Genomic DNA, 243,793 nt, shown 5'->3' with positions numbered 1-243,793 from the left:
CGCTATGAACATCTAGCAAAGATTTGTCTTCTTTCATATTGATCAAATAACAGCAGCATTTGTGAGCGTACACGCACCCTTTGGGTAAGTGTTGGTGTGCATGTGCAGGCATGTTATGTGTAGCATGAGAAACACAGCAGGGGTTTGACTCTTTCTGGTCTGCAGAGAAAGGGAGGGGGTAATGGGAGTGGGGGGTGGTCAAGCTGTCACAACAACTTTCATTACAAAAATAACAACACATTTTGCATGGTCTTTGTCCTTGGGGGGCGGGGCATTGAGGTGTCCAAATAAAGCCATCTTCTCAATTAGTAGTTTATGTCAGTTTATCAGAGACTGAGCCCTGTTCCAATAATATATTCATAATTTTTTCACCCTATCACATTTTCTGCATATCATCACACTGGTATCACAAAAGATGTATTTCAAATCCAAACTATCACTTTTCTCCTTGAAAGTACTGTAGGTTTCCAGCTCAATTACGACTAAAAGAACTACATTTCCCATAATGCTTAGGCTGCAGTTTCAGGAAGCAGCAAATTGCATGTGGTGGATGCTAATATCAGGTTGTGAGGCCTTGCACAGCAATTGTGTTTGTGATCTTTAAATTTCAATCAGTTGTAGAATTCTTGGGGCCGCAGCAGATGTTGAAATCTGATGTAAAAAAAGTATCTCACAACTCATCATCTGCACCAACGAATGATACTGGGAACTTCATGTGGAGGTAGGACTGCAAGCTATGTGATGACATGGATAGTTCAAGCTAAAGGGCTATTTTGCCTCGAGGCAAAAGTGACACTGACAGAGAGACTGACAAAGTGTGTGACAAAGTAATTATGAGGCTTTTGAATTCACCTGTTGTGACCAGTAGGTGGATGAAGATGAAGACTTTTCTGGTAGGCTACTGTTTATCTAGCCTTATTACATGTACTGTCTGATGCGGTTTGGAAAAAAGCATTTATTTAATAAAAAATGAAAAAATATTTTCATAAAAACACCTTTGAACGAAACAAACGCCACATAATCTTTTTATTGACATGCTGCTTGATTGTCCAGCCCTGCGGCAACAACTCATAATAGATGATACTCCTAACATTAGAACTTTTTGGCCACACACTGTATATAAACAGTACATGATAGACACTTTTAATAGATCCTCCAATGTAATACACAGCAAACCTTCAATCAAACTAGCCTGCCTGCTGTAGTTTAATACATCAAAAGAGATAGTGAAATTAATGCCAAGTATTCTTTCCATGCAGCTTCTGGTGGGTGGGGATGCTAATGGCACAGGTGAGTATGGCTGTGGTATGTGTTTATGTCTGAGTCCAAATGCAAGGCAGATACAAACTGCTCAACCAACCGTTCAAATGCACTCAGACATGTGAGCAGTGCTCTTGTACACTCCCATCATCTGTTTCTGCTGTTGTAGTGTTTTACATACCATTCACATGCGTCATGCTTATATATTGTTTGTGATGTGAGTTGAGCATGGTCACGGTTAGTGAACCTGATAGAAGAACAAGCTGGGCAGGAACTAAATCAATCTTTATTGTTATGTAAAACGTACTACTCTTGGAGGGAAGCAGGGCAGAAATGGCAAAGGTGGGAAGTTGATGAAGACAGTCATGATAATGACAAGGCTGACCTGAAGCTGATGAACTAAACTGGCTCACACCAGTTGCACAAAGAATGCATGCATTAGGGCAGACAACCAAACTGCTGTCTAAAATGCTTATGTGCTAATGTGTGTTATGTCTTATGTACTCAAGGCAGGGAGAGGTGAGATTTACAGTCTTTACTCGCAATATTGCAGTTTGATCATTGCTCTATCATGTTTTTTTGGGTTGACTACAATGTATTATTAGTCAAAAATATTGAAAGACAAAGATATATCTATTATTCTGGCCACTAGTAATGTTCCATTATTGAGAGATTACTGGCACACTACATGGAGTCTGCCATGGCATGTGTGACATGACAGAGTGAAAAGAAGTTCTCCTCCCATTCTGTGTGGAAGTGGTAAGTGTTTGGTTTCTTTGTTCTTCTTCTCCACTCCGTTTTAAACCCTTTCTTAAGTTTAGAATACAGTAAAAAAATGGAAGCTGAACTTAATAATAATAAAGTGTAAATAAAGTTAATAAAAATAATAAAGCAACTACATATCAGGAGGGGAGCATAATGTCAGTTGACATATGACATTTATAAAGTGATGTTTATAAAGTTGGTGACATGTGATCGACCCACACTACACCAAAGTAATGGCCTTGATACAGAACCTTGGAAGATGTTAAAGTCCAAATCCTTACTGCACATGCTCACAAATACAATGCTGACACAAAGCGTGACTTGTCTACATAAGCTCCCCAGACGTTGTTTGGTTTCACTTGTGTGCATGACAGTAAACAGTGTTTCTTACCCAACTTATGATAGAAAAAGTTTATGCTCGTGTTCCACTATGTACGTATTTACCTAACAGCAAGCGATATTGAGACACAAAAACATACACGTTGTATACAGGCACTAGGAAAGTCACAAAATTCCTCTACTGTTAACAGATTACCTCTTTGCACTGTCAATGGAAGGTTTTCCCCTCTGGTTCTGGGACCTGTTTTAAGTTTTTAAGTAATCTAATCGTTCAGCAAATACCACAGGCTGTTTCTGAAGGTTGCACATAATAGAAAGTCTTAATATATGTGAATAAGAGCAAACAGACTCAACAAGAGGGTCGATGGAAGTTTGGGATCAAAGCTTTGGGCACAAAAGCAGAGATTTAGCATGTTAGACTGATCGTCACTCTGTCGCAGTCAAGCATTGTCTCTGTGTTGCGCTCTTGAAGTTCTTTGAATTCCTGCTCAGTGTAAAACGCTTATTGTTATCCATAGGTTTTACTGCCACAAACCGCGTTTTCCGACTCTGCCTTTCAGACTACCTTCTATTGAGAGGAAGATTAAGAAAGAAGGGGGGAAAAAAGACCCGGGAACATCAAATAGACTGACACTGTGGCTTCATGTTTTGCTTTCGCTCGCATAATGTCAACAAACTTGACTGAGTGTAGTGAGTCTAAGCAACTTGCAAACACATATTTTTGTGTGACTGTTGGACTATGTGTACTGGGTGTGTTTCAGGTGTATTTGCTCAGTATGTTCAGCTTCTATGTGCTCTCAGCTCACCTCTGTTTTAGTCATACAACAACTTGATGCGTTTGGAAAAAGCCCTGCAGTGATTCATTCCAATATTGAGCTGTCTGATGTTTTTTGTTTTTTTTTAAACATATATTTTAAATGGCTGCACGGCGGACGAGTGGCTAGCACGCAGGCCTCACAGCTTAGAAACCCCAGTTCAATTCCGCCCTCAGCCATCTCTGTGTGGATTTTGCATGTTCTCCCTGTGCATGTGTGGGTTTTCTCCAGGTACTCCGGCTTACTCCCACATTCCAAAAACATGCTAGGTTAATTGGTGACTCCAAATTGTCCATAGGTATGAATGTGAGTGTGAATGGTTGTTTGTCTATATGTGCCCTGTGATTGGCTGGCGACCAGTCCAGGGTGTACCCCGCCTCTTGGCCAAAGTCAGCTGGGATAGGCTCCAGCATCCCCGCAACCCTCGTGAGGATAAGCAGTAGAAAATGAATGAATATAAATACATATATACATATATACATATACATATATATATATATATATATATATATATATATATATATATATATATATATATATATATATATATATATATATATATATATATATATATATATATATCTCCAATGCATAATTGTCCCACAACTGTTCCAAAATGTTTGCTTTCATGATGGCATTATTTGGGTACTGGTGCTAAGCAGGGTAATACAGCAAAGGTCTTCCTACACATTTTGATACATTATATGACGTATTACATTTTTTTTTTAAATCTGCAGATTTATTATGATACAAGTGTTTCTTTACATAAATATTTTTTTTCCCATGCACATTCTACTTAATTAAGGGGATTAGCACAATAGTTATAGGATTAGCCACACTGGATGGGGATTGGCGGTACTGCAAATTTTGGTATCAATCTGCTACCAAATCAATACTAATAATACGAATAAAATAATGATAAGTTGCCTAACACTTTCCACAAAATATGGATGTGTCTGCTCCAATACACATTTCCAAACAATATGTTGTGTCAGTGCGAAGACTTGTGTTGTCCTCGCTCGTGCAGAGTGAGAACTCACCATGAAATTCCCAATATGTCCTTTGTGTGTGTGGGTGTGTATGTTTGTAAGTATATGCATGATTACACATTACAAAAGGTGAGCCAAGGGCTGATTATGCTGTCAGCCACTGCTGACTCATACACATCTTCACCACGGTAATTAAAGGCGATGGGGCATACCTGTATTTTCACACACATAAATACACCAGTAAATACGTGCATTGTGGAGTTACATTTGCTTAAAGCATACGGAGGTATAAAACAGTGATGCAAAACTATTCTTACATGCCATCACATTCACCTGTACGCTGTATCCTTACCTAATGTAGCTCCATTTTCTGTCAAAAGCATAGTTTTATAAAACTATGTTTTTTTTCTGTGTATATTGGTCTATTGTCCACATGTAAACTGAATTTTAGACCACTAAATCAGTGATAACGTTTTCATGATCTGTAGCTCAGTCAACACCAGTGATGGTCAGGTTCAAGGCCAGTGCGGCACTCACTCCTTTGGAGATTTTTATTTTTTTTTATCCACATCAGTAGTGTGATTCATCAAATGTGACGTGATAAGCAAGGTAGTTCCGGTTAGTTGGTGGGGCCACTTAAGCAAAGAGTTTGGCATCTCAAAACAATATGCGTTCAAATGAGTAATACATTTGCATCACAAAAATGCCTCCTCAAAAACATTAGACCTTACAATCGCTCGGCGATACTTCGCCGATACTTTATGTAATTATTGTGCATGTTCTACAGTGTTTACATTTGCGGATGAAGACCGAGTCTTGTCTACATCTGCTGTGGAACACATTCACAACATATGTTGTTGCTGCACCCCAGAAAGAAAGTATTTGGGATCTATCAGACTGGAAAAAGTTAGAATGCCATTACTAAAGCTGTGGGACGACAGTGATTATTATTATTATTCCAATTATTCCATTATTTATGACTCCACCATAAGAAAAACACAAAAATGGCCTACTTGGCCAAGTTTCAGGACGTCATAAGGCTCATCTAAATTTTGCCAGAAAATGTTTGGATGATCCTGTCGACCTTTGGGAAAATACGAAAATGACGAGACAAAAGCTGAACTTTTTGGAAGGTGTGTGTCCCAGTCACGCCACATTTCAGAAAAAGAACATCATACCTACAGTAAAATATGGTGGTGGTAGTGTGATGGTCTGGGGCTCTTTTGCTGCTTCAGGACTTGGAAGAGTTGCTGTGATAAATGGAACCATGAGTTCTGCTGTATAGGAGAATGTCGGGCCATCTGTTTGTGACCTCAAGCTGAAAAGATCTTGGTTACTGCAGAAGGACAAACATCCAAAACACACCAGCAAGTCCACCTCTGAATGGCTAAAGATGGCTAAAAATGGAGCATTTGGGAGTGGCTTAGTCAAAGTCCTGACCTGAATCCTATTGAGATGCTGTGGCCTGACCTTAAAAAGACGGTTCATGCTGGGAAACCCTCCAATGTGGCTGAATTACAACAATTCTGAAAAGATGAGTGGGCCAAACTTCCTCCACAGTGCTGTCGAGACTCATTGCAAGTTATTGTAGATGCTTGATTGCAGTTGTTGCTCCTAAGGGTGTCCCGGCTAGTTATTAGGTTTAGGGGGCAATCACTTTTTCCACACAGAACATGTAGGTTTGGATTTTTTTCTCCCGTAATAGTAACAATTGACATTTAAAAACTGTATTTTATGTTCAGTCATGTTGACGTTGACTAATATTTACATTTGTTTGATCTGAAACATTTAATTTTCCTTAAAAAGGTTGAGCACTAAAGTCAAAGTCCGACAATTCACATTATTACACAGGGAAAACTTAAGATGGGCCAATGTACCAAAATATTCTCAACCAAATATACAATGCCCATATTTTGCAAGTGCAATCAACTTTTTCCCTCTTTTGATTGGAAAAAATTGTGTTTCATGATTGCTGGGATTATTTTTTCCTTGAATCCAGACGCAAATACAGGAAACAGTCCAAGTGAAATGTAAGCAGCAGTTTCACATTCCTCTGTTTTATTTTCAATGTAAACCAAATCAACCACTCCCCTTGCTAGCACCAAACCAACCACACTTGATGGTTTCTTTGCGTGCCCTTAAGCCACCATTTGGCACTTTGCTTTGTACTGTATGGAACATTACTGTAGGTCTGAGGAAGAAATGTCGATATTTGACACATGACTGGTTTTCTGTTTGAAAGTAGGAGGCACAGTATAGGAAACTGTACAATAACGTTCAGTAGTGTGACAACTTCCTCAAGAAGTCAATTAGTTTATAGCCTTTGTAAGGATGGTTCTTGTAAAGCACATCATAATAAAGTAAGTCATTTTATATAATGTACAGAAACATTCCTATAAGTTCCCTGGCATCCCTGCAAGAGTATTATTTTACTGTACTGGCTCGTAATGCCACACAACGTCTGATAATTATAATGTAGTGTTTTAACCTCAACCCCATACACAGGCAGTGGATTACCAATATTCATTATTAATTAACTATTTACATAATTTCCATTAGTCCAGATAACTGAATCAATACAGAACGGGAATTCACGGTATTGTAAAAATGATTAAATAAACAATCATGCTGCAGTTATATTTGGTCCTGGCAAACATATCCTTCATCACACAGGAATAAAACAATCACATGATAATATTATCATCTCATTGACCAATCCAGGACATGTTTTGGAGACTTGTATCTGGGTTACATATGATTTTGTGTAACTATGACGACAACTGAGTGTGAGTCCAGAGAAAAACATGGCTGCTAGAAAAAGTACAGCTCGGCAGCCATATACAGTGCCTCACAAAAGTGTTTGCAAATATTTTGGGATAAGACTGAGGAAATGACACTTTGATACAATGTAAAGTAATCAGTTTTCCAAAATATTGGAAAATCGAGACAGACAATTGTGGACAATGACTATGTCAGATAAGATGCAATGTGTGCCTGTTTAAAAAAAAAAAAAAAGGCAGCAGATCATTATGACACAGCCCCCACAATGTAAAGTGACCCTTTTGAAAAAGATAAACTGACCGCTGTGATGATGCACTTCATTCCCATGGGAGTGCAGTAGAGTGCTTTATGTAATTCAAAGTGTTTGTGATACGGTCAAATGAATGACATCCCCATCATTTTTTTATGTAACTGGTGTAATTCATATTACTGTAAGAGCAGTCTGACACGTAACAGACACCTCAGCAGTCATTTAGAAGCCAGATTGTGTAACAGTTGTGTTCAGGAGCAGTCTTTGTGAGTAATGTCTCCTGAGACTGTCTGTCTGTATGTTGTGTAACTGCCACATGTCCCAAGGCCTCTACCTGTGGAATCATTACTTCTATTAGTACCCCTTCTCATGCAAACCCATCAGGCCGTCGTAGAAAAGTGCAACTTTATTCACATATGTATAGGAACATGTAATTTATATGTGAACATTTTTCTAGTGGTGCCTTTTTTAAGACTCCACCCTGAAAACCAACCAATATTTTCTGTATAAATATGTCTCAAAAGTTGCACGAATGATCAAGTCTGTGTGTGTCGTGCCTTTTCTTTGGCTTTTTTGTGGGCCTTTCAAACAAAGTGCCAGCCAATGTGTAAAGGGCAGACGAATATAATATATACTAGGGATACTCTGCCATTGATTAGTATTGGTCGGTTTCCATAAAAATGTTTTTCAAAGCCAATCAGAGAAACCAATCGCTGCGTTGTGGCAACATGACAATTCATGTCATAACAACACACACATGACGTGAATGTACATGTGTGTTGTAGGGATGCCAAGAACACAGATTGCCACGAGAATCCACACTAGTCTGTAAAACCTCAATGGTTTCAGTTTGACGGCTTGACACAGGCTACCCTAATCCATGCCAGTGTGTTCGCTCACTCTAATGATAATTATCCACTGAGCTTCTCGTCTTCGGACTCCAAATGTGAATTTTTACCTCATAGACATTTTGGTTTTAAATCAAACAAGCAAGACCGTACGGCGGTCGAGTGGTTAGCACGTAGACCTCACAGCTAGGAGACCAGGGTTCAATTCCACCCTCGGCCATCTCTGTGTTGAATTTGTATGTTCTCCCCGTGCATGCGTGGGTTTTCTCCGGGCACTCCGGTTTCCTCCCACATTCCAAAAACATGCTAAGTTAATTGTCCATAGGCATGAATGTGAGTGTGAATGGTTGTTTGTCTATATGTGCCCTGTGATTGGCTGGCGACCACTCCAAGGTGTACCCTGCCTCTTGCCCGAAGACAGCTGGGATAAGCACCCCCCGTGACCCTGGTGAGGATAAGCGGTAGAAAATGAATGAATGAATGATACAGGCATCATGTAACATTTACCGTAGCAACACAAATGCAACCACTCATCTTTGACAAGGTTAAATACATTCAGTGATACATGATACATTTTTCAATTGTGTGCTTTCACTCACTCAACACAAGTGATTTAAATCAATATACAGTACATTGGGTTTTGTTTAAACTACATTGGATATTTGAAAAAAAAAAACAACTATGTTGAATATTTGGAATCAACTTTAAAAGCATGTATTAAGAAGATTGTGACATTTGTTCCCAAGAAAGGAATAGTCTTGTCATTGGTTTAGAACTGGTTTTGGTGTGTGGTAACAGACATGGAACAAGTGACTGTACACTACAATGTTTATTTAACGTCTATTGCAACAAAACAATCAACTTATTCCAGCATTTAGTGGGAGAAATACGTACCATTCTACAAGGGTGAACAAGACATACAACCACATGTAATGTAATGTCTGTGTATTTTTCTTCAGGTTCAGTAACGAGAGAATTGCAGCCCTATGTATGAATGTAAACCAGTCTGTCCTTTCAATATACAGAGTCTATTGTGGGTGGAATAAATTAAAACAGACCGTTTTGGAAATCCAAAGAAATACAGCTGGAATAGGTGCAGATTCGGGAAGATCTAGAAAAGTTTCTGTGTGGGTTTAGTCCGCAGCTCAATACAAAGTCCGCAGCTCAATACAAAGGACCATAATAGGTCCCCTTTAAGTATTAAATTCCAGAAAATTAACTTAAAACATGTGAATTCAACTTAAATTCACATGGTGTTTTTTTTTAACACAACTCCTCATTGCTCATAATAACATAATGTCAGATTTAAATGTTCTGATATTCAAGAAACCAGTGTTAGGTGAATAGATTTTCAGACATATGTGTCATCTCTTTACATTTTCAGTTCATTTGTTAATTCACACAAAGATGTAAGAGCCTGCCCAATCAGTTATTTTTCTTTCAATAAAATACACTAAATTGGACATAGTTCAGACATGGTGATTAATTATGATTAATTACTTTGAAACCTGGCTGCATGGTGTACAAGTGGTGCAGCTAGGAGTTTGGGTTCGATTCCCCTCCGTGTGCAGTTTGCATGTGTGTGGGTTTTCTCCGGGTACTCCGGTTTCCTTCCATTCCAAAAACATGCTAGGTTAATTTGAGACTCCAAATTGTCCACAGGTATGAATGTGAGTGTGAATGGTTGTTTGTCTATATGTGCCCTGGGATTGGCTGGCGACCAGTCCAGGGTGTACCCCGCCTCTCGCCCGTAGACAGCTGGGATAGGCTCCAGCATATCTGTGACCCTTGTGAGGCTAAGCGGTATAGAAAAATGAATGAATGAATGAATTACATTGAAACCCATCATATCGCCCAGCCCTAAGAAAACATGACAACGTGGTTAAAGAAAACACTCTTCCCTGTATGTTAAGTTGCTGCAAAACACCCAATATTTTTCATTAACGGGCATATCGAGTCTACACTTAAAATAAATATTTTATGTATATTATGTAGTCCTCATTTTTTTTTAATTTATGACTGTTGTTTTGCTATCAGCCTTTCCCTGACATTGACACTCTTCACATTGAACCTGCTGACATACTAAGCTACATAAGGCCAAGCATGTCGTGTTCTCTCATACTATCATTCTGTCTACGTCATTCCGAAGTTTTCCCACTCCAAAAGCCCACAGACACACCCTGAATCTCAACAATGTAAAACTCCCTGACACAAGAGCAATTCTGATGGCTCACCTGTAGAAAGAGAGAACCGTGAACTTCAGGATCTCAATCAATCACACAACAAGGGAGGGAAATCAGGGCACCAAAACATGCGTACGTCGTCGTTTAACCCACAACTATTTGCGTGACTGGTTAAACAAAGGCTGGAGGGAACACCCAAAGCTTATACGGAGCGTATCTTTAAAGCCATTTACTGTAAGCACGGGAAGGCTGGCCTTACCTGTTGTTGCTAGAAAAATGTGCAAGTGTTTATGTTGAATATCACCTAATACAGTCATGAAAGTGTTTGCATAGATTTGCATAGAACAGCTTTATTTTACTCTCATGCCACAACACATGTAATAGAGACACACAAGCTACAGTAGATGGACTTGGGTATACAAGCTTCATGTCACTCGAACATTTCTTCAATTGTTAGAGAGAACAATGCCATGCATAACAATCACAGGGATGTCTACCACCCGGATTATGTTCTCTATGTTGATGCATGCAAAGTAGAGTCCCTGAAAAACAGGCAGTAGATTAAACACTCTTACAGCGACCCTTGCAAGTAATCCTTGCACGAATGGCACCCAGAATGTTCGTCTCCCAAGACACAGGTTGGGATTAAAGCAGGGAGTTATCGACATGTGCAGCACATTCAAAAAAGCACAATTAACATAGAAAGTGATGCAAGCTGCACTTCTTTGTAAGAGTGTGGACCTGAGTGAGTGCTTCTCCATAAACAAAAGTAAGCAGCGACGGAGAGGGTGATGGGGAACTCTTAAACTCCAACCCATACACACCACGGCTACGTATGTTAAAAGGACAAAGGCTGGAAACTTGCTCTTTGTTGTCACAGCCATCATCCACCCTCCTACCTGGAAAGCATTCTTTTGTAGTTAACAATATGAACTTTGCTTTTTTTTTGTCCAAGTGCTTTGATGTGCCTCAACAAAAAAATCATACCACTATTGTGCTTTTAGTCAGTACAACGTTGCTGTTCTATGATCCAAACACCACATCTTGAAGATTCTTTTTTAAGCTCATTACATTTGAATGAAACAAAATAGTTAAAAGTCAAAAGTTAAAATATAATTTCTGTGTTTTTGTATTATGCACTCGAATTTCAAGTATTCAACTATGTGTATGTGACTAGTGACTAATTTGACAAACTGTATGATAGCAGTTCTCATTTACATCCTTTATGTTAAGATTTGAGGTACAAATACTAGCACTTTAGTTTTTTTTGATCAGGTTAAATTTCCATGGCTTCAGTACTTGTACTCATCAAGTTCATGTGGCAGTTACATGTAAGAAAATTGTTGATATGTAAGAAAAAAGTTTTCTTGCATATCTTGCAGTTGATTTATCAGTTTCCGTAAATAAATGTTTTTTTTTTTTGTAAATCTAGTCTATGAATCTTAGAATAATAGTATGGGCTAAATCAGGCAAAAAAAATTTTTTTGTATGTGTGTTATATCGCACTCATCACAACACAATATCAGTGAATGCCTGGTTTCCTGTTCTTATTTGTTATACTTCCTGTGTTGTTCTGTTCTGTTGTCGGTCACCTTTACTTTTCTTGATTTCACACACCTGTGGCTCATTTAGCTTTTGGTTATTGAGTTCAGTCATGGGCGTCGGTCCTGTTTTTGGAGCATTTGGCCTGTTTGGATCCCTTCTTTCTGTGATGCATTTCATATTAAAATCATATTTTTACCTGCACTTGGATCCTGAGGTTGTTGCAACAACAACACCATGGCTTACCATAATAGTTTATGCTATTTTATGGTCATTTGTCATTATATAAAAGGCATCACATCTGAATACAACAGTTATCATTTTAAAGAGAAACTACTAACAGTTGAAGCAAATTTTATTTGACCTTTTGGTGAACTATTCTAAATTATCTGATGAGATAATATCATCATCATCAGGGCTACACACACAATGTGTTTACGTTCATTGAATGACACACAAATAGTGTTTAGAGGACAAGACATCATTAGTATAACGACAACAAAAAGCTAAATTGTTTGTGTTTTAAAAACAAAATTTCACTTCACGTTTGTAGTTTAAAGACCAGACGCTAGGTAGATAACTCTGGCTAGCCAGTGACAGTTAGGCAAAGTATTTAAACAAAGATGCAAGAAAAGCAGAGCGGCATTAGGTTTGATAAGGGAGTGATCAAGCACGCTGGCATCAATTGGCGTAGCCTGTGGCTAGCTGTCAAACTGAAACCATAGAGGTTTTACAGTTTTGATTCTCACTGCAATACAGGACAAAGTCTTGTCTTATAATGCAATACTCCCAGCACTCTAAGAAACAAGATACCTTTTATGGAAAAGGTCATATATTATATTAAAATATTTATTCATCTTTATTAGTCTCCTCAAGGGACTTGAACTTTTAGGTGTGAGTTGTCAACAAACCTGTCAGTCAAGTCTGAGTAATTGTCAAGTAAACAATCCAATTTGTTGGTGTAATCTGATGCAAACATGGTGTGCAAACAACAGTTACTGCTATGGAGACAGGTCAACATTACTATATACAGTAAACTGTATGAGTTCCCTACTGTAGAGCAGTGAAAATTAGATATTGAAATAGTTATTGAAGCGTTTCCAGTGTTATAAGTGAAATAAGAAGACGTCACACAGATTGGATCGGAATGGCCGATACCTGCCTGTATTAACAATTTAACATAACATTGTAATGCACAGAAAAAGATAAATAAACATCAGGTCAATTGGGGTCAGCTCGGCGGAAAACTCCCGGTACCAATGGCTGCTCATCGAAGACCTTCTTGACACACACAGAGATGTGCAAGCGTTACATATGAATGATGCAAAAATACTGGAAGAGGCAGACACACAATAGATGCATTTTTCTCACTCACACAAGCTTAACTTTCTAAACATTTCTATTTTCAAATAAAATTAAACCATTTAACCATTAAGAACAAGCAAAACTTCAATGATCAATGTTCATTATGCAAGACGGTATTCTAGCCAATGGTGTCAGCATCCGATCTATAGTCGAGATCTGTGATCAAGAGGTGCCAAAATAGTCCAAAACTCCTACCAAGTTCTGCTTAACCACGTGCACAATTCTGTTTACCATTAAACTAGTAGTAATAATATGTATAACGAAGGTCGTCAACCTGATTACAATGAAGTCAGAAGTTGCTTTTAACACATCTAACAGAACGTAAAAAGGCCACACACATTCAAAGAACAGATTGCTTGGATGAACATTCATATTGGGAATGTATTGTAAAAGAAAACACCATAGGAAAGGGAGTTGGGGAAGAACTGATAAAGAGAAAAAACTTTGATAAAGTCTGTTCAGATTTATACTAAAAAAGAGGGGGTGTAGCCATAACAGAAATGGGCAAAAAAAGAGTCAGATGAAAGTAAGAGATTACGTGTAATTGAGTTAACAGATTGTGCAGCATGGGTCTTTATTTATCAGGTAGAAAAGTGAGCTCCTCCATCTGTTCGCGCCTCCTCAGCTTTGTGAGGAGAGCAGGATGTCTTTCATCCAGTTCGTCGGAGGGATCAAAGCTAAAATGCTACTCAGCTGAAACTGACCTCAATTTGCACTGCTGTTCACTCCATAGGTTTCCTTCCCCTCCCTCCGTCTCCCCCCCCTACACCAATGTCGGCCATTGAACACCACCTTCCTGTATTCCACACTACCTAATCAGCAGAGGAAATAGCTTATCATCTCAAAACCATTAATTGTGCTATATTTAAACAGCACGTTAATACCATGGAATAAACGTATGCCACAATATCACATTAATCATTCAGAATAATACAGATGGGTATTATTCGCACACAAAGGAAAATGATGGGGGCAATACCACACACCAAGTGGAACACCTTGAATTCATTTTGTTCATAATGTCAAAGGTCTGTGATGTTACTTATGTCATGCATTGTAACTTTCCATTACTTTATATAATTAAAGTTGAGTTTTAAGTACCTATAAGTATGTTTTGTTGGGAGTTTTTTTTATGTTGTTTTACTTTTCTTCAGGAGCAAATAGGGTCTACAAATATATGTAAATTGGATTCTATACTACTATGTATTTTAATATGACATACCAATGTATTTCAGTTATTTGTGAATGTCATTGGTTTTAGTCATTTTTACTGTATAATATGTGACGTAAGAAAATATCCAAGATTTTTATAACTGAAATATAATCTCAGGCAGTTTTTGATTTAAATGACAATGTTTCAGTTTTAGACCATTTAAGTCAAGAAAGTTTTGTTTCTCTTGCTTTCCAAAATGTGAGAAATATGAGTAAAGTTTGTCATGGCTGTCAGTTCACAAAATAATAATCTTGGGCGCCCCCTTCTGGGTTGTATGAACTCTGAAAGCAATTCTGTTAGAAAAGCTAAATGTGTTAAGATCCAGTACATGTCTTACAAGAAGAAAAATATAATTAACAGTTTTTGTTCGTGCCCTGTCATTTTTCCATCCCAGGTGTCCCTAATACCTACATTTTGTTCAATATATTTAAAATCTGTCAAATGAGTATTGCCACAGTGGAGTCCAAAGTTCTGAGGCCATTTGCAGTTAATTTTTGGCCTACGGCAAAAAAGCAAAACAAAACATTAATTGCTGTCTGCATCACAACATTCATAATAGAGGATGATTATGAAGAAATCGTTGTTCGTTATGTTAAAAAAAACGGTAGGCCTTAGGATATTCAAAAATCCATCCATCCATCCGTTTTCAATGCTGCATGTCCTCATAGGGCAGGGGTCGGGAACCTTTTTGGCTAGGAGAGCCATGAAGGCTCTCTGTATCTGTGAGAGCCATATACATTTTTTTAAACATTGAATGCAATCAAATGTGTGCATTTTTATGTAAGACCAACAGTTTTAGATATAATGGGCTCTAATTACGTAGACCAGGCACACTACCCCACGCCAATGGGGTGTGGCCAGCACACTTTCGTGAGCAGCGCAGTGTCTAATAATAAATCAAATACTTGTTGCCATTAATACAACTTCTGCTGCTGCATGGTTTTGCACCATACTCCGTACATGTATTTCATTCTTTTGGCCATCTTCGTCAGAAGGCTTGGTTCTGCAGCTTTAGCTAGGTGACTATTTGACTAAAGGAGGAAAGTTTATATTTACATGTTGACATCTCAATGACCGAGGTAGACTACCGCATTACCCAGTAATAATCGAGTTTTGGTGTTTGACCTGGAAAATATCATCAGGAAAGATAGATATGGTTGGCCGTATTGCAGTAGAAAATAAATGGACGGATTAAAATGCATAAGAAAGTTGTTGATTTTGAATATTATTTTTAACAGTCATTTCCGTGATGTTGACTTTAAAATGTTAGCAAAAATACATTTTTATTGTGGTAAGAAACGCTTGAGAGCCAGATACAGTCAACAAAAGAGCCCTACCTGGCTCCCGAGCCATAGATTCCCTACCTCTGTCATAGGGCGTGGGTTTTCTCCGGGTAATCATCCACGTTAATGCAGGTTCATTGGTGACTCTAAATTGACTCTAAATGAATGTGAGTGTGAATGGTTGTTTGTCTATATGTGCCCAGTGATTGGCTGGCGACTAGTCCAGGGTGTACCCTGCCTCTCGTCCGAAGGCAGCTGGGATAGGCTCCAGCACGCCTGTGACCTCGGTGAGGATAAGCAGTAGAAAATGAATGAATGAATGACTCGGAGAAACATGACGATTAGCCTACTATGTACTGTAACATTGTAACATCTGATGTTCTGAATTGTGGTGTTTGTGAATGCACCTTGATGTGAATGTTATTGGTGGGCAAAGAGAAAGTTTTGTTGTGCGTGAGGAAGAGACGTGATCTACATACTGTATTGTTTCAACTCAATCTGAAAGCTTTAGTTTGCGCGCCATCGTTCAACACTTGTATATTTCTCCATAGGGAAAGCATTAAAAAACATTTTAACCAACATAATTGGTGACTGTAGCAGATTTATATGCGTCATCAGTGCACACACACACAGATGCTTCTTTGATGTTGCAAACATGATAGGACATAATAATCCCCCAATAATCCAAGCGCAAAAAATAGTATTTAGTATGGTCAGATTTTTCAAAAATGTCACATTGGCTTTGACAAATAGATAAGTAAGCAAGCGACCTCCATCCCTTTATCCCGATTCCCCATGTGCAGTGCATATTTGTGGAAATCATTCTGGTTCAGCTATATTTTGCCACCCTTGTGGATACTTCACAGGCTTTTCCCACAGTGAAGAGGGTCTGTGCCTCTTGATACACAGTAGCCCGTTGTCTGGCCAGGAAGGGAGGAAAGGAATGGTGTTATGAGAGGCCATAGAACTTGCTATCTTAACCAGGGTGGTAAAAGCCTGAACATACTGTATTTCGAAAAACACCCATTTCTATCCTTTCACTTCCATTCCTTTTTCAGAGAAGAGTTCTCTGTCCTGTCACAATAGTATCGACAAGCATGTCACCAAAATTAAACAACTTATACTTATTACGAAAATTACTTAATTAAGCTGATCTGTAAGTTACAAACTCCTGCCACAATTCAGTTACAGAAAATGAACTTTGGTTTTTATGTTTTTAAAAGAAGTGTTCTTTAAAAAAAAAAAAAAAGTCTTCTCTCACGTATATTTTTTTCTGTCCTGTTTTTAATCACTATTTCATTAATGAGACTTGTGATATAATGAGGAACCTGACTTCAAGGTAGAGAGTTCTGAGCAGGCAAACACATGCACATTGTGAAATAATGACAAGTGACAAACACATTTTATTAAGCGGTTTATTAATAACTTGACACATTATAACAGCCAGTCAGTGTGTTTATTTTCCATGGTGACGATAGTTTACTGAGCAGAGGTTCCCAAAGTGTGGGGTGAACTACTGTTGGGTGGCGCAAGGCTGCCAAAGCCATGAATTTATTTTTCAGCAGCTGTGCTGGAGGCTAACACAAATGCCAAGTAGGATATGAAAGCAGGTTACGAACAGAGCCGGCATAAATGAACAGTTTAATATGTATGTTTTCATTTGCTTGGAAAGATTGCGGGGTGAATGTAAGGGATGACGCACAGTGGAGGTATGTGCAAAAATGTTACTGGGAATTGCACTTTTTGCTGCACTCATTATAATGCCAGAAATGGAGAAGAAAATGGTGTATCTCCGGAAGCAAAGTCATAGAGAGTCATGTGTGCCAGTGTTAGAAAGGTGGGGCTCGCTTTTGTTCCAAGTTGATAGCACCTGATAATTTTTTCTCATACAGCATTCTGATTGGATAAGAGTTTTTCATTATTTATTCCCAAACAGTAGGTCCTATCGATGTTGAACCAAGTTCTATCCTTCCAAAAGCTACTACCAGCTTTCCAGTAGTACCAACCACGACTCTCTACGACTTTTTCTAAATTCATCCCACTTTCTGATGTCCCAGAATGTCATGGGTGTTATCGTTGGAAAGCTTGTGGTCACTTCTGAAGGGGTAAATCTTTCAGGTTTCAAGTTGATAGCAGCTATTGTTCTCAAAATATATTTTTTTCTAATGTCACATTCTGATTGAAGTGTTTTCCGAATGCTGCATGATTGGAAATGGAGAGTCAAGACTAGGTGAAGCAGACCCACCAGAGATGAACATCTAATTTCTGCTGAAAACCTTCCACCAAGGCTCCATAGAAAGTGTACTGACTTAGTCCATCCTGGCTGGTTTGGGAACCCAAACCTAAGCAGACAGGACTGTTCTCCAGAAGGTAGTTAACATGGCTCAGAAAATCACCTATTGAAAATCATCGGTCAGTATAGAACTAGACCTGTCCTATCTAGTCTGACTGGTGTGTGTCTCACCTAGTCTTTGAGCATGAACTGATGAAGCCTCACGCAGTGTTCACATGAGTCAGCAGGTGCAATGTTGGGGTCTCTCCACTGATGTAAAATCGCAAATGTAAAATACAAGATAACAGCTGAGCTTGACTAATATTGTATAATATATAATTAAATATTAAAAATCACAGATATATAGTTATTATACTAGCTAAAGGACAAAAAGCTGAGACCTGCCCAGGTTATTGTAATGTCAACATTCAGCATATGATCTCACCGTAATGATCTTTGACACTGAGGGATTCTACTTGTTTGATGTCCTGCAGTAGAAATGCCCTGTGCAGGAAGGAAGCGCTCACCCACTGGTCGCCTGTTCCATCTTCAGGAGCTCCAAGGGAGGGAGGGAGTGTTTCAGTGCAATATTTACAGTGACCTTTTCCTCTTACTGGCTAGGGGCCCATGGGAAAAAAATTGGAGAAGACAAACAATGAACAATAGGGTTCAGGGATGAGCAATGATGCCAGCGTAGCATGTTCCATTACAGTATGTAGATGACAGATCACCGGGGGTCATTGAAAGCATCAAGACACCATCGAGCACCTTGGACACCTGTTCCTAAAAGTTGGACGAACTATTTAAACACTAAATGTAATAATTTGTTTTGCAATAAAATGTGAATAATTTGGTGTAACTAAAAAAAAAACTAAAAACTACTACTGAAAAAAATGTAACTGATATACCACAAACCAAGTGGCCCACAAAACACATTTCTGATGTTTTTTTCTAAAATTCTTTTTTCTAAAACTGATGAAAGGTCCTAACTGGTCTGATAGCACCTTTTTTCAGGAAGTTTTAAAATTGCATTGGTTTTTAAAATACCCACTGCGTTCCCACCAAAGTCCATTAATTCATTCACCATCCATCCATCCATCCATCCATTTTTCTCCAATTATGGGAGTCCATGTTCCATGCAGGCCAGCTGTGAGACATAATCCCTCCAGCGTGTCTATAGGTCCAGACCGTGGCCTTCTCCTGGCTGGGCATGCCCAGAAAACTAGAGAAGCATCCGTAGTCATCTGGACTAGATGCCCCTGCCACCTACACCTTTTAATGTGAAGGAGCAGCGTGTGTACTCCTAAGCCCCTCCTGGATGACTGAGCTCCTCACCCTATCTCTTAGGGTGAGTATGGACAGTGGACAAAACTCATTTCTCGTTCATCATCTCGTTTTTCGATCATGATCCAAAGTTCATGGTGAGGGTGAGAATATAGATCACCCGGTAAATTGACGGTCTGGTACAACAACCAAATTGCTGCAGATGCCACAACGTCTCCTTCAAAACCTACAAGTTTTTTTTACAGAATAGGGACTTGTGGGTAAACTTCTCTGTTAACTTCTTCACTGACCCACCCTGCTGCTACAAGCTAAATTAAAAAAGGGAATCCGGTAATGTGTCATTAATTGTGCAATGGTTCCTCTAACTGCATTTGTATAAAACCATTGAATCACCTAATGAAAACAAGCAGTATAGAAAATGGATGGATGGGTGCACCACTGAGACTTTGATGCAAATATCCAAGCTTCATCACTGTAAGCGGTTGTTTATGTAAACAAATTGTATCTGATGAGCATCAACATGTGTGCAAACTCCAAAGTCACAGTTGCATCCTTCAATTATCAGAATAGCCAGTCTAATTGAACAGTGGGCTTCCCAAGGGTGTGGGCCTTGCCTTATCAAAATTTTGTGCCCTGCACAATTTGTTGAGATAAATGTAATTGTATCAGTGTTGTTGTGTGCCTGGGTGGTCTCTGATGCATTTCTAATGATGCTGCGCCTTTCCCAGAACATGTGGAAATACCTCAATGATCCACCGTGAAAAGAGAACTGAGGAAAGAGGCAAAGCAACTTAAGTTTGATCATCAAACAGTCTGCTTTTTACAGCAGAGATGACATGATGATTGGTATATAGCCACATTTATTTTAAACTTCATTCAAACATTGATTGAACAGGATTTTGATGATGACAGATGACAGTGTAAAATGAAAATTAGCCATTTTTGTCAATTCTCTGACAATTTGACAAAAAAAAACATAATTTGCACATTAGGCTGTGGAATTTTACTTCAAGAGGACTACAAGAATAATAATATTGACAAATATGACGTGTGAAGCAAAAAAAACTAAACAAAAACAATTATTTTGAAAGGCTCATACAAGAGCGGATATCCGGCAATGAACCCAGAAAACCGGAAGCGATCTCAACATCTCGGCTGGGTTGCAGAGTAAGTTACTTTTTATTGTACTATATTACCGTATCCCTTCAAATACGATTGAATAATGTCGTGTGTCAGATTATATATTTAGTAGCATTTGTGGTTGGATAAGAAGCAAAAACACAAATAGCAGAATACAATTCAACCACTAGCCAATTAGCTTTAGCTGTCAGAGCTCTGTCAACATCTCAAATGTTGCTTCATTCTAAAACCATCTACCACATATACTGTATTTGTTATTATTATATCTTCTTGTTGATACTGGTCCGGGTACTGGGTTACATATATTCATGTCCTTTTCATGGACACAGATTTTCACACAGATGTTCATTGGCGAGGACAACGGCGGTTCACAAAGATTATTTACTAGCAGTGATTATTTATTGGCACTAAGATCGGTTTTGCTTAGGATTTTCCCCCACACTTGTCAATATGGCTAATCTATTGTACCTATTTTAATATGGAACAGACCTAAGGGAAGCTGACGTCCATTCTCTTGCAATTCTGCTCCGTAAATAGGTATTTTTATGTGGTATATCATATGAGTTGTTTACCATATTTAAATATGAAGAAAAATAACATGTGACTACACTGTACATGTTTAGTAGGAATAATGCTTTTACTGCTGGGATGCTCAGGTGCATAATGTTATCAAAGTCACGTGATCACACATCGAACCTTGCTATATTACGCTTAGCTACCACTACATTGTGAATAAAACTATATACACATAAAGAAGTAAATGGGTTACTTTTTCTTATGCCAACTGTTGATGACTATTGTTCACTGTTTGAGTAATGTCACTTCATCAAAGCCTTTACACTACAAAATAAGTCATGAAAAACGATGTATGTTTTGTGTTGATATCGGAGTAATAGCAGTATCATAACAGAAGGGAAAAAGCTAAATATATTTGTGGCGTTGACTGGAAAGTATTGGGGATTGTTTGCCATTTCATGGAAATAGGAGATATGTTTTTTGTTTTTTCAATAAAACTCGGTTGTTTATGTTAATGTTTTCTTTCTAGGTGATTTTTAATGATCAACACCACCTTCAATTTTAGGGAAGGAGCTCATCAATTATATCAACTGATTGCTTTGGCCCTCCATTGACATGTGGTGTAGAGCAAGGGGTTTTCAAGGTCTGAACAGTGTGCATTGCAGCCATTTACTGGTCTTTGTCGCTATCTAGTGGGCTTAAGGCATAACTACAGTTTTCAATGGCGTTTTCTGTTATTCTGCACACCAATGCCGCCCCATCTCGCACCTCCCCTGGCGTTCTCTGACACCCCTCTGAAAATCCCTGGTTTATACAGTTGAAATTCTTTCATACTCAAATATTTTTAGAGCTGTTCCCCTGTTGACTCAGTCACTGTGCCTCAGTTTTTCTTTTTTTTTTTCTTTTTTTTTTTACATTAATTAGTGTTGTGGAAGCGCTGAGAAAAATGTGATTAGGAAAATAGTTAAAATAGAATCGTCATTGCCCTTAATGTTTTACTCTTAAGATCCCTTTTGTCTTGGATTTTCTGTACAGTGTCCATGTTGTTTCAAGTAGTATTCCATTGACAGTTAATCTTTGAAATGCCTAGGGTTGCACTTTCTATAACCTTGGTTTGTTTGCTAAGTAGTTATAGATGGGCCATGACATGACGTGAAACATTTTCTTTGCTTTCTGTGTGACTTGGTCTGTGTGTGTGTGTGCATGTTTGTCTGATCGTGCGCACCCCGGTGTTATGGAGAGGGGTCTGGGCAGTGTTCCCGTGTTCATGCACAGCCCCCAGAGTAAAGTAAACAGCGCTTTTCTCATCCCAGCCGTCGGCAGGCTCTCCTTAGGCCTGTGCCGGAGACCACACACCCAGACCACACGCACACACACACACTCCCACACACACAAAGTTATGTATACACACTGCCCAGAGACCCTCTTTAGATTCATCCACGCACTGCCTAACATACTGCCTAATACGCAGACCACACAACATTAGTTATGGCCCTTTGCACGCAATCTAGCTGATCTGTCATTATGGCCATTGTGTGTTTGCGTAATGATTGTGCCCCCACCTTTTCTCAGAAATGCTGCGCAGAAACACACGACAACAAATACAATAGTGCAGTGTTATATTCCTTATAACACTGTCGGTTTGCCTTAGTTTTCAACTGCACACACAGGCTACTAATTTGAAACGGAGAGGCTTTTCTTTTGCTGTGTTTTGGTCTGCAATACAATGCAATGCAACTGATGTCACACGGAAATGTGTAAATAATTATCTAAAGAAAGGCACATAACGTAAAGAAGTCAATAAGGAAATTAATTCAATACAAGGCTTGTTACTGAGCACATCTGCACATATGACCACATGAGATTATGCACAAAGCTAAAATGGACAGCAGCACTGAGCTACCATTATTAAACCTCTTTATGGATCACCAACAATACATAATTGACTGTTTTGTTAATTGTTTTTCAACCTTAAAATAAGATTAAATGCATCTTGAATATTGTGAAATTATTTTAAATTCATTTAAAATATGTTTGTTTATGTTTCTTACATGTGCCCCTCTGCTGTCATTTTTCAGCTTTTAATCATCCCCAGTATAACTGCCGCAGACCACCATGTCTCGTGCCCGTCCACCCCCACTCGTCACCGGCATCTCACCCAAGGAGGGTGCAGCCTGGACTAAAGTCACTATTCGTGGTGAAAACCTGGGCACTGGTTCAGCTGATCTCATTGGTAATATACTGTATATACCGTTCTGGTCAGAAGTTTACATACACTCGTCATGGGAATGAATGTCATGCCAATTTATTTCTCGAATTTCTCAAAATTCTATTAGTAATTTTATGATTGTGATTAGTAATAGTAAGTATTCGTATAATTGGTAATTAGTAATACTATTTACTGTTTTATATCAATTATATTATTGTGATTAAAGAAAAAAAAAGGTAACACACTGAAGCAGGGAAATATTGTCTCATAATCTGGCATTAAACAACATATGAGAATGAGAATTAATAGGTAAATAAAGTGAAATGAACAAGTAAATGAATTGTGGAGGTCTTTTTCATGGCAGATGTTGGTGTTATACACTTTTTTGGAAGTCCGTTTTTAAGTATAACATATATAAAATGCAAACACAATAAATGTAGTCTAAAATGTATTCTAAAAAAGTGTGTATACTTATTTTTAATGTGTATCAAAACTTCAACCCTTTCACCTTTCTTCTCGCTTTTGTTTCTTTTAGGTCTGTCAATCTGTGGCCATAATTGCCTGCTTACAGCAGAGTGGATGTCAGCCAGCAAAATAGTGTGTCGCGTAGGCCCAGCAAAGGACGACAGGGGAGAAATCATTGTCACAACCAAGTCTGGGGGTCTAGGGACCTCCACTGTTTCATTCAAACTGCTCAAACCAGAAAGGATTGGTAAGTAACTCAGCGTGGCTTCCTCTCTGAGTAAAATAATCTATTTAAACTGCTGCTAATGATTGTGTGTATATATACTGTGTATGCGTATATGTGTGAATTTATATTTGTGGAAAATTTCAATAGGCCAGCCAATGCAGTATTATCAGTTTAAAACTGTTGTAACTCACTAAAAAGCAGTGTAAAACTTTCTCAATACATTAGAGCAGCACTTGCTCCCATCTCAATATTTTAGTAAATGGGGATTAAAAGCAATTGTGGATCTCCACAAACTGAATGCAATGTCCGATATTGCACCCTCCTCAGTGGGTATCAGTTACGTTGTTTTTACTCAATGCCTCTCATAGTAAACATCCAAACAAACCATGGCAACTCCTGGTGGAGCTAAAAAGCCAATATGATAAAACAAAAAACGGAATTGCTCCTGGGGAAGGTCCTCATTGGAAAAAAAACAAATAAAAAAAAATCCAAATTGTGTTGATACATAACATAAATAAAATAAATATACAAAACTGAAGCAGTATTTAATATGGTTCTACTGAAAAAATAAAAACAGATTTCTTCGTCATATTTACTGTGATATGAATTGTGATGTAGATCCTCTTATTCTTAAACTCCTAAACAGAGCCTGATGTTGACTTTAGATACATACTTTAATAACCTGGGTATTGCATTCTTTTCTTCTCATCATTCGCTGTCTTTTTTGAGCTCATTGGCTTGCTTTGTCCTCTAGGTATCTTAGACCAGTCAGCTGTGTGGGTTGATGAACTGAACTACTACGACAGGACTGACCGCAACAAAGGCATCTCACCTCTCTCCCTCCGACCCAACAATCCATTGGGTATCGAGATAGACAAGTATGAAGCACGAGCTAACAAATGCACACATGCATGATAAGTCTTATCGCCATAAGAACACTCCTTGTTCTATCATAGTTTGCATCCTAAAAGAGAGAGGTCTCCACATATAAAGCTTATAAAATATGTTTCCAATGTGGCAATAGCTGTTAATGAACTTAAGAGATCAGCATTGACTTTTTTTTAGAAAAATGTAAAGCAGAAACACCCTTAGTTGATATAGTAGTACATCATCTTTAAGCCAGCTGCATCCCCGCTTCCCTCTATAAGCCAAGCCAAGGTAGAAAACCTTTAGTGATCACACATCCAAATATTGTTTTCTACACTTAATGTTTTGTACATGCCTGATTGTGACTGCACAGTGTGAGTGGTTAGTTGGTTAGAAATTATTTCTGTAGGCTTCGAGTCATTAGTGAAGATCAAGCTTTCCTAATTAAGCCCTGATTCGTTTATGAGCAACCAGGCATCACAATCTTAGCTGTAGCTTCCAACGCCAAACTTTTATTTCCCCACTCTTTTACTATTCTGCTGTAAATGGGTTTGTCTTTGTTTCCATAGAGGAAATTTCCCACTGAAAGACATTGAGATGACATTTCCAGGGATGAGTGGAGACTTCACCAGTGAGAACTTCTCTGCCACGTGGTATCTTATCGAAAATCATGCAGGCACTGGGTATGTCTTTTGCTGTACTAAAATTTTATTCCAGAACCACCAAGAGTAAAACTTTATGACCTACATTTGGGCTCTGGGATTTTTCAATGTTCCTGAGTATAGCGAATTAATTAACACTATCTAGCAATTTAAAAAAATCATCATCAGTTCAGAAATGTGGAAAGACTTTAGGGGTGCATGATAATTATTGCGACCATGTCCCGAAAAGAGCTGTGTGAATGCACAGTAATAGTGAAATAAAAGTCAGTCAATATCCCAATATGTTCCAGGAAAAAAACAATTATGAGTTATTTTGGACTCTCCTGCTTTCCTCTGTCCTGCCTGTCCTTTCCGTAACCCAGACCCCGGAATCCTGTATGACCAGGCACTTTATTTGGACTTTGCTGCCTGAATGTTTCTTCCTGCAAAGGAAGCTTCACTCTAGACACTCAACACACAGTCACATATACTCTCTGTATAGGACACGATTGTATGTGATTGTCTCTGTGAGTCAACAATGATGTTTATATCTGACTACATGAAGTAAAATTATTTAGTTCTCTGTAAAGTTTGGCAGCCCTTATAGTAATCTAATATTTATGTAATGCTATTGTCATTTATCGATGTACATTGAAACCGCAGTTTCCCTATGTTCTCATACGCTATTTCGGTTACATACCTATAATTACATATCACAAAGCTTAGTTCACACTCTCCTATGGCAACCTACAAGGCTTGTTCAGTTGCTAGACTCAAATGGGAATGTTACACAAACTAGTCCATGTGCTACATTATTCCTCAGACTTGAGAACCCAAACAAAGAATCCCAAACTTTGGTGACTGAGTATTGCAGTGTTATTAATATACTGTGTAGGTACATCTGTGTTCGTAACATGTCTTTATTACAAATAACTTTATCCCGCACCAATTACAGTTCCATTGAGGCCAACACCAGGAACACTGGGGAAAAATGGAAGGCAAAAAAACATGCAATTTCAACAACTTATTTTAAAATAAATAATTATTCATACTTGTGTTCCTAAAAGTTTAACGTCTGCTCTATGGTCAGATAACTGCGGTTTAAAGACATACATACTGGCATTAGCTCATTTAGCTAAAATGTAAAATTAACTCTTTCTTAAAGGATGTTACCCATGTTACAAAGGTAAAATCATAATAAGTAATTAATTGCAAAGTTACAGCATATTGTAGGATTACACCCAATTGGACACGGTATATTTTTCATGCTTGACTTGTTTATTGTTAACAACAATAAACAAGTTTGAGGAGACTGCAATCAGAATCTAATAAATTATTAGTTGAATTCTGATTACAAACAAGTGAATGAATGACTAAATGACTCATTTATGTAAAGGTTACTATTATTAAATAAGTGCAGTATAACCATTTACCGCTTAAGCGTCAACGACATGGACATGTGACAATTAAAGTATTTTTTTTATCCCTAGTTTTGAGCAGTTGAAGATTGCTGCCAGCAATCTGAAAAAGCAGGCCACCAAGAAGAATGAGGGGAGTCTGGCCTATGTGAAGGGAGGACTCAGTACGTTCTTTGAGGCCCAGGACGCTCTGGCAGGTGAGAACGATTAAGACATTTTGATGCAAAGTTGGATCGCTCTCAATGGGCAGCCATTTATAGAGTTCATACTTTCAACCCATTGACTCTTTTCTGCATTAAAATACTTAACTTGTGGTCTCCCCACAACCACTTTCAGTTCAAGAGTCGTTTGTTCAAAGAGACTCACACAACTGCTAATGCTGTTCACAGTACAACTCTGATACTATTAATTTAATATTAATGTGCCTGAACAACATTGGCCTTGAGATGCCACTTGGCTTTCAAGCGAGCGCCAACTGCCTGCCACTCTGGTACCTGAAGGCAATTGTTAAGCTTGTCATTCATGTGTTTTGATTGTTTACTGTCTTCTCCCGTTGTAGCCACTCAGTTACTTCCTTAGACTATTTATATGTACACTTTCTGCCCCATTGTCATTATTATTATTACTTTCCGCATACTTGTCCCCTGTTTGGGAGAAATGCAATGTTTTCATTGTTAGTGGCTGGATCCAAATAAACATAGCAGCGCACCACAATGCAAGCCACAGTATTAGCATTGATAATGCTGATAACAGACCCAATTTGACCAATGGGAACAATGCGCAGTCATTCTTACATTGAGACAGAGTGTGCCTACTGTGTGCCCACTGCCTAAAAGGGAAATATACACAGATGCGATTATTGATTCTCTTGGGGCCTTAGGCAAAAATTCATGACTGCTCTACAGTAATACTACACTCCACTATGCTGTCCTACACTATTTTAACATCAGAACGGGTTTGGTTTTGTCTACTGTCAAAAGCAAGAAAACTGTTAAATCCTTTGTCTAAATGTTTTGTTTGAAGATAGTTGTGAAATTTTCAGGAATGAAGAGTGTGAACTTTATAATTCATTTTAGGGATGAGCTGTACAGTTGTTATAAACAAGTATCTGTTACAAATGATGCATTTTTGACAAGTACGAACATCTCGTCATTATCTAAAATCGGGTATTCACTCTTGGAACGCAGTGTATTTCACAAGACAGTTGTATACGGCTTGTGTCACTGATGGTGTTTGTTTGCTTGTAATTTGGCTGGCCGCACAGTGGTTGAGTGGTTGGCATGTAGGCCACACAGTCAGGAGATCGGGAAGACCTAGTTCGAATCTGTGGAGTTTGCATGTTCTCCCCTTGCGTATCTGGGTTTTCTCCAGGTACTCCGGTTTCCTCCCACAAAAACATGCTAGGTTAATTGGTGACTCCAAATTGTCCATAGGTATGAATGTGAGTGTGAATGGTTGTTGGCTATATGTGCCCTGTGATTGGCTGGCGACCAGTCCAGGGTGTACCCTGCCTCTCACCCAAAGACAGCTGGGATAGGCTCCAGCACGACCCTGTGACCCTAGTGAGGATAAGCGGCATTGAAGATGGATGGATGGAATAATAAAGTCTTACGGATCACTTACACACATGCACAGTACACATACAGCTCGTCAGGAGTCTCTGTGACCTGATTAAGGACATAAGCAAGAATCTGGGATGGCTCTAATGTTTCATTGGTCCTAAGAAGTACCCTTAACTGCCCTGCAAAGTGCTTGGTGGAAAGACATTAAGTTTGCCCTACACAGTGCATGCGTCAATATAACCATATAATTGATAAACATACAATTATCAATTCACTGGGTAAGTCCTGAAGATCCCTGGGCTATCACAATTGATGACTTGATGACCCCTGATGTACACACACAATTGGAGCAAATTTCATTGACATGCACTTTATTGGCTTTAATTTGCCAAGCACTGTACAAACTTACTGAGTGTATGTGGTCATTTTTTTTTTTTGAACCCCTTCTGTTCTCCGGACGCCTCTAAGTTATGTGGTTGCAACTCAGCACTTTAAGAATCACCTTACTTTTAAAATTGAGTTGTTGTTGTTGAATATTTACTTAAAAATATATACTCTATATACTCTGTTTACTAAACTGTGCATGACAGAGACAGAGCAGCTGGCTTAATGACTGACAGCCTGTCCAGCTTTTTTGTTTGTGAAATATTGAAATTTGAGGTTTTTCATTGTTGTGTCAAAAGGAAGTCTCCCAGCGATGCAGGAAGCCGAATGGCTACCGTGTTCCAAAAATGCTAGATTCCCAAGCCAATTCCCCAAGCTCCCACCCCGACAGTAGTCAAAACATCTCCAGCTTTAGAAACCATGGACGCTGTATTTTTATTCATATTCATTTTTGTTCTCAATAGTTCCAGGAAGTTGCTGAGGGACTGTTGCTCCTCCTCAATTCCTGGCCGACTATCCGGAGCTTGGTCTGATGTTTAGGTTAGTTGTGACATCATCAGCCCTTTAGTGTGACACACAGTGGACACACAGCTGGCAACAGGGCAAAGGTGAAGTGTGAGGCAGACCTGCTTTCTTTGTGTGGGTTTTGTTGTTTTCCTGTGTCTTCAGTGAGCAGGAGAGAAAAGTTGGTCTCTTCTTGCAGCTGTATGTGCGTACAATTGTTTGGAAAGTTTTAGAATGTGTCTGGTGAAATGTTTGTCAGTTCATCCAGAAAAGCCTTTGTCAGACACAAATATTGAATGAGAAGCATTGGTTGGCACTCAGGTTCATCCGAAATCAGGGTTGGCAACCCGCAGCCTCGGACCCTCATGTGGCTTTGTTGTGGCTCCCTTCACAATACCCGAATATATGTTTGTTTAACACCTGAGTGGGGAAAATGCACATTTTTGAAAAGAGTTAAATATCCTATATTCTGAAAGAATGTGAATGCATGTGATTGGATGAGTGCAAGGAAGGGAGGGGGAGCTGGTGTTTGCCTGCCTGTGTTCATGGAGACGTAACAAAGATGTCTTTCCTTCCCAGTAAGCTAACCATTATATACAATATATAAAAGTAAAGTAAAGCAAAATGTGATATAGATGTGATTTATTTTTTTCTATAAATTGTGTCTTCTGCAATGTGCAGTGGGCCAATAAATAGGGTATGATCCATGTGTCGCAAATGGCTACTGTGCCGCACTTTGGACACCACTGGTGTCAGCAGACCTTTTTCATTTGTGTTATAAGACACAAATGTGCAACATCATCACATGTTTTTAAACCTTATATCACAACAGAAGGATTGGTTTCATTTTGTGCCACATACACACGCTATGGAAAAAAACTTCCCGATGGTTCCTGGGCTGCATGTAAGTTTAATTGCAAAGTAATTTTAAAGATAATGTGCATGGACGAGAACGATTGGCCAAGCAAACTGGAAATGACAAGAGCATCTATCGCCATATGGCACGTCTCGCACACAACATGTAACCTTTTTCTGTAATGGATCTGAAACATGACAGTGATGCTGTGTACAGTAACAACAATGTTGTAACAATAATGTTCTATATTATGGTGTTTGTGAATATACCTCACTGTGAATGTTACTGAGAGTACATGTCTCCTCCTCAATCACAACACCACGTGTGCTCAGTTCGCACAAACGCAGCGTACTGTGTGAGAACTGAGCACTACTAAATAAAACTTAAAAGGGCGTCAGCCTTAGGATGCGTGCAGAGTGCAAGAAAGAAGTACATATTGGCAGGCCTGCAAATCTAATGTGGCGTTAGAATAATGCTAAAGAGAGACCCTGGAGACCCTTTTCGGTCTCCAGTCTCATGTGTGGGTACAGACCCTGACAACGACAAGCGGATAAGACGAAAGCAGTGCGGTGTCATTTTTCAGTAGAAACAGTGCTCCAAGCTGGAATTGTTAATGCTGCACTGCAGGAAATAAGAAAGAATAATAAAATACTAATAATGAATGTTCAAACTCATACCGTTGCACTTGTCCGCGTTGTTGGAGCTTCTGAAAAAGAAACATTCCAGGGGCTTCCAATGTCCCGGGGGCCTTTTTCGGCCCACAGATTGTCTTTTATTGGCTCTTTGCATGTTTTAAAAATACAATTAATTAATTAATGATGAGAGTTAATTCATTTGCTTTCCCACTTAAAAGCATTTTTAATGCACAAAATGTATCAAAGTTTTCTTTTGTCAGAACATAAGTTGGTGGCATTTGTTTGCTGGTCGGCATGAGTAGCAGGAGTCTTATTAGTAGCTGTGAGGGGTGCAGAAAAGGGGCAGCGATAATGATTGGAAAATGGCATATTTGAACAGTATATTTTTGGAATACTTTAGTCGTTGCCTTGCGTCTTCTGTCTGTCAGACTGGACCTTAATATTTATTTACAGAGCTCTCCCCCTGTGCTGTCTCCAATCTCTGCTAACAGTCAGTATTTGTAATGGAACAACTGGGAGGCAAGGGAAGACAGAGAATGGAGAGCAGAGAAATCAGTGGATGATATTTTTTTCCTGATGTTTCTCTATCTTAACCACATTCTTCGGATGTCTCCTTGCTGCATATTTGAATGGTTTCATGAGTATGTAGAAGGTCTCAAAACCTTTCCCAGCTCACCTCCCCTTTGTCAATAAACCCACAGTGAAGCTCTCAGCACCCAACGGCCCACTTCGGCACTCCATTTATTTATTCACTGGGTTGGCCACACCACTCACTCGTCCTTTCTCGTTGTTTGATCCTCACATTCCCCATTTTCAAATTCCCTCTCCAGCATAAATGCTCTCTATGCTAAATGATTCATATAAACCATCTGAGAATTCATACTTTCCTTACTTTCCTCTGTAAAAGTCTTTTTGGCATCACTGTCTTTTGCTAATTCCTAAACATAATTTCTCAGGTAGTCTATTCACATTGTCTGCAGGTCAAAGGGCATCCAATGTCTAAAGACAGCAAAACTGTCCTGCTAAGGGATTTTGTAAATTGATCTGGTACAGCGAGCAGATCAGGTCATGTCTTTAGCATGCTACTGTAAGTTATACAAGGAGTGGTCTAGATCTTGCAAATTAAGCATTTGCTTTTTCTTGGCCATGTTTATTGTTTAATCTTTGACTCCTGAAATATATATTGTGCTTTTTTTTACCTTATATTTTACTTATGTCTTCAAGCAATTCACCAGAGACAGGAGTCGGATGGTACTGAAAGAGTGCAGGGATCAATGACCCAACGCCTGGAAGTCATCCTCAACAGTAAGTTTGTATGTACAGTTAATTCACAATTGTTATTTCCTGAATGGTTGTATGTACACACAGTATGTGCCCAGCGACCAGTTCTGGGTGTACTCCACCTCTCACCAAAGTCGGCTGGGATAGGCTCCAGAACACCCAATTTGCATAAGAAATTATATTAGAGTACACCAGCATATGTACAGTATTATTTTTATATAAAAAGTCACTGTACATAAGTTTCTGTTGGGAAACATTTTTGTTGTGGATCACTACCATCGAGCTGCGGTGCGGTGATGTGGCTTTTGTTTTTGTGCTCTCATTTAGCTTTTTCAGACACAATACCTTTTGAGCTTCTGAACATGGACATATTTTTCATAGCTTTTCTACATACCAGATTGATTAATGTATAATCAGCAAGCCCATTAATGGATCCACAGTACACAGCCCCAAACAAATGTCACGCCTTGTCAGTGTGTCAAAACACAAGTTGACATATTTATAGATTTTCTTTTGATTTTGGCAACTTTGCTGGTTTGACGTTTTTTTTCCAGTCCATCCACAAATGCAGTAACAATATTTATTTTCAAAAGGATCCTAATTTTTACATTCTGTGTTTTTCACTCTTACTCTATCTGTGCCTTCATTGTAGGAGCGAGTGATACAGCAGATACGCTATTCCAGGAGGTCTTGGGGCGGAAAGACAAAGCTGACTCCACACGCAATGCACTCAATGTCCTGCAGCGTTTCAAGTTTCTTTTCAACCTGCCGCTAAACATTGAACGCAATATTCAGAAGGTAGTTATCCTGCAATGTCTTCACTTTACAAACCAACAGAAGCATATCATAGATTATGTATACTATAGAGGAGTCACCTGATGCGTCTTTCCAAGTAATATTTTACATCATTTTATTAAGGTTGCCTTTGCCTATGCACAGTTAGATACAAATCAGTGATAAAATGGAAGACTGTAAATGTATTTAACTCAAGGCACAGACACATGAATACCTTATTGAAATATTCATTGCCAAGCATGAAACTATTTGCTCTGAAGAAACTATAATTCAGCCATCCATTTAGTAATTCTAGGCTGTTTTTATTTTGCTAATAGTGTCTCTCAGCGCATCCCATTACTATAGGTAGTTTTTTCCCACTAGATAGAGCAAATATAATACACAGTTGGGCTAAATATTAACTGCTGTGACTCCTAGGGAGATTATGATGTGGTGATAAATGACTACGAGAAGGCCAAATCTCTGTTTGGCAATACCGAAGTACCCGTTTTTAAAAAAGGTAAACTCATTATTACCCATTTCTGTAGTCAAACAAAAGGGAAAAAAAATTCTAATATTATTTTATTTATCTTTCTCCTTTGTGAAGTCTATGCTGAGGTCGAGTCTAGGATCAGGGCTCTTAGGAGTCTTCTACTGGAGAAACTGCTGCAGACTCCATCAACACTACATGATCAGAAGCGATACATCAGGTATTCTGTTTTTGATATGACCCTAGTGCCTATAGCCATTAATCTGTCTGCGTTGGTCTTCATGTTTTTCTGAACACTATTGCAGTTTACAAAAGCCTTAGATCTCTGTTCCTGAAGTTGAAAATATTAAAATTCAAATAAACATTAGTTGTTCAATGCAATTGGATTTAATAATAATGCATTTTCTTGTTTTTGTCTCCCTGTGAAGATACTTATCTGACCTGCATGCTCCAGGTGACCCTGCATGGCAGTGTATCTATGCTCAGTATAAATGGATCCTGCAGCTGATGCAAGACTGTAGAGATGAATTCATCAGTGGGCAGAAAGGTAATGAGCACACACGCATTGCATGGCTTTCACTGCACAAAAGCCATTTAGCATTTTCAATCATTGGATTTAGGACTTCCGTACACATATGATTTGGTTCGTTGTCATGCTGGAAAACCCACAACCCATCTTTAGTGTTGTGGTTTAGGCCAGTGGGTACCTTTTAGCAGAGAAACCGCCTCAAAACAGAATGTTTCCACCTCCATGTTTGACAGTGGGGATACCCATACCCTGCGATTGTTCACTTCTGCTTATAATGTGCAATTTGCAGGGAAATTAGATCATAGGAAAATCAGTTGGTCACCGAATAATTACAGGGAATTTGGCCAAAGGACATGTGGTTGTGATTAGGCTCAATCAGTGTGAAGTAATGTCTTTTTAGTGTGCCTGTTTCAATAACTAGATAGGTGTGTTTGACACATGTATGCTACAGAACTTGACATTCGTGGAAATGATCTCCTGTCTTACACAAAATAATCTCGAAAAAACATTTTTTTTTTTGCCTTTTAAATTGACAGCATTTAATAATGCAAGAATATCAGCCTTTCCTAAGCTGTGATATGGAAGTAACTACATTACTAATTAACATTCATGCCTACACTGTCTCATAGAGACACATAGCCAACACCTGAAGCAACAACAGCCGCTCTCCCCTCTAATGAGTGGAAGACGTCTCAGAAAGCAAAACTGTCAATCTCTTGAGTTCATCTTGATTTTTAGAAAGCTTCCCTTCATACTGAGTAATTCTATTTAAGATTTAAGGAAATACATTTTTTTGCATACCTGCTTCATAGCTCATTGGTCTGTTGGGTTTTCAGTTATTTCCTGCATATAACAGTCGGTGAGAGACTCACTAGTAATAGTTTCAGAATTGTCGAAAGTATCACGTCATGTGTAATTACATTCATGGTCTGGAGGTGTTGTAGAACTTTAAAGTTGTCTCATAAGCCAAGGTAGTTGCTGAGACATTTAGTATAGTTCAGTGTAACACAGCTCCATGTTGCCATCTGGTGGAGCTGTGCTCTTGTACATCAGATATTAAACTGAAAAGACCCCAGACACCCAAGCTCTCACAAAGTTTAAAGATCGGGTACCCTGAAAAACAGAACATTTTCTTAGCTTTGGACCAACGCAGGGCTGGATCTGAACAAAAATAAAGAGAGAATGAGAAGAACGAGGGAGAATTGCTTGTTTTGAAAGCATTCTGAGATTATTGAGGAATGTTAAATTATGAATGATTTTGATTATTTGATATTTGAAGTGTGTGTTTCTTTATCGCCTGGAATTGATTTGTTTTTCGACCGCCATCCCCTCTCCTCTTTGTTATGTGTCAGTCTGTGTCGGAGCGCTTGATCTGGAGGGAGATACCCGTCCATCAGTCCTCAGTAGACTCAGCCACACATCATCTTTGAAGAGAGGGGGTAGCCTGCAGATGACGAGACCTACCAGTGAGTACCACACTCACCTCTCAGTTCACACATGCGTACATTATATGGATTTTTTTTTCTTGTACAGGGTCAGGCAACATGATCTGACACATTTGTAGGTTAAATAAAAGGCAAATAAAGTAAAGAAACAAAAAAGTGTTTTTTTTTCTCGAAAAGTACATATAATGCCATTCTGTTTCATTATGTTTTAAAAATTAAATCAGTTCTGACGGTGCGAGGTCGGCCGGTTGATTTTCTTTTCAATGCAGATCCAGTAACTCTGAAGTTGGTAACCCATAACAAGATGGTGTTTCGAGCTGGTACGGGATCATGTCTATCAAGGTTGAAGTGCAAACGGAACGCTCGTTGTGTTGCAGTTACAGATTTTTTTCTTTTGATAAACGTTTCCACAATGAATGATGCTCACCAGTCCAATTCATTGCAGCAACTGAAAAAGAAACGAAAAACAATGGCAAAAAAAACAAAGAATCAAAGCAAAATGGCATTATATGTACTTTTTGTTTCTTTACTTTATTTGCCTTTTATTTAAGCTACAAATGTGTCAGATCATTTTTCCTGACCCTGGACATGGGTTTCTGTGTTTGCTTTAACTTTCTGAGTTTCAATGCTAATAATGTGTTTTCAAGGTTTGAAAAGTGGAGGAAATGAAAGAATATTTTATGCCAAGGTGCAATGGACCTTTTATAGTTCCCCAATGTTTTTAATAAGAGATGTCATGCATGATTTTAGTTTTTTGTTTGAAAAAAAATATAAAAATGCAATATGTATCTTTGTCCCTTGTAGACTTTGAAACCCCTCAGCAGGTGAAGTTTGTAGAAAAGCTGTCAGATGTGGTGATTGGTCAACTCCCTAATTTCTGGAAGCTTTGGATTTCTTATGTCAATGGAAGTCTTTTTAGTGAGGTACGTAACTGCAAAATCATTACAGTGGGAAGTGTAAAATTCAGATATTAGATAACTGGGTTATGTTTGTTTCCAAATTACTTTTGCAGACTGGGGAGAAATCTGGACAGGTGGAAAAATCAAAGAAGAATGCAAGACAACGGCAAAATGACTTTAAAGTATGCAGCAGTAAACCCTCACAGAAATACCTCTTACAGAGAATGTACCTTACTTTGGAGTATTAAAAATTGGTTTTCCTGACAATGACTATATTTCCTTTGTAGAAAATGATTGAGGAAATGACCAATCGGTTGGTCAAGCTTGTACGTGGGGCCCTTCTTCCCACAACACTGCCACAAGGGGAGCAAAGTCTCTATGGAGGCTGGGAGAACAAGACAGAAGTGGCTGGGACCTGGCTTACTGAAATCATACACATTGTCAGGTCATTTGAATTGAATTAAAAACTTTTGTGCAGGTCTGATTGTGCTGAAGGGTTTTTAATGGCATGTCTTGTTCTGTATCATCTAGGGGTTGTCACGAGGCTTTGTCTGCCCTGGAGATCCCAAATGATCTGTTGCAAGTGATCCAGGAGTTGCTGCTGGAACTCAGAGTTCACTGCCTCATGGTGACACTGCTGCACACCACTGACGGTAAATGAGGGATGGGGTGTCACCCACTGGTGGAATTGGGTATTGATTACATAGATTGGTGTGAAAAAGTGTTTGCCTCCTTCATGATTTAGTATATTTTTCAGCACGTTTGTCACACTTAAATGTTTTAGATCATCAAACAAATCAAAATATTAGTCAATGACAACACAACTGCACAAAATGCAGTTTTTAAATGAAACGTTTTAATATTAAGGGAGAAAATAAATCCAAACTCAACTTAATTCCCCCGTGCAAAAACATAACTGAGATGAATTGAGATCAGTCTAGAAAAGGTGATGGAAGCTCTTTCTAAAGCTTTGTGACTCCAGTGAACAACAGTGAGTGCCATTATCCACAAATGGCGAAAACATAGAACAGTGGTGAACCTTCCCAGGAGTGGCCAGCCAACTAAAATTACCCCAAGAGTGCAATGACAGTTCCAAGCGGTCACAAAAGACCCCACAATAACATCCAAAGACCAGCAGGCCTCACTTGCCTCATTTTCACAAATGCTTGATTGCAGTACTTGAGTTTCCCTGACTTTGTGGATTCCGGTATTTTCATTCTTATTTCGTTGCATGCATGGAATCGTGTCGTGCCTTGCCCATCTATTCTAATAGTTCCAGAGGACAGGAAGTGTGTCGTGCTTGGGTCTGGAGCAGTGGCCTACCACTAGCCAAGCGTTGTGTGCTTTTGGTGTTTTAGTCAACACGTTGTTTTGGTGCTGTGTGAGTGCCCACTTAATGAAGTAATAGAGAGAGTGTTATTAGACCTAACCTTATTGTGCTCAGTTTCACTTGTGGTTAGGCATGGTTATTTTGAGAAGAGTGCCTTGCTTTCACTTGATGTACTCACTCTTTGTTCTTAGTGATCTCGACTGAGAGATTATTTGTATTGCGTAATTGAGTTTACAAATATATTTCTAGATATATAAATACAATTAGGTCAATTGATGTTTGTTTCCATTGGAAAAACATCCCATTTCAAATATAAAATGCAGCGGGCTTTCAAAAGCAGTTCTGCTGTTCTTGACGTGGAAATTGATCTACAGTGATTCTCCCTCTAACAACTATGCATCCATCCATCACTCAAAGCATCCTTAACATTGTGACAAACGGTGAATAAAAGCGGACTGTTTAATACTTTGTATTATCTTTCTGTTTAGCCGTTTTCCTCAACATGTTTATGATTGTGTTATTAAAAGAAATCATTGGTTGAAGTTAATTTGTGTGTTTTTCAGATGTCAAGAGGCTTGCTGAGAAGGAGGACTGGGTTGTGGAGGGAATTACCAGGCTGGTAAGGAACTAGTGTATGTCATTGTTGACGTTTATTAATGATATTTATACCTCTTCAATATACAGTGGAACCTCTGTTTTTTTTGTTTTTCTACTAAATTATATGTCATGGTTTTCGTACACTTTCTCTCTTATTGTATGGCCAAACAGTTCCCAAACGCAGCATCCACGTGTTGATGGCGCAGTCTCTGTGCAGAATAGATAGTGGGATGGGACACTATAGACAGATTCAAGCCAGGGAATCATTTAATCGCCTTTATTGTGTGTGAGTGGGTGCCATATTGTTTGTGGAATGGACACAGAACAATGAACAACTCTGTATCTATCCTCTGTCTTCCTTGTATTAAGCATTACATTGTGCACTGATGAGACACTGAAGTGCAACGTGTATCTCTGAGGATTATCAAAATTTTGTAGTAGGATTATAATGTAAATTTGCTTAGTTCACACAGGTTGCAGGGGGAATGATTTAACACACATTGTAGTGGGCGCTTACATTCGAACATGTTGCAAGCATTGTATCTATCAAGCGTTTACATCACCCCCTTCCTGCTCAGGAACAATCAATTTTTATCCACAAATTCAAAATTGATTTGAACATCAAGTGTGTGTAAAGGTTTTCACTACATGGTATAGCGGAGGATTTGAATAACAATGCCTGGAATTGGACTTGGAGGAGAGGTGAAACATCTTTAAGAAAATCAAGCAGGTTCAGTTGCTGTGATTCAACTTCTCAGATAAGCAATCAAGCAAGCAATTTGTTGTATAATCCCGTTATCTGTTATCCATTTGTGACAAACAAATTTCTGAAGGATGTTTTTGTCATGTTTGCTTGGTCCTTTATTTCTATTTTTTCAGCCATCACAATTTGAACAGTGTATGGTCCAGATGCTGCAATCACTGAGAGAGCCGCTGGAGATCAAACCAGGAGAGATCAACGTAAGATAGTAATCATGACGACAGAAATATGTCTATGTATATTTCATAATGTTGCTTAATTTTTTACCCTTCCTTAACAAAACTAAAATGAACTATAGCAGGTCATATTTTACTTTTGTACTTTTGTTTTTCTGCAGATACTACAGCTGGACCAAGTGCAGGACCAAGCCACAGAGCTCTGTGTTAGCATCATGAAAGCAAGTACATTTTGTTCTTCAAACTATTGTGTCAGTGGTCCGAATGGTTGTTTGTCTATATGTGCCCTGTGATTGGCTGGCAACCAGTCCAGGGTGTACCCTGCCTCTCGCCCGAAGACAGCTGGGATAGGCTCAGCACGCCCGCGTCCCTCGTGAGGATAAGCGGTAGAAAATGAATGAATGAATGAAGCTGCTGTGTTGCTGTGTCCTTTTTACCAGCAAATGAAAACATACTGTGTGAACCATTAGATGTTTTTTTTTCAAGATAAATATAAAGTCTAACAAACCTTACATTCATCATCAGTTTGCACTGCCTTTTATCTGACTGTCAAGAAGAAAACACACAATGTTTAGTGTTGTAATAATACATAATATATGTAATAATAGTGTCCTGTGATTGAATGGTTGGTCCTGGGTTGACCCCACCCCACCAAAGTCAGCTCCAGCTAACTGTGGCCCAAATGACGGCAAGCGGTAAAGAAAATTAATACAGTTTGCCAGAAAAGTAACTTGTATAAGTTACACACATTCTACACATTTCTCAATTACATATATGTAATGTTGTGAAAATGCCAATGCCAATATTCAGCCAAATCTAAACTTTTGAAATATGTAAACATCTTTTAAAGATTGCCAATGCCAAATCAAAGTAATTCACCGGTTATTAAAAACATGGAATATTATTATAATAATAGTGTAATATGTATACAAATAATGCATTTGGCCAGCATATGACACAAAACAATCCAGGCAACAGAATGTATGAACAGAAGTATTTTGTCTTCGGAGTTCAGCTTTTTGGTGGAAAAAAGAGAATGTTGCTTTTGAGGATATTCAGAATATGGTGATTATCATGTCTGAGCATCATGTATTCAATTCAGGTTTTCATCAACTGCCTGGAGCAGCAGAGCACAAAAAGAGATGGAAACATGACTCCATCTCAGTAAGTATTGGGAAATCTTACAGTGTGTATCAGCAGTAGAATTCACTCATTATGTGTTAAATCTGTTTCTGCTGTAGCCTATCAATGGATCTTTCCTCTATGGATCTGTTTACCAACATGCAAGAGTGCTTCAGTCCAACTTCTGTAAGTTCAGTCTTTGCTTTTATTTTTTTGAAAGTCTACATGTCAACACACAATTGTCTTGTGGTTAAGGATGCCAGCAACTGTCTTGAACCAATCTTAAATCATTTAAACTACAAAATGTTATCAACCTATTTACTGGTTGTGGACTAGACGCAAACACGTCCTCCTTTCTTGTAAGTTATTTAAGATGTTTTATTAAAAGCGTGTGCGCTGGGAAAGGAAAGAAGGAGGAGGAGGAGACACGGTTTGTAGTGTGCTTCTGGTAAAGGGAAATGGGGCGAGTGCAGATGGGGTTTCCCCGGCCCAAATAGTCTTGGTTAGCAGATGTAAAGCAGCCAGTCTCCTTTTTATTCATTTTTTTCATTTAAAAATCACATATAATAAAGTTAACATTGTATAGCATTAATCATTATTCAATAGATTCTAATGATAATGGACTGAAGGTATAATGTATATAGTAATGATATTACATGATTGTCATGCTTAAATGTTTCAGCTCATTATTATTAAGGGAGAAAAAAAACGAACCGACACGGCCCTGTGTGGGGGAAAAAAAAGTTATTCCTCCCGTAAACCTAATAACTGGTTGTTCCACCCTTACCAACAACAACTGCGATCAAGCATTTCCGATAACTTGCAGTGAGTCTCTTTGGCCCACTCATCTTTGCAGAATTGTTGTAATTCAGCCACATTGGGAGGCTTTTAAGCATGACCCGCCTTTTTAAGGTCATGCAGCAGCATCTCAATTGGATTCAAGACAGGACTTGATTTTCTTCAATTATTCAGAGGTGGACTTATTGGTATGTTTTGAATCATTGTCCTGCTGCAGCACCAAAGTTTGTTTCAGTTTTATTGTAATGGTTTTATTTCATTTGAACATGCATCAGATTACAATTGAGTGCATCTCATAATCAGTTCACAGTTCTACATGTCCAAAAGGAGTAGGAAGAAGCAAAGCTTATTAAATCCTACCCCTCAATCTGGTACTTTTACAATCAGTAACTGTTACATTTGTTCACTTCCTGCTTTCCATAATACAGTTTAAGGTTTTTTGTTTTTTTAATAATGTACCGAAGTACGAGGTGATATCACCATACAATGGCATTATGTGTACCATAGTAATTGTCAATATAGTGATATACGTATATAGCACATCATGACTGGTTCAAGACTCTTCATCCTTGTATTTAGCAAACATCAACTGCTTGTATTGTTTCTTGAATTGGCTCATCGTTGTGCATTGTTTGAGGTCCTTACTCAAACCATTCCATAGTTTGATTCCACATACTGAAATGCTATGGCTTTTTAACGTAGTCCTAGCATATAAGTGTTTCAAATTTAGTTCTTCCCTGAGATCATATTTCTCCTCTCTTGTCGAGGAGTATTGGATGACATTTTTAGGTAATTGGTTGTTTTTAGCCTAATGCATTTTAGCTGTTTGAAGATTAACTATATCAGCAAGATTAAGTATTAACTTAGAAATAAAGAGTTAGTATGTTCTCTGTAGGCGGCATTATGAATTATCCTTACTGACCTTTTTTGCAGTACATTTAGTGAGTGAAGATTGCTTTTATAGTTATTACTTTAGGTCACCAACAGAATACCAAACGTTCTCCTTCAGGATTATCAGTGTAATAGTGTTGACATGTTTAGCGATACAGACACAATGATCAAATAAAAACAGTATTGTATCAGTGTGTTTTTGTCAATTCAGGAGCAACGTTTGCTGATCCTACTGAGTAACTGTCATTACCTGGAGAGACACACTTTCCTCAATCTGGCTGATCACTTTGAGAAACATGGATTTACAGGCACTGAGAAGATCACACAGGTTAGTGTAATGTTCCAGGCTCTTTTATTGTACTCAAAATGTACTTTCTGACTACTGTGATCTTCATCATCTTCTGAATAAATGACTCATCTGCACTCGTGTCAATAGTAAGACTAATCAGATCAATCTGTATGCCTTATCATCACACATACAGTGAGGACATTAAATTCCACACAGTGACTAATGTCTGAATCACAAAGCAGACATTAAGTCAGTTGTTGTCAAAATGTAGTTTGGGAAGTGTCCACGTTGGAACATGGGGTATTTTAAATAAATGCTTTTTGCCAAACAGTGCCGAAAAGTGCATGTAGTATGGCTAGCTAAACAAAACCATACCAGAAAAGTCATTCATCGCCGTCCTCCGGGGAACTAAATCCACTATATTCGTTTTGAAAAGCATCACAATTAAACATCCTCATAATCCCTTTGTCACACACTTTTGTCAATCTTAATGTCGTTCCCTTGTTCATTGTCTAGCCATTTAGCTTGAGCTATCCTCTTCACTCAGTCTCAAACAGAAGCTGCTGCAATTCTACACTTGATCAAACTTACCTAAGATGTGTCAACAATTGCTGCGTAACGTGATATACTACTACTTCCTGAAGATGCACTCTAGCATCATGGGAAATGTAATATTTAGCCATAAATTAGCAGCATCACTGTACAAACTTTCCAAAGCATTAGAAAAAAAGTAGTGGCCGAAACACCTGAACAATGACAGCTTTAACTCGTCTTTAAGTTTTGGGTCTAAGGCTCTCTGTACCTCACTGAGTCTTGGTTCTGCTTGTGATCCACTTTCCAGGTAAGCATGCTGGCGGTTCGGGAACTGGATGAAAAACTCTTTGACGCATACATTGAGAGGCGAGCTGACCCTATTGCAGGTGCCCTAGAGCCGGGCATCTACGCTGGATACTTTGACTGGAGAGACTGTCCAACTCCCACAGGTACTTACTTACACAGTCGAGACCCACATACACTTAAAAAGAATTGCTGTGGAAGGATGTGTTTGCAATGGGGAGGACTTCCCCTAAAATTCAAGTAAGTGACCCTGTTTGTGCAGACCTGTAGGAGGAGAACTGGTCACTGGTCTGCTTTATTGTCACGATTTGCCGTGTGTGATGTGTCATGTGTAAAGTACAGCTCTTAAAGACTTACTGTAACTCTGCTGAGATCATTATTTTGGTCTTGTTAAAGCCACAGAGTATGTGTGGTTTAGCATATAGTTCTTCACACGGGTCGTGACAAAATGTGAGACGTGGGTAATCTCACAACAGTTTTGAATGACAGCATTGACGATGATGATGATGAAGTTGGACCTTTTTCCAAACAAATGTGTGCAAGCTGGATGTGAAAGAGGAACATTTTGGTCAGATGTAGGATATGATACTTTCATGTTGCGCTCACAGTTTGTGTTTCATGTTGTTTGTATTTTAGTGCAACGTTATAGGGAATCCATGTTTAATATAATACCGTAGTAACAAGTAATGCCCATGTTTATGTTAGACAAAAGCATGTAGATATTTCATGAAGATATACGTTTCTTGTTCTGTAGGTGTGAGGAGTTACTTAAAGGAAGCCCTGATGAGCATCATCACAGTTCATGCTGAGGTACAATGGACATCAACACTTTTACTTTCTTATTTGTTTTAACATCTCCAACTCTCCATCGGCCAGGTGTTTACAGTCTCCAAGGATTTGGTTCCTTGTGTGCTGTCCAAAATTGTTGCAACAGTTGCAGATGAGATGTGTCGTCTCATACAGTGCGTGTCATCCTTCAGCAGAAATGGCGCTCTGCAGGTATTTGCATGACAGACTCACTTTATCCACTCATAGTCAGACCCCTGACTCATAAGTCAACCCTCACACTATTGGGGGATTTTACCTATTTTGATAATGGCCTGTTTTACTCCAATCTGCCAACCACTAAAAGCAGTGGGATTGTGCTGGTCGGGTTGTCCATTATGTAACATTTGCACCTGCAACCTTCATTTCCAGGCTCGACTTGAACTTTGTGCTCTGAGAGATGCCATAGCTGCATACCTAAACGCTGAAAGCAAGTAAGTGCAGCACCCACCACCCCCAACATGCTGCCACACTGGAACCTAGCTCGTGATTTATGGCGGTGTATGTCACACACATAAATCTTACTCACACACACCTTACTTCAATCCATATTTGTGCAACTTGGTGGGTTGAATGAAAGGAAGTGAAAGCAACCTGGTTCTGCTGTCTGCACTCGCTCTGCTGTCTCTGTCAATATGTGTGTCTTACTCTTAATGTGATTTTTTTTCAATCCAAAGAAGTCACATTTCCAACATTTCAGTCATGTGCAATATTGTTATAGCTTGTCTTGTATTAACACTGATTCGGATTTGTATTTTTTTCATATTTATGACTCAATTACATAACTGGAAAGTAATTCTGATTGAAGTGAAGGGCCAGATTAATTTTGGTTCCCCAGTTCTAAAGCCCAAGCCTTCAGTGTTATTGGTCACATTTGTTAACACTGACACTGGTGTAGTGGTATACATTGCTACTGCTTGTCATGCAGACAGCGTAGGTTCAAATCCCAGTAAGGTCCCCTCCCTTGCCATCCATCTCCAAATGTTCTCAGTTGGATTTAGAACATGCAAGATGATCTTAAAGAGTGACGATATTCTTCTGGAAGAAGTCATTACCAGTCATTACCACACAGATGAGGGCCTTCAGTCATGAGGGATCTTCACATGCCCAGTTGCCGTTTTATGCACAACCTGAAGCTCCATTGAAGGAAAAGCACTCCAGATCATAGTGGTGCCCCCTTGACTGTGTCATTTGGAGAGAAAAAAACTTCAGGTGGGATCTCCTTGTCATGCCAGTAACATCAGGACTCTCAAGGTTCCATTTTTTTCACATTAGAGAATAAAACTTTCTTCCACCTTTCAATGTCCCATGTCTGGTGCTCTCTTGCACATTCCAAACAGGAATTCAGGATCTTTGAAGAAGTTTCAATTGACTATCTGTCCAACCTCCAACCAAGGCCTCCGTTATACAGCTAATCATTTTTTCTGATGAACAGCCTATTTCCACTTTGATGATTGTTACAATAAATTGCTTAGTCTTTTTTTAATATAAGTAATGCAATTCTTCATCTAACAACTAATTTTTCATTGCAGCACCAGCTTTAAACAAGCGATGGATGTCCTGCCTCAGTTACACAGTGGATCCGATAAAAAGTGAGGGTGCTTTTGCACGTGTTGATGCTACAGTGGTCTATACTGACTGCCCCTCTGACTGTCCTCTGCTTCATGTCATCTGCCAGGTTACTGGAAGAGCTGTTGAATAAGTTTAAGAGCAGCATGCAGCTGCAGCTCACCTGCTTCCAACCATCCTGTGTCCAGCCTGTGAAAAGATAAAACCTACTTTTTTCTTGTCTTCCTGCAAATCAACATTGTCACTTTGATTTTCAATTGTCCATAAAAATGTAACAAAGCAAATGCTCTAACCCAGTACCATGCAAACCACATTTATTTTTTTTTTAAACAGTGATTGACGCATGTAATTGTATTCATAAAATAATGTTTTCCTCTATATTCTACTCCTGGCAAGCTTTCCAATGGGATACAGTTGTATCCCTCAGTTTCCCTTGCGGTTTGAATATTTCTAATTCATCTTATTTCGTGTGGAAGTGGTAAGTTTTTGGCTTCTGATATTGTCTTTCTTTGTCTCATTTCATCAATAATTACCAAGGTTATGCATTTTTACACCATTGACCCACCAGGCCCAATACAGAGTATTTACAGTCCCTGCTGTGTCTTTTGCAGTGACTACAACAATTCTTCTACTACATTTTACTTCTCAGCAAACCATACAACTGCTAGTTGGAGTCTATGTACTAAACACCAAAGTATATTTCTTACCACTATTGTAGTTCCTGCAGGTAAAACAATATAGTTCCACCACGGCTATCTGGAAACAATTATGAAGCCAGCTATTATAGCCAGGTACAATAAATATCCAGATATTACAGCTATTTACGGTAAATATCCAGTTGTTACTCTTGAATGGAACACAATGGTACATTTTTGCAGACAGTTGGTGTGCGTGTTTGCCTCCCTTCAAACCAGCGGGTGCAGCCATTCATCTGTGCTTACCACTTCCTCCGTACCGTCTGACATGTCATCTTTTCACGCCCAGCACAACTACCCACAGAGTGAACAAAGGGTGTGTGTGGGGTGGGGTCCATCAGTTCTGTTACATCAAGCAGTAAACAGAAAAGACTGCACACGTCTGTTCTGGCTATAGTGTGGATGCAAAGGAAGCAGACTGTTAGTGCAAGAGTAACCTGTATTTAAAAAACTTTAAATGGAGTATGTTTAAATATAAGAATTCAATCAAAAAGTAGTTAAAAAAAATCTTTACCATTTATTCCTGTAGCTTATTAGGAGGAGGAAGTAGCAGGAGAAACATTGATCCTCGTCTTTCAGCCAAAGCACTACAAACCATTCCATATCATAAGACCACTAAACTGCTTACTTATTACTGTTGCTTTCAGACAGGCACATCCTTTAAGATGCTCAAGGATACTGTAGTCACCCGGCAGTGTTAAAGAGTTTGGTGCAGAGAGGTTGGGTTTCTGATATTGTTTTGGGGTGGCCTGTTTGTTCAAACACATCCTTGATATTCTTACAAGATCCGGGTAGACGACAATACGATCTTTGTCCTTAATGATGGTCTTCACATCAATATTTTTTTTTTTATTTTGTTTTACTTTTACTTAAAAATGTATACCAGATTGTCAATTTATTACTGCAGCCTGACTTGCTGACCATTACATTTCAGTGGCAAATATATACAAATATGTAGTACTAAATGAGGTGAACTTCCAAACTAGCAATACATGCATGCACAAAGCCTCTACATACATACATACTCTATATATTGTACATTCATACAAAGGACAGTTGGCCATAATAAGCAAATAATTGCAAAATGGTTTCATACATTCAGACACATTTGAATAGGATATTTTTTTAATATTACTTTCAGTTTGCATACAAATATGCATCAATTTTCTATGCCGCTTAATCCCGACTAGTCTCGCTGGGGTATGCTAGACTCTATCCCACCTGACTTTGGGTAGGAGGCGGGGTACACCCTGGACTGGTCGCCAGCCAAACACAGGGCACATATAGACAAACAACCATTCACACTCACATTCATACCTATGGACAATTTGGAGTCACCAATTAGCCTAGCATGGTTTTGGAATGTGGGAGGAAACCGAAGTATCGTATAAAACCCACGTGCACGCGGGGAAAACATACAAACTCCACACAGAGCTGTCTAACATAGATTTGAACCCAGATTTTCCAGATCTCATGACTGTGTGGCTTACATGCCAAACACTAATCCACCGTGTGACAAAGTTAGATTGGTTTAGTGGATATTATCTATCAATCCACCAGCCGACTTCAAGCGAGAGCTATGGTAGACTCTGGACACTTGCCAGTCATTTGGGGGGCACACATCGTGTCTGTATATAAACAACCATTCACACATTTACACCTACAGTATGAACAAATGACACCCTCCAATCAACCTAATAAGGATTTTGGGGATGTTTGAGAAAGCCAGAGTACCCAGAGAAAACCACACACTATGGATTATTTCTAGTCTTATTTGGAGTTGTACTGATTGTGTCTTCTGTGGCAGCTATCATAAATAGTTTGCGATATGATCATCATCATTATCATACTTTTCCTTGTTTCCTTCCAATAACTGGTAGCCTCACAAAAAATACACACAGTCAAAATAAAGCCAATGAAAACGTTAACTACACTTAAGAGGTTAATCCTTTATGTATATCCTCAGATTTTGTGAGAAATCTCACATGACTTCATGCATGATGATCAATTTTGTTATTGCATGGCTCTTGAGGTATATTATGGTCAGTTTCTAATTGTAAACAAGACAAGGTTTCACTGCATTTCTTAAAAAAAAAAAAAACAGTACAATCTGTATCGTGGTGAGAGTTCAAGTCACCCATCTTGAATTGTGTCCTGAGAATATTGTCATAAAATACAAATCCTTGCCTGGTCTTCTGTGAAGGTGCTCAGGTCACTCTTGCAGGCTGTGATGCTGTGTGATGGCCCTGTGGAGGTCCTCAGAGAAGCTGAAGTGTTCTGTGAGTCCTGTCTGCTCATAGCTGTGGTAGAAATGTCCAGTGGTTTGCTGGGAGTAGAAGAAGAGCTGCCTGGCAAACAGGGGCTCCACCTGTGAGAGGAGCATCACTGTTGGTCTTTCTGAGTGTGGATTGTTGGAAATGTAAGATGAAAGAAAATAACCAATCCCTATCCTCTATTGAAAAACTACAGAAGGAACTTGTAATCATTAGACAAAGAGGGATTATTGTATATTTTCTTCATTTCTGTGCAACCACGACCGACATATTTTATTTTGTCTGTAGAATGTAGAATTATAATGAAGTGTCTGTGAGTCACCTCAACAGTGAGGGCTGCTCTCTGTCTGTGGGGGTCAAAACACTCCTCTCCGAAACTCAGCAGAACCTGGAAACGACTTGGTGGTCGACCATGTAGCCCGTACGTCTGGATTTCTGATAGTTAGTTAGAAAAGAGAAACAATAATTACCTCTTGTAAAAGCCAAGTAGTGTTGGTAACGTTGGTTTGTGGTGTGACCTTTGGGGTGACTCAGAAGGAAAGTCCTGGTGACAACTCAGTTAGACTGAAGTCTACAAGGCTGTCAGAGCATGTGGGTGGGGACCCTTAAGACGGTGTGTAGAAATCACATGATGCATCATACAACACAGCTTGCAAAGTTGTCTGCCACAGCTGTTGATACTAGCTTTGGGGGACTTTGCCTCAGGTTTTGATCACATGATGTCTTGGTATCTAAAATGACTTTTAAATGGCATTTTCACAGAAACTAAATTAAAGTCGAATACTAAAAAGCGCCCTGCTGACTCACCAGAAGTATTTAGCGAGTTTCGGGTTACAGTTGGAACATGTTTTTAATTGAATTAATTTAATCGTCACATGGCTGGATACATTATTTTGCTACTATACACACTTTGTGCATTAAAGATCCGAAAACCAATCTGGACTTTACTAGCCGATCTGGACTTTACCCCTGGCATTATAGCCAGCCATGTTATTTTTATTGCAAAATATGTATGTAAAAGTATGTATCAATTGGCCATACCTGTGAGGTAATCCTGTGTGTGAAGGAGTTTACAGGTGACCTCTCTCTCAAGCTTTTTAGGCTTGTCTCCATAGGGCGTCGACCCCGCCTGCCAGTACACTCTGCTCTCACACAGCCGCCGAGCGTACAGTCCATCTGGGGCCATCCAACACAGCACACCTCTCTCCAAGGAGGACAAAGGACTTGGGGCACGCTCATCCGCTCTCCTCTGCGCTAAGAGGGTTTCCACTGGCAGGGGCACCACATCATGGCCTCCTGCCGACACATAGTGCTTATCCTCTGGGGAGCCTGGAGTTATGTGACACCCTTCTGGGCTGGAGGTAGTCACTTCCTTCACCAGAGTGTCCCGGAAATACACACTGATATGGAGGCGTGCATCTGGATGGAGAACATGACAATAAAGGTAGGTGTTAGTAAATGTTTTCTCTCTTCTGTCATTCATCTGTTCTGCTTTTATTTAGACATTTATTTGGTTAGAGGTAGTTAGAGTCTGACCTTCTGGAACAGAATAACGGGACCTATTGTGCTCTTTTTCAGTGCTTTGTATAGAGTTGTGGACTCATAGAGCAGCTGCACACGATAACCCAAACAGAAAGCTTTCTAGATCTTCCAGATTCTGAACCTCTGGTGTTTCCATGGACTTCCTGCTTCTGACCCAGATAGTCTGTTTAATTTACTCCACCCCCGATCCTCACTCTCCCAAATTCTCCCAAAGACTTCCAGATAGGTCCGCGTTTACTGAGTGAAGGCAATCTGCAGCACATATAAACAATTCTGGACTGCATTGACGTCAGTAGAACTCTGTAAAACCGAGCATGCAGAGCCATCCAAAACGTCTTCCAGGGCTCAATTGCAAATGTGCAAACCTCATTATCTGACGCTTTGGCATCGTTTAACACAAGAACACAACATTGTAACAGATAATTATAATACTGGCTATGGTTTACCTGGGAGTGCTTCTGCTGATCTGATGCTGGCATCCAGGCTAAATGGCGAAGGCTGGCCGTCAGCTGGACCATAGGAATAAATTGAGGCTCGAAATTGGTATCCTGCACATACATAGGGTGTCAGACCTGTGCTCAGAAGATGTAATGTGTGTCCAGTGTCATTGTGCTTGAGCACCGTACCATTATCCATGGGAGGGACCTGCCATTGCAGGCTTCTGGGGGGACAAGGGCACTGTGTAAAAGGCAGTTCTGACAAGGAGGTCTGCTCCTGACTGAAGTCTCTCCAGCTGCATTCTGGAGGAGGAATGTACTGTGGCATCTTTAGAGAAAGACACAAAAAAACAGTTCATCATCTCTAAAATGATTAATGCACATGATAGCCACTTACCACCCTAAATGTTTCCCATATTGGCTACGTGGGGGAAAGGGAGAGACTAAATTGAAATAATGGCAGATGAGGAGAAACTCTTGGTTGTGGAAAGTTGTGAACAAAAAAGAAGAGGGTATATATTATTCATTCATTCATTCATTTTCTACCACTTATCCTCACAAGGGTCGTGGGGGTGCTGGAGCCTATCCCAGCTGTCTTCGGGCGAGAGGGTATATATTATATTATATTTCTGATGAGTGCACAACAACAGTAATGACACTACACTGTCAAAATTTGCATACTCAGGAACTAAGTACACAATGTACACAGATATACTGTATAATGAAGTGGACTGACTGAAGTATTTGATGTGAGACACAGTCCATGGCTTTATAGACCTTGTTTTTTTGGGACTATTATGCAATTTTTTTTACCCTTTTTATTGAGCTATTGAGTATTGCACAGCGTTCGAGTGGTTAGCGCGCAGACCTCATAGCTAGGAGATCCGAGTTCAATCCCACTCTGTGTGGAGTTTGCATGTTCTCTCCGTGCATCCGTGGGTTTTCTCCGTGGACTCCGGTTTCCTCCCACATTCGAAAAACATGCTAGGTTAATTGGCGACTCCAAATTGTCCATAGGTATGAATGTGAGTGTGAATGGTTGTTTGTCTATATGTGGCCTGTGATTGGCTGGCAACCAGTCCAGGGTGTACCCCGCCTCTCGCCTGAAGACAGCTGGGATAGGCTCCAGCACCCCCCGCAACCCTTGTGAGGGCTCACTTACATATGAGAAAACCTCATTATCTGAAACTTTGGCATCGTTTAACACGAGAATACTACATTCTAACAACATTTATAGGTCACAGAAGTGGAAAAAGCATAGTAGGTCCCCTTTAATACTGCATGGAGTCAGCCATGGCATGTCCGACATAATAGAGTAAAAATGTTCTCCTCCCATGCCGTATGTGTGGTAAGTTTTACTTTGTTCTTTCCCACTCCATTTGAAACACTTATGTTTAGTAAATTGGAGACGCTAACTACCTAGCACAGTAGCAGTGGACATCCCTCATGTCCCTGTACCAGTCCCGCAGCTTGTGCAATGTGGTTTATATACTGCAGGTATATACAATATACAATACTAGGAGTGTAAAGGTGACTATAGGGGTGTTATTTCATGACTAAATGGCTCTAATAATGTTAAAAACAGTATTTAGAAAGTCTATGTTCTAAGTACAAACATATTCTATAATTCAATATTAAATCCTACTTAGTGGAAATTCACTTACCGCGGTCGGGACTGGAGCCGATTGACCGTGATAAACGAGGGACGACTACATATGTTTTTTTGAATCTTATTGTAAACCCTTTAGCTATATGCGTATTGAATCATCTACCATAAATAGATTTACAACCATAACTGGGACCTTGTTGTTGCTTAAATGGAAGTCATGCATAAATTACCAGCATGGGCTTTCTTATCCACTGTTTCTTTGTGGAGAGAATCACCTGAGTCTGCAGGGCAGGGTAAGCATGGTGCACTGGATAGCTCTTGGGACTCAAAGGACTGTCCTCTTCTCTGGCTCCTGAAAGTTAGTCAGAGTAACACATTATGTTTGTTTTAAATGACAGTCAGTACAGTTAGATCTGGCAGTTAACTGGTGGTTTTTGGCTAAATTTTTATGAGATGTCATTGACATTTTACTAAACATCATTTTAACTTAGGGGTGTCCAAATGTCTTCAATGAGGTGCGTATACAAAAAAGGGTAGCAGGGAACCACTTTGATACATTTTGTGCATTAAAGATGCTAAAACTAATGTAGGTCAACAAATGCTACACTCTCTTCACGAAACATTGTCATCTTAGCTTTGTTATGGTGATAAAACAAATTTATTGTAAAATCTAACCATATTAATCAGTATGCCAAAGACCAAAAAAAATTAGCGTTGGGCCACAAATTGGACACCTCTGACTTACATTCTAAAGAATACTGATGAATGTTGTTACAACATAACCCCAGTTTGGATAATATGACATGTAACTAACTTTTCTTGGCACCCTCTGGAATGATGTGGTATACTTTGTAAGGGTCTGAGATGTCCAGCTGGCTGCGCTCCACAAGCTCCTCAAAGTCATTGCTCTTGTTGAGCGCACAGCGGAGACGTGTCTTCCAGGTCGGCGGGTCCGGCTTATCGATTCCCTCACGATACTTCCCTTTAAACAAGGCCCAGGCCTACAGGGACACCACCTTTAGAACCTTTACACCAAACATGATTCAACCAGCAATGTTCTAAGATTTTCTTCATTTTAAACTTGAAGATTTCCAATAATTTGAAAATGGTTATGAAGTTACAAATTCACTACTGTGCTTACAATGTCCACATTTTGAATCTCCAAAGATTTTGTAGCATGTTTTAATATGTGTATAGTGTAGTATATATATAATTATAGTCAATCATAACTCATTGGCTGGGAGAAATCACATTTTTGTACTCTATCTGAAGCAGGGGCCAGGGGCCACTTGCAATAGTTTTTTATTGGCCAGCAAAATACAATTACACGAGACAACAGTAAAAAGTGGTAATAACTATGTGTGTTGTAACTATAACAAAAAGCTGTTTGGGGGAATATATCCACAACATCTTATTCCACATGGGTTGTTTTTAACCTGTTCATGGTTATACATGAAGTTGTGAAAGGGACTATATGAATATGTTCCTCACACTCGGCGGATGTTTGATTTCACGTTTCGTCCTACCTTGAAAAGCGCGGCGTCCTCATCACGGTTGTAGTCCTGTTTGCCGGCGTGTTTCCATGGTATCCTGAAGATGGTTTTCTCATCATTCTCCCACACCAACCCGGCATATTTCCCACAATCCACCTGTTCAATCAGCCACTGTCGCAACTTTCCGTTCCCGCTGCTCCCGGAAGCTCCGTAGTCAACGTCAGGGTTCATATCTGTCCAAATAGACGGCACTTTCACCGCCAACGTTGCAGCTATAGCCAATAAAATGTCTATCCAAGTTAATGATTAGTTACAGTACCTCTTCTAAGTAGCTAGAATTTGCACGTTTTACACAATAAGGTGCCTTACCTGTCCAACTCTGTAAAAGTTGACAACAGTCGGTGTGAACAGGCTGTCATCATCACACTGCTTAAATCTTTTGGCACGCGCAGCAGGGGGCGTGGTCAAATCGGAAGTAGGCGTGGTCAGGGGATGCTGAGGACGCACCTGCTTATGCTGTTGTCTCGAAGCCGACAACGCTAGTCTTGCTGCACCTTAGTGAGCCGGGAAAACCCTACCAGCGTCTGCCTCCCCCACACCTACAATTCTTTGAAATAACACCTTAACATTTGTAACACCAATGTGAACACAAAGACAGAAAGTCAAAGGTGAAGTTTATTCCAATTTAAAGATAACTTATAGATAATAATAGATATAGAAAATGGCAGGTAAACCCGTGCTAAGATCATTTTAACATACAGTTTAACATAGCATACAGTTCAATAGTTCTTATTATATTTTGTGAATTAATACGAAACAACATACTAAAATATCACAGTGACACGATAACAAATAAATAATATGGGACACCCTATGTTACAACAGAGTAAAATAAATTAAATTAAAATGCTTTAAAATGTTTTTTAATGCATGAAAAGCATTAAAATATGTTTCAGTTTATTGATTTTCCACTTCTGTTTTATAAAAACCAAATCAATGATGAAACAATTCCAAGTAAATACAAAAATGTGTATTTATATTTTGCACAAATGTATAAAATCCATCATCAATTTCCATCAATGAAAAATGCTCATATTTTGTGAAGGCAACTTGGGGAGGGGGGGGGTGCTTCAAAATTCACATTGACTCTCCACACCTTATATATTAAAAAGAAAATTATACACACACACACACATATAAATACAAAACTTTTTTTTCTTCCCGTGGTTTTATGCTTGACTGCCCTTGCGTGTTGTTTTGACAGTTAGGACCAAGAAGATGTCTTGTCATGGGACTGACGGTGTGGAAAAGAATTCCCCACATTTTATTGCAATGCCTTTACGATATGACAAAATATAAATTAAGTTTCGGCTCTACAAAATATGCCGACCTAAGCACAGACTAGTTACTTGGCGGGGGATCTATTGGTGTGATCCACACACCAATAGCAATGATCTCAAGTGTAGTATAGTCTGATCGTTGTCAGGGTTTGTTTTTTAACATGCTTAACAAGTTGTATTAAAAAAAACATCACTTGACCAACCCTGCACAATTTAATTCAAAGTCCACAACTCAATAAAAAGCGACAAAAATGAGCATAATAGGTCCCCTTTAAGGTTATCAGGAGTGCTATTGTTTAGGGAAGGGTCAAAAGATTGCCAGTAGTCTTTAGTTGATGGACTCGTATAACTCCCATGAATTGACATGCAAGCTTGGACAACATCTTATTCAATACTTTGTTGTGGTCCAATTACTCTGTTCCCAAGACGGCATACACCGATGTGTAGTGGTAATAATGAGAGTCCAAAAGAGTGGCAGTGGAGGACTTTGTGACTTTCACGAGCCACTCGTGGCCAGAGTTTTTGTAATGATGGTTGGGAAGGCACTGCCGTTGCCTTCAGATCTGTGCATTAAGAGTTTTCCAACTTCCTCTTCATCATGGAGTGACTGTTTCCCATAATGTGTCTTCCACCAGTTCTGATACTAGACGGGCAGAGTAAAAAGAAGTGAGAATGAAATAAAGAAGAAAATGGGAGCAAATGTCTTAACAGATCAACAGCCAATGAATTGAAGACAGACCATCAGCATTAACTAACGACATGCTGTTAAGTCCCAGAGTGACATATACAAAACCTTATGGAATTGTTGTCATGGCATGTGACTATCCCAGCATATGGCTTCCCCAATGATCAGTTAGTGTCAATCCCTGTTTTCCTGGCAAAGTTCTTCTTACTTGTTTCAGTTCTGTGTTCTCAAACTCCTCCAGCTGACGTAAGAAGCCCAGGTTGGGTCCTGCACATGGCCGTGCTGCCCTCACTGCTGCTAGGGACTCTACCCAACCCCGACCGGTCACGGTCATGATGTAGGCCACCACCAGTGTCACACTACGAGACACCCCTGCCACACTGAAACAAAAGAGCGGTCATATAATGTAAGCCGACAAAGATTAATCATTTTTGCTCAAAAATTCTAACGGTCTTTGCTTTGCTTACCAGTGGACAAGGCAGCCCTCTCCTTTCGCCCTGGATTTATGAATGAACACGATGCTGTCTTTGAAGTACTGGATCCTAGCAAAATCATGACATTGACCGACTTTAAATACATTAAATAAATGAGTAGCAATTGCATTATAATATTTCTCAAGAAAACAAGTCATTTTATTCTATGTTTTATACAGTCATAGAAAGAATATTAGATTATATTATAGAATAGAATATAGAATATTTAGTTTATTTGTTCACTTTAATGCCCGGTACAACAAAAGGTACATTTGTTCTTACATCAATAGCTATGGCATTGTACTACAAACAAGAGTGCTTTTAGGCATTCCATATTGTCATGTTCATGTTTCAGGTAACATACTTGTAGTGGTACTAACCATTACATTTAAAAGGAATTGAAGAAACAAGGCTTGGCTAATCAAGTTTTCCATGACTGTATAAGGACTGATTCATTTTCAGTAATTCTCCAATAAATAAAACTATCAAATAAAAATGTACATAATTATTATATCATATTATAGTGTATATAGTGTAGTGTAGTAGCGTATCGTGTAATTCCGTAATCACTGTTATGTGTTATTTTGAAACATGAAATATAGCAAATTGATCTCTTAATGGGCTTCAGAGGCCCATTATGCCTGAAAATGACATTTTTCTCATATACATGGGCTACATCAGTGGTTCTCAACTCATTGTTCAGGACCTAAAAGTGGGTTGCGGGGCCGTTATCAGTGGATTGCGGGCCTTGCCAAAAAATGAACAAATAATTTAATGACCTAATGACTGTGAATGCATCTCACATTCTTGTCGATGCAATTTGCTTGCTCCACCACTGTCAAGTTTGTGTGGGAGAGGAAGGACATTGAGTGGAGACTTTACATGCGGGCTGTCCGACACACTGTTGCATATATCTGATAGAGAAGAGCATGCCACGAACATGACAGTGTCTCAGTACTGCAGCTCTTAAAATATAAGATATATGAGAAGTTTGAGTTGAAAAATTCCTGCAATTTAGGTCACCACTTGTCATTGAGGGGTGGTGGTGTGCTCTGCAGCCGAACCAGTTGAGAACCACGGGTCTACATGGACTTAGCGTATATTGTACTTACAGATTTTGCTTCTTGTGATCAGCTGCAGATATACAAAGATATGTTATGCCCTGCAGAGGAAAAAAGCAGTTTAGATATAGTAAATACTGTATTTTCAGATCAACAAAATAAAATGGGACAACAGTGACCTGCCAGATAATCTGCCTAGAGTCACTAACATTCCCGTTAAGGCAGAGGAAAGGACAGCTCCTGAAACCTTGCCACTTTGACCCTGCTACTCAACACGGGTGTAGTAGGTAATGATCATGATATGTGCTTGAATGTGTATTTTTTGCACCTGGCAGCGAGCGTGTACACACGTGTGGCCCAGAAACTAGCTTGTCCCTCAATGGCTTAATGAGGTCGCTCAGAAAGCCCCCGAAGCCCTCTGGGACACACTAAGTTCACACAGATTTGATGTATTACTTTTACACACATTTGTACACTACTTGTCTCTTTTGGTCAAGCATTGCAAACCACTGTAAATAATTACTTTTGTATCAATTTTATCATCGCTGTGACTACAGATAAGTAATGCTATTAATAGATTATAAACCAAAAACAGTCAGTTTGACACTCCATCTGCATTTGAATCTCCATACTGCCCAGTAAACTGACATCTTAAATAGGCACAACACTATTTTCCCAGAAGTCAGTCAGTTACTTATGCAAATTAACCACCTCATATGCTCATTTAGGGTGACACTGCTAAAGCAAATGTGAGTCATTATTGTACCACAGAGATCTAAAGAAGAGGGAAACCAACAATATTATTTCAATACTTCCAATGGCTCATATAAAATCATGACCATACTACAAAGTACGTCTGGATAGCTGTTAGCATTTCCATTTTGTAGGGATTTCTGACTAATTTTTTAAATATTTTATTTATTTGTTGTATAGTACCCTTATTTTGTTTACACAATTAGACGTGATGTGAAGACCGGAAGTGTGTTATATGCTGGGTGCAAGAATAAACGTGCCTCTCGTCTTTTTTCCACTCAGAACTTGCACAACGTCAGCAGGCATTGAAAAAAGTTTTTTTTGCATTCAAGTAAAACAACACGGTATAAAAACTCATTCAGATTGAGTCACACACACAGCATCCTCTGCTAAATTAAGCTAACACAGTTAGCTTCCATTCGAGAGGATTTTTCAAGTTTTTTTTTTGCCAATTTGCTTCAGTGTTTTAGGTCACCGTTCTATTTTGATTGGCAGTTCATTTGATTTCACGGTTCAAACAGTGCCTATCTTGCTAAACTCACATTTTATGTGTCACATTGAGATATAGCACATGAGCTACTGTCTACTGAAGAGAGAGGATTGAGGCAACACAGACAGTGTGGGAGAAGTGGTCTCGGACAGTGGCTATGCACTGGCTGCATTTGTTACTATGAGTGGGGCGCACTGGCAACTAAGTCGAGAGACAATTTACCTCTAAGACAGGTGCAGCTGTATCGTGGATGGACAGGATGTGGGTGATATTGTGCTGCGTCAGCAGATCCTTGTCACGGGCATCTGTAGATTCAAGGGAGACCACAAAATATGTATTCCTCTCTTCTAAATTACCATAATTGACCCCTAGTAGGGTCATACCTAATTATAGTTATTTTTGCCCAACAACGAACACCCTCCCAACATGTCTCCTGAGAAAACACGGCCTTACGGTCAACAGGTTTTGCTCATTTTGAATCGAAAGAAAAACCGGAAAACCAATGTTTCTAAAACGTCTCCCAGCTTGTCCTAAAGCAAGAAACGTACATCTTTTAATCAAATTTTACTCTTTAAAAGGAAGCCAAGCCTTGGACAGATGTGTCTTGTTCTCAGGTTTTGCAGTATTCTCATTATACCACCTAAAACCCTGAACCCTCTTCCATTCAAGGAGGGAGGAGTTTTTCAACATTTGCTCAATTTACTGACTTGTGGTTTGAATTATCTTTGGTTTTCTTAAAATCAATTAAGTTAACTTTTGTCTTTGTTACGTGTGTATTCGTTATGTGTGTATTGATAGTGCGTAATTACCATAGCAACACAGACACAACTCAGTACCCCCCGGTTTGAACAGGTTAATAGATACATAGAGAAAAGATAGATGACGTACCTTTGATATTTCCAAGATACAGATCTGGAAGAACCTGGAAGATAGAAAAATAAATTGAATGGTGCAAACAGGAGCTGTCAGAAAAACAAAACAGGGAACTGTAACTGACCTTATTGATGCCATTACCCATGTCTGCCTAAGGGATTGGAAAAACAATTCAAGTTAACAATCAAAATCTTTTCAAACTTGCAAATACAGCATCACTTTAGCCAAGTCCCGTCGACCGTCTGGTGACCAATGTCACGTCTTGTCACGTTCACGGCCCCAATGACGACTTCTTAACATGACCCGTGGGATCATAAATCTTTCGACGTGTCTGCAGCTCACGCCCCTCTGATGATTTGGGATGAGGTAATGTGACCTAAACGGCAAAACTGCTACTTGGATGTTTATATTTAGACCTTTAGGGGATCAAGTGACTGATGACAAGCACATTCCAAAGATGGCCACGGACCAGAAATTAGAGGCGAATATAACTAGGAGGTACAAACTAGGTTAAATTAATTGACACAGATGCCCTTTAACGGCTTTGTCTTCATCATCGGAGTTATTCAGTACTGCCGCCAGTGGTTAGCATGTAGGCCACGCAGTCAGGAGATCGGGAGTTTGATTCTCCGCTTGGGCATCTCTGTGTTAATAGGACTATCAAAGTTCCCTTTAACACCATTATTATTTTTGATGCGCGATTAACTTGCACACATCCTGTTTGACCCTTGGCCCGCACCGGGTCTTGAGAAAATGCAGTGGTTTTGCAGTTAATGTTGCGCCCCAAGAGGGCTTTTGAATTGTAAGTTTAGCTTCATAGCACTGGCAGATGGCTCTCGCAACAAGACCAAAATTATTTGCATTATTTGCGTCACTGTGGGTTCAGTTATCACTAGAGTACGTCAGGTCTCAAATGCCACTTGCTGTGCTCGGCTGTAGAAACTGCAAAATCTAGAGAATGTGCTGGTGCACTGCAGGTATTTTTATTATCATTTATACAGTGGTACCTTGTCTCAACGAACCAGTGTTTTTTTTAGATAAGAGCCATCTCTCGGCTCCAAACTAAAATTTGTGTTACAAGCTGCTAGTTACCTGCAGGCATAGCCGAAGACAGCTATTTGCAGGGTGTGTGTGGTTGAAGTTGCCAGACTACGAAAAGTGTGATAAAATGTGTGTGAAAGAGGATTTGTGTCTGCGTTTGGAAATTAAGTATAAGCTGGAGCCTGTCTGCAATACAGTATATGGGCACAGTAATAGTTCTGTAAGTCTGTTCTTCAGCGCTTTTGTAAGTTGTCAATATTTTTTCCAACATCCTTTTTTAATTTCATTTAGTCGGTGTACAATAGTAGTACAATCATAGGATGTCTGGTAAGGTCAAAGTTCATGTCAGAAGTTCATGTCAGCTCCCTGTCAGCACGATGGTGGGAGACTTTCAATTGGCCTGGAAGTCAAAGCAAGAGCCAGCTTTGAGAGAACTTGGGTCAAAGGTCCTTGTCACTATTCTCTACTATGATTTTGTCACTCATCTCCACATTCTTACTTTGAGCAGCTACCATGTTAAAGTTATACAGCTTGTATAGCATCTCAGTATAATTAATCACCTAACGTTGTTTCACATTGCAAGTGTGCTTTTTTTGTTTGTTTCTTTTGGCTTTTTCCTGATTACGGAGTCGCCACGGTGAATCTTTTTTAATCTTGCTGAAGAATTTTCACTTCTGCATTGATTATGTATTGGCAGAATATAGATGGACAGATTTGCATTTCATTAGAATTGCTCATAGATTTTATGTTTTCTTAGATTGTTTCAATTCTTCATAGATATAAGCAAATGAAATGCATGCATATTTCCAGTAAATGCTCCTACATCTTCCACCCGGTGTGTGGTTCAGTGTGTCAGGCAAGAGAAAACAAAGGTAGACTCAGAGAATATATGAAAACATCCCCATAATAGCCTAACTTCATTACCTCTGCCAACCCTGGGTCCAATATCTACATTATACTTACAGTACAATGAGGATATTTTGAAGCCTATTTTAGGACACAAATAAAGGGATACTTGGTGAATGTAACTATACTAGGTCAGTGTTGGATGGACAGTAAACAAATGTTTTCGCTATTATGATTATGAGTAAAACGCATGTTTCAAAATTCCCAAAATAGCTTTAAAATTCAGCCTGTCGTTTTTTACCTGCACATTGTGTGCGTGCCAAGTTGCCAACTTGTTTTGTGTACTTTCACTTTAAATGTTAACGTCGAAGGTCCACAGTGCAATCCTGCTGTTTGGCTGGAGACTTCCTTTAATACTTCAACTAGCATTTAGCAGAGCAGAGGACAGCACGAATGGCGTTGCTCTTACGTGGAAGCCGTCTATTTAATATTCGGAAAACGGCGACAGCGATGCAGTCCTCCTGGTAACGTGTTGATTTTCCATTACAAACTATGTCTGTTGAAATATTGTGTTTACGTCGTGGAATCGGTTGCTAATCGAGGAGAAACTTGTCGCTGCACGTTCTCGAGAGATGTGCAGGTCATGAACGAGTCGTTCAAAATTCGCGAGTCCTTTGTTGAATTGGAACTAACGGGTGCTTGTCTCGTTTAAGTCGTTTACCTACTCACACTTGTTACCGCTAGCTAAATTGGAAAAGGAGTATGAAATTCTATCATTTATACCGGTATAAGTAATTTTCTTATCATTGGAAGAATTTATACCAAAATATAAAAATGATCACCGAACCCTAATGTAAACATAGCATGTAGTTAGCCTACAATTTGATTTGTCTCTTTTCAACTTCACAAAGGGTTTCAAATGGAGTGAGGAACAAAAACTAATTTCAAATGGAGTGGAGACAAAGTAAAACACACCACTTCCACACGTAATGGGAGGAGATATTTTTCCACTGTCATGTCGGACATACCATGGCTTACTGCATGCAGTGTTAAGGTAATGCTATATAATTGCATTACACAGAACTTGTCCTTCAATATTTTTGACTCGCTTTAGATTCAACTACAGCGATAGGGACGAGGGAGCGATATTCAAACCCCAATCTTGCGAGGGACGACCATACAGAGTATATTGCCCAACACTGGATTGCCTTTAGCATCTTTTACAAAGTAACATCTATTTTTTGCAGCTCCTCACTGACATCTGGCAGGCAGAATGTTAACGGAGTGGATCTTTACTACGAGAAGACAGGCACAGGGAAACATGCAGTGCTGTTGCTTCCCGGTGCTTTGGGTACAGACAACATACATCATACATCTACAGTACATACTAAGGGAGAGTCAATACTCCTAGATTTTGGAATAATGTGAATAGGGTCTGTCTCATATTCATAATATATATTTTTTTGTTTACACCAGGAAGCACTAAGACAGATTTTCAACCCCAGTTAAAGTCTTTGAACAAGGAGCTGTTTACTATCGTGGGCTGGGATCCTCGTGGTTATGGACGATCACGACCTCCAAACAGAGACTTCCCACCTGACTTCTTCGAAAGGGATGCAAAGGATGCAGTGGATTTGATGAAGGTGAGAGACAGAGCATGTAAACAAATCTAATTAAAGTACTGGAGGTAAACTGATAATATGTTTTGCTTCAGTATAGTTCACTAATGCACTGTGTTTCTATTTTAGACATTGGGGTTTGAAAAGTTCTCTCTGCTGGGGTGGAGTGATGGCGGAATCACGGCCTTAATTGCTGCTGCTATGAACCCCACATTAATCAACAAGATGGTCATATGGGGAGCCAATGCTTTTGTATCTAAACAAGACCTTGGCATGTACAATGGTGAGTTCACTGTACATTTTACTCTTCAACTCGTTTTGATTCATCTATCAACCAGCATGTTTTGTCACATTGTCTTGCATGCGCCTTCATTTGATCGCCAAGCAATCCGTGATGTGTCCAAATGGAGCACAAGGATGAGGCAGCCGATGGAGGAGATGTATGGAGCAGAAGCCTTTGCTAAAACATGGGTGGCCTGGGTGGATAGGTTTGCCCAGTTTGCTGAAAGACCACAAGGTAAGGATTTGTGAATGAGTGAGTGCAAGCAAGATCATCAGGGTTATCCTGGAAGGACCACGGTCACCCTACTCAGCATATTCTTTTATCTTAACACTCGCCAAGCCGTTGTCACTTTTCCATTTAGCAGTGTGATTGATTGAGGCAAAAGGTGCAACTTCAAGCTCACAAAAGCATTTGCTCCTCCCAGATATCGTCCCGGCCACACTCAGACAAATGGTAGTTGACCTTATCTCGTAGATTTGGTATTTCTGGGTACAATTCAGATAATTTATACAGTAGATTCCATCCATCCATCCATCCATCCGTCTTCTATGCCGCTTATCCTCACTAATGTCGTGGGTATGCTGGAGCCTATTACATTATATTCCTTCACTAATATTTATATTTCTAAAGCTAGAAATATAAATGTCTTAAGAAAATTGTTGTGTGTATCTGTACTGTAATTCAACTTTTTTATACCATAAATGCCACATGTTTTTAAATTCCTCTCTTTAGGGAACATCTGCATTGAACTTCTGCCCCTGATCAGCTGTCCGACTCTCATCATTCATGGAGAAAAAGATCCCATGGTCCCCAGCTTCCACCCGTACTTCCTTCTCAAACATATCCAGGGATCACGGTGAGACGATACAAAATACAGTGGGGGGGATGATTATTTCATCCCCTGAGGACTTTTCCAAGTTTACCCCTGTACAAATATATCAACAGCCCAGAATTGTTATGGTACGTTTATTGTAAGAGACAGTTACATTTCACAAGCTTGGTCCTCATGCTAGTCATTTAATGAATGTGATCACTCCTCCTCACACAATAGAGAGCAGATGAAAAATGATAAACATAAATAGATAAATTAATAGATGATCTGGTGCAAAGACAACAATTTTATGAAAGCTGACGTATATTATACAGTACATATAGTACATTCAGTAATAGCTGACGTTAACTCAACTTTGGTAAGTTACTATCATTAGCTAACAACACAACTGTGTGTGCCCATGTTACATTGGGCAGGGTTAATATGTGCTTTTTTGACTGGAAGGCTTTGGGTTAGGCGAGTTGTGGTCATTTTCTGTCATGCCCCCACTGGGGGACAGAGATGTTTTCACACCTATATATCTGCTATTCATCTGTACTGTACAGACTGAACTCAATACTGAAACCAGCCAAATGCACCAAAATGGAGAGCAGTGAAGCATGCAAGCGTGTTCAGGAGTCAAATTGGCCTGCCCCACTATTTGTGAAGTACTGGGTTAGGGTAAAGGTGTGTCTTTTAGCCATCTGTGGGGTCAGAATGCTTATTTGTCGGTAGGGGATTAAATACTTTCACAAATTCATTTATCACCTTAATTTTCTTTCTGCATTGTTTTACATTCTATCTCTCTGTGCTAACAATAAACCCACCATATTATTCTGCACTGTTCATATATTTGTAAGGGGGCGAACTTATTAGTCAAACTTATGTATTTAGTGAATTTGGATGTGAGATGTTTTTTTAGGTAAATTATAGTCACTGATTCAAAAAAAATTCTGTAAATGTTTTTCTTCATCAGCTTTCATTAGTGATCTCATTTATTCATACAAGCACAAGTGGTCAACAAGTTGTTATTATTGCCTGTTTGATTAGTAAAACAATTTCAAACTAGTAATGTGGCAACAAAACAGGAGCTGCTTGAGGAAAAAACCTAAAAACTTGATCACAGTCAATGTACCAAGAATCTGGTCCAAAATCAGGCACCAATTTTTCTTTTTTTCCCATGTGTAATATAAGAATTATGCCAAATGTGCTAATTGTTATGTCCTAAATTTAGATTACATCTGATGCCAGAGGGAAAACACAATCTTCATCTGAGATTTGCTGAAGAATTCAACAAACTGGTGGAAGACTTTCTGGAAGGACAGAATATTTACACTCCAAAAAAACATTCACTGTGATGATGCAGAGGTCATTACATCAAGCTATTAATTCCCGATTTTCATTTTTGTTAACCATGATATGTGATTAGATATTTACTTAGATGTTTAGATGTTTACTTTAGTTTAAATTGACTACTGAGCAATGAGGACAGCAGCAATCAAGCTATATTTTTTACTGGGAAGAGTCTTTTTGTTTGTCTTTTTTTGTTTTTTGTCTTTTTATCAAAGGGAGCAATTAAATTTCTGGAAGACAAAATTCTGGCAGCATAAAACCAAAACGCAGCCTCGCCGTGTAAAATGTAAATTGGCACAAGACCATGAGGTGACTTGTACACAAGCAGATCTGTTTTAAAGTTGACAGGAAGCCAGTGCAGAGACAGAGTGCAGAGTATTGGACTACGATGGTCATATTTCCTAGTTCTAGTCAGGACTCGAGCAGCAGCATTTTGGATGTACTGTAGCTGTTTTACAGCTCGTTTAGTGAGGCCGTTACAGTAGTCTACAGTAGTGTAGTCTGCTGAAGTGTACTTACACTTTAATGTGTTCACACTCACACAAAATGGCCAAAATATTGAGTGTGGAGTGATTTAACGCTCATCACCCTCATTAGTCACTATCTTGGCTACGTGGTGGTAGGGGAGCAGAGTTGCCAACTTATCGAGTTTTGCAAGTATTCAAAAGCCCCATGGTGACTTTTTAAAATAAAGCGACCATTACCAAATCTAGCGACTGTTTGAGGTGTATTTGGAGACTGATTTGAAAGTACATATTGTCCCTCAGACTGGAATATATGGAATATAATCACTACATTCCTATGTAACACCATCTTGGTCCTTTATTGTAGAGTTTCATCAAGGTTGAAAGCATGTCATGCAATTTTCTGCCAACACGTTAGCAACCTCAACTCTTACTGACCCATTATCTTGTTAACTTCCTTCATCCTTAGCAAACAATGGTAATTAAAGAGAAACGGGGAGTTGTTGGGCCTGGAAGTAAACAATGTGTTATAACAGTCACTTTGAATTCAAATGTTGATTCGAAATTTGAGAAGTCGGCAAATGTGAGATGTACCGTACATCCACTTGATGATTCATATCCACACAGGAAATGAACCAATTATGCAAATTAGGCCATTACTTAATTGAGTGGCTTCTCATGACTTCTAGGGCAGTCAATAGCGACTTTCCTTACTCAGGATTTTGAAACACTGAAGGGAATGAGAGGGAGTAACGTAAAATAATGGCAGTTGAGGAATAGCTCATTGTGAGGGAAAGTAATTCTATATCTGCAGTAAGTCTGCAACGCCATTAATCATAGATACTTTATTGATCTCCAAGATCAATGATTGATGGAATTAAGAAAGCACTACACAGTCAACATTTGCACCCTCAAGTACACATTGTGAGATGTCTGAAGGGATATTGGACTAAAGGTTTTTGGAGCCACTGCATTAGTATCTAGTGAGACATTTGAAGTTAACTTCCGCATTTTAAAAAATGTGTAACCACTATACATGTACTTATATGGTACCCAATACGCTGTAATGCATCACCACTCCATGAAAAAAGTCTTGTTACTCAGCTGTCACAGTGGCTGGTTCAGATCAGGACTTTGGATCCATACAGGAGCAGCGCTTACATAGACCATGTCCATCGACAGAGGCTCAATTTGCGTGACAATGAGAATGACCACAAATGGTCAAGACATGTGTCTATCGATTGCCTCCATATTTAGCAGTCCAGTCTACTCGTCCATGTACTGGTGGGATGGTAGTGTTTCTGGAGAATGTATTCATTCCTGAGAAGCTTGTACTTGTACATGGGACTTGAGGAGATCTGAAGTCATCATGGTCTTTCTGGATCTCTGGAGATCAGGAAAGGTTGATTATTGTAACAGCTTGGATTATTTAAAACTAAAAAATGTACACTATTTATCCATGTGCGTATGGTGGGAAAGCTTCAAGTGATCCAATTCTTCTCGCCCCCTCTAAGTCTATGACTATGCATTTTTGTTACAGATATGCACTCTGGGTGGAGCCACCCTAAAACATAGGCAGTCCTTTTCAAATCTGGCCTGATGTCAGATCCCCTTCCTGACACAAACCTCTCATTTTCCCGGGCTTGGAACCGGCACTGGACAGTTCCAATGTTGAACCTGCTCAGCAACATGTACCACTACACTAACTAGTGAAATTCCTAATATATGCCTATATCTCATTTATCATTATCATTTTTACAGTATGACGAGGGACAATAAAAACTAAAACCGTGGGCTGAAAATGCCCCCTTAAAGCACTTTGGACACCCCTGGTTTCCGCCATTTCTTTTTAGGAAAGTGCAATGATGCAGACAAGTGCAACGGTAACGGTTTTCTCTTTAGCAGTACCACTAGGCATGATGAGTCGCTGTATTTGTTTACTGAGCAAATGCTTAACACGAGGTACACTTCCTGTGCCTCACTGAGTGTGTACCGTGTGGAAAATTGGTATGTCTCTATACTGAAACCAAGGCTACGTACTGAAAAATCTGATTACAAATACATGTAACATTACATCCCGAGTATATCCCTTGTATATTGTATTTACCTTTATTAGAGAAGATCCCGCTCTTGGACAGTTTGATTTTTGAGTCAATCTTAAGATCAGCGGAAGAAGACAGATCAACTAAACAAGTTGATGGAAAGTCTGTTGGAGCAGTTGAAGGTATGAACAGGACACTTTTTAGACATTTAATGCCAGGAGACATTATGTTGACTTATAATAAGTAATAATAAGTATTGACGTGTGTTGATGTGGCATACCAGCACAGGGGCCTCCGATCTGTGTCATCTGTTTAGTATCTCTTGTTTCTGACTTCTCACAAGGTGAAATATTTGTCTTGGACATGAAGGAATCTGGAAAGAACATAAGGTATTTAGCCACAAATAATTTTAAAATGTTATATGTGCACACTTAAAGACTTGCTTCCTTTTACCTTGTCCTCAAGAGCATAATAGTTATCCATAATTGTTTTTTTTGAGAGTGAACAGTTCTCAGACTGACCTTTAATAAGAGGCAGCTCCACTTCCTGTTCGTGAGCTAAACCCAAGAGCTGCCACAGGCTTCTGCTGACTGCTTGGTTGCCCGTTGAGGAGCCGCTTTTTGGGTCAATGCCTGAAAAAAGCATCAAGAGAGAATGCACTATTTTGCTCTGTTGTTTTGCTAATAGAAAACTTTACAATGTCCATCCATCCATTTTCTATATCGCTTGTCATCATTCGAGTGCTGAGTTGTTGTTGAGATGATTTCTCACCTGGTAGATATCTGGACTGCCGCAGATAGTGTTGCTTAGGTGACAGTGGTATGGAGTCACCTCTGTCCAATCCATTGCTGCTTGTTGGTTTTAATGGCGTGGGTGTCCTGGACGCTGGAAAACTAATCAGCAGTCCATTTTTCTTTTAAGTCTTCAAGAGATACTAAAATATAACAGTGAATCAAATAGTACATACCAACTGCTGGGCACATCAAAGTTTCCGTCCCTCAGAGAATTCATTGTTGGTTTTTTGGAAATGGAAACTCCAACGTCTGCATCATCAGAAGTGTCCCAACTGTCGACGGACTTGATAGACATTTGGCCCCATCGTCTTCGTCCAGCCCTCACTCTGGTAACACTGTTCTCTGTCCCGGTGGCTGCTTCTTTTGTTGTCTTTCATTTTTTAGGAAAGGGGGGAATTAGTTCTTTAAAATCATGTTGCCATTCAACTGTACTCACAACGCCGGACGTAGGCCCCTGGTGCCTACTGGCCTATCCATTCGCTTCTCCCATTAACATTTATCATGCTGTGTTACTGCAATTTCCCTGACTTTGTGGATTCTATCCAGTCATATCTCAAGTCGTTCTAATGATGTATTTTGTATAAGGTGGCAGCTGTTGTTAATTACTTAGAAATTATTTTTTAAATGATGTCATAGAGTCACAAATATAGCCCAGGCTGTGGGTTTGACTTTTAGATTTGATTGAGTCTATGTATGTTATTTTTAATGGTGTTCTTTCGTGCATGCATGCATGTGTGTTCCAATAATGTCAGATGCCATGCTTTAGATGTGCTTGAGGCTTTAGCACGGTACGATTGGCCGAGTGTGAGTACGCATTTAGTGATACATACCGCCATCAGTTGCTTATTTTTAACCAAACTGAGTGGTTCATGCTGTTCCTCCGACAGCATGCTGGGACATGTTTGTTGTTGTGTGTCCACCTGCTGGGACAGTTGGATAGGCTGAAGGGGCTGATGGGGCTGATGGAGAGACTGGCTACAGGTTTGTGACTCCGTTTGGGTCTTTCTCGGCTCCGACTTGCTTGTCTTACACAAAGACAAAGCGTTTGCCTCCACAGTGTCTTTGACCATCGTTGCCTGGACTTTGTGCTGCTTTGAATACTTGAGTGGGTCACAGAGTGCCTGACCCACATAGAAGTATGGATACTGCAGAGCCTGAAAAATACAAACCATGTTGAGCACAGGATTTTGTTCACAAAATGTAATAACATCCTCAGCCTATTTCAGTTCAGTGGTTGTTGAATAAATTTCTTATTCCCAGTTTTTTTGTCTCTCTTCCATTTCTTATTTTTGCATTTTGAAGCTCTACTAAGAACCTCGTAAGATCCAACAGTGCAGAATGTAAATGATTAAAAAATTTCAACTAGTTTTGTTTGCAGCTTCCTGTTTTAAAAGTAATGAATCAATACATTCTATGTACCTGAGCAGCACTTGGCCTTTTCTTTGGATCCCATTGCAGCATGTCTTTCATCAGTGTGATCGCTTCATTGCTAGCATTGGGAATCAGAGAGCTGAGGCAGGTTGGGATACATTTTGGGAAGCGAAAGTTCATCGAGCTGGCTATAATGTAGCCCTCGGGCCATTCAGCCTAATGTGATGAAAGACACGATCAAAACACAACAATCAATATCATTGATCATCTTGCAAATCAAAGTTAAACTCTTGAACCCTGGGCTATTTTGCTCACAGAAAAAAAAAAGTTTGCATGGATGGTCAAAGTAAAGGGGATAATTTGATGCTTATTTTAGATTTAGAAATGTAGAGATCTATGCCACTGAGTAAGGCTATGCTGCTTGCGCAGTGAGTTTTAAATGTTAAATAAGATGTTAAATAAGCTCCTTGTGTGTTGACTCACCTTCTTCAAAGTTCCTAACACCTGGCAGATTTTAAAGATCTCATCCACTTCACTGTTGCCGGGAAACAATGGCCGAAATGTGTACAACTCCGCCATGATGCACCCCACTGCCCAGATGTCAATGGGTGAGCTGTATGAGGTGAACTTGAGTAGAATTTCTGGAGCTCTGTACCTGTTATAACAATAGTTGATACAACTGTTTTTCACACAATTATCAACATTTCACACTTATATGTTTGTTATTAATGCATCACATATACTAACCAGGTATTCTCAAACAAGCCAAGCACTATCTAATTTAAGACTCACCATCTGGTGGACACATAATCAGTGTATGGTGGCTGGGAGCGAATTTCTCTGGCAAGCCCAAAATCTGCAATTTTAACCAGCTCCGGGCCCATGCAGAGCAGGTTCTCTGGTTTCATATCACGGTGGAAATACCCTGGATAACACAAATAAAGGAGAAATTAAAGAAACAATTGGCCTTTTGGTTGTAACCTAATCAAGTCCCCTGCCCCAAGGAACCCATGAAATGTTTATTATCTTTATTTCTTTTCGCCATCTTCTTCATCAAAAGGGTTTGCTCTGTAGAAATAGCTGTCTGACTATTTGATGAAAAGAGTTGAGTTTACTGCTTGACCTTTCCATGACCCGGTTAGGTTACCGAGTTTTGGCATCTAAAATCATATTAAAAAGCAAAAAAAGGAGTTGCTTACCATGTTTATGCATAAATGCCAAACCAGACAGCACTTGGAACATGATGTTCCTGATCTCATTTTCGGAAAACATTGCATAGTTCCTGGCAGCATCAAAGTCACAAAAAATAAAATAAGAGATGCATTAAAGTACTGAAGTGAAACTGACACAATGCCATATAAGCACAAGAAACTAAAAAATATATAAACAGAACTGATTATTGCATTGATTTTTGGTTTTCGTGTTTATTCTTCATTTTGTTTATGTGAAACTTTCTGGTTTGTTTGCATGCAAGACTTTTTCCTACTGTCAACAACAAGCACATTCTCACCAACTATGGGTCTTAAGTGGAACATTTAAAAAAAAATGTCAGATTCACATGCAAATTGCAGAGAGTTCGCAGACATGCATAGCAATAACCCATTAATATTTTGGTGCAAATGGCAATAAATATATGGATATACTATAGCCTAAGATACTGTACTATGGTGTCCCTTCTTCACAGAAGTTATTGATTACAAGAATCAAAAGATCAAAATTAATAGTGACTTGATATAAACACATGCAACATTTTTCATAGTTCATCATATAATTTAAAAAAATACTGCATATCCTGTTTTGACATGTGAGTGACTCTTGGTGAAATGTAACTGTACCTTACCTCTCATTCATGAGCTGGTAGAGGTTTTCTTTCATATATTCAAAGACAAAGAAGAGATTATCATTTTCCCTTATGACCTCTTTCAGTTTGATCACATTGGGATGGTTCAGTTTCTTCAGAGACTGTACGGGGAAGACAATGAAACAAATTATGTCATCATCTCAACACCTCTGTACAATACAACAGGACAATAGGTCTCTTTAGCCAATGTAGGTGTACCCACGACAGTGCCCAATGAACATATATTGGTCCTGCCGTCAAAATAATAATATGAATTGTCACCTTTAACTCCCTCAGATTCATGCACTCTTCCCAAGAATAAAACTTTCTCTTCATCCTGCAGAATGACATAATTATAATGATTGTTATTGTTTAATTGTGCATGCATCTAGAACAAGTATATGTTAAATGTATCAATGTTACCAATACTTTATTTGGAGGGCTTTTTGTACTGTTTTTATTTATTTATAAAAGCATCAGTAGGATGGTCGGATCGATCCAAATACCAGTAATCTTGATACCAGCGTGATAAAATTGATATTCATCCAATCACTTCTTTATTTTCTCACACACCTGTGTTTTCTTTCCCAGTTGTATAGTTATATTTATTAAACTGTATAATATTGACTAAACTAAAGGTCTGTTCACTCATACCAAAATTTGCAGCATTTTATTTAGACGACAGTACAGCCATTACATAACACATATTTATATTCATGGTCCATTATTTTGGCGTCTTTCTATTGCTTACTATTATAAAAGGTGGTGGTGAACACAACTGTCGAGGAGCGATAGTAATACAAGTCTGGGGCGGAATGCAGCATAGTGTACAGTAGTACATTCATTTTTATTCCCCTATTATACATTCTGGGATTTCATTCACTATGCACTATGTAATAACTATACAGTAATAACACTAACTTAATCTGTAACCTAGAGGTCCATGAGTTCATCAAATGATCTCCAGAGACCCCAGTCTGACCCTATATTGCATTAGCTGTAGACAGGCGGTGCGTTTGAACTTGCCTTTTTATGGCAACCAGCTCCCCGGTCTCATTGCTCCTGCCCAGGAGTACACTTCCATAGGTACCGTCCCCCAGTTGTTTGAGCATGGCGTAGCGGTTCATTTTCCAAAGACCGTCACTCCTTGGCAGTCCAGTTCACAGTCACTGTAAGTTTCACAGTGGCATTCCTGTTGAATTCTGCACTACTTACACGTACTTCCTGTATTAATTCTCAAATAAACTAAGGGCCTTTTTGATTTACCTTTCTCTCTGCAGATTTAGGCTCGGTGTGTGGCTGCAGGTTCCAGGTTTGGTTTGTTTTGCACTACCTGTCTGTCTCATCTAACCAAAGATAAGCCTTTCACAGCAGACAGAAAATCCCCAGTGAGTGGAAGTGGATTAAGTTGACGTGTGGTTCAGAAGGTGTGGGTCAGGAAACAAACTCAAGGAAGGAATGGCAGTCTTACCAAGACTGGAGCAGGTTGTATTTCATTACTAATGTTGTTACCTGACTGCACCCAGTTTAACAACATGTACTCAATATCCATTTTCTATAGCTGTACAGCTGACTTTGAACAAAAGGTGGACTACACCCGGAATTGGGCACATATAACCCATAAGAAGCCATCCATTTTTATTGATTGTATTATTATCATTGTGACTACCCTGTCAAATATATGACGGCAGTGTTTACAAAGCTATTGTGAGACCAAACATACGGTACATTATTTGTTCAGTATCAGTTTCATAAAGTGTTGGTACACATAACGACCAGCGGGTGGCGGTATTTCACCTGAGAACTGCCACTGCAACGAGATCCAAAAGACAAAGCACGATGAGAACCGGATACGTCGATTGCTTTGGCCTGCTTCTCCGCTCCTAACCCGGAAGTTGTTTTTCCAATCTCCAAATTGCGTTGCCAGCCTTCGCAAATAAACGTTTGCAGAAAATGAATGAAGTAGGCAACGGTGAGATGTTGGGTGCCATTTCAGTTCACAATTTTTCGGAGAGAATTTTGGAGCAGACCGTACATTTTCACGTCATGAAGCTCAGTGGCGGATTTTTTCTTTGGGTTGGCTCGAGTCCACTTCTGTCCAACTTGGCGGTTTCAATGAGCAGCAGATACGTGAGTATACACGCTGATTTGTGTACGCGGACAATGACGTGAAATCACTTCGGTTTATTAAAAACGGCTTAAGAAACGAACGTCACACAAGCAATATGTTTTTCTTTGAAGTGGAGTTAATTGGGAAATGTGAAAATCGTGTTGGGACGATTGGTCTAATCTGGGCTTCGTTTTTTTCACCATCGGTATACGACAAAGTAGAAGGACTACATTTACCATGAACGCCCCGCGTAACATATATGTAATATAACATTGTTTTTACATTCATTTTAAAAATGGCATCAGAAATGTGTTCAAAGTGCCACTTGTTCTGTGCCCCGTGTTAATTTACTTTACGGGTTAAATAAGCTATATCACATATCACCTAAAACGATTTTTTATTTCCAACTATTTAAATTAACGTGTAACTGAAAGTCATTGTAACTGAATGGGCCTAATCTCAAAATTGTGTCCCATGGAAAAGGCATTTTACCTATAAGTGGTGTACATTAGTAACTGACAACTCGACTTTATGGCAATACATAAATAAATCCAAAACATTATTATCTGGTTTATTCATTACCTCTCCACTCTGTCTGTTTTTCTACAGGATTCGATGCCATTATCGACATTAGTGATGGGGGATCCTTCGGATACTATGCCAAATTCCTTGGCACAGAGATTAGGTATTTGTTGTTTTATATCACTGCATAGAAAAGTTACACAATGGAACACTGCATGCTACATGATGAAGTGGATTTTCTGTGAAAGTAGCCCAACCAACACAAGCTTTGTCCTTAAGATGCATTTTAACAAAACAAAATTCCCAGAGCAGAACTACACGGTTCTGCAAAGGTGGTTATCAGCTAACAACTGTGCGTACATATAAAAGGGTGCATTTGATATCATAGTATTCTACTGTTTCTACTCAAGATTGGCGGGTGAAGCCTCGTGAAGTCATGAAGCTTTGTGGCTTTCCTTCAAATTGTGCCAAAACAGATTCAAAGCTTTGGTGCTTCAGCGAAAAAAGCAACATTTTGTGGAAGAATGAAGTCAAAGCAATCTATGTCACTAAAAGGAGAGAAACACAGGTCTCCATTACAAATGCACAAACAAACTCGCCAATGCTGTCATTACAAGCCATCATTGATCAATAGCTTGGTGGTTATTTATATACACAAATTAGCACCAAAATAACTAATCAAAGCAATGACAGACATCAATCTATTTCGAACTGTCTATGTGCTGTGACGTATGAAGCTTCAAACGTAATCGATCAAGTGATACAAGCTCTGAAACACTTATTTCAAAGCAGTGTGATTCAGGAAGTCCAGACACAAGCTTCAAGGCTTTGGGCTCATTTTACCATCTCTAACTTCCGCTTGAAAATGAAGCCATCCCGGCTGGTGTATTCTACAAAATAACGAATCATTATGGAATGTTATGACGAGTTCCCAAAAGATTATGACTGTTAAAAACAACATCGTTGCAGCCAATAGACAGAGGGCGAACACCTGGCAGAATAATGCAGAACATGTAACCCTCGTGAGGAAAAGCGGTAAAAAATGAATGAATGAATGAATGTAAGTTAACACTGATTTATTATACTAACTATACCCGACTAGTCTTGTTATTTATCAACACTCAAAATTGCACAACTTTGACATTTTAACACTTACCTATAAAAAAATAAATAAATACATTGGAGCAAGTGTCTTTTTTTAATCTTTGAAAAGTGTCCTCTTGTATCTCATTGCTGTGTTGACCTTTTTAGTTTTTTTCTTTTGCAATTGCCCATAGGTATGAATGTGAGTGTGAATGGTTGTTTGTCTATAAGCGCCCTGTGATTGGCTGGCGACCAGTCCAGGGTGTACCCCGCCTCTTGCCCGAAGACAGCTGGGATAGGCTTCAGCATGATCAGTTCCAGTGTCAAACTGTCACCATCACAAAGTCATTACTAACTGTACTAGCTATGTAACATGTCAGTATCCTTAGCTGCCATTATGCATCATCACACTTTTTCCCATTTTAAGTGATAATGTTGACTGAGAGCATTGGTTTCCATATATTAATGTCTTCAGTATATACACAACAGCTACAAATCTCTTAAACAGCCTGGAGAACACACACACAGATGCACCCGCAGAAGTGAAGCTCATCTACAATTTAAATACTCCAAGCCTAAAATGTACCAATGTTGTCTGTTTTTGCCTTATCGTGCAGCAAAGAAGACCAAAAAGCAAGTGTTTGTGAGTTACAGTCTCCCTGCGGCAGACTCCAGCCTCTCTCTGCTTGTGGAAAACCGAATCAAAAAGGAGCTTGAGCTTCACCCAGATAAATTCTGATCCTTTAGTGAACTTTTCTTGTTGCAATGACATCCACCACACACGGTCATAGTCATGTCCATTTTTTTTTATTGACACAATAAATTAAGTGATTTTACTATCAAAATGTGTAGGCCTATGGCTTTTGTACAAATGCATCATTAAAAAAGAACACTTAGAAAACGGTATAAGTGGCTGAGATTTTTTTTTTCCATTGAAAACTTACAAACTAGCAAGTCGTACAGGTGGGTTAAAATATAAGAGTATATGCTGAAGGAAGATGGTGGACCCTAAAACTGTCACTAGTAGGACAAAATGTTTGCTGTTACTATGTAATGCTTAAATATCTAACTGTACGGCAAATGTTTCTCACATTATCATTACAAGGTACATTGATACACCTGTTTGCAGTCCTAAGGAATATTTGTATGAATGAACACTAATAACAGTGAGCCAAAATTTAGGCAGACTGGTCTATTCTAATCACAAAAATTGTGCTTTCTGGCTAGAGTTATCAAAGGAGCTGGATTACATCATTACCACAGTACAAAGAACACAGATGTGGAGTGGGATATTTGCTAGAGAGAGATCATTCAGACAGTGTGAAAAAAAAATTAAATACTGCTTTTCCAAAACGCCATTCAAAATGTTGAGATGCATCATAAGACATAGAGAAGATAATTTCAATGTCCGCTCAACTCTCAGGTTTAGGTTAGCATTACCAGCAGTCTCTAACAGCTACACATAACGTGTGCATCAAGGTCTCCGGTTGTTCATCATTGCACACAACCATCATATACCCTCACCAACAGCTGTAATGCTTACTTTAAAAAAATCAGTGTCTACATTGTCACCCCCCCAAGGAGGATAAAGTGCCACTGTGGACCACAAATAACAAGAAAAAAACTTTGTGCCCATTCATGCAAAACAGTGGTAGTGGTTAAGCCAATCCCTGTGTCTCCAGTTTGTTGGCTGAGGAACACAAACACTTAATAATAGTGTCCCCTGACTTTTAGTGCAAAATAAAGAACCAGAGAAGGTAAATTCTGTAGAAATTGTATGCTGAAGCTGAGTCCAAAGGCTGTGTGGAAAAGGTGGGAATTTTTGGCATGTGAGAAATTGTTGGCCTGGGATGATTTCAGAAATGTGGGGAAAAATGTGATTTTTTTTGGCCCAGAACAACCTTGGAATTACAGGAATGAGGAACCCTGAATAGGCTGACGGTTTTGATGTTGGAATACTGTCGTGTGAATCATTTGGAGATTTGTGGAAACCATTTGAAATTCAATATCCAAGAGAATTTGTGTTACAGGAAATGTGGGACGAATGGAAAATTGGGAATTTTTGGTGTGCTCTTCAGCATTCACAATTAGAATATGCACTGAACACAAAACATATTGATAACTGTTCCATTTGCCTTCACCCACTCTTTTTACCAGGAAAGGACTCAAAAAAAAGAGTCAGGTTAAATATTTTGGCAGCTCTTGAGTCATTTTTGTCATACAAAATCCTTCACCTCTATTTCAACCTCACTATTATTTCATAAGAGATTATCAGGCATTTTGGAAATCTTTTTCTTTTTCAAAATAGAGGATGTGTCTCAAATTGAATACTTCCGTCAATACATATAAATATAGGTACACAATATTAGTTCCTGATGGAGCGAATTGTTGACAGTGTAGTCCCAAATTGATTCCTGTCATTGCACACTTACCGGAAATGACGATTACAATATTTGTGTTCACTACTTTGCCCTGCAACGGGTTGTTCCTGAGCTGCCATTATTTCAAGTTTGTCCCCTTCTTTGGCTTCATAGCCAAGATGGTGACTATTTAGGGCGATAGTAAGAGTCCATTACCGCGCAATTACCCCTTTTGGGTTCACTAAGTGGAAGTACGGAAGTGCGCAAATTGAGACACAGCCACAGGTTTTATCAGGCTTTCAGTATTCTCAATGGTTGCACAACTAATTGTGGTTAAGTTCAAACCCCATTGGCTATGGCGTGGTTGCCAATCACTTCTCCACCAGTGGCCAGGGAGTATGAGGCAGGTACCGCTGCCAGAGCGGTGGCTGCTGCAACGGTAGCACTCCCAGTGGCGGACAAGTGTAGCGGTGTGTCGTGTACGCGGGAGTAGTCCTTGTCACTCTTGGCGAGGAGAAGGTGCTGCTCACCCGGGTGAAGCAATGTTTGACGGGTGAACGTCTCTCCGTCGGCCAACGTTTCTGGCAAAGGTTGACCTCGCGGCTCAGGGAGCAGCAGTAGGCAGATGATACACAGTAGCGTGCAGCAAGCGAAGATCACGTGATGCAGGAAGTAGCCCTTCTGGTTGTGGAGCTCCATGATGGGCGCGGTGAGCATGCCGAAACCCGCACTTGCTAGGACCAGGCCGAGACCTCCACCCCTGATCCAAGAGAAAGATTAATGAAATCACAAAATGGAGCCAGGATCCCAAATTTGACATGCAACACAAATGGCTGTACAAACCATTTAATTACATAGAATTGATGATGCGTTCAAATACAAGAGCTACCTTTGTAATACTCTTGTCGTAACAGGCATTGTCTGAGACAGCTATTAAAATGTATGTATGTGACATTCTCAAAATCTCCCGATTTTTTTCTCAATGCGGCCCTAATACTCCATCTAATACGCAGCTTACATTTAAAGTAAATATGTTACTTAATACAGTAACATCACAGCGCGGTGGAATGCGTCTTCTGAATGTATTTGTATTTTAGTTCATTTTGACATTTTTATGTTCTAAAATGACATTAAATGGAAAACAATATGTACATTTTGTTGAAATAGGCACAGTTTTAAAATGAATAATAAGCTATTAAACCACATTTAAGATTATTATTATTTAAGATTTGTATTTGAGGACCGCTGGTATCGACTTACCTGATGACCGTTGGTGTGATTTCAGCACAAAAGAAAATGCTGAGAGTGCTGACCGCATGAGAAGAGAACATGCCGATGATGGAGAAGGCCACAGAAAATTTTCTGTTGAGAGTGTCCCTCAGAACTATAGAGGATGAAAACAAGTAAGAAACAATCAACACATAGACTGAAGACAATCAACACATCTATTACATGATTCATTCCACATCAGTCTGACTCACTTCTAACGGGTCTAATAATATCCAGTTGGAAACAAAATTACCTGTGTCATGCCGAAGACTGTATTTTCCAATTACTGGTTGTCATTAGTGGGTTGGCGTGTGGAAGAGAAAAGAAACTCATAAGACACTTATACTGAATACAGTACATACCATACATGTGCTTACAATACAGTATCATGAATACTCACAATTGAGCAAACCTAGCTGCAGGAGTGATGCAAGGGCTGTGATGATCATGAACGTTAGAAGCCCTCCACGTCGACCCATGAGTCCAACCATGGGACACAGTGCCAGGCACGTTGCCACAGCGATGCCAGCCATGGTGTAGTAGTCTGTGTGGCACAAAGCAGTGGGTTGGGCCTCGGGGTCCATCATACTTCGAGCAAAGCAGTGGTGGATCCCATAGCCCGTCAGCCTGCAAAAAGTGAACAACATAGACACAATAAGCAAGAGGGGAGATTTCAATGTTTTCCATTCCTTCATTTCTCACTGAGGACCAAGGTTGTGTGTATTCAACGCCTTTCAGATGATTATTGTAGTTTGTCACCGGGATTACCGAGAAACAGTGCCACTGCAACTCCATGTTTGCAGATAGATGATGTCGGGCTCATATTCAGCATTTCTCTGACCATATCCGCTTTTCTCAAGCTGTGTCTGAGCGAGGTATTCATTGGCAGACTTCAGAGGTGCTTGTACCTTTCCCTGTACCTTCTTGAGCAGGGGCGGCCTTTAAGGCACTACAGGATCTCAGTCCATCACAGCAAAGCACAAGTGATTTTCCTAATGACAGTTTTCAACTCCCTTGAGCTCATTAACCAGCTCCTCCCTTGTAAAAAACCTTTCTCGGAATCATCTTGATCCCAAGAGGAATCTTGTTGCTGATGGTCTTGTAGTCCATTCCAGCCTTGTGGAGGTCTACAGTCTTGTCCCTAATGTTCTTTAACCTTTGGAATGGAAGAGACTGTTTTGTGACCTTTTTTTTCGCCATACAAGTTTGTGTTCTTCATGGGCACATACGGACTGTGGAGGTCAGAATACTTAATACTTGCAAATACTTGTTCCCTCAATCAGATACAAATTCATGCTTTAGTTATGGTTTTTTCTGGATTTTCTGTCAGTCACAAGATACCTACCATAATAATTGTGGACAACACTGCATTGCCATAATCCAGACAGCAAGTAAAATAAAGTAAAAATGCACACTTACGAGTTCACACAAAGCACCACAATGTTTTTCCACAAGTTCCTGGTGCTCATCATCTTCACAATACAGGCTCTCTGGGGTTTCTTGTGCAGTTCTTGCTCCAGCTCTGGTAGGAAACATGACACCCACACCTTGAGACATCTTTTCCATTCAGAGTGAAATGAGGCTGTGACCACTGAGATACTCTTCTTTAATGTACCTCTGAGAGACTATTGTCATGTGATGCTTTAAAATAGCAACACGAGTTCCCCGTGTCATCATCTTAATCATGACTCACTCAAGAGTTGACAGTTGGTCATGCAGTAGAGAAAACGATGTCTCACAAATGAGTACGCCTCCTCATATTTCAGCAACCATTTATATCTCTTCAAGGGACAATACTATAGACATGACATTTTCTACATATATAATTTAAGAATAGTCAGTGTACATCTTGGGAACCAGTATAGATTTACCACCCTAACACATAGCCATTACTTTCTTAATAGTTCAACAAAGTTCCCTATTATAATTCTTCTTCTTTTTCTTTGGGCTTTTCCCTTCAGGGGTTGCCACAGCAACTCAATCTCCTCCATCCAACCCTGTCTTCTGCATCTGTCTCTCACACCAACTACCCTCATGTCCTCCTTCACTACATCCATAAACCTCCTCTTTGGTCTTCCTCTATTCCTCCTACCTGGCAGCATCCTTCTACCAATATATTCACTATATCTCCTCTGGACATGTCCCAACCATCTCAATCTGGCCTCTCTGACTTTATCTCCAAGGCCTCTAGCATGTATTTCCTGATCCTATCCATCCTGGTCACTCCCAATGAGAACCTCAGCATCCTCATCTCTGCTACCTCCAGTTCTGCGTCCTGTCTTTTCCTCAGTGGCACTGTCTGTAGGCCAAACAACACAGCTTTTCTCACCACGGATTTGTATACGACGACATATGCAAATAATTTGCAAATTACTGATGACTTAATCTAGCAACTTCTAGGACAGCCAAGAGCTACTTTTCTTCCTGTGGTGTTGGCACCAATGGGTGGAGCAGAATTTGATGAGTTTGAAGAGTTTGAACATAAACGTCAACTTGCAGTTTCTATTATAACAAAATGTATTTGTATAGACCAGGGGTGCTCATTAAGTCGATCGCGAGCTACCGGTCGATCGCGGAGGTGGTACTGGTCGATCGCTGGTCGATCGCGGCGTGACATTAAAAAAATATCATCCCAGCATCAATGCCGTCACTTGATTGATATACAGGGCAGCCATTCAGATGACAACTGAATGTTGCCCTTCGGGCGACCAATCAAATCAAACGACGTCTCTAAGTGCAGCAGAACTTACGATGTCAGCCTATCATCCATCCCCGTTACTTGATTGACATACAGGACAACCAGTCAGATGACAACTGAATTTTAACCTTTAGGTCACCGCTCATGCGTAAACAACGATGCAAAGTGCTAAGCTAGTCGGCGAATTGCGAGATTTTAAGCCCTCGCTAAAGTTTATGGTCACTAAAATGAGTGAAGGAGCTGGACCAAGTAAAAAGGCAAAAAACATATCACTTCCATACGGATATGGAATATTATACGGATATTATGATACGGATATTATCCATGACTGATAAACATTTGGAAGTGTGCGTGAGGCTGGCTATCAGCAGCTACTGTCCGGACTATGCATCCCTGGCTGGTTCAATTCAGTGCAAGTCATCAAAGTAAACTCAGGTAATTACAAAAAAAATTAATAGTTAATTATGTGTGTTTTGCAATATTGGCTCATTTGGTTATGTAAGGTACATCAACATACATTGTACGTACAAATAATCCTCAATACATTTGAAAATAAATAGATGTTTTGCATTTTTGTAGTGGGTAGATCATTTTGACTCGGTCATTTTAAAAGTAGCTCGCATGCTGAAAAAGTGTGAGCACCCCTGGTATAGACAGAAGGTGGAATACAGCTAAGAAAATGTCTGAATGAAATTGTCTCATTCATATAAATTGGGAAAAAGGAAGCAGAGAGTGTTCAATATGAGATGAATTAGAAGGCAATTAAAGGACCTCAGCATCCTCATCTCTGCTACCTCCAGTTCTGCTTCCTGTTTTTTCCTCAGTGCCACTGTCTCTAGACCAACCAACATGGCTGCTCTCACCAGTTTTGTAAACCTTTCCTTTCATTTTAGCTGAAACTCTTCTATCACACATCACGCCTTTCCTCCACCCGTTCCATCCTGCCTGCACACACTTCTTCACCTCCTTTTCACAATCTCCATTGTTGTGAACTGTTGACCCCGAGTACTTAAAATTCTCCACCATCTGTATCTCTTCTCCCTGTAACCTCACTCTTCCACTTGGGTCCCTCTCAGTCTTGCTGCGGCTAATCTTCATTCCTCTCCTTTCCAGGGCAGACGTCCACTCTTCTAGCATCTCCTCCACCTGCTCCCTACTCTAACTACTTTGTTCCGTATTATAATTACACATAAAAGGCCCACAAAAGAGGTACTGTATTCATGCTTCCCTTATTGAACTTCAGCACTCCTGTCATTTTCAGAGGACAGTAAATCTATACCACGATACAAGCTGTACGCTAGATATTGTAGAAACACCCTGAAATATTTTTCACCTGCAAGAACTCCGCTGGATTCACTTGTCATGTCAACTTTGTTTTTTCTTGCGATGCACAGCATCATAGCTTTTGAGCGTCTGTAGTGCTGGGTGGTCAACAGCCAGCGTAAAGACTCAGGAAAAATCCTGGAAAAGACACACAATACATAGAGGTCAACGTTCTTCATCGATTGGAAAAATTAGGGAAAGAATAAACAATTTATTAAATAATTTCTTTCTCAAAATGTGCCCATTATTGTCTGCATGGTGCTAAAGAGAGAGTACATGCCAACTATGAAGTACGATGTAAACTCAATATCTCACAAAGACCTCACAGGCAAGCATAACGCCATCTATTCAGCAATTATGGGATTTACAGAAGCGAGTGGTGTTGTAACTTTATTAAAAAAGCAGTGTTCTGGGTTGGTGACAATCGAGAGATGAGCTTAATTTGCAAAACTGAAAAGACGGAAACGACAGTGATACAAACACAAGCCATCAAGTAATGGCACAAGAATTCCAAAACAGAGCATTGTGTTTGTGACTATGCGTAAATAATCCAAAGAAGAGATGGTTTAATACAGGTTAGGGGAATTAATAACCACATTGAGCACGAGCACAGGAACAAGGTACAACTGCATACCAGCATGAAATAAATATGCATGTCAAAGTTGATAAGGTCTGTGGCTTGACTTTGTTGTGCATTGTTGTTTATGCAAAAGGTCTTATTGGGCACCTATTAAATGTTCTGGAAATCACCAATATGGTTTTGCTTGGTTTTCCCCCACTGGTTTCTTTTTGTTTTTCCTCTGCAAATCCCTTTGGTACTGGTTTGGGGTGGAGCAACAAGACACACCTGCAGTGTGTCCCAAGAAGTGTCAAGTACAGCTGCTGCAGCAGGAAGATACTGGATTGTTCCTCTTCCTCGTATTCCATATTTCTTGTTACAAGCCAGCTGTGAGCGTTCGTCTTGTTGTTTCTTCTATTACTGTTCAATGTTTCAAGTTCATACTCAACTGAATTCTCCCATTGATTCCCTGTCTTCCTGCCACTTTAGTTGCTCTGTTCACGTTGCACACGTTTGCCAAGTACTTGTAGCAATTGGTACAGTCTTTTGTGGTGCCTCATCTTTGGTTATTTCCTGGCTCCCTTGTTTTTGGTTGCTCCCCATTGTGAGCACATGTTTCTATTTTTATCTGTGGACTATTGCGCTGCATGACATTTATTCAGGCTGTATTTTTTTTTTACAATCCCACCTCTGTTTCTCCATCTCCTGGTCCAATCCTACACAAAACATTTTCAGTCAACTTTAATTATACAGATATATACTATTGAAAGGCTATAATGTCTGTATTTAGATCCCAGTATTAAACACTCGATATGTGTACAAAAATGATAACAGAATGTGTTGCTGAAGCAAGAAAAGAGAATAGTGTATAATAGAAATAATATCGTGTGCTCAAATGTGCTGCTCAGTAGTAAGTAATGTGTGTGAGGTACAAGCTGGTTCAGTGAACTCACCAAACGTAGGGCAGCATCAACACAAAGGGGCTTATTATTACAATCTGCAGGACCTGCCAGTCATCACGGTGTGGCCAATTGCGACACAAAGCTGCCACCCCAGGCATCAGTAACTGCCCCCCCACCATCAGGAAACTGGCCACCATGGTCATAGAGAAACGCCAGCCTGGCAGACAAAGCTCAACCCCTGAAATAAAGAGACAATGAAAAGAGAAACTCTGGTGAGACTTAAAATAGACATTCTTAGCAAATGTGACAGTCACAGTCATGTGGAAAAAATGAGGACACCCGTGGTTGAACCCTGTGGATTGCACTCAAAAGGCGACACGTTACTGGATATGTAATTCTGAAAGTAAAATGAATGCATGATTAATAGGACATATTATTAAACATTACAGTAATTAGTTTTGTTATGTTAACACAAAGCTGATGTGAATGCTTTCTTTAGCACTTGATGGCATCATACAGTTTGTATAACTATGTGCCTGTAAAATATATTACAGCATTTTACGCTGATATTTGGGCCATACATTTTTTTTCTCTTAGATCCGGGTCCCTACACGCTACACATAGTATTTTCAGACAGACATTCATGTCATACTTATATTAGTTATTGCTGACTAAGCAATATTACAATGCAATGTAATTTAGCCGTGTTCTTTTAAGGAAATATATACACATTTTTACGTTTTTGACGTAATGAGAAAGACCAACAAATATGAATTGTTTGCTAGAATGTATGCACATTTGAGTGGACTTTGTTATGCTGCTTGTGTACTGTTAGGATCAGTTACGTATCAGATTGAGCATGACGCACACCAGAGAAATCAAATGTACTTTACACCAGTCTCATATAACAACAATCCTGAACTCCCTATGGAGGTTTCTACTGCTGCCAAATCAACTGGGATATCACACAGACACCCACGCAAACATCCCCCCCACCACACACACACGCACACACTGGCATAGACCTTTTGTTCTTGCTGAGTTGGAGAATGGTCTTCCTTGTGCTGATTATCTCACCGCCCCTAACGATGACACTATTTAGTTTGTTGGCTTCCTTTGTCACAAGTGAACAGAGTGTGAGGTGCACACTGCACATTATGCAACACCTTTTGGAGGGGCAAGAGGGAGTGTACACTGTCGCTATAAACCAGCTTTAACTCATCGCTGCTTAAGTGCCTGTAAACCCCCATCCCCCACCTCTACCAACGCTTCGTACCCCTTTGGTCATCTTCCACCTCTTCTCTGCCCCTATTCTTTTACCAGGGGCTTTTTAACTGGCTTTTAAACTTAAGCAGAACCGACAAAGACGGAGAGTAAAGACATTGAAAAGGTGACACGTGGTCCAAACCACCTTTGATGACAAATAGCTGACTACCACACAAGACTATGTCTCAATTCATCCACTTCTGTACTTACACTTAGCCTTTGGAATGCTGAGTAGTACAGTAAAGTGTGCTGTCAGTACTTGGATGCTGCGCTCAAAACAGCCAAATGATGAGTGCGCACCCTCAATAATCCCTATCTTGGCTGTATTGCAGAAGGGGAGAAACTAACCTAAATACGAAATGGGTAAATATTACAAACATCATTTCAGCAAAGCGAGTATGAGTATGAGAACAGAGAGCATGATGAGTTCAGAGGCTGAACCACTCTCAGTAGCCCCTTTCACATATCCTACAAAACTGATGCCTGAGAGCTGTAACAGTGGATTCTTCATTGCCTTTCGCTCGGAGCTCTTTTCCACAACAGCAAAACGTAATACTGGTGCCAGGCTGGTTTAGGGGCCAAGTCAAGCCGGTTCACAGACAACCCTGGCTGCGATCTGACGCTACACCACTTTCGTTTTCCATGCTGTCGTGTGGCCATGTTATTACGTCACAGGGGTTACGCCTCCAATCGGGAAAACAACAAAACCAAATCCATTGTTATTTTACAAATAGGTACTGTATGTCAATATGATCATCAGCGTGTGTATGTTTGAAGCAACTCTACACACTTTGTTGATTACTTTGCAACATTTTGGAAAATTCTATACTTAGTTCAAACTTGAGAATTATGTAAAATCACTTTCTAGGTCTGCAATAATGAATGGGTGGGTAAATGAAAAACGAGGACTAACTCCAAATTCTTCAAATTCACCACAAATCAGCAGTAAGTTGGCTGAAACCTGAAGAAAATTGGGAACAGTGATCTGCTTTTGGAATGGATGAAGCAAGCTAACATTCAAGGCCCCGAAAATTAATTTGAGATTCATGCCTATGATATGTGTATGTATACTGTACTTCTGACTCCAACTGTACTGCATGTCATTACTCTACGGCAGTTATGCTTAAAAGCAGCTCAGAAAGATTTGCATTTTTTTGCACAGCAGCTGTTGTCACAGCATGTACAGTGGATTTCACAGCTGACCTACTTTCATGACAACAAAGCACACTAAAACCTACAGAAAACTCCTTAATGACTCGTACCTAATAAACCCATTTGCTGCTGGTATACGTCCCAAAACAAAGACAGTATGTTAACCACAACAAACAAAGCCAGTACTAATTACCTTTGCCGACCACACGCTCAGTACAGAGGTTATTATTTTGCTGGCGTTTATCTGTTTGTTTGTTTGTGTTCAAAATAACTTGAAAAGTTCTGAATGAATTTAGATGAAATTTTCAGGAATTGTCGGAAATGGGATATGGAAGAATGATTGCATTTTTTGGGTTGATCCGGATTACTGGATCCAGGAATTTAAAAAAAAGATTCTTTAACGTTGTGAGATAGGAACATAGTCGCAATTTGTGCATACAACTCCACGAAAAATGGTCTGAGCACATGGAAAAAAATACAGAACGCTTAGTTGGGGGCTGCCCTGTCTGAGTGCTTCTTCTTTACGTGGTATAACAACAGAATTCAGCAAACAGCAGTGCACAGTACGTTTGTAGGCCTACACTGAAATAATGTAAACACTGGACTAGGTAAGCCTTTTTGTATATAGCCAAATAGCCAACTTTACATTAAAATATCCATCAGAGCTCAGTATCTTTAAGTCAGTGTTTTTCACGCAACACCGTTTACACCTGTGCTATGTCATCCGCTTGCCGACTGGTGATGTTTAAGAATATTCTATTGGTCCTGTCCTTGTTCAGCTTCCCACTCCTTACAATTTCATGTGCAGCACAGTGTTGCCAACTTTGCGATTTTCTCAGTGTATCTGGCAACTTTCCAAACTTATTTTAGTGACAAGTTACCAATGATGTAATTGGGAGACTTTTCTGGTGTTTGCGGACTTAACAGTGAAAGCATGTATTGTTCTGCCTTTGCTGCCGAGAGGTCCTCCCCGCCTAACAACAGTCAGTGCGCAGTCAGCTCCCGCAGGACACTGTCTGCCTCTCCTGAAGTCACCACCTCGACAATTAGCGTGTCACAGGCTCCAAGCACATAGCTACAGCATGTTTCTCATTATAAAATATATTGCTATGCACTCGTTAATTACATAGTTTTATTTTACTTTACTGTGCAATAACTTGCTTCAGATTCAACTCAAAACTCCCTCTCCTTTGTTCTATCCACTGCACACATTGGTCTACTCCACTTGCCTTGCTCATCCAATGAACGCAGTCAAGATGCATTCAAGGGCTTGCGGTGATTGGATATTTGACATTATTTTCAAAAATGCACATTTCCCCCTGTTTTAGTGTGGAAAAAAAATCCCCACACTCAGCGAAAGTAGCTGCAACAAGGGGTCTGAAGAGCCATGTGTTGCTGACCCCTGGTTAGTGTATTTTTATAGATGTACTTAGTGTGGACTATTTACATTCACTGGATCATTGCCAAATCTTAAGGTTGTTTCTAGGGCAAATCTGCCATCTTGTCCTCTTGGTTGAAACACTTGGATTCAGCAGCCTTCTGCCTTGACCACGCCTACTCTATTGTAACTGGGCATGGATCCAGGGTCAGCTCAAGTCCCCCACCATGCTCCACCAATCAGAGCTGCACAGAGACACCATCACCCTCACTACCATCAAACTAGTTATGTGCTAATGCTTACCAGCAAACAGTAATGAAGAATTTGATATAATTGGCATTTGGCATCGTTTAACACAAGAATACAACATTCTAACTACATTTATAGGTCAGAAAAGTGGAAAAGGCAGAACAGAACCCATTTTAAAAACAGATCAACCTCATGATATTGCACTTCTACATCATTTAGAACAAGAGTACAACATTTTAAATGTATACTTTACATAAGTCTGAAAAGAAGGAAATGCAGTATAGGACCCCTTTAAATAAGCAATAACCATTTGAAAACTCACTTGGATTTGATTGATAATTTACATAACACAAATTTACAAAAATGTCAGCTATGTCTTAGCAGATAATTTAGACATTTCGTTAGTGTTGAAAAACAGCCAAGCATTATTAACTCCTGCTGAGAATCAAACCCCTCCCAAGCACCCATCCCTAAAGCTTGACCTCACTCCACACATATTTGACTAATCTCTTACTGACCTGAGGGAGGGTGGTGAGAAACTGGGACAGACATTAGCACCCACCAACATATCCAGGAACTTATTAAGCCAGATAAATTCAAAGTTCCATAATATGTATTCATATCAGGTTAATGACATTTCATTCAGCTGGAGATCCCAAAACACTATGAATAAATATCCAATATGTCTAAAATGTGATAATGCCAACACATCCAGTTCTCTGTCCCTAATTTAGATTACTGTTCGAGTATGTACTTGCATTCCATTTGTGGTACATACCCCAAAACAACAAACGTGTGGTCCTCTGTGGCTGCAGTGCACTCAGCTGCTCATAGCACTTGTTGGTAAAAGTTCAGCTGTTCTTCCAGTTGTTGTCACCAACTTGGAGTTCGGCTGATTATTTCCTTCCGCAAATAGACTCATCAATCTACTTCACGTGGCGTCTCTTTTTTTTGCTCCATTTTCCGAATGAAGTTTGGTGGATGAACAGAAATGCTGCAAATGTGTTCCACCAATCAGCATCCTTCAGCACACAGCCCACCCATCAGAGGTTCCACGGAATATAAAAAAAAATACCTAGTAGTGGGATGGTGGTCTTATCTGGGAAAGTTTTGGTTGTAATGTTGGAAAGGTATACTCGTGGAAGCACACCAAGTCAAAATCCCAGGTTAATGAGAAAAGTTGTGCGGAGAAGGGACTAAGCTAACTAACCTTTACTAGCAAAACATTTTCACACCATCAACAATTATGGCTGCAAAAATATACTTTCTACGTTTTCAAGTTTTTGTGTTTGTATTGTTTTTCTTAAATATTTTACTGATGAAAATTTTGAAATGTCATATCCACAGTTGTAAAATAAATATTAAGATTATAAAACATTCCAAAACGGTGTGTCAATACAAACGTGTTTTGCATGTTATATAAGATGTACATTTATGGGAGACACATTAATACGTCACAATGATTGTTGTGAACATTTACCAAAGCAAAATATTGCAGGGATTTTAAGTGTTGTTTTTTTCAGTCATACCACATCGCTGATCACAAATAATGAAACGGAAGCAGAGAGAAGAAATGGGCAATGCTTATGAGAAATCAGAGAAGCAGACAGTTATGAGACATGTACTTACTGAGCACGTAGAGAGAGAGAGCGAGGCCCGCCAAGCAGAAACCCTCAAAAAAGCGTAAGGTGCTGAACATGGTGACGTTCACAGAGAAGGCAACACTCAAACCAAACACCAGCATGAAGAGCACAGAGAGGATCAACACTGGGTGTCGACCAAACCTTGGAAGCAGAGAGAAGAAGAAAGACAAAGTGTTTCAAATTGAGAACACAAGTCAGTCTGCTGAACAAGACCATTGTGGCTATTGTTTGGCTCCCTTGCCGGTTTAAGGGGGGTCAGTAGGTCAGTCCATCAGGTCAGAGCGAAGCCTTGGTACCATGCACATTTCTTTACATAGTTTCCATGGTTACTGATCCGAAACACAATGCAAAGGCTTTTTTTTCCCACGAGGGAGCCAAGTTGGCTCTCCACAATGTAACATACTGTATATAATATAGTGAACTGACTTCACGTTGCAACCTAAATACAGATTAATCAAACAGCACAAGTTATTTTTGACCCATGCACCTTTTAGTCAATAAGTTGATTGCTCTGTTTTTCAGGTTTAAATACACAATTAATTACACAATAAATGAAAATTAACTTTAAATTTTGCTGGCCTGCATGCATGTCTGGTTTCCTCCTCGCCCACCTCCAAACAGGCAGTAAGGGTCACTTTATAAGGGTTCACTTTATAAAACAACAGCTTGAAATCTTGTCAGTCATACAGTCACTTCGTCTCTGCGGGGGGAGGCGGGGCCGCTAGCATACACACAAGAAAAGAGTGGAGCCTCATGAGAAGCAATGCAAGGTAAAGGTCAGGAAAAAAAAATAAGATGGTTGCAAATCCAAATGCCACAGCCCCCGTGTGGGAATACAAACAAGGAGAAAGATGAGCTCATCAGCACGGAAGCCAGTATGTCGAATTTGTTAAAAAGTGTTCACAAAAACAAACATACCCACCTAAACATATACATAATCAACTATGGACAAAATCTAATGATTCAATAAAAAAAAATCTTGGTCAAAGACAGCCCTATTTTTTAACATATTCATGTTTATGTGGACGTACAATACATGGCCTAATATACCATATCGAATCTGCGTTTAACTGTGAGACATTGTTTGTTCTGTGTTGTTGTTTGTTGCTGCATACCTTAACTGTTAAAAATATTTGTGTAAAACAATAAATAAGAGCGACAGTAAAAATCTGTGACCATAAACAACAAAAAAACCTCCCATTTTCATCAGTCAGTCGTGTTATGGTAAAAACTACACAAGGTTAATCTAAAGCTTGTTTCACTTCATGGACTAATCATGGACTAATCAGTTATATATCAATAAATGGTCCGAATGAATATGAAGCAAACACCTGCAGCTGACTAAACTGCCAGTTTTTTTTTCACAATGAATTTACAGAAAGCCAATGGAAGCAAACAAAAAGTACAAATGGAGGCCTACCAGTCAGCCATGACACCCATCACTAGGTAGCCAAATATGGAGCCCACCAGTAAAGAAAACTTGGCAATGTGGACCTTCCAGGCAGAGTCACACACCAGGTTCCACTGGAAAAAAACAGAGTACATATATCAGGTTTGGTGAAAACAATCCAAATTTAGTTTCACTCTCACTGCCCAAAAAATATTTTGGAAATATTTAATTTGGACATGCATCCCAGGCGCATACATCTGTCAGAGACGAACACAGTTCCGCAATGTGGACACATAAAAAAAAAAAAATCAATAGTTTCTTCCAAACCCATGGGTCAGTTAACACACAATGCAGCTCTCAGCATCTGAAAGTCAGTCAAGGACATGTGTGGAACAAATAGCTGGGGCTGAAATTAGTGATGGCGTTTAGCTTAGAGATTTACAAATTATACCCCCACATGGAAGTCACTTTGTGGTGAAGCAGCGACAGAGGAACGAGATGATTATTAACTATGAAACGGCCAGTGGTGGTGACAAAATGTTGTCATTATTTTAGACCATGCATTCACATACCACAGGGGTGTCCAAACTTTTTACAATGAGGGCCAGTATAATTGTTGCCACTTCATGGTTCGAATTGTGCAGGTTCATTCTATCACGGTTTTGCAAAAATATATTAATTCATAAATCATGCTGCTTTGTGGTTGAATACAGTGTATTATTAGTCAAAAAAAATTAAGCATTTTCAACCATAAAAATGGCTAAATTAACAAAACTATAAACTTAATACATTCTGAAGATGCATTCAAAGACATGTTTTAACATGCTAAGATGTTAGACAGTTGTTATGTCAGCAATAGTTGACAAAATGTATTAATGGTTTGATCCGTTTTAATATGTCATAATATGTCATGTCCATAGGTATGAATGAGTGTGAATGGTTGTTTGTGTATATGTGCCCTGTGATTGGCTGGCGACCAGTCCAGGGTGTACCCGGCCTGTTGCCTGAAGACAGCTGGGATAGGCTCCAGCATGCCCGCAACCCTCGTGAGGATAAGCGGTACAGAAAATAGATGGATGTTTTTCTTGTTGCATTGTTGCTCGTTTCGAAACGGGGTTTTAGCTTTCTTGTACTTTAAGAAGGTATTTTTTTTTTAATAAGCTGGCAATATTTTTTTACCCAATGCGTTTACAGGTAATTACAGTAACAGTAATTCCAACACTGAGGATCAGCTTTGGTTGATATATATTGAGTTTACTATAAGTTTTTATAACGTTTAATGACAGCTGTGATAAAAGATGCCTTTATTTGTATAACAAGGGGAAATTCCAATAGGCTCCAGTAAGCGTTACAGAAAATGCATGGATGGGAATTTAGAACCTACTACACGAGCCACAGTCCATATGTTTATAACTCTCTAACAATGCTGGTGTTCTAGTTTAAACAAAACCTTGGAAACTGGTATTGTGCATCATTTAATATATGGAGGGCATCCTATTTTTGTTATTTATGTGCAACACATTAGACTAATGAAATGTGTGGCATATTGTTCAGCACTAATATATTAACACAAGCACCTCCACACACACACACACACACACACACACACCCTCTCAGATTGAGGTCAGTGGGTGAGTTGGTATCAGATGCTGCTGTAGTCATCGTTCACACGATCAGTTTTATATTATATAATTGATATGTTTTCGATGTAGTGCTCTCTCGTTACCTTGGTAACCACATTCTGACTAAGTCCCGTGAGCAGCTCCAGCCTCCTCTCCTTGCAGGCGCACAGCATACCGCTACCGTCACCGTATCCCTCTCTGGTACCGTTGACTTTGAGATCGGTGCCGGTCACCGGAGGGAATTCCACGGTCCAATTGCTCTCGTTCGACAAAGGTTGCAAACACGTGCCATTGGGCTGTGCCAGGAGGAAATAATCCGAGAACTGGCTAAAGCCTATAAACAATGCCGGTATCCAGGTCAGAACTACGAGCTGCTTCTGATGCTTCCCGAACCCCCCAAGAGACGGCAGAACCGAGCGGTCAATGTGCGGCAGCAGCCTGGGTGCTGGGTGATCCAGTGGGGTGAAGCCGTTCTCGGGCGGGTGATTGTGTGCCTGGGGGCGGCCGGCTGCCATCACTGCCGGCCCCAGGAAGCAGCTGGGCGAAGCAAAGCGCCTCTGTTGAACCCTTGTGGACACAAAGGGACCCCAAGTTGCAGATAAATCCTGAATGTAGCTTAAATAGAAGCAAAGTGCACCGAATCACGGAACAGTCGTCCTCATGGCGAAGGGTCCCGAGGTGAGCAGGGGGAATCCGAGTGGAGAGGCTGTGTCAAGAGGACTGGGCTGTGGGAAATCTCCCTGAGAGGAGTGGGGTCGGGCAGGCAGGCATGCTCATCAGCATGGGCTTTGTATTCCATGTGTTCACCTCCCACGGCGAGATCCATTCATGTGGAGCAGATCTGAGCCACTGTATGTGGAAGTGGAACGAGGAGAATATGATCCGCTGCGGGGTCATCCATGTGCGCCATCACAAGTCTCATCCATGACCCCTTGAAGCTGTGCATCAACTCCTCGAGTCCACGCTAGAGCTCGATCCCATCGTTTTGATCGTCCTGGATGTTAAAGTCAGAGACGCGGAGGAATATGTTGTCGCGTAGCCAATGGGACACTCTGAGCCCAATACTGGGGGAGGGCGGATCGATCCAAATATCGATAACATCGACACGAGGGTAAAATCGGTTTCGGGCCAATACTAGACGGTTGATATCGATATTTTTCAGTTCTTTTATGTTTATTTACACATGAGTTTTTCTTAGTCATATTGTCACATTGTTGATAGTGTTATATTTTTCTGTATATATTGTTTAGAAACGGAAGTCGTCTCCCGGAATATGTCATTCATTCATATTCCATTGTTGTTAATGGTGCTTATGTGTGTTTTTATTCGGATCATTTCTGTTTTTAGAGTGTAGAATTTCTCATTCTGTCCGGAAAAAAATCGCTTGTTTTGTTTACAAATGTTGGCAAGTATGTCGATACCAAAATATGCAGTATCACTCACCCCTACGAGATTGGCCCACAGACTTGTGATGGGAGATGGTGGGGAAAAGGGGCAGTCAAACCCCGCCCTCACCGGTCGCGCTATGCTGTGATTGGACAGTCTGCAAAGGGCGACTGCGCCACTGACGAGCATCTGCAACCAACAATTCTCCCCATTGTGCACCTTCTTTGCCCTCCAAACATTCAAGCGGTGCCGTCACCATCCATTGAATTGTTACGAGCAAGTACACATTAGCTGTTTTGTGCTTTTAGCGTCGTCCCTTTTCCTTTTGTGTTTTCTTCACCTTCGCAGCAATATTTAGCGATTTGAGAAGACAATGGAAGGGGCGTTGAGGTTTTTGGATGGAGTTATGCTCGCATTTAGCCGGATGGGGGCGACAAACAACCACAACAAGCAAACGCTCGCTTCAGCTCACGTGGGTTGAAGTGACCTCAAGTTAGGGAGCATATTTGTGGTGTTGGAATATGCAACGTTGACCTCACAGCGAGGAGACCCGAGTTCAATCCCACCCTCCGCCATCTCTGTGTGGAGTTTGCATGTTCTTCCCCCGTGCATGTGTGGGTTTTCTCCGGTTTCCTCCCACATTCCAAAAACATGCTAGGTTAATTGGTGACTCCAAATTGTCCATCGGTATGAATGTGAGTGTGAATGGTTGTTTGTCTATATGTGCCCTGTGATTGGCTGGCGACCAGTCCTGAGTGTACCCTGCCTCTCGCCCGAAGACAGCTGGGATAGGCTCCGGCACCCCCGCGACCCTTGTGAGGATAAGTGGTAGAAAATGAATGAATGCAACTTTAAAGAAACATATGCAAGACATACAATTTACAACAAAATACAATGCATTTGTAGTTAAAGAGGGCTGATACCATTGTTTATAATTGCTTACAAATGCATGATACACCACATGTTCACATATAATTACATGATCTCTGTTTATCAGCAAGGGGAACATGCCTAAATTATTAAACTTGTCTCATAGGGTCACAGAAGTGTGACATTTGCTGTAAGTCATCCTTCTCAGGCATGTACTACGGTTTGAAGAGGTGTCTATTAGTGTCAACCACACCCATATAACACATACCAGAGCTGGCTCAGGTATTCTTGATGCTCCAAACAGAATGTGACTCAATTTGGATTGACCTTGATAGTACTAATGTAACCTCTGTAGTTTTTAGAACATGTGCATGATTTTGTGGCCGACAGTAGAGGTAGAATACCCTACTCTTAAACGTAACGCATACAGTACCTAACAGATAATTTTGTGACTATAGGGATGGTCCAATACTGGACAAAATTACTGGGTCAGATATCGAAAAAAAATATATAACCCTAAAAGTGTAAGCACCTACATAAGTGACATTGGTGGGAAATAGTGTTTTTTTTCTGTTGTTGTATTTATAAAACCTGAAATCAAGGAAAGCAATAATTGTAGCGGTTAAACCTGTGGAGCTAACCGGAGAAAAACATAATTTGCTTTTGCTTCTCATTGAGTGCAATAGTCCCACCCTCAACCATCTCTGTGTGGAGTTTGCATGTTCTCCCCATGCATGCGTTCTCCGGGTACTCCGGTTTCCTCCCACATTCCAAAAACATGCTAGGTTAATTAGTGACTCCAAATTGTGAGGATAAGCAGTAGAAAATGAACGAATGAATGAGTGCAATAGAAAATAAAGACTTAACTTTATGTGTTCCCACGTATTATTTTTGTCCTCTGTCTCCATTGTAAGGCTATGGGATGCCTTAGTTTTGCTCTGGCATCTGCCCACGTTAGCTTTGATTTTGAGAAAGGCATGCTCCACGACCTTCTGTTAGATTCTTTCTGAATATTTTGAATAATTCTCCTTAGAGAGTATATAGATACACCCCTATTCATGTGTCTTCATGCCTAGTCCAAACCTGCAATAAGCCTTATGAGAAAAAAAATGGAGGCACAAAGTAAACATTTTAGAGAGAGTTCAAATCTGGCAACCGAGTTGGCTCGGAGTATTCTTGAATTTGATCAATCTGTATACGATCTATGTACATATACAAACTAATCAAGAGGCCAAATGTGAAGAGGCAATGTTGTGAGTAAATTATATTGGTGCACCTGGAGGTGGAGCAGCGCCATTCGTTATCTTGACGCTAGAGAACCAGACAGTCTCAGGTATCGTTACTACTTTGTGTTGGCCCCTCTTTTGCATTCAACCTTTTCCTCCCCCTCTCCTCTCCTAACCACTGACGCCATATCCCAGGAGGCATATCTATGTCACTGCACAGGTAGAGCACTGTCACAGAATTAGCTGACTGGAACATGTCTGCCTCTCCTGCAGCCTACGAATTTTGTAAGATCACTCCCTTACAAAGACATGAACACCATCTGTGTTTATGGCAGGTTTATTGTCATTTATGGTTCATATTTCTGCCTCCAAACACGTAGAGTCGAGGTGACAACAAGCCCCCACAAGTGCAAATTATTATTCTACTAGTATGACTACAATTCATCAGGTTCATTAACCTACCACAACAAGGGCACTATGCTGCCACTCCTCTTTATCTCTGTATGAGCGCCACCCAAGCATACCACAACTACATTCAAGTGTACAAATGAAAAGTTTTATTGCAAGGATGTCCAGTGGTAGTTGCAGTGACACTGATGGGACACAGCATTGACAAGTTGCATGCAACTTGTCAATGCTTTTTTATTTAAAATGCAAATCATTCAGTAACTTGTTTTTTTATAAGTAGTCAGTGCATCGATGGTTTGTTATTATGCAGTTTTTAGAGTGTGAAGAGAGACAACTGGAATGTTGATACTAATAACTAATAAAATAAAAGCTGTGTCTTGAAATAGATATGTCAATCTTTTTAGTCTTTTTACAAAATGTCAAAAGAGGGTAAGCATCTTTTGATTTTTCAGCATGGAGCCCGTTTGGACAGCCCTGTTCTAAATAAACAAAACCATTACCATTTAAATTCACATGAATCAAATATATTTTCATGAATGGTTGAAAGGAAAATTAAGACGTTATCCTTCAGTTAGAAATGCCTGAACGCAATGTTACACAAGCGGCCACACCCTGAACATTGCAATTATCATCACCACTCTACAAAACCAACTTTGCGGAATGATTTAAAACTTTCCCCTAACACACATATGCACGCAGACATGCACACCCACACATGCACACAAATTCATATTTTGTCCAGGGCTTGTTGTTTGTCTGGGAACTGGCATAATGGTTTCTGTCAGAGTGTGAAAAAGAAAATAATAAACCATGTCTTCCTTAATCATGTCAAGGAAAAAAGATGAGTTGTCGCTACATGCAATGATCAGTCAAAATCATCACACCAGCAGTCTAAAAATGTCACAGCATAAAAGAAGAAGGATGAGTAATCAAAATATTTTGGGCGTTTTGGCAGGTGTGGAGTGTTTATGCTACTCCTTCCTATCCTACTTCCATCCATCCATCTTCTATGCAGCTTATCCTCACATGGTACAGTATTTGCAAAATATAGAATATTAAAAATTCCTTATTAAACCTCAAGACTTTGCAGTACAAATACAGAAAACCCACATACAGTATTCCTGTTAAATAACAGCATTGTATATTGTATAAATAACAGCTATGTTTCAACTTTTTTAACAAGCCTGAAACAACACAAAAGTGTCATTGAAGTAGGGCTGCCACTAGCTATTTTAATAATTCATTAATCAATTGATTATTTTTTTCAATTATTTAAAGAAAAAGACACGCTTTTATTTCCGCCATTTTGCAGCAATCATGAATGGACCTTTTCCTCACATAATAATATACTGGACTAATTTAGTGGCCAATATGCAAGCCTTATCCTGTCTCTTGAATGCAGGAATGACAGGTGGCAAAGGTGGGTCCATGGATACACGCCCAGATATTATCTAACCCATTCCCAGTGTGATGATTTATTATCCCCGCCAGCAAGTTACAAAAACATGCTTATGCAGACACTTTTCAAGTTCAAAATTTACATTATTAGACGGGTCACCATCTGTCAGAGCTGTAAAATAAGACAGGACAGGATAGAGAATTCAGCTTTTCAGAAGGCCAAGTTGCAGTGGAATGCTGTTTTGCAAATGTTGGTGTCTGTGTGCGTTCAGACGCAGCCAAAAGTGACTTCTTCTGTGTAACCTGCCGCAGGGCAAAATCTCATGGGAATGCAGTTTGCTTTATTAAGGAATCATTTGCTGTGCATCGGTTGAGACTCAAATGTCATGATGAATACTAGCAGTGCTGTTGGATTAGTTGTGATTTCCAAAAAATATAATGGTTAAAACGAGTCTGAACTATGCAATTGGCTTCAAATATGCTTACCGGTAAATGACAGACAGGGGAAAACATCACTTTCACACACACTTGTCTTGAGTGCATGCCAATACATAACTCCTTGTCCCATGCACTTCCAAACACACAGGCATGCCACATTCCTCAACAGAGGTTGGTTTTACTAGATCGGTGTTTCCACTATCATTATTACTGCACCCACCCCCCACATGTCTGACAGTCAAGTTCATTTTGTTTTCTCTATCGCACAAGAAGTCGTTTAATACTACATTTCTTATATATCAGGCCATCTACCTTGTGTCTTTTACTACGCAAATTAATAGTGTTATTTTATTTGTCAGAACTGCACGGCGGTAGAGTGGTTAGCGCGCAGACCTCACAGCTAGGAGACCAGGGTTCAATTCCACCCTCGGCCATCTCTGTGTGGAGTTTGCAGGTTCTCCCTGTGCATGTGTGGGTTTTCTCCGGGTACTCCGGTTTCCTCCCACATTCCAAAAACATGCTATGTTAATTGCCGACTCCAAATTGTCCATAGGTATGAATGTCAGTGTGAATGTTTGTCTATATGTGCCATATGATTGGCTGGCAACCAGTCTGGTGTACCCCGCCTCTCGCCCGAAGACAGCTGGGATAGGCTCCAGCACCCCCGCAACTCTTGTGAGGAAAAGCAGTAGAAAATGAATGAATGAATTTTATTTGTCTCATTTACACAACATGGTGGTTCACAATTCAATGCTTTAAGATGCAGAGCAATCACAGAATTCTATGACATTTCAAATATTTTTTTTCCTGGAGGACAGTCTGCATGTTCTTCATATATACATATAAAACCAAAGCAAATTATTCTCTTCACAAGTCAATGCCTCACCAGCCATAAACCTCACAGCACGTCACTGGTATGAATGAATTAAACACTGTGGTCTTGAGTCGGTTGAAAGGTGCTATAAAAATCCAAGTCATGATTATGAGTAGTCGTTGTGATGACTAACAAGGCTGAACAAGCCGAAATGAGTATTTCAATTATGATCTGCAAAAAGTGCTCATGCATCAGAGTAATATAAGAAAGATTCATGAGAAAAGCCAAGAATCGATAAAGTGCTTGCATAATTTACACATACGGTACGACTCTTGAACGTACTAGTACACATCTGCTTCAGCACTTACTATATATCCAAGTCAAAGACACTTTCATTTATGGTTGACAAACTCGTTTTCCTCAGAGCTCCACCCATTGGCTGGAGGCATGTGTGTGTTTGCGTGCTTGTGTGACAAATAGTGGATGAGCTGGGTGTGTGGAGCTAAAGTAAAGGTTTGAACATACCTGAGGTGGAGTGTTGTTTCGTTGAATAGAAATTCCACAGATATATTATCTTTTATTTATCTCTAACACTCAAATAACTAAATTGCAATGTACTGTTTTATTGCTGTTTTATTTCCTCAATTTTGTTATAAGTCACACTGGTGTTTTGTAAATTGTCATTGTGTATATATTCCCAGATGAAATTGTATGTGATTTATACCTGTAACACATCAATTTGTTGATTTGAGACAATCCCTACTTGTTTTCCTAAAGATGCTGCACACAGCATGATGAATAAATCTTTATTAAGTGGATGTAGTAAAAATGTGAAGTGGATGTTGTAAAAACCTGTCTTAAAGTAGTTCTTCTTGAACCAGATAATTATATACCAATGTCCAAGACTCTCGAGACAGCAGTTACCAAGCAGTTACAGGGCTTTCTATAAAAAAAATTGATCGACAGTTTGTATTTGTTTATAGTGGTTAAGTGGTTCCAGACCCAACCGGGATAATATTAATTAACAGAATATTTTTGTTGTTAGAGCACAGACTTTTACCATTATGGGAAATAATACCCGTATTGTCACCCTTACACTCATATCATTCTTTGTTCACACTACATTGCGCAGGGAAATAAGAGACAGCTGCCGCTCATAATATATCTCGAGCATTTTTTTTTTTACTTAAGAAAGTGTTTAGTCGGAGTGAGGACAAAGTAAGAAGTCAAGAAAGTACCACTTCCACACAGAATGTGAGGAAAGCCTTCTCTACCATGACAGAGAGGCCATGGCTGACTTCATGAAGTACTAAGGTAATGTAATTTGAGGTAATGTCTCATCAATGTAACATTACTGACTACTTGCGATCAGAATACTTATATGTATATATATATATTTTTTTTAGTAGGCTATAGCCAACCATGAAACAGCCATTACAGACTTGCGAGTACACCACTATCTGTATCTATATCTGTATCTGTTCACCCATTGAAACTATCTGTATCCGTATTTGTACTCATACTGGGCAGGACATAAACTGGACATGGGTGTGGTTTAACCGGAAATTGCTGGGGCTTAAATCTGTACATTATTCTACATCTGAAATTGATATGGATTCATCAGTACTTTGTACTGCTAACTGAAAATGAATCAAATTCTTATATTGTAGGTAGCACGTCTGTTTTATGGTGACTTCATGAAATAAGACAAAAACAATTTGTAGGAAAAAATGCGGCCATGTTACCCCAATTGAGTTGTTCAGGGTCTGCCCATGTTACGGAACAAGTTTATCATGCAACTAACTTTAGATATAAGCCAAAATAGAGGCGAGGTGAAGAAAACCTAATAAGCCTCGGGAGAGGCAGTCACTGTGTGACTGACCAATCACAAAGCCTGAAGTGTGAATACATAATGAAAATTTTTCACAAATGCATATAATGACGAAATGTACTTGTTTCATACTTGTATCCGGCAAAAATGCATGATCCATAACGAATACTCGTTTATAACGACGTATTTGAGGACTTTCAGTCAGGATTGACAATTTATCCTAGCACTGTAAAACGCACTTGCAAAAGATAACAACCTTGTTGCTTCAGACAAAGGCCTTGCTTTTTAAACTGGGCTTGTTTGATAGACCAGTTTATTTTAATACAGGGATTAGAACATGTCATTGGCATTAAATGAACTGCCATAAACTGGATTAAATCCTATTTGTCTAACTACTTAACAGTCTGAGAGTCTGTATGTGTTGAAGTTAGTCATGGCATTCCACAGGGATCCGTGCTTGAACCAGTACTGTTAACGCATGTTTTTCCTTGGGCAGTGTTATTAGAAAAGACTGTTATGCAGACGCCACCCAACTTAGTCAGCTATCCAAATTTCAGGTGTGTTTTGAAGACAGACATCAAACTGGATGACTTCTAACTTTTTTACTACTAAAGTCAGATAAAAGGGATTATAGTCCTTGGCTCCCAGCACCTCAGAGGCAAGTTTTGACTATAGACCTGCTTGAGATGCCCTGCACTCACCCCTAGCAGCACTGTTAGGGACCTTGACTTTAGACATGATCAGGATCTATTCTGTAAATTGCATGTAGAACAAGTGTCAAGAACAGCATTTTTTCACTTGATGCCTTTTCAAATAATATTGGAAAGGTGTCGGGCTACAGCAGCAGTTTGTCTATAACATATGCCTGCCCATACCTTAACCCGATCTCCACCATGTGCAACAAAGGCAAGATAAACTGTGAAGAGATCCTGAGGTCGACCATCACTTCATGTTGCAGCATGATCATGCATGGTCCCACTGCACATTTTGCAAAGCCCTTTTATTGTGGCCAGCTTAAGGCAATACTAATGCTGTGAATGCACACTAACACAAATTTAGACAGATTTGTTAACAATATTTAGGCCTTTTGTGTATATAGAAAACGTTTTAGATGTTTGAGTTCAAAAATGGGAGCAAATACAAAAGTATTATTGTTACGGGTGTATGAGTATAAAATTGTTTTAAAATATGTTGAAAACACTGCCCCAGGCAGACAAGGAGTGGCTGTCAGAGGACAGGGAAACGTTTTTGGCAGTTCAGGTTGGGCAGAAGGTGTGGTTACACAGGCTCCAAAAAAAAAAAAAAAGAGCCTCCTTGAGCGTGAGTGCAGTCTGTTGCAGGAACAGGAGCTAGGAGCTGGCAGCTGGAGGGAAAGGGAGCGACCTCCACGGCCTCTGGTCCTGTCGTTGCCCGGTGTATCATCCCAAGGCCTCGACAGGCTCACCGGAATGAGTCAGTACGGTTCCCACAACACACTCAACATGAGCCGAAGAGGCGACCCGACCACTGGGGGGTCATTCCGATACTCCCGCAGTGAATTTGTGCACGGAGGTGGTAATGGATACAACAACATGGACGGCTACAACTCTTTGTCCAAGTCTTCAGTTGGAGGAATGCCTTTAGACACCGTAGGAGGAATGGCAGGTGCCATGAGAGGCGGCATGAGGTAAGTTTGAATGCGATTTGGCTTATTTTGGTAATTGGCCATTCATAATTGCCCATTAAGTGTCAAAATGTTGCTGTGTGTCACTATTCAGCTGAATCGACCGCTGAACTAAACAGGTGTCAGATATAGAAAAGCATAGCAAATGTCCTAATAGTGAAGTACCTTTAGACACCCAAAATTGCACAAGAATCCCATATACACTATACAGTGACTATACTGCATTGCCATTTTTTCAAACCTTTCAATCATCCCCATGCAAATGTGCATAGTGATGTACAGGTATGACGGTCTTGTCACCCTGTTGCATTGATATTTCAATTTTAATCAAAAGCTCCCTTTAACTTTTACACCAAGCTCAACCATGTAGAGAAAACATGTATTTGTTTTGGATATGCCTTTTTCTTTTTTTTGCAAAATGACCCAAGATTTAATCTAATGAGCACCAATGGACGAGATGTATCAAAAACTGTCTCCTATTCATTTCAAAATATTTAATGTGTGGATTGTTTTGCAGTGTTGTGTTGTTGCATGTAGTAGTACAATATTTTTAAGTGCACTCTGAGGGTATTAGACAAACAAAACAAATACTGTCAAAAATGTAATTTTGGATCTCATTAGATTGTGCAAATGTTCATAATTCCATTATAATTACCATTCTTCTTACCACAGTGGCATCAATGATATCCATCAAAGAGCCGTGTCTCTTCAAGCCCAGTGTCAGGAGGACCTCAGAAGGGCTGAATTTGCCCTGCAATCTGTGAGTCAATATTTATTTTTATCCTACCTTAATCTCTCCTCAAGCAGTTCACACAATGGTTGTGGTCAGAGTATTTTTTGTTACAAAAGAAAAGTTATTGTCACAATAAACAATGGCTTGTTGTAATATGAGTAAGCTGTGGCAGTTTGTAATACTAGTCAGGCTGAAAATGACAGTGTGTTGTTTATATAAATTTACAACACACTACTACCTATGTCTGAGAATACTTTGTCAATGCTTCCACTGAACATTTTATTTTTCAGAACACACATGCCTCCTTAAATTGATGTTAAGCAAATAGTTTTTTGTTTTTTGTCTGCCTCTTAAAGTACTGTGGCAACGTGGGACTTATGTTGTTGCATGTAAGTGCAACATCGGTTACCTCACTAATTTATGATGACAATGATAGGAATTCTAAGAAAGCCTGATAGATTAAGGACATGTAAAATACACTGAAATGTGTCGTATATAGTATATAGTGGCATGTATAAAATATAATATTATATATATATATATATATATATATATATATATATATATATATATAATATTATATTTTATACACACAACAGCAAGCAACAGCTGAAGAATCCTTAACTTCAGAGGTTTAACGAGGACATTCTCTTTTGGTTGCAATATTCAACTACACCACTAGATGCCACTATATACTATATACGACACATTTCAGTGTATTTTACATGTCCTTAATCTATCAGGCTTTCTTAGAATTCCTATCATTGTCATCATAAATTAGTGAGGTAACCGATGTTGCACTTACATGCAACAACATAAGTCCCACGTTGCCACAGTACTAACAATATATATATATATTATATATATATATATATATATATATATATATATATATATATATATATATATTATATATAATATAATATAAAACAACATGGTTAAATGCAGTGAAATATTATTTTTTACCTAACACCCCCATATGGCGTCCCTGAATTGGACTCACAAGTGTGAATCAGGTGTCAATGCCCTGTGATCTCACCCAAATGAACTGTGAACTGATGATGTGATGCATTCAATTGTAATCTGATGCATGTTCAAATGAAATAAAACCATTACCATTACAAAATTGACTTGGATAGGCTCTTGCTCACTCGTGATCCTGAACAGGATAAGTGTTGACCAAATGAATGAAAAAGGGAAGTTATTTTTTGCCATAACTTTTTTTTTATCTTGTTGTTTTTTCAAAAGCATTATTTATCAGCATTGTCACTGTGTTTATTTCAGGGCGGTTCTGCAGCTGATGCAGAGCGCTACATGTTGAGGGCCAAAGACACCATTGATCAACTGAAGAACTATGCGGTGGACCTCAGACAAATAGGACAGCCATTTGACAATGTTGTCAAAACGTAAGAGATTATATTTTTATTCCTTTTTGAAACACACTTAAATAACCATAATTATAATTTTACTTAATTTGACTGCACATTCTTTTCTTTTTTTTCTCTTTTATCTTCTCTTTTTTCTATGCTCTTCTTTTATCGTTTTTTTCAGTTTTTTTCAACTTGCTTCTAATGCACTTTTCTGGTCAAAAACGCTGTGGAAACCTCACACACACTCAACAGGGGCCCCAGAAGCACCCAAAAATGGCATAAAATGAGTTTGAATTTTGTGAATGTGCATTTTGTGATGCACATTCTTTTCCAACTACTTTGGGTGAGAGGCAGGGTACCCCCAAAACTGGTTGCCAGCCAATCGGAGGGCACATATAGACAGACCATTCACACCTATGGACAATTTAGAGTCACCAATTTACCACTAACATGCATATTGTTGGAGATTGTTTTCCAGGACTATGACATTTAGTGCATTTCCTCATCACAATCTATTTTACTCATTTTTAGTTGGGAGATTTGTAACGATCAGCTGAAGGGGGTCCACTTGGCCATGACGGGCTCCTTGCAGAGGAGGAGGAGCGCTCGAGGAAGCTCTAGTTCCTGGGAAGAGCCGGGTCGGAGCTTTCATGATGCAGTGGCCTGGATTACACAGCAAAAGGTGAACACAGGGTGGTACTCACACAGAAACGTTTTCAGGTCAAAGTGGCCAAGTGTTTTATTGTTTCAGCCTCTCATCCACATCCTGGGTACATATCTGGAACTGTGTTTTTTGAAAGTGACTTTCAGAGTGGGACTCCGTCTTATACTGTCTTATACTCCATAATGACTCCCAGAAGTAACTTCACTTCTTGTAAGTCAAGATGAGAATTGGAAAGTGGAAGTCGACAGACTTATGTGCATGCGTTCTTTCTTTTTCTGCAGTTTCATGTGATACTGTCTGCATGTCTGTTCATAGCGCCCCACATAGGTGTTCCCCGTGTATTACATCGCTTCCATACAAGTGATCTGTTGTCGTCTGGATGCAATTATTTACTAATCCGGCACATGTGGATGCATTTTTTTTTAATCTCAGGAGCATTCTTGTGTGGACAGGGACACAGTCACTCATGAGACTTGCAGATTGGCATGAATTGACTCATCAATTAAAAATGTGTATGCATATTGTATATGCTCATATAGACACTTTTGCCCCCCAGAATCTGATTGGCACTGCCTCCTGGGGAGAGGATCCTGCGGGGATAGAGAAACATCTCATCAGTCACCAGAGGTTTCACAACTCCATCCAGAACAGCCCTGAAGTGGAACGAGCCAGGAGTGACCTGGTGGGTTGAATCATCTCATTATGTTATTGTTACTACACTAAACCTTGAAGTAAGTCTAATATGTTTTTGACTAAATGCAGGTCATCTTATGGTTCATTTTTCATATTATATATCGAGTAGCAGGGCTGCAGCCAGGACGCCCCGGCCAATTGCACTAAACATTCACACATTGAAAAATGTATCATTAATTCATGTGATCAGTATTGGTATCGGATTATTTCAGTCCTGAATGATCGGAATCGGCAGCATAAAACCCTGATCGGAGCATCCCTAATTTTCAAAACATTTTAAATCATTCCTTAGGTTAAGAAAGGAGACAAGGGAAACCTTCATGCTTTGGACCAGGAGTGGGACAGTCTACAGGTAAAAGTCATCCTATTGAGACAACATAAGGATGTATTATTTTTAATAAAGTGCTCTTCTTGCCTCTACTTTTCCAGCAAATGTCATTTGGTCGACTGCAGCAGCTGGGAGACCTCCAGCAGATCATTCAGGAAATGTCAAAGGAAATCATGTGGGTCAACGACAAAGAGGAAGAGGAGCTCATATTTGATTGGGGGGACAAGAACCTTGACCAGTACATCCCTCGAAAGCAAGAGAGCTATTCAGTAAGTATACATACTGTACGTCATACACACATCAAGTCAAACAAAAATTCAGGAAAGAACAAGGCAATGTTATTTTATGTGTTAAATAGTCAATGCCATACATACTTTTGTTTGAGAACTGCAAGCCTTATGTCTTTATGAAATGAACCTGTATGCTTCTGCATAGTCACCCCTTCAACAACGTCTCCAAGCTCTTATTATGGGAGCTGGAACTAATAGTTGTGTTACAAAAGTTACATTTATTGCAACTGATTTTGTGGTAGAGTTTGGAGGGGGGGGAGCCAGCAAGCGTGGCCTCAAGTAGGGGCGTAATCTAGGCTTAAGGCTGCATTCACATGTGTGGTTCAATATGCTTGTTCAGACCAAAACATAAATACATTGCCGTATACTGGGCTGCACTGAGTGGTTAGCGCACAGACCTCACAGCTAGGAGACCAGGGTTCAATTCCACCCTTGGCCATCTCTGTGTGGAGTTTGCATGTTCTCCGGGTACTCCGGTTTCCTCCCACATTCCAAAAACATGCTAGGTTAATTGGCGACTACAAATTGTCCATAGGTATGAATGTGAGTGTGAATGGTTGTTTGTCTATATGTGCCCTGTGATTGGCTGGCGACCAGTCCAGGGTGTACCCCGCCTCTCGCCCGAAGACAACTGAGTTTTCCCTCGTGAGGAAAAAGCGGTAGAGAATGAATAAATGCTGTATACTGCTGTTTACATGATGTAATACAAATACTTAAAACCAAAGTACTGTTTGCTTGATTGAATACATTGATTATTTGTATATTCTGCTTACATTTTGAATGTTTATCAATGAAAAGCACTTCCAACACATTTTCTCTTAGTTTATTAGTATTTCTGCATGCTTTTGGCTGTCATTTTAGCATTGGTCTGTGTCTTTGCTCTGGGCAACGTTCACCTTTGAGCTGAAACAAACCGAATTGCACCAGACTTCTCTCTCAAGCTGTCTTGGTTTGCTTCATTGGTGCACACAGCCATGTCTATGATTGTGTTCACAACTAACAAACTATGCTAGCAGAGCAAACAAACTTGAACTAAACCACCCTTTCTTTAAACAACAGAAATTGATGAGTGCCCTGGAGGATAAAGAGAAGGACTTGAATAAACTGAAGGTCAGAGTGGATGCGCTGCTGAAGAACAACCACCCAGCTTCAGACAAGATAGAGGTTTGTTCTGTGTGATGAATGGTGCAACACACAAACTGTTTGCTCCGCACATCTTTAAAGACTGTAGGTCATTTTTCATAACACTGTGTGTATTATGACATCTTCCGTTGGTATTTTGCTCTCAAGGCCTACAGGGACACACTGCAGACTCAGTGGAGTTGGCTCCTTCAAATTACCAAGTGCATTGATGTGCATCTGAAGGAGAATGCAGCATACAACCAGGTAATTTGACACATTGTTAGATCTACTACTTAGAATAACAATACATTAGCAGGGATGAGTGGTACTGCAACATTACCTCACAGTAACATTGTACATTACGTTTGATTGTGTTTTGGATTATGAATGAACTAAACAAACAACAAAAAAGGTTTATTGTGGCGATTGAGCTGATAGTTGATACATACATACCAACACATGCACACATGGTTACTTTACAACAAACACCTCTTCATCTAATGGTGGTAACTCAATGTTAAATAAGCCAGCTGTTTTACCACTGACTGAAATAAATGTCAATGTTTCTTAAAGTTCTTTAAGGAGGCCAATGAGACATACAGATCCCTCCAGAAAGAAAAGGAAACCATTTGTAAGAAGTTCATCCGTGACAAAAACACTCCACTGGACAACCTGCTGGAGCTGCTCAAGGAATTGGAGGTACAATAGTCTGAGAGCAGACCAGAGAAGAAAAAAGCTATGATGAGTCTAATGGAACAGACACTAGGCCGCAGGGTGGACTTGTGGTTAGCATGCTTTAGCATGTTCAAAACAAACCTTCCAAATCAAATCAATCATGTTCTTGATCTGCAGAGGGAAAGAGAGACAATAATGGATCACAAGAGGCAAGTTCAACATATTGTTAACAAAGCCAAGAGCATCATCAGACTCAAGCCCAGAAACCCAGAAGAGAAGAGCAGCACCCCCGTTATTGTCAAAGCCCTGTGTGATTTCAAACAAGATCAGGTCAATATTTGTTTTTAGTACCTTCAGATTATAATCTTTTTTGTACATTTGTCAACTTTCTATAGCGTCAATATCTGCTTTGTTTTGTCTCCACAGAAGGTGATCTGTAAGGGTGATGAAGCAATCTTAAAGGGCAACAGTCAGCGTAGCAAGTGGGAGGTTACAGGGCCAGGGGGACTAGATATGATGGTACCTTCTGTGTGCTTGATAATCCCTCCTCCCAATCCACTCAGCATCAATTTGGCCACCAAGTAAGTCGTTAACCTTTTCTTTTTAGTCTTATGCCCCTTTTCACTATTTCCAAAATACTTTCCTGGACATATAAATTTATATGTTGAATGAAACCTTACCATTCTGAACTTCTAATCTAAACTCTACTATATCCTACTTCATTTTAATTGTTATTCCGTCTGTCTTGACAACAGAAATGAACAGTATTATGAGTCTATCCTGTCCATCTGGAATCAGTTGTACATCAACATTAAGAGTCTCATTGCCTGGCAGTACTGTCTTGTGGATATCAAACACATAAACTCCCTCACCATCTCCATGGTAGGTGATGACTAATCTCTTATTTATTCACATCTCTCATTATATGTATTCACTCAGGCACAAAATATTAGTTTTTATGAAGATAATCCTGTTATGTAGAGTTAATGTGCTACATTTGTACTTCCAAACTAATAAAAGTACTTTTACAATAATTAATTCATGTATTCTTATTTGTAGAAGTACTAATGATGATGGCTGAGGAGGACATTTAACAGCTAATTAACTGTGGCAGCATTAGCTCAGCCTTTAAGGGTTAGAATTCTACTGTGGACAAAAAAAACTAGTTGTTCGGGAAATGCTTTCTGGAAGTCACATGATGCAACATTATTTCACTCTTTGTTGCCCTGGCATTGTTCCACCGTACTGTAGTATTGTAGCGTTGTTGTATCCTTGTTAAACCATATTGCTCCTGCCGTCATATTTCCCTCTTTTTGTCCTCCTTTCGTTGTTGTCGGGGATAAAACCTGCAGCATTTCAGAGTCACACTGCTAATGATCGGATAGTTATGTAAATTTGGCAAGCCAAATGCATGCGAGTCTGTGAAAGGTGAACTACGATGTAACGAGGGTACACTGTTTGAATAGGAAAATCATCAAAACCAAATACTGTATGTTTTTTTTAAATGTATGCAATTGTTTCTTCAAAAGTAACACTTTGTATGTGTGTATGTGTTTAGCTGGCAAGGATGCGTCCTGAGGAGTACCGCGATCTTCTCAAAAGTCTTGAGACTCATTACGAAGAGTTCAAACTCAGTTGCCAAGGCTCACAGATTTTTGCTGATGATGACAAGAGGAGCCTTGAAAGCCAATTCAATGGAGCACAGGCCCACTATGAAACTCTAGTAGTGCAGTTACCTGCTTATGGTAAGTAATATACATACAGTATCAATGCCTATTATTGCATAATGAGCAGGCATGTGCATCTAGGAAAATGTGATATGCATCTTTGTATATTGCCTTTCATCTCATGACACAAATTGACAGTATGAACACAAAATAGAAGGTGTGTGCCACACTTACCCTCTTCTGCATGGTCTTTGGAAAGTGACTATATGTTATTTCACATTTCTACTACATGCTAAACTGGCGTGCATTTTTTTTAAATTAATGAATTCATACATGGTGTCCATTTCGTGGTTGACTGTGGCCTATTATTAGTCCAAAAATATTGAAAAAGAAGTCATATGGAATAGTCACTATATAGGCATCAGTAAATCTACATTGATGAGACATTACCTTACATTCTTCTGTCTCTGCAGAGATCCTGTAATCTGTGTGTAAGTGTTGCGCAATGTGGTGTCCATTATTTTACAGATGTACATGTCTATATGCAATTTGCCCAACTGCCCAATATTTTTTTATGATGTGATCAAGTCACATGACTTGTGACATACTACAACAAGTAACTTTCTCAGTGCTAACGTGTCTTATTATTTTGCTTGTCATGTCTACTATATTAAGTAATACAAATATAAAGGTTACTATAGGGGTGTTATTCCATGTCTACAGGGCTCTAATCATGTTTTTTTTTTTTAAAAAACCATTAGAAGGTCATAAACATTTTTTATGGTCTAACTATGAAAATATCCCATTTATTAATATTGAATCTTACTTATCATGGTCAGGTCTGGAGCCAACTAACCACAATAAACAAGGCACACCTACACTTGGAAATATTCCTGCTAAAAGTTTCAAAAATGTTTGCAGTTGAGCAGCAGCACCAACAACAAGTATTTATCATGCAAGTTCCTGTCGAAGAGGATACCAGAAACCTCGAAGAAGAGCGACAGAGAGCAGAACTGAAAAAAGTGAAGAAAGAGGTCATGAAAGTGACAAAGACGGAGCCGGTGAAGAAGAAGGTTGTCTCTTCTTCTCACAGTTTAACAGAGCTGCACACACTCAGATTGAAGCTGGAGGAAGCTGAGGGCTTGCTAAGTCAATACCTTCATATCTGCTATGGAGACAATGAGGCCAAGGACTGTAGCCTCAAAATCACCCAGTTAGAGGTAAACTCAAAATTATGCAAAATCAAAGCCTCTTACTGTCAAATGTATTGTAAACTCTTTGGGTTTTTTTTTCTTGATGAAAGAACATACAGCATGATGTCAACCTGATACAAGAAGAGTACTTAAAGCTGAAGAAGCGCATCATGAAGGAGATGGAGAGCATGAGTGATAAAGATAAAGCGTGGTTCCTGCAGAGCGAACTTGGAGTCATCAATCAACGTCTCAGCATTCTAGAGAGTAGCTCATCAGCTTACCTTAAGCGGTATGAAAACACAAAGAACTATCTATTTATTCACTTTTTGTTTGTTTTACCCTATTTGGTTAGTTATCTTTGAGATGAATGAAAACTGCAGTGCAAGTTTAATTACATCAGTACCATTAGTTTTTAAATACAATGGAAACTGGCTTATTTCTGCTACAAACAATTTGCCACCAAAACAAATTACCAGTTTACAAGTTTTTTCACAAATTCATGTCTTTTTGCAGTTTGTTGATCTCTAGTCCACACGGGAACGTTCCTGCAATTTTATTTTTATTTTTTGGTGGGTTGAAAACAATTCACATCCACATTGTATCCACACCGGATTGGTAAATAGTTGATGGATCACCGAGTGAAAACGATGTATTACAAATGGCACATCTAAGTGCCGTTATGTGAGCTGACACACAGACAAAACCATGTGACACACCAAACTATAGAAGAAGAAAGGACCCATGTGCATGAATCCGTCGTCTTCCACTTTTAAAAAAAATAGCATTTGGGGCATGCTAATGTGAATATATATTTAAATATATTTTAACTGTATTTTACAATGAGATGCACTGAATGAAATGCAATTTGTTCCTTTGTTATCAGGCTGCAGGCTCTCAGGGACATGCTGCAAAGTATGGCACGAGCTGAAGATATAATAAAAGTTCATGAGGCAAGACTGACGGAGAATGAGACCACGTCTTTGTTGCCAAGAGATGTTAACGACTATATGAGAACACTTAAGGTATGGACTGATAGATTTGTATAATATACTGATCAATAGGAACGTTTCAGTAAGCTTTTTGTTACTCTACATATCAAATTCTGGGACAGGTTCTTGGAGAATGCTTTAGAAAAAAACACTTCTCTGTTACTCGATGCAAACACAGAGACTTGGCTGGCCTAAATGTCATCAAAAGCGTTAATTTAGCAGAGAATGTGTGCCAGCCCCAATCATCCAACATCAGTGACTTCAGACCTCAAATGTTCTTCTGGAAGAGTGCACAATAACATAAATCTTTTAGAAAGCCTTCCCAGCTGAGTCAAACATGATATACGTAGCTGCAAAGGGGAGGCCAGCTCCTAATTTTTGTTCCATTTTGACATACTGGTTATTCCAGCAATTACAGTATATCCGTGCAATTTGCATTGAAAGAATATCTAATGCATAATGAAATACCAATCTATTTTATATTATATTCATATTTATATCCCTCTAAATGGTTGGCACGCAGGCCTCACAGCTACGAAACCAGGGTTCAATTCCACCCTCGGCCATCTCTGTGTGGAGTTTGCATGTTCTCCCCGTGCATGCGTGGGTTTCCTCCCACATTCCAAAAACATGCTAGGTTAATTGGCGACTCCAAATTGTCCATAGGTATGAATGTGAGTGTGAATGGTTGTTTGTCTATATGTGCCCTGTGATTGGCTGGCGACCAGTCCAGGGTGTACCCCGCCTCTCGCCCGAAGACAGCTGGGATAGGCTCCAGCACGCCCGCGACCCTCGTGAGGAAAAAGCGGTAGAAAATGAATGAATGAATGAAGTGGGCATCTTCATGTAATGCAGACTCACGTCACCCTACTGTTAATTTTATATTTTGCATATTGTGTGCAGGGCATTAAGGAAGAGTTGGATCAGAGGAGTGATATTCTGGGCGCTATGGAGACAGAACTAGCCAAGGCAAATCAGTGGAATGATGAGGTGGGTGGGCCCTTCCACAGGTGTGACATGATGCTGTCCAAATACACTGAGCAGGTGGGCCTCCTGTCAGATCGCTGGAAACGAATACAGACACAGATAGATACCAGGTATAGTCCAAAGTCATATACAAATGTAATATGGCCAATAAACATTAGCCACTGTATATCTGTCAGGGTGCAAAGAACAAGCTAAAGTTTCTTGCATAATATATTGTACCCTTTCTACATATCTTTCTCTCAGACTCCAGGATTTGCAGAGGTATTTGCCTCAGCTGGAGCACTACAAGAATACCAGTTCCTCCCTTATTGACTGGATTGACGACACTCGCAAAAAGCAAGACATCCTACGAGCCACCAAAATACAGAATGTTCAAGTTCTGAAGGACCACATGAACGATGAGAAGGTTTCAGAACCTTCCCACAATATTATTTTCTTATTGTGATGGTGTTTGTGTCATGTGGGTTAAGACATCTAACTTCTATGTATATATATATATTTTTTAATTTTGTCAAGGCTCTGAATGCAGAAATTAAAGCCAAAAGGGACACAGTAGAAGGTGTACTGAAAGACAATGATGCCTGTGTGAACTCCATCAAGGTAAGGAGGTCTACACTTTTTCTTCTAGTTCATTCAATCCCAGCCATTTTTCAAAAGCTGTGTCCTTCTCGGTACTGCCATTTTTGATGATTTTTCCAGGCATACGGAATATTGAGTTGTATGGTTATATAGACATAGTAAAAGAAAGATTAAATAAACAGAAAAAAGATACATTTCAAGGATAACTTTCAGTTTCAGACAAAGGGTCGCACGGTGTACAAGTGGTTAGCAAGTAGGCCATACAGTCAGGACATTGGGAAGACCTGGGTTCGATTCTCCGCTTGGGCATCTCTGTGTGGAGTTTGCATGTTCATGTGGTTTTTCTCCGGGTATTCCGGTTTCCTCCCACATTCCAAAAACATGCTAGGTTAATTGGCCACTCCAAATTGTCCATAGGTATGAATGTGAGTGTGAATGGTTGTTTGTATATATGTGTCCTGTGATTGGCTGGCGACCAGTCCAGGGTGTACCCCGGCTCTCACCCGAAGTCAGCTGGGATAGGCTCCAGCATACCCGCGACCCCAGTGAGGATGAGGGTTGTGGTTGTTTTCACGACTTAAAACTGCACTAAACATGATCTCTTCTGTTGTGTAGTTGAGTCATCACCTCTTTTTGCCACTCACTCAAAAAGACATATAGTGAGTGGTCTGGTTGAAAAAAACATATAAAAATGTATTTGGTAGCAAGGCCTTGATTTATTATATGAACCTGGAACTGCAACCTTGATGAGACTTTGAGATGTTTTTACCAATATGTCAGTAAAAAAATTCTGAAATTAGTGCCTATGAAAAGATCCTTAGAGTCGACTCACACTAGGCCCATCGTACCTAACCTGGGCCCACTGAAGCCGTAAATCACAGAAGGTTTGACTCGTGTGAGCGCACTCAATCATACCCAAGCGTGGCACAATTCCCCTCTTTTGGCATGAGTGGAAGAGGTGACCTCGACCCCAGCACGATTCCATGCACAAGTATGCATGCAGTGTAGTGAAGTCAAAGCATGACAAGAATGCAACCGCTCCTTGAAGAATATTTCATTATCCAAAAGTGAAATCCACAGGACGTCTGCTCACCCAGAACTACATTTGTGGGTGTCATAAAGGTGTCATTTTAATCATACGATCCTCTTGCAAAAATGAATGACATCAGCATCTTTACCATTTTTATCCTTTTTAATGGGAGCAATGGGTGAGCGGCTTGGAACAGGCACTCATCCAATGCGCATTTTAGGGTGTTTTAATTTCACTTCACTTTTCTCTGATGCGCTGCCAACAAAGGAGTCTGCCTCATGCTTGGGAGACATAATGGAGGTTAAAGTTTAAAAAATTCATAAAAAGGATGCTGTCCTTCCTCGGTGTAGGGACTGGCGACTATATTCTTGACACTATTCTTCTGCTGTGTGAATTTATGGGAATGATTTTGTAACTACGATATGTCATAACACAGAATGTCATATCACCAGGACTTTCTACTATTCTTGTAATTAATATTTTATTTTTACAATATGCGAGTGACCATTAAAAAAAGCTCTTGGCCAAAAATGGCCACAGTTTGTTACAATTGTGCAGGATTGTTCACACCTACTGTACACTCAGATCAACAATGTGCTACTGCTCCTAATCATGTGGGGAAGGGTGGAGGTTGTGGACCAGCACATAGTGTATAATGCACACACACACACACACACAGGAGGGTTGACCTTTCTTTACATATTCCTTGCTATGTAGGTGTTTTGGTAAATGTGTGTAGATGTCATTAGGAGCACATTTTGATGATGTGTTGCTTGCAAAAACAGGGTATATCTATTTGTTTACACCATGGTCACCTAGGTATCACCTTCATATGGGACTTTTCCCCCTCATATATAACTGACGCCTGATTGAGATTGATGAATACCCGATTTTATGCTGATACACAATTGCGTAACCATGCCTAAATCCAATTACAATGATTAAAATATTGTTTTACAGGAATATGAAACGGATCTAGCATGTTATGCATCTGGTTTAGAGACTTTGCTTAACATCCCCATGAAGAAGACAATGATAAGGTCACCATCAGTGGATCTTATTCAGGAGGTAAGTGGAAAATGGAAAAATTACATTGGACATTCATATTAAAACACTTTATAATCTAGTAATAATAATTAAATAAGTAATCACTACATCCCTTTTCTCTCAGGCTACTCAACTGCAGACACGTTACTTGGAGTTGCTTGCTTTGTCTGATGGCTACTTGAAATTCCTAGGAGAGCTCCTCAAAAACATGGAAGAGCTTAAGGTACTGAAGTATAGATTTATGAATATTTAAATAAATTGCATGTTCACATCATTTTGACCTTGTATGACTTTTGTCCTGCTTCCAGATTCATAGCACACGGATTGACTTGTTAGAGGAAGAACTTTGCAGGTTGAGGGAGGACATCCAAGACCGCAATGCCAAGAACAAATCTCTTGAAGACGCTGTTGCCTGCTATCAGCTTGAACTCTCCCAGTCAAAGGAAAAGCTGTTGTCATTGGAGGAGATAAAGCGAACCACTGCCCTGCAGTGCGATGCCACAAAAGACAGCCTAGACACTACTCAGAATGAGCTGGCAGATCTAAGTGATCAGGTGACACATCTCAACTTCTTGCTGGAAGAAGAAAAGAGGAAGAGGAAATTAGCAGAGGAGCGTTACACACAACAACAAGATGAGTATGAGTCTGTACTTAGGAAGAGGCATACAGAGCTAGAGAGTGTCAGCTGGTCCAAAGTGGAAGTCGAGAAGAGTATGGCAAATAAAGACCATGAGCTTGAACAGCTGCGACGGAAACTAGCAGAGGAAACATCAAAGGTGGCAGAGCTTCAAAAGGATATTTCAAAGGTAAGAATCCAATGCAGTACAGAAATCAATAACTTAAAGTTGAACTATGAATCTCAGATCCATATCAGTGATACCAAAATCCAAAGGCTTTTGGCCCAGAGGGAGGATGATACAGCTCAGCTTCAGATGCAATATGACAGGATGCAGGAAGAGAGGAGGGATAGGGAGGAGGAGCTCAGGAAGCTCAAGCTGTCCATCAACCAGGCGGAGGAACAAAAGAAAAAAGCAGAGGAAGAAGCTCATCGTTGGGTCTCCATAATCACAGAAGAAGAATTCAGAAGAAGAGAACTGGGACTAGAGATCGAAGTCCTGATCAAGCAGAGAGAAGAGGAAAACTGTAAGTACGACAAGGAGCTGGTTTCACTTAGAGAGGACCTACAAGAGAAGATTGAGCAGCTAACCTATGTCACCCACAACCTGGAGGAGGAGATCCGTAGAAGGAAAACTGCAGAAGAAGGACAAGATGTGCTTGAACAGACTTTGACCCAACTTCAAGCAAAGCTAACTACTTCAGCAATGGCTGTGACCCAACTAAGGGAAAGTGAGGCAGACCTTCAGAATGTGTGTTTGAGGCTGGAGAGAGAGAACAGGGACCACGGTAGAGTCGAAGAAAACCTGAGTCGATTCCTGGGCCGCATAAAGGACCTTCAAGCTGTGAGAGATAGCTTAGAGAGCCAGTTAGACAATTTAAGAAAAGCTAACCAAGAGGAAGTGTCCAGAAGAAGACAACTGGAGACAGAGTTAGAAAATGTCAATATGACGATGAAGGAATACTCTTGCACCATCACTGCATTACGCCAAAGTCAAGAGCAAGCCGACGCATCAGAAAAGAGAGGTGAAAAACAGTATGCCATGCTGCAAGACGAGCTTGAGAGAAGCTTGAAACATAACAAGAACACTGCAGAACAGTTATCTAAACTGAGCACTGAGCTAAAAACCCTACAGCAGCAACTATTCCTGGAGCAAGCAAGACTTAAAGAGGTGAACCAAAGAAACAACGCTCTGCAAAGAACAATTGAGGAAAAGAGTAAAGCTCTACATGAACATTGTACTGAGCTTCAAACTCTGCAGAAGAATACTGACACTTTAATGAAAGAAAGGCTAACGCTGGAGGAGGAGCTCAGGGCAACTCGACATGATAAAGCTGAAGTTTTGAGATTCAAACAGGAAAGTGACGATCAACTCTCCTCCCAAATTACTGCCCTGGAGCTGCAGCTGCAGGCCAGTGAGCGCAGCAATGTTGACTACCGCAACCTTGTCTCAGAGCTCTCCTTGGAGAGGGAAAACCTCAAACTGGAGACTAAGAAAATACAAATGCAGGCAACTGAGGTACATGGACGCCTGGAACCTACCCCCAGTCTGCTCCCCTCTTTCCAGATTATGGATCATAATCAAGTAGTCATTACTGTCATTATTTCTTCCTTGCATGAACACCTTAATTATTTTCTGTAGTTGTTTCTCACTTAAGAGTCTGATATTTCCTTTAGATTTAGCTAAAATATTGGTATGCTGTGTACAAGGTAAAGAAAAACATAGATCCTATTGGATTTTTTTTGCCTGTAACACATTCCTTGTTAATACAAGGGTTTGATTTCTGTTGAACAGTAATTCTGGACACTATTTCTTAATATTTGGAAAATCTTTTCTTGCCAACATGTAAAACATATACATTACTATCCAGTGTATGTGACCAGAGGAGCAAGACACAGTCAAAAATTAACACGATTGGCACATGTTTTGGCTTTTTTTGCCTTATGCCATCTATTTCTCAGTGAGTTGTAGTCATTCAATTCAAATACTCTTATCTGGTCATGGACCTGCCCTGAATTACAAGAAGCAACACTGCTTTGAACACTGTGTCTATGATACAAGTACATATGTTTTTTCTTTATTTAGACAGCATCCTATATTTTAGAATCGGGCTGGAAATGTAGTGCATGACATATTCACATTAAGTGTGCTGTGTCTTAATGTTAGTTGATGTGTAGTATTTACACTGTATTCTACCACTACCATTCTGTTTAAAAATACCTAGCCAGAACTGCCTGCTTGATTTTTCCTTTGCCTATAGAGGCCCATCAATTGCAAATTTTTAATGAAGTATACTTGAACACATCTGGTGTCCTTTTTTGAGACGAGAACATAAACCTCATAAATTTCAATTTGTTGCCCAAGATTTGTTTTCAAACCTTTTTCTAGTTTATGTCCATTAGTTTTGGTTACTGTTATACCAAGAGAATACTTCATTAAATGTCTACTGTCTTGCAGTTTCCACCCAAGTACATTATAATTGAAATTTTAAGAGAAAAAAAATAATAATGAAGATCCATAAACATATTTTTGAAGTGACTAATCGTCAATATCTTCTTTCCATTTATCTTGCTTTCTGCAGACGTCAACCACAATACAACTGCTCCGGTCCCAGTACAGTGAGATTGGGAAAGAGAGAGATACTCTGTTACTCCAGCTGTCAGAGACTGACAAAGATCACCCCCAAAGGATAGAGGAGGAACTCAGACGCATTAAGATGTCTCTTGAGTTAGAGCTTCAAAATAAGCAGCACCTACAAGAGGAGAATGAAAGAGTAAAACAGGATTTAAGTTACTGGAAGGAACAATACGAAAGTAAGCAGGGCCTTATAAGGCAATATGATGCAGACAAGGAATGTTGGGAGAAAGAAAAGAATGCTTTGAAAAGCGAGATAGAGCGGCTGATGAGGGAACTTAGGGACCTCGAGGAAATGTATAAAAGGAAGCTGTCAATCCTGCAGAAAGAACTCACAGAGGTGACGGTTGTGAGACAAACCATGCAAGAGGAGCTAAAGAGAGCCAGAGAACCACCGACATTGGATCCCGCCACTGTGGTTTTTGATTCTGTCCGTAAATCAATCACAGCAGCACAACTGCTTGATTGCGGTGTTTTGGATCAACCAACCTTTAACCAGCTTATTAGAGGACAAAAGACTGTTCACGAGGTGTCTGTTGATAAAAAGGTTATTCTGAAAGGAACAGGCTCAATAGCAGGAGTGATTATTGAAAACCCAGAAGATGACCCATCTATTACTGGTTTCCCCTATAAAATAACTCTAACTGAAGCAAAGAAAGAGCGCCTTCTACCACCAGATGCTGTTGACTTGCTACTGGATGCGCAGGCGGCGACAGGCCACATCATTGATCCCAGAACTAATCAGAAGTTGACAGTTGAAGAGGCATGTCATCAAGGCGTAGTTGATGAAGAGGATCGACAGAGGTTGACAAGAGCAGAAGCAGCAGTTATAGGATTCAGAGTACATGCCACAGACAAACCCCTCTCGGTATTTCAGGCCATGAAGAAGGGACTGGTTGACAAGACAACAACGCTCCGTCTCCTGCAAGCTCAAGAGTCCGTGGGTGGCATACTAGATCCCACACTCAGTGTGTTCCTTCCCAAAGATAAGGCTATTGAGCAGGAACTGATTGACAATGACACAAACTACATTCTGAATCAAAGGCCTGAGCTTTTCTTGGACCCAGACAGCGAGACTGCTGTAACTTATTTTGCAATGAAAAGAAAATGTAAGGTAGATCCACAAACAGGCCTTCTTCTTCTTCCTGTACTTAAGAAACTGGACACCTCTAAACTCATCTTTGATGGTGTACGAAAACCTGTGACTGCCATGCAGTTGCTGGATTGTGGTATTTTAGACAAGCCAACATTTAAAGACCTGGAAAAGGGGAAGAAAACTGTCCAAGAGGTGTCCATAGGCAAACATGTTAATCTTAAGGGAACTGGTCCCATTGCTGGGATTATAGCTGGAGCTAAAGGCAAAATGTCTTTGTCAGAGGCCAAAAAACAGAATCTCCTTTCTCAAGATTGTGCTGATTTGCTTCTAGAGGCCCAAGCTGCCACTGGTCATGTCATTGACCCCATAACCAATAAAAAGCTAACAGTAGAGGAGGCAGTTGCCGCCGGAGTGGTAGACACAAGGGATCGAGACAGACTCTTAGCAGCACAGGCTGCAGCTGTTGGCTACAAGGATTCCAGTGCTGGCAATCCTCTTTCAGTGTATGAAGCCATGAAAAAGGGACTGATCAACAAGAACATTGGAATACGCCTGTTGCAGGCCCAAGAGTGTGCTGGAGGAATACTAGATCCCAATCTCAGTGTGTTCCTTCCCAAAGACACAGCTATTAGTCGTAACATTTTAGATGTAAATGTCCGGAATGCTCTGGAACAGAATCCCAAGTGTTATCTTGACACAGATACTGAGCAGGATGTCAGTTATGGAGATTTGAAGAAAAGGTGCAAGACAGAGGCTCACACGGGTTTGCTACTGTTGCCGATCATTGAGCGGAAAGACCCATCCAAACTGATTTTTGCTGGTGTCCGTAAATCAGTCACAGCACAAGACTTATATGATTCTGGGATTTTGGACAAGCATTTGTTTACCAAATTAACCAAAGGAGAGAAAACTGTTTCCCAAATTTCAGATGAAAAGCAAGCATTTCTAAAAGGATTAGGATCTATTGCTGGTATAGCAGTTGGATCTTCAGGTATAGTGTCTTTATCAGAGGCCAAGAGACAGTTGCTGATTCCCCCAGATAGTGCAGATGTACTGCTTGATGCCCAGGCAGCAACCGGCCATATTATTGACCCGATATCCAATCAGATGTATACAGTAGAAGAGGCATGTGCCAGAGGAGTGGTGGACATAAGAGACAGAGACCGACTTCTCGCAGCAGAATCTGCCGCTGTGGGCTACCGAGACCCTCGCACATCAAACCTTCTTTCAGTCTTTGAAGCCATGAACAACGGACTAATTGACAGGAAAACCGGGTTACGCCTGTTGCAGGCCCAGGAGTCTGCAGGAGGGATTTTAGATCCCAATCTCAGTGTGTTCTTCCCCAAAGACATAGCTATGAAACGCAACCTTTTGGATGAAGACCTATGTAAGGCGCTAAATCAGAGAACAGCATGCTACCTTGACCCAGATACTGAGTGTGAAGTCAGTTATGAGGCTTTAAAGAAAAAATGCAAGACACTGTTCAATACTGGTTTGATCATTTTGCCAGTTGTTGAGAGAAAAGACCCTTCGAAATTGATGTTTGATGGTGTTCGCAAGCCCGTCTCAGCCAAGCAGTTGTTTGAGTGTGGAGTCCTTGATAAGTCTACATTTGACCAGTTAGTGAAAGGGGAGAAGACAGTCTCTGAGGTGTCTGCTGAAAAGGTTGTCCATCTAAAAGGAACTGGACCCATTGCTGGTGTAGCTGGCCATCAAGGAAACATGTCTTTGTTAGAGGCCAAAAACAAATGTCTCCTGTCCCCAGAGACGGCAGATTTGTTACTGGAAGCCCAGGCTGCCACTGGGCATATAATTGACCCCAGCACTCGTGAAAAATTGACAGTCGAAGAGGCCTGTGCTAGAGGAGTAGTGGATATAAAGTACAGAGACAAACTATTGACTGCAGAGGCTGCTGCTGTGGGTTATAAGGATCCAAGTATGGCCAAACCGTTGTCTGTGTATGAGGCCATGAAAAAGGGACTAATTGACAGGCAAACTGGTTTACGCTTCCTGCAGGCCCAACAGTGTGTGGGCGGCATACTTGACCCGAATCTCAGTGTATTCTTGCCCATAAACACGGCAATCAAGCGCAACCTGATAGATGAAGACCTCTGTCATGCTCTAAATCAGTGTCCTGCGTACTACCTTAATCCAGAACCTGAGCTTGATGTCAGTTATGGGGCTTTAAAACAACGGTGCAAAACAGAGTCTCACACCGGTCTTCAAATTTTGCCAATTTCAGAAAAAATTGACCCCACAAAATTGATTTTTGATGGTGTACGAAAGACTGTGACAGCACAACAGTTGTTTGACTGCGGAATTTTGGACAAGCCAACATTAAACCATCTAATCATGGGTGAGAAAACTATTCCTCAGGTGTCTGCGGAGAAAGAGGCTTTACTTAAAGGGACTGGTTTAATTGCCGGGGTTGCGGCTGGATCATTCAGAAAAATGTCCTTAACACAGGCAAAGAAAGAAAAGATTATATCTGCTGCAAGTGCCGACTTGCTGCTCGAGGCACAGGCAGCCACAGGGCATATCATTGACCCTCAGACGAATCAAAAATTGACTGTAAAGGAAGCATGTGCCAGAGGACTAGTCAATAAGGAAGATGAATCAAAGCTGTTGGCCGCTGAAGCTGCTGCCATAGGTTACAGAGACCCAGTTACTACTAAGCTCCTGTCAGCTGGTCAGGCCATGAAAAAGGGACTGATCGATGGGGACACGGCTCTCCGTATACTTCAAGTTCAAGAGTCTACAGGAGGTATTTTGGATCCAACTTTAAGCGTATACCTACCCAGAGACATTGCTATGGATCGGAATCTGATAGATTCAGACATGTACAAGGCCCTCAGTCAGTATCCTAAATGCTATCTGGATCCAGAGACCGAAGAGGCAATTAGCTATCAGTCTTTGAAGAAGAAATGTACAGCAGACCTAAGTACAGGTCTTTTGCTTCTCCCAGAACCTCAAAAGCCTGCAACTGTCCAAGGGCTTAGAGACCAGGTGTCTGTGATAGATCTAGTGCACGCAAACCTTCTGGAACCATCCGATATTGAAGAATTAAAGGCAGGCCGATTGACAATTCAAGACATTGAGTACCGCTTGCGCTCCTACTTGGGGGGGTCCACTTGCATAGCAGGAGTATTTGACGAAGCCAGTGATAAAGTGATGACATTTTATGAAGCCATGAAAGAGGGACTGTTACAACCTGGGACCACTCTGCAGTTTCTTGAATCCCAGGCTGCCTCTGGTTTTATAGTTGATCCGGTCAACAACACTCACCTGACTGTTAGTGATGCTTACAACAAAGGTCTGTTTGGACCAGAGCTCAAAGACAACTTGCTGTCAGCAGAAAGAGCTGTAACTGGTTATAAAATACCTGGTACGGATAAGGTTATGTCCCTCTTCCAGGCAGTGGAGATGGGTCTAGTTGAGAAAGAACATGGCATACGTATGATAGGGGCACAGATTGCCAGTGGCGGTATCATTGATCCTGAACACAGCCACCGGATTGATTTAAATGTTGCTTACATCAGAGGGTACTTGGATGAAAAAACGAACAAGCGCCTGACTGATCAAGGTATTGTTTTCTTCGACCCAAAGACAGAAGAAAACTTAACCTATCTTGAGCTTAAGAAACGCTGCATTACCGATGGGAAGACTGGTTTAATTCTTTTGCCAATTGCAGACAAGAAAAAACAAGAGGCAACAATGAAAAATACCCTGAGAAAGAGAAGAGTAGTTATTGTGGACCCGGAAACTAATAAAGAGATGACTATACGTGAAGCATACAATAAAGGATATATTGACTATGACACCTACGTGGAGCTGTCTCAGCAGGAGTGTGAGTGGGAAGAGATCACTTACACTGCTCCAGATGGTTCCAAACGGTTTGTTATTGTTGACAGGAAGACAGGAAGAGAGTATGACATCAATGAACTGCTTGAAAAAGGAGTCATTGACCAGTCGGTCTTTGCTCAATACCAATCACGCAGCATCACTTTAACACAGTTTGCAGATATCATCACTGAAAAGACTGAGCAGAATACATTGCCTACAACAACTGCCTCAATGCCATCTTTAGTGTCCTCATCCTCAACAGTAATATCAAGGTCTTCGGTTTCTCTCACAACGATGAAGTCGACAATACCTTCCACTATTCAAGAGCAAAGCACAGCAACCGATAGTGTTGCTCAAGACTCTGCTAACACCCTGAAGCAAACATCTAGTGTTTCTATCACCCTAACCTCCCCTGTTGAAAGTGTTGGTGAAAGGGATCCTGTAGGTGCCATATTTGATACAGAGACTTTAGAAAAAATATCTATCACAGGCGCTATAAATTGCGGACTTGTGGATACCATTACTGGCCAGCGACTACTCGAGGCCCAGTCCTGTACTGGGGGAATCATAAATCCAGCAAATGGTCGTCGCCTCAGCATCCAAGAGGCTTCCCGCCTAGGTATAATTACTGATGACATTGCTACTAAACTCAAGCCTGCCCAAAAAGCTTTTATTGGCTTTGAAGATGTAAAAACTGGCCGTAAAATATCTATTGCTGAAGCCATGAAGGAGATGTGGCTACCTTATGAGGCAGGCCAGAGGTTTATGGAGTTCCAGTTTGTAACAGGAGGGCTTTATGACCCAGAACTGGGCTGTAGAAGGACTATCGCAGATGCTTTGAAAATGGGCTGGATTAACGGTAGCACTGCTATGAAGCTCCAAGACATCAGACACCACACAAAGAATTTAACATGCCCCAAAAGCAAACTGAAGATCTCTTACATGGAGGCGCTTGACAATTGCTTGGTGGAGGAAAGCACTGGCGTGAGAATGCTACAAGCATCGTCTGTGTCCTCCAGAGGAATAAGCAGTCCTTACAATTTCGCCTCTGCCCCAGGATCCAGCACAGGTTCTCGTAGTGGCTCACAACAAAGTTCCCGAAGAAGCAGTTTGGATTTAGGCTTGCCCACCTCCCTAACGACCAGTCATACCAGGCTCACCAGCCTCTCCACCAGATCTGAGAAAAAATAGAATGACCCTACACCGGATGTCATTTTTCATTGTCAGTGAATCTGTCTATTTTTAATGTTCTCAAAGAAATATAGTATGTATCTGAATGTATTCTCTGCAATGAAAGAAATGACAGTTTGATGTCTGAGATTTGCATGTGTTGGGTGTCTGAAGTAAACATGTTATCCGCCATGTTGTAATTTTGCATACACTTATTGTAGTTCCATTAAATTTCCCAAACATAATTTTAGATTTAGACTTTGGTAACATAATGATACTGTATTTGCATTTATTATATTCTACTCTGTTTTAATGTAACTCAGTTTGCTTGGTTTCTTGCATTTTATCATTTTAAGTTCTGTAACACTTTCTAAATAATGGAACTCAAAATAAATGCTTTAACTTTTTGGTCTTCACGAGTGTCGTTGGGTGTCACTTTGTCTTGCCATAGGAGTCAAACATATATTTGAAAAGGAAGATGCTGATTGATTTACGTATAAGATGTGGAATTTTGTTTTATTGCACATTATTAAAAACAAGTGTGTATTGAAACTCCCCCCAAAAACATCAATGTAATAATACATTTCATAAAAAAATGTAATAAATTATTTTCAGGGGTGGCAGTAGCTCAGGTAGTAGAGCAAGTCTGCTCAAATGTTGTGGGCTCCTTCCAGGTGGTCATGGTTGTTGTATTCACCCACCTTGACTCCAGTGCTGCCCACATTAGTGTATGAATGCTTGTGGTGATCGGGGAGGCCAAATCCATTATTTTGTAGATTTTGCATTTAGTTTAAATGTATCAGTTAAATGGAAAAAGTGATATAAAAAAGAATTTTATTTATATTCAAATGTTATGTATTCTTTCCGTCCAGCCCTTGAAAAAGTCAACATACGATGCAAAGCTCATTGAATCAAGTATTGATGGATTAGTAAGTTTTCATTTCAAATCGCGATTGAAGGCATATGTCATTCTTTGACGACGTCAGGGTCAACATGAGACCACGTGACACAACCAGGAAGTGCCAGGAAGGCTAGACCGTCTGAATTTACAAGGCTGTTTCGCGGCTGGAACAGGAACCCCCGAACGTCTGGTTTCGTTCACCGGGTAGGCTATTGGCCGACTAGGGTGCAGACCCCGAATTCAAACACAGCCATGCCTGGAGAGTGGGGCGCGGGAGTGACGTCATGTAAAGGCGACTGTTTACTTCGCTGTCACTCGTGTTGTGTTAAAATAAGCGGAACCAGCGTGTCCAAAAGAAAGATATTTTGTCTTGTCATATAGTTACTTTAGACGTCCTACACATCGTACGCTACGCAGGTTTTACCGAGAAGTGAGTGGAGAGTCGCATCTGACAGCATTTGTTTAGCACGTAGCACTACAACTGACGCCGTCACGCTAATGTTGTTAGAAAGCCCTTAATTTTATATGTTGGTGTCTTGTGCTCCACTGATATTGTTTAGCTTTAGGCGATGTTTTGTTCCATTGTGTTCGGCAGTCAGCTAAAGCACTGCAGTAGTGCGTTAGCTTAAAGTAGTGCGTTAGCTTAAAGAGCACAGTTTACCAGCGCATGTTGCCACTGATTGAAACAAATCCACCCAAAGGGGGCCAACCCGGCGTGTTCTTTGACTGGAACTTGACTGCTCCAAACCAGTACATCCTTGGAGACATCACACCACGCTGAGAACCTTTCTGTTTAAGGTATGTTTTTTTTTTTTTACAATTCGCATTGTGCAGAGTTTGTTGGTTTGGAAGCTCACTTTCCTTTTGTCCCGCTTTCGTCAGGTGAAATCATGGCGGACGACCCTCAGAGAAACTTTCGCTCCGCTTATTATGAGAAAGTTGGCTTTCGAGGGGTGGAGGAGAAGAAATCTTTAGAAATACTACTCAAGGATAATCCTCTGGGTAAGTAATTTAAGTCATACAATTTTGATTTAAAGGGGACCTATTATAGTAAGTTAGGAGTCTGCAGCCAGTTGATCATCAGCTGCTAGTAGCTCCTAAACACTTTTCAATTTGCCCTGCAAATAATTTATTTATTTATTATCAACTCCTATATCCACTATAGTAGAAGTAGGTTTCTGTGTGGGTTATTGCGAGTAGCTGCTCTACTTCCACATCGGATTTGGAATCCAATACATATAGCTGTATGTTAAAAGTCAACATTTTAAAAAGTATCATCAAATCCAATTCGGTTTGCAACTAGTGGCACAAACCGGATGTCTTTTTAAGCACTAGCCACAATGGAGTGGGCGTGCCTGCAGCACATTAAAAGAGACCGTTTTCACAGGAACCTCAAAATTTAAAGAAATTCAGCTGAATAGGTGCAGAGTCTGGAAGAACTAGAAAACTTTGTGTGTTGGTTATCGTGTGAAGCTGCTCCATAAGAGTTCATAACTCAATATATTCATTCATTAATTTTCTACCACTTATCCTCGCAAGGGTAGCGGGGGTGCTGGAGCCTATCCCAGCTGTCTTCAGGCGAGAGGCGGGGTACACCCTGGACTGGTCGCCAGCCAATCACAGGGCACATATAGACAAACAACCATTCACACTCACATTCATACCTATGGACAATTTGGAGTTGCCAATTAACCTAGCATGTTTTTGGAATGTGGGAGGTAACCAGAGTACCCGGAGAAATACACGCATGCACGGGGAAAACATGCAAACTCCACACAGAGATGGCCGAGGGCAACTAAATAGAAAGGGTCGAAAAATTAGCATAATAGGTCCCCTTTAAATTTTTTAGACTGCAACAACGTTTATGTCATTGTGGCTTTTGTGTTTGAATACACGATTAATGTAATGCGCTATTGTCTGTGTAACTTGAATGTGTAACTTATTTTGACAGATCTTGAAAAGCTGAGCACCTTCAGTCAGAGATTTCCCCTCCCATCCATGTATAGGGTTCATGTCTGGAAGGTCTTGTTAGGTAAGACGCATGCATGCACGTAGCATTATGATGGACCGCATTTTTCGGAATCTTGGAATCATTCATTCATCAGTCAATCATTATCCCAATGACAGCATTGTAAGCTAGCTCATTTTCTCATGTTATAATGCACAGAAAAAGAAAATAAATATATGTTCATGTTTCACATAAGGATTGTGAATGATGGGCAAAATAAAAAAAAAGTGCAGTTCCCCTTTAAGAGCATACTCAAATGAGTACCTAGTACAATCCCCTCTCTCCCCTTATCCTGGCCTGCGCATTCATGCTTTGGCTCGTTTTCTTGCCCCATCACTTCTATTCTGCTGTATTACTTCAATTTCCCTGACTCTCAGGATTGATTCCAACAAGGCTATATCCACAGGAACATGGCTCACAAAGGCCAAAATCCATAGAAAATATATCATATATAGGGAAGAAAATGCTTATTTGTGTGGACATAGCCTAGTACACTACCTGGCCTTGTGGAGATGCATTGCAACTCTGTGTTCTCCACCTCTGCACCAAATGTACACATCCAGTCCCTCACTTTGAATGCGTATCATAGGAGAAGTTGGTGCGCTAAATATACATACTATATCAATTTGTTTTCCAGGAATCTTGCCGCCCCACAGCGACTCTCATACTCTGGTTGGAAGCTACAGAAAGGAGCAGTATGAGGACATCCTGAAGGCTCTGGAGGTGATGAGATACATCAACTCCTCCACATCTTCCACCCTTGTGTACCTGCGTATGTTCCAGCTGGAGAGCCAGGTGCTCCCGCGCTGTTCTGAAACCTTACCACCGGTAAGATTTTTTTATAAAATGATAATTCACTTTTTTTACACCTACTTGTAAAAAAAACTGTCTTGCTCTCCTACCCCCGCACACAGTCAGGACTCATGTTGCGTTCACAGACATTCAGAAGTCACACAACTCTTACACACTACACATAAATGCCAGGTCGTTGCAGTATCTTTCAGCATGTTAGACAAGAATCTGCACCTATGAGAGCAATAGGAACAACTAATATGCTGGATATGCTCGTGTGCTTTGCTGCTCTCCAGGTACAAATTTTGTCGCATTTCACTGGTTTCAGTTCCAATATCAGTCCCTGAAACCTGAAAAATGCTATTGGTGTGACGTACACCTCCAAAACAATCCTCAAGCTACAGTGATGCTAGACTGCGATTGGTCGGCTTGTACTATATTACTTGTATTTCCCATTGTATCCGACTGGTTCAGAGGGCAAACAGCCCATCTCCACAATCACCTTCTCTTTTTCATTTGCAATAATAATGACTGTTGTCTTGCATTGATTAGTTTCAGTTGCAATAGCACTCCCTTTCTTGCTTTAATTACCATCATTCACTTGCAAAGAAGGAAGCTAACAAGCTAAATAGACAGAGTTGTGGTTGTTAACAGTGTTGACTTCATGTCACGCACTCAACATTGACGGAAGATCTATAATAACAGGGTTGTACCAAGTGCAGCCCAGGGGCCATTTCTGGTGCAAGGCTTTTTTTTTTAATGGGCCAGCTGCACATTATAGAACCAAAATTATAACCTACAGCTCTCTTTTGTTATGGGTGGGTTCTACAAGGAGAAAACAATCTTTGATTAAACTTAGGTATATTTTATGCTGAAAGAGAAGAAAAAATATCGGCAACAACAAGGTAATCTATGTCTAAACAAAATAATATGCCAACAGAACAACAATTTGACTAGTTTCTACTTTTGTACTTTCTACTTTTTCTACTGGCAACTTAAATGCTGTGTCTGTGAAAATGAACCCAAGAGGTGCAGAAACATGTAGATGATGATCATTTAAGATCAATGTATGATTTGGAGTCCAAACCATTAACAAAACATACGCCATATGATGGCGGGTGCACCCTTGCTTATGAAGTGCTGATGCTGTTTACCAGGATGAGGAAAACAAGGATTTCCTGTGGATCAGTCGAGCAATGGAGGAGATTGTAGAGGACCCATGTGACTGCTACTGGCTCATAAAATGTTTTATCAGTCAGTTCCATACCAAGTTTGGAGACTCAGTTCCACATCTTGTAAGTATCAGTCACAGCATATATACATTTTATTTGTTTATTTATGAATCTTTTCTGTATCTCTGCCATTGTGTATTTTGTACTAGCCAAAGAGCCTGGAGCACTACTTGAGTCAGGAGGAGCCTCAGCTGCTCAGCCATTTGAAGAGCAGTGGTGCCTTGGCACAACTTCCATACAGCCTGTGGTTCAAGCGATGCTTTGCTGGCTGCTTGCCTGAGTCAAGCTTGCAGCGGTGAGTCCACAGCTGTCTCTAAGTATGCCTTCTTGTCTTTATTGTCATTATTTGCTGTTGCCAAGAACTTTTAAAATGGGCGGATACCTTTTATCTCTGTCTTGGAAGGAGTGATACATTTGTTTTTTTAGATTAAGTATTCATATCAAACAAACATAATCTTTTGCTCAGTTCTAAAGAATCCTGGTCTAAAGCAGGGGTTGGCAACCCACATCTCATCCGAGACGCATGAGGCTCTTCAGCCTCCTCCTTGTGGCTCCCTGTGCAGAGCTCTCATATTTTTTTAACGCTTGATTTGATGAAAATGAGCCTTGAAATGAGTTAAAAATGCCCAACTATCTAAGACCGTGAATGCATCCTAGCTGAGTTCTGACTGGTGATTGGATGAGCAAAGTAAAGGAAGGGGAAGCCGGTGTGTGCCTGCCTTTGTGCAGTGGGCTATGAGCCAGACGTCTGTTTTCCCCATGGTATGATAACCATGAAGGCCAATAAAGAAACATTTCAGAAGAAAATAGTGTTTAAATCTGCAACTACAGATTCCAACTGTATGTCGTCTGTGCTGACGATGCTGGCTTGCCTGTATGCTTAATATGTGGCAAGAAATTAGCAAAGCACCATTTTCAAAACAAGCACTAAGCATTTCCTGAAAAGTAGTAATTTATACGATTACACATGTGTAACAGTGGTAACATACATACTGTACGTCCACTGATTGATAGTTAAAAAGGAACAGGCTGTCAATAAACTCTGCTGCACATTTCTAGGAAAACTGAACATTTTACATTTTGCCCAACATCCACAATCTTTATGTGAAACATAAACAAACACGCGTCTCTCCCTTTTCCCCATGTTCTCGAGAAAAACAACTAGCACAAGGTGGCTAACAATTTAATAGGAAGCACCTATACTGCCTATAAAGCCCTCGAAAAAACATCAACAATGTTGCATTTATTAGATTAGACCGGGGGCCGGGAAGTCTAGGCTTCCCTACTTAGACTTCTGCCCCTGCAATCCGGACCTGGCTAAATGGAAGAACATGGATGGATGTTACATTTACATAATGTGACTTGCATATTAACCAACTACAGTGACAGGTTTGCTGAGGAACAGCTGTGATCTTCACAGGGAAGAAAGCAACCATGCCAGTGATGTACCCTGCAGGTGCTTTTAGAGGGTGACAGGCTGCCCCCTTACATCAAAGACTTCTGGAGCTTCTGTAATTGTTCATGCCAGAAGGCACCTCCCCAATAGTGAGATGTGAGATACTGAACAAGGTTTGAAAGACCTCGCACAGTACGTGTGTAACCAAGTGTATTTTCACACTTCACCGTAATGGATTAATAACCTACAGTGCCTGCAAGGTTTCATTGCACAAGGAGGCACATGGACAGGTCCGTCTGAAGTCCGTCAGTGAAAACTTGAAGTCTTGGAGGAATGTGTGACTTGGCTCTTTGATATCAACTTGATTTGGCAGGTTTAACAAATGTTTAAAATGATCCAGAAATCACATTTAAGCCCCCTTAAATAATAATAATTGCCCTTTTTATTTTTACTGCAATTCCTGTTTGGCCAAGTTATACCAATGTTTGTCCCTATAAAAAAAGTTTGACTTTCATTTTCTGTTGAAATCAAATGGAGCATAGATGTTAATGCTTTCATAAAGAAAAAGCAGATGATATATTGTACATAAATACATTTTCCAGAGTGTGGGACAAGGTGATCAGTGGCTCCTGTAAGATCCTGGTGTTTGTAGCCCTGGAAATACTACTCAGCTATAAAATTATTCTGCTGGGAATCAGCCGACCAGAGGGCGTGGCCAAGTTTCTGTGTGATGTAAGTAAACAACTACACTATTGTAAAAAAAGAACACTTCAATCAAGTTAGGTAGATATTGTCTTATTGTCCTAACAATGAGTTTCCTATACAGATGCCGCAGGAGAACACGGATGCAATTGTGACTAAAGCAATTGATCTATGGCACAAATATTGTGGCACCCCAATGCATGCCATGTAACCTGTGAGGAATTCCGATTATTGCCTTCCCATGATGCAACAGCAATTCACTTGACTCTGATAAGAAGCTCCCAACTGGACAGTTCATGACTGCACAAAAACTGTTGGATAAAATGAGGAATCATTTTAACGGACTTGAACATTGGGAGCGACTTCAGAAGAAGACATGTCTCATAGAGCGGTAAGTGTGAGTGTTTCAAAAAGACAAACAGGCAACCATTTTTTTTCTTTAAAAAACATACATCATTGAAGACTCACAATAAATAATACTCACATGCATTTGTTCTTTTTTTTGCAAAAACATTTGAAAGTAATTTACTTTCTTTATTTACAAGTATAATTCTGTACATGCAAGCAAGTAGAATTACTCACGATTGCCCATAAACACACACACACTCACACAATTTCATACACAAAAACATCCATCTGTTCTCATTTAATGAAATCACAAGTGACGAATGATTCTGAATTGACTGTAAACAATATACACTTAATAAAAACAGCAATTTTGACAAACTGGTGATTGGTTTTCAAAAATTTGCAAACAATAGGCAGTTATTATTTTAAGCTTTAAAGGGATTTTATCCTGCTCTTTTCAGGGAGATAAAATGATAGTGGCTCTCAGTAGGACACTACAGTAAATTTATTTCAATAAATTTATTTCATAAATCTCAAGTTGTGTACAGGGTAAATTTTACACACTTCTCTTGGCTGACATGCTCGAATTCAGCAGCCTCCTGCCGCCACTATGCTTACTCCTTGCGATTGGTCAGGGGAGGTTTCAGCCCCCTCACTTTTTTGCCTCCGCTTAGAGTTGCATAGAGACACGCCCTCCTTTAACAGACTACATGCTAATAGTTAACAAATAAATCATTGTTTTGTCTAATAGTTTGGCTACTGTTGGTACTACTTACTGTAGGTACTTACTACTTCAACAACCTGGTTTTAGAAACGCAGACAAAAATGTTGAACTACTATGTTACTAATGTGTAAAATCATAGTAAGTGTTTCATATTGATCATTGACATAAGTATGTGTCTACAAATAGTGTATCAAATGAAACATGGAGAAATCCCTGTAAATGTGGCTGTAGAGGCACAGTGAACCAGAGGGTTACTGAACTGTCAACAGCCGGCAATCTGAGATGCATTCAAACTTTGCTTTGATCATTGGGAAACTAGACTCTGCAAGGAGATTATATTGGTGCCTTGGTTAACGTCATTAATCTGTTCTAGACGGTCTGACGCAAACCAAAGCGAATTTTCCCATACAAAATAATGTAAATCCAATTAATCTGTTCCAGACAGCCAAAAATGTGAACACAAAACATATTTTGTAGATAATCATTGTAGTTTTAAATGTACAAAATTAATTAACTGAGCATGTAACGTCACTTTTACACAGTTTTGTTGGAAAAACACCCATAAAACTATCAATAAGCGGTAGAAAATGAATGAATGAAATTAATATATAAAACTAAATATCAAAACTAAATCTAACTTGCCGTGTTTAGTGTGCTGGCAAGTAAGGTGTCTGGTGAGTAGGTTTGAATGCTTATGTTTTGTTGGAATCACAGGAGAGCTATGGATGTAAAATTAAATGGGCAGAAACACCCTTGATGCACAGCTGGGTTTGATGGACTGGAGTAGATGTACTTTATGTACACCGCAGCCGGTGGCGGGCCATTCAGTCACATTTACATACCTATGAAATGACAACGGTCGTGTCTTTAAGCCGTAAAATTCAGGTGTCTTTCACCCTTGTCTCAGCACGTCCATTGCCTTTCTCTTTTGTTAGGTCCACGTGTTTACATCATGTAACGTGTACGTCTTTCTACAACTCTGATATAAACAAACGCTGTTGTCCTAAAATGGTGCGTATATTTATTGCGAGATTTGGGGCATGATCCAAGATGACGGCGTAAACAACTGGTGTTTAGGACTCTAAAACAGTGTGCAAAGGCAACATTTTGGCAAAAAATTTGAATATTAACCACAAAATGGGCAAACTGGGGCGGACGTTAACCGAGGTACCACTGTATCAACATACAAACAAATAAATGAGAATCTGTGATTATTGCTTTGTTCACTGATTAATTTGGAGACATTCTGGGAGAACAGGGCAAGGGGTGAGCGTTTAACTCAGTTGGAAGCAATAAAAAGGTCAAGAAACATTGACCTTTCTTAATAAAGGTCACAATAGTCAAACAGAGTTTCACTGTATAGCTTTCATGTCCAGTATCCAATTCCCAACACGGTGCAACACTTGTTCGAAAAGAATCATCTCTGGGTTAGTTGAAATACTTTTGTGACCTGAACAAAACCATAGGACATAGTGACGAAATAGCCAGATGCCCATCATGGCAATCATTTATATGTACAGTATATTGATTTTTTCATTCATGTTTTTATGTTCAGCCTTCCTCCTCAAACTCATCAAAATTGGCATTGGACTTGAAATAACTTCTTCAGAAACAAAGGTGCAAAGTTCACTATCATAAAAAAACTTTTTTTTTTTCCAAATCTGAAATCTCCACTGAAAAAAGATGCCAATCCCGAGTTGACAGGTGTATAGTCTTTTGGCAGCCTGCCTGTGGTATGCCATCACCATAGAGGTGTTCCGGAATAGAAGGGCAGCATCGAGCAGTCTGGACAGTGTTCACTTATAGTATGTAAGAATAGAAATACAACCAAGTTCCCACTTCAGTTTATGGCCTATGAAACCTGCAGAAGAAATGAGAGCGTTAGATAGAGTATGCAGTATATGCAACTAATTGCAACAACAAAAAATGTTTTTTAGAAAGAGCAGTGTACACACAAAGATATATAGGCCTGCCATAATTAATAAATCGATTAGTCAAACGCTAAATGTGTGTGTGTGTGTGTGTGGTTCATCTGCTCGTCTCTGTGTGCCACACAGGCTGGATTACAAGATGATCCACACAAGATGGTGGAGGTGGGGCTACTCGTGAGTGGATAACAGAGGGTTAACAGTTAGCTTTGTGAGGCAATATGAATGAATGAATGCCTCAAATTGAGTAGTGTACTTCAGTCAGTACACTTAAACAGGCAATACTGGTAATATTATATGCTAAGTTCTTGAGTACGCAGATTTTGACCAATTCAAAACTGTTTTTCATCTGTTCACTATTTTTCACTCTGCTCTTCAGCCGCAATTATTTTTAACTTAATTCTTCCCAATCCGGGACATAGCCAAAGATGGCGACAATTATAGGCAGTATTGATCAATCACTGCATTCTCATCATTTTTTGTGGTTTTGAGTGCAATATCCGAGTACTGACAGCGCACTGCATTTTGCTGTACATTTCACACTCGTGCATTCGTTCTCCTGTCTCAATTTAGGTATTTAGACATTTGGCATTTTTTTCTTTTCGCCAGGACTTTTGTTTTTAGTCTGTGAATAGGATGTTTTGTTGGCTTGAGAGCAGGCTACTGGACCATTGAACGATATTCAATGTATTTTCCTTCAAAATGTGTTGTTTTCACAGTGATGGTAGACTTCTTCCTTTGGTGATTTAAAAAACAGTAGAGATGCTAGATACTAGCTTTCTTACTCATACCCGATATACCAATGTTGTCAAGCAATTAATATCCGATACCGATATAGCTCTTCCTTCAAAATGAGGTCACATTTTCATGAAATTAATCAACATATTGTGCTTGCTTTACTGTGATGCCACTGGATACGTTTCACAAATAAACATTTGTGCAAAATAAGACAAACAATTAAATAATTTATGCAATGTATGCTATTATCCAGTTAAATATGACTGGAGAGCTTCACATTTCTATGTGGCACAAGCATCCATTTAAGAAATAAGTAACAGTAAACCCTTGGTTGTCTTTGTTTGAAGTGGCGTTCGGTGTGTGATATACCACAACATGCATGTGTATTTTATTTGCAAACATCATCATGTAGTTGCATTCTTACCTAGTTAAGTGACGACTCGACTCATGCACCTCCATCTCTGTGCTTTTAAACTCATTCAGTTCTTTCCTTATGGCAGCCTGGAATGACATTAAGAAAACAAATAAAGATAAATTAATAATGTGTCAATGTTAAGGAAAGAATATTTAAGTCATTATGCAGGAACCTTGTCCACAGCTGTTAATCTAGTCCAGGGCTTGTCAGCCCTTCTGTCATAGTCCTGAGCCTCAGCGACCTCCACGTAGTCACTAAACCGGATGAGGATCTTTGCTTCTCTCAGCTCCTCCACTGTGGGCCTCTGGCTGAGCTAGAGGTGGGAGGAAGGGTTGAGTGTGAGCCATAAACACAAACTAGCTCAATTCAACACATTTTTAGCTAGATTATGGATACTGTTGTTATGGATACAGTTATTCAATTGTCGATACAATGGAAATGCTAAGTTGAATGCGGGTTTGTGTTGGGTTTATCGTTGGGAAAACAAACTTGCTATTTTATCGGAAAGGATACGGCTGCTCAGAACCATATGAGCAATACAGTTGTCCCTTGCAATATCGCCGTTCATCGCTCTCTTTATATTACACTTTTTTAAATAAATTAATTAACATATTTAAGCACAAGTGATATGTCGTATTCTGGTCACGAGGCAGCAGTATTGACACAAAACATTGAGCTCTTACATAACATTAAACAACCTTAAGACATGACAGGGTGGAGAAAAAAAAGTTATCCTCCCATCCCATGTGGAAGTGGTACATTTTTGGCATAACTCTCCAACAACAAAACATAAGAAATAAATTTGAGACCAACTGGTCAGCTTGCTCGAGTCCCTGCATCATAAGAGTTGCAATGTGATGTAAACAATGAATAATAGGATTAGAAAGGTGACAACAGACCAATCATTTATTGTCTATAGGGCTCCAATAATGTTAAAGACCTCATTTAGAACTTCATTAACAGGTTTTATATGCTCTAACTACGAAAGTATTCAATTTATTAACATTGAATTCTATATTGGAGAAATTAATTTCACGCGGACGGGTCTGGAACCAATTAACCGCTATAAATTAGGGACAACTGCACAGTTAAATCAGATCTGTTATACACAGATCAGACGGGCATCGGTCTTTTCATAATATACTTTGAAGTTAACAGGACGTACAAAAATAAAATGCATAACACTTAACAAGTCAGATAAAATATGTGCCGTTTGTTCTTTACAGGCACATTATTAAAAACATGTATTTTATTGACTAGTAATTTCACAAACAAGAACAAAGCTGAAGATGTTTTCAGATGCTGCTTACCTTTTTGGATAAATGTCTCTTGATCTCCCGCTTCTCTTCTTGCTCCTCAAAATCATTTCGTGCTAGAGGGGACATGAAAAACTCTATCACATAATTGTTTTTGTCTTTTCTGTTCTATTTTTAGCATCCAAAGTCACCTACGTTTCAGGATGTTCCTCTGTTCCAGTTCCTCTGCAGTTGGACGTTGACTCAGTCGTCTGAAAAAAGTACATTTGTATTTGAGGTCCAAGGAAGTTGTTGTTGTTTTCATGGATAACCTAACTGACGAAGAGCACTGAATAAGGCAATGAGGCAATGTGATTGGATCACCTTAACCCAGCGGTTCTCAATTACTTTCTGTAAAACCGACGTAAGCATGTGGAGAACATGCAAACTCCACGCTGAGGTGCCCAAGCGGAGATTCTAACTTGTTGATAGTGTCCCCACCTGGTGAGTTTGGTTGCGGTTTGCTGCCTGGACTCAAATCTCTCCTGATCTGACTGCAGTGGTAGAATGTTCTTCTCCTCCAGCTCTCTCTTTGATGGACGGTTACTCAGTTTGATGGCCAGAGAGTCTTTTCGTAACACCTTCAGGGCCAGTGTGCCTACATTGAAAATATTGTTAATTAGAAATGAAGGCCATATGCTATTGTGAAATATAATGAATATTGTATCCTAAGTCATCTGTTATTTGATATATTAATTTAGTGTTTATTAGTCACTGTTTACAGACTTGTATTACCTGTACTGCAGCAAGCCACTAAAGTTCAGAGTCTTGCAAAGGTCCAATTTTACAACAACCTCATCCATTAATAATCAATGGATGTGGCTTGTGGGCCACAAGTTGACGTAGACTTTTCAACACAATTACCTTGCACCGTTTTAGAGGTACAAACTTGGTGACTTGTTTAATTAAAGGAGACCTATTTTGCTCATTTTCAGCCCTTTGTTTTGAGTTGTGGACTTTTATAGAAAATCAACACAGGATAACCAGCATAGAAAGCTTTCTACATCTTCCAGAATCTGCACCTATTCCAGCCTTCTTTGGATTTTGTGCTTCCTGTGAAAAAGGTATGTTTTAGTTTATTCCACCCACAGCCCGCCTCTCGGCACGCCCACTCTGCTGTGGTTGAGGTGCTCAGGCGGACTTCTGGATATCTGCTGATCTTAACTTTATTGTAGCTGATAAAGGTATTGGAGGTGATGATAAACGTCGATTTATCTTTTTAAAATGTCCGCTTTTTACATACAGCCATAAAGTATGTGCTGTATCCTGAATCTGATTCGGAAGCAGAGACTGGACAGTCCGGAGTTTCTCAAGAGTTTCTTCACTTCCATTTACTTCTGAATGGTAAGTAGCTGTAAACTGTAAACTAATTTTGCCTTCCCTTACACCTGTAGAAGACGGTTTTAGAAAAAACTCACAAAGCGAATATTCAGAGCCATCTCAAACTTATTTCAGGGCTCACCTACAAGTTTTCAACACGCGAATACGACATTCTAACTAGTCATAGGTCACAAAAGTGGAAAAAGCATAATAGGTCCCCAGTGTGTGTGTTTGACAGTGAGCAGACACATGTAACAAACAGAAATCTGAGAAAACACCTACTTATGAACATGGTTTCATCTTCCTCTTCTTCATCCTCCTCTTCATCCAGTTCTTCCTCTTCTTCTTCTAGCTCTTCTTCATCATCCCCGTACATAACAGGTAGATCCTCACAATCTGCCTCATTGGGGAGATTCTCTTTGTCGTCACATTCGATCATCAGTGTGGGAACAGCACGCATTACAGAACTGCAGTTGATGGGAAAGGGAAGAGGTTTTTTTATGGTTCATTAAATATTGCTTAGGTTGTGAGAAACAGTACATTGTTAGTTTTATGAGTTGCAGGACTTAAAATCTTGACACATGACAGAATTTGGTCATAACTAATGCACATAGCTTTTAATAGCAATGTTGGTCACCAGAGCTGCAGCATACAAAAATAAAGTGAAAGTGTACAAAAGTTCAAATCTGATTCTCATATCTGAAGAAAAGAAAAAGGAATGATAATTCCGAGTGGCATTGCCAAGAGAAGGGCATCATCACCCACACACAAAAAAAAAAGTCCCTATTTGCAATGGTCATGAAAATGCTTGGGAAGTCATTGGAAGTTGAGTGCAGAGGTCCCAAAAACCTTGTGTTGTCCTTGATCAACTACTTGAAGATGTTCCTCTTCTGTGTGAGGAATTTCTACTGTGGTACTTTTGTGGCCTGAGCTTGTCAACCAGTTGGTTTGTCTTCAGTTTTGCAAACATTTTCAGCTATTTTTGTTGCATTATCATGCCCGATGACGGTGCTTGAGTAAATTAAGAAAAATTTCTTGATCACGTAATCCATTTGTGGTTGCTATGCTACATTTATTACATGATGTGAATGGTCAACATGCATTTAAAAATGTTTTTTTCTGCTCTCTGGATGGTTCCTCACCTCTCAAACCTCTGCATGGTTAGGGCCAAGGTCTTGTTGAGTTCCTCAATGATTCGGCTGGGCGGATGAAGAGAAACAGGAAGCGTCCCATATTGTATGGAGTGCCCGCCGACAGGAACTTGGCTGGGAGGGGCGGAGCACTTCTGGAAGGCGAGTAAAGAGGGTTCCATACTCCCTGCAGGTACGGAGATCATGAGCTTCTTTGGAGGTAGAGGCGGAGATAACTTCACCGACATGCACGGCAACTTTACCGGGGTGCCATCTGTAAATTGAAGAGCGTAAGCACTATCACTATCACTTTCATTTTCCATTATAAGGTTGCAAAGACAAGTATACCTGTGCTGTGATTTGGTATCCTGGTGAAAGGTTTGGGTGGTAGCGCAGGTGGTTGCTTGTGTACCACGGGACGTCTGAGGAGTGTTGATTCAGCATCATCCCCTGAATATAATGAAGGCTTCTTTGTAGGTGGAGCCTGGATTAATTTATGGGTGTGGTCCTGTTGACTTGTGCCCTCACTTGGGATCTCAAACTCTAGTGAGCCCAAGGAGAAAAGCACAGGAATTACCTCAGTGGTGTTAAATGGTTTGTTGTATGTTCAGGTAACTGAAGACTTTAAATGACCATGTGAATATGAATATGCTCGCTTTTGTGTCCCAATACGCCAGTCAAATAACTGACAAGTGATCAGTCCAGAGTGTGCCCTGATTCTCATCCCAAGTCAACTGGGATAGCAACTAGCTTCCTCATCACCCTGATCAGGATGAGCAGTACAGAAAATGGATGGACTGACTGAGAGTTTGACATCACAGACAATACTGCAGATTTTTGGTTGCCTACCTCCTGTTGCTGCTGCTCCTTCCATCGGCTCAGCGCCTTCTGATTCTGACAAGCTGCATTCAAGCACAGGAGAACTGCCATTCTGCAGCTTCTCCTCTTCCTGTGAAGATGTGGGTGAGATGTCTGCAAATGCACAGCACAAGAACAAGACCAGGTGAACCAAGAGAGAAAAAATGATGCCAGTCACAAGTTGTAAGTAATAAATACGTCACATTAAACACATTTTTATTTAATTAATGCAAAATACACAATTATATGAACACTAATGTTTAATGTATTTTGACCCAGAGCAGAGCTTTTTTGACATGTTTTATCAGGTTATTACATGAGGTCCAGAAAGAGGCTGTTGGCAAAAATAGTGACAGTTCGGTCCCCCAAGGTTCGGTGCTTGATTCTAGTGATGGCAGTCAAGAGGTCGCAGCGTGAGGAGGTTATTGAGGGCTTTGTATGGGAGGAGAATGAGTTTGTCGTCTACAGTGAGTTTGTAGGGTCTACCGTGATGGACAGGGGAGCCAGTGGGGCTGGAGGAGGATGGGAGTAATGCGGTTATGTTCAAGAACAAAAAATGACTCTGTGCTCATATGATTTTAATTTCCATCATCGTATCATGATGTGATCTGTCCTGATGATGTGCAAACAGAGGAGAGTGAGTGCTCTCCCGGCGGGTTTTACGGCAAAACGCATCACACTGTCACAGTCTGCAATACTGGCTGTCCTGATGGTGTCAAGCACACCTCAATGTGCTAAAAAGGAGAGGAAGTGCACACCTGGCGGGCTGCTCATAGGCCACCAGGAAGAAGTGATGAAGGGCCTGTAAAGGTGGAGATGGGGTACAGCCATTCTTGCCCTGATGAGGCATCGTCCCTTATCATTGTCCCCTCACCAGACCAGGACCATGTTAAATCCCCCTCTCAAAGCGCTGGGGACTACAGTGCATAGAACCCTTGCCACACAGACGTAGTTTCAGTATTGCGAGGTTTAGGAATGGAAAACCTCTTGGTGAGTCACAAAAGTAGTGAGTTTGCAACTTAGTGGACAGCTCTTGTATAGTGGGTATTTGTCTGGGATCACTGCTCTCTTTGCTTTCTTGAGGTCAACAGACGGCCAGTTTTGTTTCTTGTCACCACCAGATTAGGAACCCTGAGCGAATCGTTGACAAACAGCAACAGTTTCTACAGCTCGGCCATGATGTTTTGGCACCAGGCAAGGCGCAGTTGATGTGGTGATTGAAGGAGCATGGCCACAGTCAGTATATGGAGGAGCACATAACAGATCAAAGCCCATCAGGTTAGCATCTTGGTGAGACATTTGACAGAGGAACTTTAGGAGGGCGATGGAGCCATAGTGCACAGAGAAGGTAGCTGTGTGCCCAATCTGTGTATGTCTGGGTGTCGGCCTGACCACGGGGTCAGTGGCTGGTCTGGTACAGCGATGAACAAAGGCAGAGAAAGCTCAACCCTGGTTGCCAATATCATGTCCAAGAAGTGAGTAACCAGGAAGCTGAAAAGAATGTACATACTGTAGTTTTATGTAGGTGCATAGAAGGAAGTCCATAAAAACTGCATTAGTCAAGTCTGGATGAGTTTTACAGTATGTTGGAAAACCTGAGCCATTGGTCTTCCCTTCCACAGCAAGTAGGCAAAATGGCAGCAGAAGATGTAATTTCAATGACTTCAAAACAAAAAGACTGGCCATATTCCATACTGCTGTCTTTTTGTCAACATCACTGCTATTCCTCCCTTTAAGCCATTGGAAAATGTCGTAATTTCAATGACAAACATGGAATAGCACAGTCACTATGGTCAAGAATGGAGGACATGTACGTACATGTATACAATGAACCTTCTAATAGTGGCTGGTGTGTTCAGGCCTGATGTGAGACTGCTTTTCATCTGTGGAACATTGGGGGGGGGGCAATATTTCAAGCTACCATAACCCTGTTCTGTCCCATACAGGCAGTGCTCAAATTGAGCAAAACAGCACATAAATGTAATGGTAGAGTGTAAAACGCCGATCCTTCTGCTCTTTGAAATACTAAGGATTATTCATGCATTTATAAATATGACATGCTGTAGGTTATTAAGACATTCTAAATACAGTATATATATGTAGTTTATTGTCACAGACACTTTTATAAGGGGATTCTTGATCCAGATCAATATTGACCTAAACCATATTGTGAAGGCATAAAATATGAACAGTAAGTAAAGTCTGTTGCCTGTAGTAACAATTGAAGCCATGATATTCCACTGCTAGTAAATTTGAATACATTAAGTTTGTACACGATGAAGACTGACCTTTCTCGTAAACGTCCTTCAGTACTCCTTTCTTGATGAGCTCTTCTCTGCTTTGTCGTGTAGACATTTTCCTTTCCAGCACTGAGCAATAAGATGGCAGTTAGTGCGTTGAGTTAGCTGAGTACTCTGTCTGTTTGCTTTGATATACAGTATATTTTATACATGTATTATCTCACAAAACTACATTCCTCCCATTTCAGCAACCATGTTATTACAGTATGTCGTCTCAAGGGACAACACTATAGAAGCCTGTACATTTCACAGCAGTCACTGCTTGTATAGCTGAGGAAGTATACACTCTGTGACATTTTGAAGCCACACATTAGATGGGCCAAATGGCACTCCCCAAACACATCAAAGATAACTGCCTTGCTTAGGAAGCGGAAAGCGAAGATGATAGAGTGGCTATCACTGTCTTCAGACATGAGCCCCCACTACTACTCTGACTACTGTTGTCATATTAGTGGGTTCTCTCCGGGTACTCCAGCAGTCCAAAAACACTTGTAGGTACGTTCTGGTAATTGATGACTTTAAATCAGGGGCCTCAAACACGCGGCCCGCGTCATGTCTACAGGGCTCTAATAATGCTTTGTTAATTTTAATCTGAAAAAAAATATTTGTCTACCCACCAAATATATGTGGTTTCTTAAGTTTTTATTATTTGTTTGTTTATTTTTCATCTTATTTTGTGCAGAAAAAAAAAAATTAAGAATTAGAATTAATTTGAGAACAGTGGAATGTTTTATCATCGCTTTTATTGTAGAAAATTGGAACCAAAGCCCTGAAAAAGTTTGTATATTTTTCCGTTTTTAATAAATGCGTTTTTTTTGAAAACCTGATGTGGCCCAGTCTCACCCAGACCCTAGCTCCAGTGGCCCCCAAGTAAATTGAGTTTGAGACCCCTGCTTTAAATGAAGGGTGAATGTGGTTATGGTTGGTAGCGTGTCCCTATGTGCCAATCCTGAGAATGACTGGTGATCTGTCCAGGGTGTGTCCCACTTCCCACTCTAAATCAGCTGGGATAGCATTCAGTTTTAATGGGAATCCAACTGAACATCTGTGGGGCATCCTAAAGCGTTAAGTGGAGGAACGTATGGTGTAACATACACCAGCCGTGTTTTTTCATCATGGAGTTGTGGACAGTTGTGGACAGGTCATTACTGGAATCTTCAGTAGGATGAAATCGCCCTTGTTTCTACCAGTCTCTTGTTGCAGTAGATTATCTGTATCGTGTTAGACTACTCTATAAAGGTATGTGTCAGCCTCATCTCCCTTTTGTTCTCTTTGGTGGTGAGACCAGCCAATTTCCTGGTCGCCTTGCATCCTCCTTTCTGCAGCCATTTGCAGACTGTTCCTGAATCTCCCCTTTTGATGGGACAAGTGACAGGCTTTTACTATTTGCTACTGTGTGCTGCCCGAGTCTTTGTGTTTTTATTGTCCATTTTACCTACCTTCAATAATCTCAAAATACACATCTATTGTGTTTTTTTACTCATGTTAGCTCTGGTGGAGGTGAATGGAGAAGATGTTGTGTGTGTTTTTTCCTCACCAGCAGAGGTCTGCTTGAACTTTTCACTCTTCTTCTTTCTCCATTTCCAAGGTTTAAAGAGACGCCCCAGGGTGGCAAATTTACTTCTTCGCCTAATTGGAGGTGTGTGTGTACCAGGTACCAGCGAATCAGAACGCATTGCTGCTAGGCGCTCAACTTCTTCAGCTGCAACACAAAATGAAAACAGCATGGTCTTTAAAATTGAAACAACATTCACAAAAATAACCAAGCAAATAATACATTGCGTCATAGTATCCATCCATCTATTTTCTGTGCTGCTTATCCTCATTTGGATCACGGGGTATACTGGAGCCTATCCCAACTGACAAGAGGCAGGGTACACCCTGGACTGGTTGCTAGCCAATTGCAGTTCATCATAATATATTGAATCAATTTTTTGTGAAGGTGTAGCGTCTCCGATATCATAGAGTCTGGTAAAGAAGTAAGCCATGGTTACAGACACTAAGGGCAGAAAATATTGCAAATTTGGGGTCAATCCAATAATGATAACAACACCTACACTTTTTACTATATTCACAGGATATTTGTGGATATTCTCATTCATACAGGCCAGTGTGTTCTCAGGGTATAGATCGCAACAGGACTGTTCGGATTGTCTTGGAAGACGTTTCACCTCTCATCCGAGTGAGGCTATATAGCGCATCTTTAGTCTGAGAACTTGCAAGATCCAGTGTATTTATCCTATTTAAGGAGGAGGCATGCCCAGACAGGAATAGTTTTATGATTTTGTGGGGCATGATATGAGTGTGATTATTTAGTGTGAGGATAAATAGTCCATATAAATGTAAGCACAGCTTTGACGTGAACTTGTGTGGCAAGCTATCTACCATCTAAATATAATAAGGAATTTTTAAATGACTTGTGGGGTTCTACTGGGCTCCATTTATGGACCTCTGCTCTTCTCTGTTTTGATCTGCTGCCCCATTTTCAGAAAGCACAAAAATGCTTTCCACTATTACGCAGATGATACGCAGGTGTATATGCCCCTAAAACAAAAGGATGCCGTCACATTATAAAATTTGATAGACTGTCTTGAGGAAGTAAATGCCTGAATAGCTCTATATTTCCTCAAAATGATTGAAAATAAGACTATTGAACCTTTGAGTGAACCCTCCAGCTCCAGCTAAGACAGAATGAGTTGTTTTTATGAATGTTGGCTTGCTTTATTAACTTATATTATATCAAGAGATCTGCTCAGCAATGTGTGTTCAGAGACAACAAAATGTTCAGGGTTTCTGTTCTTTCAGCCATTTATTTCTAGCTCTCTCACATCCATTCAGCTTTGTACCTCTTCTTCATCCTTGCTTTGACTGGGCTCAGCATGTGTTGGATTAATACAACGTGACAACAGCAGCGCCTGTGGGAGTGTGTGTGTGTGTACGTCCCTGAAAAAGTGTGAATGAGAGTTGGCCTATCACAAGAGTTTGAGTCACCCCCTATTCTCCTTCCTGTTTTCATCACTGTTGTTTTGATAGGTGGCCCTCACCTAAACAGCAACCTAATGGGAGAAATGCATCAGAACACAACTTAATATAAAAAACCTCAGCTCGTTCTCATTTGGTGATGACATTCTCCAGCAACACTCACTGTCCAATGTGCTCGAGAATAAACTGCATGGGTTCAAACTTACAATTACTACAAATATCTCAGTGAACCTCACAAATAGAGCGCAAACAAGGCACAATAATATTTAATAATAGTTTACACAATAGGCAAAACACAATATTAGCGTAGTTTAGTGATTAGTGGTAATGTAAATGCCTGGTATAGTACATTAGGGGTGTCATGGTACATGTAAGTATAGCTATATTGTGTCACTGTGGGTTAAACACCTTATTGGCTCAAGTGTTGTCTCAGTACAATGATTCATTTGTCTGAGCTGAATGGAAGAATCCACATGCCAGAGAGGATGAGTGAGGGTTTTGTCTGCTTTTGGTGGGAAGCAGCAACACTGTGGATCTGCATTTAAAGCTCTCCCTTGTTCATTTGTCATGGATGCGAGTTGCATTTTCTTGTAGACCTATTTAATATACAGTATGTCAGTAATAATATATGCAAGATCTATTACATCTATTCTATTTAGAGAAAAGGGGTGAGGTGTTTTGCATGTGTAACTCACACCTTATTGTACAGCCAAGTATTTCCTTACAGAGGGACAGTTTTTATATTTCCAACCCACATTTGTCCTTACTTTCCTCTTCAAATGCTTCATTTTTTTCCGACATTTAAGTATTCTCTGACTCAGTCTTTTGTTTAGGTCTTCTTTAAAGCGCCCCCTGCTTCATTGAGAATGTGCCAATGTCTACGTCTCGGGGAGGTTCTGGGAGAAATATGCAACTGAGCTGACCTTGATTTGGATAATACAAGTAATGGATTATCGGGAACACACATGCAGAAAAGGTAAAGTTAAAGAAGATCTTCTTCCTACTCCTTTTCAGACATATTGAATTGTGCAAGTGTAATTAATTATACCGTATGTGATGTTTCTTAATTTAACATTTTGAGCATGTCCAAAACAAACAATAACCATGACCAAGCAATGGGATGTATTGTGCTGTGGACCAACTTCAAACCTGCAATTATCATACATTATCATAACATTATACAGTATGTTAGAATTTAGTATTAAGTAAAGGGTTTTATGCTTAAAATAAAAATGTTCAAAATGCAAAAAAGAGCGTCTGAATACAGGGAGATCATTTTTCCATACCATGCATTCCCAATCACAGATTCTCCAATACCCTTCAATTTGACTAATCCAGGTGTTCTGTGTGGGAAAAGAGTCATCAAAGGTAAGTTAAATAGTAAAGTAAAATAAACTGATTTCAAGATGACTGATTTCAATACAGTCATGCTAGTTACTATACAATAACCACACACTTTGTAAGGAAAGTGATCATTGACTGTATCAGAACACATGTACGTTAGGTTAGGTTTGATATCAAGTGAATTGTGTGAGTAGTGTGATTTCATCACGTCTCCAATTCTCATGCTTTGTAAAATCTCACTTAAAATTTACTATTTTAATTAATTACATTTTTGTGTTCCATGTTAAGTTTACTTTGGTGAAGATATTTTCTATGGTTCGCTAATTTGTTAATGTCTTTGCTGCTAGCGTTAGCTCTGGCTACACTCGTGGTTGCTCTGTGTTGATGTAGTAGGCTAAATGTGTGCTGCTTTGGTGGTCAGGAATGTCCTCCTTACAATGATGGCTCTTCACTCTATATTTATCAGTGGTGCTGTCTAGTGTTTTGAAATGTAAATTTCCCCTTCTCTGGACTGACAACTTTCACATGCTCCTCCATTTTCATGTCTCCTGCTCACCTGCTCACCTAAAAAAAAAACCTTTATAACTGAAACCCCTGGGCAGGGTGGTTGTGGATTTGTAAATCTGGACCCATGCAAGAACCTGGACTTTAGTGGCTTTCTGCAGTACATGTAATATGAGTCTGTTAACATCGGCCCAAACTAAAACAAATACCAAATTAATGCAACAGTTACTAATACAGTACTTAATTTTATGATTGCATCTAACCCTCATCGTGTCTGCTGAGAAAAATTCTGTCCCTTGGACAAATGACATTGATGACCTCTCACTCTTCATGTGGATCTCTTGTGTCTAGACCAGGACCGACAGGACTCTAAAGAATTAGACCTCTTGCCCTCTTCATCCAGATTCCTAAACCCTCCGGCTCAGCAACTGCATTACTCACTATGCTCTTCTTAGATGTGTTTTTACCTCATGAAGACAAGAAGCTTTTCATGACATCCTCACTCATATCAACCACAGATACAGAGCTGGCGGCAGTATACAAAAAAGTCATCGAATTACTGAATTTTAGTCTTTAACCAACTTAATCCAAGATACGCGTATTCTTTATGTATGCTCTCTAATCCAGCAATATCCAATGAATTTGCAAATAAGGCCTTTTTATTGATTTCCCCCTCATTTTCATACTCTTTATGTATGTTACTAATTTATCTTTTTATACCGTGTAGAAGGTACTCCAGTTTGCAGAGTGACAGACACGACATACATTATTTTACTGGTAGGAGTAACTTGTGTGTCCAGCAGCAGTTGACAGCAAAAACTACAGTATTTTATTGCATAAGGTGGTTTCTCATTGCTTTTCCAATTGCTCATATGAATACATTAATATATTTTAAAAGTCCATCATACAGTACTCATGCGGGTGGGGACAAAAAGCAGTACACAGGCTTACCAAAGAATTCAGCAATGGATCTTGTGTGCTCAAATTTCAGGAACAAAACATTGAACAAAACATGGAGCAAGGTACACACTTTGTGTACAACAATCCGACTAATCTTGACTGACTATCCAAAAAAATGCGATTACAATTTTGAATAATTGTCCACTACTAATAAATAACACTTTTCTTTCTACATTTCTGCACAATATTTGTTCCATCTTGTGGGTACCCAGTTACCATGCTTCAATCAAACTATGGTGTGAGTTGAGGGTCAAACAGGCAGTGCTCACATTAATGCCGTGTCAAAAAAAAATTACCGCTGTTAAAGGAAACTTGGGGTCATTTACGCATTAACTTTGACAACCCTAAAAATTATGAATTCAAACCGCACTGAATTCCAGCCAAAATAAATATCATTATTGGTCGCACTCCCACATTGTAGATGTACTTGATGTTGTGGTTAGAGTGTAAATCAGCCTGAAGCATTACAACCAGTACCAAAGTGATGACACAACACCATCAGCCATCAGCTATCAGGCCAAAGCTACTGTGACAAACTCGTGTTTACTAAACCTTATACTCACATCCCGCCCCCAACACACACAGACACATTGGTACAAAGGACACGACTGCATGTACAGCTGCACACAAACATGAAATAGATGTAAACCACCACAAGTTGGCGTTGTGATGTGCATTTGAATAAAGGAATGAATATAGCTGTCAACTCTGTTTCAGCTAATAGTCTGGGGCAGCACTGTTTGCCTACCCCCATCGTTCAACTACGCTTGACACAGGCTTAGACACTTTTTAGTTTCAGGTGCTGTTTAATATTGGCTGGTGGAGAAAATTGGTGAGGATATGTGAGCCGATGTGAATGGAGTGAATCATAAACTTCCATAAGCAAAAGGCAGGTTGCAGTTGTGGCAGTGGCAGTTAAGTATGCAATAAAGTCCAGCTCTCATACCAGTAATGTGATATTATTAATACAGATATAGTACCTGCAATGTGGAAAGTGTAACCATGACTAGCCGTCCATGCACACCATTTCAGGATTAAGATTTGTCACATTCTGGAGAAGGGTCCATGGCATGCTACTTGGATGCAGTGCGGCGTAAGTGGAAAAAGAAAAAAAAGGAGGGGGAGAAAAAAAGCCTACGTTTTGTAACAGTTGGGGTTCAGCACCAATGAACAATGGACAGCTCCTCACTGACGCGTTAAACCTTACTGTAATGCTGAACAAGAGGGCGAACTCGTATCCATGTAAAATTGGACAATGAGCAGTGCTTTAGCCGTGCAGCCTTTGTGAGTGTTTCGTCGTGACCATGGCAACAAAGAAAACGTTTTGCACAGACAAACCCGTGCATCGTTAAATTAACGGATTTGTTATCGACACCTCACTTTCTCCCAATGCAGCGATTAGTTGACACGACATGACACAGCGTCACCCATAGAGCCTGATTATTATCAATCCCTCCACTCGTTATAACAAATCCAGCCTGTGTGGCGATTTCTCTCTTTTCATTTCACGGTGCATGACTCATAGTGAGGTTATATTCTCCAAGCTGAGCATCATGGGTACCGTCAGACCTGCAACATAAAACCCCAGACTCACGCTGGTGTCTCGGCCTGCGACTGATGATGGTGCATCTTTTCCTGTTCGGTATCGCCAACAAACAGCAAGTGCAAACCACAAGCCACAACGGCCACCACCACCACACGTGGAGGTGTGCCAGCATCATGTGTCGCTGCCAGGCTCCCCTACCTGTCTCCAGGTGCAAAGAGATTCTCGCTTCATTGATGTAAGGCGTGTCACTCTTGGAACGGACTCTCCGGATGGGTCTGCGGTCCTCCTCTTGCGGGGCCGCTTCCGCCATGTCCAGAGCCGCCAGCCAGGCAGCGTCCACCGACGACCGGCGTGTCTGAGACTCGGCGCCGCAGCCGCTCGAGCACTCACCCCGGCTGACGATGCAGGAGGGGGAGGGCGGTTGTAAGGGGGATGGGGGAGGAGAAGAGGAGAGGATAAAGATTGATTGAAAATCTGTACTATTTCCCTGCAAACTGAGCTCCAGACGCTCATTTTCAATGTAATGTAATCATTGTTGATTAATATTAGGTAAAGTATTTTGAAATCCTAGCGGAAATGTTCATGTAGTTACTGCTATTATTGCGTTGGAGACCTGCTCCAATTAATCTACTTTGTTGAAGTATCTTTCACGTTAATTACAGGTTATCCATCTGTCTTTTTAGCATGGCATCTCCAGAATAGGGAATATTTGCTCATGCATATTCACTACTTTCTTCATGCTCTTAATGTGTCAGACTGAAAGTGTGCACAGACCATCACTTCAATCTGGATGTACAGCATCTCACAAAATGAGTGATTTCTTTTCACGCTAATACGGAAATTAAACTTAGAGTAGTCAGTGTACAGCTTGTAAAGCAGTTTAGATTCAGCAGTATAATTCCTTGTAGCGTTATGTCAATACGGTGTATCCAAAATTAATTTCTATTGTATTGTCGCATGGAAGAAGATACTCTGTCATAAAATGGTTGCTGAAGTGAGTGTTGTATTCAGTTTTCAAGTTAGCGACATATCTGCAGCTTCATTCATTCATTCATTCATTCATTTTCTACTGCTTTTTTTTTAAACACAATTTGAAGGTTTTTGTTATTTAATTCATACCTTGACAGGGGCCAATGTTCAACCTTCATTTTATCAAGATGTCACACATTTCTTCCTCAAGTGATGCTGTAAGCCTGCTGGATGCCTCTCTCACCCATTTTTGTTTATTCATCTATCGCAGGGTTCGCAACCCCCATTTCCTAACCCACATTCGGCTCCACTGCATGTCCATGAATGCATCGAGACTGCATTCTGACTGATGATTGGATTAGCAAGTGAAGAAAGTGGGTGGACCAATGTGTACTGTGGGACACAAAAAAGACATCCTGTTAAGTTGCTACATCTGTGGTAAGATATACATTAATACATAACTGTGTATAGATCCATAACAAGAAAATAGTTAAATTCTGAATGAATTCTAATGACTGTATGCTGATATGTGTCATGAACTGAGCAAACAACAACAAATGTAACATTGAGATACAAGACAAGGCAAGTTTATTTATAGAGTACCATTTTTAAACAAGGTAATTCAAAATACTTTCCAGAAAAGAAGGGTGAAAGCACTTCATAAAATCATTCCTTCCGTCCAATGATGTGCAACTAAAACGGTGATTATATCAAATTTTATGTAAAGGGATGTCAATTCTGGACCCATGGGCCATTATTTAATAACAATACAGTCGGCAAGCATATTTTTGTATTACTATTTTTCTTTATTATTAGCATATTAGTTCTTAAACTCGCCCACAAACATTCAGCAAATACAAAATGTGAGCGAGTGAGACCTCTCACACTGACACAAACATGTTTTTGTTTATTTGTGTCAGTTCAAAATAAGATTTGTTGATTCATGATACTGGTTTTAAATTCTAAATGTTTGTGAGTAAAATAGCCTTTTTAGGAACATTCATAAAGTATTATTATTATTAAAGCAACAATGCACCTTTCCTTCATGAAATGTACAAATGAAAATACCTAAAACACAGGGCCATAGTCATAAAATATAATTGTTTCATCATCATTGGAAACTCAATGTAATTTCATTTCTCTTTTAGAACACATTAAAATACGTAGAAATTAATCATTATATTACAGTAAATATTATATTATTACAATTCTGTAACTATTAATTAAAAATCCAACAGTTTTTGAATGATGAATGCAAGCTGGTGATTTGTCCTACTTTTTGACGCTCATTAAACGCATCGATGCACAGAGGGATGTATGGGTGTATTTGGATGTATTTCCCCCCTTTTTCTTCATATTTCTTCATATACCTCATATTTGCTCCCAAATGCTGATACTACACGGGCATGCATAAAGGTATGATTTGATGATGTGCATAATTGTGATATTTCCATGCTAAATCGCTAATGCTAGCACAACACTGGACTTCAGCCACAGTCATGACATTGACAGCCTGTCAATAGCAGCTGTAACTCCAATTTTACCTGGCAGTTCAATGCAAAAATCATCAGAGAGATGTAAAAATGTAATAACACACTATGACAATGAAAACAATAACGACACTGCTCCGATCTCTGGCAGGTGATGTAATCTGTGATAAGTCCAACACAGCCACAGTAGATACAAATAACTTTGGTCTTGCTACAAGAGCCATCTGCCAAATGAATAAGTAAAAAGAAGAATAAAAACAGAGCATAAGCTAAGAAAAGCCAAGCGATAAAACTAAGTTTTAAGAAGAGATTTAAAAGAAGATACTGAGTTTGCATGTCTAAGGTCCTCAGGCAGGGAGTTCCATAGCTGAGGGGCCCGGACAGCATAGCCCTGTCACCTTTGGTCCAAGCAGGACCTAAAGAAGGGAAGAAATCTCACTTTTCTGACGCTTCATTTTTTGCCCGTTTTTCAGGTCTGCAGCTGTTTTTTCTCCTTTCTCCTTCTCCACTCTCTTGGAGGCTTTTTTTCCAGAAGGTTTTCGCGGAATGTCTTTCCCATTATGTATTTTTAAAAATAATTTTAGGATGCACAGACAAGAGAAACACAAACATGTTCATTCCTCACATCAGGATTGTGGATGATGGGCAAAATTCCCTCAAAAATGCAGTTTTCCTCAAATCTGCCTACTTTGTGCCAATTAAAAACAACACTAAAATAAAGAAAAATATTGCATTAGGGAGTGTTCGGCCAGAAAAAATAAGAGATACATTTTATGTCTGTTTTTGTAAGAAAATAAACGTCATACTTTGGACAAAAAAGGTCTTATGAGGTTGAAAATTCAAGCACAAATTTACAGTGGTATGAGTCCGCCATCTTCTGGTTGTTTTTCTTCCAATGCTCCTCATTACCAAGCTTCTGAAATCGTCAACGTACGTTGTATATTATTATTCCTTTACAATATTTTCTCTCTATTCTCTTCGTCTATATAAATACACTAATTTGCATTGTTTGGTAAAGTGCGTTATTAGGAACAGGGAAGCTCAAGAGGAAATGTGATGACGCACTTCCTGGTCCCCAAACTGCAAGTGTTCCGGCTGAGTTGTGAAGGTGTCACAGGTAGGGAAAATCTAATCAGACTCGTTAGGTCAATATTGTCTCTGCAACTTTACAAACAATTAATTTACGCCATGCCATCAATGTTATTTCTGTTAACGCACCTGTCCAGCCATCATTATGTAAATTAGCGTGAGCTTACGTGCTAACAGGTAGTGACTGTACTAAGCTAGCGATGGAGAAAGTAATGTGTAATTCATGTGTATAATGTATCAAAACAAAACAAAACAGAAACGCGTGTTCTGTAACTGCACACTGCGTTATAGTATTAGTGTTTGACAATTACGCCCGATCCTTCAAAGACATCAAATTGTTAAACTTTCCGTACCCACGCTTAGTGTTCTGAGTGCATAAGTGCGTTCACACTGAGAAGTGCGAAAATATTCAGTGCACTTCCGTATCTCCATGTTTCACCCCAAATTGTGAATGCGCAGTGATTCGATTCGTATACTTCCATTCCATACAATTTAGTGTGTACGATATAAACCATTATACACTGCGTACATACAGTATTTCTCGAGGACGCCAATTTTGACAGTGAAGTGACCAAATCGTAAATTTAATTGTTGTTACTCACTTACCGGAAATGACGATGCCAATGTTTATCTGCTTCCTCATATTGTCCTTTTAAACGATGAATTGCAAACAATCGAGGCACTCCCTTCGCCTTCACTTATATAACCAGGATGGTGGTGATTGTGGAAGATTAGGGTCTGTATACTCACCATTTCGCGTGTGTTGAGTGTACATCTGGGTACAGCATTTTGTTGGAATACACTCATGCACACAAATACGTAAGTGTAAGTACAGAAGTGTGCGAATATAAACACGGGGGTGGACACTTACTTAATTTGTGACAGCATTGTGCATGCCAGACAGTGTCACAGTATACTTATTGAAGTATACTAATAGAAGTTTGCATTAGTTTGAATAGAAGAATGAGAATGAGATGACTACAAATGAATGGCAAAAAATGACAAAGGAAGCAATCCAACTTTCTCCCTAGGCATTGAACCCTCATGATTGTGCGCCAGCTCACCACAAGAACCCAGATAAAGTCACAACTGGATGCTTCACTGAGGAAAGGCTGGAACAGTCACACAATGGCCAGGCCCAGTTCAGGTATGTTCACCTGTTACGAGTTCACATTTTCCATAGAGAACAAATGTGTACTAACATAGTCGCTAAGGCATTCTGTCATGAAGTTTGTTTGCCTTCTTGTGAGACATATTGCAGAGGCATTCATTGTCCAAAATGAATGAACTGTCAATTAGCTAACTGTTAATAATAAATCAGATATAATTGGCTGTGGGGCAATTCTGCAATAAGGGTTCAGCCATTATTGTCTGTTTTTCAGACCTGGCAGCATTCAGGGAGATCTTCTTAAAGGCCTCCAAGATAGCCATCATCACTGGTGCAGGAGTGAGTGCAGAGAGTGGAGTCCCCACCTTCAGAGGGGCAGGGGGCTACTGGAGAAAATGGCAAGCTCAGGTATGCTTCCACCTCTGTTCTTAAAAAAACATTATAAATATATTGTATGTCATTGTTTGACTTCTATAAAAGTGTTGTATTTTAATTCAGGGCCGTCAATCATTGAAGTTTTAAAACATTATTGATGGTTAATTGCTAGATTTTCATAATTAAGTGGTAATAACAAGGCAATTATGCTTGCTTTCAACAAATAGCTGTTGATTATCATGTTAAATGAGGCAAAAGAGTGTTAAAGGTTTTCCAGAATTTCCTCCACAATCCTTAAAGGGAACCTATTATGCTTTTTCCATTTTTCCTATAAATATAGTTATTATGTTGTATTCTCGTAGTAAACGATGCCAAAGTTTCAGATGATGAGATTTGCGCATTTGGCTCTGAAATAAGTTTGGGATGGTCTGAACGCTCGGTTTCAGAGAGTTGCTGTGATGTCACACAGTGCCAGGCTTCGTTATATGGGCGTGTGCTGGCCACATACACTCTGCGCTCCCCCGAGCTTGGCTTCCCCCGCCTTCCCCAAGCTCTGCTTCTCTGTTTACGGTGTTCGCAATGTCTCTTCTGGTGCAAGGATTCATTCATTTTCTACCGCTTATCCTCATGAGAGGGTCGCAGGGGTGCTGGGGCGTATCCCAGCTGTCTTCGGGCAAGAGGCAGGGTACACCCTGGACTGGTCGCTAGCCAATCACAGGGCACATATAGACAAACAACCATTCACACTCACATTCATAACTATGGACAATTGGGAGTCGCCAATTAACCTAGCATGTTTTTGGAATGTGGGAGGAAACTGGAGTGCCCGGAGAAAACCCACACATGCACGGGGAGAACATGCAAACTCCACACAGAGATGCCCAAAGGTGGAATCAAGCTTGGGTCTCCTAGCTGTGTGGCCTGCACGCTAACCACTCAACGACCATGCAGCCCGCTAGTAAGAATGTTTTGTAATAAAAATACTTACACAGTTTCTTACACAGTTGGACTCACGCAGTGTGTAAACCAAAGCACGCTAACTGAGGTTCCACTGTATTTCAACTGTAATGGCTGGTGTCCACATAGTGTGACGAAGTGTTCCGTTCTGTCTGTTATTGGCTATTCTCTCTATATAATAGGATATGCAAAACTCTGGGGTGTTTTATGGCACCGGTGATGATGATTAGTCATGGGTGTTACACCGTCATCTTGCTGATGTGCCCTTTTAGGATCTTGCCACTCCTGAGGCCTTCTCCAGAAACCCCTCACGTGTGTGGGAGTTTTACCACTACCGTCGTGAAGTCATGCTCACGAAAAAACCTAATCCTGCCCACCTGGCTATTGCAGAATGTGAGGAGCGACTGGGCAGACAGGGTCGGGAAGTCACTCTCATCACTCAGAACATTGATGAACTTCATCGCCGGGCCGGATCTAAAAATATCCTTGAAATACACGGTAAATAAGTGTATAATATGAACTAAAGGCAGTATGTTAAGCGGGACAGCAAGCAAACAGTTGAAATAGTTTAGCAAAAGTCAAGATGGAGAGAGTCATTACTGTTGGATCAGCTATATTGTGCTTAGCAGCATGCTCCTGGAGCAGCAGACATGTGTTTACCGAACAAACAACCAAGAATGCAAAGAAGGCTGTTGGAACTTTTTATTATTAGACTTTTTTTTCACTGAGCAGCCGACAGTTTCATAACTGATGAGTATGGGTGCAATGATACAGAACATTTACAGTTGGGTTTGATATGTTTGTGTTACAGTTCGATCCTTTGTTGATACAAAAAATAAATTAAATTTGCCTTTCTAATATCATTTGACACTTGCTTCTGCTCTTATCATATTGTCTTTGTCTCTGTTATATATCCAGGAAGTCTTTTTAAAACCCGATGCATAAGTTGTGGCCACGAAGCAGCCAATTACAACAGCCCCATTTGTTCTGCTCTGGAGGGCAAAGGGTAAGTGAGTTGTGTATTATTTTTTGATTTAGACTTTTTATGGTAATACCAACTTAAAAAATTCAAGATATTCACAGCGTGTGTTTGTTTTTGCATATAAATAGTGGAGAAAGCAGGCTAGTTGTAGATGTTTTGACTTAACCTGTCATATTGTAAGCAACTTGTATTTCTTTGTTGTGCATTCAAGCTTATATTTATTAGGCCAGAATTTGATTTTTTTTAAATGTTTTTGCAACCAAAATGTAGACTTTTTGTATTACTGATACTTCTGTATTATTTGTTTTACCACTACTGTACATATATATAGTACACATACACACACACAGGCAGCATTATGTGGGCATTTGTTTTATATTGATTTACCCTTTTATAGAGCTTGCAAAACTTTTACTTTTAAGATAATACTTTTGAGAGATACTTTTTGAGAGGCAATTTTTTTTCTTCATGTCCCCGTTACAAACAAAAATACAGTTTTCGGCCACACAGACTGCTGTTTCCATGTGGATGAGAGACTGACCTGAAAACGTTTCCATGCAGATAGCCTCTAAATGATACATTTCCATCCAACAAGCTACGACTGGTACTTTGTCCTGTTGCGAGGTCTCACAAATGTTATTTTTTTCATACCCATTTTTTTTTCTCCGGGTCCTTGAACTGAACCGTATAATGCATCTTAACAATTACATCTTTCAAACCCTACTTATTTATGCTCTGATTGCACAATACTGATACACAAGTATGAATAATATAGTATGTACATGTACAAAGCAGGTTAGTTATTGTATTAAAACATTTTTTTATTAGAATTTTATAAAAATGGTATTACAATAAAAATTTGCATGATTTTATTTTTATTGTGCTGCCAATAAATGTGGCTGATGTAACAAATTTATTTTCTGCAAAGGAACTGTTAACATGCTGCAGCAACCTTTTGATCAAATTCTCCCTCAGAGCTCCAGACCCAGACACACATGAAGTTCAGATCCCTGTCAAGGACCTACCAAGGTGTGTAAGACTATGTATTCATTCCATATTCACATCAAGCTACTTGTGTGTGTCTGTATATACTGTATATATGTATGTGTTTCAGGTGTGATCAAGCAGGATGTTCTGGTCTTCTGAGGCCAGCTGTAGTATGGTTTGGCGAGGCTCTTGATTCGGACATCCTCAGTCGAGCAGAGAAAGTTCTGGATGGCTGTGACCTTTGCTTAGTGGTAATGTAGAACACGATTAAATTAAATACTTATTAGATACGTTATTTATCCCTTGGCTGTATGTGTACACTCTGTGTGTCTGCGCGTACATGTTTTCCTGTGTGCATACAAAATTCTGGCCTTCAGACAAATGAAATTGACCCTCGCTCTGTAGTACCTTAAAGTATTACATCATAAGTCTTTAAAGATGGATATCTCTGAAGTCTGGCTTCACTGTCACCTTCCATTTTGTCCTGTGAAGTTTATGTTTTTATATACATTTTATGTCTTGGGGGTTTATGTGTGCTTTTGGAATTTGCAGGATTCTTCTTTTGCATTTTTTTTCATCCTGCAGCGTTTATGTGAGCACAGTCAAAAGTTTGCCCACTCCATCCTAATATTATACCTTAGAAAAGTATGTTGCTTCCCCTATTTGTGAACAAGTTGATGGTCTTGCTTTTTTCAGACTTGTTTCCTCATTATTGCATACACATTTTCACATTCTACATGACGACTGTTTCCCAATTCCCAACTTCATGGCCAAGAACTTTTTCATGTCTGTATCTTCATTTAACTTCATATTCTTCCACCACATAGGTTGGCACGTCATCTGTGGTGTACCCTGCAGCAATGTTTGCTCCTCAGGTGGCTGCAAGAGGTGTACCAGTGGCAGAGTTTAACATGGAAGACACCCCAGCCACAATGCGTTTCAGGTGGGTTTTATTCCTTTTCAAGCTGTTTGAGACAAGCGGTATTTTGTGTGTTTATTTCATGTTGCAACTCTTTATTTTGGTTTGTGTATTGTAGGTTTCACTTCCAGGGCCCCTGTGGGACTACCTTGCCCCCTGCACTAAGCCCCCAAAAACAACTGTGAAAACCAGAGCCGCTAAACACAGAAAAGACAAATGCTTATTGAACATATTTATTGAACAAGAGCCCAATATGAGTAATGAAGTTGGACATAGAGTTGAAAACAAATCAGGAACAGGAACTTTTGTAATGCAAATTCATTAAATGTGTGTACATTTGCCTGCGTACTGTCATTTATATGCACTTCTTTAGTAACATGTGAGTGCACAAAATTAAGAATAGCCCTCAGTAGGCTGTAGTAGTGTACTTCCACACCACTACAAACTCCATTAATAAACATATTGTTAAACAAATGCCTCAAGATTCAGGCGGTTTAAATGGAACTACCGTATTTTCCGCACTATACGGCGCACCGTGTTATAAGGCGCACCTTCAATGAATGATATATTTTAAAACTTTTTCCATACATAAGGCGCACCGCATTATAAGGCGCTACAGTAGAGGCTGTAGTTACGTTATGCAACCATTAGATGGTGCCGCGCGAAAGGGAATGTCAACAAAACAGTCAGATAGGTCAGTCAAACTTTATTAATAGATAACAAACAAGCTTTCCACAGCTCCATTCACTCCCAAAATGAATAAACAGCTGTTTTATTATTTTCTCGGCGCAGCTCATCCTCATGCTTCCTCCACTTCCGCACCATCGATTCATTAATGTTAAACTCTCTTGCTGCTGCTCTATTTCCGTGTTCTACTGCGTGACTGATCGCCTTGAGTTTAAACTCTGCGTTGTAAGCGTGTCTCTTAATAGGAGCCATTTCAGGGTCTTTATACGAACGCACAAATGAAAGTGAATCGTTGTTTAATATTTCCCAGTATGCACAGCGCACTTCTTCTTCTACGGGAAAAATGGAGTCGGTGGCTGCTTACCGTAAGTTGCGAGACCTGTCGCGGCTCAATATTGAGCCATATATAAGGCGCACTGGATTATAAGGCGCATAGTCAGCTTTTTAAAAACAAATCAGATTTTAGGTGCGCCTTATAGTGCGGAAAATACGGTACATTAAAATTGTATTGAATCTATGACAGCAGGGGGCAGTGTTAAGCTGCAACCGCTGTTTAAAGTGTGAACTTTTTATATATTAGGGAATAATTCCTTCCAATATGAGAGGTCTAGCTGGTAAATATCATGTATGTATTATGATGAGCATGGACAGTGCTCTGTTAAATCCTACAGAACCCACAGTGACATAATACAGCTTAATGCTTGACTTTAACTCATTAAGTCCTATGAGTGATGTATACAAAACATTTTGGAGTAGTCAGGTAAGCTATCTAGTTTGTAAAAGTTCAATTTTTGACATCATAGCAATAATAAAAATTGTAATAAGTCACTCAAAATTCACCATTGTTATTATTTTGATTATTTTTTTTCATCAATTCAAAGTACGTTTGTGGTACTAAGCAAAAAAAAACCTCAGTTGTTAAATGATCAATAGTTACAATCTTACATATAATATCACAGATCTTAGACAAATATTTTGAAAAACAGCCATCAGAAATATGTTTTGAACTTCCACTTTGTCTATAGCCTTGGTTCCCAAAGTTGTTCTCCGGGTGTTCCGCCTTGCTCCCCCATTCCAATAACATGCATTTTAGGTTAATTGGTGACTCCAAAATTTTATCTTCTGATCCGGTCCGATTTTTTAAAACATACTTGTCAATCCCATCTCATCTGGGACAGTTTCTTTTTTTAATAATATGGTTTGTTACAAACATGAATTAGTGGAATTGAAAATGGTTATGAAAATCGCTCTTCAATAGCTCTTCAAATTCAGCACTGCTAAATTTACTCTTTTTATTAAACAGCACGAAATCCAATAAAAGTCAAATGAAAGATGAAAGCAGAAAAAATAGGAATGCAAAATACCTTTAGGGTAAGGACTAACCATTTGACATCATTATAGATCAATTTGTGGTGTGATTTACAATATATGACATTTTTATCACACTCTCTTCAGGCAATAATAATTTCTTGATGGTCCCTAATATAAACAACCAAATGTTACAGAGGCACTCTGAGCCCAGTGAGACGGAACTGCTGTTGTAGCCACAGAGCCAACTCCCTACTCTTAAGTTGTCCGTCGGTATGAATGTGAGTGTGAATGGTTGTTTGTCTATATGTGCCCTGTAATTGGCTGACGACCAGTCCAGGGTGTATCCCGCCTCTCGCTCAAAGACAACTGGGATAGGCTCCAGCATACCTCTGTGATTCTAATGAGGACAATGAGCAAACAAATAATTACAAAATTAACAATTAAAGAATTAAAATATATTATAGAACTATTATTATACAATAATTAATTAAACATATCCACCGTGTTAGAAATAGTTCTGAGGAAAATGTTTTATTCTGTGCTCACAGACTCTGATTTGTTTTTTTATGCAACTGAAACGTTTGGGAACTGCTGGTTTATAGTCTAGCCCCCCATAATTTTCCTTCAAGTAGAAATGGGTCTTGGTTCTTCTGGGTAAATAAGTAGTACATTAACATCTAATATAAATGGATTTCCTTATTAATAGAATAGTTTCCTTATTGTTGTGTCATATCCTTGCTTGACATATACGTAAATACACACACACACATATGACATAATGACATATACACACACACGTATATATGTATATACACACACACACACACACACACACACACACATATATATATATATATATATATATATGCATGCATGGAGGACGTCAGCACAGTTTATTAGTATCAGGCTGATGTGATTTATCATCTCAGTCTCGGCTAGTCAGCCTGTCTCTGCTCTTACTCAGTAATGACTCTTCTTCACTCATCTATACATCTGCCATGTGTTTGAGACGCCATGATATTCCAGCCCTCTCTCTCTCTAGTTATGCCTCCATCACTTGCTCATTAGAGAGAGGATGATGGTCCAACGGTCCTCGTGACTCTGCTCCAAAAATAACATAGCCCATTTCCCACCTGTTAGGCAGTGATTTCACGCCAATCCGAGTTGTATTGCCCAGATATCTAGCACTGTCAAAATGCGACTAGAATGTTGGAACAGAGAAGCAAAGCAAGGGCAGGTAAAATGTTAGGTCAGAGCATGCATGTGTCAGAAAATCTGAGGTTGTCAGTCCACCAAAGCAGGCACACTTTTCTGTAAAGTGGACTCAGTAATAGTAAAGGCTTTTGCTTTTTTTTTAGCACAGGATTCCTAAAAATAAATCCAATTTGCGACTTTTTTTCCACTCACAGAAAAATGCTAAAACCCTCAGATAAACAGATAAAAATGGTAAGTATCAAACAACAGTACGTGTTTAATGGCACAGAAAGCAAGATCAACAAAAAACAGTATATGCAGTTGTCATAGGCTCTTGAGATATGTTAATCAATCAATATGACTGGAGAAAAAATTATATTGGAAAGTTTCGGATACATTTTTTGCATGAAGATATTGTATGGAAAGGTAGTGTCAAATACTGTGGTGCCTTGGTTTTAGTATGCCTCGGTTTCCTTTCCAAAATATGTCTTGGTTATTGTACACTGTCTGTTATCGTATGGCCAAACCTATTGTCCTAACCTATTTCATTTTTTAAAACAAAATCTTTCCTGTTCAAAATTTGTTACACTTTTCACACGCTTCCAAAAGTGTAATTCTTGTAGTTTTTTTCGTGGTACACCACTTCAATAACCTCATGTAAAATGTCATTCTGCAGAACACTCAAATAAAACAGTGTTTCCACACAAGGACAAACACACACACTTTGTTTACTGGCAGAGTAAAGTATTAATGTGTTGCTGTAAGAACTGAAATGTGTGTCCCGCTTCAGCAGAAGGAAGCCCGCAGCACTGCTACTACTATTTCCCACATCATTTTTCATACACTGTAGAGTAGCAAACCAGCACATTTGACTTGCTCTTGTATACCAGATTATACTATCTTGTTCCCATATGTGCTGTTTTGCTCTGAATGCTTCCTGATCAGTCATTTTATTATTTGTGCTATGGCTGTCCAAAATCATTGTCAATTACAAATCATGCACATATTGCAAATTTCATATTTTCAGTCTTTTTGTTATCTCAGTTTTGTGAGCTAAAGACTCCTGGCTGAGCATGCCCAGAAAATCTCACTAGGGAGGCGTCCGGGAGGGATCCGGACGTGATGCCCGAGCCACCTCAGCAATGGCGAACTCTGAACTCCATCCCGAATGACTGAGCTGCTCACCCTATCCTTTTGGGTGAGTCCAGCCACACTACAAAGGAAACTCATTTCAGCCACTTGTATCGGCGATCTTGTTCTTACTATTCACGACCCAAAGCTCATGACAATAGGTGAGGGTGTGAACAAATTGAGAGCTTAGCTTTTTTCTTTTTGGTTGCAATGGCTTCATTTATATGCTCAACATGGAACAGAATGCAACAACAAAAATATCACAAAACACAAAAATGAAGACCCATCTCATTTAGTCAAAAGGGTTCAATCTGATTGTGTATGTACATTTCCCACAATTTACAGTGAAACAATACAACATCAACAAAACATTACACAAATTGCAATACTAAAAGAAAAAGCCGCATCCAGGTAAATGTTTTAGTCTTTATTGATGATTGGCATTCAGAAAGATAAAGTGCCTTATCTTTTTTTTTTTTCTTTTTTTTCTGAGGCTCATTTTCCTCACCTTTTGCTTGTGTGTGTAATCCTTCCCTCCTCCTTCTGCTCCTGCCATTTACGGCACCACACATTTGGACCAATCACTTGCAGCTTTAACAGAAAAAAGACAGCTCATACACTTAAAAAAAACTGTTGTTCATTAATTTTCCAATGCCAAATCAGTAGTATAAATGATTGTTGTTGTGGCCTGCATGTCCCCTGGAATTGGCTTGTGATCTGTGCACCCCGTGTGTACCCCGCCTCTCACCCAAAGTCAGTTGGGATAGGCTCCAACATCCTTCGTCTTTTTCCTTACAGAGTTACCACAGCAGATCTTTTTTGATCCGTATACTCATTTTTGGCTTGAGCCCTTTATATTCCGAATGCCCTTCCTGACGATACCAATGATGCTTACTAGTGGAGATTCCAACACCGAGGTGTCCACTCCAAAGTCCTGAACGCTAACCACTACACCACCGCGTGGTCTTTGAGGTACCGCTGTAAATTCAAGAAATTATTAGACTGACTGTCCATCCCACTCAAGCTGATTTCCATCCTCCTATAAAGCTTGGACTCTTGTCATGTATAAAAACTAGTCAGTTAATCATGTAATTGACTTGCTGTAGTGGGACACACGGTGTGAGAGTGGTTAGCATGTTGGCCACACAGTCGAGATCTTGGTTCGATTCTCTTCTTGGGCATCTCTGTGCAAGCTCCACACAGAGTTTGCATGAAAATATTAAATGTTTGAAAGCGATTTCATACTAACATGAATAATTACTGAAATATATTTAACATTTAACACTTGTTACCCTACCCTGGAGTGTTTTTGGTATGTTTCATTAAAAATAAAATCAAAGAAAAGTGAATAATATCAGTGGTCCCCACAAGTTCGTACAGCCTTGATTTAAAGTGTTACTTTTGTTTTGTGTGATGGTTGCTATTCTTAGCTTCTCAGTTTGAGTGGCTACAAAACAGCACTGGTTAACAAGCTTATCAGGATCAGGTGCCGAGTAATCTGCTGGTTATGATGCACACTGTACTCAGAGAAATAGTGTGTATACATTTGAGTAAGTATCTTTCAATTATGACCGGCAAAACACAAAGCCAAAGCATCATATCTATGCTTAATCATGGTTTACACACGCACACACACACACACACACACACACACACACGTATTCATGTTGGGTAGGGTTTAACAGAATTAAGATGACTGAGGCTTGTGCTCTTCCCAATCACCCCAGATTGGGTTTTTGGAGTGAAAATCCTCCAGGGAAGCACTAATCCCTGACCGTAAGCAAAGCGTTCTCATTCTGTCTCTCTCTTGCTTGCTCCATCACTCTATTTATAGCCCTGTTAAGCTTCTCTGCGTGCTACTGTTTACATTTAGAGCCCTCTCTTTAGATTTAATGCCCTATTCCTCTTGTTTCCCTTGGCGCCCCAGCGGAAGAATTAAAAGCAGGAAAACTTTATTGATCAACATGCACGCACAGCAAGGGATGGGGATGGCTTGATCTTAAGGATGATGGCTAACCGGAAAGACTTGGAGAGAATAGGAGCAAATGAGATGTGGAGTGACAAGCACGTTCAGATGTGATCACTGTGCTTCGGCAAGCTGTCTCTCTTTTGTGGTGAGACATTGTCAGAGTCCAATGCTCCATTACGACAAAAAGCAAGATTGCAATACGCTATTGAGATTTAGCCAGATCTGTTTCATGATGAGTCATCACAATCACATGACTTTCTATTTTTATTTTGCTATTGCTATTGATTTACATATATGCATAGTGAATATGCATAAGAACAAATACATATTTTAAATAGTGAGCAGTTTTTGTGTCAAAACTGTCAGACTTTCTCGCCTGATTTAAAAAAAAAATCTCAATAAAGTGATGTATTTAAAGAGTTCAGAGCTAAAGTGAAATCCACTTCAACCTGTCGATTTCGGCTCGGGTAGGAGCGCAATGCATTGTGGGTTATCATGTAGTACGCTGTAGTGGAAACGCTTTGCATACGGTCGGATGGATTGGGTACGCAGAATGGAGTGTGGATAGTATGGGCATGGAAGTATGTAGTAGTAAGTATGCGGTTTCAAACACAGCCTATATGTTCCCTGTGATTGGCTGGCGACCAGTCCAGGGTGTACCTTGCCTCTCAGGGTGTACCAGCTGGTATAGGCTCCAGCACTCACCGTGACCCTTGTGAGGATAAGCGGTAGAAAATTAATGAATGAACTGTTTTATATGTAGTACTACTGTTTTAATTAGTAACAGCATAAACAAAATTACTTTAAATGGTCGCATAATTTGAACAAATGGGTGGATAACAGTCAATTTGATTTGGTTATTGATCTCAAGGATCCTCGGACCAAGAAAAAACAGTAACAAACTTTGCTGTCATGGATTTAGGGCCTGCAGTGCCCGCAAGGTCCCCCTCTAAAAGAGAGAAACATGTACAGGCCCGTCTGAGGTTTGCCATTGAAAACACCTGGATGACTCTGACAAGGCTTTGGGAGAATGGGATGTGATGAGACGAGACCAAACTTGAAGTCTTTTGCATCAACTCGACTTAACGTGTTGGGAAGTGGAGAAATGCTGAATATGAGCCTAACAACACAATCGCTACTTTCAAACATGGAAATGCAAATAATCTGCTTGGGGGCTGTTTCTCTGCTATGGGTGCCTCTTGAGATTTGTGCAACCGGTGAACAACTCCAAGAAACTTCTAACCTCTATGCTTGCCAACAAGTCATATTTTGTTTGGGAATCAAATACCTTATACCTCCAGCAAATGCAAGTGACTATAAAACTCTGGACTGTTATTTATCTTACATATCTTTATAACACATAATTAACTGGAGATCAAATACTTATGCCACCATCTTTCTGCAGAGGCCATCTTGCCCATTTCAGCTGAGATGTAGCTGTTTCAGACAGCAGCTAACATTTATCTCATTATGTAAATATTAATCATCAGTTGTAGCCGAGACCTTAGGCCTTTTCGAGACACTCTGATGAAGCTAAGACAAGCAGGTGTGTTGCATTAACAATCTTGCACATAAACAGGCTGATTGTGTATCACAAGGCTCGGCTGTCAGTTTTTGTGTTATGCAGGAAACCGGTGATGTTATAAACTAGTTATGTAATTTAATACGTGCCTCCTCTGTGTATTTTACACTCAGAACAGGCACGCTTCCACTTGTCGTTCCTGCCAAGTGTCAATAGCGTAATCAGATGTGAGGGCAGCAGCTGCTGTACCTGTGATTTTTGTGCATGTGCTTGAGTAGCACAGTGAGTGTTTATGCAGCGAAAAAAGCAGAAAAACTGGTACCATTACCCTTTTTGGAGCAAGCTTAAATATGTTATATATTGTTTGTAATTGTGTTATACAGCATCATTTCCAGATGTAACATCATCAGGTGGTATCAGTCAGGTAAACAAACATGGCAGGTGTACAAGACAGAGGATGTTTACAGTGATAATAGCGATGATTTGAGACATGTGTCAACAGTTTTCAAGAACTGCTGCCACTGCCAAGGTAGACATATTGCCATGAAAAGATCTTTGTAAGATGCTTTACAACCTTGTCGCTATAGTGTTTAGAAGACATGTAAACAAGACATGACTTACTCTCTTGTGTCAACTTTGACATAGTGGTTGTTCTTTGTTGTCTTGGGTTTTTCCTGTGTACTATAGCATCCTTTTTTAAAGCACATTTATACCGTACTTCCAAGCCGAATGCATCTTCCTTCAAAACAGTCATCAGTGAAATGATCACTGCAAAGAACAGAACTCGAGGTGGGCTTCCATCTGTCTCTTGTTCTTTGCACTTGCTTTGTCCATTGTTGTTTTAAACCTGCTTCTTTTGGAAAATAAAACAAGCTTACAGTATTACTCGGATGCAATGAACATCCAGCAGCAACACGTTTGGATGAAAAATAAGCTTGCCCAAGTTGACAGTTCACCTAGAGAAGTGATAATTCATTCTGCTTTAGCTTCTGAAATGAGCTGCTGGAGTCATGAACTATAAATATAATTTTTCTGAATTTACCATTTGCTTGCAAAAGTCTAACAATGTAGAACATAATTACAAACAATATATAAAATATTGAAGCAAATTTGATTAATAATGTCAGGGAACCTTTGGGATTTATTCAGCGCAATTGTCCTTGTTTTACCATCTTTTCATCCTGAAATAATAGCACATGTAAGCACAAACATTTGTATTAATTTTTCTTCATTGGATTTGAGCGCTGCTGTTGTAGTGTTAAGATCAGAATTAAGTTAATAAAAGAGCGGCAGACTTTGTGCACCTTTATTGGTACGCTACAATAATAATGCACCATATTTCACGGTCAATTTTTTCCGCAGTTACACCTGACACTATCACTATCACCCAATTAATCTAATATACTATTCATTTATTTCTTATCACTCTCCCAATCGTGCTACTGTATCTCTTTAGCTCAGCTGTTCAAGGTTTCTTCCCAAGAGAGAGTTTTTCCTTGCCTCTGTTGCCACATGCTTGAATGTATAAGGAACATGGTTCTTGACCTGCTGAATGTGTACAGAGCTCTGTTATGAATCGAGACTATATAAATAATATTGACTTTACTTGACTTGAAGACCAGCCTGTGACTCTTGTTACGGTCCTGAAGATTGTCATTAGCGGTGTTATCATCAAGGTTGGACCGTGTGTGTCAATGGCTCAATGGTACCCCTCAGCTGTCTCCTCGGTAGCTCCTCCTCTGCCAGCTGAGGGCTCTGATCTGATTCACATCGCTGATTTAATATTTGCTCTGTGGAGCCATAATCTTTCTGGGACCACACACACAGCTTCCTTTGATAATGAGTATTTGTGATGGTGTCCCTAGCTTCCCCCCAATTTATGTCACTGACCCACTGCTGAATATTTGATATGTCAGTTTGATTGTGAAGTCGACCCCAGACCGCAGTCACCAAGGACATGGCGAGCCCCCCTGCCTTGCTTCTGCATTGATCAGTCTGGCCACCTGCTACTCTTCATGCGGAAATAACAAAACCATTGACCATAGTCATCGAACAGGCAGTTGACAACACAATCAGAGTGTTAATAGCCATAGCTTAATATAGATCAGCCAAGTAAAAGTAGTGTTTTCGTGGCAAATTTGGGCTAAAAAAGGAAAAAAATGAAATTCAATAAAATTAATGAAAATTAACTTGGAGTGCCTTACTGCTTTAAAAACCTAATCTGAACATTAATTCCCAAAGTGAGTATATGATGTGTCATAATGTATAGTAAGTCAATCATATGCAACATGTTATTCCGAATTCCTTTGTTTTTGGCTTTGGTGACAATGACAAAATTATTTAGTTGACACAATGAGACAGTGACGAGCTAAACATGGCTCTTTGATGACCAAAATGTCAGTCATGTGTGTGAGTTTTAAAATGCACGACATTTTTTCATTCACACTCACTCATTATGGGCAGTTTGGAGTTGCCAATTAACCTAATATGTTTTTGGAACATGAGAGGAAACCGCAGTACCCGGAGAAAACCCACGCACTGCGAGAACATCTAAACTCCATACTGAGATGCCCAAGAGGAGATTCAAACCCAGGACCTGATCTACTAACTGTGGCCATTCTGTGTATTGCCCTGAGTGAAATCCAAGGGAAAATATTTGGTGGTGCATGACATGAGAAGTTTAAAGGACAGTGCATGTCCTTTTGTGAAGCCATCTTCACCATATTCATAATATTCCCACTAACTTCCTGGAAACACTGACATCAAGCATGCTCAACTCAATGTTTGAGGTGATTAACAAGAAGGGTACAGCTACTTTTTTTTTTACCCTATGGTTTAAACCTTTGATCAGCTGCAGTGGCACCAGAAGCAACCTTCAATTTAAGCTAAGGATCCCGTATTTTGACAGACAGCCAATTGGAAACTCCGGCTCAGGGCCAGTGACATTTTTTGGGTCTACCACTTTTTTGTTCCATAAGCCTCAGGATCTTTCATGAAGCTTAAAAGGCTTGTCTAATTGCATCCAACCTCAGCAGAAATGGCGTGCTGTGAGAGGCATTGCTTATGCAGCTTAACACATCCACCACATTCAAAGAGAGAAAGCTTTTTGCCTTTGTCATCAAGAGATCATGGGAATGTGAATACCTAACAGAAAATGAAATTGAAACTACATTTTTGTCAAGATTTTGGCTTTTCTAGGCGTTGGTCTTAAACTTTTAATCAGCCTATGAACAGCCTATTTCATTTTAATGGATGTTTGGAATAAATTGCTTACATTCCAGTTTCTTCTTTTTTGCATTTCAAAGCTCGGCTTAGAACCTCCTTAAAGTCCAACAGTGGATACAAAATGTAATCATTCACAGTCACTTTTGGACAATTTAGAATCATCAATTAACGGAACATGCATGTATTTGAGATGCAGAAGGAAGACGAAGGACCTGGAGAAAACCCACGCACCAACATGCTAACCACTCAGTCACTTGGGACTTGGGCGATATCGAATTGAGATGACTGATTCACTGAGGACTATGTGTGCAAAATCCATTTGCCTTTTACTTTAGAGAAATCCTGTTATATATTCCATCAGGGTGAACATAATCCTACTTTGAGGTCCTCTGTGGCTTCATAGTTTCCTGAAAGTGGTGCAGAAAATCATTAGGTTGTCAACTCTATGGGGAATTAATAGTCATAATCTTCAATATGGTGAAGTTTTAGTTCCGCCACAACAATTAAAAGCCTCCGTTTGCTTTTAGACTAAATGTATGATGAGTGTTTTTTGTTCTTATCCTAATACTTCCTATAGCTTTCAATGAGGGTCAGGATTCCGGTATTTTTTATGCCAACGCGAAGAATCGTACCAAGGTCTTCCTGATCTCCTGACTGTGTGGCCTACATGCTAACCACTCAAACACCGTGCAGTGATTTTCAGTCTATTTTAATTTATTTGTGAATACAAAAATGAAGTTTTTGTATTTGATACGTTTCTACAAACCAGGTTGTGTCCAGGCATCATATCACACATTAAAAGTGTCTTCCTTCAGAACATCCTGACATTTACATGTACTAAACAGGTACGTTTACAAAAAAAAAGACTTATTTCAGATTCTGTAGCTCTAATTTATCTCCTTGATGGCATAAACATTGACTCATTCCTTCTGTCTTCTTCAAACAAGCTTTTTTTTTTTAAAACTTTCAAACATTTAACTTGTGCCAAGTGAAAGAGCACATGTTTGTGGGAGTGTCCGTGTGTGTGTGTGTGTGTGTGTGTGTGTATTCCGATGATAGTTGCTGTGGAAGAGTTTTTCTGCTTCCCTCCAACATCTCTTGCTGGGGGAGATGAGAGGAGCTGACAAACAGAATTAAAAATACCTCTCAATAACACTCCCACACACATTGCAAATTGAGAGGCTACACACACACACACACACACACACATACATGCTAACATACGGTTCTACTGATGAATACGCTTTCAGTGTCACCTTTTTTTCCTGAAGTGTACAACTTACACATTTAACTCCAACATGGAAGAAAATGCCTAAAAGTATCAAATTGGATGATTTTCAAGGCTTAAATAGGTTTTTTGATATTGGTGCATTTGTTAATCTTAATACGTTAATATCTTATTAAATTATTAAATAAGCATGTAGTATGCATTTAGTGAAGAGTTGTAATAATGCTCACAATACTAGGTCATATGAGATGTTAAAGCATGTATAAAGAGCAAAAGTATGTATCAGAGCGGTTTTGTAGGTTTTTCTTTACCTGCTGTCCACATTTACAGCGTACACTCCTTAATATTCCAGATACAGTACATAGTGTGGATACGGTAAGTCAGACCAAAAATACATGTAAAACTGTCCTTGCGCCATTTGGAGCAGAGGTTTGCCTTTGGATTTTTTGAAAGCTAATAAGCTGTAGTCCCCCCAACAGTCAGAATCTATTTAAGTATTACTGACACTGACAAATAGGAATTTCAATACACTGAAAAAGAAGGATTTTTTTTATGACAAAACTCCACCCATCAATGACCATATCAGTGTTTTCACAATTTCAGTGACTATTCAATGCATCTATCATCATTAAGATTCAGTGTAACTGGCCCGCGGTACTATGGTGCGGCTAACGCAGCCAGGCTACTGAATTTATGATCAATAATATGTGAATATAATATATGAATGATGAAAGTCTGTAGCAGCTGTCACTGCGTTATTTATGGGTGTACGGCTTGGTGTTGACTAACTATTTATATTTACTGGACCATTGCCAAGGTAAAAAGACCATTTTTGTATGATCTGCTGGTAGACTACTGTGATGCTTCCAAGATGCGTTGAAAACAGTCGATTTTCAACAACCTAAGCTTCCCATTGACATATAACATGTCTAGGCATGCAAATAGATGCCGTTGTAAAGCACAGCTACATAATGAAAATAGCACATAGGCCGTCGGACTGTCAGGGGTTTAGGGAACACAGCTGTTTGTCTTTGCACCATGCGTCTAATGTTGCACACAAACACAATCATGAACGAGGCACCTCATTTAGTGCTGAAACCAATTAATAGCTCATACAAAAGAGGCTTGCTAATGTAATAAATGAACATACAGATGCTCTCCTACTCCTACATAAACTCCACAAGGTTGTTCTTATTGTATTTGTAATTGTTTGTGAGTTGTTATTTAGCCATTTTCCTATTGTAATCATATTTCTATGACTAGTCCTTAGTTCCTCTTGTTATTTTTCTCTCATTGAAAACAAAAACAAACTGAAATTTCTGGCATTAGTTGCAGCAAAACCACCACAAAACAGCAATCATTTATTAATTAATGCTTTCTACCAACCACAATGCCAAATATCGGTAGGTCCCACTGATTGAGCCTGCAAACAGGAAATCATTTTGTGTTGGTTTTTATGGACAAAGAGACTCTATGAATCAATACAGGGCTAACCTGGTTTAATATGGTGGCAGACTCGCTGTGACATTTTCAAAGTTTATTATACTTTTATGAATTGACTCACCACGCACAGCTTCCAGTGTCCCTATGCTTCTTGAGCCATGCGGTTACTGGGAATTTACAGCGCTTCATGGTGAGGTTTGTGGTGATGCTGTCACCTCTGAAGCTGTCATTTGCACCAGCCCTACTTTCATGTCAGAGCATCAATTTGGAGAAATGTCAGTGAGCATGAAGAGTCGGCTGTGCAGGGGAGCTGTGTCACTACGGCAAAGACACATAAAGAACACCTCAGCTACACTCATCAGCTCAAAGCATCCCAAAGAGAAAGCGACAGAGAAAGAGAGAGAGAGCGCCAGGGTGTTAGATTGGGAAACACCTCAGCAGCGTATCAGTCATAACTGCTAGTCTTACTGCCTCTGTTGCCATGGCAATGGTGGACTATCAGGCATCCTGGAGGGAGGATGGTCCAAATATCTGCAGCTGTCACTTACTTCAGGAGAGAGAAAGAAATGGGAGCTGTGTGTGTATGAACACTCATGCTGTCTTAATTAATTCAAATAGATAAAGATAAAATGCTTTTGAATGAGAAATAAAAAATTCTCCGTTTCAAATATCTATTTATAGTGTGCTTCCTGACAGACCACGTGACTGACAGACCGCCAAGTTGATCCAGTTTTTGTGAGATCTACTGCATAGTAGAATTGAAAATATACTAAAGACAATTATTACGAGTGGGACTGTGTTCTTGCAGTAAATGCAATTGGGGTTAAGACTACACAATAAGGCAACATGTGACAAATAAAATACAATTTCAAGGCAATAATCACATATAAAAACTTAAATATATGGGAGAAAGGTTATATAGTGGAACCTCAGTTAATGACGCCCCAGTTTTGGTATGATTCAGTGTTCAACAGAATGTTTAGCCCTGGTTTTCATACATTGTACAAGTTTGCCCTGTACAAGGAATCAAGTCCCAAAACAAAGCACTCTACTGTAAATGTTGGTGACTCACTGTTTCTGCATTTTTTATTGAGTGAGTAGAGTCAGAGGGGGGGGGATTTTTATTGTAGTTTTCTTTTTTTTTTTTAGTATTGGTATTAGTTTTTATTTTAATTTTACTAGCAACTTAACAACTTACCTGCTGCTACTGTTGCATTTGGATTGTCAAGTGTTTGGCTTGGATTTGTTGCTGGAAACGTCTTCTGTACAGCTGCCAATTTGTTGAGCATCTCTGTGTGGAATTTGTATGTTCTCCCTGTGTGTGCGTGAGTTTTCTCCGGGTACTCCGGTTTCCTCCCACATTCCAAAAACATGCTAGGTTAACTGGATTGTTAATCATTCATAGGTACGTATTAATGACGGTGTGTTTAAATGTGCCCTGCGATTGGCTGGTGACCAGTCCAGGGTGTACCCGGCCTTTTACCTCAAGTCAACTGGGATAGGCTCCAGCATTCGCCCATGACTGTAGTGAGCATAAGTGGCATAGAAGATTGATGAATGGATGGGTTTTTATTGAATGACCTATAGGGATCCCCACACACTTCAACGTGGTATAGATGTATTGTTGCCATGTCCTTTATGTAGTAAGTGCATGATACAAAAGCAGATGCATTTGTGTCTTTCACATGAAAGTCCACCTCATCATCCGCTAATCTAGTAGACCAAATTATGGCAGTTTGATCGTGTTCCCTTTTAGTGCCGTGATCTGGACACAACAGTCTATTGATTCAGGCCACATTGGACGGTAGTAGATATTGACCATGAAGCAATTGGCTGTGAGCATGCTGAATTTTTGCTTGGAGCTTCCAAAGTGCTTCACATTGACTTCTTCATTGATGAGCCAGTCCATTAACCTTCTGAGATATCTTAATATAAGGCCCGTGTGAAACAAAAGCAAGGTCATTGGTTAGTTTTAAGAAGCTGAGTTTATGTAATTCAAATGCCTGTTTTGTTCATGCAACCTGCAAGATAAAGAGGCTTTATTTGACCTTTGTGGTTCTCATACAATAATTTATTATCATGAATACTGGACCATGTATTGGACTACTATGTCAACAAAACATTTCTTCACTGCTGTGGTATCAGATACTGTTCTAAAACAATTGCTGTCCACATAAAAACACATTAATTTTGGTTTAATATTAATAATTGGTTAATATTTTGAATGACTATAATACAACATATTAATTAGATTATTGCATTAATGACATTTTTATGGGATAAATCATTCATTCATTCATTTTCTACCGCTTTTTTCCTCACGAGGGTCGCGGGGCTGCTGGAGCCTATCCCAGCTGTCTTCGGGCAAGAGGCGGGGTACACCCTGGACTGGTCGCCAGCCAATCACAGGGCACATATAGACAAACAACCATTCACACTCACATTCATACCTATGGACAATTTGGAGTCACCAATTAACCTAGCATGTTTTTGGAATGTGCAGTACCCGGAGAAAACCCACGCATGCATGGGGAGAACATGCAAACTCCACACAGAGATGGCTGAGGGTGGAATTGAACCCCGGTCTCCTAGCTGTGAGGTCTGCACGCTAACCACTAGACCGCCGTGCCGCCCTGGGATGAATCAATTTGGTTAGTTTTTTGTTTTTTTCAGATTAATGTCACGTATACATGTATTTAACACTTACACAAATAAGAATGTCTTTTTCCAAAACAAAATCCAACACATAAAATTAAAACATCACATTAAATAATGTACCAGTGAAACACTGAAAGGCAAATGATGTGCACAATACAAGGGTAATATATGCAAATGTGGGCAAAGCATGCACTAAACCATAACAAGGATTAATTTCCAAGATGTACGTCATCGGAAGCTATTTTTAGGGCTTTTTAGTATACCTTAAAATACGCAGCTCTGTTTATTAACGCAGAAAAGAGCAAATTCTTGTCATGCCTGAGCATTGGTGCAGCTGATCTATTTTTAGCTGGGAACTACATCTGCTGTGACTGCAGACGCTGAGGGGAAATCACCAAAACACCTTCACACCGCTAGACGCTGTATTTGCACACACTGTTTTGTCATGGAAAGTTGTGCCTCTTGGAGAAAATCTTATTGTTTGCGATTATGACTGTTGGTTTGAATTGTCACCATACGGAAAGCAGTGTTGTTACATCACACTGAATCTCCCGTAACCCTGCCCGAAGACCCGCAGGTGGTCCAACTCCTTTGCAAGCAAGGAGAGGGAGAGGGACACGCACGAAGGCGGCGAGAGAGATAGACATGATGTTCACTTTTCTGATGACACACCAACAATCGTCAACCTGTGGATAGGGTGCGCATGGTGCGCCTGGGGGGAGGCGGAGGGCTCAGTTTTCACTTTCGGAGTCATGGAGCGGGAAGCGAGTCCGAGCAAGGAGTGCATCCAGAAAGTTGAAGTGCGGTGCGCCATCCCCGCTTCATGAATGGACCCATCATGGAGGAGATGCCTTTCCAAAGAGTGAAGACTCGGCGGAGAAAGGGTCACTGCCCAGCCGGTGCACCCCTGGACGCCATAGTGTGTGAGGACGAGTTCAACAGCCAGGAGCTGGAGGCTCTCTTCCAGAACTACAACCTGAAGCTGGAGCAGACAGCTACCCTCAAGGCGCTGGCGGTGCTCATTATCGCCGCGTCGTCGCTGTCCCTGGTGGAGCTGCTCGCCAACCCGCGTCTCACCCTCTCCAAGGGATCCAACCCCGTGCATTGCGTGGTTTTCCTGTCGCTTTTTATCGTCACCAATGTCAAATACCTACAAGTGACGCAGCTGCAGCAAATAGCCAAGCTCGCCTTGCTCTTCAGCTTCACCTTCGCGCTGCTCTGCTGCCCGTTTCCGTTGGCCCTGGGCACGTCGGAGACGGTGAGCGCCTCCGCAGCGGAGCATGGCGTGTGGCAGCTCATGCTGGTCACCCTGGTGGCTTACATGCTGCTGCCAGTGCGGACTCTGCTGGCTGTGATCTTTGGCGTCATGTTGGCTACATCTCATTTTATTGTCATCTCCACGTCGGTCACCAGGAGAACACAGGAGCTGTGGAGACCGGTAGGTGCTGCACCTGTGGCCCACGCACCTTTCTACCACCCACATTTTGCATCCATTCACAAGAGTGGCTGGTGCATTTCCTCGCACTGCTGACAAATGAGGCACATTTGAACCTTGAGGCTCCCACCCGTGACGTATGTGAAGCAATGTTGAGCTGGAGACATGCAGACTTTGCAGACATTGCAGATTAGTGGGAAGTCCAATTATGAATAAATGCATGCAATAATGTGGCTGATGAGCTGTCCAGCTCGCTGTGCTGAAACAAGCAGGGATGAACCCTGCTCAGCCTCATTCCACATGCACAACTCAATTTGCATCCACATCATTGGAATCAAGGATGTGGGTAATGTCCACTTTATCTAAACTACATTTTTAAATAAAACATTATTTCGCCAGGTCAGTTTAATAGAAAGGCTGTCTGATTGTTTATTTCAAGACAGTCATGGCCAAATGAACAGTAAAATATGCAATACGCACATTTTTCCACAGCAAGTCTGCTTAAAGTTTCATCAAACAAACACCAGTATGGATATATCATGGTTGATTGCAGCCTTTTCAAAGTATACGGTATATAGAGCTTGATTCAAAAGGATGCATTTCTGTATTATTATTATTATTATTATTATTATTATTATTATTATTATTATTATTATTATTATTATTATTATTATTATTATTATTATTATTATTACCTTTATTTAACCAGGTTCAAATTAATTGAGATTAAAAATGTGGCAGTGACCTGGCCAAGTGGCAGCAGCACAATATAAACATTAACATATGAAAATAAGATAAACATCTCTGCATGGAGTTTGCATGTTCTCCCCATGTATGTTTTCTCCGCGTACTCGGGTTTCCTCACACATTCCAAAAACATGCATGTTAGCTTAATTGGTGACTCCAAATTAATGTTTTTTTAAATGTTTTGGAGTACCCAGAGAAAACCCATTTAGATAAGGGGAGAGCATGCAAACTCCACTCAGATATGTCCAAGTGAAGATTCAAACCCAGGTCTTCTCAATCACCTGACTGTGGCTAACATGCTAACCGATCGTCCACCGTGCGGCTGAGAATCAGTAATGTTACATTATCTGCTCCAAGGTAAAAATCAACCCTAAACCCCCACTGTTGCTTCCTGTCCTCCTTGTCATCCATATATCAGGTGTAAATGTGACTATAGGGGTGTTATTTCATATCTATAGGGCTCTGTTTTGATATTGGGGTGGTTTAAATCTGTTGAGAAATGTAGAAAAGTAGTGAGTATTAAAGGGGATTTGCTCTTTGTAAAATGTAGAACTCTGGGAAAACCAGGAATTTCTGAAACAGATATCCCGAATGTTTTGAATAAGCTGTATGCTTTGGTGTTGGAGTGGTTTGAGAAATGTGAGAAATACTGCACAAAAAAACTAATGCTGTCTTGGAAATTGTGGAATTCTGTAAAATGTGGAAATTTTGTAGAATTTTTCAAACTAATATCTGATGTTGGAATGGTTTTGAAACAGTTGGGGAATTTGTGAGAAATCCATAGGGATAGGAATAGGAATAGGATTAGGAATAGGAATAGGAATAATAAATGGAAGCCTTTTGGTGCAGAATAAATCTTCAACAAACCTCAAGAATCCAAGATCCAAATATCCAACATTTGTGCATAAGATGATAATTAACTCATAAACTGATATCACCAGGAAAAAAGGGGCTTTTAATTGTCTCGAAGGCCATCAGTGAAAATGAAGAGATTTTATGTCTACTTCATTTACACCTCTGCAAATGGAATCAGAGGCCACTTTTCATCCGTGGAATCTGAATAAATGGTCCCTAATGGGACTCATAGAGCATCGTATAACACAGGTGGTGTTTTACTGAGGAGAAGAGACAACAAATGCCACATCTTGGTGTATACCAGCATTGTTTTTGTCATTACTTAGACCATTAATCATTAAAACACTGTCTGCTAGCCTCTTCACTGAAAACCTATTGTTCTCCATGTCACACCATGACTGCTCTTGATGTGTGCCATTGTGTAGCCTACGCAAACACACATTCAGACACATGATATTCAGATTCACACAGAAAGGTAAAGATAAAATGACTTGTCACCGGCACCTTGGAGTCCAATAATGAACTCTATGGAGTACATGAGTGAATTATTGGAAAACAATTGACTTCAATATTGTACTCCTTTTCCTGAAATTGCACGTGCAAATGCCTATCTATCCACCTTTGTCTACAGTGTTTGCTCTTGTTTGTGTTTAGCTGGTAGCCAATGCAGTGCTGTTCACCAGTGTCAACTTGTCGGGGGTGTTTGTGAGGATTCTCACCGAGCGCACCCAGAGGAAAGTCTTTCTCCAGGCTCGCAACTGCATCGAGGAGAGACTGAGACTGGAGGATGAGAACGAAAAACAGGTGAGGTGCAAGCTGGTGCCATGCTTCCAAAGCATTGTCTCGTGTGTGTGTGTGTTTTAATTAAATCTTTACAGCTCATTACAGGTTTCAGGTGAAAATGCATTCTGACAACATTCCCACAAGAAGGCAGTAACTATGACAGCAGCTATTTTAGGAAAGAATAATTACTGCACTTGTGTTGCAAATTCCACACCTTGCTCACCTATGTATATGTACCATCTAAAGTAACTTAGGAACAGTCAGGTGACTCTAACAGATCTCTACACACAAAAAAAACACCCACACCAAATGTTCAACTGTAAAATAATTCATCAATGTCGCGCATGCAACAATATATAAACCACAACATTGTCACACACACTTAGCACCTGTGCTTTTTAGATGACTTGTTGATATGCTGTGTTTTCCCGAGCAGGAACAGGTTCTCGTCTGACAGGTAATTACACAAGCAGATTGCTTTCATGGCCTCCATACTTCAGTAAAGGTCACAGTTTATCTGGGTGAAAGAAAAGCACACACAACTTGATTGGGATCTATCAACAACAAGTGTGCAACTGGGCACACAAACAGTTGTGGATTTGAATTCCATCCATCAAACAGGCGTTTTTTTTTATCACTGTGGTTGTTTGGGGTTTTGACTTGAGCTAAAGATGGATTGATTTATGAACATGTGTTCTACAACTGTCTGGTTAGTTGACCTCACAAAGCACTGTAGTTCACATGTCATGTTAAGCTTTTTGGAACATTGTTCTAAGGCCAATGTACGAAAAAAAATGCAATCCCATCGGTGGACTAAGTTTAGTTGTCATGGAGATAAATGTCTTGACATTCAAACGCTGTGGCCGACATGATTTTTTGTCGTCACTATGGAAGCGTGCCTCAGTCCAACAAAAAGGTGTTCACCCCCCCCCCCCCCACACACACACACAAACTCACAGAGACTGATACTAGGGTAATGATGGACACAGGGATTAATTATATTGCAATTATATTTTTACATGCAGAAAACATTTATACAGATATGCAAACATATATACACATATGATGAAAGGGATAAATTAGCATTTAACCTCACTTTGACCTTGATAGAAGATGCGATTGTTGACAAAGATGTGGCAATGTGGCAGTGAGCTCCACTCAGACGCCCCCTTTGTGTTTTGCTGTGAATTATTTGTTTATTTCAATAATGTTTCTCACCTTCTTTATCAAAACGATGCCACTTGCATCTTTCTTTGGCTCCATTTTGGAGTTTTAGGTTTATTTACAGCGATGCTCAAAAGAGAAGCAGAGACTTGTGGTGTAACTGTGCAAATTAGGAAAGAAAACTACAGAGTCAACTGCTGATGACATCATAGATGGTGCTTCCTTTTTTCCTGAATGCTAAAGAGAAAAAATTGGCAACATTTTGTTCTGCTGTAAATGTTGTACATCAACCGAAAACGTGCTAACAAAGGTTCCACTGTATTAGAGAGCTACATAGAAATTCATACTGAGGCAAAAATAGATAACTTATCAACAAAAAAATTATAAAATGTTAGAAAATAACTAAACAAAACAGAAAGATAGAATGTAAAAGCATCCAGAAAATCTGTATTTGATTGAGTGAAATAATTATTTCATTCTCTATCAACCAGCAAGTATTCTGACCATGACAGACCTCTAATGTGCATGCCCATTAAGCACACAAATTAGTCCTGTCCATTTATGAAAGTACTAATGATCTCGGCTCATAATGTGCATAAAAGACAGAAACAGTATCTTCCATTCAAACCTTTGCACAACCACGGGCAAGACCAAAGAGCTGTGATATGAACAATATTGTAGACCTGCACATGACTGGAAGGGACAAAAAGACCGTCAACAAGAAGCTTAGTGAGAAAGAACACGGTTGGCACAAGAAACACAAGCTAATAGTCAACTTGCTTTGAATTGCAATGTAAGACTTAACCGGAAGCAAGATAATGGGGGCAGTTGGGACAGTTCATGCCAAAAATACTGATGTTAAGTATAAACATGCTGAAGTGGTTTCTGAATGGATTGGCTGATTAATTTATTAAACTTGGCATTGAACAAATACAGATACACATGGGGTTTAACGTGTAATTCTGCCCTTAATGCGGATGTGTTCATCATGATTATATATTCATAGCTTAGGTATCTGCAATGACAAAACTTTATTGTGGTGGCTCAGGTGACAGTGGTTTGTTTGTTTTATCCTTGAATTAGTCATTATTGATTTACTCAGACTGTACACCTAACATAATGAAGCCACATAATTACCCGCTACACATATAAAAATAATATAAGTTATAATTAAATCATGACGATATTCACTCCTCAGTGTTCTTCAAATGGTTTGACTACTGTATTTTGGGTTTTACCTACCTTTTATTGAATTGTTATGGAAAAATAAGGGAATGTTTGAGTTTCTTTTCCCATTTCTTTCACTGCATTTCATACAAAAATAATGATTGTTGTCGATGTTGCTCAACAAATGTTCTAACAGAGAAGAGTTGTTGATATTTATAACCCTTTCCCTTTTCAGGAGCGTCTGCTGATGAGTCTACTGCCCAGGAATGTTGCCATGGAGATGAAGGAGGACTTTCTGAAGCCGCCCGAGAGGATCTTTCACAAGATCTACATCCAACGTCATGACAATGTCAGGTATGGCGGTGTCATGACAACTGTGGACCATAAGGTGTACAGAGAGGGAACCTGGTGTGTTTTCATCAAGATGTCACCTGCGAAGGCATCAAGGTCAAGAATAGAAAAGCAATTGAGATAAAGCAATGAAGTAGACTTAATTAGTGGTGGGCCTGATTCCTCTACGTATATGTAACATGTTTTTGGCCAATAACATTTAAGCTTCTTTGTGTTCCCGTGTCGATCTAATCTGCCCAGGGCCTTCAGATTCAGTAATGCTGGCCGAATGCAGTGCACTCAAAAAGGCCAAAATAGGACGCAGTGATGGACAGTTACCACCATCAAAAGTCACACAACAGGCACAACAATCACTAACACAGGCTAATGTTACAGCCTTAACCCTTGCTAAGATAAAAGACAACTCTGAACCCCAATGTCACTTCCGATGTATCTGCATTCCACGCTCGTGACACAACATCAAAGACTGCAGGACAGGAAGACCTGGAAGTGGATCCAGACAACAACAAATATTTTTAAATATATATATATATATATATATATATATATATATATATATATATACAGGGTGGACAAGTGGTCCTGATCATTTTGTTGCATTATTTCAGATTTGGTAAAGGATACAGTATATGTTGAAAACAGGAGGTGAACAAATGTATTAGCAATTGATATGAAACTAAGGTGGGGGTGTAATTAAATAAGCTCTCCTTCCAATTCCTTTTCATTCATTTTCTACTGCTTATCCTCACGAGGGTTGCGGGGGTGCTGGAGCCTATCTACACCCTGGACTGGTCGCCAGCCAATCACAGGGCACATGTAGACAAACAACCATTCACACTCACATTCATACCTATGGACAATTTGGAGTTGCCAACCTAACATGTTTTTGGAATGTGAATTGAACTCAATTGTGAATTCTAATGGATTCTATTCCAGTGTAACCCGTATGCATGTTCCAAATACATTTCACTTATGATACTTTACATGTTTTTTTTAGGGTCAAATCAGTTTACTTCTTACTACTTATATTTGGTTTAACTGTGCAATCAAATACAAACAAATACAAATGGCAAACAATAGCTTGGGGATGTTTTTCCCTGAGAACAATAATGCTGAAAACATTTACCAAAGTTTGAATGAATAATATAACAGGTCTGTAATACAATAGACGAATAATGTATGGCTCATCCATCACTTCACGGATATAAAATAAAAAAGCAATTAGCCCAAAAAAATGACTGGAAGTTTATCGATTCATCCAAGTTTTATGCCATTTGAGGATTGTTTTGTTCTCGCTTGTTAATTGAAAAAAGAAAGAATAGCTATAACAACATATTTGTGGTAGTCCCTGGCGTATGAATTTCATCAGCATTTTCAGCAGACACGTTCAAGCTGCAATGAAGATCATATTAGCGTGTGAGAGTCTGGCCTGACTTTGAGCTGATTACATTGCTACAAAGCTCTAAAGAGAATAAGTGAGCTGCTTCAGCATTAGTGGATGTGGGAGTGTAGGCCAGGTAGAATGTCAACAGCACTCCTATCAAGAGGCAAGCCTTTCCACCATGTCTGTATCTTTTTTTTTCACTCTGCCTGTCTGCTTAGCTCCCACTCCTTTACAGTTCAGGAGCATCTCTGCTCTTGCTACTACTTGCTTTCCTGGTCCAAACATCACCATCCAGATAAGGTTCTATCTCATGGGACTTGCTACACAATGGAAACACATGCATAGGGCATGTCATCTTCCTGATGTGGCCCCGTTTTCTGTCGAGTTGCGGTCATGATCTCAGCTTTTCATTCATCAGGCTCACAAACAACTAGTCTGTGCTGCCACAACAAGCATGGCAACTCAGAACCACAAACAATATTTTCAGTCTAATGTCTGCCAAATATCAAATAATGCAATAAGCCATAGGTCAAAACCACTTGCTAAAATTACGACTGTAAATTCTTATGACCTGGCTCTAAGGGAGCGACAAGTACAAAACAAGGAATCTGGACTTGCCATACAATGCCGCACATTTATTATGTATTTATTATTTATTAGCAACCAGCCTGTTACGCCAAATCCTCAACAAGAACTCAAACTGCAAGTCCAACTCCATGTCTGCATCAGTTTCCATTGAGTGTAGTAGGCCTAGGGTAGTCCCTCCACTCTAGGTTCTGCAGTATCCTGGAGAGAGAGAGAGAAAAAAAGAGCGAAAGACGGAGAGAGCAGCCAAGCAACCCTGGCGGCACGCACACCCACTCCCTAAAAAGAACACTGAGTACATGTCAAAGTGTCCATGTACACTCAACCCACAAACTCAAAAATTTAGCCACAAGCATCAAATACGATAAACATTCGATCCATTGCCAATCTAGTAAAAATTCACCCCCCTGAAGAAAAAAAAAAATTAATCATCATGGGGAATAAAGGTCTGGTCCAATTGTAGACGTTAATTAAAGGTGCCACTACAGTTGAAAGGTAAGGTTTGTGCAAACAATAGTAACCAACAAGACGTAAAAGTTCTTTCCAACAAGGTACTCATTAATGACTGTTAGTCTAGCCGGGCCAGACCCCCCTACCACCCACACATCAACACCTTATCAAGATCAGTAATTGTAGCTTTGGTAAATGTTGCTAAATTAATAGTCAATGTGCCTTCACTCACTCACAGGCGGTTAAACAAAACTTCAATGAGTAAGAGATGTTCCTGCCAGGTCTCACTTTATACAATCATAATCAGAATCGTAATAGATTGCAACCCTGACACAACCAGAAAGTTCCGAAAGTTACACACCAAAACTCATTATTCATGGGTTTTATTCATGCATCCGTTACTTATTTACTTATTTACTTATTTCATCATGATCAATGTCATGCAGGTTTGAGTTTGAGTTGAAACCACATTAAAAAGACACGGATAACTACTTATTGGAGTAGACAAATCAGCACTTTCTTTTTTAGGTAAATGCGCAGACCTCACGGCTAGAAGACCTGGGTTCAATTCCACCCTCTGCCATCTCTGTGTGGAGTTTGCATGTTCTCCCTGTGCATGCGTGGGTTTTCTCCGGGTACTCCGGTTTCCTCCCACATGCCAAAAACATGCTAGGTTAATTGCAGACTCCAAATTGTCCATAGGTATGAATGTGAGTGTGAATGGTTGTTTGTCTATATGTGCCCTGTGATTGGCTGGCGACCAGTCCAGGGTGTACCCCGCCCCTCGCCCGAACACAGCTGGGATAGGCTCCAGCACCCCCGCGACCCTCGTGAGGATAAGTGGTAGAAAATGAATGAATGTCCAATCACTGAGCCAATATTATCGACTCTGTGCTTGGGTGGACGACTTTTTCTTTGATACTACAAGTGTACAAAAGATTGGCCTGAACCAGTATTTGGATCACATACTCGTCGGCTCTGTGAATCATGCCGAAAAAGGTGACATCACATCTGGCATTAATCAGAGAACACGATCGCTTTCACAACCGGGTGTGTTCGGCGGTGACCGTGATTTTGGTTTACTGTTACACTTTTATGTGATACTGTGTTGCATTACCTTCATTCACTCATTGTTAGAAACATGTTAGAAACAACAACATCAAACATCTGTGACATAAATCATTTTATCCCAAAAAAGCACTGAAGTTGTCAATTCTCTTTTTCTTTACTCCTCTTAGAGCTTTCTACAGTCAAACCTAGTCAGTGAGATCCATAACATCTTGTTTTGTTGCCATCTGCCCCGTCCCCAAGGAAATGAAATTAGGGCTAAGTAGCTTTCATCACCTTCCTCAGCCACACTCACCATTTTGCCAGCAGCATTCATTTCAAACCTGTAATTTATTTAGTGATAGCAGGCTACCGCTAAATGCTGCTTTCACTTATTAAGTTTGCTACTCACTGATTGTCCATTAGTACATTTCTGTCAACAACAAGCAAAACATCCTTTGTGACGTTAATTCAGCTTTTTCTGTATGCATCAAAGCAATATAAAATTTCATGTTACGACAAGATTGTTTGAACCTTTTTTGTCTCTGTCTTTGCAGCATCTTATTTGCAGATATTGTCGGGTTCACCAGTTTGGCGTCCCAGTGTACTGCTCAGGAATTGGTCAAACTTCTCAATGAACTTTTTGGGAAGTTTGATGAACTTGCTACAGTAAGTGGATGGTTTTTATGTTCCATGAATCCCTCCAGTGATTGTTGAAATGATTTATATGTGATATATTTTCAAAATAAGAGGTTGAATAGACTGCTTTTTAGACAATTCTATGCTACAAATCAAACTAAATCTATGCTACAAAAATTGACACCTTAGAAATGTAATCTAATAATATAGCTCATTAATAAAATATCTCATATCTCCCAATAAAAAATGTGCTGTGTGCCAAAAATGGCCCCCGGGCCTCACTTTGGACACCACTGTCTTTTTATAGACAGTAAGATAACTTTGTTAGTGTTTCAATGGACAAAACAAAACATATTATTGAATCCAGAAGCTCATTTAATATGCTGTGCCATATTGATCCTGTAGCCTGGAGAGGCTGACTGAAATAGAGGAAGAGCAGATGAAGGTCAAGAAGGCGAAGTAAATGGAAGGGTTCGAAGGGGAGAGATGAGTAAACTGATTTTTAGAGAGAGGGAGGAGATAAGAGCTTGAGAGATTAGGTTGTGCGTGTGAGAGAGAAAGAGAGAGGCATATGAACACTGTTGAGACTCTTGGACTTGATAAAAGTAGCGAGTATTGGGAGCAGACATTGTACATCAATAAGCTTCTGTTGAGTCGTTCTCTGGGAAAGAAGATTAGGCGACTGTAAGGTTATCTGTAACCAGACAACTGTATCACATAAATACTGCACGACACACACATACATATATAAAAACACATGTTTCATCATTATAATTTAATTCATACCATACAGTGTGCCAAATCAGTGACTCAGGCCAAACAGATGGAGTGACCAGAGTGGCGGCACCCACTTGGCATAGCATGCCAGAAATAGACTCACCAACAACCTGAGTAGTGATTCTAACAAGACTTCACAAGCAGATTTAGTTAACTCCACTGAAGAGTATGCTGTTATTGTATCTTCATTTGGAATGTTTATCAGTTAATAAGGATTGGCACTTCTTCTGAATAATTATGGGTATACATGCATTTGTAATATTTCGGTAGGGAACCTTTGGTTTGGTACACAGCAGTATATATTTCCCATTTGTATCAACAGAAGGGAAGAGGAAGTGTGCCTCGGCAGCATGCTTCTACTTGGTAAAAAAAACTACAGTGTAGTCCAGCCTTTGTCAATCATGGCTATTGATAGTGCTAAGGAAAATCCAAAGCCTAGGGACTCTCTTCTGTCAATGAAATATGCTTTTTGCCTTGCCATTGGTAATAAAATATGTAAACGGACAAAGATGAGACCAAAGCAGTGTCCCAGAACTGCTCAGCTTAGGCTGAACTTCATGTATTGGAGAGTTACCTCCCACTTACCTACGTTTCATTTTAAAACATACAATTATTGAAATACAATTCTTAAATGATCTAATAAGGGTCCGTTTTGACAACGCGACACATCCGTCAGACTAAATATGGTAGCAATGAATCATCTGCTGTTTGCTATCCACCCAACTTTTCACTTGCTCCACATCTCAGTGACCAAAATGTCATGGTCAAAAAGGAGACTGCTTCCTTTTCATTTACACAGGTGAATAGCAAACTTGGTGTGTCGATGCTCACCAATATCATATTTGGCACCACTATGAGACTCATCTTGGTGAAAGCTGCAACATCTTGCAAGGCTAACTGAAAAGAGAGATCATACATGAATTGTTGGTGGGGCTGTTGAAACAGCAGTTCATTTTCACCTGGACCAGAGAGGCCAGTGAAGCAGTAGTGAAAGCCAGCTAGATTACCCTCAAACCCGTATTCCATACCATCAAAGCCCACTATCCACACAAATCTGAGCCAGGCCAGGGGTAGGGCAAATGACCGAACCCAAATACATACAAATACAATGTCATTTTACAACATACACATGCCACATACATGATTTGGCACCATGGAGAGCGACTATGTGATTTTGTACGTCAAACAAATATGAAGTATGACAAAGTAATGGGAGGCGGGGGGTGTCAACCTCTTGGGGGTGTAAGAGACCTACCAACATTTGGACTCTTGAATACACCAGTATGCTTCACTGCACTCCATTTTGTTGCATTTTTTTACTGGAGAAAGAAAAATCATGGACGCTCTTCTGGTGTGACGTTGTACAAACTAGTATAATAGAAGCCATTGTAACAGAAAGCTAGAATATCATACAGCACTTTATATTTATATTCAGTGTATCCTACTCATGGCACTCATGGCTATATGTCACTCGCTTGACCTCTAAGCCAAGTGATCTCTACAGACAGTTTACACTTGATCTCTACATCCACACACTTTCAGAAAAGTCACATGATCACTAGGATTATCCCCTTGATTTCATTTTGCATGCCAGTAATCAGTCGTGGCTTAATACAGATATAGAGACAGAGGAAAAGGAAGATCACGATACAAGGTGATATGTAGTGAGCGATCAGTGCTCCAGTAGACAGTAATCTATTATATGGAAAGGTTGTGTGCATGTGTATGAAGCTGCAGGCTAATTGAAATACACTGTAGTATTAGCAAGGAAGACAATTACTTTCAATTGAGTTCCAGATGTATTTTCTGGACTATAAGTCCCTATAAGTCACATGCGTATTCAGTGAAGGTAGCTGTCTTTAAAAGAAGCTGTATCACCATGGTGGGTGCACGGCGGTCGAGTGGTTAGCGCACAGACCTCACAGCTAGGAGACCCAAGTTCAATCCCACCATTGGCCATCTCTGTGTGGAGTTTGCATGTTCTCCTCGTTCATGCGTGGGTTTTCTCCGGGTAATCCGGTTTCCTCCCACATTCCAAAAACATGCTAGGTTAATTGGCGACTTCAAATTGTCCATAGGTATGAATGTGAGTGTGAATGGTTGTTTGTCTATATGTGCTCTTTTTGATTTTTATAGGTTTTTTAGGTTTTGAATCTCCATTTGGGCATCTCATTGTGGAGTTTGACCATTCTCCTCATCTGTGGGTGGGCTAATTGAAGGCTCGACATTGTCCATAGGTATGAGTGTGAGTGGGAATAGTTATTTGCCTCTATGTGCCCTGTGATTGGCTGGCGACCTGTCCAAGGAATACCCTGCTCTCAACCGAAGTGATCTGGGAGAAGCTTCAGCTCAGTCGTGACTCTAATAGAAAATTGATGGATTGATCTTTGGAGATAATAATAGTCAGTTCTTTGGCCAGTGTCATTATTCACGTTGTATTGTAACATAAATGTGCACCTCCAGCTGGAAATGTATTATTTTGTTGTTCTTTAAAAACTGTTTCTCCATATAGCCTCTGTGCATATACAGTAAGTTTGTGTGTGAGGTTGTGTGCATGTGTGTGTCATCAACCCAGTTTGTGCAAAACGTGCACTGCGACAAATAGCAGATCTGTCTGGGAATGTGTGGGTGGGATTCTACTTCAAGACCGTGTCGGCACAATTAGAGTTGGGCTCAACTACAAGCACACACACTGATGATTTTCATAAGTACAGATGCTACTGTATATTATTTTCATGCAGTCACTCAAATCTGATATAGCCAAAGTAAAATACAAAAAATAAAATAAAATAAAAAACTCATTTCATTTCAGCTGTTAAAGGGGACCTATTATGCTAATTTTCAGCTCTTTGTATTGACTTGTAAATTAGCAGTTATACACGATAACCTGCACAGAAACCTTTCTAGATCTTCCAGAATCTGCACCTATTCCAGCTGTATTTCCTTTGATTTCCAAAGTGGTCTGTTTAAATTTATTCCACCCTTGGTCTTTCAGGGCTGACCTTGAAATGCCTAAACCTCATTATCTGAAACTTTGACATAGTTTAACATGAGAATACAACATATGTGGAACTGTATAATCTACTTTTAACACAATTTTACACCAGCCAACATTGAAGAAATTATCACTATTAAAAACCCTGCATATAATAATCATCAGTACTATTTTCACCTGACGTCTTTACTTTTTTCCTTACAGGTATTTTATTTATAAGAGTTCAAGTCAATTGAACGTGACATATTTCTGTGTCTTTAGGAGAATCACTGCAGGCGTATAAAGATCCTTGGGGACTGTTATTACTGTGTATCAGGATTGACCCAACCCAAGGCAGACCACGCCCACTGCTGTGTCGAAATGGGCCTGGACATGATTGACACCATAGCGTGAGTCACATCGACACATATTGTATATGCACACATACTGGATGTTCCCTCCACATTCATACACTAACACACACATGTACAAACAAGGACCAAGAAATTATTTAAAATTAAAATTATTTAAGAGTAAATAGTATATATATAAGAGTAACCATATTCCAACATATTTAAAAAAATATCTGTTTTAACATTAAATACATTTCATTTGAACATTTAGACAATAGATTTGAATAATTCAAACACATCTCTTTTTTTCAGAGATATTTGATCATTTTACATATAGTTGTTTTTCAATTTGTAGTTTCATATTTACTATAATCTGTTCGTCAAGACAATTCTGGGGTCTCTGCTTTCAGAAAGAAAAATGATTTCATTGTCTTTTGTGATGGCTCTGCCATACCTTATTATTTTACCTCAAGAAATGGCTAATGCAGCACTAAATAAATCATAATCATAAACTAAAGCACAATTAATATGTTCATACTAGTCAAAGATCCACTACATGACAGGAACACTCTGCTGGTTCTAAACAAAACACTGCACTTTTTTTTTGGGGGGGGGGGGGGGGGGGGGATTTTTCCCATCATCTACAATCCTGAGAAACCTGACCACATATCTTTCTCTTTTCTGCGCACTTTAAAGAGAGAAAAACAGTTGTTAGTGGGAGCTAACAATGCACGTAACAGGACAAAGCTATTTCAATAAAGCTCTAAAAAAACTGTCTTCCTCCGTGTATTCAGGCTCAAAAGAAGTTTGGGTAATGTTTAAAATGATCACTATTCCATATTATCATGAATGTACCTGTTACTGTATGGTCAGGTAAAAAAAAAAAAAATAATACCTTGTTGGGTTTTTTTTTGTTATAAGGTATAAGGACATTTAGCACCCGCAATGAGATTTATCAATCAGAAACCCTTTTTGCGATCCTTTTTAGCATGTTTCAAAGGCAGGTGCAGGCTGGCACAACATTACACACAGCTAGTCATCGTCATTGTAGCAAGAAGGATACAGATGACAGAGAGAGACAATGTTCCATGCGCTTGTCAACATATTTGTACTGTCAGAAATAAAAATAGCAGAGACATATTGGCTATCCAGCAATGCTATTTTAAAGCTGCTGGAAGGGCTGATTTGGAGTCAGTCACAAAAAAGGAGCCATGCCATATGTCCTGTGAAAAAACTGCTTGCACTTTCTTGCATCTGGATCATTCCAGCACATGGCAGTGTGCCATGTAATAACAAGCATGCCCCCCTGGATTTTAGTGTGGATTTTTACCCAGATATGCAGTAATGTAATTAATGGTAAGTTAATTTTCCACATGTTTCCATGAATATCAGGACCTAATAAATCGTGCATCTCATCATTTGGGTTATAGTGTAAAACATGTATATTTACCCAACATGTTGTGGTATAAAACATTAATATTAACAGACAAAATAGACTAATATAGCATTATTATAGTGATGTCTCTGCTGGAGTTCACTAGTGTTCATTGGCATTCTCCGTCAAAATATCCAAGCCCATGTCCTCAACTCATTTTCCCTTTTATTAAATAAATATATTAAATAAATGAAACGGCTGCATGGCTGTCGAGGAGACCGGATTTCATTTCCACCCTCAACCATCTCTGTGTGGAGTTTGCATGTTCTCCCCGTGTACGTGTGGGTTTTCTCCGGGTACTCCGGTTTCCTCCCACATTCCAAAAACATGCTAGGTTAATTGGCAGGATAACAGGATAACTGACAAAGTAAATGGGCGGATGAAAATTACATTGCGTTTGTTTGAGTGAAACAAGTATTTGACCCATAGCACCATAGCAACCAGCAAGAATTCTGCCCCCCACAAACACACACAGACCAATTGTGATCATCAACTATACAAATTAGTCCTACTCCTTCAGCAAGACGTTTGGTGAGATATACAGTATTCTGAAATTGGAAGAAATACCATGCAAATTCTCACCAAGTGGGGTAAAGATGATTTGGAAAAAAGTGAAGGATCAGCACAGAATTCCATGGGATAAGCTTGCAGATGATTTCACAGGAGTGGGGACGACAGTCACCAAGAAACATCAGTAATACACTTTCCCGCAATGGTCTGAGATCATGCAGCCCCTGCAAGGTCCACTTGCTTAAGAAGGCACATCTACAGGCGTTATCACTATCATGGTCAGACATGGAGGTGGAATTCTCTGTGTTTGCTCTCTTCTTTCAATTTCACCACATTGAGGGGCTGATGAATAGGGCCACGTACTCATCTTGGCCTCAGCCAGAACACTGAAAATGGGTCATGGATGAGTCTTCTAGCATGAGAATGACCCAAAACCCACAGCAGAGGCAACAAATGAGTGGCGCAAGTAGAAGCATGTTAAGACCCTGGAGTAGCCTTGGCAGAACTTAATCCCAGTGAATATCTGTGGAGTGGATCTTCCATCAGTACACTACATTGGCAAGATGATTGTATTGTATCCACCCCTCAATGTATGCTTCTTTGGAAAAGAAACACACATCCTCAACATTATTTCTTCTAAGCTGCATGTACAGTAAGTGGTCATTAAAAGGTTAACATGGTTGTCCCTCTCAAAACATACATTCTCTCATAGGTCAGTGGTGGAGGCAACAGAGGTAGATTTGAATATGCGTGTTGGCCTACACACAGGACGGGTGCTGTGCGGCGTGCTTGGCCTCAGGAAATGGCAGTATGACGTCTGGTCAAACGATGTCACATTGGCGAATGTGATGGAGGCCGGAGGACTGCCTGGGTCAGTACTCACTGTTACTACCACAGAAACAAGACAACCATAGAGCAAATGCAACAGACATGCAGAGACAGTACAGAGTATACATACGTACCATCTGCACATGTTATGTTGATTTTGGAAGTAGTTATTATATTGAAAGTTACTGCATGGGAACATAGCTGCTGATGGCAGTTGACTGTACATACACTTATCACAGGCATATTAATTTGTGGCCTTTAATGATTTTGTACTTTTTCATTTTGGTATAATTATACAATGTACAGGATATCATCAATGATTTTTAAAACAAGGATTAGCAGCACACATTTGAATTTAATTGATTTTCTCTAATCTAACCAACTTGTAAAACTATTTTTTATGTGAGTGAGTAGATTGAAAAAAATATATATATATCTATTTAAAGAAATACCGTATTAGTCACACTTTTTTTCATAGGTTGGCTGTTCCTGCAACTTATACTCCAGAGCAACTTATAAATTAAAAAACTGTTTATGTTACATAAACACTGGACACCTTTTCTGTTCATGTTTATTTTTTGTGTAGCTGAATAACCATTGTATTAGCGTATCTTACACCTATTCAACCTGTTCTCTATTCTTTTATTGTTAGAACTTGCCTTCCAATAGGACATAATGTCTGTTTTGGTCAAGTAGTTTGTAAAATAAATTTCCTGCAAAAAAATGCGACTTATACTCCAGTGCGACTTATGTATGTTTTTTTCTACCTAATTATGCATTTTTGGCCTTGTGCGACTTCGGAGCGACTTATAGTCCAGAAAATACAGTAAACGTCACTGTAAGAATTTTTAGCAAGCTAATGGGATATGAAGCAATATTTGTGTATAGTAAATGACTGCTGTTTCATATTCTCTCTGCTTGTGCTCTCAGCAAGGTGCACATCACAAGAACCACCCTGGAGTGTTTGAATGGTGATTATGAGGTGGAACCGGGCTTTGGCCACAAGAGACACGCCTTTCTTCAGAAACATCACATAGAGACGTTTTTCATCGTGCCATCACACAGACGCAAAGTACAGCTGACTTGTATATTTATTTATTTTTGCATCTTGTCTCTTTTTTCACTCGGTAACACATCTGTCAGTTATGTAGTAGGTAATCCGCTGGGACAGGCGGAGAGGCAGGCCATGTGTTAAGCTGGCACACACAGCTTGTATCAGGATCTCACCCCAACATGTACATGTGCACAGTACACGCATGCACGGATGGTTTTAATATTGCTCAGGCAGAGTTTACAGTAAAACTACAACAGATATTCTAATTTAGATGCATGACTGAGATGAGACGACATAGATTATTAAAGCTTGGCTTTGATTTTTTTTTCAGATAAGCTAGCCTGTCTCTATTATTATGAAGGTTGTGTTAGGTTAGCTGACCCTGAGTCTTATTTAAAAAGATAAAACAATTAGAATTTTAAATCATATTTAACACATTAGAACCCATGTGGGATATACTACCACAGTCCAGAAACACATTTCAGAAATATGATGTTTCATACACAGTGGAACCTTGGTTAGGGTCATTAATCCGTTCCAGAAGGTCCAACTCTAACCGAAACATATCTCTAAATGAATCCATTTTTCCAATGACAAATAATGTAACTCCGTTCCAGAAAGTTTGTATAATTTTAGAATGATAATTTTTCATATGGAAAGCACTTTGAAATGCATACCGTAAATTCCGGACTATTCAGTGCACTGGAAAGTAAGATGCACACACTAAATTTAAAAAGAAAAAATGTTTTGTACTTTACAGTACATAGGCTGCATTTGTCTATAAAGCTGCACTCCATGTTGTAACATATGGAACATATGGAAGTGGTAGTGCTCCAGGCAGGATTAGAACAACACATTAAGTGCTTTACACACATTACAAACCTTGCAATCCTGCTTCCACTTGGTACATATTTAAGCGAATTTTACTCACTTTTTGTTTAGAAGTTTTTTTCAAGCATACAAATTGCAAAATTAACTAAGATACAAATAGAAGGCATTCAGAAGATGCATTCAAATACTGTACATGGTGAATGGTATATGGTATTCTACACAGGCCACTCGGTGTCAGTGGTATCAGGAATGTTAGCTAAATGAAAATATTTGACTTTATATTTGAAATTCACTCATCACGGTTGGGTGTGGAACCATTTAACCACAATAAGCAACAGATTACTATATATACAGTATATCATTTCACAGCATATGCAAAGGATAACTAGTTGTTCACCTTAAATGAGATTGTTGTAGCATTTTTAACACTACAAACTACCTTTTGTATTTTTTTCCAGATCTTTCCTGGTTTAATTCTGTCTGACATCAAACCAGCCAAGAGGATGAAGTTCAAGACGGTGTGCTACCTGCTCGTGCAGCTCATGCACTGCAGGAAGATGTTCAAGGCTGAGATCCCCTTCTCCAATGTCATGACCTGCGAGGATGATGACAAGGTGTGTAGCATGTGGTGCATATTTTATAATGTAAATTCCTTCCAACTCAGATGTGGCTGTTCCATGTAAACAAGGGACATATTGTAATTGCCACAGTAGTATGTTGTCACGAAATTAACCCAAAAAACATTAAAAACATTTTTTTTTATAAACTTCACAAATGCACGTCTGTGAAAATCAGGCAGCTCTTTATTTGACAGGAGCCAATCATGAGCTATGAAAAAACAAGCTTGCCAACCCTTTGGAAATGGCTGGAGTTTTTTACTCCATATAACAAACTCACTGCGTCATGTTATGAACAACAATAAACTCAGCACACAGGAACTTAACCCTCAAAAGGTGCCTAGGAAATATATATTACACGTGTCAATACAAATAAAAAATAACAACCAGCAGCTATTTTAACATCTACCCATAATGCACTTTTGCCAAAAGAGCAGTTCATAGGAGGACAAGCAACATCGATGGATGGATGGCACCGCAATGCTTCCTCTGTCCACCAGAGGGAGCCAGAGGTGCACAGAGCCTAGAGAGAAGCTGATGTCATTGCAGTGCCCCAATGAATGTGTTGCTCAGATGCAATTGCTAATGGGAAAAATAGAAAATATTATGATAGTGACCGGCTCCTGCCAAAGAAAGAGTGAAGTAAAAGAGATGTCTGAATAATAATCTAAAAGGCAAATCACAAAAAAAAAATAATAATAATACATTTTATTTGTATAGCGATTTTCAAATTACTCAAAGACACTTTACAGAAGAATGGAGTTGAATAAAAGCAAGTAAACAGAGTAGAAGACACACCAAAATACAACATTAATTTGTTAATACACAGTTAAAACATGAGAAAAAGCGGGGCGGGGCACAAAAAAAGGTAATGAAAATTTATTCAGATTGATGATGCATCCAACGTAATTTTTTCGTATCATATATCCAGTATTGGATACATCCAGATATCATATTGATATCGGTGATACTTGCCCTGTGTTTAGTTGATACCAAATCTAGCAGTATCACACACCATTACTAGCTATACAACCAGCTTGTGTATGTAATGGAAATTATTACCACTATTATCAGTGGTGAGACCGCTCCAGTGGAGAGTCATACTGCATTTTATGTGTGGTGTGTGACAGCGGAGAGCATTACGGACTGCATCAGAGAAATTAAGAAATCGAACATCCTTCTCAGCCGCCACCATCCAGCACTCACCAGGAACACGAGTCAACCGCTACATTGGACGGCTCATAGAAGCTCGGCAGACCGAGTCGGGGACATCAGATCTCAACTTCATGACGCTGTGCTTCAGGAACAGAGACAGGGAACGCAGGGTAAGCCCACCCTAACCCACTGAACAGCTGTAGATTGGACAAAAACCTGGAAGAATGTTTACAATACCCTAATTGCAGCAAATATTGCATACACTGTAGCTGTAGTTCACAAACGTTTCACAGTCCCGTACACCTTCAGACATTCGAGCTAAAGACATGTGCCTCCTACTCTTACAGACTTAAAAAACAATTAAACAGTTTCTGTAAGCACACAAGAAAATAGTATACTATATACTATATAGTAGTATACTCATCTAAATGAATTCTACCAGTTCTGCCAAGAGGAATGTTGAACTATCCAGACAGATTATTTTGATCCTGAAAATGTACGTTGTGTAATTATTCTCCACTAGAAACCATTAGGGGCCATAAATTGATGACATGAACATCCCATGTAAACTTCTGACTTAGTTCATTATACGTGCAGTACAATAATGTGCTTCATGACTGCACCCTCCGATGTGATTTCTCACACATCCTACACAGCTCTTTTTTTCTCCTTGCTTTCCCTTGCCCCCATGCCTGTAGTCTATGATGTCAGTGTGTGTGAGTGCATATACTGTATGTGTGTGTTTGCGTAATTCACCCACCCTCTCAGGAGGGGTTGTGGATAATGATTTGGGAACATCTGAGAAGCACATGTGATATCTTTCCCCTGTGTGTGCGTGGGTAGAGCCCATAGACCAATAAATGAGACACAGGAAAGGGAGTGTGTGTGTGTGTGTGTGTGTGTGTGTGTGTGTGTGTGTGTGTGTGTGAGAGAGAGAGAGAGAGAGATTTGTAGCAGATAAATTAAAAAGCTAACTAAATACAGCAAGTCAGGAATTGGCCATATTAGCAGCTGCAAACCTTCATGCTTGATATTTATTTCAGATACCCTACTGTAAATTATGAAAGTATGGAAATTAGACTGAAATGAATACCCTTTTGGGACTTTTAATATTCACTTTTGTCATAATTGTGTTGGATTTGCCTGTTTCCTGTGTATTTCTGTTTTATTTTGTGTTCAATCAAAAAGAAAAGCATTTGCCACATACTGGCATTATCGTTTGGCCTTGGCAGAGGTCAGTGCGCCATTCAGTTACATATAAGTTATATATATGTGTATTATATATATTCAGTTATATATATGTATACTATACTATAGCAATAACCAATCACCTGCTTCCCTCCAGTGAAGTTGTTTTCATCAGTTGCCTCACATGCCATCGACATCACAGAAGACTCAACCTATCTTGTTTTGATTTGAGGCTTGAATTGACTTGACTTGAATCGGGACTTGAGATTAAAGACTTGAGACTTGCTCCCGATTGTAGTGATGTGTGACACCACTGATTTTCTTTTTCGATCCCATACTCGGTAAAATTCAGGCTAGTGTTGACGTATTTGGGCAATGCATTGCCCCTGTACTGTACTGTACTGCATTTCAAATCATAACGTAGCATCAGAGTATCTGTGCCTCATCATTATAGTCATCTGATGACTGCTGAATTTGGATTAATTTAAATATGAACCAGTATAAAGCCAATTGACATGCACAAAAGCTAAAAAGACAAGGTTACAGTTGTACAACAAAAAAGTTGTATTTTTCCCGAAAGTCCTAATAGTGCTGATAATATGGTATGCCAAAATACTTTATTATTTGTCAAATCTATAGTATGTATGTTAAAGTTTCTTTCTCTCTGTTCTGTACTTCTAGTATAACCAGGTGTATGACGATCATTTCATCAGCGCAGTGGTTGTCTCTCTGATCCTGGATGCATTCTTTGGCCTTATCTATCTGTTAATGATCCCACAGTACGTAAAATGATTCTAACCTGATCATTCTTTCCATGGTGTATTGATCCAATGAAAATATATCTGTTGCAGTTGGATCACTTGGATCACTCTCTTCCTCTCACAGGGGGATGCTGGTACTTCTTCTGTTGGTGTTGTGTGTATGTTTTCACATGGCTGGTGTCATGTACCTGCACCTTACAAGTGTACAGGTAGGACCGTCTTACACACATCCATCATATCGCCCTACCATTTATCAACAATAGATAATGAATGCATGGTTGGGTAGAGGCCTTATGCATGTGTTTTTTTCCATAAATATTCAGTTTCTACAGAATGTTGCAAAAAATTTAAAAAATTATATTTCTGAAGGTCTTGTCATCAATGTTTTATTTTTTCTTCCACACAGATTTTTATATTTTAAATGGGACCTATTATGCTCATTTTTAAACCCTTTGTATTGAGTTGTGGACCCCTATAGAGCAGCCACACACAATAACCAGCACACAAAGCTTTATAGTTCTTCCAGAATCTGCACCAATTCAGCTGTATTTCTTTGGATTTCGTGGTTCCCGCGAAAATGGTCCGTTTTAATGTATTCCACCCACAGCCCGCCTCAAGGGACGCCCACTCTGCTGTGGTTGGTCACACTCGCCACAACGCCTTTTGAAACCAAACGTTTAGAGCCATCCCAAACTTCTTTCAGTGCTCACTTCCAAATGCGCAAACCTCATTATCTAAAACTTTGGCATAGTTTAACATGAGAATACAACATTCTAATTACATTTGTAGGTCAGAAAAGTGGAAAAAGCACAATAGGTCCCCTTTAAAGAAATGATTATACAATAGTGTTAACAAAGAACCAATAGGAATTTGAATGGAATGATTCAAAATAAAGATAATAATGTATTTTTTTAAGTGACATTAATTAATCAATTTATGTATTACAATTACTGTTTTTTGTTACAGTTTACATTGGTAAATAGAGCTAAACTATATCCTATTGGGACAATAGCAGTCAAAACTAAGCATTCGTTTATAAAATTATATAAACGATTGACAATGTAAACTATATAAATTATATAATCTATAAATTAAATAATATATAATCCAATATAAAGTCCTTTATATGCTCTATGTAGTAAATCAAGTTTTTGAAAATATAGTTCAATGTACAATTGCATTTTATTTCCCTATTTTTAAAATGTAAAACCTGTTTTAATACATTTTCAAGGTTTTTTCATACCTCTTTGTCTTTCTTTCTTTCTTTCTTTCTTTTTGGTATCAGTGTCATCCAGGCTGCCTCACCATCCAGATCAGAACAGTAGTTTGTGTTTTCCTAGTTTTGCTGTCTTATTCTGTTACCCAGGCCTGTATGGTAAGTCTTCTACTATAAAGCAAAAAGTACATTTTTGGAGAATATTTGTATTGGACAGTAGCTTGCAGTTTTTTGTTTAATTTTACTGTACCAAAAAATGAACTGAACCACAATTATAACACAATTATAGCACACACCCCTATTTGCATCATTTCTCTGTGGTTTTTGGTATTTTCAATGTAGTTTCATCATTTGTGTGTTGCATAGTGCACGTTCTTTATGTCTTACTGTAGTGTCTAAAATGCTTGCGGTACATTTGAACATTGAATGAGGTACTCAGCACACATCCTACTTCACAACTTCCGTTAGCACTGAGATGCAATATGCAAGAAGCACTCCTTGTGGCAACGCATGCAAATGACGTAAATGTGTAAAATCTATTCGTCTACATATGTAGCTATCAACTTGTTTGTGACCAAATATCTAAAACATAACCTATGCTTGGTGTTGTTTGCAGATTACACGACAATGAACTGTTGAACTAACATACATTTTTTTATTTCTTCCATTCTTGTAGGTAGGATTTATTCCATGGAGTCGACTTAGACCAAACTCCAGCCACTCAGACGTGTTTGGTGTTGAACCCCCCAACACCACATCTGCAGATAGAACTGTCCCGAATATGGCATATGCACTTTTGTCTTGTTTAGCTGGTACACTCACCATTGTCCCCTACCTCAGAGTGTCTTCACTTCCAAAGATCCTCCTGCTCCTCATACTGTCTGTCACTTACACCATCATCATGGAGGCCAGTGGTTATCGACAAGCTGTTGGGTAAGACTAAAACTAGGCATGCACTGTCCTACATAGCTCTGTTTTCAGTCCTGTTTTGTGAATTTACCCACATTTTTTAAATAGTGAAATACTTGTGATAGATTCTTTTTTTTTTAAATCAGCATGTGACTGAAGTATAGACTTTTATCTTTAAGATGTTTCATAATATATAACATTTATTGTTTAGGAATTACAGCTATAGGTACATTGAATAGCCGCACGGTGGCCGAATGATGTACTTACTTACTGCTATAAATAATGTGAGTCCTTTTCACTGGTGGTAAGCCCACCCCACACCCCAACAACACTCAGGGCCCTTAGAACTGCCCAGAGGAACGCCGAGAAAACTCAACTTTGCCAACACATACTGGCTGAGTTGGAGTAATCAGACTACTACCAATACTAGGGATTCTAGAGGCATGTATGAAAGGAATCCAAAATGTCTTCACCAACACTGCTATGGACGCCATCCAAGACCTGCCAGTCATGGACTACCCCACCTACACTGCATGGAAAAGCTCAGCAAAGGCATTGACTGCCTCACATTCGCCCAGAAGCCCTCAGAATTGGCAGATCCTCCCTGTTCCAACCTCTGCATGAACTCCTCTGATACCAGGGCCACATCCACCGGTAACATACAAAATTCCAACATTGTTACTTTATAGAAGAACAAAAGTGACTGCAGTGACTATAACAGCTACCAGGCCATCTCACGCCTCGGGATGGTTGGCCTCGGTTTGTGGAGTCCTGGCATGCAGCCAGACCCTAGCCTCTAGTGTGGCTTCTGAGGCAGCCGGTCAACTGCAGATATCATCTTTTCATTAAGCCAGCTACGGGAGAAGTGTCAAAAGCAGCAGATGCCCCTCTACATAGGCTTCGTAGATCTGACAAAAGCATTTGATCTGGTGAGCATGAGTGGACTCTGTAAGATGTTGCAGAAGATTGGTTGACTCAGGCCACATTCCTAAGGACCTGCTGTATAGAGAGTCAAACAGGGTGTTAAAAAGCCAAGGAGGACAGAAAAAAACCTTTGTGTTGAAGAAGGCTAGGGAGAAGAAGAAGAAACAACAGCATCCTCAGCCTGTATCGATTTTCACCTGCAGCAAGTGCAGAAGAAACTGCCGTTCAAGAATGGGACTGCTTAGTGACTCCCAACAGAGATTTGCTGAAGTCATGTGTAACATTTAACATGATGGATGAATTTAAAAGTCAAATAGAGGTTAAAACTGCTATGGGAAGTCTGATGAGCACAATAGCAAACATGGCAGAAAGCCACTCAACAACATAAATGTATGTTCTTTTGTTCAATTCAAAGTACATCGGTGGTGCTCAACTGTCACATTATGTTATTTTCAAATAGGACATATACATAAATAAGGAATACATGTCCAATATTACATACTATATATGTAACATGACAAACCATTTATTCATTCATTTTCTGCCGCTTATCCTCACGAGGGTCGCAGGGGTGCTGGAGCCTATCCCAGCTGTCTTCGGGCGAGAGGCGGGGTACACCCTGGACTGGTCACCAGCCAATCACAGGGCACATATAGACAAACAACCATTCACACTCACATTCATACCTATGGACAATTTGTAGTCACCAATTAACTTAGCATGTTTTTGGAATGTGGGAGGAAACCGGAGTACCCGCACATACGGGGAGAACATGCAAACTCCACACAGAGATGGCCGTGGGTGGAATTGAACTCGAGTCTAGTAGCTGTGTGGCTTGCGCGCTAACCACTTGACTGCCGTGCAGCCTGTAACATGACAAAGCTTGAATTCATTAATTAATATTTTTTCGAAAAAACATCTGAAATGTATTCTGTTTGTTTCACTCCTTTTTTCCGTGGCATATCCCCCATAATTGTAATTTATGCACGAATGGGCCTGAGTTCTTAAAGGTTAATAGTACAGTCATAGTATAGTCATATTTTCTGTCACATCATTTCATCATGACACATTCAGGGTAATTATTGTCATTTCTGGTGTCTTTTTAATTCTGCTAATGGTAACTTGGAGAGAATGATATTCTTAATGCAAAATAGTTTCTTGTTATGTGTTATGGTTCACCAACATAACACACTAACATAGAGTCTTACATACATAAAAGTTATTACCGCTGCCCTCCAGCACAGTATTTCCAGATCTTATTAAGAGAGTTCATGTTTGCCTGTCTTTCAGTGGTGGCTTTCTACACACACAGGGATATGATCCTGTGTTGGCTGTATTGCTCTTCTCTGGTGCTCTGGCTCTCCACTCGAGACAGCTTGACCTGAAGCTGCGTCTTGACTATTTATGGGCAACTCAGGTATGTTGGTTTCACATCAAACAAAGGCTTTGTACATTTAGAAATGACTTGTTTCATGCCATGTCTGTTGTTGCTTTTTTAAATGTGCCTAAATGATTGTGATTCTTTGAAAGGCATGCACAGTTGTGTATGTATAATTAATTCATGGAAGGTATTTGCTTTTATAGACTTTCATAACAGTTAAAAATGAAAGAAAATGATTAGCACCATCTAGTGACAAGAACACGCAATTGCATCTATTTGTACAGATAATAGACTTATGTTTGAGCTGCTTGCACCTGACAGGAAATGGCCATATATGTCATTCTATGATTGTGTGTGTGTGTGTGGCTGATTCTGTCAGGCGGAAGAGGAGAGAGATGACATGGAGAAAGTCAAACTGGACAACAAGAGGATCCTGTTTAACCTGCTCCCAGCACATGTGGCTCAACACTTCCTTATGTCAAACCCCAGGAACATGGTAAGTAACCACAGACATGTTCAGACAGGATCAGCCGTCTTAAGGGCTTTACACTTCCTCACTGTTTGTAAAAAGCGCATCTCCTTCCAGAAAGGAACAAAAGCAAAGTGGATGAGGAAGAAAAGAATAGTAAATGCTATAGCATTGTCATACCATAGAAGTATTTTCTCCCAAGGGAGACAAATAAATTGAACTGAACTGAACTGAAACGACAATCATTGACGGACAGAGGCTTCACTCCATTATATCCTAACAATTGTCATTTGACACCATTATATGTTGTCCACACCAAATGTGTGTTCACTTTGAGCATGAACTGATGAAGCCTGCTCAGACGTGAGGCAAGACAACCTAATAAAATGTCTGCCAAGTGTCTATTTTCTTTTGCTTTAAACATTATTGAGGGTGAAAAAGCCAATACAGTATTTTAAGATAACGATCCTTTCACAACTAGCAGTATGCATCAGTCAATGCATCGGTCTGGGCCAAAGGTTGGTAAACACTAGAGTCAGGAAGGACATTTCCGGCACGTTGGTGTCCCTTTGATAATCGCACTATACAACAAGACTTCCTCTTGTTCCTCTAGGCTAAAGTTCACCTGCACACTGTATTCAGAATAGACCACTGTAAGATTTGAATGCCTCGAATTTGAAACTTCTTTACTTAATCATGGTAAAAAAAATTGTTGCAAACAGTAATACATTTTTCCTGAAAATGGAACATATTTTCCAAATTTATCCATATGTTTAGTCAAAGTCAATTTTTTTTTTTTTCCCTGACATGTGTTTTTATCGTCTGGCCATAACACCAAAACAAACATTGCTCTGCTAATCCCTGTCCCCACCAGGACTTGTACTATCAGTCCTACGCTCAGGTTGGAGTACTGTTTGCTTCTATCGCCAACTTCAACGACTTCTACATTGAGTTGGATGGAAACAACATGGGTGTCGAGTGTCTCAGGCTGCTCAATGAGATCATAGCTGACTTTGACGAGGTAAAAGCCTTATTTTAATTGGTTACTCAGTGTATTTGAGAGTTGTGCTCCATTATTAATAAACGATTAACATTGTCATCATTGAAAAAATGCTCAAATTTAAACAAAATATGCAAAAGTAATTTTGTTTTCTTGTGCTTCACCCCATTATTCATTTTTCTCTCTAGCTGATGGACAAAGAGTGCTACAGAGATATTGAGAAAATTAAGACGATTGGCAGTACATACATGGCGGCAGTAGGACTTGTTCCTACAACTGGCTCCCAGGTACACATGCAAAGTCTACTGTGTAATAATCTGTAAAACATGTGTTTTTCATAATGGCTCAAAATGTCGAGAGTCCTTTAACTGCATCATCACGTTTCACTCCATAAATATCCTGTCTGGGATTAATCAGTAGTATAGCCTGCATTCATAAAGAGTGCTTAACCCCTCAATATGCAAAGAAATGCCTGAAAAAGTCATACCCAAAAGTAAATGTAAAGCTGTCCTTGAATATTTGGGTGGCGTCATGGCTTTTGGCTATGTGAAATGGTCGAGGGTGGAATTGAACCCAGGTGTCCTAGCTGTGAGGTCTGTGTGCTAACCACACGACCGCCGTGCAGCCCATTGCTAACATATAGGACCATTTTTGTCAAGATCTTTATGTGCTGTGACGGGTCAACATTGCAGATATTATTGTTTATTGTATTATTGTTTTTTTTGTTTATTTATGTGTGTCTATGGTATGCATTTTTAATATTTTCCAGGCAAAGAAGTCCATCACATCTCATGTATGCACAGTGTCAGATTTTGCCATTGAGATGTTTGACGTCCTTGATGCCATCAATTACCAGTCTTACAATGACTTTGTCCTGAGAGTAGGTGAGTGGAAACATGGTCACTACACACGTACAGACCATAAATAGTCTTGACCTATTGCACTGGGCACTATTGACACTAATTGCGAGTAAGTTTGCTCGGAAATGCATCAGAGAGAGCGTCCCCCTCCAGGAAACTCGTCACAGCAATACGTGAAGTTTTGGGTTCCATTGTGTTGGGTATCCTGTGGGGAGCTTTGCGACAGAAGGCCTTGTTCAGTCTCAGCAAAGGACGGTTTATACAGTACCATCCTGTCCCCGGACTGTACTGCTCCATGTAGAAAGACGTCACATGTGTGAACCAACTTTGCAGAAACATAAGTTTTTACAGAAGACTATTTCCTGAGCATGCAGAAAAAAACCTAAGCTTTAAACAGCTATTTATTTATTTTAGGTATTTGTATTTTGGGCTCAGTCTGGAATCGACTGCTTATATTGGAGTGCCAGTTTAGGCTGGTATTATATTTCTATATTGCTGATATCGGATCGGGACACCTCTACTGAACAGCTACAAACCAATGCACTAACACTTTTTACTAGAACACATTACTTTTTTCTCCATTTAGAGAATAGTTTGGTTGTCCAAACTGCAGTCTTTGGGCCATTGATGATTTGTAGCGTGGTTGTTATTGGGCTGCAGCACATGAATATAATATAATTTAACACAAAATCCTGCAAAAATGTTGAAAATTAAGGAGAAAAAGCTGGAATGTTGACAGTTAACAACTGATACAAATAATATTATTATTAATAATATATATTTAGTTTAACCTTTTCCCATAATATATTTAAAAAAAAAATCATATACCAACATCAAAGTGGTCCTCCGCATCCTTTGACTTTTCACTATCCAGCTCTTGGTGGAAAACATTTGGGCACCCCTGGTTTAGATCAAAGCTGAATGTCACAGCAATGTTGTCAAACATGAAAAACAATTTTCATCTCATCGTCTCCAGAATACATACAACATACTGTACAGCAGTCCACAAGCACAATCTGATTAGAAAATATATTCACTTTTGATGTGTCTACTGTAAAATGAGCTTATGGAAAGTGATGCTGTACTATTGATGTTGTTGCTTTGTTTTGTGTGATCAGGAATAAATGTGGGTCCAGTGGTGGCCGGAGTCATCGGAGCCAGACGGCCCCAGTACGATATCTGGGGAAATACAGTGAATGTAGCAAGCAGAATGGATAGTACTGGAGTACAAGGGAAAATACAGGTATGTGTTTTATCAGTCTATTATTTAATTAAAACAGAGTCTGAGTAACTCCCGTCACTTTTACAAGGATCCTCAAGACACCCGATTTGGGGTACACCCTGGATTGGGCACTACAATACCATGGAAGATTTTTACCTTAGATTGGTAATAAAAACAAAATATGGTCTTTCACATGTATAGCACTTTTTCTCCTTCAAGGCACTTTCACACTGGTGTCCTTAACATTTACCTACTGATAACACAGCATCAGGATTTCAATATCTTGCCCAAAGATACTTCGACATGATCACAGGAGGTTTGAACCCACAACCTTCAGGTTGGGTTTGAGCGACCGCTCTACCAGCTGAGCCATGTCGCCTCAAAACGCTATAGAGAATTCAATGAAACAGTATTAGCAGGAGAACTTCCTTTTATACCTGTGTTTTTTTGGGAGGAAGATGTAGACGGCGGACGAGTGGTGAGCATGCAGGCCACACAGCTTGGAGACCTAAGTTTAATTCCACCCTCGGCCATCTCTGTGTGGAGTTTGCATGTTCTCCCCATACGTGCGTGGGTTTTCTCCGGGTACTCCAGTTTCCTCCCACATTCCAAAAACATGCTAGGTTAATTGGTGACTCCAAATTGTCCATAGGTATGAATGTGAGTGTGAATGGTTGTTTGTCTATATGTGCCCTGTGATTGGCTGGCAACCAGTCCAGGGTGGACCCCGCCTCTTGCCCGAAGACAGCTGGGATAGGCTCCAGCACCCCCGCGACCCTTGTGAGGATAAGCGGTAGAAAATGAATGAATGAAGTCCCATTGTGATTTGAGATGTAGCGTTAGCTATTGTGTTTTAGCCTGCGATTGGCCCAATTAGCTAAAAACTGCAGTCTTTGTTTATTTTATCTTCAAGGGATCTATCATGAACATATCGTCTGTCACCCCTATCAGACAGATCATATATTGTGTCATCATTGTTCTGTATTTCTTTTCCAGGTGACAGAAGATGTCTATCGTGTCATCGCAGACCAATATAACTTTGTCTGTCGGGGCCAGGTCAGTGTAAAGGGCAAAGGTCAGATGCTTACTTACTTCCTGGAAGGGCGGAGGCAAGGCTGCTGTCTGTTATCTCAGTCCGTTCAGCAGTCTCGTAATACTGAGCGTCGCTCGAGCGCCTTCTCCCATGGCAACGTGCGCACCAAGTTAAGCCCCGCCCCTACAGTGAACACGTATGGTACAATCAGGACCCCGAGCCCAAGCATGGCTAAACCAACGACCTCTACCAGCACCAGTAGGTACTTGCCCTCTGTCCCAACTGCAGTCGTGTGATGTCCACTGTCTTCATGGTGACAATAGAAAGGAATAAGAAAATGAGGGAAGACATTAGACAGAAGGACGTTCTCCGCTCTCCTACGTATCTGTAGGGTGCAGTGAGACTGAGGGACAAACATTGTCTTATGGGAGACTTGGACTTGGACCCAGCATGCATCCAGGACTGATCACAGGGGGCCTCGATTGGACTCTCCGTCCATGTTTGAGTTTGTTGTTTGACGCCGCAGGGAGTCATGAACAGGATACAGGATGCTCCATTCTCTTTGCTTTGTAGTCAATCAAAGGCCAAGGATGTGTCCAGGATTTCACTCCTAACTGTATCCACAAATACAATAAACTATATCATCATAAACACATGCACAGTTGATAGTGTAGCACGCAATTCTCGCACAAACAATTCCTTTAACCACATTAGCCGACCCCTTTTTCACAGTATCAAGCCAAATCAGTGTTATTGCCTTAGTGAACACGTCCGTCTCAGAGCACATTTACTCCTTAAACCTCAAATATTCTTGATTTATGACAAAGAAATTCAGATTAATTTATTGCTGCAATGTTTCTGACCAGTAGTTTTTCAAGCAGATGGAGCCAAATGTGTAATTATCCTATAAACTTGCCAAATTGCAACAGGGCACTGCCTTTTAATCAATTTTGGGAGAGCGTACTCCTTATTGTAATCCTCTAATGCTACATGAGGTAAACATGTTTTTTTTTTAAGTGCATGAATCCATTGCTGCATTTCATGTTTGCTATTTGTTTGCCTGTGATGCTTGACTTCCAGATTCTTCCTTAGCAAAGTGTAGCAATAAAGTAGTTTGTCTCCTATCTCAGCATATTCACTTTTGCATGCTGTAGCCAGCTGGATCCTGTTTTGACCTCATAGTCTATGTAGCTGGCAGAACGTGCATCGTTAGCCACAGACGTGTGTATCTGTGTGGAGTTGAAGCATGACTTTAGAAAGCTTATTTTCCGTGTCATGTAATTGTAACTTATTCCCGATGGAGTATTTATTTGTGTAATATTTTGTTAAATTGGTATAAAATATTCTTAGATTTTTAAAAGGTACTTTGGTATTGGAAATAAAAACGGATGTTTATGAGGATTCAGAGAAATCTCTTTTGATGTCTTCCTCATAAATAGAAATTCTCCTCTAGTGTTGGAGCATGCACTGGCTCTTACATGCATGCGATGATGAAACCTGAGTACAACTCAAGCAGCAGACGCACTTCATGTCGTCCTTAAGCATGTTCTATACAGGTAGCGGTTCTCTTGAATGTAAGGTGCTTTTTTGACCTGTGTCTTCTTCTTAAGCTTGATGTGCAAACTTTTTGACAACATTTCAGGAAAGTTGGACAAGCACGGAGTGTTCCTCTTCCTTGCTCCTGCTGTTGTCAACTGTTTTTTTAACGTGCCAACCTATTTTCATAAACATATCAAATCTTTTGTGTTGGGCTGTAGCACAAGGAATGCGTGACTGCAGTAATTGTGGATTTTCTTTGTTGGATGCCTAAATTTCTATACTTTCAGCTGTGTGTGTTTTCTTTTGTTTCATAAGTCTTGGTACATGTTAGGAAGCGTTACCTGGGTGAAATGATGTTGTTCTTCTTGATATTGAAATAGTTTTAATGGTTGTATAGAAGCTTGAATGCTTGCTTGAAGTTTCTAAAAATGAGGACTTTTATACGATTTAGAGTTGATAAGGGGTGGGGAGGGGGGGTTGTTACGTAAGATTTTTTTTTTCTGTAAATTTGATATTTTCATACTTGATGCAATTGTTGTATGTGATTATGACTAACTATTGTCCATTGTAGTTTTTTCCACAGATATGTTATTATTGATTTAATATTTGTCAAGAGCTTTTGTTTGATATGTTTTATGTCAATGGAATTTTCTGTTCAAGACAATATTTTCTAATGTGTTTGCACTGCAATGATATTGACGTTTTGTGAATATGAAAATAAAGTAAGAGGGTTCATGTCCCCACTCTTCTTCGTCAACACAACATACATACAAAGCGCCAAAGTTACATAACAGTGGCTGACGTAAGGAGCAATGCTGTGGTCCATGTCAGCCTGATTCCAGCAGTGTTTTTCAGAGGCAATGTCATGCTGATGTTTTCAACACATCTGCAACCATTGCGAAACGAGTACAGCAGATACTGTGCAATACAGGTCAATACCGCCAAGTTTTTGAGTGCCAAAAATGGTGGAAATCCCAGAAAGTGGGTCTGACATTGTTTAAATGAGTTTTTGTACATGGAACGATCCACCGGGAGCACCGTGAGTCTGGGCCACTACATCTTCTTTTCATCTGTTCATGATAGTTGCATGTGGAAATGTTACAGCATTTTAAATTACATTGGGGTGGGGGTTGTTGAGGCACAGGGGACTATACTATATACTATATATACAGTATATAGATATATAGATATTTCTATTTCTATAATGACTTGTCAGCATCTGATTTTAGTCACACTTAGTAATGGTTAGTAATGGTTAGTAATGGTTTTATTTCATTTGAACATGCATCAGATTACAATTGAGTGCATGACATAATCAGTTCACAGTTCCACATGTCCAAAAGGAGTAGGAAGAAGCAAAGCTTATTAAATCCTACCCCTCCATCTGGTACTTTTACAATCAGTAACTGTTACATTTGTTCACTTCCTGCTTTCCTAATATAGTTTAAGTTTTTTTTGTATTTTTTTCGTCACATGTCGAAGTACGAGGTGATATGACCATACAATGACATAATGGGTACCATAGTAAGTGTCAATATAGTGATATATATAGCACATCATGACTGGTTCAAGACTCTTCATCCTTGTATTTAGCAAACATCAACTGCTTGTATTGTTTCTTGAATTGGCTCATCGTTGTGCATTGTTTGAGGTCCTTACTCAATCCATTCCATAGTTTGATTCCACATACTGAAATGCTATGGCTTTTTAACATAGTCCTAGCATCTAGTCCTAGTCCTACTAAATGTTTAAAATCACTAAATAAAATTAAATATTAATATTGACCACTCATCCAAGAAGTCACAAAAGACCCCCCAACAACATCCAAAGTACTGCAGGCCTCTTGGCTCAGTTTAGGCCAGTGTTCATGACTCCACCATAAGAAAGACACAAGTAAAAAGAGGAAAACCACTGCTGAATGAAAACCACAATAAGGCTTGTTTCAATATTGCCAGAAAACATCTTGATGATCCCCAAAATATTTGGGAAAATACCTTGTTGTTGAACATGTGTGTTGGTTTTATTTGTTTATATACGTATTCATGTATTTATATTTGAAGTCCAATTGTGATTTATTTACATAATTTTGTAAGAAACCAAACCAATCTTTGCTATTTACTGCGTGTGTATGTGTGCTTACCACCTGAGCCCAAGATTGCCGAGGTAAATATTCACACACTTTTGAGATAAGCAAGTTGAAATTGGTCTTTACGGACCTCATTTACAGCTGTAGAGAAGCACAGCAGCCTTGCATCAGCGACCTGAGTCATACAGGACAGTTAACAACAGCCTTACTACTTCCACCTGTCACTGGCACAGATTTCTCAATGACGCCCCTGCGTCATAACATGGTTTATTGGAAATGCTCCTGGAATTTGGACACGGAAGCGTGGGAGGAAAAACGCAGGATCGATTGAGCCATGTCCAGTTTTACGGTCGTTGTGTGCTTTTACAACATTTCCTTTATAATGCCTGTTTAGTCCAGTTGATACTTGAAATGATATGTTCTTATATATGCCAGTTCATATTTACGGGCATATAATAAATTGAAGTAAATATGACGGATTTAGTAGAGAGCTACAGTGAAAATGTTTCACAAAAATATGGCTTCTACACTCCAGGAATTAGTACCAACATGTCAGTTGACCGACATATATATTACATTTCTTTTCCTCCACACAGTCTTGGCTTTCTTGACTTGAGTTGAGTCATCCACAATAGTGTTTGTTAATAGTTAATAGTATTATTGATGTACTGTACTGAAAACCAGACTTGTAGAAGACAACAAAAACTGTTCAATTTGTTTCACTGTAACTGGCATAAAATTGCATAAAAACAAAAAACAATTCAGTGCTATAGCACATAGCGTACGCCAAAGGACTGTGCTAAACATACTGTACAATCAAACCCACATTGAAGAAAGAAGTCGCCAAATGATCCAAGTATAACAAACTGAAAACTTCCAAGAAATTGTTCCCCAAGAAGTCTTCTGAGAAAACATGCATCACCAACACAAAATTTGAAAAACATCCTCACACTAAAGCCTTTCTAATCAAGGATTTCCCTAGTGCAAGAGTGTTTTTCTCTGTTGTGAATGTTGTGTTTTCCTTACAAGCACATCAGTGCAAAAACACAGTAGGTCAATGAACTTGATATTGTGTAAGAGCAGAGCTGACCTTGCCTTCTTTCATACTGCTTGTACACGCTTGGTCTCTACCTAAATGCCCACAAATATGTAATGTGATAGGCTTTGTCAAAAAACACCATAAAGTGCCCACAAAAAGACATAATGGTCTTCAAAGCCGAGCAGGTCGATGTCCCCTAAATGATTAATCCTGTGAAAAACAATCCACAACAACACTGCTTGACTGATGATAACCCCCCACAGACATGGCACAGGTACAAACTGTTTTTGTTCCTTTCTGCTGCTATTGAAAAACTAAATTCAACCTGTCCAGTGAGGAAAACAAAACAATTTCCCCTGTTGTTGTAAATATGGGACACGTGGAAAAGGATAGACAACGTAAGTGGTGGCCTTGGACCATTTTCCTCTTTGCCTTCTGGCTAAAACCTGGCTAGTTTTTCAGTGTTCCGGTGCCTACGCTGGCAGGAGAATAAGTTGGTCTCTGCAATCACGTAAATTGCCTCACCGGGGTGGCAGACATGCCCCCTCAAATGGCTGAAGTATGATTTTAGAGCATGAAGAGCTCATATCTGAAATATCGATATTTCAATGCCAATCTGCACACCACAAACATGCACAGGTGTGACTACGCCTATAGAGTACTTCTGTGTACAGACATGAAACTACTTAAAAACCCTCCCCCATCTTCAGCGTACATACTTTTATTATCCTCGTTAAAAGGCAAGTACATTTCACCAGTCATTATCCATCTGGAACCAAACATGATCTTTTACTTTTATTTACTGTAAAAGAATGATTTTTATGTCAATGTTCTGTACAGTGTGTCCTCTTGTGGTTGACCAACACAGCTTTCCTGGCCAACTCATGAGAATGAATCCAGTTAACTTTGCCAAGTGCAAACCCTCTGGCACACACTTCCTCCCACTTCTCATTAGAGGCACAATGAGAGAGGGAAACACTGGAGCTAAACATGAAGTCACTCAGAGAAAGACAGAGCGAAGGAAGCAAAACACAATGGATGCTGGCACATGGGAGCATGGATTTCCTGGGTTTCCCACACAAAAGTGTGTAATCACATGCCCCCAAACATATGCGCTTGTTCAGAAACACACTAAAACACGCAGTCACACACACATTGAAACATCCCGCTCATGCAACAAGATTTAACCAGTTTCCCCATTAAATGGTGCTTAAGACGTCTCTGCTATTATTGGCCATTCATCTGTTTAATTACATAAAACAAAACACTAATGCTACTAACCTGGCTTAGTTTGAAAGCTACATTACTCCAGCACTAAAAGTATCACTCTTCCATGCTAAAACTACCTGAACAAGCAGCCTTTTCACTTAGCCAGTAGCATAGATGATACATACTGGATCCTACAGTAAAAGCCAGTATGTTTATCTACTATAGCCACACTTCAGGCCTAACATTGAACTGTTCCTTAACTGTTCAGTTTTCTGTTGGGTGTTGCCATGCATTGCCTGGTTAGAGTTGCATTTGGTGACATCATATGTTGGTCCATAGGGTGCGGTCAGTGTTCACACTTGCCTCACTCAAGACTAGAGTACCCTAGCAGGTCAATCGAGACCCATCTGTAAGGCAAACTCGGGCCCTATTTGGTCTGGCCTGTTTGGTCACACTTGACCAAACAAACCAAATTAACCGAGCAAATGGACTCTAGTCCTTTTTGACCAGAACAGAAAGTACACATGTGAACACACCGTTAAATAATTTCCCATCCATGAACGAGAAAGTAGATTGTAACATACAAACAAAATATGTTTCATTAATTGCCTTATTTTCTGCCAGAGAATGGATTTAGTGTAGTGTTGTTTTAATTAGTAAATGAGTGCAGTTTCCCGTTTGACAATGGCGTATTCTTAGTAAAAAAAAAAATATTGACAGACAAAGGTATACATAGTTTTCTGGCCACTAGGCGTCAGAATAATAATGTTCCATTATTGAGACATGACATGAGATTACCATCACACTGCATGGAGTTAGCCATGGCATGTCCTACATGATAGAGTGAAAAGAACTTCTCCTCCCAGTCCATGTGGAAGTGGTAAGTTTTTGGCTTCTTTGCTCTTCTTCTCACTCAAATCAACATGTTGTCTGCCAAGAATGTCCAAAACAATTAAACTATGACCATATTTTGGCTAAGGTTTATTATTATTATTATTTGATTCTGTATAAATCCCATAGTGTGTAATAGCCGCCACAGTTTGTGATAAAAGAAACTCCATAAGTAGTAATTATCTGGTATAGGGGGCCTGGTCCAATCACATGCCAGTGGAGTTCTCCTTCCGAATGGAAGCATTATATATGTTTACCTTAGAGCCGCCTGTGTAAAATTCATGCAGCAGGTGTGCATTCTTTCCATGGGTGTGAGTTCCAACCGTGTTTTGTGAGCTCAAATGTTGTAGATACCCCCTTTTGACACGCTCACAAGAGTAAGGTCTGAATGACCGTAAATGCAATCGAGTGGTATGTGTGGGTGTGTATACTTAGATGTGAGGAGCTCCTGACACAACAAGACTGTTTTTGCCGGTGCTCTTGACAAAGATAAACATTCCTCCCATGGGATGTTCAATGTCAAGGGCTGTTTGATCTTAGTCATGTGACATGTAAAGACGCTGGAAACATCCCTTATTATCGCTCTTCCCGACACAAACCCTGCAGCAACGGTACACAGGCTTGGCTTTGTGGTTTCGGTTGGGCTGGGATCCCGCAGTGTACATAAAAAGTAGGTCTGTCCATGACCTCAGATAACTCTGCTTTCTTGATCCAAACTGCTTCCAAACTCATCTGACAGCACATTAAAAAAGTCAACCAATATTGTACAGATTGTACAGATGAAAAATTAATTAATCACACCCTGTAAACTCTCATCTCTCTTTCTGCATTAAGCATCTGATTCATTAGATGATTGTATGCGGTTTGAACTCACCATGCTGTGAGAATTGCTATAATTTGACAGACACATATTGTACAAATAGAAACCTCAAGCACAAGCTTGTTTAAGAACTTTGAGGCGAGGGAACATAATGAAAGGCATGCATCATCTAGTTCATGTCCCAGCTGCACCTTATCTCACTAAGAGCATTATATTGGAGGGTGTCATCCTGAAATTACAGTTCATCTAAGGACTGACTGACACAAATATAATATATACTAATATACTTTCGACCCACAGCCTGTATCTCAAATTGAATACTTCTGTAAGTATATTCAGGACCACCCCTGGCCATATTGGGTCCCTAAGCAAAATTTGATTTGTGTATTTTAGTGCCAAATATTTTTTTTACAGAATTAAAAAGAATAGCATTTCAGGGCAGGTTCTGTCAATCACTAGAGTCAGATTATTCATCTCTCATTTTATTTCCTTTCCTGCCTCGAGCTGGCTCTATGCCTCACGGCACCAATGCACATCCTTTGGGCTCCCCATGGGTCGTGGGACCGTGCCACAGAGCCTGTTCTGCTTGTAGATATACTGTGTACACTGTGTTTTAGTTAGTTCCTGAGGACAAACTCTGAAAATGTGTAGCGCTATCCAAAATTGATCATTTAACCACTAGGCTCCTCCTGCTTTATAGCCAAGATGACAACTATAGATGGTGATAATTATCCATCACTGCATACTCCCCTTGTAAAGGAAAAACAATCTCCACAAAACTGGGAACAACCCAAGCGTATAGAAAAATAACAATGCAATGCAAAAAAAACCCAAAACAACAACAACAAAAAAAACACCACCAAACAATCATAGTCAACACTTAACTTAAACAAACACAGCAACAAAAGTGTGGCTTGAGCACAAACAGCACAGTGAAAGCCACTCATTAACTAGCACATTGAGCAGGATTCCACCCTGCCAAGAGGGCCACTCTTGTCCTCTTCCTGATCAGCCACACCTGGACTACATTCTCCAGGTGTGTCACCACTCTGGAAGAACAACACAGGCACAAAACACAAAAACAACCACACCCAGTATGGTACGTAACACCCTCCCGATTACAATGAGTGCCCCTTTCTAACAATCACAATTATCACTTATTTTGAAATAGGATTAAAGTATGGAAATTTTGGAAAAGGTCTCACCCACGGGACAGCGTCTCAACTTCCCTCCTAAGCAGAATCCCCAAACTCTAACCCTCAAAATGTTGGAAAGTCGGAGCATTGTCAAGGTCTCCCTCTCAATGGTGGAAAAGCGCACATGATTGGACTTTGCGTAAAAGGAGCTCACTGGATGGTCCACACTGTTATCAGTGCCCCTTAGCAACACTTCTGCAGCCTGAGTAGCACTTGCATCTACGTCTACTGCTCCACACATACGGAATTGCAGTACCGTATGTGCTGGTAAATAATGATGGGGAACAACAACAATAGCAACATTTTAATACTTACAGTAGCTAAACCTGCTGATCCACGACTCTGTTGATATTTACTTGAACAGAAGGGACCCACTTGGTAGTAACCTGAACAACACAAAGTAGCAACTTTCTATACGCAGAGTTCCACAAACTCTGCTGCACCTGTTACACGTTGAGCGGCATCACCATGCCTTTCTCAACAAATTCTGACTGCTTTTCATTAGCAGATTAGTACTTGGCTAACGATGGGTTACTATCTTGAGCTTTGACAAGAGCCTCAGGGGCACCAGTGGGCTAGTCTCTGCTGCTTACAACGCCACCACTAGAGGGCAAGACATCCACAGCGGACACATAGGAAAACACAGTGTCAGCAAGATCAACATTTTGTGGTTTCTGGCGACAAAAACGTCTGGGTGACATTCAACTACGTCACCATGGGATTCACATGGAGGAACATCAACCACCAAAGGACCGGGATAAACTTCACATCCTACAATATTATTTCCCATAATCAACTGAACTTGGTGAATTGGAAACCATGTACATACACCCATTGTGAACAGCTACTTAGTCTGACCTCACATGACAAATGTGTAAGGTTGCAGGTCCGAAACCCATTTTCATACCTCATACTGCAATAATTGTCTCAGATGTAATATTCAACCAAAGATCACTGGAGAAGATTAGTGATTTGCAAGAGTTCAACTGGACGTTTGTTTGCAGCATTTCCTGTAACAAACACATAACCATCAAAAACAAAATCCTTCCAAGAGTCTGGTATTTGAGGTGTGTTGGACTGATTTAGTACTCTGGGAGAAGCATCAACTTGGCCCACCCCTTTTGGCTGTTGGGCAAACGTCGTTTGCTGTTTTTGCCGTCAATGCCTCACAGTTAGCAATAATGGAGCCGGTTTTATGGCAGACAAGCTCTCTTCTGTCTGTCTTAATTTTGGAGGGTTCGCATTTGGACCAAAGTTACACTTTCCAAAAACCGTTTCACGAGTAAGCGTAAACTCATCAGCAAGTCTTGCAGCTTGCTGCGATGTGGAAACCCTCTTCTCATTCAAATAAACGGAGGTGTGCTCCAGCAACATTAACTCACACACAGTTGCTAAGTCAGCAGCTTTACATGTGGTACACCATTGGTAAAAAAAAAAAAAAAGAATGCTTTTCTCCTTGGCAAAGTTAACATACGACTGGTTAGACATTTTCCTAAGACTGCGAAAACGATGTTGCTATGCATCAGGCACACGCTGACATGTATGTAGAATAGCGTTCTTGACTTTCTCATAAATCTTAATCTTAAACACAAACTTTCTCACATTAAATGTTGACGTTTTTGCAAGAGTTTTTTCCGCATCAGTGCAGCCACCAGTGAAGGTTCTCTGCAACTCCATCTGGTGCCTCTGACTCAAGTTCAAGTTTTTTCAAGTTCCTGGTCACTTTTAACTCACCTCTCTGTCCCCTTCTGGAAGCGAGATAGCCGCACCTTTGCCGCACAGCTACCTTGGACCCCAATGACGAGACATATGGGTTTTCCCACCACCTACCCACCTGTAAAAAGGCCAAATCCTGCAAAAAGGTCAAATCCTTTTGTGAATCCCTCAATATTTGCTCACCAGAATTTGTATTTATTATTTGTATTATTTTCCACCAGTTTTTTTTAGTACCTTTGTACTCATTTTTCATCCGATTGAGACCATTCAAGCATCAAATTGTTCAGCTTGTTCGAGACATCTATGGTAACATTTTCCAAAAATTTCCACAGAATTTTTCCCATAGAAAATGAATGGGCCATTTTTCAAACTTCCGCCGCACATTTCTCAACCAATTCGGATCACGTCCAAGACAGATGGTTCAAATCACTGGTGAATTTGTTTTTCTGCTAAATATTTTGCAGCTGCATTTTCTTTGAAGATGCCCTCTCTCACAAACATCAAAGGAATCCCTCCTATCAAATTTACCATATCAGACAGTGCATCTTAACTCTTTACAATTCACTTTTTTTATTAGATGAGCAATTATTCTGTATTTATGTCGGGATTTAATATCTGGGAAATCCTTGAAACACTTCCTGAGTCTCTTCTTCTTCACTAGCACATTGGCATTAAACAGGTATTACTGCCCTCTGCTGCAGGCACCCTGAATTACAGCTCGGATCTTTGAAATGAACCACAAAAGATGGCTTGACTAGTTTTTTCTTTGTCTTTTTAATGTTAAAAGGCGAAACATCATGTCGTTAAAGACATAGGGAATAGGGAATAATTGTGTGGATATTGTTAAGTTGTTGATATAGTTGTGTTGGTTCAATTGTTCACAAATAAATATTTATTGATTAAAAAAAAACTTTAGGGCAAAATTACAAACTCATTAAAACTTGGTAACGATTTGATAAGAACATTTTTAGTATCGTCCCCCGGATGGACTCCATCTCCAGGAGTCTCACGTGAGCATGGCTGCAGTTGTCAGATGATGCAATCCTATCAAGCAGTTGCATGGGCCAATCACAAAAGGCACCGTGTTGCATCAGAAGTTACAATGACAAAGAACATTCCCTAAAGGGCGACTTACGACGTCCACTTACGTGGGAACCACAAGGTTTCTCTACAGATAAGGACGTCTGCGGTTAGGTCGGCTCTTTCTATCAATAAATCAGACACTTCAAAATTGACTCTCAGTTAAACAGCTGTTCAAATTTATTTGTTTCTACCCATGCAATCGTATCTGAAAACGATTATATGGTCTATATGTGCGCGCGTTGTTAGTTTAAAAGTTTGTGGAGCACAAAATGAAAGAACTAGACAGGGTCTCCTTCATCCGTGCACAAACCCACGTAGGCACTGAAACCCACTAAATGAACAACGACCCTGTAGGATAACACCCTAACGAATCCTAACTTATCATAGTCAAGCAACAAATGGAGTTATGATATATTTGGAGGTAAAGTGGTTTTATTAGTTTGGCACCCAGGGGAGAACATAGCTGCAACATCAAACACTGGTGTCGTCACCCTTTCACAATACATGCAAGAACTGGCTGTTCCAAAATAAATAATGACGTACTTGTTGTATTCAAATGAGCTGGCGGACCGGACGTGGAAGAGCCAATCAGAAGCCGTGCTATCAGTACACCTTTTTTTCCTCAAATCATTCATAACGCGGATGCGTCAAACAGCATGCACCAGCCGGCTATAAATACGACTGCGCGCAACGCACAGATAGACATTTCCTCCAAATCAAAGCAAACAGACAACTCGGCAAGCCGGCGTACTTTTGAATATTGATACTATATTAATCCACAGTTTGTATTTTTATAGTGCAAATCTTAACTATGCTTTCGGGTGGATTATATGTGACACACGTCGTGGTGGCAGTGGTGTGCTCCGTGCTGGTAACGGGTACGCTGGGGTCCCCGGTGGTGTCAGAGCCGATCCGATGTGCTCCGTGTTCTCCAGAGAGGCTGAGCCAGTGTCCGCCGGTGGATCCCGGGTGCGCGGAGGTGTTGCGGGAGCCGGGCTGTGGATGCTGCCTCGCCTGCGCCCTGAAGGCTGAAGAATTGTGCGGCATCTACACGGCACCGTGCGGCTCTGGACTAACATGCACCCCGAGACCCGGAGACCCCCGACCGCTGCACTCTCTCACCCGGGGACAAGCCGTATGCACGGAGAGCTCCGAGCCGAAGCCCACCCAGGAGCTCCAGACACAAGGTAGGCCTTTTGCAGCTGAATTACATCTTTTTCCCCCCCCAACAAAGCACGGACTAGTCCACTGTGAGACATTTACATGACATTCTCTCAATCTTATATTTCGTCCTTGTGCAGATCAGGGAGAACAAGAGGCAGATCTGGAGAACACAGCTATCGTTTCGGACCCCAGCTTCAGCTTCTTCCTCCCCGGGCAGAGTAAACCTTTCGACCCGCGTGCTGCTGCCGACGCCCAGGAGAGCATGAAAGCCAAACTAGTCGCCATCCGCAAGAAACTAGTTGAGCAGGTGAGCAACAAACATTTGAATAAGAAATAACCACTGCCAATTTGCCCAATTATGTTAGTAAAAGTTTGAGAGAGAAAATGGCACTATTAGCAGGTCTCCACTAGGGGGCGCGCGTGCCATTATGATAAAACATGCTGGGTAAAAGTGTTTGCAATTTCATACAAATCAGTTTTTATTGTTTTTTTTTATTACGTTTTCTGTATAATGGCACTGTGTAATAGGGTTGGGCAATACTGCAAATTTTGGTATTGATACCAAGTAAATCCTGTACATGGCCAGTACTGCTGATACTGATGCTTTTATTTGAAGTTTTTCTAAATCATTGTATGATTTGGTTATTCTTCCCCAGTATAACTATTGTACAATTAATTTGTCTAATATAATAAATAATTTTTGGGAAACAAAAATATATTTAATCCTGAACAATTTAATACAATATAACAAAATGTAACAATAGCAACAGTTAAAATAGTAATAGTAATCAATCAATACAAGAAAAAAAACTTCTACTCACTCATTTGGCTTATTATGTTGGTAAAAATGTAATAATATATAAATATAAGAATATCAACAAACACAAAGAACTCCCAAAATTGTAAAAAATAAATAAATAAACATGGATAAGTATCCATTGAACCACATTAGTATTGATCTGATACTGCGACTGCCCTTAGCATCGATATTTGACTTGACCCGCCCGCGTCTAGTATGCAGGCTCAGAGCTCATTTAACCATCAATGCTCACTTCCTCCTCACAGGGGCCTTGTCATATTGAGCTACAAAGGGCCTTGGAGAAGATTGCCAAATCCCAACAGAAACTTGGAGACAAACTGACCAGATTCTACCTCCCCAACTGTGACAAACATGGGCTTTACAAACCTAAGCAGGTCAGTACCTCCAGTAAATGTACACTGTATGTGTGTGTGAGTGTGTGTGAACGAGAGAGAGATCTTTAATGTCTCCGCTCAGGATGAAAGAATCTCACAAGGTGTTTGTGAGAACATGCCCACATTATCACAATTTGTGGTTGATTATAATGATTGTGTGTGTGCGTTTGTACAAGTGTGGAACCATGTTATATGGAACAGTGATAGTATGGCATGACAGAACATGTGGTTGGATGATGCAAGCAATTTAAAACTAAACGGAAAACATTTGTGTCTCCGCAGTGTGAATCGTCCCTAGACGGCCAAAGGGGTCGATGCTGGTGCGTAAACTCTTGGAACGGCAAGAAGATTTTAGGTTCCACTGATCTGGCTGCCGATGCGGAGTGTTCTTAGAAGACAGAGAGCCACCCCTCACAAAGAGCTACTGATTTTCCATTTTGATAGCTGTTTATTTATTGACCTTGTCCTTGGTGGTGTTTTAATCAGGTACACTGTCATTATGGGACTGTGCCCGTAAACCGCACTCAGCCCATTCCCGCTCAAACACCTGCCCCAAAGAAAAGAGGAAAATACATCTATTTTTGTTTTTCTGAATGGAGATTGTATTATTGTTGCATTTACTTATCAGTCTATTTATTTCAGTTGGGTTGAATTGTATTTGTTATTCGTAATTATTCATATTTATGACATGTTTGCCTTGTTATTATTTTGTTTATTGGTGTATAAAGTGTATATATGTATCTTGGCCCTGAACTCCATTGCTGAGTTGAGCTCGCTGTACCATTTTTTTTAGTGGTCTGGAGGTTTGGTTTGTGACAAACCAAGCAAGAACAAAAGCACTGAGTGTCCATTTTTGTAAATTCTTTTTTTTTTTTTTTTACATCGTTACCATTTGAATGTCTTTTACTTTCTGATGTGAGGCATCATCGGTTCTTTTCCATGACTGCAGAACCCTCGTATACATTCTCAGAAAACATTACCCATGGTTCCATGGGATGCAGATGCTTTGACAGGCTGGTGCCCAGGCATGCACCACCTCTCAGACGGGTATTTCTACATTTACCTACCTCCGATATTTATGTGTCTGTTAACAGTATGTGCCATTTTACTCTTCATGTTGCTTTTCTCTCTGATTAAGAACACATGACCATAAAAGAGTCCCGCAGTTGAACTGTGATGTTCAGAAGCGGTGTATCTTTTCTGATCGACATGCTGCTGTTGGAGAGTATTGTTTATGTCTATTCCAAAGTGACTAACTGCTCACTCACTTTTCTAATGGAGATGTAATGTAAGAAAAAATCGATATATTTAATAAAAACATGACTAAGCAATCTGTATTCTGTCCCTCTTTAACCTGAGCTAGCCTCTAAGTTGCTTTACATTTGGACAAATATCCAAAACATGCAGCAGTTCTGATTGTGAAAGTCTGGATTACAGAGTAGCACCACAATTTCTATATTAAGTGTGTGTATGTGTTATCGGGGGGATCTCAAGTGGAGGTCCTCGTCTAACTTTAGACAGTTTGCCAAGGACATGCAGCTGCACGCTACCTTTTGACCCGTGCTCTGTTTGCCTTGGTCGGGCACAGGAATTTGCTTCAACCTCTTGTGCCCACTGCCAGCCTGCCTGGCACCACCAGATTTATTTTTATTCTTTACAAATTGAACCTTTGCTTTATCCTTGTTGACACATTCCGAGACTGAGGGGTGCCTGATTGCATTCACAGAACAAGGCAGCATATTTGTTAGCCTGCAGAACTCTGAAAGCTTTCAAAATCCTCCCGATGGCCTTTTTCGTTAAAATGATACAATAAAAAAAAACACGCACAGCATCTTAAAATGTGTTCACGTTTTATTTATTTAAAAAAAGACATTAAATACAAATTTGTAACTTGAATCAAACCATTTCCTTTCTCGGGTAAAACGATACAGGTGAGCTTTCTGGTTTAGCATCAAGAAAAGCTTGACTCCAAAAGGACAATTCAACTTAGGAACCATACACTGGAATAAAAACGGTGCACACAGTGATCCTTAACGTGGCAAGTGGGCAAATAGGTCAAAACTGAACAAGTAGAGTTCAGGGGGGTGAACACATCGATTCAAATATTGATAGCATTGATTACCTTGTGTGTTGAGATCGATATTTTTCAGTTCTTGTCTATGTTTATTTTCTATGAACACTGAAGAAGCAATGCTTGTTATACTTATATATTGATATTTAAAATAATCATGTATTATATAAATATCACCTCAGGGAATAAGTCTTTGGACACCGGAGGGCTTTGGGGTCAAAAAACGAACTGACTTTATTTTGTTTGAACAATTGTGTTTAATAAAAGAGAATAAAGGATTTATTTTATTTGATTAAAGATTGTATCCCCATGTTTTTTCAGATTATAATCATGCTCACCAAATTAAAGGGAGAATCTTAAAATCATTCAATGATCTTGAACAATTTCAAGTAAAAAGGATTGGCATCGGCAATACTGGCCCCGTATTTACTTGGTATTGGATTGATACCAAAATTTGCAGTATCGCCCACCCATTCGGAGAAGTTCAGACCTAGTTACACGGACAGAAATGACTTCCTGAGAAAGTCACCAGACTTATGAGGCAGTAAAGATAATAAGCAACAGAAGAATTTGCATATTAAGAATAAAACATTCATTAGTGATTATATTCCCCCAAATACAATGAAATGTTAAGAGTTTGCTGTGCAATTGGAGAGTCACTGTTTTTAAGAAATCTACTGTAGTTTGGATCAGCTTATAATTTTTCTTTTTTATAGATAAATAACTCATACTTTTAAGTACTGTACATGGACTCTAGTCAGACACATAGCTGGCCAGGAAATAATATGTATACAACAAAGACACACAAATATTATGGTGGAAGTAGCTTAAACATTTGTCTTTTATGTTCCTGCCCTTAAATCAAGTCTTTGAATCGATGGGACATAGCACCAACAGGCTGGGCGGAGGTTGTTGCTGTCTATTAGAGGACGTGTACAACCCATAGAATGCTACCAAGCTACTGGGTAAGATTCTTTTTGTTCACTTTTCAAGTCTTACACAGGATGGTGCCATGTCCATTTGTTGGCAAATGATCTTACAAAATCAAGGATCACAAAAACAACAATAGTTGCATTGAATGGAACATTTCTAGAGGGCCTTCACTATAAATTAGCTGTCAGAAGTCCTGGTGTGGCTTCCATTCCCCACACTGTTTTATCCTAGATTAGCTTTAAGGAAAAGTACGCAGATGCAAATAGGTCAATTTTTCTTTTTGCCGAGGTGCAGCTAAAGTGCTTTAAGTGCTCGTGCTTGTAGCATAGGGGCAGCTGGCACCTGTGGTGGGGAAACCCTGTCACACCAGGTTACAACTTACATGACAGGAGGAGCGGAGGGCTAGAGAGGGCAGCATGGAGCTAGAGGTGATAGGTGGAACGGAGACCGTGTAGGTTGAACACATGTGGAATCTCAGCACTGAATCAGTAAGCCAGACAATGATGAGTGAGCTTCGAGAGATGGGAAAAGCATCATGGATGGATGAGAAAAGTCGGTGATGGCAACAGACAAGAAAAGGCCACACAGATCCCTTCAGCTACATTGTGGCACTTGAACACCTTAAAAGAAATATTCCAGTGTTTCCTCTACCATCATAGTAGGGAGGCTGGGTGTATCTGATTTACCGTATACACACAACAGCAGTAATTTCGACATGGTCACGTGCTTACAATTTCTTACAAAAATGACACGTCTTTATGTTCACTGAAAGTTTTTAAAATGTTGCCGTGGAGGAGCGAGCGCAGACAGTCGCCTACACTGCATGCATCCATGTGTTCACGTGTTTGTATCAGTTTCGTCAACCCCAATTCTCTGCAATCCACAGCTTACAGTGCCTTCCAGAAACCATTTGGGTTTGTCATCAAACGATGATTAGAAGACCAGAGAGCAATGTTTCGGCTTTTATTTCAAGCTATCTGGATCGGATGCACAACTTAGAAGATCGCACCTTTTATTTGAACCCACCCGTTTTTCACGTTTCATGGTGGTACTGGCTTTAAACAATATTTGTGCAATGGTTGAGACCAACAATGCTGTTTGGTCTAGAGACAGTGCCACTGAGGAAAAGACAGGAAGCAGAACTCCAGGTAGCAGAAATGAGCATGCTGAGGTTCTCATTGGGAGTGACCAGGATGGATAGGATCAGGAACAAGGACATCAGAGGGACATTACATGTTAGAGGCCTTGGAGATAAAGTCAGAAAGGCCAGACTGAGATGGTTGGGACATGTCCAGAGGAGAGATAGTGAATATATTGGTAGAAGGATCAAAGAGGAGGACCAAAGAGGAGGTTTATGGATGTTGTGAAGGAGGACATGAGGGTAGTTGGTGTGAGAGAGACAGATGCAGAAGACAGGGTTGGATGGAGGAGATTGGTTTGCTGTGGCAACCCCTGAAGGGAAAAGCCGATTTTACATCTTCTGTAAATTCATTGCTTGTTTTATACCCAGACAGCTCTTACTTTCATTTTGTTTTCACCTCTAAATGCTGTCTACTTCTACCCGATCTCAAACTCCGCATAGACATTCAGTTCTAACTGAAGCAATTCTATAGGATGGTGATATCTTGTTCATTGTCCATCGCATCCAGATGTAAAAATCTGGAAATAAAGATAAAATGTTGCTCTCTGGTCTCAATAGTATTTTGCTGTAAAACCCAAATGTTTTCAGTCTATAAAAAAATTGACCTCACTGTACCGTTACTGTACATGTACACCCCAACTGTAACTGACGATTGAGGAGCGACTGCATTAGAGTTGGCCATGCTGCTAACTTGCATATTGAGATTCCCATCCACCCGCTGCTCCAAAGTTGTAAACCTAGAGGAAACACTGTATTCCTTTGGACTTGATCTTTTACCTCCAACATTTAAACACACTGTGCATTCCAAAACCTGATAAGAATAAAGACAATCATGAAGCTTTTTTCCAAGACAAAACAAGCAAAAGCCGCATGTGTATTCTCTCCATGTTCATTTTTGTTTCTCAAGGATGCCATCATTTCTCCAATCTCTAAGCCAATTAGAATTAGTTTAATTTAGTAAATGTGTTTTCACACCTGCTGTGTACCTTTAAAGTGCACGAGGGAAACTTGAGCATGCATATACTGTACCTGTAAACATGCAGGGATGTACTAAATACCCAAAGAGTTACACTGATGCATGTAGGAAGGAGAGACATGTCAAGGTTATGATTAAGGCACTATAACTGCACATTTTGCATCTGTTCATTTGCACCTGTAGGCTGTAGCATGAAAAGGGATGTGCTTGAAGCAGCAAGGAAAGCCTTTGGTTGGCCTATGTGTGGCTACATAGCCCTGATCTGCCATAATTCGTCTCTTGAAAATGGACCCTGAGGCAGTTTTTCTGCATTGTTCGACGGCACAGGACCTCGAGATAGGGCCCGTTAGCTTGGTGATATACTCTATATCAGTTACACAGATATTTTTTGGGGGGAAAAACACACTTCTACAACCTCTTGCACAGTCATGCTGCTGTGCAGACATACATGTAATGCAAGCGCTCACACTTCAAGACAAGCACGGACAAATTCACGATGGCACATTCACAGACAGACACACATTGATATGATGGCGCTGCATTTTTGGGGTCACAGTCACAAATAAGTCACTTTAAAGTGAGTGGAAAATTCCCTCCTCTATCGCTCTCCCACCCTAACAAAATAGTGCAGATAATACATTTATCGCTTTTCCAAGTTTTGTCAGCATTTAGCTTGTTCATTTTTTTTTTAAAGATAGGGGAACCCATAGCACGGAACGTGCACGGTAGGTGTTTAGCCAGTTGGAAAAGGCTGTGCTCCAACCTTTCCCCTGTTTCTTTCTTCTCCGCCCCACTCTAAGTCATTCTGTCGTCTCATTGGCTCTCCCGGTTGTGGCACTGTTTCTCATCGCGATCCCTGCTATCATAGCCAGGCAGGGGCTGCCCGTATTTGTCCACACACCAGCAGTATCCCCGCCTTCTGCCTTTGGATGGACGGCACTGCAAAGAGATGTGGAGAGCCCAAGCTTAGTCATATCATGAACAGACTTAATGAACGGAGACACAATGTCTTTACTACACTATCACAAAAACACATGATTTTTAGGAGGGGTGTCCACCCCGCATTTAAACCTAAAAAAACAGAAATGACACAATACTGTATGTTGGCCTCCACTTTAAAGATATGAATGCTTCCACTCATCTGCGTGTTGGATGCGAGGTCCTGGCTTACAGTCTCTGCTCTAGTTAAGTCCAAAGGTGTTGGCATGCTGTTGAGGTCAGTGCTGTTAATTTTTCATCTAACCATCCCTTTACGGACGTTGCTTTGTGCACTGTAACAGAAATGGGTCTTCTCCAAATTGCCTCCACAGTCAGAAGGATATGATTAACATCAAATAATCAACAGGAGGAAGTAATCATTGGTTTCCTGATTACATAGTGATACCCAAAACCTGTGCGCAGACTGAGAAGATAAACACTAGTGATGCAGCTGTTCGCTTGTGAAAGATGATATGTGTATCAAGATCACAGTAGCAGTGTCCAAGTCCAGCCTTTACCGACATGAGCATGCAAATTTCTGTCTAAATTGAGCAAGTGATGAATATGCATATTATTTTTTATATCGAGGGCAATGAATGAGAAACACATTGAGTGAGAAGAGTGTGAAGGTAAACACGGTGTTACAAAAATATTTGTCAAGGCCATTTGGAGCGTTGCAGGGAAACCAGTGACGCTATTCTGGGACACTGGCAGACACTCATAATCCTCTGGTTATGATTATGGCCTGAATGTGTACAAGGACGTGTGCATGCTTGCATTTAAACACATCAAATACATGTACTGTAGATGTATATACATGAGTTGCAGCAAGAACACAGTTTTTCAGCCAGAGATATTCACACATCGTTTTGCTCTGCAACATTTAACCGTGTTTTCAAGAACTATCATAACCAATAGACGTCCACCATATATGACTGTAAATGGGCATACTTACAGTGTAGAGTGGTTACTATACTTTACTGTACCCGCACACACTGTGTTGGAGCAAACCATCTATGCACCTCTGCAGTAATAATGTGCAACTTGAGCTGGAAATGGGGTGAAATGACTGAACAAGTTCATAGTTTAGACCTGGCAGAACGTCCACCAGAAAATAAAACTTTCATTTCTCAACCAAAGATGTCTCCAAAGGCGATTCATTGAATTTGGAAGTACCTTCACTACAACTAAATGCATGAAAAGACCCTTAAAAACACTTTTGAGAGCACTATTTGTTTTAGTTTTGTTAGTTAACTAAAGTACAGACGTGCATGCTAACTTTTAACTCTTTCGCCTTTGTGGAGGTTTGTTTCTACTGACTGACACTGTAATTACAAATGGACATTAAAGCAATAATAAAATGGTAAAAACACTTTTTTAAACAGGACTGTACTTTGACAGCTCTTCAGTCTGAAAGGTAGGTTCATTCATCAGACTGTTTCCGGTGTGGTCCACGTGTACGATAGGCCAAGAGCATGATCAAAGGCATCTTTTTTGAGACACACACCTATTAAAATACCACACCAACAGTTGGGGGGCAAGTACGCAGCCCAACACGCCCCATTCTCACACACTCACACACCAAGGGATTCTTTGAGTTGAACTCAGTTGCATTTGAGGTTCTACTCATCTTCATCTTCTCGCTAACATTCTTTTCTACTCCTTCCCTTCCTCTCTAAGCTCTCAAGGTGTCATCATCTGAGTTTGTGGCCAGGTTCTGTTTTAGCCCTGATCCAGCAGACGACAGGACTATAACATTGTGTTTCTTTGCTGTGGTTAATGATGACACACTCAGTGTGTGTGTGTAAAACCCAAGGAGAGAGGCGGGAGGAAGTATCGAATGTGTGTGTGCATCCCCCTGTTGCTTGGCTACCTTTGAATTTCCACTCAGACTGTCTTTCATCTGTGAACTATTAGCAGTCATCTCAAGCGATCCTTTCATTATTGCTACCGTCTACACGCACTTGTACATACGTATTAATACACTATGGCACTCTGTATGTTTAGATTGCAGCTTGTTTAAGTAGATTAGATTATACGTCACAATGAGCAAAGTTTTTAATCACTTAACCATTAATTGCTGCTCCGCTTTTAAGTTCACTATAAAACCATTTTGCACAAAATGGTGTCTGCTCTTCATATAACTGTGCGCTGCTGTGTGTCAAATACAGTGTTTACTACTACGATAGTGAAAGTAAACATGTTTGACTACGAAACAAGTGACAGCAACATTACTTTTAGCACAAAGTCAAAGGGATATGAAGCAGAATGAACTGAAGCCGGCAGATGGAGTTAGAATGGGCAGAGAGCTGTTGATGTGAGTAGACTACACTTGTATCAACTTTTTTCCATGTTATTTTGACTGATAGCTTCTTCAGTTTTCTTAAGAAACTCATACAGGTAACAGATGTACTGTGACTTAAAGCATACTCATAGAAACGTGGAGACTGAACATAGTACCTCGTCACAGGATTTTACCTGGTGTTGGAAGAACTGAAAAACGGTTTGTGATATAAATTATTTACACTTTTGAACGCATATTGCTTTGAGAAGTGACCCCATCAACTAGTCAGAATTACTTTTTTCAGAACAAAAACTGACCAGAACTTGTCTCACAGGACAAAGTAGGGGGGAAAGTCACTGTTGATGCACTACTCAAGGCTGACGCGGATTTTATACTACTTCATGTCAAACAATATAAAGTATTCAAATCTGACATGATTTCAGTTTTACAATAAAAATGTGAGTTGCACTCAGTTAGGCTATTTGAGGTTTGGTATTTGCTCCCCACTATATTCCCTGCTTTAAATTAAGATATGCCTTAAGATATGCCTTTATTCGTCCCTCAGTGGGGAAATTTGGCTTTGAAACAGTTTTACGACATATGTAATCACATGCTTTTATACAAATTGTAAATATATATATATTTTATGGTGACTTAAATAGAGGTTTGATAGCGCGACAAGGGAAATATAGTCCTAAATATGAATATTTAGAAATGTAGTTGTCAATGTTTGTAGACATGTTGGTATTGATTATTAAACGAATACTGTTTAAACACCCCCCCCCCCCATACAAAGAGCCTGTGCCTGGGTCCCCAGGGTTATTACTGTATAAAGCCAAGGGATTGGTGAACCCTTTTGCACACATCCTTCTGAAAGGGAACAAGGAAAGAGACAGGGCTTCTGTTCTCAAGCCACCACATTCTTCTCCTCCTCCTCTTAAGACACACACACACACACACACTGGTACAGTCAGAGCCGCAGACACTGCTGTCCCATTCACAACCTCTACCCACGGTGATTCCTGAGCTAAAAAGGAAAGGAAGGAAAGGCCAGGTGGGCTGAACAGAATAACGGAATGGGCTGACAGAATCAAAAATGAGTAAATGGCTGCAGTGATGACTCCCTAAAATTAATACTGGAAAAAAGTGTGTGTGGACGGTAGACCGGAGGAGAGAAAGAGACCGAGGCATGTAATGAATGGGTCAGCATGGGCTATGCATGGCCTCAGCTGGGGTACTGAACCAATTAATTTAACTGCCGTTAAAAATAGGTTGTTCTGTAGCCAAGGTAGACCAACAAAGCTCAGATATCTCCTAAGGCAGTTGGTCCTCAACCTTTTTGAGAGTTTATGTCAAACTTGGCAGACTTTATAGTCTTATCTAATGTTATAATCATTTACGGATGTACATATAAGTACAACATCAAATTAGATGGAAATAGTTACAACATCTTTAATGTCATTGTGAAAATGTTAACTTCAATCCAAAATGATCAAACAACAAAGTTCCAGTAGTTAGTGGTGGTTTAATGCATTAGCATAGAAGTGACAAAACTATATTCTGTCGTAACAACTCTGCACTCTGCACCCAATAGCTGTTTACTATCTGCTGCATGGGGCATAATAGCCAATCAACTTTGGTGCGTACCAACGTACCAATCCGTCTTTGAACACATCAATTACAAGTCAAGCACAAGTCAATTACATCGATTGATGACTGACACATTGACTAGCCAATGGTAATGTCTTGTTGGTGGTTAGGCAGTTGGCCAGCATAACAACAAAGAATAGACATAGACAGCACATATTTACATATGTGAGGAGGTTATAAAACACAATGCATAAGACATAGGATAGTAACAAGAGGAAGGGAGGTTTGTATGATGTTGAGAGTGCGTACATATAAACAAAATAAGCAGAGTATATAGGTATATAGCCAACAGCCCAAGATAATTGATGGGTTGCAAGTTACTCATGACCAATAGGAGTGGTCAACAGGAGTGTTGTGGCCGACAGCAGCTCCTGTGTGGATGATCACGGCATGTGTTCTCTGCTTGTCAATAAACCGATTGAAGCGTATTGTGACTCTCTCCTTAAGCACAAACAACTTTACAGTAGCATTTTACAATGGTCAATACATATCAGTAACATTGCATTGATGTGACTAGAGCCAACACATGAAATGCTTGTGTCTTATTTATGTCTGCCATGGACATTATTTTCTGTAATATGAGCGTATAAATGACTACAGGGGTGTAATTTCATGTGTTGAGGGCTGTAATAATGCTATGTAACATACTGTATTTAGAAGGTCTTAAACAGGTTTCCTGTGCTCTAACTACAAAATTATTCAATTTATAAAGAGTAATCTTACCATGTGGAAATTCACTTATCACTGTCGGGTCTGCAACCAATTAACCGTTATAACGAGTGAATAATACCTACTGAGTAATACCTATGAGGAATTAGTTAAATCCAAGTAATTTGTGACGGCTAATTGCTTTCCGGAACAATTTAAAAAAAAAGGAACTAGGTTAAAACTTGACTTTCAAACAATCCTGTTTACTTGCATAATGTTTACTCATCTTAGATCTTTCCTCCTGCTTCTCCACTGTATTGTCACCCTGGACGGTTCACAGGGTCCTCCTCTTCAACGTGTTTCCGGTCATAAATCTGTAACTCACTGGGAAGATACATTCCCTTGGATAGATTTAACACAACACCCCACTGACTATCTAAGTACAGGGTGATAAGAGTTGGCACACTGCTACACACACACACACACATACAATACACAGATTAAGACCAGACTTGACACATTCCTAGTAGATATTTGCTGACAGAATACTGGAAAAGAACTACGACAAGACTTATTTTGCAAGACAGAATGAGACTACACATCGGGAACTTTGGGAAAGGGTGAGGTTAGATTCTGAGAGGTTGTTTTCATTATGTGTGTTGTTGTTTTGGCTTGGATTGATCTCTGAATCATGGTTCTTTTGGGTAGTTTTGGTGACTCATGCATTTTCAGAATGGGATCTAGCTGAGAGAAATCCTTCAAATCAGAATTAATAAGAAACAAGACTCTGATATTAATTTAACACACCCTTATTTGACCTCTTTTGTATTCTATTTCTTGTTTACTTATTACAAATTGTGTTCTTTTTATGTCGCCATGTAGATACATAACCTAACATAACATAATACAGACATAATTTTACCATCCAATTCCAGAAAAGCTATTTTGATATAAAGTGGTAATTTTGTTTAAACAAGCAACATAGTGGTGGGCCCATTTAGCACAGTCAATGCCTAAAAGTGGCCTCTGGAAACAAGTTTTAACTTCCTTGTTTTCTTGACACTATCGTCCAAAATGGGTTGACTTTGGGTGGCCCAGGTCTGTACCGCAGACAAGAACAACTAAACCACTATTTGTTTTTTGCCTCACCAACAGCACCCCACTCCTCCCTACACCAAAACTACCACCATCAAACAAGCACTATCCATACATTCCCCTGCCGCCACATCTACCATGCCACACACACACTCCCAGGCCACATTCTTACATCCCTACCCCCCACATTCTCCCACACCACACACCCACAAACACACCTGACCGACCTCATTTCCTGTGAGGCATGAGTCAGACGACTGCAGTGCATTTACTGGAGTAATACATGGTTGTTAGTCATTCAGATAATATGGTGGTGATGTGACTGTCAAGGCAACCGGAGCAGCAAAAAAGGGGGGATTGTGCATGTGTGGGTGGGTGGGATGATTTAGTGAGGATTCTTTAGAAATGTTCAGGCACGTGGCAGATCCATTTGAATGTCTGCAGGGTTGTATTTGAGAAAAAAAAGAGTGAGTTAGTCACCTGTTTTTTCTTATAGAAACCCCTTCGGTCACAGTTGGGTATGCGGAAGCCTCTTGGGTTGAGTACATTGCTGATTTTGAGATTATTTAGGATGCTCTCCATCTCCCGCCGACACGGTCCCTGGAAAGACACGGAATAATGATTCCACTGAGCTCAACATCAATCTTTTTTTTTTTGCTAACTTTAAAAATGTCGGTCTTTTTTGGAAATGTCATAAAACCCACTGGAACAAGGAGTTACCTCCCCTTAATTACATGTTTAATTACATATAATCAGAGCTGATGATGTTTAAACAACAGTGGATAACTTGAAGGTGAAATGTGCAGGGTTTACCACAAATTGTGCTGTCGAGTGAAGTTATAATGACTTAGTCAAACTAGTGTTTGTATCTTGAGCTCTTGAGTGTATAAGTGGAGACAATACATAGTCAAACAAACACTGAGTTAAATAGCACTGGTATGGAATATATATAATGCATGTATTTTCATGACTTAAAGATATATTTAGAGTCGACTGAAGGTAAATCTGGTGGCTAAATTCAGCAATGAACTTTTTATTGAAATATTTCAATGTGAATTGGTGATGTTATGACATTGTTAGTTTGCAGGTAGAACATCATTTTGCTTTTTATGCTCATTGTTACAACCTCATATGAACATAAATGAAAATGCTACAGTCATCTCTATTATTCTGATTACGGATAAACTAATGCTGCAGTAAGATACCTATAACTATAACGAAAATTAATCACTAATGCACTTTGTATCAGGAACTCCACTATAGAAATGTGTGGTCGTCTGTTAAACTACTATTTCATTATTAAGTGGAAAATGTGCCCATTGCTGAAACCTTTTTTATATTTACCGATTCTACCCACTTCGGCTGTAGTGTCTTTTGCGTAATAGCTATCATGTGAATGTGAAATAGGAATCATTAGTATGTATTTAATATACTAGCCTCAGTTTACTGGTTAGAATTTGTAGGTTATGTGTTTTATAGTAAGAGGTAGATCATATTGATTTGTAACTTTGTAACTAAAAAAAACTGTGTGCACCCCTGATATACATGGTATATTGAATATGGAACCCAACAGCTAATACAGTGGTGCGGCTAATTTATTGTCATGTTCAAATCTTGTGACTTCTCCTACACTTACAAACTTTCCGCTTGCAAATCAGTGTGGAAACGCTAACTGTTTCTTTGGCAGTAGCCAATCACAAGATACAAGGGAACTCACGACAAGCTTGTCAACCCATCGTAAATCGCAGGGGGTGATTATGCAATATGTAACAGTCTGAAGGAACACTCAAATCTTCACACAGCAACTTAACACTGAAAAGGTAGCTAAGAAATATACAGGACAAGTACTAATACGGGTTTAGAATACAAATCAACTATTTGACTGGCTGCCTGTTATGCACTGCCTCCCAACAAAGGAGTTCATCCAGTTACAATGATTCATTCAGCTGCATCCTTAACATCATGGCAGCATTTGTTGAATCGTTCATGTATATCAGAGGATGTAATCGGATTTGACTTACATACTCAGTCTCCCTTTTGTTCTCCACCGAGAAGTTTTGCATATCCATATTGGCTCCTTCTGACACCGATTCCACCTTGTAGCTGTGGGTCTTCCTGTTCTGATCTTTCTTGATCAGCTTGTTGTGTAATGAGGGCCTGATGTCCGTCACACCTCGACTCTGCCCCGTCTTGACAGTTGATAAACCAGGCAACGCAGTCATTGTGGCTGTCTTGTTGGTGGAGCCATCCTCCTGATTTCGGCCATGGTCTGCATGGGTACAATATAAATGGGTTATGAGAGAGGGTCAGTAGCAAGGACAGTAGAAATTAAATGGACCACTTCCATAGTATGACCTGTGCGGGTTTGGCTGACATGATGGTGAGCAGAATCCAGAAACACTGCATTGTACACGTCTTCGGCGCACTGCTCAGCTCTAACAGAAGGTCCAAACACGGGTATGTGTCACAAAATACATACATACACAGGGACATATACAAGGATCCTGTTTGTGGCCCCAGCATTCAAAACCATCATCCCTGAACTCCTCTTCTCCAAGCTCATCCAGCTCATTGTTTCTCCTGCTATCTGCTAGTGGATGTTCAGCTTTCTAACAAGCGGGACACAGCAGATGAGGATGGAGGAAACCACTTCACTACCACCCCTACCAACACTGGAATGTGGGACACTGGGGACACATCCGTACCCAAGGATGTGTCCCCTCTCCTCTTCTCTCTCTACAATAACAACAGCATCGCAGCTACGATTATGGCATACAGTACAATCAATTAATCAATATCTGTAAATATGTATCCACTTTTTTACTCCATTCTTGTGTGTCTCTCTATGCTCCCTGCCCAACTACCTGGCCCCACAAAAGCACACACAGCTCTCCTCCATCAATACACTAAACTTTAGAGCCATGTTGTCAGAGCCCATCAAGGAGAACAATTGATTTTCTTCATGCAAGTTTTAGGAAGTGTATTACGTCATTATAAAGAGAGAGGTGCAACTGTTAATCCACATGTCCACCATGATCAAATATAATACTATAATACAGCTTTTTTAAAGTTGTATAAATTATCATTGTGAGATAAACAAAAATAGAGGCAACTGTTAATCCACATCATTATCTAATTTAAGACTATTATATTGTGTTTTAAATGGGACCTATTATGCTAGTTTTTTGACCCTTTGTATTGAGTTGTGGTCTCATAGAGCAGCTACACACAATAACCCGTATAGAAAACTTTTAGATTTAGCAGAATCTACACCTATCCCAGCTGTATTTCCTTTGATTTGTGCTTCCTGCCAAAACATTTTTTTAAATTTATTCCACCCACGGACCGCCTCAGGGCATGCCCACTCCGCCGTGATTGGTCACACGCCCAAAGTGCTTCCTAACTACGAACCACACAAGGACGTCACAGAGGGGCAGTTTTACCACTCCTTTTGAAACTGAGTGTTTTGAGCCATCCCAAACTTCTTTCAGGGATCACGTCCAGATACGCAAACCTCATTATTAAACGAAGCTTTGGCATCGTTTAACTCGAGAATACAACATTCTAACTATATTTATAAGTCAGAAAAGTGTAAAAAAAGCAAAGTAGGTCCCCTTTAAGGTGAAATATAGCTAAATGCACGTGTTAACTCCCATGTCCGTCATTAATATAAGACTACTACACAGCGTCCCACTTCACTTCATACTTCCATCCAAGATTTACAGGAGCTCATACATTCACAAGTTAATGTCTTCATTAAAGTCATTTTGAAAAGTAATGTATTTAATTTTTGGAATTATTATTATATACTGCATGTTTTATAAGCAGCTCCATTGTGACATAAAATGTAGGTTAACTTGTTGTATTAAGTCAAATAGACATGATGCATGTGTTGATTATTGATTATTTTGTTTATAGTCAATGATTTGCTTTTTAATGTTTGCCTCCGTATTTGTTTTTGAGATGTACATAAATACAGCGGCTGCAGATGGAACCTTTCAATAGCTAGTAAAATGACTAATATTACATATATAGATATTGGTAAGATGTTTTTGTGAATACGCCTTTTATAAACACTTAATGTATTAGATGGAAAAACACCTCACGTTAGCTTATAGTATATTATCACGTGCAGCCAAATGCAGCCACTTGTTTTTATTTAAAAATGGCCAACTATGTATAGTATAAAATAAAATAAAATATAAAAAAATATTAAATTATATGCTAATTACCAAAATGCACTAAATGTATGTACTGTATTTTCATTTCACAGGCAGAGGAGACAAGTAAGGTATGGAGCCATTTCACAAAAGACACAAGCTAGCCAAAGCTCCAGCACCAGAAAAGCAAAGAACATGGCAAATATGTGGCAAAACCTAAAAGTTAATCACAAATTGGCATTTAAACACGCGTAGGCTGAAATGGCATAGGCAAACGCACCAAATTCACAGCCAACACAATGCATGATTGCTCAAGTGTTTGACAAAGCCACAAAGTGGGCATCAAATGACCAGAGGTCAAAGGACATGGACAAACTCATCATGGAGACGATTGTGATAAATATTCTCCCTTATTCAGTTATGGAGCACTTTAGATTTAAACGATAGCTGACAAAGGCAGAGCAGAGATACCAAATGCAAAGTGAAAAGTAATTCTATACTCAGCTTGTGTCGTAAACATACACAAACGTTGTAGGAAGGATCAAACATCTGTTAGAAGGCAATGCTAGAAACTACAGTTCCTTCAAAACTGACTGCTGGTCTGGTTCCACCGAAGAGCTCATTTCACAGATGCAACTTCTGCTCAATGTAAAAACCATGTCAGGGTCCAACACAGAGGAATACATCAGCCAGGTCTTTCTAACAATGCTCCAAGACGGACGTGCACTTGGTACTGATGTACAATGGTGGCAACGTTGTGAAAGGCATGAGGATGGCACAAATTCCTGATCTGAGCTGCACTGCCCACACACTCCAACTGTGCATCAATGCCTAGCTAAATGCACAGAGGATGGTAGGCGACATGTTGACCAAAATGAAAACAATTGCCACACACTTCTACCACTTCTACAGTTGAGTTCCGGTGGCATTCGATACTCCAAGATGTGTCAACCAGATGGAACTCTACATTGCATATGCTCAGCAGGAGAAACAGCCATCACCACCTATTCCAGTGACCATGGGCCTTTTGTGTGTCCAGTAGCAGAGAAGTGGGAGATGTGGCCAATCTGGTGGAGACTGACAACACTGGAAGAAGTTAGCAATGAATTAAGCAAAGCAGATACCTCAGATGCCTCATACTGAAACATCTGCTCATTGCAGACGGACACACCAGTCGAGGAATTCAGATACTCTGAAAACTACGCTGGAGAGCCCGGAGAAGTGGTTTTCAAAGGTGATGGGCTCCAAACAGGTGGTACTGGCCTGTCTGTTCAACCCACAGTATGGCTAACTGAAGATGCAGTCCTGTCCACGATTGTGACACCAGTGATGATGAGGGCAGCTCCAGAAGAAAGTGAATTGGTTATTCACTGGAGACAATCTCTTTGATGAAATGCTCAACCCAACTGGTCATGAACAGGATCCAAAGGGTATCCTGGAGGAACTGGACACATACCTGCAGGAGCCTGTCCCAGACCGAAAAAGAGTGAACCCACTGAAGTGGTGGAATAAAATGTCTAAGCGCTTCCAGGGATTGTCTGTTCAGGTCAGGAGATACCTCTCATGCCCTTGTTCCTTTGTGCAAAGTGAGAGAGTGATGAAAAGTGGAGCTCCTTCGAAAGAGGAAATGGAGAAAAACGGCTTTCCTGAAACTTTTGAATTGACAGTATTGATGAAAAAGTGCAACACTGGGTATTAGTATATTGCACTGGCCTTTGGCTAGCAAGTGTCATTGCTCGTGATGATGCCAAAGAGCCTGCACCCCCTCTTCCATCGTTCAAGTGTCTCGTTCAGTAACACTTCACCTTCACAGTGAAATATGTAAACAGACAAAGACAAGGGGACAAAAATAAGACAAAAATAGTGTGCCAACATTGTTCAGTCCACTTGGGGAACAGCGGACAAGCTGGAACTATTTGTGCTGCACTTCAAGCTATAATTAAGTTATCTAAAAATAAAATACTAATTCAGACTGTTCAAACTGTTGCATTTGTCTATGCATCATTTATTATTATTGAGATATTAGACATTACACTCATTTGCTTTGTGACTTACGTATAATATAAAGCTAGAATGTCAATGTTTTGTTCAGATGTCTCCTGATTAAGACCAAGTGTTGCAAGAATTTTTCACTTTTGTATATTAAGGAAGTTCTCTCAGTCCAGAAGAAATGAGGATGAGACAATAAAGGAATCATTCAAATTCAAACAATGCCCTTGTACCGAACCAAGATCATGGCGTCCTTAGTGGCATACCACCATTTCTGTATGACCACCTGATCTTTTTCTGATGTGGAGAATCATCACAATCTCAGATTGCTCAGAAATAAGAAAAACAACGTAAACTACAGCATTATCGGCGGTCAGAAGACAGAGGGCGGTCCTCATCTCGATAAGACAAAATATTGCTCCCATGTTGACTATTCATGTTTACTCCTTTCTGTTCTATGAAACATGTAAACACAAGTTTAATGTTGCTATGACCTTTAAAAACATACAACACTCAAAATGAAGCCAAGTCTGTCATCATAGCACAGTGAGGATCAGCACAAAACAGCATATTACTGTGAGGAGGTTAAAAGAATAGTTCATATTTGTTGACATAAAGTTGTATGACATCGCCATCAGCAGTGTACTACAGCAACAATGACTTACCCTCCCCCACCCCCAATTGGTCCGGTGAGCCCAGTTCTTGTTAGGGATCCAAGATGTGGAAAGTACTTCCACTTAGTTGCTGGGGCCATTTAGGTAAAGAGTTTGGCTTCTCAAAACAATATGCGTTCAAAAGAGTAATGCATTTGCATCACAAAAGTGCAAAGGTTTGCAGGCATGTGAAGGATACATTCTCTCTTAAAGCAGAGGTTGATTTTTCAGGTAATGTTCTGCAATTTTGAATGCACTCATGGATTTATTTTGTGTTACAATGTCAGTGACTACTGGGTGCACATTTTTTGCAGCCAAACCAAATAACCAAGTAGAATACAGTAAATGCACAGACCTGAAGGCCTGACGTCACTAGTGCCTAAACACACAGCTGTGTGTATTCACATAGAGGTGGCATGTGTGCCATCTCACCACTGTGAGCAGCAAGTGTTCATTCACACCAAATACTGTAAGACTTATGTATGTTGTACAAAGATTAAATGGGAAAAGTGCTCATTAAGTTTGGCTTGGGAGGGTTTGTTATTGCTAGGGGAATTTATGCTGCGTATTTAAGAGCATCTATTTTTTTCAGCACTGCCTTACGTGTGTGTGTGTGGTGGGGGTCGAGTGCAGTTGCATGCCCGTTTGTGAGCGTGAGCTTTACACCAAACCTGCTAAATCACAATATTTCTGCCATTTTTTCATTATTCAGTATTGTGCGTGATACAAAACTTTCACTAACTTCAGGAAGTGGGGCTTGTTTAACCCTGAGCGACAATGTCACGCACGGCCAGGCAGTATGCTCAACTATAGGCAAGGTGTCAGTTGCCATCATGATGCGTATTTTGCGCAGCCTTGTTCCTTAACGATGCATACCTACGCCGATATAAAACGTTTTCCTTATTGTAACTGTATGGTCCAGTGTGCCTCATCCGATTGACCCAAATCACAGCGTGCACAAGACACCACATGGGTTGCATAGGCGCACAGGTGCCTACCTTGTTTTTGCGCCGGAACGAGAACAGTGTTGAGCTTTTTAGACGCCTTGCTCGTACATACTCCCCGTCCTTCTAGCAGAGCTTGCAGGGGTCGGATCTCCCCCGGTTGGTGCTGGCAGGTCAATCCTGAGCCGCAGCGCGCCGTGTACACTCCACAAGCCTGCCCTTGGCCTAGGGCGCACGTCATGCAGCAGCCGCAGCCGGGCTCCCTCACCCGCACTGCACAGTCCTTAGGCAGAGGCTTGCATTGCAGAAGCGCTACGGCGTCGCATGGCTCGCATCGGACGACCGGACCCACGGCGGCAACGAATCGCGCTAATAAAACCAGATTGGCCGTGAGACAAAGCACAAAAACCGTGGGCATGATGCCGGTTGAGATTGTCACAGCGGGACACAGTAGGAGTGGTCGCGGAGGCACACTGGGACTCTCTGTGACAATGAGAGCCGGTTGGACTTCTCCATCTGTATTTTCTTTTTCGCGAACTTCTCGTTTTATACAGGCAGAGAAAACGCCAACAAGTCACACCCTCCCCCGTATGAATCATGTAAACTGAGAGCCCTGACATGAGGACCCGCTGCATCCGGCAAGATGACAGACCTGAGATAATAACTCTTTTATTCGAAAATAATACACCTCAATTCAGTCTGGTCAAACATATGACAATAACAAATGCACATCCATAGCAAAATAGTTTTCATATTTTTCAATATTTTTCTCGACAGACCTTATACATATTCACTCATGGCCACCATAGTGACATTTTTTGCCCTTAACATCACTACTACTTTCAATTTAACCAAAAAGTATTAATTCAAAAATAATTCAAGATGTGACATGTATGGCTATAGCTTGTTTTGTGTTGATTCCGTCAAATAATTTAATAAGAACTGGTGAATTGCATTATTTGACACTATATGATTGTGTTACATGAGTTAAATAGGCTTAAAATTACATTTAAGGCCAAAAACTAAGCCTTTGGAAGTACCTCACATTACCTGACACATTTTGGGAAAGCCATATTATGTGATAGTCACATGACTGTCACATGACAGCCACTTCAGGTTATTCTCCTGAAAGGGGTACGGGAGAGGGTGCCGTCATTTTGAGGGGCATGACGAACAGGCTACCAACAATTTATAGCCATAAACAAATAAATATACATTTTTCAGCAGGTGGACATATAATTATTTTGTGACATGTAAAAGTGTGTCACAAACATGATGATAGAAATAATCCAAAACAGTGGAACCAACGTTTCAGCTGCTGTGATTTCTGGAGTGTACCTAATGCATTTTGCTGCATAAATGTGTACACGTTACAAAAATAACAAAAAACACTCAAATATGTTAGGACACATTATATATATTATTGTGTATATATTGAATATATTATTGTGACAAAGCGTGTCACATTCAAACTGCTAGCTCATGCATTCCCACACTTGTTTCACCCTATGACCCAGCAACTTTGGTTTCTCCTCATTACCCAGACTTATTAAAGCACTTCATGTTATTACATAAACAATCAATTCACAGTCAATTAATTTGTCACTCTCTAGCCAATGATGTGTGGTAATTGTGCTTGACTGTAAGGGTTGTACAACATGCAGTGTTGCAGACCACACTGCATACCTGGCCCCCTTTGTTGAAATACCATAGCAGCCCTCACTTTTCATATAAATACACCATGCAGGACCTGGTGACCCATCACCTCCAATGAGCCCCAAGCATTCAGACACCATTGCACCTTCCCCTGTTGCATGCCAAAGGACCCCACAAGATTTTGAATTATTAGAAAGGGAATGCTCAG

General features: G+C 39.9%; 14 protein-coding genes across 32 annotated transcripts; 8 read left to right on the top strand and 6 right to left on the bottom strand.

Annotated features, from left to right (window-relative positions):
• Positions 1-525: 525 nt before the first annotated feature.
• Positions 526-49,636, top strand: exoc2 (exocyst complex component 2). 3 transcript variants are annotated; one of them, XM_058072299.1, is made up of 29 exons: positions 526-721; positions 1,260-1,290; positions 22,924-23,078; positions 23,590-23,766; positions 24,500-24,623; positions 25,182-25,295; positions 26,744-26,868; positions 31,837-31,917; positions 32,546-32,691; positions 33,106-33,187; positions 33,275-33,377; positions 33,586-33,704; positions 35,039-35,152; positions 35,936-36,054; positions 36,144-36,212; positions 36,318-36,475; positions 36,562-36,683; positions 37,924-37,979; positions 38,837-38,917; positions 39,055-39,114; positions 39,996-40,057; positions 40,135-40,201; positions 41,916-42,032; positions 42,835-42,976; positions 43,585-43,640; positions 43,707-43,829; positions 44,028-44,089; positions 45,188-45,247; positions 45,334-49,636. In XM_058072299.1, the coding sequence occupies exons 3-29, from the start codon at positions 22,961-22,963 to the stop codon at positions 45,425-45,427; spliced, it is 2,751 nt and encodes a 916-aa protein (XP_057928282.1). In that variant the 5' UTR covers positions 526-721; positions 1,260-1,290; positions 22,924-22,960; the 3' UTR covers positions 45,428-49,636. The 3 variants fall into 3 exon arrangements, with proteins under 3 accessions (XP_057928282.1, XP_057928281.1, XP_057928280.1); XM_058072298.1 differs by lacking the exon at positions 1,260-1,290; XM_058072297.1 differs by lacking the exons at positions 526-721; positions 1,260-1,290 and adding an exon at positions 20,296-20,356.
• Positions 46,439-53,710, bottom strand: LOC131129126 (interferon regulatory factor 4-like). Of its 5 annotated transcripts, XR_009129761.1 has the most exons (10): positions 53,643-53,710; positions 53,307-53,545; positions 52,595-52,781; positions 52,056-52,132; positions 50,361-50,499; positions 50,181-50,282; positions 49,234-49,611; positions 48,711-48,796; positions 48,515-48,627; positions 48,272-48,287 (listed from the first exon to the last, which is right to left on the bottom strand). XR_009129761.1 is itself a non-coding variant. In XM_058072305.1 (9 exons), exons 2-9 carry the CDS (start codon positions 53,502-53,504, stop codon positions 48,132-48,134), a joined length of 1,350 nt encoding a protein of 449 aa, XP_057928288.1. In that variant the 5' UTR covers positions 53,505-53,545; positions 53,643-53,710; the 3' UTR covers positions 46,439-48,131. The 5 variants fall into 5 exon arrangements, 4 of the variants coding, with proteins under 4 accessions (XP_057928288.1, XP_057928290.1, XP_057928289.1 ...); XM_058072305.1 differs by lacking the exon at positions 48,711-48,796 and having other exon boundaries at positions 46,439-48,287; XM_058072307.1 differs by lacking the exon at positions 48,711-48,796 and having other exon boundaries at positions 46,439-48,287; positions 53,307-53,506; positions 53,643-53,703.
• Positions 53,711-54,213: 503 nt separating this feature from the next.
• On the bottom strand, positions 54,214-61,498 carry LOC131129129 (dual specificity protein phosphatase 22-B-like). 2 transcript variants are annotated; one of them, XM_058072311.1, is made up of 8 exons: positions 61,137-61,498; positions 59,073-59,099; positions 58,964-58,997; positions 58,298-58,380; positions 56,884-56,933; positions 55,766-55,840; positions 55,507-55,678; positions 54,214-55,256 (listed from the first exon to the last, which is right to left on the bottom strand). In XM_058072311.1, exons 2-8 carry the CDS (start codon positions 59,091-59,093, stop codon positions 55,110-55,112), a joined length of 582 nt encoding a protein of 193 aa, XP_057928294.1. In that variant the 5' UTR covers positions 59,094-59,099; positions 61,137-61,498; the 3' UTR covers positions 54,214-55,109. The 2 variants fall into 2 exon arrangements, with proteins under 2 accessions (XP_057928294.1, XP_057928293.1); XM_058072310.1 differs by having other exon boundaries at positions 61,305-61,498.
• On the top strand, positions 61,191-69,391 carry bphl (biphenyl hydrolase like). Its single transcript, XM_058072309.1, has 7 exons — positions 61,191-61,359; positions 62,083-62,186; positions 62,312-62,478; positions 62,584-62,737; positions 62,840-62,971; positions 63,470-63,593; positions 64,783-69,391. Exons 1-7 carry the CDS (start codon positions 61,289-61,291, stop codon positions 64,904-64,906), a joined length of 876 nt encoding a protein of 291 aa, XP_057928292.1. The 5' UTR covers positions 61,191-61,288; the 3' UTR covers positions 64,907-69,391.
• On the bottom strand, positions 63,698-73,623 carry LOC131129124 (serine/threonine-protein kinase MAK-like). Of its 3 annotated transcripts, none has more exons than XM_058072302.1 (16): positions 72,884-73,623; positions 72,679-72,774; positions 72,439-72,581; positions 71,695-71,749; positions 71,413-71,534; positions 70,772-70,854; positions 70,365-70,497; positions 70,056-70,227; positions 69,621-69,788; positions 69,032-69,355; positions 68,375-68,571; positions 68,179-68,300; positions 67,929-68,039; positions 67,688-67,780; positions 67,473-67,571; positions 63,698-66,751 (listed from the first exon to the last, which is right to left on the bottom strand). In XM_058072302.1, the coding sequence occupies exons 3-16, from the start codon at positions 72,537-72,539 to the stop codon at positions 66,600-66,602; spliced, it is 1,932 nt and encodes a 643-aa protein (XP_057928285.1). In that variant the 5' UTR covers positions 72,540-72,581; positions 72,679-72,774; positions 72,884-73,623; the 3' UTR covers positions 63,698-66,599. The 3 variants fall into 3 exon arrangements, with proteins under 3 accessions (XP_057928285.1, XP_057928284.1, XP_057928286.1); XM_058072301.1 differs by having other exon boundaries at positions 73,210-73,623; XM_058072303.1 differs by lacking the exons at positions 71,695-71,749; positions 72,679-72,774; positions 72,884-73,623 and having other exon boundaries at positions 72,439-72,562.
• On the top strand, positions 73,241-77,098 carry psmg4 (proteasome (prosome, macropain) assembly chaperone 4). Its single transcript, XM_058072312.1, has 3 exons — positions 73,241-73,542; positions 74,132-74,207; positions 75,745-77,098. Exons 1-3 carry the CDS (start codon positions 73,366-73,368, stop codon positions 75,864-75,866), a joined length of 375 nt encoding a protein of 124 aa, XP_057928295.1. The 5' UTR covers positions 73,241-73,365; the 3' UTR covers positions 75,867-77,098.
• Positions 75,905-94,117, bottom strand: LOC131129125 (solute carrier family 22 member 23). Its single transcript, XM_058072304.1, has 10 exons — positions 93,043-94,117; positions 91,347-91,450; positions 89,913-90,067; positions 84,290-84,476; positions 82,788-82,915; positions 80,176-80,278; positions 79,157-79,383; positions 79,010-79,042; positions 78,748-78,871; positions 75,905-78,247 (listed from the first exon to the last, which is right to left on the bottom strand). Exons 1-10 carry the CDS (start codon positions 93,451-93,453, stop codon positions 77,827-77,829), a joined length of 1,893 nt encoding a protein of 630 aa, XP_057928287.1. The 5' UTR covers positions 93,454-94,117; the 3' UTR covers positions 75,905-77,826.
• An 8,537-nt stretch (positions 94,118-102,654) lies between these two features.
• Positions 102,655-126,115, top strand: LOC131129676 (desmoplakin-A-like). The gene is made up of 24 exons (XM_058073441.1): positions 102,655-102,975; positions 103,645-103,732; positions 104,990-105,111; positions 105,607-105,757; positions 106,296-106,421; positions 106,725-106,784; positions 106,862-107,029; positions 108,110-108,214; positions 108,341-108,436; positions 108,746-108,871; positions 109,025-109,177; positions 109,274-109,428; positions 109,603-109,729; positions 110,406-110,592; positions 111,436-111,734; positions 111,818-111,996; positions 112,591-112,729; positions 113,600-113,793; positions 113,927-114,089; positions 114,200-114,283; positions 116,253-116,360; positions 116,464-116,562; positions 116,648-117,145; positions 119,538-126,115. Exons 1-24 carry the CDS (start codon positions 102,758-102,760, stop codon positions 125,718-125,720), a joined length of 9,828 nt encoding a protein of 3,275 aa, XP_057929424.1. The 5' UTR covers positions 102,655-102,757; the 3' UTR covers positions 125,721-126,115.
• Positions 126,116-126,666: 551 nt separating this feature from the next.
• On the top strand, positions 126,667-139,088 carry tbc1d7 (TBC1 domain family, member 7). Of its 3 annotated transcripts, none has more exons than XM_058073445.1 (9): positions 126,667-126,804; positions 127,302-127,398; positions 127,483-127,602; positions 128,552-128,632; positions 129,246-129,436; positions 130,558-130,695; positions 130,782-130,927; positions 132,631-132,760; positions 132,855-133,462. In XM_058073445.1, the coding sequence occupies exons 3-9, from the start codon at positions 127,491-127,493 to the stop codon at positions 132,939-132,941; spliced, it is 885 nt and encodes a 294-aa protein (XP_057929428.1). In that variant the 5' UTR covers positions 126,667-126,804; positions 127,302-127,398; positions 127,483-127,490; the 3' UTR covers positions 132,942-133,462. The 3 variants fall into 3 exon arrangements, 2 of the variants coding, with proteins under 2 accessions (XP_057929428.1, XP_057929427.1); XR_009129867.1 differs by lacking the exon at positions 126,667-126,804 and adding an exon at positions 138,318-139,088 and having other exon boundaries at positions 126,862-127,398; positions 132,855-133,121; XM_058073444.1 differs by lacking the exon at positions 126,667-126,804 and adding an exon at positions 126,862-127,030.
• On the bottom strand, positions 132,850-151,500 carry LOC131129677 (phosphatase and actin regulator 1-like). 2 transcript variants are annotated; one of them, XM_058073442.1, is made up of 13 exons: positions 151,321-151,499; positions 145,324-145,488; positions 143,775-143,855; positions 141,478-141,600; positions 140,977-141,171; positions 140,641-140,902; positions 139,781-139,965; positions 138,620-138,776; positions 138,335-138,390; positions 138,194-138,255; positions 137,056-137,196; positions 136,893-136,969; positions 132,852-135,663 (listed from the first exon to the last, which is right to left on the bottom strand). In XM_058073442.1, exons 1-13 carry the CDS (start codon positions 151,430-151,432, stop codon positions 135,648-135,650), a joined length of 1,632 nt encoding a protein of 543 aa, XP_057929425.1. In that variant the 5' UTR covers positions 151,433-151,499; the 3' UTR covers positions 132,852-135,647. The 2 variants fall into 2 exon arrangements, with proteins under 2 accessions (XP_057929426.1, XP_057929425.1); XM_058073443.1 differs by lacking the exon at positions 143,775-143,855 and having other exon boundaries at positions 132,850-135,663; positions 151,321-151,500.
• A 3,099-nt stretch (positions 151,501-154,599) lies between these two features.
• Positions 154,600-160,337, top strand: sirt5 (sirtuin 5). 5 transcript variants are annotated; one of them, XM_058073085.1, is made up of 9 exons: positions 154,600-154,698; positions 155,702-155,817; positions 156,053-156,186; positions 157,383-157,608; positions 158,029-158,116; positions 159,068-159,121; positions 159,207-159,330; positions 159,907-160,022; positions 160,117-160,337. In XM_058073085.1, exons 2-9 carry the CDS (start codon positions 155,715-155,717, stop codon positions 160,181-160,183), a joined length of 912 nt encoding a protein of 303 aa, XP_057929068.1. In that variant the 5' UTR covers positions 154,600-154,698; positions 155,702-155,714; the 3' UTR covers positions 160,184-160,337. The 5 variants fall into 5 exon arrangements, with proteins under 5 accessions (XP_057929068.1, XP_057929072.1, XP_057929069.1 ...); XM_058073089.1 differs by lacking the exon at positions 154,600-154,698 and adding an exon at positions 154,715-154,847; XM_058073086.1 differs by lacking the exon at positions 154,600-154,698 and adding an exon at positions 154,915-155,406.
• A 16,406-nt stretch (positions 160,338-176,743) lies between these two features.
• On the top strand, positions 176,744-211,131 carry adcy1a (adenylate cyclase 1a). 3 transcript variants are annotated; one of them, XM_058073585.1, is made up of 20 exons: positions 176,766-177,804; positions 180,058-180,207; positions 182,753-182,871; positions 186,892-187,003; positions 191,007-191,134; positions 193,735-193,893; positions 194,781-194,922; positions 196,194-196,349; positions 197,483-197,677; positions 199,377-199,474; positions 199,581-199,665; positions 200,742-200,831; positions 201,349-201,605; positions 203,796-203,922; positions 204,266-204,382; positions 205,230-205,376; positions 205,544-205,642; positions 206,125-206,239; positions 207,334-207,458; positions 208,434-211,131. In XM_058073585.1, the coding sequence occupies exons 1-20, from the start codon at positions 177,190-177,192 to the stop codon at positions 208,764-208,766; spliced, it is 3,369 nt and encodes a 1,122-aa protein (XP_057929568.1). In that variant the 5' UTR covers positions 176,766-177,189; the 3' UTR covers positions 208,767-211,131. The 3 variants fall into 3 exon arrangements, 2 of the variants coding, with proteins under 2 accessions (XP_057929569.1, XP_057929568.1); XM_058073586.1 differs by lacking the exons at positions 203,796-203,922; positions 204,266-204,382; positions 205,230-205,376; ... (2 more) ...; positions 207,334-207,458; positions 208,434-211,131 and having other exon boundaries at positions 176,746-177,804; positions 199,547-199,665; positions 201,349-201,524; XR_009129882.1 differs by lacking the exons at positions 199,581-199,665; positions 200,742-200,831; positions 201,349-201,605; ... (5 more) ...; positions 207,334-207,458; positions 208,434-211,131 and having other exon boundaries at positions 176,744-177,804; positions 197,538-197,677.
• A 9,600-nt stretch (positions 211,132-220,731) lies between these two features.
• On the top strand, positions 220,732-223,738 carry igfbp1a (insulin-like growth factor binding protein 1a). The gene is made up of 4 exons (XM_058073336.1): positions 220,732-221,236; positions 221,351-221,520; positions 222,279-222,407; positions 222,690-223,738. The coding sequence occupies exons 1-4, from the start codon at positions 220,861-220,863 to the stop codon at positions 222,798-222,800; spliced, it is 786 nt and encodes a 261-aa protein (XP_057929319.1). The 5' UTR covers positions 220,732-220,860; the 3' UTR covers positions 222,801-223,738.
• A 520-nt stretch (positions 223,739-224,258) lies between these two features.
• igfbp3 (insulin-like growth factor binding protein 3) lies at positions 224,259-242,488 on the bottom strand. The gene is made up of 4 exons (XM_058073335.1): positions 241,984-242,488; positions 236,205-236,452; positions 234,664-234,783; positions 224,259-228,467 (listed from the first exon to the last, which is right to left on the bottom strand). Exons 1-4 carry the CDS (start codon positions 242,345-242,347, stop codon positions 228,342-228,344), a joined length of 858 nt encoding a protein of 285 aa, XP_057929318.1. The 5' UTR covers positions 242,348-242,488; the 3' UTR covers positions 224,259-228,341.
• Positions 242,489-243,793: the final 1,305 nt, after the last annotated feature.

This window comes from Doryrhamphus excisus, chromosome 5 (assembly GCF_030265055.1).
Source record: "Doryrhamphus excisus isolate RoL2022-K1 chromosome 5, RoL_Dexc_1.0, whole genome shotgun sequence".
Classification (NCBI taxonomy): domain Eukaryota; kingdom Metazoa; phylum Chordata; class Actinopteri; order Syngnathiformes; family Syngnathidae; genus Doryrhamphus; species Doryrhamphus excisus.
Note: the sequence above shows the minus strand (reverse complement) of the source record. Positions and strands in the feature narration are given on the sequence as shown.

Coding starts and splice junctions, on each gene's coding strand:
- LOC131129676 (XM_058073441.1), top strand. CDS start 102,758: ATGAGTCAGTACGGTTCCCACAACACACTCAACATGAGCCGAAGAGGC. Junction 109,178..109,273: donor GTGATTTCAAACAAGATCAG/GTCAATATTTGT, acceptor TTGTCTCCACAG/AAGGTGATCTGTAAGGGTGA. Junction 111,735..111,817: donor TCAAAATCACCCAGTTAGAG/GTAAACTCAAAA, acceptor TCTTGATGAAAG/AACATACAGCATGATGTCAA.
- sirt5 (XM_058073085.1), top strand. CDS start 155,715: ATGATTGTGCGCCAGCTCACCACAAGAACCCAGATAAAGTCACAACTG. Junction 156,187..157,382: donor GGAGAAAATGGCAAGCTCAG/GTATGCTTCCAC, acceptor GTGCCCTTTTAG/GATCTTGCCACTCCTGAGGC. Junction 159,331..159,906: donor GCTGTGACCTTTGCTTAGTG/GTAATGTAGAAC, acceptor TCCACCACATAG/GTTGGCACGTCATCTGTGGT.
- LOC131129677 (XM_058073442.1), bottom strand. CDS start 151,432: ATGGCGGAAGCGGCCCCGCAAGAGGAGGACCGCAGACCCATCCGGAGA. Junction 141,172..141,477: donor AGGAGCAGCAGCAACAGGAG/GTAGGCAACCAA, acceptor TGGGCTCACTAG/AGTTTGAGATCCCAAGTGAG. Junction 137,197..138,193: donor AGAGACATTTATCCAAAAAG/GTAAGCAGCATC, acceptor TCCCACCTCTAG/CTCAGCCAGAGGCCCACAGT.
- bphl (XM_058072309.1), top strand. CDS start 61,289: ATGGCGTTGCTCTTACGTGGAAGCCGTCTATTTAATATTCGGAAAACG. Junction 62,479..62,583: donor ATGCAGTGGATTTGATGAAG/GTGAGAGACAGA, acceptor TTTCTATTTTAG/ACATTGGGGTTTGAAAAGTT. Junction 62,972..63,469: donor GTTTGCTGAAAGACCACAAG/GTAAGGATTTGT, acceptor TCCTCTCTTTAG/GGAACATCTGCATTGAACTT.
- exoc2 (XM_058072298.1), top strand. CDS start 22,961: ATGTCTCGTGCCCGTCCACCCCCACTCGTCACCGGCATCTCACCCAAG. Junction 23,079..23,589: donor TGGTTCAGCTGATCTCATTG/GTAATATACTGT, acceptor TGTTTCTTTTAG/GTCTGTCAATCTGTGGCCAT. Junction 33,188..33,274: donor AGTACCCGTTTTTAAAAAAG/GTAAACTCATTA, acceptor TCCTTTGTGAAG/TCTATGCTGAGGTCGAGTCT.
- adcy1a (XM_058073585.1), top strand. CDS start 177,190: ATGAATGGACCCATCATGGAGGAGATGCCTTTCCAAAGAGTGAAGACT. Junction 187,004..191,006: donor AGTTTGATGAACTTGCTACA/GTAAGTGGATGG, acceptor CTGTGTCTTTAG/GAGAATCACTGCAGGCGTAT. Junction 203,923..204,265: donor ACTATTTATGGGCAACTCAG/GTATGTTGGTTT, acceptor TGATTCTGTCAG/GCGGAAGAGGAGAGAGATGA.
- psmg4 (XM_058072312.1), top strand. CDS start 73,366: ATGAATGAAGTAGGCAACGGTGAGATGTTGGGTGCCATTTCAGTTCAC. Junction 73,543..74,131: donor TTTCAATGAGCAGCAGATAC/GTGAGTATACAC, acceptor GTTTTTCTACAG/GATTCGATGCCATTATCGAC. Junction 74,208..75,744: donor TTCCTTGGCACAGAGATTAG/GTATTTGTTGTT, acceptor CTTATCGTGCAG/CAAAGAAGACCAAAAAGCAA.
- LOC131129126 (XM_058072305.1), bottom strand. CDS start 53,504: ATGAACCCTGACGTTGACTACGGAGCTTCCGGGAGCAGCGGGAACGGA. Junction 52,133..52,594: donor TCCAGAGGGTGCCAAGAAAA/GTTAGTTACATG, acceptor ACTAACTTTCAG/GAGCCAGAGAAGAGGACAGT. Junction 48,288..48,514: donor GAGCAGCCCTCACTGTTGAG/GTGACTCACAGA, acceptor CTCCTCTCACAG/GTGGAGCCCCTGTTTGCCAG.
- tbc1d7 (XM_058073445.1), top strand. CDS start 127,491: ATGGCGGACGACCCTCAGAGAAACTTTCGCTCCGCTTATTATGAGAAA. Junction 130,696..130,781: donor GAGACTCAGTTCCACATCTT/GTAAGTATCAGT, acceptor ATTTTGTACTAG/CCAAAGAGCCTGGAGCACTA. Junction 132,761..132,854: donor TGGCCAAGTTTCTGTGTGAT/GTAAGTAAACAA, acceptor TTTCCTATACAG/ATGCCGCAGGAGAACACGGA.
- LOC131129124 (XM_058072302.1), bottom strand. CDS start 72,539: ATGAACCGCTACGCCATGCTCAAACAACTGGGGGACGGTACCTATGGA. Junction 71,750..72,438: donor GAGCTGGTTGCCATAAAAAG/GCAAGTTCAAAC, acceptor GTCATTCTGCAG/GATGAAGAGAAAGTTTTATT. Junction 67,572..67,687: donor GATCGGAGGCCCCTGTGCTG/GTATGCCACATC, acceptor CTGCTCCAACAG/ACTTTCCATCAACTTGTTTA.
- LOC131129125 (XM_058072304.1), bottom strand. CDS start 93,453: ATGGCAGCCGGCCGCCCCCAGGCACACAATCACCCGCCCGAGAACGGC. Junction 79,043..79,156: donor GCAGCTAGGTTTGCTCAATT/GTGAGTATTCAT, acceptor AATGACAACCAG/TAATTGGAAAATACAGTCTT. Junction 78,872..79,009: donor CAGTCTTCGGCATGACACAG/GTAATTTTGTTT, acceptor CATCCTCTATAG/TTCTGAGGGACACTCTCAAC.
- LOC131129129 (XM_058072311.1), bottom strand. CDS start 59,093: ATGGGTAATGGCATCAATAAG. Junction 58,381..58,963: donor GTATCTTGGAAATATCAAAG/GTACGTCATCTA, acceptor TTGAATCTACAG/ATGCCCGTGACAAGGATCTG. Junction 55,841..56,883: donor GATCACAAGAAGCAAAATCT/GTAAGTACAATA, acceptor TGATTTTGCTAG/GATCCAGTACTTCAAAGACA.
- igfbp3 (XM_058073335.1), bottom strand. CDS start 242,347: ATGCCCACGGTTTTTGTGCTTTGTCTCACGGCCAATCTGGTTTTATTA. Junction 236,453..241,983: donor CGTTCCGGCGCAAAAACAAG/GTAGGCACCTGT, acceptor GTACCCATGCAG/ACCATGGCCGAAATCAGGAG. Junction 228,468..234,663: donor GTTTCTATAAGAAAAAACAG/GTGACTAACTCA, acceptor ATCTCTTTGCAG/TGCCGTCCATCCAAAGGCAG.
- igfbp1a (XM_058073336.1), top strand. CDS start 220,861: ATGCTTTCGGGTGGATTATATGTGACACACGTCGTGGTGGCAGTGGTG. Junction 221,237..221,350: donor CCAGGAGCTCCAGACACAAG/GTAGGCCTTTTG, acceptor GTCCTTGTGCAG/ATCAGGGAGAACAAGAGGCA. Junction 221,521..222,278: donor GCAAGAAACTAGTTGAGCAG/GTGAGCAACAAA, acceptor TCCTCCTCACAG/GGGCCTTGTCATATTGAGCT.